This window comes from Colletes latitarsis, chromosome 10 (genome assembly GCF_051014445.1).
Source record: "Colletes latitarsis isolate SP2378_abdomen chromosome 10, iyColLati1, whole genome shotgun sequence".
Taxonomy (NCBI): Eukaryota; Metazoa; Arthropoda; class Insecta; order Hymenoptera; family Colletidae; genus Colletes; species Colletes latitarsis.
The window spans coordinates 31,702,280-31,937,697 of NC_135143.1; the positions used below are offsets into that span (position 1 = coordinate 31,702,280).

General features: G+C 37.4%; 39 protein-coding genes and 3 long non-coding RNA genes across 95 annotated transcripts; 22 read left to right on the forward strand and 20 right to left on the reverse strand.

Moving 5' to 3' along the window:
* Positions 1-542: 542 nt before the first annotated feature.
* On the reverse strand, positions 543-1,368 carry LOC143346420 (uncharacterized). The gene is made up of 3 exons (XM_076774493.1): positions 1,243-1,368; positions 890-1,183; positions 543-828 (listed from the first exon to the last, which is right to left on the reverse strand). The coding sequence occupies exons 1-3, from the start codon at positions 1,320-1,322 to the stop codon at positions 552-554; spliced, it is 651 nt and encodes a 216-aa protein (XP_076630608.1). The 5' UTR covers positions 1,323-1,368; the 3' UTR covers positions 543-551.
* Positions 1,369-4,406: 3,038 nt separating this feature from the next.
* On the reverse strand, positions 4,407-5,533 carry LOC143346145 (uncharacterized). Its single transcript, XM_076773950.1, has 3 exons — positions 5,474-5,533; positions 4,870-5,276; positions 4,407-4,772 (listed from the first exon to the last, which is right to left on the reverse strand). Exons 2-3 carry the CDS (start codon positions 5,215-5,217, stop codon positions 4,407-4,409), a joined length of 714 nt encoding a protein of 237 aa, XP_076630065.1. The 5' UTR covers positions 5,218-5,276; positions 5,474-5,533.
* A 77-nt stretch (positions 5,534-5,610) lies between these two features.
* Positions 5,611-6,491, forward strand: LOC143346146 (uncharacterized). The gene has a single exon (XM_076773951.1). It carries the CDS (start codon positions 5,763-5,765, stop codon positions 6,489-6,491), a length of 729 nt encoding a protein of 242 aa, XP_076630066.1. The 5' UTR covers positions 5,611-5,762.
* A 2,690-nt stretch (positions 6,492-9,181) lies between these two features.
* LOC143346419 (venom allergen 3-like) lies at positions 9,182-11,867 on the forward strand. The gene is made up of 5 exons (XM_076774492.1): positions 9,182-9,383; positions 10,541-10,711; positions 10,927-11,008; positions 11,219-11,351; positions 11,520-11,867. The coding sequence occupies exons 1-5, from the start codon at positions 9,246-9,248 to the stop codon at positions 11,689-11,691; spliced, it is 696 nt and encodes a 231-aa protein (XP_076630607.1). The 5' UTR covers positions 9,182-9,245; the 3' UTR covers positions 11,692-11,867.
* A 3,345-nt stretch (positions 11,868-15,212) lies between these two features.
* LOC143346148 (uncharacterized) lies at positions 15,213-16,596 on the reverse strand. Its single transcript, XM_076773953.1, has 2 exons — positions 15,840-16,596; positions 15,213-15,490 (listed from the first exon to the last, which is right to left on the reverse strand). The coding sequence occupies exons 1-2, from the start codon at positions 16,594-16,596 to the stop codon at positions 15,213-15,215; spliced, it is 1,035 nt and encodes a 344-aa protein (XP_076630068.1).
* A 6,837-nt stretch (positions 16,597-23,433) lies between these two features.
* On the reverse strand, positions 23,434-25,599 carry LOC143346396 (uncharacterized). Of its 3 annotated transcripts, none has more exons than XM_076774454.1 (5): positions 25,444-25,599; positions 25,213-25,370; positions 25,000-25,131; positions 24,159-24,928; positions 23,434-24,081 (listed from the first exon to the last, which is right to left on the reverse strand). In XM_076774454.1, exons 2-5 carry the CDS (start codon positions 25,243-25,245, stop codon positions 23,703-23,705), a joined length of 1,314 nt encoding a protein of 437 aa, XP_076630569.1. In that variant the 5' UTR covers positions 25,246-25,370; positions 25,444-25,599; the 3' UTR covers positions 23,434-23,702. The 3 variants fall into 3 exon arrangements, with proteins under 3 accessions (XP_076630569.1, XP_076630568.1, XP_076630567.1); XM_076774453.1 differs by having other exon boundaries at positions 25,000-25,136; positions 25,444-25,574; XM_076774452.1 differs by having other exon boundaries at positions 25,000-25,139; positions 25,444-25,574.
* Positions 25,600-26,342: 743 nt separating this feature from the next.
* LOC143346397 (uncharacterized) lies at positions 26,343-27,293 on the reverse strand. 2 transcript variants are annotated; one of them, XM_076774456.1, is made up of 3 exons: positions 26,871-27,293; positions 26,651-26,695; positions 26,380-26,579 (listed from the first exon to the last, which is right to left on the reverse strand). In XM_076774456.1, the coding sequence occupies exons 1-3, from the start codon at positions 27,109-27,111 to the stop codon at positions 26,512-26,514; spliced, it is 354 nt and encodes a 117-aa protein (XP_076630571.1). In that variant the 5' UTR covers positions 27,112-27,293; the 3' UTR covers positions 26,380-26,511. The 2 variants fall into 2 exon arrangements, with proteins under 2 accessions (XP_076630570.1, XP_076630571.1); XM_076774455.1 differs by having other exon boundaries at positions 26,343-26,695.
* On the reverse strand, positions 27,292-31,611 carry Orc1 (origin recognition complex subunit 1). The gene is made up of 5 exons (XM_076774450.1): positions 29,053-31,611; positions 28,717-28,990; positions 28,364-28,629; positions 27,992-28,275; positions 27,292-27,926 (listed from the first exon to the last, which is right to left on the reverse strand). The coding sequence occupies exons 1-5, from the start codon at positions 30,525-30,527 to the stop codon at positions 27,754-27,756; spliced, it is 2,472 nt and encodes an 823-aa protein (XP_076630565.1). The 5' UTR covers positions 30,528-31,611; the 3' UTR covers positions 27,292-27,753.
* A 1,185-nt stretch (positions 31,612-32,796) lies between these two features.
* On the reverse strand, positions 32,797-35,090 carry LOC143346422 (uncharacterized). 2 transcript variants are annotated; one of them, XM_076774497.1, is made up of 8 exons: positions 34,940-35,090; positions 34,580-34,877; positions 34,360-34,513; positions 34,104-34,246; positions 33,828-34,024; positions 33,361-33,751; positions 33,069-33,299; positions 32,797-32,963 (listed from the first exon to the last, which is right to left on the reverse strand). In XM_076774497.1, exons 1-8 carry the CDS (start codon positions 35,027-35,029, stop codon positions 32,926-32,928), a joined length of 1,542 nt encoding a protein of 513 aa, XP_076630612.1. In that variant the 5' UTR covers positions 35,030-35,090; the 3' UTR covers positions 32,797-32,925. The 2 variants fall into 2 exon arrangements, with proteins under 2 accessions (XP_076630612.1, XP_076630613.1); XM_076774498.1 differs by lacking the exon at positions 32,797-32,963 and having other exon boundaries at positions 33,101-33,274.
* Tnks (tankyrase) lies at positions 33,239-43,465 on the forward strand. Of its 2 annotated transcripts, XM_076774494.1 has the most exons (13): positions 33,239-33,259; positions 35,304-35,666; positions 36,176-36,378; positions 36,457-36,782; positions 36,971-37,224; positions 37,304-37,637; positions 37,734-37,864; positions 37,943-38,171; positions 38,512-38,897; positions 38,980-39,432; positions 39,527-40,056; positions 40,138-40,487; positions 40,680-43,465. In XM_076774494.1, the coding sequence occupies exons 2-13, from the start codon at positions 35,474-35,476 to the stop codon at positions 40,918-40,920; spliced, it is 3,630 nt and encodes a 1,209-aa protein (XP_076630609.1). In that variant the 5' UTR covers positions 33,239-33,259; positions 35,304-35,473; the 3' UTR covers positions 40,921-43,465. The 2 variants fall into 2 exon arrangements, with proteins under 2 accessions (XP_076630609.1, XP_076630611.1); XM_076774496.1 differs by lacking the exon at positions 38,980-39,432.
* Positions 43,466-44,392: 927 nt separating this feature from the next.
* On the forward strand, positions 44,393-72,870 carry Gbs-70e (Glycogen binding subunit 70E). Of its 5 annotated transcripts, XM_076774281.1 has the most exons (6): positions 44,395-45,048; positions 58,429-58,686; positions 59,229-59,741; positions 61,312-61,827; positions 67,188-68,817; positions 68,855-72,870. In XM_076774281.1, the coding sequence occupies exons 2-4, from the start codon at positions 58,435-58,437 to the stop codon at positions 61,483-61,485; spliced, it is 939 nt and encodes a 312-aa protein (XP_076630396.1). In that variant the 5' UTR covers positions 44,395-45,048; positions 58,429-58,434; the 3' UTR covers positions 61,486-61,827; positions 67,188-68,817; positions 68,855-72,870. The 5 variants fall into 5 exon arrangements, with proteins under 5 accessions (XP_076630398.1, XP_076630397.1, XP_076630396.1 ...); XM_076774283.1 differs by lacking the exons at positions 67,188-68,817; positions 68,855-72,870 and adding an exon at positions 60,537-60,589 and having other exon boundaries at positions 44,393-45,048; positions 59,229-59,830; positions 61,312-61,450; XM_076774279.1 differs by having other exon boundaries at positions 67,188-72,870.
* Positions 72,871-74,659: 1,789 nt separating this feature from the next.
* LOC143346413 (uncharacterized) lies at positions 74,660-78,313 on the reverse strand. Of its 6 annotated transcripts, none has more exons than XR_013080415.1 (4): positions 78,183-78,313; positions 77,316-77,370; positions 75,294-77,097; positions 74,660-75,221 (listed from the first exon to the last, which is right to left on the reverse strand). It is a non-coding gene; the product is annotated as an uncharacterized LOC143346413 (long non-coding RNA). The 6 variants fall into 6 exon arrangements; XR_013080412.1 differs by having other exon boundaries at positions 78,096-78,313; XR_013080416.1 differs by having other exon boundaries at positions 75,294-76,461; positions 76,543-77,097; positions 77,316-78,313.
* Positions 76,946-80,059, forward strand: LOC143346409 (venom protease). Of its 3 annotated transcripts, XM_076774479.1 has the most exons (7): positions 76,946-77,088; positions 77,989-78,086; positions 78,309-78,584; positions 78,769-79,036; positions 79,244-79,509; positions 79,577-79,734; positions 79,889-80,059. In XM_076774479.1, exons 2-7 carry the CDS (start codon positions 78,002-78,004, stop codon positions 80,057-80,059), a joined length of 1,224 nt encoding a protein of 407 aa, XP_076630594.1. In that variant the 5' UTR covers positions 76,946-77,088; positions 77,989-78,001. The 3 variants fall into 3 exon arrangements, with proteins under 3 accessions (XP_076630594.1, XP_076630593.1, XP_076630595.1); XM_076774478.1 differs by lacking the exon at positions 77,989-78,086 and having other exon boundaries at positions 76,948-77,088; XM_076774480.1 differs by lacking the exon at positions 76,946-77,088 and having other exon boundaries at positions 78,005-78,086.
* Positions 80,060-80,242: 183 nt separating this feature from the next.
* On the forward strand, positions 80,243-82,899 carry Scgbeta (sarcoglycan beta). The gene is made up of 4 exons (XM_076774482.1): positions 80,243-80,376; positions 80,778-80,929; positions 81,051-81,297; positions 82,080-82,899. Exons 2-4 carry the CDS (start codon positions 80,790-80,792, stop codon positions 82,725-82,727), a joined length of 1,035 nt encoding a protein of 344 aa, XP_076630597.1. The 5' UTR covers positions 80,243-80,376; positions 80,778-80,789; the 3' UTR covers positions 82,728-82,899.
* Positions 82,900-83,051: 152 nt separating this feature from the next.
* On the reverse strand, positions 83,052-85,106 carry LOC143346410 (interleukin enhancer-binding factor 2 homolog). Its single transcript, XM_076774481.1, has 4 exons — positions 84,966-85,106; positions 84,404-84,708; positions 83,770-84,334; positions 83,052-83,629 (listed from the first exon to the last, which is right to left on the reverse strand). The coding sequence occupies exons 2-4, from the start codon at positions 84,701-84,703 to the stop codon at positions 83,343-83,345; spliced, it is 1,152 nt and encodes a 383-aa protein (XP_076630596.1). The 5' UTR covers positions 84,704-84,708; positions 84,966-85,106; the 3' UTR covers positions 83,052-83,342.
* LOC143346401 (uncharacterized) lies at positions 85,028-93,852 on the forward strand. 3 transcript variants are annotated; one of them, XM_076774463.1, is made up of 14 exons: positions 85,028-85,419; positions 85,827-85,977; positions 86,056-86,606; positions 86,691-86,758; positions 86,847-87,075; positions 87,153-87,278; positions 87,344-87,775; positions 88,013-88,177; positions 88,238-88,697; positions 88,780-89,422; positions 89,523-92,675; positions 92,750-92,876; positions 93,442-93,584; positions 93,646-93,852. In XM_076774463.1, the coding sequence occupies exons 2-14, from the start codon at positions 85,919-85,921 to the stop codon at positions 93,850-93,852; spliced, it is 6,363 nt and encodes a 2,120-aa protein (XP_076630578.1). In that variant the 5' UTR covers positions 85,028-85,419; positions 85,827-85,918. The 3 variants fall into 3 exon arrangements, with proteins under 3 accessions (XP_076630578.1, XP_076630579.1, XP_076630581.1); XM_076774464.1 differs by lacking the exon at positions 85,028-85,419 and having other exon boundaries at positions 85,782-85,977; XM_076774466.1 differs by lacking the exons at positions 85,028-85,419; positions 86,056-86,606; positions 86,691-86,758; positions 86,847-87,075; positions 87,153-87,278 and having other exon boundaries at positions 85,789-85,977.
* An 88-nt stretch (positions 93,853-93,940) lies between these two features.
* Positions 93,941-97,503, forward strand: Rlip (Ral interacting protein). 2 transcript variants are annotated; one of them, XM_076774468.1, is made up of 9 exons: positions 93,941-94,171; positions 94,381-94,519; positions 95,095-95,345; positions 95,416-95,677; positions 95,753-95,933; positions 96,007-96,321; positions 96,404-96,758; positions 96,874-97,127; positions 97,206-97,503. In XM_076774468.1, the coding sequence occupies exons 1-9, from the start codon at positions 94,087-94,089 to the stop codon at positions 97,305-97,307; spliced, it is 1,944 nt and encodes a 647-aa protein (XP_076630583.1). In that variant the 5' UTR covers positions 93,941-94,086; the 3' UTR covers positions 97,308-97,503. The 2 variants fall into 2 exon arrangements, with proteins under 2 accessions (XP_076630583.1, XP_076630584.1); XM_076774469.1 differs by having other exon boundaries at positions 94,017-94,171; positions 95,076-95,345.
* Positions 97,504-97,914: 411 nt separating this feature from the next.
* On the reverse strand, positions 97,915-101,059 carry Vha55 (V-type proton ATPase subunit Vha55). The gene is made up of 4 exons (XM_076774475.1): positions 100,687-101,059; positions 99,743-100,209; positions 98,938-99,603; positions 97,915-98,675 (listed from the first exon to the last, which is right to left on the reverse strand). Exons 1-4 carry the CDS (start codon positions 100,772-100,774, stop codon positions 98,409-98,411), a joined length of 1,488 nt encoding a protein of 495 aa, XP_076630590.1. The 5' UTR covers positions 100,775-101,059; the 3' UTR covers positions 97,915-98,408.
* An 856-nt stretch (positions 101,060-101,915) lies between these two features.
* On the forward strand, positions 101,916-107,732 carry LOC143346407 (succinyl-CoA:acetate/propanoyl-CoA:succinate CoA transferase). Its single transcript, XM_076774476.1, has 6 exons — positions 101,916-102,359; positions 105,193-105,345; positions 105,867-106,106; positions 106,197-106,601; positions 106,680-106,946; positions 107,042-107,732. Exons 1-6 carry the CDS (start codon positions 102,164-102,166, stop codon positions 107,224-107,226), a joined length of 1,446 nt encoding a protein of 481 aa, XP_076630591.1. The 5' UTR covers positions 101,916-102,163; the 3' UTR covers positions 107,227-107,732.
* Positions 107,733-107,873: 141 nt separating this feature from the next.
* LOC143346408 (succinyl-CoA:acetate/propanoyl-CoA:succinate CoA transferase) lies at positions 107,874-109,983 on the forward strand. The gene is made up of 6 exons (XM_076774477.1): positions 107,874-108,220; positions 108,359-108,511; positions 108,597-108,836; positions 108,915-109,319; positions 109,401-109,667; positions 109,779-109,983. Exons 1-6 carry the CDS (start codon positions 108,052-108,054, stop codon positions 109,967-109,969), a joined length of 1,425 nt encoding a protein of 474 aa, XP_076630592.1. The 5' UTR covers positions 107,874-108,051; the 3' UTR covers positions 109,970-109,983.
* A 129-nt stretch (positions 109,984-110,112) lies between these two features.
* On the reverse strand, positions 110,113-114,816 carry LOC143346404 (TGF-beta-activated kinase 1 and MAP3K7-binding protein 1). Of its 3 annotated transcripts, XM_076774470.1 has the most exons (8): positions 113,966-114,816; positions 112,448-112,512; positions 112,295-112,374; positions 111,972-112,209; positions 111,421-111,553; positions 111,110-111,350; positions 110,788-111,044; positions 110,113-110,709 (listed from the first exon to the last, which is right to left on the reverse strand). In XM_076774470.1, the coding sequence occupies exons 1-8, from the start codon at positions 114,032-114,034 to the stop codon at positions 110,257-110,259; spliced, it is 1,536 nt and encodes a 511-aa protein (XP_076630585.1). In that variant the 5' UTR covers positions 114,035-114,816; the 3' UTR covers positions 110,113-110,256. The 3 variants fall into 3 exon arrangements, with proteins under 3 accessions (XP_076630585.1, XP_076630586.1, XP_076630587.1); XM_076774471.1 differs by lacking the exon at positions 112,448-112,512 and having other exon boundaries at positions 112,295-112,343; XM_076774472.1 differs by lacking the exons at positions 112,448-112,512; positions 113,966-114,816 and adding an exon at positions 113,896-113,925 and having other exon boundaries at positions 112,295-112,343.
* LOC143346149 (uncharacterized) lies at positions 114,033-115,223 on the forward strand. Its single transcript, XM_076773955.1, has 3 exons — positions 114,033-114,271; positions 114,335-114,508; positions 114,701-115,223. Exons 1-3 carry the CDS (start codon positions 114,033-114,035, stop codon positions 115,221-115,223), a joined length of 936 nt encoding a protein of 311 aa, XP_076630070.1.
* A 1,579-nt stretch (positions 115,224-116,802) lies between these two features.
* On the forward strand, positions 116,803-122,503 carry Med28 (mediator complex subunit 28). The gene is made up of 4 exons (XM_076774483.1): positions 116,803-116,937; positions 117,038-117,392; positions 117,451-117,626; positions 119,675-122,503. The coding sequence occupies exons 1-4, from the start codon at positions 116,878-116,880 to the stop codon at positions 119,891-119,893; spliced, it is 810 nt and encodes a 269-aa protein (XP_076630598.1). The 5' UTR covers positions 116,803-116,877; the 3' UTR covers positions 119,894-122,503.
* LOC143346405 (cytosol aminopeptidase) lies at positions 121,787-132,251 on the reverse strand. Its single transcript, XM_076774473.1, has 8 exons — positions 132,032-132,251; positions 131,569-131,684; positions 125,685-125,848; positions 125,386-125,560; positions 124,483-124,807; positions 124,000-124,268; positions 123,713-123,891; positions 121,787-123,121 (listed from the first exon to the last, which is right to left on the reverse strand). The coding sequence occupies exons 1-8, from the start codon at positions 132,113-132,115 to the stop codon at positions 122,892-122,894; spliced, it is 1,542 nt and encodes a 513-aa protein (XP_076630588.1). The 5' UTR covers positions 132,116-132,251; the 3' UTR covers positions 121,787-122,891.
* On the reverse strand, positions 125,862-131,002 carry LOC143346402 (E3 ubiquitin-protein ligase COP1-like). The gene has a single exon (XM_076774467.1). The coding sequence runs from the start codon at positions 130,716-130,718 to the stop codon at positions 128,655-128,657; it is 2,064 nt and encodes a 687-aa protein (XP_076630582.1). The 5' UTR covers positions 130,719-131,002; the 3' UTR covers positions 125,862-128,654.
* A 658-nt stretch (positions 132,252-132,909) lies between the features above and the next one.
* Positions 132,910-135,632, reverse strand: Slu7 (Pre-mRNA-splicing factor Slu7). The gene is made up of 5 exons (XM_076773952.1): positions 135,106-135,632; positions 134,733-135,004; positions 134,316-134,639; positions 133,769-134,066; positions 132,910-133,691 (listed from the first exon to the last, which is right to left on the reverse strand). The coding sequence occupies exons 1-5, from the start codon at positions 135,331-135,333 to the stop codon at positions 133,089-133,091; spliced, it is 1,725 nt and encodes a 574-aa protein (XP_076630067.1). The 5' UTR covers positions 135,334-135,632; the 3' UTR covers positions 132,910-133,088.
* Positions 135,633-136,454: 822 nt separating this feature from the next.
* Fbxl7 (F-box and leucine-rich repeat protein 7) lies at positions 136,455-138,908 on the forward strand. Its single transcript, XM_076774008.1, has 2 exons — positions 136,455-136,736; positions 137,233-138,908. Exon 2 carries the CDS (start codon positions 137,246-137,248, stop codon positions 138,560-138,562), a length of 1,317 nt encoding a protein of 438 aa, XP_076630123.1. The 5' UTR covers positions 136,455-136,736; positions 137,233-137,245; the 3' UTR covers positions 138,563-138,908.
* Positions 138,909-139,357: 449 nt separating this feature from the next.
* Positions 139,358-146,780, forward strand: Fanci (Fanconi anemia complementation group I). 3 transcript variants are annotated; one of them, XM_076774519.1, is made up of 22 exons: positions 139,358-139,509; positions 139,814-140,097; positions 140,175-140,342; positions 140,625-140,848; positions 140,941-141,137; positions 141,238-141,374; positions 141,439-141,659; positions 141,743-142,095; positions 142,162-142,291; positions 142,356-142,663; positions 142,725-142,916; positions 143,004-143,161; positions 143,236-143,400; positions 143,480-143,631; positions 143,723-143,922; positions 144,007-144,174; positions 144,258-144,438; positions 144,524-144,740; positions 144,818-144,890; positions 145,143-145,286; positions 145,500-145,598; positions 145,714-145,853. In XM_076774519.1, the coding sequence occupies exons 1-22, from the start codon at positions 139,426-139,428 to the stop codon at positions 145,831-145,833; spliced, it is 3,975 nt and encodes a 1,324-aa protein (XP_076630634.1). In that variant the 5' UTR covers positions 139,358-139,425; the 3' UTR covers positions 145,834-145,853. The 3 variants fall into 3 exon arrangements, with proteins under 3 accessions (XP_076630634.1, XP_076630635.1, XP_076630636.1); XM_076774520.1 differs by lacking the exons at positions 144,524-144,740; positions 144,818-144,890; positions 145,143-145,286; positions 145,500-145,598; positions 145,714-145,853 and adding an exon at positions 146,663-146,780 and having other exon boundaries at positions 144,258-144,434; XM_076774521.1 differs by lacking the exons at positions 144,818-144,890; positions 145,143-145,286; positions 145,500-145,598; positions 145,714-145,853 and having other exon boundaries at positions 144,258-144,434; positions 144,524-144,679.
* On the reverse strand, positions 146,375-147,870 carry Ytr (U4/U6.U5 small nuclear ribonucleoprotein 27 kDa protein yantar). 4 transcript variants are annotated; one of them, XM_076774523.1, is made up of 4 exons: positions 147,668-147,870; positions 147,355-147,565; positions 147,101-147,261; positions 146,375-146,923 (listed from the first exon to the last, which is right to left on the reverse strand). In XM_076774523.1, the coding sequence occupies exons 2-4, from the start codon at positions 147,471-147,473 to the stop codon at positions 146,727-146,729; spliced, it is 477 nt and encodes a 158-aa protein (XP_076630638.1). In that variant the 5' UTR covers positions 147,474-147,565; positions 147,668-147,870; the 3' UTR covers positions 146,375-146,726. The 4 variants fall into 4 exon arrangements, with proteins under 4 accessions (XP_076630638.1, XP_076630640.1, XP_076630639.1 ...); XM_076774525.1 differs by having other exon boundaries at positions 147,663-147,870; XM_076774524.1 differs by having other exon boundaries at positions 147,355-147,588; positions 147,663-147,870.
* Positions 147,871-148,295: 425 nt separating this feature from the next.
* LOC143346603 (tubulin alpha chain, testis-specific) lies at positions 148,296-151,656 on the forward strand. Its single transcript, XM_076774848.1, has 3 exons — positions 148,296-148,771; positions 149,030-149,243; positions 150,100-151,656. Exons 1-3 carry the CDS (start codon positions 148,769-148,771, stop codon positions 151,224-151,226), a joined length of 1,344 nt encoding a protein of 447 aa, XP_076630963.1. The 5' UTR covers positions 148,296-148,768; the 3' UTR covers positions 151,227-151,656.
* A 142-nt stretch (positions 151,657-151,798) lies between these two features.
* On the reverse strand, positions 151,799-166,758 carry Hts (adducin 1-like protein hts). 5 transcript variants are annotated; one of them, XR_013080448.1, is made up of 14 exons: positions 166,493-166,758; positions 166,224-166,410; positions 165,770-166,152; positions 164,564-165,013; positions 163,156-163,292; positions 162,884-163,001; positions 160,406-160,519; positions 159,377-159,469; positions 159,032-159,227; positions 158,657-158,794; positions 158,225-158,296; positions 154,649-154,813; positions 154,402-154,469; positions 151,799-152,190 (listed from the first exon to the last, which is right to left on the reverse strand). XR_013080448.1 is itself a non-coding variant. In XM_076774832.1 (14 exons), the coding sequence occupies exons 1-13, from the start codon at positions 166,601-166,603 to the stop codon at positions 153,196-153,198; spliced, it is 2,181 nt and encodes a 726-aa protein (XP_076630947.1). In that variant the 5' UTR covers positions 166,604-166,757; the 3' UTR covers positions 151,799-152,190; positions 153,181-153,195. The 5 variants fall into 5 exon arrangements, 3 of the variants coding, with proteins under 3 accessions (XP_076630947.1, XP_076630946.1, XP_076630948.1); XM_076774832.1 differs by lacking the exon at positions 154,649-154,813 and adding an exon at positions 153,181-153,309 and having other exon boundaries at positions 166,493-166,757; XM_076774831.1 differs by lacking the exon at positions 154,649-154,813 and adding an exon at positions 153,181-153,324 and having other exon boundaries at positions 166,493-166,757.
* Positions 166,759-173,409: 6,651 nt separating this feature from the next.
* LOC143346604 (short/branched chain specific acyl-CoA dehydrogenase, mitochondrial) lies at positions 173,410-177,196 on the forward strand. 3 transcript variants are annotated; one of them, XM_076774849.1, is made up of 9 exons: positions 173,410-173,605; positions 174,687-174,801; positions 175,107-175,207; positions 175,326-175,532; positions 175,617-175,787; positions 175,921-176,061; positions 176,126-176,308; positions 176,388-176,523; positions 176,890-177,196. In XM_076774849.1, the coding sequence occupies exons 1-9, from the start codon at positions 173,558-173,560 to the stop codon at positions 177,063-177,065; spliced, it is 1,278 nt and encodes a 425-aa protein (XP_076630964.1). In that variant the 5' UTR covers positions 173,410-173,557; the 3' UTR covers positions 177,066-177,196. The 3 variants fall into 3 exon arrangements, with proteins under 3 accessions (XP_076630964.1, XP_076630965.1, XP_076630966.1); XM_076774850.1 differs by having other exon boundaries at positions 175,921-176,046; XM_076774851.1 differs by having other exon boundaries at positions 175,921-176,040.
* Positions 177,071-180,761, reverse strand: LOC143346608 (SRR1-like protein). Of its 6 annotated transcripts, XM_076774859.1 has the most exons (5): positions 180,525-180,761; positions 178,997-179,473; positions 178,714-178,911; positions 177,913-178,607; positions 177,352-177,517 (listed from the first exon to the last, which is right to left on the reverse strand). In XM_076774859.1, exons 3-5 carry the CDS (start codon positions 178,866-178,868, stop codon positions 177,495-177,497), a joined length of 873 nt encoding a protein of 290 aa, XP_076630974.1. In that variant the 5' UTR covers positions 178,869-178,911; positions 178,997-179,473; positions 180,525-180,761; the 3' UTR covers positions 177,352-177,494. The 6 variants fall into 6 exon arrangements, with proteins under 6 accessions (XP_076630975.1, XP_076630974.1, XP_076630979.1 ...); XM_076774864.1 differs by lacking the exons at positions 178,997-179,473; positions 180,525-180,761 and having other exon boundaries at positions 177,913-178,101; positions 178,510-178,607; positions 178,714-178,990; XM_076774863.1 differs by lacking the exons at positions 178,997-179,473; positions 180,525-180,761 and having other exon boundaries at positions 177,913-178,101; positions 178,480-178,607; positions 178,714-178,990.
* Positions 180,762-180,795: 34 nt separating this feature from the next.
* On the forward strand, positions 180,796-183,862 carry LOC143346607 (uncharacterized). Of its 5 annotated transcripts, none has more exons than XM_076774856.1 (5): positions 180,865-181,131; positions 181,225-181,290; positions 182,090-182,176; positions 182,255-182,458; positions 183,059-183,862. In XM_076774856.1, the coding sequence occupies exons 4-5, from the start codon at positions 182,300-182,302 to the stop codon at positions 183,860-183,862; spliced, it is 963 nt and encodes a 320-aa protein (XP_076630971.1). In that variant the 5' UTR covers positions 180,865-181,131; positions 181,225-181,290; positions 182,090-182,176; positions 182,255-182,299. The 5 variants fall into 5 exon arrangements, with proteins under 5 accessions (XP_076630973.1, XP_076630971.1, XP_076630972.1 ...); XM_076774857.1 differs by having other exon boundaries at positions 180,865-181,061; positions 182,080-182,176; XM_076774854.1 differs by having other exon boundaries at positions 180,865-181,061.
* A 324-nt stretch (positions 183,863-184,186) lies between these two features.
* Positions 184,187-186,504, forward strand: Rpn10 (regulatory particle non-ATPase 10). Its single transcript, XM_076774852.1, has 6 exons — positions 184,187-184,354; positions 184,778-184,918; positions 185,006-185,117; positions 185,224-185,598; positions 185,780-186,065; positions 186,156-186,504. Exons 1-6 carry the CDS (start codon positions 184,329-184,331, stop codon positions 186,407-186,409), a joined length of 1,194 nt encoding a protein of 397 aa, XP_076630967.1. The 5' UTR covers positions 184,187-184,328; the 3' UTR covers positions 186,410-186,504.
* Positions 186,505-186,622: 118 nt separating this feature from the next.
* On the forward strand, positions 186,623-191,359 carry LOC143346600 (rhotekin). 3 transcript variants are annotated; one of them, XM_076774834.1, is made up of 8 exons: positions 186,623-186,922; positions 188,267-188,460; positions 188,710-188,919; positions 189,120-189,299; positions 189,381-189,475; positions 189,555-189,769; positions 190,414-190,702; positions 190,828-191,359. In XM_076774834.1, exons 1-8 carry the CDS (start codon positions 186,779-186,781, stop codon positions 190,998-191,000), a joined length of 1,500 nt encoding a protein of 499 aa, XP_076630949.1. In that variant the 5' UTR covers positions 186,623-186,778; the 3' UTR covers positions 191,001-191,359. The 3 variants fall into 3 exon arrangements, with proteins under 3 accessions (XP_076630949.1, XP_076630950.1, XP_076630951.1); XM_076774835.1 differs by lacking the exon at positions 186,623-186,922 and adding an exon at positions 187,363-187,682 and having other exon boundaries at positions 190,828-191,358; XM_076774836.1 differs by lacking the exon at positions 186,623-186,922 and adding an exon at positions 187,475-187,613 and having other exon boundaries at positions 190,828-191,357.
* Positions 188,810-189,624, reverse strand: LOC143346611 (uncharacterized). Its single transcript, XR_013080450.1, has 4 exons — positions 189,450-189,624; positions 189,135-189,332; positions 188,990-189,056; positions 188,810-188,937 (listed from the first exon to the last, which is right to left on the reverse strand). It is a non-coding gene; the product is annotated as an uncharacterized LOC143346611 (long non-coding RNA).
* On the reverse strand, positions 191,345-192,330 carry LOC143346609 (HIG1 domain family member 2A, mitochondrial). The gene is made up of 2 exons (XM_076774865.1): positions 191,992-192,330; positions 191,345-191,669 (listed from the first exon to the last, which is right to left on the reverse strand). The coding sequence occupies exons 1-2, from the start codon at positions 192,137-192,139 to the stop codon at positions 191,488-191,490; spliced, it is 330 nt and encodes a 109-aa protein (XP_076630980.1). The 5' UTR covers positions 192,140-192,330; the 3' UTR covers positions 191,345-191,487.
* An 11-nt stretch (positions 192,331-192,341) lies between these two features.
* LOC143346602 (S-formylglutathione hydrolase-like) lies at positions 192,342-199,220 on the forward strand. Of its 10 annotated transcripts, none has more exons than XM_076774845.1 (6): positions 192,342-192,445; positions 192,526-192,639; positions 197,906-197,997; positions 198,059-198,436; positions 198,512-198,737; positions 198,799-199,220. In XM_076774845.1, exons 2-6 carry the CDS (start codon positions 192,601-192,603, stop codon positions 198,979-198,981), a joined length of 918 nt encoding a protein of 305 aa, XP_076630960.1. In that variant the 5' UTR covers positions 192,342-192,445; positions 192,526-192,600; the 3' UTR covers positions 198,982-199,220. The 10 variants fall into 10 exon arrangements, with proteins under 10 accessions (XP_076630960.1, XP_076630952.1, XP_076630954.1 ...); XM_076774837.1 differs by lacking the exon at positions 192,342-192,445 and adding an exon at positions 195,544-196,067 and having other exon boundaries at positions 192,504-192,639; XM_076774839.1 differs by lacking the exon at positions 192,342-192,445 and adding an exon at positions 195,544-196,037 and having other exon boundaries at positions 192,504-192,639.
* LOC143346612 (uncharacterized) lies at positions 192,660-195,358 on the forward strand. Its single transcript, XR_013080451.1, has 2 exons — positions 192,660-193,068; positions 195,099-195,358. It is a non-coding gene; the product is annotated as an uncharacterized LOC143346612 (long non-coding RNA).
* Positions 199,221-203,350: 4,130 nt separating the features above from the next.
* On the forward strand, positions 203,351-206,187 carry Abs (ATP-dependent RNA helicase abstrakt). The gene is made up of 10 exons (XM_076775256.1): positions 203,351-203,498; positions 203,588-203,861; positions 203,922-204,267; positions 204,347-204,480; positions 204,562-204,718; positions 204,792-204,954; positions 205,035-205,335; positions 205,419-205,568; positions 205,652-205,834; positions 205,924-206,187. The coding sequence occupies exons 1-10, from the start codon at positions 203,466-203,468 to the stop codon at positions 206,058-206,060; spliced, it is 1,878 nt and encodes a 625-aa protein (XP_076631371.1). The 5' UTR covers positions 203,351-203,465; the 3' UTR covers positions 206,061-206,187.
* A 1,391-nt stretch (positions 206,188-207,578) lies between these two features.
* Positions 207,579-231,540, reverse strand: LOC143346781 (disintegrin and metalloproteinase domain-containing protein 10). 2 transcript variants are annotated; one of them, XM_076775248.1, is made up of 18 exons: positions 231,079-231,540; positions 227,519-228,131; positions 226,462-226,609; positions 222,361-222,479; positions 217,126-217,369; positions 216,715-216,849; positions 216,313-216,500; positions 215,921-216,061; positions 215,690-215,814; positions 215,176-215,304; positions 214,759-214,927; positions 214,258-214,427; positions 214,007-214,174; positions 213,809-213,936; positions 213,609-213,723; positions 213,396-213,530; positions 212,764-212,994; positions 207,579-212,674 (listed from the first exon to the last, which is right to left on the reverse strand). In XM_076775248.1, the coding sequence occupies exons 2-18, from the start codon at positions 227,760-227,762 to the stop codon at positions 211,790-211,792; spliced, it is 3,474 nt and encodes a 1,157-aa protein (XP_076631363.1). In that variant the 5' UTR covers positions 227,763-228,131; positions 231,079-231,540; the 3' UTR covers positions 207,579-211,789. The 2 variants fall into 2 exon arrangements, with proteins under 2 accessions (XP_076631363.1, XP_076631364.1); XM_076775249.1 differs by lacking the exons at positions 227,519-228,131; positions 231,079-231,540 and adding an exon at positions 227,221-227,480.
* Between the last annotated feature and the right edge of the window lie 3,878 nt (positions 231,541-235,418).

Genomic DNA, 235,418 nt, shown 5'->3' on the forward strand with positions numbered 1-235,418 from the left:
GTCTCGCTCTATGCAACACCGCTTGCATAGCCTGCATTTGGTGCATTCTGTTCTCCAGCTGGTAAAAACGATCAGACCTAGGGTTAACATTTCAAAAAATGACTTCATTTATCACCCAACAAACCAGAACCCTACGAACGAAGCTTAAATTTGACTCTGAACTTAGTTTTCCAAGATTCGTTCATGGTCCAAGAGGGGTCGATTCCAGCGACTGTTGCGGTTTGAAAATATCGGGAAAGACCAAAAAGATATCGCGCATTCTTCAATGTAGCTTGAGTTCCGTCGATGCTCGACCTACTACCAAAGGCGACCAACCGTCGAACGAAACGCGTCAGAACAATCAGAAACGTCGGAAAGCATCGGTGCAGAAACCATTCCCAGAAAATCACGCTGCTGATTTTCGAACAAAGTGAATCAGATAAACACCAATAATGGAACGTAGTTTAGAAAATAAATTTTAATAAATACAAACATCTAAATGTACCCATTCTAGCGCGATAGATTATAAAACAATTATCGTAAAACAAGCGATCGTAGGACAAACTGTTGAATTAGGACTGATAGACCGGCGCAAGCACAACCACAGCCTCAGAGTTTTGTTCGTTGACTTTTGCGTCAGGCTTCTTCTCCTCGACGGTCTGTTTAGCATTAAAGTCTCTGATGGCCAACTTAGTGGCGGTCAAGTCGGAGTCGTTGTCGAGAATTTGCACGATTTTCTGTACGGTCGAGTATTCCATCACCACCGCTGATTTCCTTTCGTTCGCGGTCTGCGACGCCTCCGACATTCTCGTTCTCTCCTCGAGAGGATCCCACTTTCCGATCGTTTCCCTGCAATAGAGTCGTGCTTTTAACATTCGCCCGTTTATCAACGAGATAAACAAATATTTACATGGAGGTGACGCGTTCCTCGCTGGTCGAATTAATCGTGGTCGTTGGGTGCCTCGAATTAGAGTTTGCCTTCAGCTTGGACGTCCTCCTGTTCTTCGTTTCGCGATTCACCGTCGAGTTTGATTTGCGACGAACGATCGGTTTCTCGGTTTGCTTCGGAGAGCCGCGTCCAGCCTCGTCCTGCCTCGGACTTCCAGACTTCTTGGAGGCTTTCGAAGCATAGGTACTCTTCAACTTGGATAAAGTGTCTCTCGGGTCCTTCTTGAAGCAGCATCGATGACTCCGATATTGCCACCTGTCGAGCGTCGATAGCTAAAGTAGAGAACGACCAAACGACCGTGAGATTTTGGTTACCATAACGCGCAGGTCGTGACCGTTGAGCTGAACATGAAGAAGCAATTCAACACTGTTAGCACTATCAGTGGTTCCAACATGGTAACGAGGACGCCTCACGGGTGCTCCTAACCACGACGATTTCGACTGACCCAACGAAATTTCTAAACGTCAACGGAAGCGATCGGGTGCGCGCAATGGCGCTCTATTCGTTCGCGAAATATCTGACGAACGACTCTTTCTTCCTGTTTGCCATCGATTTAAATTTATTTTAATCAAATAAAATTCGAAATGACGCTGACGGCGTTTCTTCGAGGTTGCCGACTCGCGTAGAGTTTATTTAAATTCCTTGAGAAGCGCAATCTCTATTTGTAATTTCGCCCTGTGTAAACTCGTGCTGATAATCCCGTAGAGGGGTTACAGTGTAATAAATAAATGAAATAAAAGTCGATTTTCGGTTCGAAGAGTGCGCGTAACTCGCAGGTAATGATCCCAAGAGTGGGGAGATAGATAGTATAGAGGGGTGTAAGCAGGAAGAGTGTACAGATTACCGTAGCTGTCGACAGGGGTAGGTAGAATCGTTCGACCCCGCAGAGACGTAGACCTTTTCCCTCTCCAGGGGTCCTTCTGGCAGCTCTTTAGAGGCGATACGGGACAAAGCCAGCGTAACCGCAATATAGAGAAAAAGGAAATTCTCGATGTGTACGGCGCATCTGTGTGACGCGTTATAATGATGATATTACGCGCGGTGTCGCCGAGTTTCGTCGGTTGCGCTTACGATTCACGATGAAAACCTAGTCACAATGAAAACACCGTCCGGGGACCACCCTCGGTGATCTCGCGCCTGGTTCTCACCACCTGCCGTCTGACCGACTGCCGATTTACTTATTCCTACCCGTCGACGATCAACGTTATTAACGACGCGAACCTATCAATTCCTTCGCTGCTCAGCTTCCGATCGATTCCCAGCCCTTCGATAAGGAGACGGATCTTTATGCATTTATAGGAAACGTTAATTAAATTTGCAAATATAACCTCAGGAACACTCTGTACTCAGGGTCGTATTTAAATACGAGCTTCCCCCAGATTGAAATAAAAATTTAGTAGCACGTTCCAAGTATCGCTTCAAGTAGACTCGAGGGACGATCCAAAAGTATTAGAACCGTGCGAAAATTCAGTGAACTCGAACCTTTTCGTCGTGAAATATAGCCTAGCTCTTTCATTCCGTCGAAGATCTTTTCTCTGTTCGAAGAGATTCGTCTCCCGCGTATAATATCGCGGTCACTTGTCGTTCCATTGAAACGGTGACCGCAGGCTTTTCTTTACGAGCGTCTCCGCGTCGGAAAAGGCGTCTTCCAGCAACCGTCGCGCCGCGATCATACGTGTCACGCTATTTTTCGTACATCGAGAGCATGTCCTTTCTGGTGGCTTCCTAATTTATTGGCCACAGCGCCATTGTCAGCCAGGGCCGACCACACAGCTCGAACGACACCTTTATGAACTCCCACGACAATCGCGATTATCAACCCTCCACGCTTCGTGTCGCCTACCTTTTCTTCCCTGCTCCTTTTTCTCCTCCTCCTTAATAATCCTGACAACCTTGACTATTACGCGATCGAGTGGATCCTCCGCTATTCGAGTGTCCTTAAACCGCCTCTCGAGTCCTCGAGAACCTACAAAAGGAACCGAGTCGATCGTTGAGCGTTGCGTTACGATTATATTGCGTTTTTCGATCCATATACGATAGGTGACAGGACTAAAAAACTTGAGGGTGATATTTGTTCGAGGTAGGAACCGCGTCGCGTCGGTTCTCCCGCTGAGTGCCGGTCGAAATTTCTCAATGGCAGGCACCGATGTCCGGCATTTACCAGGATCATTACGAGACAGCGTTAGCAGTGCAAAGGAAGGAGTTGAGGGCAATTACGAGGACGCTTTGAGAGGCGAGAATGGGGTGTCTCGGGAGGCGTCGCGTCATCAATCGTCGTGTCGTTTCGACGGTGGCTCATTGAGCAACTAGCAGGTCTGTTTCCAGCCGCTGAAAAGGACGATTCCTCTGGCCGTAACGAAGCAATTTTACACGGCTGGTTTTCGGGATGAATGGACCGAGAGTACGCTCGCTGGTGCACTTTCAGTGACCTGTTCGCGCTTTGCGAACTTCATTCAAAAATCCTGTCGACAGAGGTTCGTTCAAAGGTCCTAAGGAGGACTATGAATACTCGACGAGCATAGCCACGATGATCTTTCGTTGCCCGGTGACTAGCAAACTCTTATTCGAACGAGTAGATGACCAATAAGACCAACGTGTACACTAAAGAATTTAAACGCTTGCATTTATAACATTCGATGAAATATACATGTATATTAAATCAAGCATTCGATATAAAGTGACACGTAGGTACATATAACAAGAAATGCATTCTAAGACTAGACAAATGAAATTAAAAAATAATTCAATAATATATTTATTGTAATAGTTAATTATTGTTTTTCTAATTTATATCGTGACTCGAAAATTGCCCTTGCATCACGGTTGCTACGATTTGATCTAAATTCTTGAAACATTAGACACTGCTGAAACGTTCGTTAACAATATAGCCACCGGATGACGAATCTTTCTTATTGTAGAATTTGTTCTAAAGATTCCTCTTATAGAAAAGAGGCGCGTCTATGTAAGGCAGAATCTGCTACAATAGCCTTGGTGACAAATTCGCTACCAAATCGAAGTATCTAAAATACTTGGAAATGATTGCTTTAAAAAACAAGCTAAGCTACTTATAATAATATAACTGTTCCAATGGATTGTCTATAACACGTGTTATCTCACATAAGATATTGTCGATTGTTTTTTTACAACGCTATTTTATAGCGATCCGTGAGTCATTTCGTTTCATTCTTCCGATAAGACTATCGTGTGATAGAGACTTCTAGTACACGGTGCTTAACTTCTCCGTGAATAAATATTAACTGCTCCAAGTTCAAAATTCATAATATTTAGTAAACAGAAATGTATGTAAAAGATATGAAAGTTCCATTTGTATTTCATTTCGATTGATAATTATTTATGAGTTTAAAATTATACGTACTGTGACGCTTTCGAAAATTAAATATGGGAAAACGTGTAACGATGACAGCTTAATGACAGACACGATAAGGCTAGACGATTTTTCCTAATAATTGTTTGAAAATTAAAATTTGCGACGCATAATCGTCTCTTGTTGCGCTTCGTCGACGTTCCCTTTCTCGGTATTTCTTACAAAACGTCCTCTTCCTCGCGTTCTCTCTCTCTCTGGTCTGAAAGCGAGATTCTCTGGAGCCTGGTGCGCTTCCGGTTCCGTCGGAGGCTTCGGAGTCCTGAGCTCCAGCTCGATATTACGCTTCGGCTGATCGCTGCTAGCTGGCTTCTTCTTAACTCTTAACATAAACACATTTTGATCACCGTCGGTTACGCGATCCGTGTGCACTTCCTGCGATCCTGGACGATCCATCACGGGGTAGATGGTGAACGTTCTGCATTGATCGTTCGTGTTTGGGCCCCCTCTGCATTGGCCAACCTCGATGGACGAAACAAATATTAAATATTTAAAACGTATAATGGAATTTTATGAAAAACAGAGAGATTAATTTAAAATAATTAAATTATTACAGTACCTCGTAAGAAATAGCTTGAGGCATGGAGTCGCTGTCGTCCTTCTTACCTATTCGAGACTTGGACTCTACCCGGAACAGGATTCGATTGTTATCAGAGCCCTTTAGTATTTTGGGGCCCTCCTTTCTCGTGGGTCTCTGTATTTCCACCACGTCACAGTCGCACGGAGGATCCCAGTCTCGGGATTTCTTCGATTTACTTTTGTCCCTCTCCATGCGAATTATCAGCTGATTCCCGATCATAGCCGTCCCGATCTCTCGATAGTATTTCGATTTTCCATCTCCCGTTGGCTTTTTCGGTTTACACGCTGGTGGGCATGGCGTGGGTGGCATTGGTGGACAGGAATACATCTTCGAACGAGTATTTCGCAATCACTGAACAGTGTACTTTCCCATATTACGATAAAGCCCTAAAGTAGGCAAAAGGAATCATTCGAAGCTATGACGACGTGAAATAAATTTTTAAAAGGAAATGAAAGAAAAACGATTCGTATATACGACGCTTTCGAATCGTGTAATGACTTGGGTTATGTAATTACGTATATTCGAAAAGTTACACTAAACGCGAATAAAACCAGTTTATTCGAGGCTGCTAATCAATCGTTACCTTGATGGACGTTCGGAAGAATCGTAGCCTAGCTCGTAGAATTTGGAATTTAAAGACGATGATCGGTTAAATACATGTTTCAAGAAGCGAGGGAATCGATGGGGTTTTTAATCGATTCTCGAAATCGAGTCGTTCACGGCATTCTAAAGTCCAGAAACGTTCAGGTCGCGCGGCCAACGCGTCCGTCATGGCACCGTCTCCGACGATTTAAAACGATTCCAAACATATTCCCATCATGTTAGACCCGAATTCCTTCTTCCTCTGACAAAATGAACGAGAATCGAGAGAGATGATCGTGGCGACTCACAAGTGCGGATGTCCACCCAAGGAGAAAAAGCCACCCTGCTCGCCGTGTTGTGCTTCGACAAAAAGGGTTGAAACTAAACAGAAATCTCTTCCAAGAAGACTCGAGAGGCCTAAAGTCGAGGCTCCAGCTTGCTGTCCGTTAAAACCTTTGGACACTTCTTGGTTTCCTTCGCGAAAGATCCGTTCAGAGATCGCGGACAAAGGGCTTCCCTACAAACAGTTGGAGGCTGTTATCAACGAGAATCGACTGGTAATCAGGACGCAAAAAGAACCTGTTAAAGATGAGTACGATCCTCCTTGCGATTGCGTGGAGGATCCTCGACCAGGTGGACAGAACGTCGAAGAAAAGAAGCAAGAGCAGAGTTCTGGAAATCGTACGGTGACTTTGTATCCTCGAGCGCATACGCCGCACGATAACTCGGACGAAGACGACGAAGAAGACCAATCGCCCAAGATCAGATCCATCGATCTCGAGGAGAATCCGAATATATTCCTGCTCAGGGTGAGGAAGAGGACCAAAGATGGCCAAAACATCGATCTTGAGTTTAAGACAGCGCGACCCTGGTCGACGAAGAAACGATTAGAGTACAGTGAGAGCATGTACAGGCCACAATCTGTGGATCCTGAGACGACCAAGACCGACGATACTGTGGACGCTGAGAAGAAACAAGAGAAACGCGCATCTTCCGGTAAGAAGAGGAAGAGGAACTGAATCACTATATTTATGCCATTAAACCTTAATCCTATTTTTATACCATTGGACCACATTAATACTGTTTCCGAATATTGAAGTTCGGTTCGATTTTATTTTTTTAGAAGAAGCTTGCGAGATAATGTGTTTAGTAATTCTCGAATGTAATTACCCTTCCTGTGTTAATTATCCATCCACGATGAAACGAATTTCCGAAGCGTTCTATAATAAGGAACCCGAGCGAGATATTGTCCTGGCTTCGTTCTAACAATTTGCCTCGGAGCAGGTATACTCTATTGGATCGATGGGAATTAACTCCCTACAAAACGAAACGATAGGTGCCGAAAACGCGCCCCTTTTGTTGGGCGTGGGCACTTTAACATTCGACCATTGATCTATTTCTTGGTGAATAGATTTCGAGAAGCTCGCCAAAGGTTGTAAACCTCTTGGCTTTTCCAAAGCTTATTACCAGCCCCCTTTTCTTTCTATCTCTTACATAATTACTTGGAATCAGGATTATCGTTGCTCGCTAAAAATAATAATGTACTAAACATATTTTTATTGATAAAATTAATGAAATTGGAGCTTCGTAGAGGGTTCTCTCAGTCCCTAAATGATCTGTAACTTTTTAATTTAATTTTTTAATAACTTTTTAACGAAGCCTCAGTCAACAAATTGATATTCTTGATTTTCGTCTTATTTTGGCCTCTAGAATCTCCCATTAAAATTTTTCCCAGGGGTGGCCAAACACCCTGTATATCGAATGGATTCCGTAGTTTTTCGATAATTAAAATTTCCCATAAATGCGTAAACATTCACAGTCTAGTTCTAAAAATCTGCTCGTCGAACGGGACGATTGTAGATGCTCGGGAGAGTCTCGATTCTGTCTAAACACCAAAGAAAAGGTAGAAGGATCTTGGCGAGTCGTTTTCTTGGTCCGCGTTGAATGAACATCAGCGAAGAAAGAGATCTGGAAAAGCCTCTGAAGCGATTCTCACGACCGAAGTCAGGAGTCAGGTGCGCGGATGAATGGATCCTCTGCATCGATCCCATTCACTCGTTTCCCCGAGCCACCCCCGCCCACCGGAGCCCCATTTTTTTCATGTCAGGGAATTAAGAAAAAGACGAAGAAGAAAGAGATAAAGTACCCGAGAGCAACAGAGGAGAGGAGAAGAAGACGATATTTCAGCAAAGTGTGGTAACCTGACATGAAATCGTCGTAGCCCAAGACTCTTGGAATCCCGATTATCGTGGGAGGGCTCGACGTTCGACGGCGTGTATAACGATGATCCGTGAACGGTGAAAAATTGTAATTCCCGTTTACAAAAGGCCGATCATGGGCGTTACTGGACGACACCCATTGTCCAACCGTTGTAATACAGGGCTTCTTCAACTTTTATTTCGTTCCTGACCACTTTTCCTCCTCTAACAAAATTATTAACGAACCCCGGTTTTGCGTAATCTGTAGATACCAAGTATCCCGATTCCATTTAGTTTACACTTCCGTGAATTTCCGAGTTGATACGAATTAAACAAAGTTATCTATCGAGATATAACTACCCTTTTTTATATCCAAACGATTAAGGTTTGTTAGTCCCATGATAAAACTGATAGAAGCTCGCAGAAACGCGATTTCCGACAGCGTGTCAAGTTCGAGAGCTCTGCGTTCGAAATTTCCTCCGAGGTGGAAGAAAAAAAAATCACAGAATGGTACGTTCAAAGTTTGTTTCTTTTGCGATCATACGAAATAGGGTATAAGGATAAATAGAATTTGTTTATAATTAAAAAACGAGAACCGTATAGGAGTTTGGGAGGTTTCGTTTGAGAATATAGGCACCCCTATTCGATAGTTAGAAGGCTGTAATAGCGTAATAATCGAGAAGTTTCGGTCACAGGTAGAACAGATGATCCTTGCGGTGGGTAAAGCGATTGTTTTTAGGGGTCAAGTATACGGAAGCATAGGCAATCAGAGCTACACCGAACGCTAATAAAATAATATAACTTTTCCAACAGTTTGTAACCTGGCCGTTCCAAATATTTATGATACGTCTTTTCGTTTCGACTACAGTTATATATTCTCGTTAACGATTACAACCAGGGAATACTCTGGTCAATTTGACTCGCCTTTCGAGCTACAATTTCCAATATTAATATGTACGTGCGTACCCCATAGAAAAATCAAGATATAATATTTCAAGTGGTACATATTTGCCCTAATATTTTCATAGCAAACAGATTATAATTCTGCACCAAGCGTCGGTGAGTCAATTGAGAAGTACGCACGCAAAGCATTTTTGTTATCTTATCACGAACAAAAGCAGGAAACGTATGAAAAGTACGAATTTTTAAAACCGTTTGTCGTCGTTTCATTCCCACGCGAATAAGTTAAACGAACAAATAAAGCAATTAAAACACAAGTACGCGTCGGATAAACAATTTTTATTGCAGAAACTTTCCAACGTTGCGTAGAGTATAAAAACTCGTACGATTGAAATACTCAAACAATAGTTGTACAAACTTGTGCTTATACTTTCGTCCATGTTGCGCTTTTCTAACGTTGTATCGTTGTATGTACACGTATATATCGAGAATACTAACTCGGTAAAGAAAAACGTTGAGGAGGGGGCAGGTAGAAACGCGACGAAGAAGCGGGGAAAGGAAAATCTAGATAATTTTATGAACGATTGATAAGACGGCTGATAAATAGGAACACGTTCGTTGGCGATACCCTCGTTACCCAGCAGCGATCGCAAACAAAGGTACGAACGAAGAGAAATGGCAACTACCAAGAGCTTCCTGTTCGCCGTTTTAATTACAGCGTACTTGGCAGCGCCAAACGCCGCTTTAAGCTGCAGCAACTATAATAATTGGTGTTCGCGCAACGGAGGAAAGCACACTTTATGTTTGTACCCGGTTAGTATTAAAAACTTGTTCTCCATTTGTCGAAAGAATCTATTTACAATTTCTAAGCATACGATAGGTCGAATCTTTGGAAAGTTGTATTTTTCTGTTCGCCTTTTCAGGCCTTTTAAATCCTCAACGATAATGGTGTTATTTAAGAATTTACGATTATCAGAGATATTTTATCGTAAACCGTGACTTTATACATTTATCTGACGAGCATTAGCTGATTAACACGCGCAAACATTTGCATGGGCGTAGGTCGCGTACACATTTAATTCACTTTGTTTGTTCATTGTAACTTATTCGCGTAAAATTATTTTTGGAAAAAAGATATATGAAAAGGTAATACTATAAAATCCTGCTTTGTATCATATTACGTAATTTATTATCCATTTTAGAGAAAACGCTGTCAATAGAACAAAACTGTAAATTCACTTAGGAAAAACAATGGATTTATTAATAAGATTCGAATTGAAATTTAATACAGAGTGGCCCAGCATCGGCGGTACAAGCGGAAAGGGGGTGATTCTACGTGAAAAAACAAATAGAAAATAAAGAATAAAATTTGCTCATTCGAGGTTCATTGTACTCCATACATATGCATTCTAATGCATAAAATATTCTTCTTATGCTCGTTTGTTTTAACATAAAAACATAGATAAAAATGAAGGGGCTCTACTTTAGAAAAAAGTTTCATTGAAATATATTCACAATTGTAGGAGTTATGGCTGTTTGAAAAGTGGACCATTTTTATGGGGTTTTCCTAACTTTACGGGGTCAAGGAACAACTTTTCGAATATTTTTAGAATTTCTACCTATTCTACGCTAAAATACGCGTCGTTTGCCTTTTTAAACATTAAAATCGGCCAATCCGTTCAGAAGTTACGACGTTTTAAAGATTCGCATGAAATTTCAGGGAAGCATTTTTGGCCTGAAATTATATTTTCATAAAAATTGGAGATTTACACCTCGGGATGGTCCCTTGTAAGACAACAATAAAAGTCTGTATCGAAATCTGTTTGTCCAAGGCATAGCGAATATTCACGGTTGATTTTCTCGACAACGAAACCTCGAATGAACAAATTTTATTCTTTGCTAGGACACCCTGTACTCTAATTAATTACCCATTGTGTGGGTAGTTTGGTTAAAAGGTAGCATCGTTTTAGAATCCAGCACCGGCAAGCTCGTGTGTTTCGGTGATAAGTACAGGACTCACTCAGGCTGAGAAAAATGAGATCGTTAACAAGCATAACGAACTCAGACAACGCGTGGCCAGTGGTCAAGAGAAAAGAGGCCGTCCAGGACCACAACCTCCAGCAGCGAACATGCAGCTTATGGTACGATTAATCGAATCATTAGTGACAATTTTCTACGTAAAACAGTGAACTGTACACTGGAGTTTTACCTAGAAAAATGAAATAATGTGACAATGTAAGCGATTACAAAGCAATAATTCGTCGAACATTTCTCTTTTACCTTGCTCCTATTTTTTAAATCGTTAAGTAAGAAATTAAATTCGGTGCTCATTGCATCGTTCGATGAATCTTTTCAGTCTTGGGACGACGAATTGGCCGAAATAGCCCAAAGATGGGCCAATCAATGCAAATTCGGACACGATAGTTGCAGAAACGTGGGTAAGATTAATTTTCTATGCCAGTAAGTTTATTTCATCTTTCATAGTTTACGAACTAATTCGTACTTTAGTCGAACAAGCGGCTGAATTTGCAGGACTAACAGATCCGCTAGTCTTGTAAAACAGCTCAGGGCAAACTATACAGGAATTGTTTCGGAAACTGCAATATCTTTTACCCTGAATTACAAATTGTTAACCAGTCGCTTTGCAGCTCGATTCAGCGTTGGACAGAACGTCGGGATTACGATGACTACTGGAACTCCAAATACGAAGCCGTCAGATATAATCATGATGTGGTACAACGAAGTGGAAAAGATGGACAGAAATTTGGTGAACAAACTTACGTAAGTCTTTCGTTTTACAGAATCTGAAACTGAATTATTTGTTAGCCCAGAACAGCAGTTGTCGATTTTAGCGGGCACTAAGGACGCCATGATCTTAAAAAATTTGGTAATCTCCGGAACAGTTCGATTCAGAGCGTCGCTCAAAATTCATTTAATTTGTGTGAACAGAAACATTCAAGACGTCGGTCACTATACTCAATTAGTTTGGGCGAATTCAAACAAAATCGGTTGTGGTAAGGTCGTTTACAAAGAAGGTGGATGGACCAAGTATTACTTCGTGTGCAACTACGGTCCAACCGGCAACATGATAGGTGAGCCGATCTACCAAGTAAAACACTAACGGAAAAGAATTTCACAAATCTAACACGATTCTAACAAGAAACAACGGTAAATATAATTCTATAATGAAAACTATAGTGCTATCGACTGTTTGGTAGATAAGATATTTGGCTCGAGTTTCCGAAAGCTATTAAATAAAATGTCGAACGAGGCCACCGTGGTGCCTCGTAACTTTTACTGCGTCCACAAAATATTTTACCCTAATACGTCTCCTCGGTGGGGGCGCCTCTCACGGCGTCGTCCCGGCCTGGTCCATTGAAAATTGCGAAGCTACGAAACGTCCCGATATTCGAGCAGATCGCATTGAACGTCCCCGAGGACAATTCCGGTAATACACGATCCTCGGTGATCCATATATCAGAAAGTCAACGCGCCCCGGGTGTGCGTTGCGTCCCGGTGAGCGCGAGGACGCTCGTCCGCGACGCACCTGAAGAATCACAGAGGTGTCCAGCTCGCTTCGACGAGGAACGGAGGACAGCTATTAGGGACTAAACGCTTTTTAAACGGAGGAAAGGTATCGAGTGTTGGATACGCAACAATGACGTGGGCAAACATTTCGATATACAAGACCACCCGTAGTGGTCTCCGAGTCCTGGGGACGCGTCGTGCTCTTTTGTAGCGAGAAAAATCCGAACCTAGTGAAAGAATCGTGGAGACGACGAGATTCTTGTCAACAGAGAGGGTGCTACGAAATCGGGGGAGGTGGAAAATAGCGATTTGCAAAAGACTGGGCAGAGATCGCGAGTCAACGACGAAATATTAGGTCATCGTTTCAATTTTCCTAACATTTTTTCTCATCTTCTACTGTTTTAACTCTTGACCCGGTTAAGTGGAACAGCCTATCTAGGGTAGACAAAATGTATAATAAACGTTAACAAGTTTCGAGTATATAATGTATAAACTGCGGATGTTTATGCATTTATGGGAAATTTTAACTACAGAATGCACTCGATATGCAAAGATATAAGAAATATTTAAAGTAAAATAGGAATTATTATATTTAGGGGTTGAGAGAACCCTCCACAAAGCTCCCATTTCATTAATTAAATTAATAAAATCTAGTCATCGGTCTACCCTATAAAGGAAAGTCATGTTTGTTTCGCGGTCGACAACAAATAACGACAATGGCTACGCCTTCTGAAATCCGAGGGCATCAAGGTACTAGCATTGCTGTAATCGGAGATTAAGGAGCCCGAAGATCGCTGTAATCCCCGGCACGTTTATGCGATCGTTTAACCCTGGCCATAGAATAAAAGCCATCCCTTGGTACTGGCCCGAGCTGGATCGAGACACGAAGAGAAAGAAAACTCGTGCTCGTCGGAGGGGTGACCAGAAAGAAGGATTACGAAGGAAAAAGTTGGGAAACGAAATGCAAACAAGAACGAGAGGTCATAGGTCGTAAAAAATAATAAATATTACTGGAACGAAACGACTGTTATTTGCATAGGTAAACATATAAAATAAAAACGAAATATTTGTAGCGTGTAAAAATGTAGACGAGAAGGAAGGAAACTTGTGCTCGTTGAAAGGATGGCTAGAAAGGGTTGAAAAGAGATTCGTCGTAGATAGAGGAAAATATCGAGATAAGAGGAAATTATTTCTGTAGTCGTTTAAGATTCGAATTTCTCGAAGCGGATTTGTAAAGGAGTGAGAGCAGTGGCTGGCAAAAGGGAGGTTTGGCCCGAAGATGGGGAGAGGATTCAGAAAGTCGTGCTGTCATATATCTGCAGATCAGAAGGGGGGTGTCAACGAGCTCGAACGAATGTCCCAGCGGGGTTGCTTCTACCCGGCGTGCCACCGAAAATCTGCGTGTCCAAGTGTGAGAATCTAATGCACTTAATCCTGAACTGTCCGGGTTTTTCCATTTTCACGCGAATCAGAACTCCCATCGTCCCAAACTGCGAATTCTCGTGCCCATTTCCTCCTCAACCGTGGTTAATAATCGCATTTTCGTACGATAGTTAACGCACCATCTTCCACCTATCGTTTATTCGAGAGCAAATATTTTCCTCTTTTCGAAACACAAATTATTGCAATGGAATTTCGTAACAAGAATACGTATTTCTTATCGATCTAAAAACTCGAACAAGGTAGCAATCAAAAATACTTTGAGTCGCAGTTTATTTTTTATAAAATATTAAGTGAACAATTTTTAAAAATTATATTTTAAAGTCGATTCGAGCGTCGATTAAAAATTCTGTGAGAAATATGCAAGGTAACGATGCAGCCAATTTCTACCAGGACGCGATTTAGAAGTTGCCCTATGGTTGAACGGGGGAAATTAATTGAATTCGAGTTTTTTCTCCAGCCCTCAATCTGGGCGCCACCCTTCGGTACTTCAACCCTGAAATCAACCGAAACGTTTATGTACGCGACCACTAACTGTCCCGCAAGAACGTATTGTAATCTAAAGCGAGGAAAAAAAACGGAAGAAGGGCAGAGATAGGCTTGCACGCGGTAACCGTCCCTTCCGGAGTGCAAAAGGGCGCAACCCTCGTTCCCCCAAAACCAGCCCTTCCCTGACAGCCGCCCTATAACGCGGGAAGGGGATTTCCTATTCTGTCACCGGGGTTGCAGAGGGTTCTGACGACGCCATCTTGAATTTAATTGTCAGGAAAATGGTGGTGACGACTTGGACTGGGATTAAAAATTTTGTTTTGTGCATACAATAGCGTTGGTCGAATTTGGAAAATAAATTCTAGCGCGTTCGTTTCGATTCAATCAATATCTCGTTGATAGTAGGAAAGTTTCGTAACCTCTTTCCATTATAATTAATTCTATTTAAAATTATAAACGAAATTAATTTTAAACTATGTTTTATTTAATTTTTTTTAATATTCAATTTTTAATTTCTCACTTACGTAATCGCACAATAATGATAGCTTTGTAATCGAAAAGTAGGATAAATGAACTCGAAAAAACTACCTTTCCATTACTTCTTTATCTATCAATGGAAAAGGGAATGTTCAATGAAAACAATGTCAGGATTCAGTGTCAAAATAGATAACAATTTATTGGTCGTTAATATATTATAAACTCTGCGTATTTTGTATATATAAACATCTGATATTATTTACAATATTTACATCGTTAAAATATTCGACTCGACTAGTATCGAAACACTGGTTGTCGCTCGTCAATACGGATGAGAAAAACCATGTATCAAAAATATAATTCTCTTCGAAGAAGATGTCCCGAATGATCCTTCATAAAACGTAGAACCATCCGAGGAAGGCAATCGCACGATGATTCCACCGCGTGTAAAATCATTTAAATGTACAATAATTTCGTACGAGACGTAGAAAATCTCTTGGTCCAATGTACAATGTAGGAAAAGGCAATTATTATCAGGCCATTTCAGTCTCCGCACATTCGTTGACGTAAATTGCATTTCAAGAAAAATATGTACTTTTGTAGAAATCGATCGGTTTATTTTAAAAACCGCGTCCATTATCAATTTCGATGCATCTAAGCGAGTTAATATCTTATAAAATGTATCGCGCTCGAGTCGTCTAGATCGTGTCAGATCGGATACATGTATGGAGGGAACGGGGGTGGACCTGGTAACGCGTGTCCCAACGCGAACACGCCTAAAGCCGCCGCGGACATGCGATACGGGTCTCTATTCTCGTGTGTCCTGGTATGCTTCTTCAGATGATCCTTCCTTCCAAAGCATTTCCCGCAAACGATGCAAGCGTGCGGTCGTAGGCCCGTGTGGATCCTCTTGTGTCTCGTCAACTCCTCGTTCCTGGTGAACGACTTCCCGCATCCTTCCGCGTCGCACTTGAAAGGTCTCTCGCCTGTAACCAGAACAAACAAACCAATAGTTTTAACTTTTATCGACCATCGACAATTGCTTTCCTTTAAATAAATATTCGGCCAACGGTTTGCTCGGTTAAACCGCGAGCGATATTCAATTTCAAAAGAGATTCGAACAATTAATAAAATACGTAGCAAATATATTAAAAAATATTTTTCTTCTCGAGAAACTTGAGAAATTATTCACGGATCCGTTTCCCCCGGATAATTCCAAGCATTACTCTCTCTATAAATAATCGAGAAACGATCGGAACAATCAGTCGCGATTAACCGTTTGCTCCGTACGCGTCTTTAAACGACACGATTCGAATAAAAGCATGGGATCGTTACCTGTGTGAATGCGAATGTGTCCTTTGAGCTGGCCGTTGTTGCTGAAGGCGACGTCGCAGTGCTCGCATCTGAACTTCTTCGGGCGAAGTTTCTTCATTTGTTTGGCGGCTGCGTCTTGTCTGTGGATCAGCTCGACGGCCTGTTCCATCGACGGCGCGTACAGGGATTGCGGAAGGTGGGACACGCCAGGAAGATCGTAGTAAAACGGTCGTCCAGTCGTCGAGATCGTCGAAGCCTGGATCGCGGTTGGTTCGACGGTCATCAGCATGGAACCGCCGGCCAAAGGAGCGAATGTGTTCGCGTGGATCGCCATCCTTTGGAGATAATCCATCGGGTAGGTCGGTATCGGGGGTGGACAACCGACGGGCGTCGTCGATGGATCTTCGCGGACGATGGACGTCACCGAGAAGTTCGTATTCGATGGAGAGCCATGGACGAAGTTGCTGAGCATATCCAGGTTGTTCCTGGCGACTAGGTCCTCCCCTGTGGAAGAACAGGACCTGCTGGTAGCTCCCACGGAAGAGGACTCGCTGCTCCGTCTCGATCGGATACTCGCAATGGCGACTTCATTTTCCGAAGAACACGTGCTGGCTTCTTCGTAAATCCTCGCGAAACGATCGTTGTCCGTTTCTTGTTTTATTCGCGACGCATCGGTTCTCCCAGCAAAGTTGCAAGTCGCGCTCGCGGTCCTCACGGCCTCGACAGACTCGACAACCTTCCAAGGTCTGAAGAATGCCGAGCTCTTCTCGTCGCACATTTTTCTTCTTTTTTTTTCGAAATACTAATTTAAATTTGTACTTTGTTTTAAAACGTCTATTAGCTTTACGACGCACTTACTCGGGATTGTACACGTTCGCAAATGTCCCGATACACCGAACTCTGTTCACGTAGCCCGTTGCTCTGGACGAAAGTCGAGGCGACTCTAGCGCGAAATCTCGAAACCGAGTGTTTCTCCGTAAAAGCTCAACCCAGTGTTATATAGCGGTGGTAGTTCCCACCCTCTGGCCAGGATTGGGTCGTTCGCCGTCCAAGCCAGCACGGGGGTGGGGGGTGCGTAACAGCGCCCTTCGCGTAAGGGCAAAGGTGGGTTTCGGGGAGGCCTATCGAGGGCTTGCCGAGCGATACGCAGACCCCCTCCCCCTTTGTCGTGAATTAATCGCTCGCCACGGTCACGGGGCTTCTGCTCTTTTGTCAACGTAGTTGCTGGGCTACTGGAGAACCAACAGGGACCAACGGAAGAAAAGAGTCCAAGGACGATCGAGGCGGGGGCAAACAAGAACGATAGCTTTCGAATCGAAACATTGCAACCCCTAACCGGGCACATTCGATCTACATCTAGCTTTTCACTTTTTCAGTTAATTTTACATATTTAACGCGAACGGAACACTGGATTAGTTGGACGCAAGGTGCAAGATTCGATTTACGTTCTACAAAACGTCGAAACAGTTTAAACCAATATCGAAAGTAAATCTGCTGTTCCGTTCGAGCAATCGAATTTTATCCAAGATAAATTTTAACACAACGTAATTTTTTATTTAGAAATTACGACGCGTCGATGTTAAATCTAACTTGTGTGAACATCAAAGTGTAACAAAAAATTCCGAGTAGAACCGGAAACGTTCGACAAACGATCTCGGAGAGACGCGTGACAGGAAGCAACAATAAATTGTTTATACGGCTGGTACGCGAGCGAGAAGCACTTTAAACACAATGAAACGGCAGTCGTGTCCTCTATGGGATATATCCCGTCCAAGTTACGAGGGTGGAGCTCGCCAGAAGCGCGTCGTTGATTTATTGTAACACTCCAAGTTGCAAGCAACCCTCGAAAATCGTCGCGTCGCGTCGGGCCTCCGTTTGTCGCCTATCATCCCTCTCATCCCGCCGTGGCAACCCTCGTGGCCGTCTGTCGAAACGACGCTCGCACAAAACCGGCTCTCGGGACCATTGATAACGCGGTTCGCTTTTGTCGATGCTTCTCTCGCGACATCACCGTCGATTTTTCTGCACGTTCTAACCGCGTTCTAGATCCTATCGTGTCGCGTTTGTTGTTTTACAAGACTACTCGCGATATCCGGGAGCACGCGAAACCGTAAACAGAGAATCGTTGGAAACACGTGACTCTTGATACGACAATAAAGTCTTGTACACAAATACAATACGTATATACGTATAGTATGTCGGCTGTTGTTGAGAACAATTATTAGAAATTGGAATATAATATTAGGATAGCCAAAAGGTTCGTACAGTTCTAAACGTGCAAGTAAGCAATTCTTTTATGGTAGGAAATATCTTCGTTCGATAATAAATGTTACGTTCTATGCAAATTGATAGTTTTGAAATGGGAGCACTCTAAAGGGTTATCTCAACCCCTAAATATAATAATTTTCATCTTACTTTAAGTATTTCTTATATATTTGCATATCAAGCGCATTCTGTAGTTAAAATGACCCAAAAATACGTAAACATCCGCACGAAATATTTGACCAACCCGATATTAAACTAAACTATAAACCGTAGCGAGTAGAAAGATATAAAAACGAAAAAAAAAAACTGTAACTACAGAAATATTCAACGGATCGTTGAAACGTGAAATCGAAACAATGGTTAAGAAATAATCAGATTACGGATTCGAAGGACGCATAATGTGGAAATTCCAAACGATATAGATGAATTTGTTGATATTGGGTGATGTAATTATGCCGCCATGATCACCCACAAAATCCCTGATGTCGACGACAACAAGTTCATCGATTATGATAATCCTAGCAATTACACGGCACCTTCTACCTGCTACGATCAGGTACCTCGTCCGATTTACCCTTGCCAAATATACTATACATATAGGTATAAAGTCACATTGCACGTTCGCCGAAATTATTCAAAGCAATTCGTTTATGACGTTATGGCGTCCAGTCCCGATCATGAGGTCTTTCCTACAAGTATAAGACGACGAATGAAATTTATACGCGCGCAACTAACCGTGAACGAACAACGGACAAAAGTGGAAAAACTCGAGTCTAAAATTCGAAAATCGATCAATTGCGCAAGACAGTCAAGAAAAAGAGACTTTTGCTTTGTTGTACTTGAAAAGAATTTGAACGAAATTTGCGTAAGAACGACGACCGATTTTGAAAGGATAAAAACACGCTTCGAAAAGAAGCATCGAAGTAAATCCTGGAAACAAGGATCGTTTCTTTGGATCGCGAGCAGGAAACGTAAGCATTCTGTCGCGAAAATTTGATGGATCGATGAAGAAATTCACCGACAACGTTCCCCCGATCCGTCTTTCTTGCCATCCTGAACGTCATAACAACGAGTTCTAGTTGGACGTTTTGAAAAAGGAAACGGTTTTGTCGAGAAAATTTGTTCTCCTCAGCTTCCGTTCGATCACCGCTAATCCGTTTTTTGTCGAACGGAGAGAAGTTTCACGCAACTTGTCTCAACTTCGTGGGCCTAATTTTAATACGAGAAATTTAATTCTCTGTAATCATCAGGTTTATATGCGATCGATATATCGATAGTCGAATGGAAATAGCTCTGTGTCGATTAAAACGTTATAATGGGTAATAACAATGAACGCTAACGATTAATATACCTTCGGTGCCTCTATAGTCATTTGGATTTCAAGTTACGACAGTTTGAAATTTTCCTGAGTTAATTATACGATCCCTTTCCAGGTAGAATCGGACTAATTTGCGGTAATAAATGAAACGATCCCGTGCAACCCTATCGCGGCCACGTATAAACTTTATGCAAGGAACGTAACTTACAATCCAAGTTCACTGAGGTCCATAAAAATTTACGATATCGTGGACAATACCAAACTTTCGATACTAAATACTGTACGCATTGATTTTTCCATACTCTTCGTGGTCAGTTTGTGGTTTCGTGACTAAATGTTTAAACAAAGAAGTGTTTGCGTAACTATCAGAATAAAATAGTTTAATTCTAACTCGGTGTCTATACGTTGGAAATACTTTTTGGTGAATTCTAGACAGACTGGACGTTCGATAAATTGCATTATAAGAAAAAATTGAACTATGCCTCGTCAGATGTTCTTGTACTTCTGTCAATAACGAATGACGGATCGATTGATACGTATCCATCGAACTTTTTTCCAATTTTGCGGAACGACACATTTTTTCCCCCGAAGAATCTGTGTTTCCGGGGACAAATAGTGGACGCGAGAGCACGTGGACGATTAAAATTGAACGATCGATCGTTGGAGCGTAGATGTACAATAGGAAAATAAATTTCTGACCGATCGCGATCGTCATCGATCACCGTGGCTTTTTTGTCATGGTCCAATATCACCAAAAAACAATGGCGTACATATGACGTGCCAAGTCACTGATATTTACTAGTCTATGAAAGTGACATTTCTTTCGTTTTTAATGTAAAGTTTTCACCGTATGAAAAAATTCTACTACGAAGTGTATAGTATGAATAATTACATCAGCAATATTGTTAATGAACGATTTAAATGAGATTCTGACCTAGTGTTTTTTTCAAATTTCAGATTAACGTGCACACCGACAGTGGCTACACGAGGAGAGTAGCGACACGTGCAATTTCTTTATTTAAAAACTTTAATATTTCTATTTAAAATTTCCAGGGTAAATGAGCAACGATAAGAATAAAGATCGAACGAAGCAACGAAGGGAAGAGGAAACGGATCGGGTCCGCGACGTTCACACGACACGTTCGACGCAAGCGTCGCGACGCGTCACGAGTTGTATGGTTGGGTGATCGTAGAAATTCCCCCGACTGCTCGAGGGGTAAGCCGAGGCAAGCCCCATAATAGCCCTCGAGCGGGTCCCACCCTCCTGGTAAGCAGAAAAGGTTGAAAAGTGTGCACAACCGCAGAGTCGCCGCCCCTTGCATGGCGGGCTGAAATTTGATTATGCCCCTTCCACGTGGATGAACCCGACGGGATTCATCGCTCGGTACCCGCCAATGATTTATGCCACGTTCTTTCCTACCCTCGCCGCAAACGACAAGTTGTCTTTGTCATCTATTCGCGGACCAACACGCATGCGCGTACGATCAACGCGTACTATCAACCTTTATCGGCGATCAGGGAACGTTCGATTTCGAAACGATGGACGCAAGCATTCGAGTCGCGATCGTTCGATCTGCAATCGAGCCGTGCATTCGAACGTTGCGTCCATTCCAAACCATCCGCCCTATTCCAACAAGTTACGAACAACTATAAACAATTCTAACATGGAAAATACGTTGTGAGAAAGCAACGTTAATTAAAAAGGTATAAATAAAAACGCAGAAAGCAACGCTTATACGTGTCGCTTTAGTCTCGCTTGATCGTCGATGAAAGACATTGTGGATCCACGGAACGTGTGTGCACGCGCGATTTTAAGACAGACAACCGTCCAAGATACCGCCGCTTGGTCATTCTACGGAAAGGCGAAGAGAAAAATCGAAGAAGAATGAAAAGAGGGACCAGGGGGCGGTGGGAAGAGGGGGAGATTTGGGTCTCTTTTCGTTGCGGGCACGGGCCATCTGGTAGAACGATCTTTTATACGATCTATCTATTCCCGGTGTCCTCTCTTCAATGAAGGAGTCACTCGCGCGGAAGTTCCCGGCCCTTTTGATTAATGGCAGACGAGATAAACCGAACCGACTCTTCGATCACAGCTACGATCGTGCAGGATCGATGGAAATTTCTGAATCGAACGGTTTTAGAATTACTGCAAAATACGAGTCGAAATCGAATAATTTTATCGTAGGGCTGGAATTAATTCGAGTAATAACGTTAGGAAGTATTTCGAGGAACTTTTTTTTTCTAAGGGATAGAGTAGAACTTGGATACAGCTGCATCGATGCTGTGACATCGAATAAATGACAGATCAACTTCCCGACTGCGAACGCTACCGTGAATTAGCATAACCCTTTGGCGGAACGTACGGTCAAGTGGCCGCGTGCAAATTTCGCCGCGGGACCTTTTTCCTTTTCGGCGCGTTTCCTTTTGATACTTCAAAAGAAAGAAGCCGCGTCGAAAATCCGACAAACACGCGGCGAATCGATCGCCACGTCGAAACTCATTCACGCTGATAGCGTGAAACGAGCCACCAAAGATGTTTACATTCTCAGAATTAATAGTAATCTGTTTAAATATTGTCTAGATAGAGCCGGTACCGAAGATGGACACAATTTTATTTTTATAGAAAACAACTAAGAAAGCGGAACTTTTACCGTTCTTCATCCGTATACTTTTTATTTTGCATATTTCGATCGAACGACACCCTAAACAATTTGATTCTAACAAGTAATAAATATGACGATTGATATTCCTGTATATCTCGAATAGCAACGGATTAAAATGTATTTGATGCTCCTCCGGTCATTCACGAAAAGTCACGCGTTTCGTCACGCGACAGCCCACCATTGGCCTCAATTTTCACGGAACCTTCGGGTATAAGTATACGAGCAGCATGCACGTAGGGTTCATCGCTTAGCTACCGTGGAAAACCATAGCGAATTTATAGAGTGCTTTCCTTCGCCACCTTCGATAATACCTGGTCGACCGTCCTGCCACATTTCATCGCTAACAGACCGTTACTAAATACGCGCAACCACCTATTCGCAACTTTAATACGAATCAACGGACGCTCGGTATATCAATAACGAATAAAAGATAAACTCTAACCAGAGACTACCGTTCGATTGAACGTTAATCTCGATGAGCCTTTGTTCGTTCAACGTTTAATACAAAACGTTATTTTCTAATTCGAATTGTAATTTTTATTAAAGAAACGACAGTAGAGCAAAATACTCGAGAATTTTGACTCGGTTGGCGCGGTGTGTTACAGAGAACTACAACAATAAGTACTCGAGTCGAGGAAAATCACCAAGTCGACAATGGGGGAACACGAGCCACGCCCAAACGTCGATGATCTAGCGCGACAAAACGATCCGATTTTACTGAAACGCGAGAAAACAGCGACTACGGAAGGACAGAAAGCAGAAAGGTGAGAGCAGCTCTCCTTTTCCAACGAGTAAATTTGACGTTGGGCAAATAAACACATTGAGGCCGGCTACGTTTGAAGTGGTCCCCGTTGACAGGATGACCGTGAACATCGGGTGCAATTGTTCCCGTGGTTGGTCGGCGGCTCCCTTTTACTTCGGGTCGTTTGCCCTCGTTTCCATCTACCGTCCTCCCCTTCCACGTCGCCAATGACTTCCGAACGTTTCTTTCGGAAAAATCAGGATTATTCTACGCGCGTTCCATGAGCCTCGAGCGGGCACAAGGTAGAGCACACCCAAAAGGAGCCCGCTCGCTTTTATTTTCATTCTTCGGTGAATCTATAGCGGCTTCAGAGTCGTCTTTCTGCCAGTCTTCCTCTTCTACACTTGTTGCTAAAATACTATGCTCTCGCCTCGTAAAATTCCTCTGGACACGCGCTAATAATATCTGTAGGAATGCAACTTTTCGATTTAGATTTATTACATCTGCTTCTTTGTCCCTTAAAATAGTAGAAATTTTCAAGCAGTATAATTTAAAATCACGATCGTAAATGCGAGTTGTGGTAAACACGTATTCGAATCATTGCCCGAATAAAGAACAACGTAAAGGTTTACTGTTCAAGAATTTAATAATTCTTCGTTAACATACATAATCTTCCTTACATTTGCCATTGGCTACAAATACCAATAAAATTAACAAACAATTTTGTACACATTATACAGAGGTTTCCATCTATGGGTACCTTAGCGATAGATGCGATACATCGCCGTAGACGCATTAAGAAGTGAAACCAGTGAAAACACAATTTCCAAGACATTCACGAATCGAAATTGAGTTACACTCGCGCTAAAACTTTTCAATAAATTTATTACTATAATTTATGCTTCACCATGCGTTTTTAAATGTATTTTCAGAGTAGTTCTATTAATAAAAGCTTTGGAACATACGGGACAAGAATGCGTTCGCGATAGATGAAACTTTAAATGTTCATTGAGCCGTGCACTTGTTTTAAATAGCTTTTTACAAATATTGCACTTGCGTTCTTCTTCGTTATCTTCTTCTAAATGTGTTCTCGTATGTTTATCGACTTCGCCCACGTTATCGAATTCCATCGAACACACTCTACAGGTGAATTTTACAGCTCGAAGGATACCTATTTGACTACCAGTTAGAGGATTGGGTACTGGAAATATATTATTCGTCTCGCTAATACTACACCTCAAGCCTTCCTTTTTTTTATGAGAACTTATATGGTTCCTATAAAAATATTAAATAATTATAATTTACGGTTGAAAAAATATCTTAAAATGTACATTTATGACAATAAAACCTACCTATAAGCTTGTTCGTTCCTAAATGTTATGTTGCAACTGATGCAACGATAATCTTGTTGTTGAGGTACTTGTTGAGTTAAATGCGAAGCAGTCACTTGTAAAATTGTATTTTGTAATTTTATCGTAGGATGAACGATTAAATAATGTTGCCTCGCATCTTCTTTCAGTTCAAATATTTCTGTACACTGATGACACTTATATGGATACAATGAATCTGAATTAACGTGTAATCTTATGTGTTTCTCGTACATTACTTGCGAGCTACATTCAGTTTGGCACATATCGCACATAAAATGGCTTTTAGTGTGAAGGTACAGAGATTGTGGAGATGGAAAAGTCTTGTAACATATAGCACAAATATTATTCTTCTCTGTTTGATTATCACACTTCTTCATTACGTAATACTTATCACAGTGTTCGCACTGAAAAGCTGGCTGCGATTCGTAAACAGACTTTTTCAACTTACATCCACCCTTTACGCAAACTGCTTTTCTATTACCTTTCTGTAAAGATAGATCTCTCTGATCCATACTAATTACATTATTGGAAAGTTGTAATCTTTCTTTCTTTAACTGTGCCAATATCATGAGCTTCTTTGACCTAGGGCATGGCTTACCATAAATTTTATCTATTTGTATCGTTAAACGATATTGTTTTTTTCCTATTTCCACGTCATGACATAATCCAGACTTTAAAAGAGTAGATCCGTTCAATGAGATATCATGATCGAAAGATACATCCATTTTATCTTCTCCATTCATCTCTTCGACCTGTAACATTGCACTTGTTTAATAAACTTTTCTTCTAAATACGTTAAACTTGAAAATCCAATATTGTTTACATTTCCTATTAATTGAGCACAGGGGCTTTGAGGTGGAGTTACTAAACTATGCGTATCTTCGTTCAATTTTTTCTGTTTTAGCGGCGGACTTTTGGAGCCAGTTTCGGATACACTTTCAGCCTTACGTTTCCTCTGTCCTTCTATAATAAATAGACTATTACTCTTTGCTAAAAATATATTTTACAAGCACAATGTTGTTGCTGCTACACATACCTTCCACTTTATCAAAAATAGTTGGAACAGCATTAGGTTTTAACTCCTTTGAACTTGTAAAATTCATTTTTTCAAAATGTAGTTCACAAAGGTAGAGTGGTTTATCGCTTTTAGCAGTGTCACCTAACTGACAATTCTTTAACCACTGATTCCTGTGACTGAAAACGTTAAATAACATGTGTAAATATGACGTGTCAATATTTATAAGAGACAAGAGTAACAAATACTCACACAACATCATCAGGAAAAGGGAAAAATGAAATGTCTTTTCCGTCAATTTTCGTATCCTGACTCGAAAGACAATCATGTGCTTCGCAGGTTAACATTATAATATTAACAAAAAAATTTCCTTCAAACAAATGCGGTCTCTTATAAAAATCAACAATTATCTTATAAAAATGATATTATGTACACAGAGGTTCATTAATTCGTTCCGTTTGAGGGGAATACGGCACGCCAAACGCATCCCCTTCTCCTGGACGGCTAGCTTCTAATTATTGCACAGTTTAAACACAAGATGGCGTAATTTAAGCTTTATAATAAGTGTAGGTTATCATTTATTAAATACATTTCTATATATATATATGTATGTATATATCATTTCGATACAATGTGAAAAATATTTTTTACATGTACTACAATTCATTCTTATATAACTTATTTGAAAATGTACACGCCACAGAGTAATTATTGTCACGGTACTGTTGTTTTAGAGCAATAGACGCGACGCGTCGGACATAGGTTAGAGACATACCACAATTTATTCTGATAATCCAATGATAGCTATTTAATAAATATCGCGTCTTCCGGTATTTAAATGTCGTATCGAGAAATTCTGACCTAGAAAGAATTTTCAGCATTGTGTGTCTCTGTCTATTCAGAGCAAAATTGGGCTCTTGCACTTTACAGCCTCTTGCTCAGCATAGCTCGCACCAGAGTCGGCTGTGACGAAACATACTATAGCACAATATCCAATGACAATTCGATAATCAAATAGCCAAATGTCGATTATCGAAGCTAATTTCAATTGTGGAAATTAATATGTAAGAGTAACATTTTTCTCGAAAATACATTTCGAATGTTTTCATGGTGATTGCAGTTTAATTTAAGTATTCGTCGAAGGTAAACACCAATCATCTACCATATACAGTAATATAATCGCTGGATCGATCGAGTTGTTTCTTGCTTAATAACTTCCAGCCATGCTCGTAAAATTTAGTATCAAAAGGCATTGGATCTGTCGAGCGATGTTGACCTTCTTTGGGTCCAATGACAAAAACAAGCTTTCCTTTATAATTTTCAATATAATCGGAAAATGCTAACGCATTGTTGAAATAACAAAAGAGAAGAGCATATTTCTCCGATACCTGTAAATTTTTCGTATCATTTTCACGAACAAAAGCCATGTTTTCCAAGAACAAAGGTGGAGAATATTTACTACACCACCACGACCGATCTAATTCTATACCAATCACGTCCAGACCTTGAACAAAATGATCGAACGTTAAAAATGTAGTATACGAAAAGTTTATAATTAGAAATCACGAATATTCTAACTACAACTACGAGTACTGACGAAAAGTACAATTATACAAAATGTTTGATCGAAAAAGAGTAACTGTATTCAACCGCGTATAAACATAGAATAATGAACTTACCAGAATATTTTTGAAACAACCACTCTAACAATCCACACCCGCATCCTATACTTGCTAATCCAAACACATTATATTTGTCGATTATTTCTTTTATCCAATGTAAATCATTAATGGTTGGTAATACCCAAAATAGTCTACATTTTTCAAATTCTTTCAAAGTACAACTTAAATTAGCGATATCCTGCCACTTTTGTTGACTGTGGAGCGCAAGTATCGTTTCCTCGATGTTTTCGTTAACCATAACTATCACAAGCAAAGGAAAATTTAAAAACTATAAAACACGATTCCGAGTCCAATAAGATGCTGCTTCGGTTGAGAATACGTTTGAACATTGTTTATTAATAGTACACAAAATTCATATGCGAGATCCTTGAATTATATAATTCTCGTTAGTTCTTAACCATTTTAAGCTCACTGTGTAGTTTAAAAGAATATTCCTTACTTCTTTTAGCCTCAGTATACAGTATAGAGGAAAATACCTAATATAAAAACAGTAAAACATTAAGGGTATCATTTATTTACTTAATTTTAACTGTTAATATTACATTTGCAAACTCCATTATTGAATATTATATGGCTAACTCTAGATATTTGAATTTAAGACCATGATTCTATTTGAATGAATTTTAAAAATCAGTGAAAATATTTTTTAAATGAAAAATGATTGAAAATAAATTCTATAGCGCAAATTTTACAAGTCAACTAACCATAATTATTTTAACGTCGTATAAAATATCAACAATTTTTTTTCTTTAGTATACAATTTAATTAATAAATAATTTAATTTACAAATATCATTCACAAAAATAGAAACCGAATTATTATATTTTTTACTAAGGCACTTGTCAAATCACACGCGATCATGCATTAGGATATACATTCATCATTTCGAAATGAAATCGATCTCTTGAATCGCATAATGAATATCGTCTGTGGAAACGTTCAATAAAATCTTTTGGTATATATCCTTTCTCGAATGTTCGCATATCAGTAACCTACTAGCACCTAATCTTACACAAATGGCAAGTACTTCCGTTACAGTAGGTACCTGTATACCTGTAACATAAAAAAGTAAACGTAATTATCAAGGTGTTACTGTATAAAACAAACAAAAGACTTACCGTTAAAAGAACAAAGCGTTTCGAGCTGTCTGTACGCGTCATAAAAATATACTTCTTCAACAGAGGTTCGTGTAACCTCCGCGGATACCGCTTGTAAAAGTATTTGCTCCATTTTCGAGCAATGTTTTATAGCTTGAACTTTTGCGGACGCAATCATTTCAGATACAGCTTCGCTTACATCTTGGAGAGATACTGTTTCACCGTTTCGGGATTCTGCAATTTCCATAGCACGACGGCATATATCCAAAGCTCGTCTAGCATCACCAGATACAGCAGAAACTTTTCTACAACAAACCAATGGTTAATATAAATATTCTATAAATACAACTGATTTTTATTGTATCGAGAACTATTATGAATTCATTGTAATACCGTGCAACAAGTTGTATAGCTTCGCTTCTGAAACCAGTAAAGTCCCTAAGTCTGTACATTACTATTTCTTGTAACTGTTTGTAATCGTACGGCTGGAAAGTTAATCTGGTAAGGCCCAAACGTGATGTAACACGGCCCATTAAAACTCTCTCGGGTAGATCCATAGTATTGGCTATAGTAAGAACAATTAAATGTGCTGTTGCCTTTGTCGGCCAATCTAATAAATTGTACACAACATCTTGGCGTTTTGTACATAAAAAGTCGAGCTACAATATAATAATTAACATTAATAAACGGCAATAGAAAGCAATTACGTTAATAGAATTGCTTTAAAAATTAAAAAGCAAAAGTACTTCGTCTACAAGGAGTAATGTCATCTTAGAGTGAGCCCTATGAAATGTTTTTTCAAGTATTTGATATGCTTGCTCCCAACTAGCAGATCTACCCTCTAGCTGCTTCAAAATTTGTACATAAGCCTGTCTTGGCTCTGTCAGTTTCATACCATTGATCGCAACATAATTAAAATCATCTAATTGACCTTTACTGGTCAACTTTTGCAAGCATCTTACAGCTTCGTTTACAGTTGCAGTTTTGCCTGTTCCTGGCACTCCACTTATGTACATACATCTGCAAACAATTTTAAGTTATTAATTGTATTTCATAGGAAACAATGTCTTTTTTCAACATACCCTCCACTTTTGTCTTCCAATTTTCCTTTGAGAAATGTAAAAATATTATTAAATTCCTCTTCTCTGCAAGGCAAAGACTTTGGTACAGCACTAACATGTAATCTTGATCTAGCTTCTTGCAAAGGTGTAGCTGGTTTTATTAAAGTGCCGTGTCTTTCTCTCATCGACGGTGTTAAAGTACTACATTTTATGGGACGAGATTTTGGAGTACTCAAATGAACTTCTTCTAGCTGTTCTTGTATATCTTTTTGCGTATTATTTTTTCTCTGTGGCGTTAAAATATTTTTCTTCGACAGTGAAATTTTAGTACGCTTATACGTATCTATCGAATCTTCTTCTTCTTTGCTATTACTTTCAGTATTATTAACAATATGTACACTTTGCAGTGTATCTTCAGACTTCATCTTCCTTTTTTTATCTGTTCTGACAGGTGTGAGATTTATAACTGTAGATGGAATTTTAGTATGTTCAATTGTATCTTCCAAAATTTTTACTTTGCTGTCATCCATACTATTACCAACAACTTCGACATTTCTCTCCGTATTAATTACTCTTTTATGTTTATTCTTCCTGATAGGTGTATCCAATAAATCATATTCTTTTGCTGTCTCCTTTGTATCTGAATATTTTTTCAACTTATCGTTAATTTTACTTTCTGGATGACTGGATTTTTTTATTGATTTTATTTTAATTATCTCAGAATCTGTATCGCAATCATTCTTATTATCTTTAATAGAAGAAATACAATTTTGTTTTGTATTTCTTACATTCGTCCTCATTGTTCTGGATTCTAAATTACATTTGTCTGTAGAAATATTTTTGTTTTCTGTTTTCATCTGTGTGTTTTGTTTGTCTTCTACTTTTAGATTAGACATTATAGCATTTATAAATAATTTATCTTCATTGTAATTAACATTTTTCCTGTTCCTTCGCGATGAAGGACTTGCTGGGGAATCTGAATCCCTAAATCTGTTTAACGAATCACAATGGTACGAAGCAAGTCTTAATGGTGGTTTCCTATTTCTAGTTCTGGTCAATACTTCATTTTCATTTTGAATTTGTACTAATTTATTCTTATCTTTAACTTTACTCTCTCCAGAACTATCTCCACTACCAGAACTATCCTCTCTGTTTTCTTCTTCAGAATAATTTATGTTTTTCTGTTTTGGACATTTATTATTCGATTTCTTGCGTGCAAAATTTTTATCAATTTTATATAAACTTTGTTCCGTTGATCGTCTTAATTTAATTTTAAGCAAAACTTTTTCTTTCTGTAAATTGCTATCTTCTTCTACATTTTCTATATCCGAAGACATGTCTGAGGTATTGTGTTCTGTATTCCGTAATTTCAACCGTTTGCTTTTTTTTAATTTATTTGGAGCAATAGTAACTTCTTCGTTTGAATTAGAATCCGATTGTGAATTAAGAATTGCAACAATCTGATTGTCAGAGTATTTGTTCAATTTTCTGGCCATTGCAACTTTCTGTTACAATATTTTGAATTGCAGCCTTTTCGAATATTTATGTTACCGGCGATACAATAGTAAATTAATTTACTTGGTAAATTATTGTTTCATGATATAACAATACATCGATTTCTTATTACGTTTTACATTTTCAAATATTTATCTGTCATTATTATACATTTTTTTAATATTTATACATTTAATTGTAAAGGAAAACAAACTTTAATACTGTTTCGTGAAACACACCAACGCACACATTCATAATAGTTTGTAATGTTGTTATACCAAATCCCCCCCCCTTTTCAATATAAGAAATTTTTAGTAATCGTGCGGTTAAAGTGCCAAATGATATTATTTAATCTTTCTAATACGTAAATAGTTTATCGATTCAAATATTAAATTATTACTATTTGTCAATACGTACGATTGCATTTTTAAAATAAAATTCCGATACACTTAACTTAGGCACATATGCACATGAAATATGAACGGTATTCCACCAACAGTTCTGCCATGTGTAAAGTTTATAATAGTTTACCAATTCAAGAATTAAACTATTATTTATTATATATTATTTACTGAATATGTATAATTACATTACAAGACTAAATATTGATAAATCTAACCCGCGTATGAGTTGTATGTATCGTACATATCGCTGTGAAATAACAGTATACTATAATAAGTGCTTTATGATATTTAAGGTTTGAAATATGTTATCGATCCAAAAATTAAATTATTATTTATTAAATATATTTTATACATCTATAACAGTATTTTATGTATTTTATTTTGATCGCATTAAAATACTATTTTACGTATCGAATACAAAATATAATTATTAGTTTAAATAACACCATCTAGTGTTTTATTTTCGCAACAAGTAAAAAACTTGTGGTTTAATGATTCTAATGGTTATATTTATTTAAATATCCGGTAAAATTGTTAATAATAGCAACCCTGTACACCATGTAAGGGAAGAAAGACTTTTTTACGTTTCCTAGCTTTACAAATTTCCCCTGGGCATCGGTCTGCCATTTGATAACCTGGTGTAGTTAAACATACTTCGTTCCATGCAGAGATGCCAGATTGAGCACCAGGTGCACTACTCACACTATGCCAGATCACGCGTACGTGAACTCATAGAGTTTCGGAAAGTCGACAAAGGCAAACTGACACATGCTCTCTTTCTCAATTTTCCGAAACTACTCGAAGTAATTTCGAACCGCCTCGTGGAAGCCGAGAGTGCCGCCAAAGTTTGTCGTGAATAGTTCATTATTTTCAACGATAGATGGCGCTTATTTTTCGACCTCAAACCCTCTGGTGCTAAAACGCCCAAGTTTGTCGTGGAATAGTTCGCTACATTCAACGCTAGATAGCGCTTATTTATCGACCTCAGGCCCTCTGGTGCTAAAAAGCCCAAGTTCGTCGAGAAATCCATCTAGCGTGGACGATACGAACTTCGAATTCGACGACAAACTTGGGCGTTTTAACACCAGAGGGTTTGAGGTCGAAAAATAAGCGCCATCTATCGTTGAAAATAACGAACTAATCCATGACAAACGTGGGCGGCTTTCTCGACTTCCACGAGGCGGTTCGAAATTATTTCGAGTAGCTTCGGAGAATCGAGAAAGAGAGCATCTGTCAGTTCGCCTTTGTCGACTTTCCGAAACTCTACGAGCTCACGTACGTGTGATCTGGCATAGTGTGAATAGTGCACCCGGTGCTCAATCTGGCATCTCTGGTTCTATGCATTCTTTCACGGGAAGAAGGCACAGCGTGTTTACATCCTCACTCCTGTGCAGTCCGCTAACTCACAGGCATTGGTCGAAAACAATGACGAAGATCGGTGACAGCCAATCAACGGACTGCAGCAAGAGTGGGGATGTAAACACGCTGTGCCTTCTTCTCGTGGAAGCACGGTACGTGTAGTGTATAAATTAGAACAGGATTGCACAAATCTTACTGAAAAAGGGAATCCACAAAAGCATGTTGATATATATGTTCCATGTGATGTAATTGATGTGAACGATATGTGCAATTTTTGTAAATATGTTTGCACTTTTGTAGTATAATCATAATTACATCAAACATTGGGATTATCAATAACCGTGAAAAACATCTAAGAAAATAAGACCATTATCGTGAAAATATAATGTTTATTCGCTGACCATGTACATATATATAAATTACTTCAAAATACATTTATTTCGTAATCGTTTTAAAGCTTAGTTTTAAATTAAAGTTGCACCTCATAATTTTGAATCACTGTTTGGATAAGATTTCGATAAGGTAGCTGCAACATCCTTAATTTTTGACGAAACGTTGTAAATATCTTGTGTTACTTCGTCTAAATTTGTAGAATCGAACTTTTTGCTTCGAAATTGTAACTTCTTTGACGATTCGTTTATTTCTGATTATATTGGACTTTAGATACTGAATTATCTAAAAAAAGATATTAATTCATTATGCTTTGCTATTGCGATTTTGCCTAGAGTATGCTTATTTATCAAGCGATTAATTTATTTATATAAAAATATTATTACAAACCTTTGAAATAATTTTGCTTTAAATTGTTAGGTGATAATAATCGTGAATATATTGGAGAGTCCTTTATTTTATTGGGAGAGTTTTGTTCACGAATAAATAATTGTCTCGGAGGAAAGTTCTGATATATCATAATATTTTCTGGGCTATTATTAAATTGAAGGTTTACTGTTGATCGTTTGGATGTATCAGAGGTATTATGTTGATATCTTTTAAATAAGTGCTTGTATTTACCTAAAGATCACTCGTGAAATCAAAAGTATTAATATTTGTGCTTATGTTAAGAGGATATTACCTTTTTCCGGAGTAAAGTATAATCTTTCATATAATTTTTCAACATTGTCACACAAGTTAGTAGACAAGTTTAATTTTAATGGACTAAAAATTATTTTTAGATTCGTAGAATGGAGAATATTTATTTCCGAAGTAAAGTTTATGCTCTTCTGTTGTAAACTACATTTTTTGTCACGTATAGTATCAGTAACTTCCACTATGAGTGTCCGAAATGATTCTTCCATGGACTTCATTATTTTACAATGCTCGATAATTGTTGATTCACAGCTTGATATATCTATTGGAATATCATTTTCTAGGTAGCATTTCATGTGTTTTAATACTTGATTAAATATCAACGAAACAGTGTGAAATATTAAGCAGCCATTCTTGTATAATCCATCATTAACGTGCTTTAAATGAAATGCATTACTAGGCATCGATTAAATTATTAACAATATCTATGATTTTATATTAGTTTAAGAATACCTGTACATTGTTATTGAAACACAGAGGTAGTATTTCAGTATTTACATTTGGAAGGTTATTACCATCAAAAATTGTACAATCAACGAATAAATTCAAAATTAAATTGTGTAATGTATCGCTAAGAATTTTCACTTTATTTAAATTGGCATTTTGTTTTTGAATAAATTTAATACTCTCGTTAATATTTGTTTCCCACGCTAAAAGTTTAGATAAATTAAAATTTCAGATTTCAGATTAAATTGCTATTAATTTAAAATAATTTTATATAGTACACACAATTTATAATTTCTGAATTCTCAATATTTCTTAATTCTGTTTTATCCGATGATCTAACTGGAGCTACGTGTATACATTTTTCTATATTTTCCATTGTGTTAAAGATGTCAGTTTGTATATTTTTTAAATTATCAATTCTGCTTCTAAAAATGAAAAAAAAAACAAATTTTCATAGAAAGTACAAAATAATATATGTTTCGTACATAAGTACGATGACAATAATAAACTAATATTTAATAATAAAAATGACTTATACAGCATAAAGAGTTTAAAAACTTTTGTAATAAACTTTGTTTTCTCATAACACTTTGAAATAGTAATATTCCTTTTTAGATTTATTTTGGTTAAGTATGCTTTAGTTATATTGTAGTTATCCCCTGGTTTGGGAGCCTGTAATAATGTTGCATGATCTAAAAAAAGATAAAGTTAACAGGTATGTAGAGATGGCATGGATATTTTTAATTTTAAGCATTTACATTTTCTACCAATGTATGCACGGAGACTAATTTCTGATACTTTCCACATAATATTTAACAACCTTATTCCCCCTGCATGCACTAAATAGCACATAAGTATCGGTGGAAAATTTATATCTGGATTTTCTTGTGCTAAAACTTCTAAATAATCTTTTATTTCCGCACGATACCGTTTTACATTAGTTTTGTCTATGATTGGCCACTTAACCATTTTTTGAAATTGCTTTGAATTATGGACAGACAATAAATAATGAGAAACATGAATAAAACCACAAGTATTGGGCTTATTAAACATTCCCTAAAAAATTTTATCAAAATCGTAATTATCGAAAACAGTGTTTTCTTTTAATCGTATTATACCTTTTTAAACTGTTTTCTACATTCGAACGATGCGGGCACAGCTTGCATAAGTAAAAACACATTTTTATAAAACGAAGCATCGATTGACATATTTTACTATATGTATATTAATTACATTAAGTTATCGTGTAACTTCAAATAACGTATACACGAGCGATCTCTTTTACTATCCGCAAATTACATATAAATTCCTTCAAACGACATTGGAGAAGAAAATGTTTGTATACAAATTATGAATGTAAAATCTAAATAAAGTATGCATTGGTAATGCAATATACATATGTAACGAGTATAAGTGGACAATTTATTAAACGGTCGCAATAAGTATCATTATTTATATTGGTGTTTCTACGTTCTGATGCAGATGGAATTGCTTCATACGGTAGAGTTTTAAAAAATGAGCGTTTCTGGGTGGAAGGCGGCGCCACTGGATTGTGCCATAGCAACTCATCTCGGTGTCGTCGTGAAAGCTTTCAACACTATGAGCCAGTGAAGTGTATCTGTCGGATAGTGGCGTGAAAATGGCGGTGTAAAATGGCAGGACGTAGATCAACGTTGACAAATGCCGATTCCCTATCGGGATCGGGAAACACGGATCCTTTGAGAGAGCTCTTCGAGGCGTGCAAAACTGGAGACCTCGCGAAGGTAAAGGCGTTGGTTACATCGAAGACGGTCAATGCTCGAGACACTGCCGGACGCAAGTCCACCCCCCTGCATTTTGCAGCTGGTAAGTTCATTATTATACCAACTCTTTCGATTGTGCTTCGTTAATAAAATATAATCTATGGATTATACTTTGCCTGGATACAAAATTTTCGATCGAGAATGCAATGTTTCCGTGTCACGTCGCGACTGTGAAATAGTTCGAAAACCAAGTTTCGAATGTTGTTATTCGGCAATTTAAATGGGGGAGACTTGCGACAATCGTACTACTTAAGGTATTTTACCTTGTAGTCCTACATGATATTTATATACAAATTAATAGTCGAAACTTTTACTAAGAACAGCTTCATTCGTTGCAAGTTTGTTAAAATTAAACAATCGCTATATTTTTTTATCAAGTTTCAAAATCGTTTCAACTATACAAAAGTGTATAGTTGAACTATACATTTATAATTGTAATTGTTAATCATTAATTAAATTATATGTCATCCAACAAACTTTTCATATATTTCTTATATAATCAAAAATTTTGGTTACCGATCCGATTCATGTCCTCTTATTCTTACTACACAGGTTACGGTAGACGGGACGTAGTGGAGTATCTACTTTCCGCCGGAGCATCCATTCAAGCTCGCGACGACGGAGGGTTGCATCCTCTGCATAATGCTTGTTCTTTTGGACATTCTGATGTTGTCAGACTTCTGTTAGAAGCAGGGGCTAATCCAAATACCAGAGACAATTGGAATTACACTCCCTTACACGAAGCTGCGATCAAGGTACTTTCCTAATTCTGTTTAATTCGTTAATTTTTTATCTATTTGTCAATTTTATTAAATTTCGCATTTTTTCTGTAGGGTAAAATAGATGTCTGCATCGCGCTTCTGCAGCATGGAGCCGATGCAAATATCCGAAATACGGAAGGGAAGACAGCGCTAGAATTAGCAGATTCTGCAACTAAACCAGTATTAACAGGAGAGTATATGAAGGATGAGTTGTTGGAAGCAGCGAGGTCCGGAAACGAGGAACGTCTTCTACAACTTCTAAATCCTTTAAATGTAAATTGCCACGCGAGCGACGGTAGGAGATCCACGCCATTGCATTTAGCTGCTGGATACAACAGATCCAGAGTGGTGCAAATTTTACTGCAAAATGGAGCAGACGTGCATGCGAAAGATAAGGGGTAAATATCTTTAATAATAATTGTAGGAATTGTTAGATTTTGTAATACTTTATTTGGACAACGTGGTGTAATGCGTGGGAGGACTATAAATAACTATGAATTTAAATATCTTTAATATTCCTTGAACGATGTATGATTTCTAATAGAAAGTGGCGCAAAGTAATTTGTTTACAATGATAATGTTACAGAGGTTTGGTTCCGCTCCATAACGCTTGTTCGTACGGCCATTTCGAGGTAACCGAAGCACTTCTGAAACATGGTGCAGCAGTCAATGCAAGCGACTTGTGGGCATTCACTCCGCTGCACGAAGCTGCTAGTAAATCCAGAGCTGAAGTGTGCTCGTTACTTTTAAGCGAGGGCGCAGATCCAACACAATTAAACTGCCACAGTAAAAGCGCTATTGACGTGGCCCCGACATTGGAATTACAAGAAAGATTAGCATGTATGTTTACCTATTATCGTATTGTGTTTTATAAACGTACACACAGAACGTGACTCTGTTAGATACAATTTAATTGTAGACGAATACAAGGGCCACTGTCTTTTGGATGCCTGCAGGCAGGCAGATCTTACTAAATTAAAAAAGTACCTGTCCCAAGAAGTTGTAAACTTTAAACACCCATATACTGGGGACACACCGCTGCACTGTGCCGTTGCATCTCCTTATCCCAAGAGAAAACAAGTAATAGAATCTTTGATTAGAAAAAATGCTGCCTTAAACGAGAAAAATAAAGACTTTCTTACACCACTTCACTTGGCCACTGATCATTCTCATTACGATGCAATGGATGTGCTGCTTAGACATAATGCAAAAATCAATGCTTTAGATGGATTAGGGCAAACTGTATTACACAGGTATCGTGCACAGTATAAAACGTTTGAAATGTTCCATTATTATTTTGCGAAAAAATATTACAGTTTTTCTTATTAAAAATATTATTATATAAACAGGTGTGTTAGAGAAGACAATGTGCAAGCTTGCAGAATATTGTTATCGTACAATGTTGATCAATCTATAGTATCGCTTCAGGGCTATACTGCGGCACAAGTAGCTGCAGAAAATGTCCTTAAAATACTACAAGGTTCGAAGTCTAACTTACCTCAGACACAGAATAATTGTTTAGCCAAATAATGTTTTCCTTCTTGTTTTTGTTTTACAGATCCACCGAGCGGGACCGACGATGCGGAAGCACAGCTGTTAGAGGCAAGTAAATCTGGCGATTTAGCGGCGGTTGAAAGAATTTTACAAACAAATCCACATGCAGTTAATTGTCGCGATTTGGATGGTCGGCATTCCACACCGCTGCACTTCGCAGCGGGATTTAATAGAGTGCCTGTAGTCGAGTATTTATTGGCACATGGAGCAGACGTACACGCCAAAGATAAAGGGTAAGTTTATTCTAAAAAGTTACCTTTTACTTTCACGCGATATATAAAATTATATTAATTGGTTTAACCAAGTAAAAGAGATATCTCACCTCGAACGATTAATAGCGTCGCGTACAAGACAAATACAAAAACTATTAGTATGTATTCTCAAATCATAAACTGATTATAAGAACATGCAAATTTCTTGTCGTTTCGTCCTGGTTTATTGTAATCGTGTGTTAAAATATTTTTCAATTTTCGATTTATTTCAATAATATCGAGTAGTAGCGTACGGAATTAGTACGCCATAGAAAAAGAAACTCTTTGTTGTTGATAGAAAAGGTTAATTTTCTGTTTTTAGTGGACTGGTTCCCTTACACAATGCTTGCTCTTATGGTCATTACGAGGTAACGGAATTATTAGTAAAACATGGTGCGTCGGTAAATGTTGCGGACTTGTGGAAATTCACGCCGCTTCACGAGGCTGCTGCTAAAGGAAAATACGAAATAGTTCGCTTGTTATTAAGACACGGTGCAGATGCTACTAAAAAGAATAGAGACGGAGCAACCCCGTTGGATCTGGTGAGAGATGGCGATCAGGATGTAGCGGATTTGTTACGTGGAAACAGTGCTCTTCTGGACGCAGCGAAGAAAGGCAATTTAGCCAGGGTACAGCGACTCGTTACTCAAGACAATATCAATTGTAGAGATGCTCAAGGTCGTAACAGTACTCCATTACACTTAGCTGGTAAGTTGCATTGCTTTTTTCAGATTTTATATCACGTTCAAAGCTATTTCGTACATTCTAATCCGATCGTATTTTAACACAGCGGGGTACAATAATTTGGAAGTAGCGGAATTTTTGCTTGAACGCGGAGCGGATGTAAATGCTCAAGATAAAGGAGGATTGATACCCTTGCATAATGCTTCGAGTTATGGCCATTTAGATATTGCTGCGTTACTCATTAAATATAATACTGTAGTAAATGCGACTGACAAATGGGGCTTTACACCACTTCACGAAGCAGCGCAGAAAGGGAGAACGCAACTGTGCGCCCTTTTATTGGCACACGGCGCGGATCCTTTCTTAAAAAACCAGGAGGGTCAAACTCCTGTGGATTTAGCTAGCGCTGACGACGTAAGATGCTTATTGCAAGATGCTATGGCTTCGCAGCAAGTAGTACCAACGGTACCATCTGGTAACAGTGGCGTAGGAGTTGCCATTAACTTGAGTGGTAATGGTAATAATACTATTAACAGCAGACCACCTAGCATCGTAGCAGGTAATTAAATTTCAAAGAATAAGAAATAAATGAATTTGAATTTTTGTTGAATAACCATTATACATATATATATTTATGGTTAAAATTTCTTTAGTTCCAGTTACCCCACCACCGCCATTGACTCAAGAAACCGTCATTATGCCTTCTGGAACGGCTATGACGTTATGCGTGCCACTCGCAAGACCGTCTTCTTGCTTAAGCCCAATGCCGCCGTCTGAAACATGCTCTGAAAGAGATTCTAAAGATTCATCTAAAGACAGTTCGAACATCACGACCGTTGCTGGTTTCCTCCAAAGCCTTTGTTTAGAACACTTATTAGAATTATTCGAACGCGAACAAATTACGCTAGACATATTGGCAGAAATGGGTCACGAGGATTTGAAGCAAGTCGGTGTATCCGCGTATGGCTATAGACATAAATTAATTAAAGGAATGGAGAAACTTCTTAACACGACTGCCGGTACTCCTTGGCAATTGACTATTGCGCCTGGAACATTGTTGGTGGATCTGTTGGCCGAGGACAAAGAATTTTTAGCCGTCGAGGAAGAAATGCAGAGTACCATTAGACAGCATAGGGACAATGGTCATTCTGGTGGCATATTTTCTCGATATAATATAGTTAGGGTACGTCCATTATTGCATCGAACGAAAAGTTATCGCGTTTTTTTACTTGGCTAATTTAATTGAAATTTCTCGAAAACATAGATACAAAAAGTGCAAAATCGCAAACTATGGGAGCGCTACGCGCACAGAAGGCAGGAGGTCGCAGAGGAAGTTGGTGCAGCAGCACCTTCCTCTCCGAGCACTGGTTCTAGGACCACTCCTGGCTCAACGTTGCCCCAAGCAAACGAAAGAATGCTGTTTCACGGTAGTCCATTTATTAACGCCATCGTTCAAAAAGGTTTCGACGAAAGGCACGCGTATATTGGGGGCATGTTTGGCGCTGGGATTTATTTTGCGGAGCACAGCAGCAAAAGTAATCAGTATGTGTACGGCATATGCGGCGGTACTGGATGCCCGGCTCATAAAGATAGAAGTTGTTATATCTGCCACAGGTGAGATCATAAACCAAGCATTATCCGAATCAGTCTTTGTTAATAATGGGAATAATACCACTGATTATTCAAGTACATTTTCTTATTAGACAAATTCATGAGCTATTAAACAATTGGTACCCAACTCTGATCTGAATTAGCTTTTTCACAATTAATATTTCATGCTTCGTATAATGTGTTTGCCATTTGTAGACATTTGTTGCTGTGCCGTGTTACACTGGGTAAGTCGTTCTTGCAATTCTCGGCAATGAAGATGGCTCATGCACCACCAGGTCATCATAGTGTAATGGGCAGACCATCCCAGGGTGGCTTAGTTTTCCCTGAATATGTCGTCTATAGAGGCGAACAAGCATATCCGGAATATCTTATTACGTACCAGATAGCAAGGCCTCAACAGGAAAGTGGTGGGAGCGAAAGTGTTGAGGAACGGTGATCGGAAGAGTCCAGCCCTGCGGCAAGACTGCGATGTCTCTGTTGCTGTCAGAGATCGCGAACGTGTAACACTCTGTCTTAAATAATGGTTGAAACGATTTCATTTCATTCGGAATCAATTCTTCCATTTTTTGTTATCTATTTTAGTCGAAGCATTGGTCACTCTGATGAATTTGTAAACAGTGATAGGTGAATTTTAACAATATTTATCGGATCTATTCGTTTAAAGTTCAAAGAAGACGATTGATAGGACATTTAATTTTTAGCATTTATTTGTGATAATGTAATGGTCTCAATCGACCACGCACTCGTACACACGACTGATTATTGATGTATATTGATTATGGTGTATATATCAGCATGAATTAATTAGAATATCAAAAACCAGCATGATTTTTTTAATGTAAATCAGTAAATGTACGTTTGTCATTATTAAGAATTACTTGCATTACAGATATATGTGTGCGTGCTTGCGTGCCTGCGTGTACAGACACACGTACATATACATATGCAAGTAACATAATAAATTTTAACGAAGACATAGTAGTTCCACGTCTGTGTCAATTTTGAAATAAATAATTGTGCTGGTTAAAGCAACTACTTTAATCATATGCGTTATAGGTAAAGTCTGCGAACAAACATTTAATTTGTAAATAATTATAGGTACGTTTCCGCATATAGGCGTATGAGCACAATCGAATGAATCATGTAGATGTATAGCTACCAAAACTTCTAAACAAAAATTAGATTATTTACACAACGAAAGGTATTATATGTAGTATTCGTATCATTTGCATGGTATTCTCTTTTCATCTCATTAAAAAACTTGAAACGCTCATTTCAATTAAATTTTTAGACTTTACCTTTAACATGTATATACGTATGCGAGTATTTTATATATTCAGTTGATAGTTCAGGCATAGAATAATTCATTCATTGACGATATTATCAACAGGGTTCCTATAAGCTCGTAGTAATTTTGAATATTGTACATACGTGTACCTTCAATTATACGTGCATTTTTCTTTTCAACGAAACACACTTGGTTATTGTTTATTCATGCTAATTATGTTCAAACGAGTATGGTTTGGTTTCTCTCAGGTGATAAACAAATTATGAATGTTACGCTTTCCGTTAAATTCTAATACCGAGCATATTAGCATCTTTTAACTCTCGTGATTGATTAAACTGCCGATATTACGGGGGTTAATATACACAACGAAGTCTCTTTTTGTTATTAAAACTTACAAACGAAAGTTATTTTAATATAAATTGTACGAAGCAATTTCATTATAATTGGGAGTATTCTATTCTGTTATATAAAACGCAACGATCAACGTAATATTCTATAAATAGGAGACTATTCGTATCATTATTTGTCGATATCGCTACCGTGATCTCCTTAAAATAATAGGAATAATCTTGCTTCAAATAATTCGCGGCATTATATTGTTTGTACGTACATGTGTACATTGTGGTATGAAACCACCTCTCTTGTATCTCCAACGAAAAAAGAGAAGGAAAGAAATATGCAAATAGCATAGCTGTATGAGTGTGAGTAAAGTGAAACAGATGTTTTCAATATTATCTCAATACACTCCTAATAATTATTTAGGTGATGGTTTTATTTATGGGTGTATATATCAAGTATGTGTTCGTTAAGTAAGTGCTCAAGATGATGCAACAAATCTAATGATTATTAATTCTGCATTCTTACATAAAGAGCGAACAAAGTATCGTAAACTAACATACCGAAATTTCAGTTATTGTGTTCGTTGCATTCGAAACCAGTAGTCGATCGATCGAATTCGATTATTATGCTTTAACTGTAAGAAAATGGACTGACTCAAAGAAACAAAAAAAAAAAATTCTTTTTACCGTTACGTTCGGTAGTTTCTTTTTTGTTTCCTCGCCTTGCGATTGATTTCTCGTAAAAAGCAACGTTTCAATTAACGATGAGATAGCGATATTCGTTTTTTTTAAATATAAAAAGAAATCAAATTTACGCTGTCCTAAGTAAGGTATATCATGTTAAAGGTGTTTGTAATCTTTCGCACAGTGACAATGGAGTTAACGGAGCACACTAGAGTATAATAGACATCTTTGCATTGAAGCAATATGGCGGAGTGTCGTGTTACCAGAGAACTCGTTTATACCTGCATTTACCCATACCTGCGATACTTACAAAGAAGGAAACAAATCTGTCTCATTTCTGCGATGCATCGTTGTCGAGTAAGTCGTGCATCGCTTGCAAATTGTGTGTTATCAGATACCGTTACTTTATTGACAAATAGCGGTAGTAGATCTTTCTATCGATACACGTAATTTATAGACCCCGTGACGAATATTGTAAATTACTCACCGGGGTGCTTCAACAAATCCCTGTGGTTCATTCTATGATTCATCGCTTTTGTACACAATACCCTGATAGTCAGAAAGATGCCTCAAAAATTCAGTTATGGCGATCAAATAGTTACCGGTTCTACATTATACATATAATAGGGAGGCTTACTTGAAAATAAACAACGCGTACTATTTTATACCAATCCTGTAATATTTATTATATTTTTACCTTATACTTTTCTATGTAATATAATTATCCTACGTTCTATATAAACATTCTTCAACAATGCAAACTTCCGCTTTTATTGTAAATTCAAATTCAAATGTATGTATCGTAATCGACACGAAAAAAACTGCGTAATTTTGAAATCTGTGATTTAAATTTTTAATAGAATAATGAAATCCAATTGCATGTTAATTATATACTATTTGTAATGATTTGTTCGAAGGTTCGTTTCGTAAAGTTGCTGCAGTACTACGCCTTTATGTTCGTTAACCGCTTAACATTTACTTGTTTTCAAAATTAATTAAAAATATGTATACTGTTTCGCAACGATAAAAGTCGCTTGTCCGCATCCAGCCTTAAGGTTTTGTAATTGAAAACAATCAAGGCAGACATAGAGGAACGCCGGTCTCGTCTGTCTTCGTTGATTTAATAGCAAAACAAAGTAAAACTGGTAAGGTATACATGCAATGGGTAGATTTGATACAAGGGATGGTTGGACCAATGGACATTTATGCCAAGTTACATACATAAAAATTAGCATCTGACAGTTCGCAATGTTCGCTGAAAAATGCAATATGGTATTCGAGTATATTCGTGTTGTTAAAAGTGCATTTTGAATTTAATTTTTAGGAGATGTCTGGGCAAAATTTGTAATAAAAATTAAAATGAAAAGCAACGTTAGACGACAATTTGTCGTTTCGTTCTTTTCTTGGTTCCTATTGACTTCTAGCCTACGAATCGAGTCTTTGTCGCCAGCACCATCGTTGTAAGAATGCAAGCACGTGGACCCAAAGTTCCCTGATTCGTCGATCTGTTGGAATCACGTGAAGTGCATGAGGCTGTGTTGGCGCATGCGCGTTACGGGGCACCGGCTTGTCGGCGACGTATGGACCGATGACACTTTACGCCGGTGCTCTCAGAAGCGGTTGGAACGAGGAGGAAGTTGGAACGCGCGATTCGCGCCGGCGACCAGCGACAGAGGTAATTCGTAAACCTCTTACGGTCAAACTTAAAAAAAAAACGTCCAACGGAAATAGTCTTGCGTCATAATAACGAAGCAAAACAGAATGAACAAAGATTTGTGACGCTCGATAAATCGGCACCGGCGAAGCGCTGCGTCGTTTTTGCCACGTGAAAACCGTCCATCCAATTACCTTGTCTCATACGCCGGGTAATTTTACGATCTCGAATCGTTCGTTTCACAGTGATCGGTTTTTCGCGGTGTTCGTGCGAAGAAACTCAACGTTTAATAATCATCGACAAGAAAAACTACCGGCATCTACGCGATGTGTTCAACTATCTTCGAAAGTTCCTTTGGAGATTGCCTTCTATCGCGTTAAGAATCGAAGATACTAATTATCGACAATCTCCAAGTTCAGACTGAAACAAACGAAGCCTTCGGAAGAAAGTAGACGAGATTTGTGCGTGTTTGGAAAAAAGCAAAGAAGACAGGAGACGGTGGAAAGAAAGTCTTAGGCGCCAGACCTACGCGAGGAGATAATCTGGTCCTTTGGTTTCGTTCCACTGCACAGTGGAACGGTTCTCAAATCAAACAAATACGTGAGTAATTATATCTTTATATCGTAAAATGGAATTGTTATCGACTAAATCGTTGTTTCGCGACGAGACATCAACGTGAACTTGGTGATCTGTAGTAGCATGGGATCATCGTCTATTTCTTTTTCGTTCGTTTCACATTATTTTAAATGCCGAGTAATTTCGTCTGCGCGAAGTTCATGATCGATCTACATCGGAATCTGTGCACGCGACCAAGAGTGCATCCTTCGCGCATCTGCAACAATTTCTTATGTAAAACAAACGCGTAGGATTACACAATTGGTTATCCATTGCAGCGCTATGCAGCTATAACTTTATCTCAAGTTATAGCTGCACAGTCCTACCGGTGATGTGTATTATTTTCCATGCGAACCAGATCCCCTTTGTTTACAAACAAACTCTGAGATAACGTTCGCGAGGAATGTCACGAGTGTCATACAGAAAGGAACGCCATTTATCGTAGCGTGTTATCTCGTACAATTTGTATCGTGATCGTTGGTCTAAATTTACGCGAGCGTTGTTAGATGGAGGACAATACGAGGAGCACGCGCAAGCATGCTTCCCGTGAACACGTGTATGAGATAATCGTCGAGCAAAACGAGAGGATTGTACGTGCGGAACGAAAGCTCCAGAAAGGCCTGCATGGTTTATCTGCATTTCAGAGAAACGCTTTTATCGTGGAATAAAAGAAAGAACACCAACTCGACCGATTAGACATTTATGGGCGGGAAGAACATTGTTAGTAGCGTTATTGTTTAATCTCGGACGTTTTTAACGACGCGAACAAGAGACCGATTAGCTGGCTCCTGACCTCACGACACAACGGAAATAATGAATAAATATTAGTAGTTCATTCGTTTTTTAACGCACGCTACTTAACGTAGGTTATTTTCGGCGGCGCCAGACACACGCGATATAAATACTAGAAACGTTTTGCTTCTCGATTAGTTGTAACTACTCTTCTTTTTAAATGTCAAGCAATAAAACTATGCGATAATTAAAGTATCGTTGTATAGATCCAACAGGTTACTAATCTAAAAAGCTTGCAATTTTTGCGCGTATCAATTTTAGCACGTTCGAAACTAATTATAATCTATTTATCGCGATGCGCCTATAAGAAAACATTCTAATTGGTTTGTACAAGTCCCAAAAATTTGTTATACTCGTAAAAAATGATTGAGAATCAGCGAATTGTAGGCTATAGTCTATATTTGTCTTTGAAAATACTATTCATGAAGCGACCATATAAAAAGTTCCGCGTAACCGTAAAGCAGCGATTGCACTTGAAGTTGTTCGCTTAATTGTAGTTCCTCCTAACCTATTAATGAAAAATTACATCCTCGTTTGGACGGAACTCAGTCAAACGAACTAAGAATATAAAATAACGTTACCAGTGTCTCCCATGAATCGCGTTCCAGGCTTGTTAGCAGCAGATTTCTTCTGGTAACCGGCTTGACTACTCTCTTAAAATGCATTTTGTTCGTTTTTAAGTACGCGTGCCGCGTGTGCTCTCGTGCCCCCGCACAGGTATATACGCGCGTTTTCCGGTCACTCGTCTCTCGCAGACACCTACTTGAAAACAGTCAACGGTACACAAGACGAATTGTTTGCACGTATAATTCCCACGCGTGTCCTGCAATGTATGCACTTCCGGAGAAAGCGAGGAGAAAATCGTTGCAATGTGCATCGGCTTAAGGACACGTTACGCGGACCCCCCACGGACGTTTTTAGAAGCTTAAACACAAAAATAATAAACGTAAGTGAGGTTATACCAAGGTTAACGCGTTAACTTTCTACAATCGAAATTATACTTGACTTCTGAGACAAAAATTATACGATACGGGACCATTGATTGATATTACCCTTCCCTCGTAGTAGTTTGTTGCAGCGAATGTACGATAGAGTTTGTCGCACCATTGGGGCTTACGTAACAGTCGTTCATTTTAAAACCTTCGACTATTTAGTTTAGGGGATCACGCTTGATTCACGTGTGATTCAAGAACGATACTCTGTCGCATCTTTGAACTCGATGTTCACTACCCTCCAGGCCCTGTGATTTAACCTTCGCGTTAAGGAGGTATTTCGGTACAGACATGCAATTTTCAGGGCTTTTTTTATTATTTTTTACTTGTAGAAAATGAAATGAAAAAAATCAATATTTAATTGTACGTTGATATACGCATAACAAAATTACAAAGTAGAGATGAAAAATGAATCGTGTGGATTAACATATTTACTGTGCAGCACGAAAGATATTTACGTATACAACGCGTTACGCTATTTATCTAGTATTGTACATCTGGGTATCAACGTCTGCTAGCACATTGTTCCATATACAAATCAGCGAAAGTCAAAAGGCTATCTCTACCCATGCGAAGATTCCAATGTGCTTGAAATAATTATATTCTAAACGCGCAGTCTATCATTATCAGAGGCGTAAATATAGAATTACAACATATATAAATACTTGTTTCGTACGTATTAATCGAGACACGCGTCCCGTATCGTTGAACATCGTGTCTTCTTATCGTGGGAAGGAGAACATACTCTGAAGGTCTCGTAAAAATTTATCACGCAGTCAGATGTTTTTCTTATCTCGCTCGATAACATCGAACGTTTGTTGGTAATTCAGAAAATGATCGAGACAACTTGAAATTGAAAAAGATCGACGGAGGTTTCTATCGTTTAGACGCCGCGTTATCGTCGATCATCGGTGCGGCGATCGTTCGAGCTGAAAACGGGTTTGAAAAAATATCAACTAGAACGAAAATTAATTCGCCCCAGAGATAAATCGTGTCGCGTTAGACGAGACTTGGTCAAACATCATTGGCGTCCAAGTCGTATCGTTTATCTCGTGACACTTTTCCCTTTATCGAGTACACAAAAGCATCTCGCGCGATCTACGCGATGCGTTGCGTCTTCTTTATGGTTTCGGCGATTAAACTTTGTCCGGTAAGATTCCGCGCTCGAGGGTGTAAATGTCGGCAAGGATATGTCGGTTATCTGGTTGCTTCGAACCAGAAACACGACGCGATAAGACCGGAGGATTCGACCTCAGTGGCGCCTTCGATCGTTGAAAGAATACAGGTCTGAGAATTGTTACGACTAACGACATTAGTCATTAGTAATATTTCGCTCTAATGACACTAGTGCCAATCGTGCATCGTGATCGTCCGATAAAATATTAGAAATATGTATTTCTACAGACATGTACTCGGCTCGTGGTCTGGTATCGCAGTTTACGCGTACGCAACTCAACTTTACGTGCTTCGTCGTTCTAACTGTTTCTAACCTCTATTCTAACCATCTCTAACGGAGATTTAAAGAAATAATGAAACGTGTGTCGTCTCGTTTGATTTTCTCCAGTTATAGCCATTTTTCTACTTTGATTATTTTTAATCGCAAACTGTTCTTATAAAGCTGATTCTCCTTAACGTACAATGTTTAATAACTATTTATTTTCATTACTGAAAAATTAACAGATCAATATTATGTCTACTTCTTGTGCAATCAATTGCATAGATTTGTGCGTACAACAATTTTTTAAAGGTAGATAGATCGTGCAGAGGACTTTTATTGCCGAACCCACTCGTTTCCTATTTTTCCGAATTTTCATTTATTCAATATCCATTGCCAATGTTGAAATTGCGATTTAGCAAGCTGCCAAAAAATGACCTTTAATCACCTCCATTATATTTTATAAAGGTCCTTGAAGTTATATTCGAACCTCTTTCTTTTTCTTTTTTGTCGACAATATTCGTTTCGTTTGCCTGTTCGTCGGACTTCCTGATTCGCGATGTGGGGTCAGATAGTGATTTATTGTGCGTTCGTCTTAATAAAAATATTCTCAAGGATGAGGGATTAACATATACCCGCCAAGGCTGTTCTTAATGATATACAGTCGTCGCGCGATAGAAACTCACGCTATAAAAAGAAAATATTCAAATTTCGCTAACCGGTTTCTCTACTATCTCTACGGCGGCGCTTGCGATTTTTTTCCATAGCGGGTAAAGGTAAACCGGTTGCGAAGATTTTGTCGGTAGTGCAATCTTTTCATGTGATCAAATGTTTACATTTCGCCGAGTAAACAGCTCTGCGAATTTCTCTGTACATAAAAAAGAAATTACGCTATAGTTAGGTCTGGGTTAGGTTTGCTTAGTTTTCGCAACATAGTTTTCAGGTTGCCTAACCTCAAAATACAATATTTATTTTTTCGTTTGTCTATGACATAGGAACATTATGGTTGTGCATAAGTTGTAATATATTTTGCTTAGAGTTTTAAGCCCAGAAGAATAAAAATCATTTATAAGGAAAAAAGCAGTAAATTTCATTTATATATTGATTCGACGATTACGGCAACTATAAATTTACATACAGCGAAAACTTGAATGCTACAGAGACGATGTCCTCGGTCATATTAAATATAAAAAAGTGGACAGCATTAATTAAATAAGATAATTAAAGTTAACGTGAGATAATAAAAGAATAAATCTGCTACTTGTGAAGTCTTTCGTCAGTATCATAGGTCAGGCATGCTCAAAGGTTTCAGCGAGTCATTTCGTTGAGTCAGTAAGGTCTCCAAATATATGTACATCCCCTCTCACCTCCCGCATCTCCGTAATATCTTTCGTTACGTATATTTTTACGTATTGAAGCTCCGTTATCGATCGATACCACAACAAAACAGTTTACGTAATTCGTACCGATATTCTAAAAAGAGAAGGAACATAAGCTACGTGTTTCATCTACAGTTATACATTTATAGACGTATTTGTTATTATAATATATTGACGGCATTTTTGTGGCATCAAAAGATCCATATTTATCCTTTACAAAACTATACTTTATAAACGTATTTACATTCAGATAAACTTTTTACACGAAAAATAAGTCAAGAAATATCGTTATACAGTTTCGGTAGATATCAAAATAATAATTAACGTTCACGTATAGATTGTAGTTTTTTTTTTTTATTTAATTACATTAATTTTTATTCGAATTTTGTCTCAACGTTGCAGTACAATATTTGTTAATTTATAAATTTTAAGAAAGTGCAAAAAAGAACATACGTTTCTATCGCTATACAGGTGCATTTGGACGAATTGTATGTGCATCGAAATCCACTCAAGTAAATTGGTAGCTTTTTATTATATCGAGCAACGTCTGTTGCAAGCTGATAACCAGTGGTCACGCTATATTCACCAACCAATGCACATTTTTGTTCCAATATTTTCGATTCGCTATCGCGCTTCGATATCAAAGTCGCGCAATTATAAATTTATCAAAATGTTTTTTTCGCCGGTTTCATGGAATTGCGAGCGAAGATTCTCTCATGCCACACGACAGTCCGTTAATTAAGTAATTAACTGTTAATTAATTGTCCCGTGGTGAAGTTTATCGTTTGGCTCGCGCTATCGGTTGGTAATATTTCCGGATGTGTAATTTTACGAAATTTCCGTCGCCTATGATAAGTCAAGGACTCGTATACATATTCACTGCTTTATCTCTGTTTAGTGCATGTAGTCTAATTCCGCACGTGACTTCCAATAACCCTCCGACCTCTTCTTATCGGGGTCGATTGATAGCAATTGACAACAATAGAAGAGAATTTCATTATAATTGAAACGCGCGCTTGCATTGAAATATAGCTAATTTTTTGCCGTGACTGGTTAGTTAGATAATAGTCGTTCAATATTAATCGCTTTCGGCGCGGATTAAAAATAATATTTTTTATCAGTGGTACTTGTGGACTGAGAACTCGTGTCCACTCGACTGCGCTCTTCATTCTTATTTGCTTTGATGAATTTTTAAATAGCATTATATCATCGACGGGCAAAAACGATAACAATATTATGAATATTTCGTTTATCATGCAAATACACAGTGGGTGGTTCGTCCAATTTTTTTAAATTTTAATATTTTTTGTTTCATTCTGAACGTATAAACATAGTATAAAATAGTGGCTCAATAATCCTATACATATACGTATATCGTAATGTGGGGTCCGAGGGAGTTAAATAAAACACACTGCTCTAAAGGTAAAAAAGGTCCCATTTTAAATAAGATTAATCAGGTATGCAATTATTGGAATTTTTTAAAATAAAAATCGTAACTGAGGTACACTTATTTAGCGACTTAAAGATATTGCATGAATTCTTTTAATTGCGTCACGATTGGCGCCACTCTACAGATAAGAAACATACGAATTAGATTATTAAGGTATATGACTATGGCTATCGTTCCTGCCAGAATAAAACACAAAATATATAATTTGAAAAAACGTAGTAATTTTTTAAATCGTATAATTTTATTAAACAGTGAAAGGATTAAATGATTCGTCTCATCGAGTCACCGATCGGTTTAATTAACCTGCATTTAGCGTTTAGTCACTAAATCCCTAGACAGTCCGTTTAATGACTAAACACTAACCTAACCCAGACGTCACGAGCGAGCATCGATTTGCACGGGTGCACGTGAGTCCGTCTCGTGTCTAGTTGCGAATGCACAAATTGTTCCCGAGTGTTTTGGCTGGTATAGGTTATGTATGACACACAGGGTCGATAGACTTTTGTTTGCAGAACAACTTGTTTTTTTTTTTCTTTACATACGAACGTGTGGCCATAAGTTCACGCTGTTCTTTCGAATTTCAACGAGGAGAACAATTCGCGTAGATCGTACCTTAGAAGACAGACAATTGGATAGATTCCAAGGGCGTAACGTGTCTGGGAAGACGTAGGCGTTTGGAAGATGCACCGAGCTAATTTTAACCGGCGCATGTTCAAAATAGCATGACGGCTGCACGATTTTCTCTTACGAGTCATGATGTACACGAACATGCTTTTTCCATACTATACCAGCGCGAACGAACTGTTTCTAATCTACTCTTTGTATCGTTCGAATTTCCCACGCCGAACTGACTAGGTTACATAAAACTAGAATAATAATTCTCGTGTTCGTTAATAATGTTAGGAGAGAGACCATAGATCGTATAAATTAAATCTTACGTGGTTTACGTAGAATTATTACAAGAAAAAATAATAATTACGAAATTGAGGTTAGGTTAGGTTAACTCGACAAAAATTTAAATTTGTATATACGAGAGATTGAAGTGCTGGATCTAATAATTATTAATAAGCTTATTCATCTAGTATAAAAAAAACATAAACATACTAATTTCTCGTATAAACGTTGTGATCACGCCGTACATAAGTGATATCGAGATTTATCGTTACGCAAATAGAAGTTTAGATGAGTGAAATCTGGTCAAATGGAAATCGTTGTTTCGTCTGGCTTCTTCGAGACTGTTCAGCGTTATCACGGTCGTCGTCATGTCCCGTTCAACGTGATTCACGATAGTCATATTATAACACGTATTTGCAGAATTATGAAATATCACGACGAACCGGTGCATTGCCGCGAACCTGACTAAAGATTATCCCGTGGACATTTTTTATCTGTCACTATCTTGCCTCGCAATAGTAGACGATTTCTTTCATCGTCAATACAAGGTGTTCATTTGGAGAATTACAAAAGGGAAATAATCAATAATTAGTAACTACGATATGCGAATATTAATGACTACCCTTTGCGTTTTTGACGCAACTATTATTTTTTATCTCTGATTTTATGGCACGCGAAAATGAACTTTTAATCGGGCGGCAATTCTTCTCTGCAATCGTGCACACTGCCCTCTATAATTCAACAGATACACGAACGTGCATTGTTAGCGTTATATGTATTATTTCACGATGCAGCGTGTCGCCTATCTCGTATGCATAGATTTTGTGGAGTCTGGTTGTGTAAATAGACGAGATCGTATTATAAATTCACAGAAACAACCGTTTCGTAGATGCCTTTTTGTTCGTTCGTTTTTCAAGCACGAATAACGACGACACAATGTATCGAGGACAGACAACGAGAGCCAAGTTTATCAGCGAGGATTAAGATTTCTGCGTCGAAAAACTGTTATCGATGTATTCCGAAAATACGTTGTCACATAATATATGGAGATTGGGGATAATTCATTATACTCTGGGTATTAAAAGTATTCGTAACTTGAAATAAAAGTACTTATGGCTGTTTTACAAAAATATTGTTCCATTCATGGGGAACGTAATTTTATAATTCGTCCATTAACTTCATTTAGAAACGAGCCCTTCTTGTCGCGTGTTTCAAGACGAATAAGACAAATAAATTACCAACTATGATTGGACAAGAGATCAACTTGTTTCTCCTCCCAGTAAAAAGAATATACATAACGTATACATATGTATCATTGTGTTTCTTTTTCAACAAATTATTTAATTTAAGTTTTTCTATACTTTAAGTTCGTGTTAATTATGATATAATTATTTGTAGATTAAAAATAATCTTGTTTATACACGAATATGATCGTATAAGGTCTGAAATAAATTAATCTTATTTTTAGAAGAGCATTGTTTTGCCAAATGTTTCTTTCTTTCTTTCTATTAATATATTGGTCGTTGGAATTTAAAAATCGTAAGAGTATATTTTTAACTTATTTTGGGTGCATTAATTTTCTTTATTTTTAACGGTACGTCTTTCAAAATGTTTGAAGATCACTGTTCTAATAATATTTTTAATTTCAAATCATTATCTCGTATGCATACAAAATTGCTATTAATTAAAATTTCACTTACATCCAATATGAAGATAATTTATCAGAATACCAAGAGACCTTGTTCGCTATTCCATCGAAAATATGCAAAGATCTATGTAGCTACAGATTAATACTTCTATAATGTTTGTCCGTAGGATGCATATTTTTTTGTCTATGATAGATATATCTTTATATTGCGTTCTGTTCATTGGCACCAAATAATATAAAAATTACTTTTATCAGCGAAAATTACGTCTGGCCAGTCCTTCATCGAAGTATTTATATACTTACTGTTTTGCTAATTCCAATCTTTCCCTCCGATTAACTCAGCTTACGAAATATGTACTTATTACGCGTTTATTTGTGCAATGGTTTCTTGTTGATATTTTTGTAAAGGTCACGAATATCTTTATTTCATTCCTACAAAATCTGTATTAAGGATGCTTCAGATTATGTATAAATTATATGTTTCATTAAAATGGACTTAAAGATAATTACATAACCTCGTATTTTAAATTAAAAGGAATTTTCGTGCAACAGTTCCAAAAGCAAATGATATTTACGAATTTTTTTTCTTTTAGACCAAATAATACCGAGCTTGCAATTGCAATTGCATAATCGCAATATAGTCTTTATTTACAGAGTAATGAATTTTCTTTAGTGTTGTAACGCAATCAGTGTTTTTATTTACGATGACGCATTGATATTTTTCCCGTTATTAAGGGGAAAGTTTTCTGCGTAAATAATGTCTAACATAACCTAAGTTCACCCTGTATAAAGGCCGATTTCTATTCGATTGTCGTTGTAACGTGATTCGCGTGCGTTCCACTGCATTCTTTCATACGCAACCGCAAACTTTTTGTTTAATTAATCGTTTATCGGCTGCAAAACAATTATTGTGCAAGAGTTTGCAGAAGTTTGATACTGAATAACAACCGGAAATTTCATTGCGGGACACTTCTGCGGCTGTTGTTATTGTTGTTGTTGTCAGCAGGTTAAGAAGTTAACGAGGCAAATTCTCATCGAGATAAGAAACGTGCAAAAATTAAAATGACACAACCGATGCAGTTTTTACACGCGTGATTGAGTTATGCGTGAGTCGAAAGTGTCACCGAAGACTATGCAGAAAATGCGCGATAAGTAGCATTCTTTTCTTTTATGTTTGTTTTAACAGACCAAACAGTTTGACCTTGGTGCTTCGTTCGCGTAACGATAAACAATACTTGAGTGTTCGTTTTGACCTCTACCCTTATTAATCTTGCCACCCGAGGACAGTGTTATGCATAATATATCGTTTTTTTCCGTAAAATGTTTCTTTTAACGCGAATTATTGAAATTATTGAATTTTTTTCTTTCTTTCTTTTATTTTTTTTTCAATTTCTTCATCGTATTTTCTTTTAAAAAACTATTTACGCTTTAACAGCGAACAATAATTTTCTTGGAACATTCAGCGTTCTGAAACGGATAATCTTAAAAACTAAATGGAAATGCAGTCGCATTAGATTTGTTTACAAAAGTCGAACGATATCGCAATATCTGTTTGATTTTCATAGGAACGCGATAATTCTGTTATTGTTTTTGCCAGTTGTTATTGATAAATCGAGCAAGTAGTGTCGTGTAAAATAGAAACGGACCGTTCACGACGATTCAAGTAGCTTGAAACTCGAAACATCCGATTCATGATACCGCTTGATGATTCTTACTCGTGTACGCGTGCTTGTTTGGTTCCGGTCTGGTGCATGTCGCGTCTGGTTTTCGAACAAGTCTCGAGGGACGAGAGAAGAGATTATTGCCACACTTAAGAGTCGTAATTCCACTCCCAGGAGTAATATGACTACACGCACCTATCTTGACGCGCAAAATACCTCTACCGTGATACAGTTGTACAAGATCTACGCCGTGTCTTATCGTTCAAGCAGTAAACAATTAATCAGTGAACCTATCGAATAATTAATAATCTACTGGCAAAAAGAATTCTCGGCGAACTATCGTCAAGGGGACGTTGATATTTGCATGCATGCATATATGCAATTGGTCGATAAACGTGACCGTGTAGAAAGCAGCTGTTGAAAATTCTTTTTTTTTCGTTAGATTGGAATTCTGTTCGATAAAATTAAAAACTATGTTTTCGTATATTTTCATTCTATATTTCCTTTTATTTTATTATAATTTGAAAATAAAAAAATTATTATTTTAGTTTCTTTTTCCACGTGGAACAACTTATGGCGTTCGTAACCTATGAATGTACTCTAACGCCTTCAAGTCGTTGCACCTTTGCACGTACAAGTTTCCAGTTTTGTTTACTTGGGAAAAAAGCCCGACTATTTACGCTCATAAGTCGGTCAACACACTGACAAGGGAAGCACTCAACCTGTCCCCTCTTATTATAACCTTCTTTCGAGGAATGGTGGATTACTACAGATCCCTGTCGCTACGAGTAAAATAGTAGACGTAATAATTTAATAAGTTTAGAAATATAAGTAATACAATAACGTATCTTGCAATATACATATGTTCTATAAATATAAATCTCAGTCGTCGAAGTGACGGTGTGGCACAAATGGTGGTGTAATCGGGCAGTGCATATACTCGAGGTTGCGGTTCGAGTTCCATTCGTTGAAATATTTTTTTTTTTTCAGCCTTTATTACAAACTTTAAACTATACGACGTGTTCCGATATTTCCGAGAGAAATTACACAGATGTTACTCGGACTTTAATTAGTTTAGAAAAAAGTAACCGCTGGAAGTTACAGCATACTATCTTCTAGTAACATTGATATCTGGCAGAAAAATGGCGTCCAATTTCCGTCGTAACCTAACTCGAGAATGAGTATAAATTCAGCATTCGATTGTTTGGAAATATGCTGAAAATCGGAACATTTATTTTAATTAATTCTGCAACAAATATCATCATTCGGATGTACTAGTACATCCATAAATTCCCCAGTACGTTACGTGCTCTATATACCTATGTTAAGTTATCTGATTACAACCGCAAAAGTTTACCAATATTAATGACTGTTAATATTACCATTCCTACAATGTTTGAAATGGGACGTATCTTTTTGTAATCGTTAATTACTATCGTCTAGAATTAAAAAATATAATTAGAATTAGAATAATTTGAAGACTATATGAGATTTAGTTATGTTCTTAAGTAGGAATCATACGTAGCAACTTAACCTATCGAGTCTGTCTTGTCAGTCTCACGATATTTTCATTTATAGTATACTGTAGTGGTATTGCACGTATAAAAAAATTCATTCTAAATATGTTTAGTTATAGTTATACGTATAAATTTGGTATGTGACCTAAGCGACATCACGATTGAATTAGGTTTAGTCACATAGCTGCGTGTCACTCGAGTCGACGGTCGTTCGAGGTGAAGAAACATAAACACTGTTGGTAGGGGGGAACTTGTTCGCAAGTATCCCTTGCAGGTTGCTGCAAGAAGCAAGGCAATACCATCGTATCTTTCCAAGCAATTCGTAGCATCCGTAAACATAGGGACTCTCGTGTAAATAATGCGGTGAATTTTGGGTTAATCGATGACTCGCGTGATCCGTGTTGGTCGCGTAATTCCGCCGTCGAAATTTTTGGCAACCCACGATGCACGTTCCTAGTTATTAAAGATTTGGCGCTAGATCATTCGTGCGGCGCAAATTCCAATTTCGTCAGTTCGACTGGCAAGCTCTTGAAGTGAAATTGGGTTCGCGTCGGTTAGCCAATTCGCGAATAGGAAGCTTTACGATGAGCGACGACTCTCGGAAAACTTTCGAGGGATCAACTGAATTTTTCTTCGCTATAGTGCTCGAAAGGTCTGTTCGATTCTATTAAAAATAAAGCTCGTACACGTGTACCTTTTTGCTGTGAACGCTACTCTTTGCTCGGAACGAAGTAATATTTTAATGATAGAGAATGCAAGGAAAATTAAATCAGTACAGTTTAAGGTGTAAACATAAGAAGAATAAATATTACGTTTCTTCGTAAACTAACGAAACGTCGAGATTAACCGTTCTTGTCAGAAATTTTTGTACTTGACCGTGTTTAGTATATTAAGTTAACGATGACTAATCCGAAGTCACGTTTATAAAATCAACATGGCCGACCCAATATAGCGGAGCAACATATAAAACTCTTGATTTATTTTTATAAAAATCTATATACTCGATCTAAATATCGTATAGTGATCTATTTGTTACGTGCGTACATTGGATCAAACAGTTATTCTATTAATTTTATTTTATAATTCAGATGTTTTTTATTCGTTATTCGAAATTTTGATAGAGATTAAGAATGTTGCCCACAAACATGGACGACAGTTTGAGAATCATTGTATCGCAATCTAAACGATAAATCCCACTACACCCGATAGTTACGTGACTTTTGCAATCATTAGCCATCGCCAGGTGACCGCCCCCGTCAGAATGCGCAGTTCCATCGAGCCTCTGACCCAACTGTAAACCTTCTGAAAGTCAAACAGCGGAGGGCTAAAAAGAGATTCTTAAAAGGTCGATGCTAACAGGTTCTTTATGGGTAGAAAAGAAGTTTGAGAAAGTCATGGGCACATAATATCTGGAATGTTTTTATGGTGGAACATTGTAAATGTTTCGTACCGTTAGAAATTTGTGCTCGGTTTTCCATACATGTTTTATTTACCTTGTTCTCTGCGCAAAGCTTGCAACGTTACACGTGCGAGATAAACGTTTATTCGAACGAAATGACAGTAAGAAACACGAAATGGAATTTTGTTTGTTTTCCAGATCTAAATGTGTTCCATAGCGATGCCTGCTGAGCTGCTTCTGGGGCATAGTCCTCCAGTATACAGTCCACTTCTGTATAGTCCCCTAGTGGTGACGGCGCCGTCGATTACCAGCAGATCGGTGCCACCCAGGATAAGGCCATGTCTTTCGTCTGGTTCCCTGGCCATCGACAGTATACGAAACAGCAACGATGGCAACAACAGCAAACAGAAAAAAAGGGTGGTGTTCGCCGACGACCGTGGTCGTCCACTTACTCAGGTGAAACATAATCCATCCATAATCCCTGTCGCAATCTCGCCTCTGTTCGTGAAAGGGAAATAAAATAACATTTCGCGTGCACACCTTTGCTTGGACTTTCTGTTTGCTTTGTCGGACTTTCCAGTAGTTCCACTTGTTGCGACGACTGTGAACGTAATTTTACACTCGACTGAATTACACCATACATGTATATCGAGCGGTGCAATTTGGTAATAAAAGTCTCAAACTTGAAAATTTTTATTAACCCTTCGCGGTCGGTTTCTAAATAGAACAGATAACGCGGACCTATCTTATATTGTGGCGTCAGCTCCCGTACTCGCCACCAGAGGGCTCCGCTCTTGTCTCTCTCGCGAGTACTCGACCAACGTTATCTCGATTTCTACGACCAGCAAAAGCAGCGCCACGATATAATAAAAATAAAAAGTTCTATTCTCGATAGATAAAGAAGATCCCCAGCCCTAGGGATAAAATATCTGGATAATTTCCAAAGGTTTGTGAAACGATGGCGTAACATCGAATCGTTTCGTTTTTCCTTTCGACAGGTTCGCGTGATGTCAGAGCCTAGCAATGTACCGCCACTCTGGAGTACCGCGTACCTGGCCGGATTAACGGGACGGCTTCTTCACTCGAAAATAGACAACGACGAGCCCGTGGAGGTTGCGTCGCCCTGGCAAGTGACTTTCCCCCAACCAGCGAGCGATTACCTCGCCTTTCGACGGAAACTCGACCAAGAGAACGTCAGCTTGGAAAACGTGATAATAAGGGAGTCGGAACACTGTCTAGTCGGCACCATCAAGGTACGTAATCTGGCGTACGACAAGGAGGTAGTGGTCAGGGCGAGCAACGATTCCTGGAAGACTCACGAAGACGTGCACTGCACCTACGTCGAGCAACCGTGCGCCCCGGCTCTAATTCTCTACGACACCTTCCGGTTCAGACTCACTCTGCCGCTCAAGTCGAACGTAGTGGAGTTCTGCGTACGTTATCGTACCGATGGCAAAGAATACTGGGACAACAACGGAGGAAAGAACTTTGTCGTTCGCAAGAAACTAGAGGTGTGTACCTCGAATGAGACGGAGGCCCTGTGCAGAGGTGTCTTGGAAAGGGTTTCAAAGGTCCCCATCTGCTTCGATAGCTTCGTCAGGTATCAGAGAACACACACGCCGATTAAGAAGTTACCACCACTATAGAGGTCAAAACAGATATCCGATGTTTGATTAAATTGTTAGTTAACGTATCGTAAGGTCATACTATAATTAAGGAATGGGCAGCGCTGAATATACGCCTGTTATCAAATCGCGACGCGGTATTTTATCCGTACAAAATTTTATAAAACTAATATTTCTCACATTTTTCTACGGCTAAAAGTCGAGTTATGTATATCGGTTTATGTTAAAGTTCTTATAGCGCTCTTCTACTATAGTGGTGTGTAACTTCTCACACGTCGGACAGCAGAAGGTCCGACAGTTGTAGGTCAAGGCGGAGTCGAATCATTTTTGGTCCATGCTAAAATTTCTCTATACGTCCTAAAATAAATTTTCTAAACTTTCCAACGATATTAATGTCGTCATGCTGTTCTTTATAAATCTTAGTAGATAATTCGAATTCAACTGTATTTATTTTAATTTGTATAGAATAGTATGGGTCAAAATTGACACAGTTTCGTCCGTTCCCCTCTATCGCATAGCGTGCCCGATTAAATAACCCTAGCAAGAGAATCCTTGTAAAGTTTACCAAACGAATTTTACAGGTTCTGGGCATGACTTTTTTTTTCTTTTGGAAACATTTAATACGAGCATCGATTAATTTACGAATGTATAAATAATTAAAAAATAATTTCTTTTTCAAAGGGTAAAATAAAATTCATGCAACAGAGGGTTAAGAACACGCTTGTTCAGCATTGGTGAGTTCTCTTTTTTGTTGACGTTTGCTATTTGGTTACTTTGAAACCTTTTCCAAAACGAATACATATAATTTACCAATAGTGTTAAGTGCATCGAGGACGCCCGTAGAGAAGTTTCGTTTAAAAAAAGAGAGTAACATCCTACGATATCCCTCGGAAAAGCAAATAATTTTTCAAGGAAACGTGTATATGTTCTTCGTTGAGGTTCATCACAGTCCTCTTGCTAGAAGGTGACCTCTTTATTTTATTCCCAAAGATTGTACATGTTCGTTAGGCAGCCGGCAACAAAGTGTGTCGGATTCCTTGCGCGATACTTGGAATCGCGATGGCACATCGGCGCATCGTCGCTCGAGCCGCTGTCGAACCTAATCTCGATGATACGTTTATAGTTTCGGCTCCTCGCGATACAGATTTTTTAAGACAAAACAGGCTACGCCGCTAGATAAGCTGGTCAACGCCACGTGCGTCTCTTTTTCAAAAGGTGCTGACACTAACAGATAAATAGCCAGCAGTAAAAAAAACTTGTACGTCGGTCGACTGTTTTAAAATAAAACTTGCCTCTGTCTCTGGGTGTGTACCTAATAAGAGGATCGCATGATCGCTTCGGGAAGGCAAAGAGTGCTCGAGAAAGTCGCTATATTTATTCCCCGTGGTTGGTCGTTTCGTCGTCCCGTTGCGATTGTTTCGCGGACAATCTCTAATTGGTAATTTCTGTGTTGTAGCCACGGGCGCCGGCCAAACGGTACGACATCTTGACAACCACGTGTGACGGATTCTCGAATAACGGTATACGAGATGGCATACCACGGATCACGGACGCAACGAGAACGAACATACGCACGTGGAGCGAGTTCGCGTCTTGGCATCATCTAACAAACGACGCTCCGTACTGGTGAATCCTCAACAGCCCTCGTCAAACGATGTACAAAGTCGTACGAATTCTTCCAGTTTACTTGGTTCATTGTCGTGGCGCGTAAGATCATGCGGGACGAAGCGTCAGACCGCACGACACACGGGAGGGAGACACGGTCGTATGAAGCGTGTGTCACGACCGGCGCGGCGTCAGGAACAGGAGACCGGCGAACGAGAGTATTGACGAAAGAAGGGAAGCGATGGACCACCACGATTTATCTTCGATTCGGAAGGACAAGCTCGCACGGAAGGGAGAGGACACGATTGGAGCTCGACACAGCGCGGTGCAGATGAGAGACGAGGCACAAGGTCGCGTTACTTTTATGGTGAGTTCATAACACGAATTATATCAGGTGCTGGAAAGAAAGTTCCAAAGTTGTCGATCGATTCGATTACGACGAGTATTTTATTTATCAAAATGCTCTCATTCTCGGTATTCGCATTCCTCGCAATACGATGATGTCACTGTCGGACGAGTAATCTTCTCTTCGTAATATCCGATTCGAACGGCTAAGTCCTGCAACGAGGAAAATCCTCTTTTCCTGCTAAGTGACGTTGCACGCGCCTCGCGGAATGTTAATACTCATCGTACGCGTTTGGGATTAAGGGGGAATATTATCTGTAATACGCAGATACCGACACAGGACAAACTGTTGGTTCATTTTTTAGTATTATTAGATTTTTAATAATCGTTTTAATTTAAATTGTTCTTTGTTACGCGTATGCGTACCGACAGTTTTACCCGAGATAGTAACCACGTTTACCCTTGGCAATAAATTTTATTTCTCCTTAAAAATTTGGATAAAAACTAGACGCGTAGCTTCCGACAGTTCCAGGTGAACACCAACTACGTAAATACGCGTACTTAATGGGCAGCGAACGTGTTAAAAGTAGTCGTTCAATTGTAAGGAAACAAGGTTGTTACCACCTGTTCTATTTTTATATTAGGAGAGTTCTACTATTAGACGTTCATGTCGCACGTTCTTAAAGCGTTTTATTAGAAATTTTTATTCTCAGAAGCACGAAACAACTGCAACAACTTTGCCAATTATTTTTACTTTAAAGGTGTTCTATTTTTTACTACTTCAACGGCTAAACCACTCTGGCACAGAAGTCTACCTAATTCGCAAACGTGTTTTCGTGGTTTCTAATGCCCCTCTTCCGAACCAGTGATTTATCTATTTCTTACGAAATAACGAGTAGTAAAAAATTCATCGGTGGTTTTGCATCGCTCGTAGACTAGCAACACGCGTGTACTCGTTCGCGACCGTAGAATACCGTCTTTTTATGGACCTGTCCTTGCACGCGATGCGAACAAGGAGAGAGAGTGTAGGAGGGCGAAGATCTCGTATAGCGTACAAGTTGCTAAATTACAAATTCTACATACAGTTTCGGGGAACCTCTCTCAGCTCTAACGAAAAAATCTGTTGGATGAAAATTTTAGAAAATGTTTATCGGAGAAAATCACTCACGCGAGATATCGTGTAATTTTGCTACTAAAGTTTGTCTTACTCTGTTCAAAATCTCGAATCTTTTCGTCATTTTTCTTCTACCCACGGCCCGAGTTTGTCGATCGTCCGTCATTTTTAGGGTGCTCAGGACTTTTTCGAGTCGAAATCGCCAAAAAACTTAAGAGGATCTGACACGTCGGCGTCTTTTCATGCGAGGCCGCATACGACAGTATACTTTCACTCTATAAATAACAATCTGCCGTACAACGACGATAACAGTCGCGACCGACGAGTCGCCTGACTCTAATCGCCTTAACTAAAGGCTGTTACTACGCGTGACGGGATGCATACATTCCCATTCCTTCGTCTTCGTTTCTTTTCTTCTCTGTTTCTTTCGCGCGGGGCCAGGTTCGCGGTTGCCCGACCGGTGTGATACAAATATACAGGGTGATTAACCTCCTCGTGCCCACGCCCGAATGCACCAAACATCAGGGTTTGTTTTCGCCATATTCGGACCAAACGTGGGCACAAGTTTTATTCGAACAGTAGATAACCCCTATAATCGACGCATAGTAATTTAATCGGTTCCCTGACGCTTTCTGCGACCGAGTTCAATTGTACGTATATTATATTAAATGCAGATCACGTTAACGCGTTTTCTCCTCGCTGGGAGACATTCGTGCTCGACCGTTCGTCCGTGGGCCTTCTAAATATTTTAACTGCGACGATAATTTCAAAGTGCCTTGACCACTTTATAGATCACGAACGATTTCATGGTCGAAAGAATGATCCTTGGCCTACTGCCAGCGAACTGACACGTCCAAATACATTGTACGCACTTATCAGCTTTAAGTGGTTCGACCGTTGAAAGTACTTCCCCAATTCTCACGACTTTCAGGGCGCAGAAAGCCAGGGCCCCCACGGGCACATTCGAGATTCGTCAGACTCGTGACCCTTCGCAGCCGGTAATTATTTTAATTAGCCATAATTAAATCGAATAAATCAGATATGGTATTAGTATCGTCAATAATTTCGAATGTATTCCAAGTAGGTCTAGTTGAATGAAATACCTTATTTAAATATTTTATTTGGCCAAGAAATGAAAAAGGCTACGCTCCATTGATCTATATTTAGCCCGGAGATCTAAAAAAAGTTTACCGAAATCCCGACCCTGTTTATAATCGTTAACCTACATTAAGATATTGTTAAATCGGCTTATGTTATCTCGTCGCTTCTGACGCAAGCGCAAAAAGTAGTTTTCCACTCGAAAGCTGCAACAGGTGACAAACGAATGAATGGCACGAAAAGAGGCTGTATTACATGTAAAATCGTTTTGTTGATCGATAGAAAGACTGCAATTGCAGCTGCAGCCAAGCTGCTCCACGATCCATACGTTAAGGACGATCCTTTGGAACGTACGAACTAGGTAAGGGGTCTAACCTAGTTTGGAAAGAAAGAAAAATCGATTTCTTTCCCTTTACATTTTCTTAAAGTTCCAAATTTAAAAAACGCGCTGAAAAGATTGTTAGGAAATTGGAAAAATTAAAATTCTTATAGGGCTTTAAAATTAATTCTCTGTATCTGTGGTTTTTAATAATCCTGAGAATAATCGTTAAATTTTTAAGATTTTCTTCCTCCATTGTAGGAGACGTGACATTTGACTAAAGAGTCAAAGAGAACGCGAAAGAAAATTTATAACGCGGACAACTGTAGATAACTTAAACATCTCTTTCTATTAATACATTGATTATCGGGGTTTAACTAATCGTCGTAAGATATTTTAATGAAACATTTTTATCTCTTCAGGGACAAATTACTTTATATATAAAGTAAACTAAAATTGTTACTGATATTGACTCGTGACATCTATCAATCTTATAACGAGCTTTGCAGTATTTATTATATCGCTGAGAAATTTAGTTGCAAATTCGCAATTTTAATGGTACAGTATTTAGTTCGACTGAATACAATACCGAATCGATTTGTTCTTTAGTTGTTTCCACCCTACCGAGGACCGAACTTCCAAGGGTTTATGTCTCCCATACAATGTAACCGGTCAAGGCGTGGTTGTGAAAACTGGTGGCACAAGATCGTATAATATCCCATCGTGCCGCGTTGCAGTCATGCCATACCACGCCTCGAGAGCATTGTAAAAACTTTAAAACGTCTAGACGTGTGGGCCGACTGGGTAATCTCGATACCCAACACCTCAACCATGTTGTCCCGTGTTACTGTATACTAGTGTATACTAGGTGTTCGACCACCCTTGGGAAAAATTTTAATGGGAGATTCTAGAGGTCAAAATAAGACGAAAATCAAGAATACCAATTTCTTGATTGAGGCTTCGTTAAAAAGTTATTAAAAATTAAATTAAAAAATTTCAAATCGTTCTGGAAAAATTATTTTTGGTTGCGGGGGTCAATTACAATCATTTTTGGTCAATAGACATAGCCCCGAAATCTTGCGTCGTTTCGAGAAAAAAAATTCAGTACGGTCGGAACTTTAAACGTTAATAACCGTTTAACGAAGCCTCGATCAACAAATTGGTATTCTTGATTTTCGTCTTATTTTGGCCTCTAGAATCCCCCATTAAAATTTTTCCCAGGGGTGGTATCGATTTTCGTTCGTAGAAACCTCTTCTGCCCGCGAAATTTCAATTCATTTTGCGTTTCATACCGAAGCAGAATTCAAGCTACTGTAATTTAGTCTCTGCTCGTTGGACTGAGAGAAATAGAAATTTTTCTAGCGAAATTTTTCTAGTACTTTCTTTTGATACTCACAAGAGGAATGTGAGACTTATGTAAGTTTGGTGGACTTATAGGTCCATCCTTGGTGTCGAAGAAAGTAGATACACCTCCTTATAAAAGCCACTAGGGTTTTTAACTAGCAAATAAATTAAATTTTTTTTTAACGGCAATTTGTTTTTCTGCAATTTAATTATTTTAAATCATCGTGAATGACTAGGAAATTAATCACATTCCGGGTACGATGGGTCACTGCAATGGAATTGCACACGTTGGTCAACAAAATTCTTCTTAAAAGAAATTGCGATCGATTGAATGCGTAATGCCACGAATTCATGATTTATTGACCGAGGATGACTTATGTTGTAGATACGATAAAAGCCTTAATTCCATAATGCGATAGTACCGTATAACCTAAATTACGTCAATGATAAGTCAATCGACCTTTGCCATGACGAACATGTAATTACAAACATTCGCGTGGCAATACCTAAACGAATCGCTTAGTCAAATTATATGATTTCGATAAATATAGATCCTGGCGTCTGACTTATAAATTATACGAAATGTGAACAAAAGAACATGAAATAATTGTAAAAAAATCTACCCGCGTCTCGCGAATAACAAATAAGAAATTAATTCAAGAGTCACCATATGTTTTTTTCTATACAGTTTATATGGTCACTTGGCACGTAACGAAAAAAATAAGAAAAATAAGTTGCGTTTTTTCTAGGGATGCAGGTGGATTCCTTATCTGAGGCAAACTGTGTTTTAGACACGCCTAGATCTAGCGATTGGTTCCTACGCAGTAGTTTCCCAAAGTGAGCGTCGCGACTCCTAGAGGGGAGGGTCTTTCGATCCAACGGAGCGTGAAAGAAAACTTTTAATCCAGAATAACGTGTTACAAGCTCACTGTACAATTATTTATTAAAAAGAAAAACTTATTTTCAACGAACAGAAATAAAAAAAGAAATGTTTTCTAAAAATAGACCCATAAGTATGTTATTAAACATTTATAACGAAAATATGAATTTTGAAACAGTAACGGAATTGCATTTAGCGTTTGTTAGGGTTCGGGGTGAAAATGGGTCAATAATATTTATTTAGGAGTGCTGTATTTACTACTTGAGATCGCTGAAAGTGATGTCTATTAATCGACTACCATTAATACTCCCAATTAAAAACTTGGGTCGTTCTTATCAATACAAGACCGATATTTTTAAAGAGCCGAATTTATCACGTTGAGAATTACGCGACGATTTTGTTTCGTTCGGACGAATACAATGTTAATATATTGCACGTGTACTTTATATTTAAAAAAGTTTGTCCGCTGTGTATCTTTTATTCCTGAACCTGAATAAATATAAAATTGCTCATCAACCGTGGAACGTTGCATTCAGCCGTATCCTTGGCGTCGTTCGATCTGTTAAACATAACGATACATTATTTAAGCGAACAGTTTCTACAGTCGTGTCGTTTCTCTCGTTTCAGATTACAACGTGCAGAAACGCATACACAGTAGCCGTGCGACAAGGATTTGTAGAGCGCGGTACGATCATCGGATGGTTCGTTACGTACGTGCTTCTTCCAGCTACCAATTTGGAGATCGACCGTGCATCTTCTCGATCGTCGTCTTCCTCCTCTTCCTGTTCCACTTACCTGGAACTTGGCTGCTAAAGCCAAGGATGTCCGTCAAGTTGTTTCCACCTTTGAGTTGACCAAATCTCGCTGGTCTCGTCCGTTCCTGTTTCTCGAAACTCTATTCCCTCTTTTTCTATACTTGGTTCTATCTCTGTCACTACTATCTTTGGCTTCTATTCTTGATTTCCCCTTTCAACCTCGTATGAACTTGTACGAATGACTAATTTGGTTTTTTTTCTTTCCTTTTCTTTTTTTTTATTTTTTAACTTTTTATTCGATAAGTTCCTTGTTCGGTGATAGTGTTGTGGATCCAATGTTGTCTTTTTATAAACACGACTGAATTTTTAGGGAATTAAAAATGTGTAAACTGTTTCCAGCAGAGATGGACAAAATTTTATTCGAATAACAACCTACGGAGAAAACTAACGTGTAACTATTTATATTCGATCGAACAGTAAAATTGTTATTTATTTATTAGTAAAAGTTCTTTATCTTTTATTTGTTATTCGACGTTTTTGTCTAGGGATTTTGTCCATCTCTAGTTTCGTGCGAAACAGTCACCGGATCGTTCGTTGTTCCAGAGGTCAGCGGGGGCGCGAAACTGTCGGTTTAGTCTTCTTAAACGCGTTTCACTAGGGCGTGTGACCGTGTTGTTATTCCGCGTGAAAGTTTAGGCGTCGCGTGACGTTTCGAACGTAACTGCTCTTAGCGACACAATGCCAACCATGGGAATACTTTTCACCAACATACAGGGTGTAACAAACGTATTTCTCACGGTATTCAAGAATGAATCTTAAACGTTCGTTCCAACCATTACCATATGTATCTATGTACCTAATATATTACGCATCTATCATTGCAATCTAATTGTCTAGAACGCAAACAATATTTTATAAGAGAAACCAATCGTTTCTGACTTTTTGTCCCTTTTAAAATTAGAAATACCAGAAAATTTGTAAGGGATTTAGTAACAGGTTATTTCTTAACGAATCTCCACCTAAAAAGGCGTGACAGATGGTTTTTTACACCCTGTACGTACACGTTGTACGAACGCAATTAGAAGAGAACGAGAAAATGGATTGTCACCTTTCGACTATCTGACAGGTGATACTGCTGTCTCCTTCTCTTTCTTTTCTTCGTACGAATCATGATAATACTGCGACGAGAGCAGAAATTACGCAACGTTGTTTCACTCATGCTAATCCCGCATCGATCGGTATCGTCTCGTAAATCAGTATCGGTTACCCATGCCTATAGGACATTTCTCTCGGCGTGTCGCGACCCCCGCACGTAAAATTTACCCACGATTTTAGTAGTACGTCGATACTCGTGTAATCCTTTCCTCTGAATTTTCACTTTCGTACATCTCTCTTCTAGCGTTGTTAGATTTTCGACGTAAGTTTTATCGATCATTTTGTAATTTTTATACGAGAACGTGTATACGTGCACACGTGTCGAGGCCTTGTTAATTTTATTGCATGTTCCGCGAACGAGCCGTCATTATCTTGATCGACAAGTTCGCGTGGAGATTAAAATTTCTTTCTCAAGAGTGCGTCCTATCGATTGTAATTCGACAAAATAATTTCAAGTATCGTACACCGAAATGTACATAGCGTATATCGATAGAAATCGCGAAAAGAATTTATTCGGGAAGCCTCAAATAAATATTTTGTATTCTCTCGGTATACAAGGTGAACGATAATGTCACGATATATCTGTATCGCCTTTGAAGACATACATTTACTCGACTTGAGATCTATTTTCGCATTTTCAAGTTTTTCTGTTTATTCTATTATTCGATGAATATCGCATCAGTTAACACCAGAGACGGGAACATTCTCATCTAGATAACATACTTGTAGTAACAAATGAAAGATAAGCAAAATTACCGTCTGAATTGTACAATAAAATTACATGTTTCACGTAGTACGCGTTAAAGTTGAACGAATAAATCGTTGCGCAGAATCCATTCGTTATATATGTTTGAATAAAATGGTACTCGTTTCTGGTCGATGCTGTACGAAAAATTGTGACTTGCGTCGCTTGACAACGAATCTTTAGGCCGAATTCTTTTCGAGTTGAATGCGCATGATAATTCGACGCTCGACGACGGAATCTAATAAAACTCTCGTTTGCTTTCTTCTCAATTATTTCCAAGAAGAAGTACGAAAAGCGAGCTTTTACTATTATTCTAATCGCATGGCGGACCGCTGCGATTGCCTTACTACGTACGACTGGCTCGTACGTGGGCAAACACACGTGCATCGTCTGGCTTCGCGACCTACGACACTCACGTGACAAATACTCAGGAAACGAAATTTTCTTTGCAGAGACGTCGACACACGATGATGATGCTTCCAGCAAACGTCTCAACTTGGTTGGGCAAAGCGTAGGGTTACGTGACTTACTTAGGTAAACTAACGATCGGGTCGATATCGCACCGATACCTCTTTATACAATAATAAAGTATCGTTATCGAAGATTGATACCGAGTACTTGACATTTTGAAAAATATCAATTCTTCCTATCGAATACTGTGATATCGAATTTATTGAATATCATCGATAATATCGGTATCGATCCGATCGCTAGCCTCTGTTCTAAGATTCTTGATACCCGCTGTACTTAAATGTTACGTTTCGTAGAGGTTTTATGTTCCTCGCGATGTTCCAATACAAATAATAATTGCGAAACGATGCATGGCGACTCTGTTCATGGACTCTGTTAAGAATTTTCGTAAAAGACTTGTACCCCGTATATCTACATGATAATTCGGACGATGAATTTTTGTAAATAAATGGTACTTGTTATAGTTTATAGAAAGACGACTGGAAAAAATAGCTTTGGTACGTCCACTTTTAACGAAAAGATAAAACAATATCGTCGCACGATGTGTTCGCAGATCTGCCTATGCCCGATAAGTGTTCACTGACGATCATTCGTTTGTACTTAACTCTCTGTATCGAATTGCGCATTCACTCGTCGATATTTCTATGTCTGTATGTGTTGTATTTTTATTTTTTGAACGGATCTCTACGATAAATAGACTGCCCAGTAAATTGAACGCAGTAAATTGTTTATATGTATATACTTATATTTTTTTTTTCTTTTTTTTTTTTTAATTGTCAATGTTTTATACAAAAAAGACACTCGATGATTATATTTATATCAAAAAGGCTAAAAGCAATCTACTTATTCGTTACCGTTACCGTTACCGTTACCATTACCTGTAACCCCCCTTTCTATCATCGTGATTATCTTCGGGATCAAGAACCAAATCCACTGTTCTTTTCGTACGATATCTTGTACTCGATTAATTCCAGATATTGTACACGATCGTTTGCCATTAATGAATTGTGAATCACGGAAGAATATTACGAACGATCGAATTAAAGAGAAGAATCGGAACGAACGAAGCCGAATCGATCTTCCAAACGTATTTATACTCGTATACGTGCAGAATATTGATCATGGTAGTATAACAAACGTTAAATCGAACGAGATAAGCTAAGCGTAATACGACTTTGCCGATATTCTCTAGAGTGAAATTATGCTTTTCTCTCTATCTGTTTCTGTACTAATGCGGGGTTCCATTGTAGTTGCCGGTACAACCGCGATGGAGGCGATTCCACGTCCAAAAATATGTGTAGAATACGCAATGTAATATCTATTCCAAGAAACTATTTCGACATTTATTTCGAGCCGTAGAATTGCCACCTTTTCGATTTTACCGTGTATTACAGGACACCCTATGTACGTATGAAACGAACGCGATATTATACGCATATATGTATACATGTTAATAGTAACAGATAAACTACAACGAGTTCGATGAACCGAGAAAAGCATGCTGTATCGTTTTCGTTCTGTAGAGCTTGAAAAAGTTTTCTCGAATGTTGCAGAAGCGGGCCTAGATTCTGGTACCGATAATCACTGGTCAGGAATTTATAAACGATAATTTGTATTCTTTACGATTAAGCTATCTTCCTATTTTTATGTATGTATACTAAGATCGGAAACGACAGAAAAGTAAATCAATTTGGTGAAACGTAAGACACAAAATGTAAGACAATTGTTTAGTTATTTTAATATCCGGTATATCATGGTTCTGTGGTTTCGATTGAAGTCTATCAGTATCCTGTCGGCAATTCTGTACATTCGGATAACAGATCGATTAATATACATATACTTGATGAAATTACACAGCCGCGCTCTAGCTTCTTTTGTAAGCCTGTCGCTCTATGGCTACCTTTAAAAATAGATGATCGATGGGAACGAAACCATCGGTCATTCTACCTGTAAATGAATATATGAGCGTTGCAGTGAAAGATACATAACAAAGTCGTAAATTAAGCGTATGATGTGCCAAAATATGAACGGAGAATCGAATGCTACTCGAGTTCGTCCGAAAGAGCGCCTATAATCTCTCGGAAGCCAAACCGATCGATTCTATTTGTAAAATATTCCGAACTTTAACCGAAACTTAAAAGAAAAACAATGTTTCGCGACATAATTCGCAGGAATAAAAAGCACAGAATGTTCGATTGGTTTGGCTTGTAAGAGATTTATGGTAATCTGCTGTTCCATCGGCCGTAGTATGTATTATTTGTTGCAAAGTGTGGACGCGCAACGGAAGAAAAGAGGCGTGACTCGCGACCACCAGGGTATCCGTTTTTAGTCAAATGTACGCAACTCGCTCGAACTAGTTTCCCTGCCGCGATCGGGGTGTGTACCTCATTAACGGAAGCATGCATGTCAAACACGGTACGCCTGTGTGTCGTAAATGTACAATTTTTCTCTCGAGAGCCGCAAGACTGATAACTTAACGCAGAAACACAGACTCGTTACAAGACGTCTGTGGAATTGAGTTTCGATTAATCTTTCCAAAGGATGCATCACGCTTATTGCACACTATATGTATATACACGTCTTCTTGACTTCTTTTTTCTTTTTCTTTTTTTATGTATTTATCAACAAACAAATCGATCGAAAGTTTTCTGCGAAACTCTATTCTCTGTACACGAGTCAGGTTCGGCGTTGAGTTTACACGTGAAAAATGTTTGTTTTATTATATGCTTTGCAAGACCGTACGAAGTTCCCTTTTGCACGAAACTTATACAACGTGTATCGGTTTAACTTCCTCGTTTCTTTTATTCGCCCCCTTCCATCTCGCCCTACGCGTAATGGTACGTTAAAAGCGCCATTTATCGCGTCGTATTTTTAGATAGAGAATGTCCCTTTATTTTTAGCGCTCGATGCCCCGACATTAGCCTTTAGGTCTTTTACCGCGTGTTAATTGTTAAATATTATGTTATCGATATTCATCGATTATTAATCGCTGTTATTTTTATTTTTTATTAAACAATAACTACGACTGCGGATATTCATTATTGTACAAAAACGAAAACGCGTCTGTTTTTTATCGGATGATACAAGATGCTCATATATTCGGGTAAACGAATTGTAAATATGCTAACGTGTTATGTATAAAGTATAATTAGCAATAAAATATTTTTAGGTGGGAAGTGTTAAATACTGTGTGCTCTATATTGTTTCGTCGTCCATGTCTTGAGTTTCGTTAAACGATACATTTTATCCTAGGTAGATAGGTACATTGACGAAAGCGAATACATCTTTAATACCAAGAGGAAGTGAGTCGTCAAACAAAAAGGAAGTTTCGTTTGCGTTGCTCAATTTTCCATCGTCTACGTTGAGACTAGGGCACGTTACCCAGGTGATGGCGGATAGGGGTAGTCGCTGGGATGGGATCATCAGCCTGACAAGGCAAAATGACGCATGTCCTCTTTCTCGATTCTCCAAAGTTCCTCAAAGTAAGTTCGGACTATCTCGTGGGAGTCGAGAGAGAAAGGCTCACACTTCCCTTCTCGCTCTTGAACAACTAATATCCGACCACCCGTCAACAGGTCTCCACTGGCCTCTGCTGACCGCTGCTGACCACTCCTGGAATTTCTGACAACGTATAACGATTACGACTGGCTACTGTTAGTCTCTCCCAGCCTCTGCTGACCACAGCTGACCACTCCTGTTACTGCCGACAACGTATAACAATTACGACTGGCTACTCTTAGCCTCTCCCAGCCTCTGTTGGCCTCTGTTGACCACCACTTATATTTCTGACAACGTATAACGATTACAACTTGCTACTGCCTGCCCCTGCTGGACTCTCCTTGCCACTGCTAGCCTCTGCTGACCACAGCTGACCACCCCTGATGCTTCCGACAACGTATAACGATTACTACGTGTTACTGCTTGCCCCTGCTGGACTCTACTTGTCTCTGCATGCCTCTGCTGGCCTCCGTTCGCCTCTGCTGACCGCTGTTGACCACTGCTGACCACCGCTTATATTTCTGGCAACGTACAACGGTTACTACTGGCTACTGCCACCCACTGCTGACCTCTGCCAGCATCTCCCGACCTAAGATGGCCTCTGCCAACATCTCCCGACATCAGCTGACCATCGCTGGCCACTGCTGACCGTTGCTGACAACTTGTGACACGATGTAATATAATATAATATGTGTATATGTATTAAAGTTTTGTATAATGTAAATCTATGACAATAAATGATATAATTTCAAAGAATTCTATGTATTCTCATCATTTTTTACCCCTCTTGCCCGCTCCAAGTTTCCCGCCGCCAGAAATTTCTGCGAATTCCTGGAAATGATGTCATTTCTAAGAATTCCTGAAAATTCTCGGGTCCCTGAAACTTACCGGCGTCCCTGAAACTTCTCGGAATCCCTGAAATTTCCAAAAAGTTTCAGGCAGCGGCAAAAATTCCGGCCTGAATTTTTCGGCAAAAATTTTTCGGCAAAAATTACGTAATATTACGTAACATTATGTAATATTACGTAACATTACGTAATAGCTTTTGAAAATTTTTCGCGGCCGGAATTTTTCGGCAAAAATTACGTAATATTACGTAACATTATGTAATATTACGTAATATTACGTAACAGCTTTTTAAAATTTTTGCCGAAAAATTCAGGCCGGAATTGTTGCCGCTGCCTGAAACTTCTTGGAAATTTCAGAGATTCCGAGAAGTTTCAGGGACGCCGGTAAGTTTCAGGGACCCGAGAATTTTCAAGAATTCTTAGAAATGACGTCATTTCCAAGAATTCGCAGAAATTCCTGGCGGCGGGAAATTTGAAATCTTTCCGGGGAACTTGGAAAATTTTAAAAGATTCGGAGTCTCTTATAACTAAGGGAATGATTTCGATAGGAAAAGAAGGGTTAAAATGATGAGAACACATAGAATTCTTTGAAATTATATCATTTATTGCCATAGATTTACATTATACAACACTTTAATACACATAAACATATTATATTATATTACATCGTGTTACGATTTGTCAGCAACGGTCAACAGTGGTCAGCGTTAGTCAACGATGGTCAGCGATGGTCAGCGATGGTCAGCTGATGTCGGGAGATGTTGGCAGAGGTCAGCAGAGGGTGGCAGTAGCCATTAGTAATCGTTGTACGTTGCCAGAAATATAAACGGTGGTCAGCAGCGGTCAGCAGAGGCCAGCTTATGCCAGGGGACGCTGGCAGAGGTTAACAGAGGAAGGCAGGAGTCGTAGTAATCGTTGTACGTTGCCAGAAATATAAGCGGTGGTCAGCAGAGGCAAGCAGAGATCACCAGGAGCGAATAGTAGCAAGTAGTAAGCGTTATATGTTGTCAGAAGCATCAGAGGTGGTCAGCAGCGGTCAGCAGAGACGAGCAGAGGCATGCAGTGGGAAGCAGAGATCAGCAGGGGCGAAGAGTAGCATGTAGTAATTGTTATACGATGTCAGAAGCATCAGGGGTGGTCAGCAGTGTTGAGCAGAGGGCAGCAAAGGCATGCACAGGCAAGCAGAAACCTGCAAAGTCAAGCAGAGACTTGTAGGGGCATGCAGTAGTAAGTATTAATCGTTATAGATTATCAGAAATACCTGCAGTGGTCAGTAGCGTTCGGCAGAGGCCAGGTAAGTTCAGCAGAGACAAGCACACGCTGACAGAGATCAGCAAAGACCAACGGAGGTTAGCAGAAGTCAGTAATAATCGTTATAGGTTGTCATAAATATAAGCGATGGTCAGCAGAGTCCAGCAGAGGCAAGCAGTAATCGGGAGCAGTCGGTAACAGTCGCTGTATGGTGTAAAAAGTTGTCGGGAGTTCTGTAGTTTTGTCAGCACTGGTCATCAGAGGTCATCAGAGGCAAATAAAAACCAGGAGTGATTTGCAGAGTTCAGTAATGAACTGTAGGAAAGGCAAGTAAAAATACCTGGGCAGTCGAGATTCCGAATCGTATGCCGTAGACGGGAGGTCGGATTTCAGTTGTTAAGAGCGAGGAAGCAAATGTGAGCCTTTCTCTCTCGAGTCTCACGAGACGGTCCGAAATTACTTCGGGCAGCTTCGGAATAATCGAGAAAGAGGGCATGTGTCAGTTTGCCTTTGTCGACTTTCCGAAACTCTACGAGCTCACGTACGCGTGATCTGGTATGTGTGAGTGGGGCACCGGGTGCTGAATCTGACATCTTTGCTCAGGACCGCTGACGCTAGTGACCAGGCGTCTGCAGTTGAGTGGAAATGCGATGGGAGGAGTGCCTTTTACCGGGAGAGGTCTGAAAAGGCTAGGCATGGCGGGGGACTCTGATGGCTCACTAGAGTCCCCCGCCAGACGTCTGAGAATGGTCACCGTGGGGTTTTAGCTGGTAAGAGTCCGGCACTACCCGCCGGCGGGTGTCCATGAGGGTTTCCCCACTTAATATTTATGCCGATTATGATATATCTATACGCGACATGGCATATGAGTTTATTGCTAGTACGTACTCCGAAAGATATTTCGTGGATTTAGTCTTTGTAAGAAAAATGAATAATGTTTTTCCGAATGCATGAAGGTTCGGAACTGAACGCAACACATTCATACCGATATTTGGTTTGTGGGAGCTTTCGCTCCAACCTCCGGGATGTCATGCGAGGATATGGCCAGCACCCTTCTCAGGCTGATGGCCCCATCCCCGCATTCTATCCCAGCGGCTGCCCCTATCCAGTGGATAGTATCCACCATTTGGGGACGCGCCACGTAGGGGTTCTCCTCCTCTGCCACCTGGACAATCAAACTGTCGAGAAAAAAATTCGAGTAAGTGGACTTTACCGAGGAAATTAAAAAATTTAAAATCATTTTTAGTGAGTACACATACCCTCGAAATCCTATGCACTTTCGAGAAAAAAAATTCGAGTAGGTGCAGAAATTTTTCGACAAAGTTGAAAATTATTTCTGTATTATTTTAATGTCCGAGTATTTTTTAAACGCAGAAATTGAATATTACTTCACGTGTACATTTGCGAAACTTCCTGGAAGCCGTTGATATTTTCTAATTCCTCAATCGTATTATCGATGATGCGAAAAATACGACATGTGATTTCCCTGTTCAAACCTGTTCGCCGTGGCAAGTAATCCGAGTATCGCATTCTGAAATGACGCGGACGAGTTCGTCCTCTTCGTTAGTAATTTCCTCCTACCACCGCGAACGAGCACAGAATGATGGAGGGGCGTACAAAAGTCACCGAGCAAGGAAGATCTGACGTAGTGACCGAATCGGAAGAAAGAAGTGCAGCTGTCGAAGGTTGTCGGTATTGAAACAAACTTTGTCGAATGACAATGTTGTCACCGTCATCTTTGTTGGTGGTGTTTTTGTTGTCGGCTCTGTTGCTTTTAACTGTGCCCCATAGCGCTCTGGATGAAGGTAAAACCTCTATAGAATAATAATATGTATTGGCACAATGCATTTAATACCACAGGTAAAGTCTATATAGAATAATATATGTATAGGATCAATGCACTTAATACCATTTGTATATACATACGTATAATGGATTAGTCTTACACATATACCATTGATTATAAATACAGATAACCATTGTTAATAACCATAGAAACACAGGATAATTTTAGAAGAATAGAAATACATACTTGAGAATTTGAATAATCATTTATTACGTAGTGTCAACTCGTTGATTTGCATATTCTGAAACAACAAATAATTGTTCATTGTTAGTCTTCAAGATATAATTACTATTAGTAATATCGAGCTGTAATGTAGATTCACTCCTTAACGGTTGTAAAATTGCGATTCGGACGAGGATCCGATTGCCTATTGTTAGGGGCACGGAAATTAGAAACGCAACAAAACAAATAATAGGTAATTACAATTTATTTTATACTTGGAATTGTTTATTGGTCGTTATTGTCTAGTAAAAAGGACCAGATAATAAACAATTTCTAATAAATTTTGCTCCGGAACAGCATTTCGAAAAAATGTTAATTAGTGATTAAAAAAATAAAATAAATAAATTCTGGATATTTGTAAATGACTATTACTTTTGCAACATTATAATTTTTAATATCATTTAATAATCATATAAGAAGCGTTAAAAGTCGGAAAAATTTAACGAAAATATAATCTTATCTCGAAGAATTTCAAATTAATTTACTAAAATAATTAACATTTAATATCTTGCTATCCTGTGTTTATTCGTTATGATTTTAAAGCGTTTAACGTCCGTTTGGAATCGTATACAAATAAAAATGTTTTGTCCACGAAGCGACTTATTTAAATTATTAAATTCGTTCTATAATTACACAGCTTTCGACCGATTATGTATATTCAATCGCGCAATTATTGCAAACGCCTTTCGGCATCGATATCCGTAATTCAGAAACACAGGATGCTATTTATCAATGGTAAGTTACCTCCTGCGATACAGTTTATTTTTAGATATTGAACTTGAGACGGTGGTCTATCGGGCGGAATAAAGGTTACCAAGAAAATGTTCTTACAAAAATTATCTTTAAGAAGAAAAGACCAGTCTCGTTCTTGTGTTCGAGTATTAATCACGAGCGACAAATGTCTGACGCGAAATCGTTTCCAATGTAACCTTAACTCGACAACTTTATAATATTCAGGTGACGCGTGCACCGTCGACAACGCATCCGGCATTTGCACGCAGTTGCAAAACTGCCCATCGGTTTACGAGGACTTACTAAAAGGACACAGTCCACGCGGACACTGTGGATATGTAAATTTTGAGCCAATCGTATGTTGTCCAAAAATCGAATCTACTACAACCACACGTAGAACTATAAGCAAAACAACAACGACGACGACGACGACGACGACAACTAGTACTTCTACTACAACGCGTAGGCCCTTTACAGGCATAGGTGGCGTAGCGAGATCAAGTGAGCCCTTTTTAACTTTAACAGTCGGTAAAAGTACGATAGATTCCCGTTTAATTGGCCTTTACGAGACTGCCCCTTTGATCAGATATTCCAATTTAGAAAGTAAATTTTTAAACCTTTAAGACAGAGGTATTAAACTTTGCTAGACTTTAAGATTAGGATCGTAAGAAAATTCTCGTTTCAGAATGCCAAGAATACGCTCAATCAGTGTACGCAATTGTAACCCCACCTATCTTGTCGATCCGTCCAACGCCCGTAAATATAACCTTGTGTGCACTTACAAGTCACAAGCTTATTGTCGGTGGTAAAAAAGCCGACCCGAAAGAGTTTCCACACATGGCTGCGATTGGTTACAATACCAGTGACGGAACCATTAGGTGGTTCTGTGGCGGCACTTTGATTTCGGAGAGATTCGTCTTGACTGCAGCACACTGTCTTTACAATACCAACTGGTAGATATCTGAGACGGTATCACTATCAATACCGATATCAATTCACATCGAGATCTAAATAAACTTTTATCCGAATAAACATTCGTAACATGTACATGGATAAAAGATTTATCTAGATAAAACGTTACTTAGATAAAAATGTGCTCGACACTAGTAAACCGTACGCGTTTTAAAATCACCAAGCATGAATATTATGATCCTTTACAGGGGAAGCGCAAGTTGGGTGCGTGTAGGTGACTTAAATCTCGAGAGAACGGACGACGACGCAAAACCAGAAGACATAAGAATCGTCGATAGAATAAAACATCCCATGTACAAACGTCCATCCGAGTATCACGATATCGCACTCGTCAAATTGGAAAAAGACGTGAAATTTGACGCGTGGAAAAGGCCCAGTTGTTTACCGTATTCCTTGCTAGATAACGCTGGCGAGGATAAGGCAACTGCAACCGGATGGGGGCTAGTTGACTGGAGTAAGTGTAACGATGAAAAACATTCTACGGAAACGATATATGGTTTCGACTCGAATTTCTTTTTCAGCCGACGACGAGGCCTCGAATGATTTGTTAAAAGTCACGATCAGCTTGGTGCCTCAACCAGTGTGCAATTTAAGCTTCACTTCTGATAGTAAACTCGAACGTGGCATCGTCGACGAATGGCAAATTTGTGCCGGTGATTTGGGAAAAGACACATGCCAGGTAATGAACTTTCAGCAATTTCAATAGAATACTACCCTAAATTTTTGGTTGTGTCGTTCCACAGCTCAGATACATTCTTTAAAAATAGAGTGTACGTACAGCTTCTAAAACGAGTAACAATATTATACAAATTGGTTTATTTTTGTATGTATAGGGTGACAGCGGCGGACCACTGGCTATCCGAAACAAAGATTATCACTGCATGTACAGCGTAATTGGTATAACAAGTGTAGGAAGAATTTGCGGTAGCAGTTCTCCCGGTGTATATACTCGTGTTTATAATTACCTTCCGTGGATAGAAAGTACCGTTTGGCCAAACTCGTGATATACACAATAAATGTTAAATAAATACCTCTTTACGATAGATTGTTAATATTTCGTTTCACCGATACATTCACCAAAACATGCGTGCGCTTCGAAAATAATTTATTAATAAAATACATCTCTTCTCTGCTCGAGCCCCGAGTCTTTTACATATAGAGAGAGGCTTTACTGTATTCAGCATTGATCTCTGGACGCGCAAGCGCCGACCGAAGGATTTCACCTAGTTTTCATTACTCGGCTCGTGTCTTCGAATCCGAACTATAATCACGGACATCCATTTTCGTTTTCGTCTAGAATTCCAAGCTGATCGTGACCGAGGTAAGAATTATTTTCGAACCGTAACGAAACATCACGCGAATAACATTAGCTACAAGTGCAATCGAACAAATAATCAGGTGTATACATCGCGATCGAATTTATACTGCCACGATCGAAAACGTTATTTTTAAAAGCTTCGATTCATTGCTAACCACTTTATTTTTATGGATATTTTTAACTTTGGGCACGTTTTAAATAAAAAATACATCGAAACACTCATAACCCGTAGCACTAGTTAAACGTTATGAAATAAACGATACTCGATTAGACCTTCGTGTAATTCAAAATTCGTTGTAAATTTTCCCCTGCAAAGAATAGCGAAACTTTTTTTTTCCTTTCTTATTATTTACTTGCATCGCTCGTTCACGAAAAGAATACTGAACTTTTGTGTACATACGCAGTACGGTGACTCGATGTCGGCTATCCTCGACACGTGCGGAAATGGTGCCGGTTCTCCCTCGATATCAAAAGCCGAAGATAATTTGTCGAACAGCGATGGTCCGTTAATCAAAAGTTGCGTACGTCGGAATAGTTGCAACAGCGTTCATGCAAGGTAAAATGACAGAAGATTATCAGACAGCTTTAGGTGCACAATTATAAGGAATTACGTTACGTCGATGATTCGTCTCGACGAAAAAGGACGAAATAACGACTATAATGGTATTTAATTTCAGTTCTGAAAACGTCAATCGAGCATTGACTGTCGCGTCGCACGCGATGTCAACGCCTAACGAGAAATCAACGAAACGACGTTATTGTCTGTGGACCTTAACGTTTATTCTATCGATAATAGGCCTGTGTAATCTTTTCCTCAACATCACGGTGATTGCCGTTTTACGAATCAGTCAAGGAATGGAAGCGATGGAAGTGATACCCGATGAAAATCTCGTCAAATTTTACGGAAAGACCGACTTAGACAGGGTCAGATAGTGGTGTATAGTCGGTAGAAGAGACATAGCGAACTTACACGTTAAATAAGTTGTAACATGTATTCAGGACTACTAAAAATGTAACCCTAAACGATGAAATTTATGCGAAGACAGTACCACTTTTCTACGCCCCCAGAAATTCGCTGGATCTCTTGCACCGACTGTACATGAGAAAAGTACTCTTGTATATTTATGGTTAATGAAACTATACATTATACTTTACAGAAATACTTGGCCATTAATCGACTAATTTCATTCGATTAATCAATTTATTAAACGACACGATTGAAAATTTAGACGTCTCAAGCAACGGTGATTAAGATTAATCGCTTACAATGATTAATGACAAATTAATTAATGCTTATCGTTCGCGACGATTGATGACTAAACTAACCTTTATTTACTACCGATTAATCTTCGATGGATAATAATGTAAATTTCATCAATCGTAAAATGATTATTTTGAAAAATTATTTCTTGAAATAAGACAACGAAATAATATTTAAAAAATAAATTAATAAAGTATTTTAGATAACGTTATTTTAAAAGAGTCTAGATCCGTTCAAACATTACTATTTTTGTACCTTACACTTATTATTTTTTCTACATAGTAACGCGATAATGTGAAATGTCTGTAGCAGAAACAACGCGTAACTTTGCATTTTTCCGTCCGCAAACACGTAATTACTTCTGACGATTAAGTTTTACGAACAAAATTAGTCGATCAATGGCCAACTATGCTTTGATTAAAATCTGCCAAACACTATTTCGCAGGTATGTTTGCAATCGGGAGTTTGTCAGAGTTACGGTGACGAACCGATGGAAATCTCTGGAGACGAAGCGGGTGTGCAAATAGACGTGAATGGTCGGCGATCGTACGAGGAAACACTTGCGAAAGTAACAGTTTTACCAAATGGTACCACGATGTCTCGAGTGGAATCTTTCGAGATCAAAGATCCCAGAACTGGCATTACCTATTTCACCACCAATTTCCCGAATTTCGGCTTACCGGCGGGCGTACAAAAAATAGACGTGAAAATCGCGGAGACTTACAGGATAACATCGCCAGTTAACGAGAGTCTAACTGTAAATTCCGACGATCAGATTTCTATACATGGCGCAGAAGGCGCGACCATGGAAAGCAAAGATATCGTTTGGAGCGCGGACACTGACATATTTTTAAAGAGCGCCAACGGAAGCATCGTTCTCGACGCTAAAGATGGTGTTTCTATAGACGTCGATAATATACCTGTCGCGCCGATGTTCCCGCAAAATCCAACTAGTCACGAACAGTACAAAGTTTGCATCTGCATGCCACAGGGAAAACTGTTTAAAGTACCAGTTCGTACAGGCACAAACACCCGATCGATAAACTGTGCTCGCGTTAACAGGACTCCAGAAAATGATCCTTGTTCACGATAATTACCATTGTATTATTTAATCAAATTCAACGCATCCAGCACTGCCGATAGACTGCATCGATCGATTAATTCTCGTACAATTAATCGTTTACAATTGTCGATTCGAACGATTAATGCAATCGTCGATATTTAGAAGCGATTAACGATATCGATTTTAATTGTAACCGTGAATCATTACTTTGATTAATATTCGCCCAACGCTGAATATACGTGGCTTAGTTTATTGGCTACTAGTGATTAAATACTATAACCAGTTCTGTAAGAAAGAATTCTACTCCAATTCTTGCCTCAAGAATTGGAAGCATATATTCTACGAATGCGTACGTAAACGTAATTTGAGTTTTATTTTAAATATCAAGTTCATTCAAGCTGCAACTTGCAATCCTGTGAACGTCACGTACAATACCACACACAATTACATTTAAGTAGACACGTCAGCACTAATTATTATTGTTACTGTTAATAAAAAAAATTCGTGTGCAATACTGAATACATTAACTTTCATATCTAATGATAAGAAGTACGAATAAATTGTCATTGTAGAAAATGGTGCAGATTTCTAGTCCTCTTGTGGAAAGAACATTTAACAAATTTAGGAATTTTATCAAATTAATAATTAAGCACTTTCTGTTATCATATCTTCGTTACTCTCTTCCATATCTTCTTGTTGCTCTTGTTCTGTAGGAGGTTCGTACGCCTTGTCTAAGGGACTAGCAACTACACCACCTGCCCATACGCTCATTTCTACAGCGAGTTTATTAGTACCCTCGAGTAATGGTCTGTATCCTCCGTGGGCCAATATACGTAACAATGTTTGAGCTGTGAGGCATACCAAATCTTGTTGTTCCAAGGTCATAGCAGTATGTACACGTATATTACCACCCTCGCATGGATCAGAAATACCTAAATGATATTATAACACTTACATTAACGCTTTTGATACCACGTGGGTCGTATACACCTCACTCTAAACATTCCATTCATGCCGGGTGATATTTTCGTTATTAAATGTAATATTTAAAAAAAAATAACATAGATCTTACCGGCAGATCCTGGAAGGAAAAGTCCAGAAGCAAGTAATTGAAGCACTCGCTTATATGCTTGGTTTATTGGCAATGCTTGTCTACTAGGATTATTCATGATAGCACTATGTGCCAACAGATCTAGCATCCACGGAGATAAGGGTTCTAGACCTTCGAATCTGCTTCTCAAGTCTCTGAGTAGTCTTATTAAAACCTTTATACTGGAATGATGTGCATTTTCTTCGAACCAGCGGGAATGTCTAATCGCGGCAAGATGACCTTGGCATATCTTTACATCTAAATGTTGATCTGACTCTAATTTACGTAGATTTTGGTGCAACGTAGTGATCAAAACTCGCACTGTAGCTTCGTTATTAGCGATATCAAAACCTCGCTCTGTTTGAGTAAGTCTAAAAACTTCTTTCTGATTAACAGCCTTTAAGTCGTTGTTAACTTTTGTACCAAGCGCTTCCACTGCTGTCTTGGTAGGCAATGTTTTAAGAATTACAACAATATCAGCTACATTGTGCCCTTTTATCATTGTTCCTTTTTTAAAGCTACCAACTTGTCTTACTTCCTCTAATTGCTACAAAAGCAAATTATCGATAAAAAGGAAAATAAGATTCGTGTAACCAAGTAAGAAACTTATACTTACACAAGCTTCGAAACTTCCTGGAGTAACAAGTAAATTATCAAGTACACTTTGTAGCTTAGTTACAAGATTTAAAATGGAAGTTTGTTCTTTTGGAGTAGGATACATGTCTGTGTTCTTTTTCAAAAGAGCCATATGGAAGTCTGATTCATCAGGAGCCGGTTTGACACGTGGAAAAGCAGCTTCGCATAATGTGTAATCAAATGGAAGACGAGGAAGGAACTGTTTCCTAGGGAATCCCATTCCACGTCCCATACCGCCTCTACCACCCCTGAGCATTCCACCTCGACCACCTCGTACCATTTTGTCTATCCATAGAAGTAAAAATTCGAAATTTATTAACAATTTGAAAATATTAAAAATGTAGCATCCCTCTTAAAGTGAGTTGTTTACAGATCAATAAATTTAATAATACTCGAATTAATAACGTCTATTTAATAATAATATATGAATTAATAGAAATTTTAGAAAAAAAAATTAACCAAACGCTGCCGGTACTATTCGTAATCAACACAGAGAATTAGTCTAAAATCACGTACATATAAGAAAAATATATCAAACTTACCAAGAAATAGAAAAAGAAGCTTCAGATGAAAATATTTCACAATATTTGGTTACTAATCTTTATTCTGTACTTCGCACAAAACCGTCACAAAACTTCAAACAACGTGAATAAATGTGAAACAGCGGCATCCAAGCATTCCAAGCAATCCACGCCACTGTACATTCGCCATGTTATAATCTTCGAGAACCTAGGTCACCAAGATGTTCTACCAATATGTCGATAAAGCGATATCTCAACGCCATCTAGTTATAATCAGCTTATACTTATACGCGCTAGTTTAGAATTATGCAGGATGTGAAACATCCTATTATTTGAAAAAAGAAATAAATGTATCTTGCTATCGAAGATAATCATCTTGAGGAAAACACTCTTTATGCTCCAGTTGACTTAAAAAAAAGATGCATTTAACGAATAAAAAAAATGTTGAACTATTTTCAAAATCATACTCTTACAGGTAATATTAATCAATAATAGATACGATTTCAATTCGATTTTTTATGATGAATTCAAAAATCGATATATCTGTTAAAAATTTCATTTCGATATTTCCTGTATTTCCCTAAATTTGTATTATATAATCGTCTAATGCGCTCATTATGAAAATGAAAAACTGTATGAAAATACTCATAAATTAAAATAATTTTTACTTTTTACTCATTCCATCCATGATCTTAATATAACTGAGTTCGACTGCATGTCTTTAAATCTTCTTGGAATCTTTCAAATTTCAGTTAATTTATGCGAATGTATCATCTTTGATGAACTGCCCTGTATAACATAGCAACTGCAGGCACATTCATTATACTAAACTTTAAACTGACATTAACTTAAACAACCATTATACAACTTTTAAATTTACAGGTATAACATAACACAAATTATAACAAATGGAACCCAAACAATGAGCAACGTACATTTTTAATCTCCATCGTCATTTGCTTCATTCAGCCGCAATGTCTAGCTCCATAAAATCAAAAACATATCGCACGCAACTCAGATCAACACGCAAAAGGTAAACATAACATTATTTATTGTACACATAATTTGGAAATAATAAGAATGTATACAATTATCAATTTCTTTTAATTAGGAGGTACAATGAAAAGAATATGACTCTAAAACCTTTTGGATTTTGTTGTTCGATCGATAAATTTGACCCATTAACAGAATATAACAATCCAAAATCACTTCATAAGTCTTTGTTAATGTCTGTACATAGAATACATGAAAGTCCTACTTTGAAATTTCAAGCACAATTTGCTGATTCTTTTGATTCTGAACAGAAAAAAAGAAATCCAAAGACCAAACTCTTAGATATCGGAGATCGTGAACATAAAATGTCTACAAAGCAAAGGCAATTCTTGAGTAACTTACACGGTGCAAGTCATCTATATAAATTGCATAATCTGCATAATGATTCGCATCCGCATATTCGTGCGGGATCTTCGCGCGATGATCTTACAGATCATCGACACCATATTGAAAACTTGCATGATAAACAAGCAATGCATTTCCGTCGTGGACCATTGCAATGGTATCTAGAAGATGAGATTGCATTTGCAAAAAATATAATGTGGGAACAGAAACAAAAATTGTACAACAAAGAAATGGATAGAAATATCCGTATTGGAAAACAAAAATGTAAATATATGCATTTTAAACTTAGTAGTTTTATAATTCTACCAACAAAACAAGATTTGACAAATTTGTTACTTTTTTTCATAGATAAACTTTTTATGGAAAAGGAAGTAAACACTTATCCGCGATGGTATCAAGATTTTTCCATTAATCAAGTACAGTGCTTAATAATAACACTATATGTACTTTGGTTATTATCTAAATTAAAGTATTAACCAAATAAGAAGTATTTTTAAATCGCAGATGAAAAATTTAATGATGTTACAATGTGTCATGCATAAAGATTGCGAAGAAATGGTAACAGGACGTACACAAAGAACACTTTTAGGAATTGGAATAACATCTACATTTTTTGTACTTGCACCAGATGTTATTCAAAAATTGCATGGATCTCACAATTGTAACGCAATTGAATTTTTAAGGGAAATTTACAAGATATTAACAGGAAACTATTTCGAAGAAGAAGGATACAGTTTGTTATATTATTGTTAGGGAATCAATTTTTTAAGCAAATATTATTTGCCCTACGTTGTGTCATTAATATTTCAGGAAAAGTTTATGACTGCAATGAAAGAATAATTTTATCAGCTATTGCATTTTTAACTTTGCCAGAAGCTGTAATTGAATTGCACGAAAGATTACCACCTGTGATAATGCCAAAGTTACCTCCTAAACGTAATGACTTCTTTTATTAATGTTTTATCGAATTACAAGATAAATGTATATTATTTATATTGCAGCTGCACCACCAACATCTCCAGTGAGACAAAAAATGGGATCGCCATACGAAGAAGACCTATTCATGTGCCCGGATTGGGCTTCTTATTATAATCGTTTACAACACTGGCAAAAACAATGTGAATTAATACCAATACCAAACATAATATTGCCACCTAGAGATTGTATTTTAAGAACATATCGGAACACAGAAAATGCCTTTGACGTTAGAGGAAACAGATCTAGCAAATTTCAGAATTTTTCTCGAAATAATCAACATAATACTTCCGTTGAAAAAGAACAAGAAAAGAACATTTCTACCGATACTTCGGTTAAATTAGGAAAGAAAATGTTTGCTAACACTTCCATGAATGATCCTTCTAGTAATCTTACTAGTAATCCTATTAAAGAAAAGCAAAAGGCTCGTGTCTCTAACAAAAAAAAATACAATATAGGTACACTACTTTATTATACTTTTTTACTACACGGAATGATATTGTTTTTAGATACCTTTTAATAGAGTAGTTTAATATGCCTATAGTACCTTACTGTAGAACTTTAACATCCAACAAATTTATGTTTCCTCAGACATTTTTTGTATTGTAAATTTTTTTAATCATAATATATTGTATATATCATCTATATATAAATTATATAATTACATTTATAAACAATAACTGTTCGTACATTAGATAATAAAGATGAGAAACATAAACAATTGAATTTAGTAAATAGTACGATAAATACAGAAGAACATGCTTTTGATATTCCACAATTGCCCAACGGAAGTAAAGTATTTGATTTCACAATCAACGGAATTAGCGAACAACCAGGACCAGTCGAGTACAAAATATGTGGTATGTTATTTGTTTGAGTAAAAATAAAATATATCTAATCGTTTTTTAAATGTATTTTAGGAGTTTTACAACCACCTCAGCCGAATAAAAAATCCTGGCTTGGCGAGAAACATGCACATTACGTTATATCTGGCGCGGCCGATGATCCACCAACGTGCCCAGTAACTTATGAAATGACTGGTGTTGCAAATGTAACGCCGACTAATAGCAACGAAAGATTCTTTGCTGTACTAAAACTTGGAGACGGGGATAAGAAAATTTATCCAAGCGGTAGGGAGAATTTATCCCCAAAGTGGCAAGAATGGTTGCAGAATGCTGATGAAGAATTTCGAGGAGTAGAAAGAGAAGCAAATCGATTGATAAAAAGTATAGAAGCTATAACAAGACTGGTGTTTCCAGGACCTACGTGCGATAGTTGTTGCTCTTGCAGGCAGACTAGGAAGTCATATTTAAAAGCAAAGGAAACAAAATCGCCTTATTTCGTGATAGACACTATAGCCGAAGATAATAAAAAGAACAAGTAAGAAGAACAGTAGTAGAAAATAATAAAAACATTCTTATAATGCTTCTTAAAAGGTATATCACAATCCTTTTTGTAACAGATGTATTGTAGGATCTATGGCGATGCATTCTCCTGCGCCAACTCCTCCAGAATCGACGGTCAATTTATTAGAATATATAGCCTCAGAAGATGTTCTACAAACGAATGTTCTTATAAATGGCGTCACGAATGAGAAAGGCGAAACACAGTATTTTATCTCCGGTGTCAAAAAGGATATCGTACGCGTGCCAGGTCGTGTCGTTGAACGTCCGCCACCCAGACCACCCAGAAATGTTCCAGCATGCGTATGTGCAATTCAGCAGATATTCAATAAAGGTTTGACTTCAAATGTGAGCCACGATCATATACCATGGACGAAAGAAGACGGTTTGTGTTTTGGAAAAAAATTCAGACCCGACGAATCTCCTGCTTTCTCCTGTAAAATGTATCCCGGAGATAAATCATGCAGAAGGAACCCGTTTATGCAGGAAATAATAAAATTAAAGAGAAGGGCAGAAAGAGCAAAACAGAAAGCACTGGAGGATGCTTCCTCGAAAGAAAAGAAGATGTACAGTATTGCAGATTTTCAACCATGCGGCGATGAACATGGCATGGGTATCTGCGGAGGACCGTGGGGTGCATTGCATACTTTAACTCCGGAAGAATTAGCAGAACAGGAAAGATTGCGGAAAGAGATATTGAAAGTATGCTTGATTTCTGTAAAACTAAAATTTACATTTTAATCTACAATATATAATTAAGAACTTTATTCGTAACTTATACATACATGATTGAATTATTCAGGGTCCTCCGTGCGGAATAAAACCTGGACGAGCTGTCTGCGAAGGACCTTTCGGCAAGCGAATACCGCTAAAATTACAAGTAGGAATAGAAGAAATTCCGGGAGAATTCGACGAAGAAGATCTTGAAGATGAAGAAGAGAAGGAAGTGAAACCACAAAAAGCTCCTGACGAAGTTAAAAAAAAAGAAAAAAAGCGAGATAAGAAATGTCATATGAGTCCAGAATCTATAGCAGTTAGAGAAAAGGTAGTGGAGAAAAAAGTGGAAAAATTCATCCCTGATCCTACCTATCCTGGCTATGACGATCCATGGAATATATTTCGTACAGCGCCGTCGGAAAAGGAATCTGAAACAGATTTTAAAAAGTTATTGAAACTCAGTTCTCCAAAACAAGCAACGAAACCTGTAGAAACTAAACCATTAGTAAATGAATACGATGAAGTTGAACCATTTTCATCTCAGAAAGATGTTTCAAAATCCATTACAAAAAAAGATAACGCGAAAGTACATCCCAGAGATTCAAGAAAAAAGTCTCCGGACCCTAAACAAGGAAGCCTGTCTGCAGAAATTCCAAGAACACGTGTATTTGAGAAACTTAGAAGCGACAAAAAAATAATAAAAAAAAGACCGAAATCGAATGATAAGGTAGGCGCTCAAGAGCCCTTTCCAAAATCTGCAAAACCTGAAGAAATACTTGACAAAGCAATGGGAAGTGAAATAATCGATAATAAAAGAGGAGATAAAAAATCTTTAGAAACAAAAGGAAGAAAAAATAAAATGATAAATGAAAAAACTATGTCGTCTAGAAATTTAAAAAAGAGGAGTGAATTTAAGCAAACTAATGAGAACACGACATCGAAATTTAAACTAGAAAAGACGGGTTCGTTTCATACAAAATCAAGCAAGAAATTTAAGTCTAAACGGGACGAAAAGATAATATTAAGGAAGTCAAACGATAATGAAACCAGAGTCAGTGAAAAAACAGCTACTCGCCACGGTAAATTAAATAAAAAATCTAAAAGAAGATCGAATAATACAATGAATATTGAAATTGATAAACGAGATAGGGAGAAAGTAAAGATAAAAAAATTAAACCGAAAACAAATTCTATCGACGAGTACTGGCAGAAAAAAGATAAGCAAATCGCTCAATTCGAGAAACGTATCCGTAAAACGAGATAAAAAGAAAGACGTACAAATTGTTGAAGATAGTGACATTGATCCGAGAAAACAAATACTAAATTTAAAAACCATGCTAACATCCTCTGAACTGTATCCTCACGATGTTAAACCGGTAGATCTTCCTGAAGAACCACCGAGAAAATGTGCATTAGAATATGATGATATAGAAGATACAAATGGTTCTATACAAATTGATAAAGAATCAGATACGCAATTACCAAGCAAAGGACCTTGCGGTTGGAAAACAAAGTCGGAGCAACAATTGCCAACAAAAAAAACTTTAGTTTATCTCACTGAACCGGATTATCCTCCAGAAACGATACCAGTACGGCCAGGAGGTAAACCGTGTATTTGTCGTGAAAATAGGAACAAGAAGAAAGTATTATTGTACAATATTGGTGGGTTTTTGGGTGGGAAAAAAGATGACCAAGAAGCGGAAAAATTACTCAGAAAAAAAAAAGATGAAGTCGAAAAAAAGATGCAAGTTATAGATGGTGTTATTTATTACACACCACCGCCAAGTCCACGGAGAAGCGACGAATATGTACCTGAATACGATCTTTACGAATCTCCGTACGACATGTGCCTCTCTAAACGTAAACACTCGAGTCTAAAATTCCTTAAAGAACACAGCGGGCCGAAGGATTTATTATTAAAAGCATTAAAACACAATGTATCCTGCGGTTGTAACGAATATGTAGATGAATATGGTAATCAGACTCCAGATCGAGATGACGAAGAAAAACAAACAATAAAAGAATTTGATAAAACTAGACAAACGTTAATAGAAGCAAAGTCACAAAAAGAACGATGGAAATTAGCACTTAGGGACACAGGATTGATTGATTACTTTACGCGATGCAGAGATAGTATGCCTTGTTGGTTGAAATGTAATAAGTTTAATAGAGTAGGCTGCAAATTACCACGCCCGAGACTCAAGATAAAAAGACCAGTCTGTGAATGTAAATATGAGAGAAAAATACTTGAACAGAAAGAGGAAAAAATGAAATGGAAAGAACGTCGGCAACGACTAAAATCTTTAAAAAAACAACCGTTTATGAATATTGTGGATACTTCGAAACCAGTGGTGGTAGATACAAAATTAATGATATCAGGTGTAAAAAGAATTCCAAAAGAAGACGAGTATGTAGACGATGTTAAGTATTGTATAACTGGTGTTTCTGAAAATTATACTGAATTGCCACCTGAGCCTATAATGGGTGGTGTACAAATGTCTACACCTATACATACACCCGAACCGAGTATCGAACAACTACCATGCGTGTGCCTACATCGACACTGGTCACCTACGAGTATTCCTCCTGGTCCACTGCCGACACCACAAGAAATTATGCTTGCAGAAAAAAAACGAAGACAAAAAGCTGCGGAAGAAGCATACAAACAAATTTATGCTCCCCTAGAAATATACGACACGCACGGTAGCCATAGTTGTAAAGAGACTTGTAATCCAAATTCTGTTCCAGAAAACGATGAAAGTATAGAAAATAGTAGTAAAAACATAACAGATAATGAAACTAAAACCAATGTAAAAAATCCTGTTAAACAGACAAAACAACAATTACGAAATAAAAATAAATTGGTCATTAGCAATCCAGTAATGCAAGAAAAGCTGAAGAAAGATGAAGATATCAGAAACGAACCAAATGTACAAAAAACTTTATATAATCATCGAAAGCCCGAATATAAACGAACAGAAACAAATTCACAAAAAAGTTCATATAATCCTCGAAAGCCCGAATATAAACAAATAGAAACAAATGTACAAAATAGTTCGTACGTTTCTCAAAAGCCTGATCGTGAAGAAATTGAAACCAGTTTAGAAAAAACGTTGCACAATTCTAAAAAATCTTGGTACAAAGAAATAACTATGAAATCAAACACAGAAAAGATTTCTGATAAAGAAAACAATGAAAGTTCTGACGATACTAAAGTTGATTTGATGAAAATAGTTCAGGTAAAATAATTTTTCTATTGATCCTCGATTCATTAATATTAAATATAATAACTTTAAAAACATTGAATAATTAGAATGAGTTAAAGAAAATGGCAACAGAAGGATTTCTTTTTGCAAAACTACCAAAATGTTTCTTAATGCCACAATTGCAATATTGGTTGATGTATAGAAAAGGAATTGCTCTTGACAATACAGATAAAGGTAAGCAGTATACTCGTACATCGATGTGAAAATAAATCCTGAAAGGTATATAAACATCAAAAACTCAATGTTTTCCGCGTTAGTCCCATTTAAAGCTTTCAAGACCTTTACTGATGTACGTAATCGACAATTTGTTTGATGGTTCAGCGGTAGCAAACTGAAATTCTACCGTGTAGATCCGAGTTCAAATCTTTTCGGATAAATGTATTTTTTTGTAATCAAGTAAATAAGTCTCTGCCTTAAATCAAATAAGTTTCCTGATACATTTTTTCGTATCAACGAAAATAACGATAAAAAATAATTGATACACAATTTATTTGCTTATTAATTTAACCTGCCCCGATGCCAAATACTATAATTACGGTCCTGTTTGGTTTCACCGCGCAATACTAACAATAAGTTAGTGTGCATGGACGTTATGTGTCACATCACCCACAGAGGGTGTCGAGAAGTCAGTCCCCTTTTCCCCCGGTACCCCTTGATTCTTATCATCTCATCCGTCTACAATACTTCCGTATCATTCCACGCACCTTTAATACTTATATCACAATCTTTTTTTTTTTAGACAATTCAGTGCACAAAAGTGTCATGATGTGGAATGTGCTAGATGTAAGAAAGTCATCGAAAGTTGAACCCCCATCGTTAAAACTAACAAAAGTTGAGCTTCGAGAATTGACTTTTGATCGTGCAGAGGAAATGAAAGAAAAGGTTTGCCTATGCAACAACAAAATCATAGTTGTATTGCATAGATCATTGTATTTATTTGTAGATTGAAAAGAAGAAAGAAATGTTTTACAGTCAAGTTCGTAAAGAACGCGTTTTATATTCGCGGTCAATGTGGAACACAGTAGACTATGGAAAATTTCCTTCAATGACCTTCAAGGAAGCATATTTTACCTATATGGCTAACAGAGAGGCAGATGGTCATGTTTATAAACCGTGGCTTTCTTACGAAGTATGCGATATGACGAATTAAAGAAATTTTATAAAATGTTTTAACAATTCTACTTCCATGAACCACGTCGTTACGATAAAATGAACGAACGAGAATGAAATTTAAAACGGTATTCGTCGCGTTTATTTAAAATAGTCGATTCAACACCTGAACAATTTTTGACAATCGAGACAGAGAACTCGAACCGAATAATCGATAATTTGACACCAAGTTTTTAAGACGGTTTAGTCGGTTAAGCAGCGTATACCACGGAGAATGGATTTCGAGAGTCGAGATGTAGAAAAAGAATTTCCAGGATTGTATGCATCGGAATCAGCTAAGAAAAGTAACGAAAGTGATTGTACGTATTGTCGTGCGTCGAACGACTTAATTTTTTTAAGAGATACCGACTTTTTGATAAAGAGGTTATACATCTGTCATGCGAGTTACAAATCAAATGCCGTGACTGTTTTTTCTTTAGATCAGTGATATTTCTATTTTTACGTAAAAAATTATATATTTACAACCTAATCGGTTAATCCTTGTATGTTCATGTATATGTATTTCTAGTTAGCGATGAAGGTGGACACGAAAAACATTCTAAAAAAGAACTCCTTGGCGGTAAACGCAAGGAGAAGAAAGATCGAAAAGATCGAGGATATGCCACCTTAGAAGGTGAAAGTTCCCCCGATGAAGATCAAGAAACAAAGTAATTGTTTTTCTACAATTTTTTATGCATTATAATCTATTACCTTCTTACTTTTATTTTCGTATTAGAAGTCATTTATATTTGATCTGTTTTAAGGGAAATGTTCGTTCGAATTTTTTGTTTCATTATTAATTAATATTTCGAATGTTTCGTGTCATAGAAGAGTAAATAAGTATTTTACCTGTTCAACAATTAACATTATACTATAAAGTAACTTTAATTTTCACATATTGTTGGCACTGTCATGCTAATGAAGCTTCATATTGATTTAAAGTTAGTTATATTGATTTGTTGTATGTGCATGTGCTTAGTTAATAATTCAAAACCAATAATTTTCAAATGGGAAACAAACTTATTTCAAATATTTATGATTTAATTCTACTGATTATTCTAATCCTTATTTCTATAGTAAATGTATATTTTATTATAAAAGTGCTTGTTCTGTATGCGCAAAAAAATGATGAATATACTTCAAATTAAGAGAAATTTATACATTATAATATGCATACTTGATTGGTTTATGTTTTATATACGACCACTTTATTATTTGAACTAGCATATGATTTAACTCACAGAAGTCCTTCAAAGTCAAAAAAGACTAAAGCCTTTAAATTTCCATCGAAGAAGGAAAAGCGAGAAAAGTCCAGAGAGAAAGAGACTAAAGAGAAAGATGCTGAGAAAGAAAAGGATAAGAAGAAAAAAGACAAGGATGAAAAAGATATAGATAAGGAGAAACGCAAAGAAAAGGAGAAGGATAAAGCTAAACAAAAATTGAAGGATCGTAAAAAAGGAAAGCACGTTGGAGAAGATTGTTTAGACATTGGTGGTAAGAGACACTAATATCTTTGATACTGTACAATTACAATTGAATTAAATGTTTTAAATTATCTGTTTAGAGGAACAACCAGTGTTTGGTGTTAGCTTGCATTTAGCAGTAGATCAAAGTCGTTGTCACGATGGTATTGAACTGCCCTTAGTTGTAAGAGATTGCATTGATTTTGTGGAAGAACATGGAATGAATATAGAGGGTTTGTATAAAGTTCCTGGAGTAAAATCAAAAGTTCAATGCCTGAAAAAGTTGTACAACAACAGGGAACCTGTGAATATATCTGAATTTGAACCTACAGTAGCTACAAGTTTATTAATATTATTTCTGAGGTTTGTATTTTATGATTTTATCGAAAAATATGTTTTACGTCAAAACAATTCAAATTGGTATTATGGTAATTATAGAGAGCTACCAGAACCCGTATTGGAAAACAGCGAGACGATATCTCGATTTGAACAAGCAGCATCCACGAAAGATGTTGCACAGAGGGAAGCACAATTAATACAATTAACTCAACAACTGCCAGAATGTAATAAAGTTCTTCTCGCGTGGGTTATATTACATTTAGATCATGTCACAGCACGAGTATGTTGAACAAAGAAATTTGGAGCATAATATGTATGTATGTATATTTACTTTATACAGAACTGTATTCCAGGAAAAAACAACAAAAATGAATGCCCAAACCGTCTCAATGACATTAAGTCCTGTACTACAAATGAGTCATAGATTGTTATTAGCTTTGTTATTCCATTGCAAAGCACTTTTTCCAAATGTACAATTAACAAAATATGTTCCACCACTTTCATCTGGCAGTGTTAATCTTCCAGACACTGTAGAAAGTATAACCGCTGAACTATCTAAACAAGAATCATTACTCTCGCAGATACATATGCAAATGAATGCAGGTTTCATTACTAAAACGCGCGAAGAACAACTGTGGGAAGTACAACGTATGATAACGCAATTAAAGGTCAGATTTTTATTATTATTACTTATATAAATATGTGTGAAAAGCGTACGTAAACTGTAAATATCAATTTCTATTTTTACAGAGAAAGTATAAAACTGTACAAAAGTTGGAAGGTGCTACGCAAAAAAGTTTAGACGAAGATGTCAAATCGACGGATGAAAATATGGTGGAATCGAATATACAGAAAATAAAAACTGAAGAAGAAGATTCGGGACACGTCAAACCTGAGACCCAATCTACGTATACCTCGACTTTGAAGAAAAGTAATAAAATACATACCTCGGAAGACAGAGAACCGACGACAAGTACAAATACTACTCAAAATGAAAAAGCTATGCAAACGCATGATAAGGATATTGTCGATTTTGCTGAGGCATCTGCGCTTATACCGCAATCCAGTGAGCAAGAAAATACAACATCTAGAACAAATGAAATTGGTATGAAATTTAATCATTTGTAACATGAATTTTGTTTTGCTATATCCACTACTGAAATTTCATAAGTATAATTAATATCCTTATACTATGATTACAATGAATCGCATTACTTCAGTTTCAGCTGTAGAATCAGAGCCTGAAGATGTTATAGACAAACTGAGAGAAAGTTTAATTTACGAAGAATTACTAAACATGCAGGCGTTACTAAAATCGCGAATAAATCAAGAAAGAAATGAAATTAAACGATTAATGGAAATGTTATCGGAACGTGGCCCGGAGAAAAAGAAACCGCTGGAAAGAGTACATTCGCCGAATGAAGCTGAAATGACAGCCATGATTCAGTTAGTCAAAGAAAATCAGTTACTTGAGGTATATACACATAAAATATTTATAGTACATTTAAATTAATACTTCTTATGGATGCAACTTATTTGTTTGTGATTTCAGAACAAGAAGACCACTTTAATACGTAGTATCATAGAAGAAAAAGATACTTGTATCGAGCTCCGTGTTCAGTTAGCAGTTCAACAGTTAACAGCTACGACTTGACTATTAATCGACAAATAGAATTTTAAATTTACCAAAAGAATAACATACAGTCCCGAAAATATGTAACATGATGTTTTCCACAGAATGAACATGTATAGTTTATAAGATGTTACTACAACCATACGTTTTTTGATTCATTCTATTCTCTTGTAAAATAATAATAAAGAAACAAAACATGTATATATATTATATATAATTTGTTTGTACTTGTATTATCATGTCCCAAGTTTTTCTAATGTTTATTTTGACAACACAACTATATTTTGTTTAATACGTATAAGCTCATGTTCATTCCATGCACACGCATTTGTATTTAAATTGTTAATTACACTAATAGTATAAACAAGTGCATGTAACTTTATATATAAACTATATTTTTTATATATATATATGAAACAAAAATACTATTCTATACAACATCAAAGCAATAAAAGTGCTAATAGAATATTGATTTAGGAATTTGTATACCCATAAACGAGTAAACATTTGTATCAACATTAAATAATATTAAACGGTATTGTTTCTATCGTGTGAGCGAAGAAACTAACCATTTCACAAATCAACATTTTATATTGGAATGTAGGACAAAAGAATATAAAGATATATATATATGATCGTATCTCGGTTTCTATGTTAATACTGAGTAATATATTACATTTTACACAATTACTTTCTGTAAGTGTACACAAAAACAGAAAACATCGTTATAATTAATATTACATTAACGCTATAGAATTAACGTTAAACAGCACAACATGATTCTGACCTTTTAAATACAAGTTTTGTACAAATATTTGTAGTACCACATACTTGTCGTTCTCCAGCCTTTCAATTTGCATTTAATTGTATTTAATTATTTTGTGTAACATTTAGTAACAGTTTTATTTAACTTTCTTGACTCTTATTTTCAATTTGATTAATGAAAATATTATAACTTTCCTGACACAGGACTTACATTTTTGAAACTCTATACACAATTAATGTCTTCCATTCTGATCTTGAAATAGGTCAGATTGCTATAATTCATCGATTTTTATTAATCACTGTTTTATAGAGGATTTAGGAAGATGGGAATTGAATTATAGGTGTAAAAAAAGAAAATTAATGACGGGAATCTCTTGGATAAAATTCAGCAAGAGTACTGGCAGGGATCCGTTTAAGCATCTCCTTAGGGAAGATACGTAATAACTGCCAGCCAATATCCAATGACTCGAAAACAGTGCGATTTTCGTAACTTCCTTGAGAAATAAAATTCTTTTCGAATTTCAAAAGAAATTCCAAGTACAATAAATCATCTGGTGTTAAAGCTTCTTCGCCAACAACTGCTTTCATAGCTTGTACATCTTTTCCAATAGCATAACAGGCGTACTAAAATAAAATTATTAAATTTATCATATTATAGTCTATTTATTAGTCTAAATGCAATCAAATTTAATGTTTCCTGACTTCAAAATTTAGATTCTTTTCACAAATTATAAATATTACTTTAAACGACCTTAATGATTTGCAAAGAGGATCAACCTTAAGGATCGAGAAGGTTAAATTTAATTGCTAGTAGACTAGTAAACAGATTAAATTTAAATTACATTTTAATATATTAAATATAATTATTAAAAGATACCAAACTTACCAATTGATTAGATACGTCAGAGTGGTCTTTTCGTGTCATACCTTCGCCGATAGCAGACTTCATAAGACGAGAGAGAGACGGAAGTACGTTAACGGGTGGATAAATTTGTCTGTTATGAAGTTGACGATCAACGTAAATTTGTCCCTCGGTAATATATCCAGTTAAATCAGGAATAGGATGAGTGATATCGTCGTTTGGCATAGTTAAAATTGGAATTTGAGTAATGGAACCGTTACGACCTTCGACACGACCGGCTCGCTCGTATATGGTTGCTAAATCAGTGTACATGTAACCAGGAAAACCACGTCGTCCCGGTACTTCTTCGCGAGCTGCTGATACTTCACGAAGCGCCTCAGCATAAGAAGACATGTCGGTAAGAATTACTAAAACGTGTTTCTCGCATTGGTAAGCCAAAAATTCGGCTGCAGTTAAAGCAAGACGCGGGGTAATGATTCTCTCGATAGTAGGATCATTGGCTAGATTCAAGAAGAGGCACACATTTTCCATAGAACCGTTTTCCTCAAAATCTTGTTTGAAGAAACGGGCAGTTTCCATATTTACACCCATAGCTGCAAACACAATAGCAAAGTTGTCTTCGTGAGAATCCAAAACGGATTTTCCAGGTACTTTAACAAGGCCAGCTTGACGACAAATTTGTGCAGCAATCTGTACAAAAGATCATTAAATGTGTTTAAAATTCTGCTCAACTCTGACATTTATACAATTCAACTTAGACAGAAAGCTCAGAAATAAATTAATTGCATAAGTTAAAGACTTATCGTATACACTGAGTTAATTCAATTACTTCGTTATGTGGCAACCCAGCAGCCGAGAAAATTGGGATTTTTTGGCCACGAGCAATAGAATTCATAACATCGATGGCTGAGATACCAGTTTGAATCATTTCTTCTGGATAAATACGTGACCATGGATTAATAGGTTGACCATCGATATCAAGAAAATCTTCAGCAAGAATTGGAGGGCCTTTGTCAATTGGTTTTCCAGATCCATTAAAGACACGCCCTAACATGTCTTCGGACACTGGTGTTCGAAGAATGTCACCAGTGAACTCGCATAGTGTATTCTTTGCATCAATGCCAGAAGTACCCTCAAATACTTGGACCACGGCTTTAGAACCAGACACTTCTAGCACCTGACCGGATCTCATAGAGCCATCGGCTAGTTTCAATTGAACAATCTCTGCAAACTTTGGAAATTTGACTTCATCCAATATAACCAATGGTCCATTCACACCCGACACAGTTTTATATGCTACAAAAATAAATGCAAATTTTTAACACTAGCTAATACCTACAGATACGTAATAAATTTATATTTTATTAAATTATTCATGAAAAATTAATAAATAACGAATTTATCAAATGTGATAAAACGATTATCTTCAAATAAACGTTTACATCGTATTGTATTTAAATAGAGAAAATGAATTTATCGACTCATTATGTCAAATCTTCGTCTGTAGTCACATGATAGTTGGACAATACTCGTCTACGAAGAATTCTTTTTCATTCTTAATTAGTTTATTAAGTTTGAAAAGTCAATCGTCTGAAATGTTTGTTCGTATTGGAAGTATCTTTATAATTTATCAGAGCAATTAAAGAACAAACATTTTCGAGATCAGCTGACTAGTTGCAAATCGATCCACTGCTACGCCCAGTTTACTTTAAGTGCTCGCATTTTGCGAGTTTGATATATCTGTTGATTTTTGGTGAAATGAATATCACTTACTGAGTCGAGGTTGTGAAACGAAGTCTCTCGAAATCGCCAAAACATGTTCTTTAGTAGCTTGATGTTTTCCGATAGTTTTTCCATACATTTTGTCAAGCGATTTCTCTGGTCTGTTACCTCGGTTAAACAGCAGAAGGTACTGCCGCTGCAGCTCGAATAAAAGGAGACAGACTCAAACGTTAAGGGTGGGGGAGAGGAGTAATTTCGAACGGAGACTTACTTGTAGAAAATTGTCTACCGTGCATCAAAATAAATGATCGGACTCGATCGGAGCTATTAACACGAATAAAACATGCAAATTCTTAGTAATTGAGCAACTATTACGTTTTGTGACATTCCAACAAAATAAACTTTACTCTGGCAACTGTACAGATGAAGTGAACAATAAGTATCAGACAAAGACAGAAGCAAGGGCACGTGCGATCACGTGGCTTAGACTAAGTAGTTCATTATATGTTTATTACAGAGTACAAAGTATTTTCTAATTCAATGTATTGTTACGATAAAAATAAACAATTAAAAATTATACATAGATAAATGTTATGTTTAATCGTGTAGAAAGTTTTAATTAAATGGTATTGTTTACTTCTACTACAGTTGTAGTGTATTCAATTGCAATATCCCAGTTTAAATGAGATTATTCGATAACAACGTTTAATAACTGTATTCTAACAAAAGAACTGAGTAATTTTGTTCTCGTATTTCTAAATTAATAATACGATAGCAATAATGAAAAATTATCATATGCGATCATCAACAGCTGTTGCATTATTATGAATATCCACAACGTTTTTTCACAGTAAAGCTTTACAGAGAAACATAAATTATTTCAATTTTGGATCTCTCCACTTCTTATCGTGACCTTGTATTTTAGTTGTAGAAATTGAAATTAAACTTAGCACTAGACATGTTAACTATCAGACCAAATTCGTGAAATTTTTTACGAAGTTCATAGATTTCCAATCAGATTCATTTTCCTTAATATCTTATTTTTAATATGTTAAGAATTTGGATTTTTCATCGTTAGAATTTATGTAACAATCCTTCACGTACAAGAATATTTCAATCCATCAAAATTTTGCTATTTTAAAGAATTGGACACTGTTAGGGAACTTACGAGAATGCAGTGTTATTCGTAGCCCTCTGGTGGTAAGTTTAATATGTAATATGATGCAGTTCCTGTAGTAGAAAACCTATACTATATACTGATTCAGATGCGGAGCTGATTCTGATAATTTCGCGCCGAAGAGGCGCGGAGTGTGCAGCGAGACACGGTGGCGGCTGGTTCGAGGATACATGTATATTTAAGAAATTAAATATATTAAAAGTGGTGTTACTGATTCTATGGTTGATCGTTTTCGTTTAAACGAGAAGCTTATATATCTTACATAATTTCATTACGAATATTTTGATCGTCGTTCCAATCGACACTGTGCCCTCGTGCTCTACTGACAGAAGAATACAGCATATCTGAACCATGGCGGCCCTGAAACGAATAGTCAACCTATCGAGAACTCTTAAAACTATGACGGCTACATCTCGTCCTTGTATTCAAGCATCAAAAAAGACCTATTTCACGTACGTGAATGAACCGTCTATGCCAATACCCGACAAAGAACCTTGTTGGCTCAAAACCGTCGATGAAGCCATCGAACAAGCAGAACTAGATTCAGGTAAATAAAGACTTCCTTGCAATTCAGTTGATACCGTAATGACACTTCGAGTACATTTCCGCGATTTAATCGATAAAACCAAGTATCGATTCGCTCGATTTTTTTTGCAAGATTCTAGTTATGCATTAATTTTTTTCTTAACAAGCTAACCTTGAAGTACTATGAAAATAAATTGAAATATCAATTAAATAAAACAAGACCTTACCCTTCAAATTTATAATTTACAAGCTTTCTCTCGAGAAGATAATAAAATGCTTTTAGATACGTTTTGTTGAAATTTCGATTTCTGTGAAAGTTATTATACAAATAAGATCATACTCGCTTGTAATACGAAAGTCAGAATAATTTTGAAAGACAGGTTTACGATTATGTCGCATTGAATGCATGTCACACGTAGATAATACGTTTCGTGTTAATACTAATTTTCGCGCCATTTTATTTTTCGTCTCGAGGTATACATTTCCGATCTACATATTACAAAATCATGGATATTGTACCCAAAGAAGACGTTATCTTCAGCATACCATTTCCATTTTTTAAGCAATAACTGAATTAATCTAACTTCTTTGTGATAGCAGAATATTGTTTACAGACATCGAACGTAGCATGTAATATGTTTGTCAAATGTAATGACAGATTTCTTACAATCTTCAATAGGGTTTTCAAACTATGTACATGTATAATTATCGTGAAAATAATCATTTACACAGTTCAACTGCGATTTTAAAATTTACACAGTCTTGGATTATTGTTCACAACCAAATTGTACAATGTAAACGAAATGATAATGTTGATTACGTAACATTTTATGTAGAACATACTAAATGAATATAAATTACCGACGATTGACTTAATAAAAGTCGGGCGTAATAAGATGGGAACGGAGTAGAAGCTGGAATACCGTTATAGACATACCGAAATACTTCGCGTATAACAACATTTATTTTCGATCGGTGCAATGTTCAATGTTCATTTCGCCGCAACAATATGGCATTTACTTTTTAGATATTGCTATGTTACAGAATATTGCTTAAAATCATAAAATAATGATAGAACTTGTGCAATATTTTATATTGGGAATCTTCGTGCTAATCTTTGGTGATAAAGAATTGTACACGTGTAACTATGTAATTAAATCTACCCCACCTGTGAACAGTTCTGACATAACTACTATCAAAAATTGGAGATCATCAATTTTAAATCATACCAAAAATGTTATTTTATCGAAATAATAAAAAAAGAAAATGCAGCAACTAAATTTGTCAAGACGAAAAATTGTACATTAGATACAGGATGAGGCGATTCACGTACGATGTCAAGGACGATAACGCATATCATTTTTCATGATGTTTTATTAAAGAAGCAGTTATTGTCTTGCCACGTATTGGTGATTATCTATAAACGATATCTGTTACTATATTATAAACAACTTTGAACCATCGACAAATAAAATTTTTGGTAACATTATCAAATATAGAATTCCAAAAACATTAACACACACATATTTTACTCGATGGACTTGTTTACTACAATTTATCACAACGTGGACAAAGATTTTACAACGCGTTATAAAATTAGCAAAGTTAATATTTAAGCGCTTTATATGAAATAATACTGCATTTTTAATTTCGATATGCCTGTTAATCGTATCTTTTCCCCCTCGATCAGAGTAGTAACTTTTACGATGAAATAAAATTTCGATGTAAATATAATTTTTATTAGAATTCTATATTATCGATTGATTTCATATGATAGGGTGAATAAATGATTTATTATTCTTAATTTGTACGTTTCGTTTGTTAAATAGATCTAGTGCGCGAGATTTTGTGCTCTCCTGCCAAGAAGGGGAATGATTTGAGGTCAAGGTTTAAATACCTGCAGTAGCATACAAACAGAGGCTTATTTTAATATCGAATATCCCTCTAAAAATTCTAACAAAAATCACTATGAAAATTATGTAATTTTTACATCAGTATTTACCTACAGCGTATTTTTATACTCTGTTGATCGATATTAAATATGTTGTTTTTTGATGTTTATATAATCTTCTTTGTTTATTATTCTATAGATAATCAGAGTTGCAATAATATATTTTCCTTAAGTAAATCTAACCATATCTATTTCGTTCTATAAATAGCACATTACACGATGCATAAAGCATTTCCATTGTCCTACTTTATGTTCTATATGTTTCGTTATACGAACCGTAAAATCGATGAAATATTTGTATTTTTCACTTCGAAATGCATTAAATTGGAATTATATTTTCAGAACTATCTTATCTGAAAGTTTACCGATGAACGTGAAACGATGATATTAAAGATTTTTAATTTCGACAAAAGTATGATGTCACAGAGCGAAGGATATAATTTATTTACCCTGATTACTTCAGTTCTTAATAAAAAAAATTTAATATTTTGACTCGTTAACTTGCACAATTTAATTTGGAAGAATATACAAGGTTATCCGAGATTTCTGTAAATCTTTTCATTATTTTATTATTTTGTTCGGATCAACAACAGAAATATACATATAAGATGGTCAAGTTAAGTGGGACACTTTGTATATTCTTTTTTCTTTTCTTTCCTCTTGGAATGGAACATGAGGAACCGACGACTAGGTTGAGGTAGATAATTTTGGTCGCTCAAGGTTACCGAACAGCTATTCCCATCACATTGTTAGACTACTTTGGCGTTAATGCTGACACGCACACACACGCGCGCGCGCGCGCATGTTTAGTTTCTCTGAATCGAATTACAAATTATAAACAAAACAATATTGTTCCCGTAATAATGGAAACGTAAACAAAAAGAATAAAGTTGTTGTTTTACAGATCAGGTGGTGTTTGTTCAGGGAGCAGCAGCAACACCTGTTGAATCTTTGAGGGCAATGACCGAGTATGGTGTACGATGCGACGTCAGAAACGTACGATTATATCATATGCATCTCGAAGGAGCTGCCCCGTTCGCAAAACCAGAAAATGCAAGTACGTTATTATTCAAAGTAAAACATTAAACTTTCTTTTACAAGAATCTCATGTAATGTCAAAGTAACTGGAATGACATTGACATTTGTTAGATATAATTTTCAGATAGTATATCGCTCTCGAATGTGTTAAGCAATATCGCGATAAGCTTGATTAATTTAGATTTAATTCTTAATAAAGATAGCAGTTAACGTACGATGTAATTTTCTGCTTTATTTCTGAACTGCTTTCTGATAACAGAAACAATTTTTAATCGACAAAATTTAGTATTAGGTGGTACGTGAGTGATATAAGCCCGGTTTTCACAAGTCTAATAATAAAAACTGATATAGTATAATACATGGTTAATCTTCTATTAATCTTAATTAGAATTATAATTTAAAAAGAGAATGGTTACTAGAAGAGTCGGATTACAGTACAGATCAATTAGAGATTTTAGCGAAAGTTAATCGTGCATTACTGTAATCGAAATATTTAATTAGAGAAAAATATCTCTATGCATTATGACGCTTGGTATATAGAACATTTTAGGTCCGTCAGCTTATTCATCGGGGGTAACGTGCGAGCGGCTGTTCAAGCTGGAACCGCCGACTGTGTACCGATTTTCTTGCACGAGATTCCACGATTATTTAAGGAGGGATACGTTAAACCTGACATCGCTCTTGTCCATGTCTCGCCTCCCGATAATAACGGATATTGTTCGTTCGGCACTAGCGTAGATTGCGTGAGATCAGCCGTGAGCCACTCCAAATACATCGTAGGTAAATTTTCAAATCTTTCTAACTCTACCATTAACCATGCACTGCGTAAAAATTAATTTTTAACAAGTTCTTTCACGTGGTAATTTATAGCGCTGGTAAACAAACACATGCCAAGGACATTCGGCGATGCCAGTATTCACGTTAGCCATTTGGACTTTGCCGTGGAACATCATGTGCCGCTACCGGTTCATCCTGTGAAAGCGCCGTCGAAGGAAGAGCAAGAAATCGGCAAAAATATTGCCGAGAACTTAGTAGTAGACGGAGCCACGTTGCAAATGGGTATTGGTAGCATACCAGACGCGGTGTTATCGGCATTGAAGAATCACAAAGATCTTGGAATTCACAGCGAAATGTTTAGTGACGGTGTGGTTGATCTTGTACATAAAGGATGTGTCACGAACAATCGGAAAACAATGCACAAAGGTCGAATCGTCGGTTCGTTCTGCGTCGGCTCTCAAAAGTTGTACGATTTTATGCACAATAATCCGTTCATAGGTGAGTATACTTTGATAGAAGCATACGTGTAATTAAATTTGAATAAAAAATAAAGGGACAAACCAACGAATGTTACAGAGATGCTTGTGGTGGACTACGTAAATGATCCAAAAGTAATAGCTAAGCAACCGAACATGACAGCCATCAACTCGTGTATCGAAGTTGATATTACCGGACAAATTTGCTCGGATAGTATAGGGACTAAAATGTATTCTGGATTCGGAGGACAATTAGATTTCATCACGGGTGCAGCAATCAGCGACGATCGTTGCGGGAAGCCCATTATTGCATTACAGTCCGTTACCTCGAAAGGTGAAAGCAAAATTCAACCTGTTTTAAAATTAGGTACGTCAAAATTCTTCTCTCGCAACTGTTTACACTTATCGATAGAGCATTAACAATAACTAATTTAATTTTAATTTTAATTTCTTTGTTCCAAGGTGCTGGTGTTGTTACGAATAGGGCGATTGCTCGATATGTTGTTACAGAACACGGAATTGCCAGTTTATTCGGTAAAAGTCTTCAGCAACGAGCGTACGAACTAATTCAAGTCGCTCATCCCGATCATAGAGAGTCTTTGGAAAAAGCAGCATTTGAACGTTTGAAGGTTATGCCAGCGCCTTAAACGTTTCACTAACAAAAAAAAAAAAAATCACCAACAAATTCTAATAGCATTTCGCGATAATTTTCTACGCACAATAAACATCTACATTTGTGCTCAAAGACCGACATCGCAAACTATTTATCGAATTTCGTTCAATTTATACCTTCTCGCCGAGAAAATTAATATACCGTATAGAACTGTAATGATCAAAAGCACCCGAAAACAGATTTTTAAAGATTGTGTATAGAAAACCAGGTTTGGAGTAAATACAAGAAGGTCTTTTTGTTATAAACGATCAGGGGAATTACTTGTCCCTAAAGAAACCTGAAAATGCGTTTATTTTGAATAGCTATTTAATATTAAAAGCATCAACCGAAAACAGTATATACTTTAAAGTTAAAATAACGATGATGAATAATTTTTATATAAAATTTTAAAACGTTCCTCTGTATGATGCAATTATTCTAATAATTGAAGGCACATCGCATTTGAAGCAATAAATTAAAAATGAAATGTACATACTCGTACTAATTGTTACGATTATTTTTTACCACCTATGACACGTAGTATAGGGTGTGGGAAAATGTATCATATATTTTAGCAAGTTTGTATCGAAAAGATTGAAAAATCGAAAACCGGTAAATGCGACGTTCAAATACTAATCGTGGAGATGGCAACGGATCTAGTGTGATCTGACGTGAAATGACATTTGAGTTATGAAATCCTTTAGATTATGTGTCATCTAAATTTCGACGTAATTGCCTTTTATATTCTACTCCATCGACGAACTTTTGCAGATTTTTATCATTTACACAGTTTCTGACGTGTCATATACTCTACGACAAAATGTTTGGTATAAATTTTCGTCGAAATGTGGAATCAGCATTTGGTAAATTTGTACCGAAAAAATCGTTCAACATGTGTGGTTTAAAGTATATAAGAGAACCTTTGAACCCGTTGAAACGATGTCCACGATGGGTATGCGTAGAAGATGCGATAAAAATCATAAATTCAGGTATTTACGATGATATTTGTTTAGTTTGAGTATTTAAATCGAATCGTTGAAAAGATAAATTCTACGTATAAAATAGCAACCTACCTAAACTTTATAACAAATTCACATTAATGTTACTTGTTAAATTCTTGCTTACAGAGCATTTAGTTTTTATACAAGGCGGCGCAGCAACGCCTATGGAATTAATACGCGCTATGACCGAACACGGTGTCTGCAATAATCTACGCAGTGTACGATTACTTCATATGGGTCTCGAAGGAGACGCACCGTTTGCAAGCCCTGAATTTCAGAGTACAGTATTCTGCGATTCTCAATTACGGGCACAATACAGTTCCCGCTGTCCAGCATGATCATGAAGGTGACGATTGTCTTTTAGAGCACTTCAGGTCCGTAAGCTTCTACATTGGAGCTAATCTCAGAGAAGCTGTTAATGAAGGCAGAGCCGATTATATTCCAATATTTCTTCACGAAGTACCAAAGCTTTTTTACGAAAGAAGAATCATTCCCGACGTTGCGCTAATTCACGTCAGCGTGCCGGACGCGCGTGGTTTTTGTTCTCTAGGTGTAAGCGTAGATTGCACGCGTGCTGCCTTAAGTTCGGCGAAAGTTATCGTTGGTTAATAGATGATCATTAATAATTAAACAACGGTTACCGATTAATTGAATTAAAAATTATTTTTCCACTTTGATGTAGCCCAGGTTAACGAGCATATGCCGAGATCGTTTGGGGACACGGTAATTCATTCGAGTCACATTGATTGGGCCGTGAAATACGATTGTCCTTTGCCATGCGTGGCAAGTACTCCGCCAAATGAAATTGAACTAGAAATTGGGAAGATCATAGCGCAAAGACTGATAGACGATGGAGCAACCTTACAACTCGGCATAGGCAATATTCCCGACGCTGTTCTCTGCTCCCTCGGTAATCATAAAGATCTAGGCGTTCATACTGAGATCATGGGTGACACGATGGTGGATCTGGCAGAACGCGGAAATATTTCCAATAAAATGAAAGTGAAACACAGAGGACGTATGGTCAGTTCCTTGGCAATTGGTACCAAAAGGGTGTATGACTTTTTGCACAATAATCCATTCGTAGGTATGTGTGAAATTTTTTACTAGCGTTTCTAATATTTTCCTTACTCTTGCTCATAACTCTGTCTTTATTTACTTAACGTAGAAATGCTTACGATCAACTATGTCAACGATCCTAGAGTAATATCGCAACAACCGAAAATGACTGCCATTAATTCCTGCATAGAAATGGATATTACTGGTCAAGTATGTTCAGACAGTTTAGGCTGTAAAATGTATTCCGGTTTCGGAGGACAACTCGACTTCATTCGCGGTGCTGCAATGGGCCAAGATGGTCGGGGAAAAGCTATAATTGCGTTCCCCTCAGTTACGAGCAAGGGGGAAAGCAAAATTCAACCTGTACTTAAACTTGGTACGAAAACAAATATCTTGCGTTATTTACACGAAATTATTTTTCTTAAATTTACACCAGTTCTTTCAATATTATACTTTTTAAATACTATTCTGATCGTTTGTTTAATAGGCGGTGGAGTTGTAGTGACAAGAGGACACGCGCATTACATAGTCACAGAGCATGGCGTGGCTCAACTTTTCGGTAAAACATTACGCCAAAGAGCAAATGCGTTGATTCAAATTGCTCATCCCGATCATAGGGAATGTCTCGAAAAGGCTGCATTCGAAAGGCTTAAATCTAATCCGACTAAATATTTGTAATCGACGTATATAAATGTAAGTTACACGTTGTATAAAACCTAACAAAAAATTTAATCTTGTCGTATATGCAAAAGTTTGTCATGCAAATTTTGATTAATCTACAAAATTTTCGTACGAATTAAAAAATGTATAATCTAATTTATAACACCTTTTCTATACAGTTTGAGCAAATATATTGCTGATTGTTATTTGAAAGATATTATACAAAATAAATATTGTATTTGTACAAACATAAGTTTTTAATTTATAAATATATTGCATGCTTGATATTAAAGCTCTTGTCTTAACTAAAAATTTATACCTTCGGGTAACGTCCCTTCTCGTCGTCTTTTCTCTACGTTTTCATAATATTCGGAAAAATTCACGTAAGGCTTGATTCTAGCATTTCTGTCCGTCAATCTTGTACCGGGTGGATACATATCCGACGTTGTGGAAGTTTCACTTGTCGATGTATCAAAATTTTCATCCGTAACTCCAGTACTAGAATAATCTTCATTCTCCGGTATCGTTGTTATCGGAGCTGTTTCTACAATTGGATTAAATCTAACCGATTGATTAGTTGGACTTTTCAATGCATGGGGAAGCGGAAAATTAAAATTTCGAACAAGAAGAGTTATGTCATCTCGTTTACCGGTGGTCACTGTACTTTGAGTGTTACTCATATTAACATCATGATGAATTCTTACAACTTTGTCTACAACAGCTTGAGCAACTCCCGTCAAGGTAGACTGTACACGAAACTGAAATGTATTTTATACAAATACAAAAGTGTGTTGCCTCCTGATAAATTGTATAATTGTCAGTAAATAATTTTTTACCTGTTCGACTGCTATAAGAGCTAATTCTTTATTAACTTGATCGGTACCAGTTGCTTCTTCTAACGATTTATAAAGACCACGAGACATAAGTAATAAAAACCTACAGGAATCATCGAGTTCTATCCCACCATGAATTTCAGGTTCGGCAATGATAGGCTCCGCTGCGGCGGACGCTAATTCTTCGAATTCTCTATATTCTCCTTTAACAAGATAATTTCCAAGACAACGCGTATTTTCCTGATTTCCAAGATGTGATCCTTCGATATAAATTGTTTATTATTTATAAATAAAACGAAAACAGGTTGTAGCGTTATCGAAATACCTTGCCTTATGGAATCAATATCCAAACCTAAGTGAGATAATCGCAACAATTCATCTTCGTTCCGTAAATCATGATCCACGCTTAACTGTATAACTCTTAAAACTTGATTACTGTCCGTTTTACATAATAAAGCTCTACTGTCACCAACATTGGAAACATACAATCTTCCACCATACACAAGAGCAACAACTGCACTTGTGCCTGTCGATAGTTCACAGTTTAATGAATTTAATTTATCAACCTGTATAAAAATGCTCTATGTAAATATTTATCATTTTTGTTAGTAAACTTTGTCGATAAACCGAACGAACCAAGTGTGGAAATTTTTGGTATGTTTCGTACGAATTTAATCCATCGGGTATATCAAACTGTAAGCTAGTTCGTTCAGCCAAAAGATCACCAATGGAATCTAGATACCCTCGTTCTACAGCTATAAACGCCTGTCTGGAATAATGAGTTATTAAAAAAAAATATAACTGCTTTGTAAATCATATTTTATCTTTATGCCTGTTTAATTATACACTTAGTTACGTTAGTCTACATACAGATACGATATACATATGTAACAATTGTTTATAAACGATTCACATACATTGTAAGATTTGTATTACAGCATCTACATAGCTAATATTCTTATTGTTGGTTTAATAAAATATCTATATTATTATCTATATTATTATTTAAATACAGTATTATTCATCTGTATTACAATTAAAACATGTAATAAAAGCTTGCAACGCTGCTAAAAAAGCTTACTTGCCAAACAGTTAATGCAAATAATATAGGCAGAAAACTATTGAATTTCATTTTTATAAAAATATGACTTGTATGTAGACTTTTGTAACTAAGTGTACATTATTACCTAAGAACTTCTTTGATCTCTTCATCCGTTGATTTTCCATTCAACTGCCCAAGTAAAATCTCTGCAGCCATTCGTTGCATAGCAAAATTTGCTGCTTTTGTCCCTTCGTGACCATCGAACACTCCATAAAGGAACGTTGTATCGTCGTAACGGCAATGAAAACTGCGATCTTCGAATGGGTGTTCCTCTTGTCTATATCCATCCTCGCGATAAATTTGATTCGTAGAAAACCCTACTCCTAAACAAGTATTTGAAAATTGTAAATATTTACGTACATGTACATTTGTAGGTTATGCGGTCTATAATAGTAAACTCTTACACACCAGATTGCTTGCAGACTGGTAAATCATCCGTCCAACTGTATTGGCTGTCCTGAAAAGGCATTAAATTAGGGCGTTCTGCCCTAGTTGGCATTGTTAGAGATATAAATTAACTTTGATGAAAAATTTCAACTGATATTAGGTATACGGACTTACGTTTGTAACATATCGACTAAATATCGATATGAGTCGATTAAAAATACGGCTGAGAATCCGAGAATCTGTAGCAATCGATCGAGCTTATTTGAAATAAGCGCCAAGTATAAACTGGGACGCGGCTCGTATCTTAATTACATGTAGGTATAATCTGTGAATATACAGGGTGTTCGGCCACCCCTGGGAAAAATTTTAATAGGAGATTCTAGAGGCCAAAATAAAACGAAAATCAAGTATATCAATTTATTGATGGAGGCTTCGTTAAAAAGTTATTAACAATTAAATTCGAAAATTTCAAATCATTCTGAAAACATTATTTTTAGTTGCGGGGGTCAATTCCAATCATTTTTGGTCATTACACATACCTCCGAAATCCTACCCATTTTCTAGAAAAAAATTCAGTATTGGCGGAACTTTAAACGTTAATAACTTCTTAACGAAGCCACCATCAAGAAATTGGTATTCTCGATTTTCGTCTTATTTTGACCTCTAGAATCTCCCATTAAAATTTTTCCTAGGGGTGGCCGAACACCCTGTATTTGCACACATACGAAATGAAATTATGTTATTAAAAACAAAAGCAGTTCTTATCCTACCTGCCAAATTACATAACATTTAGGTTCATCAACACTATAAATTTTCGTAACTAATAAAGAATAAAATCAACTGGTACTGGACATATAATTACCAAGCACCATAAAAACTTGACAAATTACCCTTGAAATATTAATGAAACTAACATTTATTAAATCAACAAAAAGTTATAAATCATTAAACAGGTTATTACGTATTATATATTTATTTAAATCTTGATTCTATTAATTGATAAGTTCATTTATCTCTATAGATAGATACTTTACAGATACAGCAAAATATTAGTTTAAAATATCGCTGATACCTTCAAAGAATAAAGTTTTCTTTTCTTAAGTATTCGCTTTTTTAACATTCTTACGTTACATTTGCTCTTATAAAGAAAAAAATGCGTCGAAATCCACGAGCCGATACCGGTCTTACAAAGACGCAACAACTCCGTCAAGCAAGGGCCGCCGCTTTGATACAAGATTCAGAAAAAAAACGCGAAACAGAAATAAAACAAGCAAACCCATTCGGACGACGAAAGAGGGTGGTAATGCCTGAGCCAAAGAAGGTGGATTTTAAAAAGCCAGGATTGACCAAAGCAATGTTAGCTAGAATGAAACACGCAGAGAAATTTATACAAGAATACGAACGCAAAACTGAAGCAACAGTATCTAGTGACCGGGTACCTAAAAGAACACCCGCTCCAATAGGAGGTGATTCCAGGTCGCGACAGTAGTTAAATCTGATTTAAGCGAACAATTGTAACGTGTGTTAAGCAAATGAGCATTTGAATAATTTTTTAATCTTTATAATGTTCATCGTTCGTTTAAAGTAAAAGCAATATTTCTATAGTACGAGGTTTCCATTACCATACACAAAATCATTTTTAATTAGGATGGGTAGAGAAAGATTATTGCAGTCCAAAGGAAAAGTACGTACTCCAGTCTCATCTCCTCCAAGAACATTACCAGTAGCTAGGAAAGATTTACTAGCTGGAATCAGCCCCATGAAGTCAAAATTGCCTCAGCAAGCTTTACCTAAAAAGACCAATGAATTAGCCAAAGCGTTAAATGCTGATGTAATCCAGGCAGAACCAATTGGCAAAGGACCGATCAGTAACATTGTGATACCTCCTGGAACAGTGAACAACGACCGTACTACAATTGTTAGTGTACCTCAATCACCTGTACAAATTGAAACAAAAATGACGTCGCAAATGGCGAATCGTTCAATTCAAATGATCAGGTGAATTTATAAAATATTTGTTTCACCTGCAATGGTAATGCAAATTCCTTTCGCTTCTAATAGTGAAACTCTTAATGAGCAAGATGCTGTAGAAGTTAAAGCAGTAAACAACAAACTATCAGAATTACAACAGGCTAGACGAGATTTTGTTATTGCTGTGGCAAATGTTGGTGGAAATGTTGTTAATATTGCGGATGAAACTCCTCCTCCTGATCTTTCTTTTTTGAGCGATAGCAGGTAACCCAGGTTATCTAAATAATTACAGAAGTAATCCTCTGATTTTTAAATAAGTTGTAAAATGTGTTATTTTGAATAAGTTTTTTCTATGCATGTTACGGGTGCTATAACAAATTTAAAAATCATCAAAATTGGAGGTGGTGCCCCTAATGTAAATAATTACCATTATATCTATTAATGATATTTACGTAGATCCCCTGAGTTAGACAATGAATTTCTCCAAGCACAATATGAAAATGTTCCATCGGATGTTCTATATGCTCGTGAACTCATGCAAAGAGCTCTAGTTGATATGGAAGAGAGAGAAGCAGCCAGAAGATTGGAAGAAGAATTTGAAAGAATAGCAGCTTCCGAATACATGCCAGATGATTTACAGCTCAATGTTCCTTTTGAAGACCAACTTTACCAAGATAAAGATACATCTTGGGAAGAAGATGAAGATATTGGCACAGCTATGCCACATCCATCTAGACCAAGAGCTCATAAATCTCCCGATCCAATGGAACAAAAAAGTTATCCATACAAATCCTTTGATATAGAGGAACTTGAAAGATTTTTTGATCTTCAACGGTATCCTCCTTGTCCAAAGTGCGGACCGCCATCAGGTAGAGAAGGGTTACATCCTGATTTATGGGACTTGGCAGATCCATGGTACCGATCACCTGTACAGCCTGACATGCCAGATCTCATGGAATTTGATCTAATTGACTTTTAAACTAATAATAATCAAATACTGACCTTCTTTATCTTAATGCCACCACATTTTACCACAAATAATTCCTTGTAATAATTCACTGTAAAATATTCATATCTTATGTAATGTAAAACTGCTATACACATGTAAATAATAATAATAATAATAGCAATGATTATTTTTAATTTAGACTTATCACACATGTAACAAAATTTTTTACTTAATGATTACCGAATACACAATAAAAACAAAATAAAAATACAATTAATAAACAAATATAATACGAGTTAGAAATAATGTTTATTCTTTATTAATTGTGTTTCATTCTTTCAATATAATTATGTGTCTAATATATGACTAATGATCAATATGTAATTAGTAAAATACGGTTACTTATTGAAATTGAAGGGAAATGAAAAATATTTCGAGTTATAGGGATTCAATAATCAATTTCAACTAGATAGGTACTTAAAACAAAAAAAACAAGTACACTGAAAACTATATGTTCATTAAAAATAACAATTCGATACTTTTATATTCTATTTAAATTTAAAGTCGTTTTAACTTTGTAATGAGTACTTTTTAAGATTTCAAAACTCAGCGCTGATATCGATAAAATTTATAATTTTGCACTGCTTTCATGGATCATGTTCTTTTTTTAAAACGACGGTATTATCGATTTCTACTAAAACAGAAACAAATTACTGGCAATTAATGTTTACTAGACACCGCTCAGGCCATCAAAAGTCCGCGAATTCTTTTTCAAGTCGTAAAGTCAGTTTATATGTATGTGCAAATTCGAGTTGAAGATGATAACTAGCACTATCTAGTTTAATTTTTACTTATTTTTCGAATTATTCAGATTTTAGAAAATAGAAATAAATTAAGATTTGACCATATATGACTCATAGAGCTTCCAACTGCTTCAAACTCAAAGAATTCAAGTTATACATATGTGGGAAAATGTCACCACGTATCTCCAGGCTCCAGGAAGGGGGCTCAGGAGAATGGTTAAATGAATGCGTCCAGCGTAATGGTAACAAAGGAACTGTTTATTGCAAAATAACTGGTACGCGTGGACACGTCTGCACGCTATGAGAGCTGCACAAAGGCCGGCTCGTCATCAGACCGCCATGCGGCATGCGGCTTTACGCCGAGCACAAGTTGTGCTGCACAACATGGCTGCTTCCCTCACTCTCGCAGCTAAAGTGAGAGAGAAGACCGCAGTCCCTACATACGTATAGAGGTTCATCTACTCCATCTATGACACGAGAAATGCAAACGAATAATATTAATAATCAATATATATCGATCACCATCGAAATATTCTTTATGATTACTTGACTACCGTTTAAAGATAGCTTGTGATAAGTGTACTCTGAAAAGCTAGTTGTATGTTCATTGTATCAACCTTAATAACATACAACATAAATCTCGACATACCAAATGCTGGAGAACTCAACTCTCGTAGTTAATGTATATATTAGTGATTGTGCGTGACGTTATATTTAATTACAATGTTTTATTGTCATCTTGTTTGATTCATAAACGTGTTCACCAACCACGGACGTCCTAGTTTTATTTCAAATCTTTACAATGGACCTACCATAAAATTAAATTAACTGTAATTGACAATATATCTTTTATATATAACTACCAAATCACTGCAAGTATAATGGCGACACCCACTAATGGTAATGGTAACCTTATCGACGAATTTGAAGAAGCATTTCAGGTATAGTGTGAAAACTATTTTGATTCGTTGGCTAATAATTCCTATAGATAATATTACGTTTGTTGTAAATTCATTCTATAATGTAAAATATCACTTGCAGCAATGTTTGAGTATTTTAACAACAAAGGACGAAGGGTTAGGAAACAATGGGATTGGAGTGTCTGGTGGTTTGACTGTGGATAAGGAAGAAGCTCGTAGCGAAGTTGAACAAGTCACGTTAAGATTTATAGATCTTGCCAGACAAATGGAAGCTTTCTTTCTACAGAAAAGATTTTTACTGTCTGCACTGAAACCAGAACTAGTAGTGAAGGAAGATATCAATGATCTTAGAGTAGAATTAGCACGTAAAGAGGATCTTATAAAAAGGCATTATGATAAAATTGCCGTATGGCAGAATCTGTTAGCAGACTTACAAGGTTGGGCAAAGTCGCCGGCACAAGGTCCAGCACCTAACGGTAAGAATCTAAAAGATTGTAAGATAATAATGTGTGTAATAATTTTAAAATGCTTCAGGTTTACCAAATGGTACACAAAGTGGACAAAATCAACAAACTGCAAATGGAGGTGGAAGTGCAACGATGCAGCAACAGCAACAAATATTGCAACACCAACAGCAGCTCCAACAACAACAACAGTTGCAGCATCAAATACAACATCAAATGCAGCAACAACAACTTCATCAGCAACAGGTATTTAAGTAATACCGTTACGAGAAAAGCTGAAATTCCTGTATTTGGGCAGCTGTTTAAAATTAGCATCGGAGAAATACCTTTTTTAATGTGACACATAACATTTGAAAAAATGCGTGATAGCGAAAATTGTATATTTACAGAAAGTTTTTTTTGTTGTGGCTGTCATAGTTAACAGTAACATTTTGAATTATTATTTTTTAACGTTTATTTCACCTTAGTTGTAAACCCAACTTATCAGTAATGTAAAGTATTGAGAATTTTTTTTTATGCAAAGTATCATTACACCATACAGTTAGACTCGATACAGACGAACGATTTTTTGGCAGACGATCGTATGTCTTTCCTTGTTTTTCCAATTGAAAACAACAAAGACAGATGTATAATGGTACAGTAAAAAGTTGCTCGTCTGCATTGGGCATTATACTTATGTCACGAGATTATTTACACTCGTTATAATACTCTCATTCTGATTGAAATGGCATATTTATTGTTATTAGGTTTTTATATTATCCATTAAAATTTGAAGATGAGTACCACTATTGAATGATTGTATGTGCCTGTGTGTATGCATGTGGGTGTGACTGTCTATGATGTATAAATATATTAAAGTATTAAGTAATCTTTTGTGATTGAAATATTTGTCAGAATCGTAGAATTTTTCTTTTCTTTTTTTTTTCTTTTTTTTTTCTTTTTTTTCTTTCTTTTTTTTTTTTTTTTTTGTTAAATAATATCTAATCAGGACATAAAATTGTTCGGTCCAACTGCACAAAAAGCAACGTATATTAACGTTGCGTGTAATCAGTGCCTTATATAATTCCTATCCACAGAAGTGTAACGTGTAAGAAAGAAAAATTAAAGTGCTTTTATTAGTAACTGCGATATAAAATTATAAAAGCATGAATTTCATTTATAAAAGAAGGAAGTATCAAATAGATATACTTGCATAAACACATTGTAAAATGGTGCCAAAATGATTATTATTAAAATGCGTACAAATGTTTAGCCAGAAACTAATATAATAAATCTGATAACGGCAATAAAAAACTAAATAAGCACAGATTAGTCTGCTTGACGTTAATAGTATACCTAACGATCCCTATTATGTACATATTATAATTAGGAGCAAATAGCGATATTACTTCAACGTGACTTCATAAACAAAGTATATACTTGCATACATGTATACATATCTATTTATATATTTTAATTTTTCTTTCACATTTTTCTCAAATCATATATTTCTTTACGTCGCGTATTATACATTGTCAAAAATAGAAGATATTTCTCAGTATTTATAAGCCTCCTTGTTTATAATATGATAAATATCTTTTGCATGTAAACGTATGCATGCATTTTGCATCAATATAAAAGTTATTAAGGATGAATACCTTTATATTTAAAAAAAAACATGTTGAAATCTTGTAGATGATAACTATAGCATAATTACACATCAAAAGTTATTTTATAATTATTCTAACTATTCTTCTGTACTTTATAAATTGACATGTGTCTTTTTCACACAAATGTCTAAATGTGATACTAAATTAGAACATTGCAGCGATTCGTACAAACGGATAACTGCAAGGATACGTGTGCCATTTCACTTGTGTTGTTCTCACATGCAAGTAGATGTTTGCAGAATAAATCTCTGTTCATGGTGAAAAAAAAACATTGTGCTTTCTTTCATTTCCCTTGCCTATCAAATTACTGTTCCTAACTACCTACATTGGCTTGCAACGATCAAAATTCCACTTTTATTTTCACTTGTAAATCTATATATATCTATATATATATATATATATACATATATATAGATAGATAGATAGATAGATAGTATATTTATATTATAGTATATGCATATATGCATACATATGCATGTATGTACAGTACTGTCAAGGTATCTACGCTAAGTAATTTTAACGCTATCATCGATCTTGAATCGTTTTCATCCGACATCGTATTTTTATGACCGTGCCAGAATATCTGATAAAAATATAATATGACAGTTATATCATTATGATAGAATGTTTGACATGACGTTGCAGGTGCAGCAAGGATCGGGAGCTCCTCCTACATCGGGTCTACAAGGGGTTGGAGTCTCGGTTGGACAACAAGGGATGTTTATGACTCAAGGAGGAGTAGGTGTAACAGGTGCAAGGGCAGGATTCCCTGTTGGAGGTGTAGGAAGCAGTGCCCTTCAAGGACCGCTAGCTTTTCTGGAAAAGACAACGAGCAATATAGGAATGCCGGAAAGGCGGAGTTGACGCGGAAGGGGGAGGGGCCGGGGTCGGGGTCGAGGAAGAGGCCGTGGAAAAGGGCGAAGTGCAGGAGGAAGTCTACCTCCGCCACCACCACTCCTCGATACTTCGGACCCGTCATCGTATGCTGCTGCTGCCGCAGTTGCAGCTGCTGCGGCAGCGCCCCTTCCCTCTCCACAGCAGCAGCCCCCGCCGTCTTGTACATGAACGTGTTAACAGCAGAGTTGGGCATTAATTGACTAATTTTTATCCAAATAAATTGATTACGTGATGCGATTAAAGTTAATCATTAGCATTAACTGTGGCTAACGTTACTCGATTAGTGATATCAATTAATTTATATTAATTGATATAATTAACGTGGTATCGTGTATTCCAAATCAACGAATTTAAACTTTCGTTGCTTTATGCGTATGTGGTCCCAAATATCTTTTTAATAAATGTTCTCGACGTTAACACGTTGACTGTTAGAACAAATTCGTGAAATTTTCTACGAGACCAACTAAATGCTGTAGATTTTCATTTTATGAACTTTTTTAGTAATATGTTACTCATATATTACTTCTTGCATTTTGTAAAGTTTGGATCTCTTCTGATTGCCAAGTCCTTAACTACATTGTAACAGTTGTAATCAACAAACTTATCATGATTTATGACGAGGAAAAAATCTTATCCCAAAATTCTTTAAACCTTATAAGTTCGTTCATATTTCGAATTTCATTATAACATTCGACACACATATATTAGACACTATATACTTGCAGAGAATGTAAGACAAAAAGAAATCGATTTTTTTTATTTGGAAAAAGGAATACTCTCTTAATCATTAATCGCATATCGATTGATCATTGTATTAATCGTTAGTTGCTGGCGACCATCATTGATTAAATTAATGGTAATTTTTCAGTGGTGTTGAGTTCATATCATCCAATATTTCTTTTTTGCGCGTTTAAAAAATTTTATTATTTAAGAATTTATTACTAATGATTTATTTAAAGGTTAAAAAAAGTTACAGAATATTTTCTAGCGTGTATTGCAAACAATTCGAACACACTGTTAAAAAACAAACTAGGCACATTTTTATTCAAATGATAAATAACGTTGATGGACCAATACAAAATTTACAACTTTATTGTTTTTTTGAATTTCAAAATAAATCTACACAAATATATTCCTATTAAACTAAGATTTATTAAACATATAAAAAATAAATTATCGATGTTTTTAACTTGATAGCATCGAAGCAATTAACGATTATCTATTTTAATTGTAATCATCAATCGTTACTTTAATTAGAATTTGCCCAACACTGGTTTGCAACAATTTATTTGTTATTGTAAGATACTGTTCCTATCCATCGTTGTTGTGAGTTTATAATCACCGCAATCGAATCAATATATAAATGAAATTTAGTATCCATTTTTTATCAACCATTTTTTATTATTAAATATTGAAACGTATTGTTTCAATTTATTTTTATTTTTAATTATAATTCTGCAAGATATTTAAATTATCTGCATAGAACAAATAACACATAGATACATCAAAATACCATCTCATTCATGTAACGTACTCAAGTATTTATGAGAAAAAATGAAAATACGAATTTGGTCAATTGTCGAGGATCAGAACTGAATGTTTCAATTTCCAACAATAAAGCCACTAAATTTCATTTGCATATTGTTCCAATATCGGAAATTATTGTAATCGCAAACTTCCCCCAAAAAACAATGGATTTTGTTTCCATTAGTAAGCATCGAAATGCTTCATTGATTTAGTTCTAAGAATGTGTTGCAAATAAGTTTGCGACATGCTTGTGAAAATAAGTGTGATAAAAGTATGCGTGATGCAGGCCATTAGTTATTCTGAAAAAGCAGGGTTTCCATTGAAAACATATAGTTAAGTAGTGCCAGTTTTATTAAATCGTTTCTATTATAAATAACGAACATGTAATATCATTCAGTATCCTTTGTAAAAATATTTCTTTTGTTTGTGATTTCTGTGAATCGCAATCATTTGTTTGAATACTTTGCATCAGTCTCCGTATTGTAATAACTCAGAAGACTATGCAAAATGTGATATATACCCACGAGACAGAATAATCGGTTCGTTATTTTAAACTATTTAAGGGGAAGTGGCAGCAAAAACTGTACATAACAAGATTGTGTGGTAAAAAAAATAAACATAAATTTCACATGTACATAGAATTAGAGACACGTTTTTTCATACAATAAATCATGTATTTTATTATATTAAGTTCGAATAATTGTTAGCACTTTTACAAGTCGTATGTAATGTTTACACAAGGTTGATCTAAACTGTCGGATGTATTTCAGATACGACATAAATAAAGCGTAAATTGCCCAAATATCAATATACCTCCCGTAGATAAAACCATTTATTAACCCATTTCTTATATAAATTTAGTATATATTTTATATTCTTTTCTGTACGATATTGTACAAATTTGTTCCCGTTCTATGCCTCTTTCCTTTTTTTTTGTTTTTTATATAATATGGTTATCGATAGTCATTGACATAGTCGTTGATTATCGTTAACCGAATTTAGCTTTTTACATAATATGAACAAAATTAACTGTACAAGAAAATTAAGAAATCATTACATTTATATTAAATGCTGTCGTACTGTAAGGTAATATTATTCTGTACAAAAACGTATAGCGATTATAGATTTGATAAGTTGTGTGAGTATCGGTTCAATTTAGGTACATTCCCGTTGATTTGATTCGTTGTTTTTTTTTTTTTTTTTTTTTTGTGTTCGATTGTAGTGCATTTACACAGATATGAATAACGTCGGAATGTAAGAAGGGAGGTGGGCACCAAGTATATAAAATGTATACGTGTTTTTATACATATGCATATAAAAAGAACCAGACAAAAATATATATACATATGTACACGTGTGCATACACACATATATACATACGTATATATAAAAATAGACCATACAACTTGCACCGTACAACTTAAAATAATTGTAAATTTTAACACAATGTTTGTAAAAATTGAATAAGCGTACGAGTTGGACGACCCGTCATTCCAGCTGGTATGTATGATAGTAACTCATCAGGCCCGGGACCCATTACTCCTGCCGTATCTAAATGCAACCACGGCGTATTGTTTGGAACAAATTCACGTAAGAAAGCAGCTGCCGTGCACGCACCAGCATATTTGGTTTTCGAAACATTATTTACATCAGCTGACTTAATTTTCTCTGCAAGTAAAACCGTGTTACTTTGTATATTATTTTTCCTGGAATATTATTGAGCAGTGGCACGTTATGCAATCTTCGAGACATGTTCTAAAGTTTTGATCGAAGGTGGTCTTCGAAATAAATGTTTCATAAAACTTAGTATGAATAACAAATACTGTAATCATTAAATTAGCAATTTAATAAATACTTTTTCAGATGAACTTTCGGAATTAAAAAAAAAATTAACGCATTTTATATATAATGTCGTCTACTGACTATAAATATGTAATTTCCTGTACATTATATAAATGCTAAAATACATAGAATTTTTTAGTTTAAAAATGTTTAAGCTAAGCACAGAGTAAAAATAATTATTAAATTAGGTGTACGCGCTTATATTATTTCTGAATTATTTGAAATTAGATATTTCTCTTATATTATGTAATTTATTTCTTTTGCTGTTTCGATAAAATATGATTGAATTTAAAAATATTCTTCCTTATTTTTTTTCTTTAGACGAGTTCCCCTAATTTTATTTGGTCTTTGGCCCCGTAAAAGTATAACGCGCCACTAGCAAAGAGTATTATAAATACTACTATATTATCATCTTACTTGTCATTTCATCAGTAAAATGTTGCCAAAGTGGAAGTCTCCATACTCTATCACCGCTAAGAGTTCCAGCATTTTTCAACTTTTCAAAAAGAGTACCATCATTTGAAAAGACTCCAGTTGCTGCTCCTCCTAAACTGATCCTCATTGCACCAGTCAGCGTTGCAATATCCAAGATAAATCTACACACATGCATATATATATATATATGCATATCAATCGTCAAATATTTGATATATATACTGGATCATATCCAGTATTAGAAATTTTTAAATCTACTTAACGACTACCTTGGATTAAATTCCTGAGCGTAGCAAAGCGCATCAGCAAGAATTAGTCTACCTTCTGCATCTGTATTATCTACAATGATACTTTTTCCATTCATTGCAATTACAAGGTCCCCTGGTTTAGTTGCAGTGCCTGAAGGTAGATTTTCAGTGAGCGGTATTAAACCAACAATGTTTACTTTCAGTTCAAGTTCAGCAGCTGCTCGAATAGAGGCTGCTACGCATGCTGCGCCGCTCATATCTGCACGCATTTCGTCCATGTCAGATGGAGGCTAAAATTATCATCTGTATGATCGTCTAATTTCTAAATTTTCTTATAGACTGAATCAACTAGTAAGTTCGTTCGCGTATGCAGTTCGTGCAGAATTATCTCAAAACGTTGCTCATATTAGCTTCAATGAATAAAAGTACACAGATAACTCTCCATGAGTGGCACACTGTTTCAAAAACATAACGAACTTACTACTCAACCTTATACGATTTTACCTTGAGACTAATACCACCAGCGTCAAATGTAACACCCTTTCCAACGAAAACTATTGGTTGAGAATTATCGTTAGCACCTTTATACTGAATTTCAACGAACTTTGGTGGTTCGCAACTACCATTAGATACACTGAGGAAAGAACCCATTTTTTTCTTTTCCGCCCATTCTTTATCGTGGACCTGAACACTAATTCCTAATTTAGTCAGAACCGAACACACTTGCTGAGAAAATATTGTGGGTGTCATCAGATTGGCTGGAGTATCTGCAAGTTGGCGTGCCCAGTTTTGCGCTTGAGCTTTGATATTTCCGACTCGCCATTGTTCTCTTGGAATAATAAATAATATCTAATAATGTAACCATTATACACGATGATGTCCATACATATAAATATACATTTATAAGAATAGAGGGATTTTTGTATCTTTGTCTTTTCCCCGAATTTTAGATATTTTTGGGTTTATCTAATGATATCAAAACCCGAAAATATATTCTTAGAATATTTGTTTATGTGTCTATCTGTATGTTTGTTTCGTTTCTACATAAAAATAGCCCAACGTGGTTTGACAAGATTTTGTACAAGCATTGATATCTGTACAACTTGCAAAATAAACTACTTTACATTGGGTTCTTATTTTATCTTTGTGATTTGCTTTAGGATGAGCAGCTGCATGGATTTATCTATTTGTATTCTAGGAAAGAAAGATGCATAATATTGTCTATAAGGAAGCATTATAGTAAACTTAAAAATAAACTTTAAAATCAATTAACTTCTTATAATACATATGAAAATTTACCTACTACTCTCTAATGTAAAGTACACTTCATTTTAAAAGGCTCTTCTAAACTGAAACTACGTACAAAAGCTAATAATGAAATAAATAAAAGAGGAAAATGATACTCACTCTTCTTCTTGACCATACAGTGAAACTTTTGGGAAAGCCTTTTGTTTTTCCTTATTTTTCAAACCTTGATAGAACCATGTTGATAATGCAGCTCCTTCAGCAGCAGCTTCCGCATCTCCTAATGTCTCCAGATTTATATCTTTTATACCCACATCATCCAATAAACGACAACCAGCTAATTTAACATTATTGCAATAATCATTAAATCGTAATATACAGACATTGATAATTCAAATTATCAAAACATTAAGGAAATATACAGACAAAAAGATATATTTACAAAAAGAGCAAATATTTACCTGCTGCAGCTGTACGTACACTTTCTTTTCCTTCGTGTACTTCTTCAAGTTGATTAATGCCTAGGTTTTTCTTTCCAAGACCAACAACTGCCACTCCCACATAATCCTTTTCATCCAAACCCCAAAATACTCTAGCATGACCTTTGGGAATTTTTGGACCTGCTCTGTAGCGGTACAAGTATTTATATGTTATTTAAAATTTATAAAATATTAAAACACACATTATTATGGTAAGGGGTAAATTCATATACGATTAAAAATTTTACCAAAGAACATACTGAGACACAAATTCACAAATTTATTTGTTACAATAATTCTAGGCATCATTTATAGCATATGCTATAGCATTTGCAATTTTAAAATATAATCTAAAAATATACTATCCTTCGCATACATTCTAAACCATACTTCTTTAAAATTATTCTAATTTCTCAAATAATTATTTTAATTAATTATTACAATTACTTTTCTCATAATTAGAGCTACATATTAATTCACATTTGTATTCTCTACTCTATAGCAAAGACAATTGATTTATATTACCAATACATCAAAGATAGGCGTCACAATTATTTTCAATGTACTTATTATTAATAAAAATGTATAATGATATAGAATTACTTGTAAAATATAATATAGTACAATGTAAAACTATATTTGTATTACCAAAATTAGTTTCCTTGTTTATGTATACACAGATTTAAGTATGTAAATTTGTTATGGGGTTTTATCGTATTTGTAATAGTGTTTGTTTTAATATTATCATGTAAATAGTAATGAAACTATTGAAAATTGACACATTGATATTCTTAAATATGAGCCATGAATATTGTTTGCTTAAAATGTACTACTAATCGAAGGTAAGTAAAGTAATACTTAAATAGAAAATAGTAAATGTAAATATTTTTCTCTTCTATAATGGTATTACTAGAAATTAATATTATTATTTCTTCCTAAAACTATTATTAATTGAAATTGAAATATATATTTATATTACATGTAATATGTACTTTAATTCTGTAAATAAAAAGTATTTACAATTTACTATTTTTTATTGCAAATTCTATTTTTCCTTATCTCTGTGACTAATGTACAAAGACTGTTTTAACACTGATAGTAGGAACTTAATGCAATTCAAGCACATTCACTATTCCTTAGCTGAGATAAGATTCTTGGCACAAATTCATTTGAATAGACAACGATCCAGTAATGTTTATATCGGTTTGTATCCCTCTATTTTCTTGAATTTAGTTTATTAGGCTATTTTGGCAAGACATTTATTACAAGGATCACATTATATATATATATATATGTATAATTGGAGTTGTGTTTTCGAATGAGAATTTTCAGTGTGACTTAACAATTCAAGGTATTCCCTTTTTTATCCGTATTATTACATGTCACAAAAATATTTTTTACATTTTGGATTATTTATAATAATAAAATTTTATGTTGCACTTGTAATTTACATATCAGATAGGATATACTAAAACAAATCATTCAATATAACAAAGTAATAAACAATATATATGATGTAATTACAAGTAAATATTATTAACATATAACGAAAATTATGACTAAAGACACAAATAATACGTACTTATTAAGATCACATAAGAGTGAGATAAAATTTATATATTAAGAATGTTTTGTTACAGGTGAATTGTGCTAAGAATTACTGTGCAAGTATAGCGAGTCCTTGAATTAAACAGTTTCATAGATAAATGGTTGTGCCTTAACTTATGTCCTTGTACATATTTTATATGTATATTCATTTATTCAAAAATAATATTCCATACTTTTCGTTAAGTAATATGTATAAATCTGTTTAAAGTCTGATTTTACAAGATTCATACTCAACATTGTTTTCAATCTCAATTATTTTCCAAGAAATATATCTAAATATGAATTTCATTAATAAAATCAAAGGTAATTTTCACCGTATGAACATGAATATAAGTTGATATAAAAAATATGTACCTAACATATTTTTCAATGCTCTACCTATATTCCATGTTTCATAAAAATTAAAATATTAAATATTATTGTTAATCAGGGGCTGAGCAGATAATTCGTCTTGCAGAGAAAACTTTGGAACGAACTTTAACCGCATAAATCAAGGACTTACTATACATTCATTTTGTAATGCACTAAATATGTATTATCAAATTAACAAGAAATTATAAAAAGGCCACATTCCATATTATACAGGGTGTTCGGCCACCCCTGAGAAAAATTTTAATAGAGGATTCTAGAGGCCAAAATAAGACGAAAATCAAGAATATCAATTTGTTGATGAAGGCTTCGTAAAAAAGTTATTAACAATTAAATTCAAAAATTTCAAATCATTCTGGAAAAATTATTTTCGGTTGCGGGGGTCAATTACAATCATTTTTGGTCATTATATATACCCTCGAAATCTTGCGCATTTTCGAGAAAAAAATTCAGTACGGTCGGAACTTTAAACGTTAATAACTGTTTAACGAAGCCTTCATCAAGAAATTGGTATTCTTGATTTTCGTCTTATTTTTGCCTCTAGAATCCCCCATTAAAATTTTGCCCAGGGGTGGCCGAACACCCTGTATATGATCAAAAACAGACATGTGCCACTAATACAAAAGTATGAAATATTTATCATTAAAATTCAGTCTATTAAATTATATCTAAAATGAAAAATAGTTAATCGAAAACAGAATAAGTAACAATACCTATATCTTATTAAAATATCTAATTAGAAGAAAATATTTGTGCTATACGATACTCAGAGTATTACTTTCTGAAATAAGTCAGTCTCTAATAATTTCGATTTCCATGTAACAAACACTTTTTTAATTTGGCTTACAACAAATTGCTATAACATTTAGAATAAACTTTTACTTCTCGTTGTTGTCTGTGCCTAAGTATCAAATTAAATAACTTTCAAAATACACGTCGATGTATGCTAAGTATCATGTTAAAACGTGATTATCTTCAAACGAGTTCTAATATTTTAATAATTCCTTGGGAATTAGCAGCTACCACAACATTAGACATTTGTCTCCAACAAACCGCAGATACGAATTCATTCAGATCCTCTTCTCTTCGTTCTTGTATTTCTAATATGCTTCGAACAGCATCAAATTTATAAGAGAATAATTGTTTCGTTAGTCCTTTGTAATATACATAGAGTGCATTATTTTCCGATCCGCATGCCACGTAATCGCCATCAGTGGCGAGACCTACAAAGTTTTTCTCATTTACGTGTCCAACGAATGAGCGCAAACAATGCGGATTATTAATGTTCCACATTTTTAACTGCGAATCGGTGCTTGCGGATACTATTTCCTCTTTGTTGATAAACTTAACGTACGAAACAGCTTTACGGTGGCCTTTAAATATGCACAATGCTTCCTTCATATTACGTAAATCATAATAGTGGACGCAATGATCAGCTGATCCAAATGCCAAATGGCACGAACTACGCGGATTAAATTTTACGCAACATACATTAGCTTTCGCTTCTAAAGAAGCAACGGAATGATCATTGTTCAGGGACCATAATTTGACTCGAGCATCGTCCGAACCTGATGCTATAAGCCTAGTGTCCACATCGTTGAAGTCGACGGACCAGCATCTCTTTTCATGTTCTTGAAACGCTTTTGTTCTTTGACCAGTTGCAGCGTCCCACACTGTCACAGTCCCCTCGTAATCGGACGACGCCAACATTCCTTTGTGAAAGGAATTCCATGAAACACACGATATTTTGGAGCTGGAAACCATTTCTACACAGGGATAGTGTATGTCCACTGTATCCCTTATTACAGCACTATAGTCGAATACTTTTATACGTTTTGTAACACCAGCTATTGCAAAGAATTCATTATCCTTATCAAATTCTATGCTCGAGACAATAGTGGAATTATTAAAAATATCCGACGAATAATTTAAAGTTGCCAATGGACGTAACGAATTGTATCTTGAAAATTTCACAAGATTTTCTCTAAAAACGTCAAGCCCTGAACTCGTGCCGTGCCATGTGTCACCCTGACCTTGAGGCTTATGTCCAAGAAGTAATTCTTTCGCACGAGAGTCGAAATAACATTGCACAAAATCGTCAAAATGAGCATGCATCCTTTTCCTACGTACAGCCAAGGTTGACCCAGCCGTGTATTCATTTTGTTTTTGGCTACCCGAGGGATTACCGAACGTATCGTTTCCAGATGTTCCAACAGTTTTTTCATTTGGTTTCACCATATTCGAATCTATTATGTCTATAAGGCCTATCATCTCTCTTCTAATAGCCGACACTTGCGCAGTATCATTTTCGCTTGATTTCTTCAAATCTTCTATTCTAGGACATTTGCTCTGAACGTCCCTTAATATATTTTCAACCTCTTCCATATCTTTTTTAATTAATGCTATCTCCTTTTGTAACTGCTTCTTTTGTTCTTCTTTCTGTTGCAATAAATGCGTTAAAAATTCATGCAGCAATTTGTTTTGTGCCGCACATGTTTCCGCTTCGAGCAAATGTTTCCTTTGGGTTAATACCTCTAACATTACATTTACGTCCGGTAAGGTGAGATTAGCACTTTCTGCGGCTACGATATCTCTTAATCCATCGTACGGCGGTAAAGATATATCTGTGCCTATTACTCTATGTCTACCATCGACCGTGTACGAAGATCCTAATTCAGCGAGACCTTTAATTCTAGTTTTGTATTTTGAAATTAGTTCGTGTAACAAAAAGTTTGGGAATATATCCTGTTGCGTTAACGTGTAGCTACATTTTGGACAACGCCCGTTAGCTTCCAGAGATTTTACAATACAACGATAACAAAACGTATGACCGCAACGCGTGATATGGGCTTCGTCGATTACCTCAAAACAAATAGGACAGAGATAATCGTTATTTTTATCTTCGAGTGTACTGCTAATCCTATGGAGAACATTTGTCGATTGGTGTTGTTTACTTATTCGACTACTACATTCACCCGCTCCCCCACTACTTCCAGCAGCACTATCATTTCCCAAGTTACTATCACTGATAGCTGACATTATTATTCTTAATTAAAATTATTGTATGCTATATTTTATATGGTATCGCTTAAAATATGTTTCTCAATTTTAACGTATTTTTTAAATTTCATGTTGATCAAAGCCTCTTTTAAGCGTGTTAATAGTAATTTTGATTTTGTTAATAATCAGTTTAAATAAAATTGTTACTTTCTGAATAATGCGTTTTTAAACTGATTCTATATAACAAAATATGTCTGGTAACTCCTTCTGTGCAGCGAGCTTTTTGCTTCATATCATGCGTACAATACCGTCTCTCAGTCTAGTCTCTCCTGAAACAATGAAAATAATGCCAGTGAGCTTGCGGGACATAAATTTCACTCAAATTCAAGAGTTTTGTTAACAGAAAATACTTTATGGAAAAATTGTTCTTTTAAAACAACAAAGAAAAAGCAAATCTGAATATTATGTAAAGCTCAGGCAGCATTATGACAATTGTTTCAGGCTGGAACTATCAATAAAACATTTAAATATTATTAATGTTAGTCCACATAATTTTTAAAATCAAAGTACAAAAATAATATATAAAATTGTATCGTGTGTTACAATTTATGTTTATTGTGAGTTTTGTGTCGTTCTTTATGTAAAATGTTTATCTTTTCTACTAATCAAATATTTACGCAAAACGAGGAAAACACAGTCTAACGTTTACCATACGATACTTGTACCTGAATATGAATATGCGTCTACAACCTGGTTTCACATATTGTGCAAAAAAAAGTGTGTTTCATAAAAAAGGATATTAACACAGATTTTACACAAATACGTGATACAAAAGACGCAAATACAGTATGAAATATGTTATAGGTTACGAAAATAATTACAAACTTACAATAAAATACTTTTTTGTAGTTTTCCTTTAACTAGTTCATCGTATTTCGCCGCCGTGGGTGTCAATAAAACCTTGCTATCATCTTCTGTTTCATACACACCGAGCACCAATCCTTTCTGTTGGAAATTGAAATATTGTAAATAAATGTCGATCGTAGAAATCTTTTAAGTATGTTAGAATGTACAATGGAATTTTAGCCTTGCAAAACAAGCGCATCTTTCGTTAAAAATATGTTTTACCGTGAAAAGAAAAGAAACGAAACAGAATTATTAATACACATTGCGAAAATTATTCGAAATTTCCACGTCTCGATAAAGCGTTTCTCGCCCCTTTCCCTTCTGAACGTTTTCGAAGACCAAGAAAATTCTTCGCTTCGATAGTTGCATAAAAATGGAAATATACCGTTTCTTTAATCAAAGAACAGCGACGAATACTTTCTAAGACATGAATGAACTATAATTACCTTCATGGTCGAGATGCAGGATAAGAAACGTAATTGCGAATTTCCGTATTGCAGACTCTTACCCCTGATAAGAGACAATGCCATAATTTGTTCAAGAGAGCATTTAGGTTGATATATATATACGTATATCTATATAGATACGTACAAATGTGTACGCATGTATGTACATATACGTGCACGTGTACGATTTTCCCCCAAAAGATACGATATCTAGCAACTTGGTCACCAATGTGTAGATCAGCAACTCTAGTATACCACAATTTATTTATTTTTGTATTGCCATCTGGCGGGGACTTCCAAGAATTACAAACAGATAATTTTAACGAGCTTACCGATAAAATCAGCATAACTTACACACACAGCGCTTAAAACGTCCAATCGTATTAAGGGGTTATCAGAAGTTATATAAGTCTGACCTTAAAACGAAGGTTTAATTTTATTAATTTGTCTTGGTCGAACTATCGATTCTTTTTTAAATTCTTATGGAAACTAGAATGTATGAATAAGTTTTAAAAAAAGTATCAAAAGATATTAAATAATTAAACTACAATCATCGGCGTCCATAAGGTGGCTTTCGATGTAACGCTTGCCGATGATCACGATGCATTTAAAAAACAAATTTAAATAAGTCTGTAACGTACATTAATTTGTTCCTATTTGACAATTATACAAATAAAATAACAATCTTTGAAGTAGTGAGAAACATTCTTTACAATTTTTTTATCCATAGTTTTGGTTAATAAAAGATAAGATAAATTTTTAAAAATTCAATTATTACGTACTACGAAAAATGTTTAAGCGTATCCCATTAAAATTTCAATTGAATTAATATTTGTAAAAATTATATATACATAGACCTTTAAAAAATTTTATTTACTACTAACGACCGGCCTTTTTCCACTTTACAATACTATTTGTCTTGTATTATACATATAATTTTTTACACAAGTAAAAAAGTAAAGTAAAGTATTTTTATTTATCTTTAAATACGTTTTACTTAAATATTATATGTACAATTATAATGTTAAATAATCATTTAAAATTTGTTTTAACTTAATTATTTGTTAAGAAACTCCGCCATAGGATCGTCTTCGCGTTGTCGTTTCATTTGGAATGCTTCAATTTCTTCCAACGACAGTTCTTTCACTTCGTACATACTGTTGTAAGGACGTTTCCTTTCGTCTATCTGCAATAATCTTTCTGCTATCTTCTGAGTTTCTAATTCTTTTCGTAATGCTCGTTGCAATTCATCCTCACTTTGTACTTTATGTTTCCTTTCCTTATTCTTTCGCTTCTCCTTCTGTTTCCGTCTTTTATCTTTTTTCTTAGAAGATTTCGATTTTTTTATTATCTTTGGTTTTATTTCCTCTTCGTCGGATGAGCTATCGCTGCTCGGTGATTTTTCATTAGATGAATTTAATTTTTCATCGTCGAAACTTTGTTCTTCGTTCGTTATTTTTTTACTTTCACCAATCGTGGCTTCGGATGCTCTTTTACCTGCTTCTCCGGTACAATACGAATTTTTAATAAACGAATGACAACATTTATAGCCCCATTTACCAGCTTGCCAATAAGATCCCCACACGGACGTATGGTTATTTGGAAATACATCTTCTTCGTATTTTGATCGAATCACTTGTCTATCCTGCCCTTTAATAATCTGTAAATCAATGTAACTTATACAATTCGTAGAATGTAACATATTTTAACGTTGTATAAATTTTAAAGCAAACATACTTTTCCATATCTAGAATATTCTACATATTGTTCTGTCTGTGCCAATAAAAGAGCGGATGGTAGAGCATCAAGATGCTCTTCGCCACCGTATCTATTAATTATACTTCCGCGAGCTTTGTCCTTCAATTCGTCACGCTTCTTATCATATTCCTGTTTGAGCAATTCCAATTTTGTGGGTTCAGCAAGTAAATGAACGTCAACGCCCCTTTCGTGTGCTTCCCATGCAAACAATTGAGCATTTGCATGCCGTTGCGTATCTCCCGAAAAACGCGCAAAATTTTCACCTTTGTAGTCCACTCTGTAATTAAATATACTTATTTAATTAAAAGAGGAAATTGTTTGCTCTATACATTATATAATTTAAATTCCTACGAGGGTAATTACTCGTTCATATGGAACAAGATTATATTAGATTAAACTTCATATCTTAATCTTTGATTTCAATGTTTCAGCCAATGGTTTAAATTATTAAATATACCTACTTAAATCATACTTTTATACCATATGAAGGTTAATCAAATTTGCAAATTTATACAATAATACATACTCTCTCTCTGTACCGATATAAGGATTATCGCGCATGGATCTAGTCTTAGGATCGTAATATGCGGAATTTGGATCCAAATTTCTTAGATATTTAGCTGTATCTTCTCTAATTCGTAAATTTCTAACAGTGATACGCTGTTTAGAATCTACTTTCGTTCCAGGCATATCAACTTCATCGACATATTTATCTTCATCTTTATCTGAATCTTGCTCGTCATTTTCCTCAGCATTTAATTTTTCTGCACGCATTTGTCTTTTTGCTTCCTCGATCTTTTGATATTCTTCAACGATAGCTTTGTGTTCAGAGGGATCATAACCAGCCCACCTATGTTAAACATACATATTTATAATATATGTACAATATTCGCTATATGTAGATTATTATCAATAATTGATTAAAAAATGATATTTAAATTACCTATCTCTTTTACCATCATAATCCATAGATAATTCAGGTTGGGTAAATTCGTCCGGTGCAATATCTGCATTTGTATATTTTGCTCCTATTTTACGTGGACGTTCCATGCATTCCTTTCTTTTGTGAGTCATAGCACCACAATTCTCGCATGCACCTTTGCGATACTTTGTTACTACTTTAGATGCATCAACACCACGATTATACCACTCGTCTATTCCACTAAATTGCTTTTGCTTTTCGGGTTGTGGTCTTTGATGTTTTAAAGTAGGTCCCTTTAAAAATTTTTACATAGTTAACAGACTATTTTTCACGACGTTAATATTAGTAGCATAGCTTTAAAAAATATGAATTTATCAACAAAACTGTTATATACCTGTGCCCCAAAATACCATGGTGTAGCACTGATATATTGTGGAATATGTGGATTGATATCTTTGCCTTCTTCGTCTACTGCAGCCGGTGCTGTACCAGCTTTCCTCGCTTCTTCCAATTCTTTTGCTTTTCGCCAGTCTTCTCTACTTTTCTTCCTGGGTTCATCTTCAAAATTACTTGTATTTTTTATGATTTTCGATACAGGTACATTGGCTAAAGTGTTAGCCATTTTTACCAAACAATAATTCAATTATAATACAGTTTTTTAAGCTTAACTTCTGAAGAATCTTTCTGTTTGACGTTTCGTATTATGAAACTTGTTACACAAAAATCCATTGATTGATTGCATTTGATAGTATCAAATTGCACGTTAAACGCAATCCGTTTTCCTTGATTTTCTTTCGTTTCGGCTTTAATCACCGCACATCTGAAACTCTAGATGGCGTTATTTAAATGTTGTAATAGGTTATCAATGATTTACGATCTAAACATCCTTGATTTCATAATAAAAAATACTATATTATGAATAAACATGGATAAAAAAAGCTCGTTAGATCGTTACAATCTGGTGATTTCACTTGCAAGATCCCATATAATTCCAACCCCACTTGTATTTCTGATTATTAATTTTGCAAATGCAAAGATTATTGCAAAGATTAATATTAATCTCTAATTAATGTACCTGATCGACTTTAACTTTGAATACTTTATTTCCCTTTAGTATAATAAATATAAAGACTGATGCAAGGGTTTCTGTTTCTGTTTTATATATTTTCAGTCGGTCCAGATGTATTTTTAATAAAAAATATTTCTTTAATTTGAGTAGAATTACTATAGATATAAGAAGACGTTGCGGTGAAAAGTTACGCTTGTTGTTATCGCAAGAAAATAAAAATTGATAAGAATTATATACTCTATAATTTTAGGTAATCTCTACGAGGAAAGCAGTGAATACATTTGAATTTTACAAGCTTGAAATTGTTATACGCTCATAGAAGGGAAACTAACATAGAAAACAGACATATTTTATTTATGAATTTCCAAGTAATTGCACAGTGATATCGTTCGGTAGAAACTGAAAATGTCGTAGTAAACAGTAGTTCCGACTAACGTTTTGTAATTATTTTGATGAAAAAAGTAATTTTAATGAATAAAGCTTCGTACAACAGAATGTTATTCAACATTTCCAATTTATTTTTAACCAAGGAATCATTTTTACCGATTTACTTTACCCAACATATACACATATAGTTCATACCATGAAAGATGATGTATGAATTTTTAGAATCCTATTTAAAAATCAAAAATTATTAACTTCATTGATGAAAATCACCTTAAACGGACCACGTTAAAAAAGTGGGGATTTATCGACAGTATTGGGGCCTTATAAATATCATGTATCAAATTCAATACATTCGCTTCGATTATTGATCCGGAATGTATAATTAATTTGTTTTAAAGTATGTATAATAGTTAATACATTTAAAAACAGTAATATGTTCTAGTTTCATTGCAAGAAACAGCTGCTTCAAGAATTGGAATGTAAGATCAAAATGGAGGCAGTGCTAGATAGATCGATACTGTTTCGTAATGTCACGTATTGTTGCTGATTCTTTTGCTTGTCGCATATTAGTAAGTAAATGTTTATAAAAATTTGTTCCGCACGAAGCATTATGTCATTTGTTTAATTTATTAAGAAAATCAATTAATTAATTGTTAATACGCCCGCGAAATTTAAGCCCTAATGCAAAAGCTGTTTTTTAAAATTATTTTTGTTCTTTATATACTTTGTTTCTGCAACTTTAGCAGAAAAATATAAATATCACTTAACAATATGAATGCAACTAACAAATAAATTGTGAGAAATTATCGAGATTGTAAAATATTCCAATTAAATTGTAAGACAACATTTTAGTGAATTATACATACCTTTGGAAACATATTCCCATTTAAAGTACAAGTATATATTTTGCTTGTATATATTCAAAACAATTATTTTAGCATATATATTCCAAACAACCATAGTTTATTTATATTTTATTATATTATATTTATATTATTAAATATGAATTTAATGTTTACTGGACTGTATACGCTATAATATGTATTTTTATCTTTCATAATTCAGAATAGAGCATGGAATGGATGGATCATGTCCGTTACTCCTACCATCCTTTGGGGAAAAAGGCAACTCTGAGAGGGAGACTGTATATTCGTCGCAAAAAGTGGGTCTCTACAGACCAACTTCGGATGCAATTGATTTAGGATATCATACTTTAGACAACAATGCCTGCCGCTCCACATCATCAACGGTTGCAATATCAATTCCGATTAGACAGCAAACTTTGCTCCAACAAAAGTGTGTCTATGTTACGGATCTTTGCCAGCTGGACGATACCTTATTATTGAAGATATTCAGTTGGCTGGGTACCAGAGATCTCTGTGCAATTGCTCAAACTTGTAGACGTCTATGGGAGATAGCGTGGCATCCATCTCTTTGGAAAGAAGTAGTAGTACGCTATCCCCAAAATGCAACCGTTGCATTGAATGCATTGACTAGACAAGGATGTCATACTTGCATTCGTCGTCTTGTACTCGAAGGTGCTGTTGGTCTAGCTGGGATTTTCGCCCAGTTACCGTTTTTAAGTTTAACTTCCTTAGTTTTACGACATTCGCGACGGGTCACAGACACAAATGTTGCTGCTATTTTAGACAACTGTATACATTTGAAGGAATTGGACTTGACAGGATGCATTGGCGTAACAAGAGCATGTAGCCGAATAACGACGTTGCAGTTGCAATCATTGGATCTCAGCGATTGCCATGGTCTAGAAGATTCTGGCTTGGTGCTGACACTTTCTCGCATGCCGCATCTTGCTTGTTTGTATTTACGACGTTGTGTGCGTATAACCGATGCCAGTCTCGTAGCTATTGCTTCTTATTGCGGCAGCCTAAGACAATTGTCCGTCTCGGATTGTATAAAGATCACAGATTTTGGAGTACGCGAATTAGCGGCACGACTTGGCCCATCGTTGCGTTACTTCTCGGTGGGAAAATGTGATCGTGTGTCAGATGCTGGTCTGTTTGTTGTTGCTAGGCATTGTTACAAATTGAGGTATTTGAATGCTCGTGGCTGTGAAGCACTTAGCGACAGTGCTACGTTAGCTTTGGCGCGTGGTTGTCCACGGTTGAGGGCTCTTGATATAGGAAAGTGTGATATCGGTGATGCAACTCTCGAAGCTCTATCCACCGGATGCCCAAATTTAAAAAAATTATCATTGTGTGGTTGCGAGCGCGTCACAGATGCTGGATTGGAAGCATTAGCATATTATGTACGAGGATTGAGGCAACTCAATATCGGTGAATGTCCTAGGGTCACATGGGTTGGATATCGAGCAGTGAAACGTTACTGCCGCAGATGCATCATAGAACACACTAATCCTGGCTTTTCAAGCTGAGTCTTCTAAATCATTTTTCGCTTACTATATTTACAATCTATTTATTAACAACTCTTGGTTTGTCACTCATCTAGATGCTAATTTGTAAAAAGACAACTACCCAGCAATTGTGAAAATATAGATACATACATATCATATACTATGAGTCATATAGACGTATATGTATATGTATGTGTATACATATATATACATAATATATGTTTTATAATTTCCAAATATCACCCCCTGCTATTTATTGATTTTATAAATTAATATGTGAAAGTAATTTTTTGAATTTCATGTAATTTCTATATTTATTTTATAAATAAAACTTTTTCGAAATTTGATAATATTTTAAGGATTACCTTAATATTTTACTATGTTTTTACCTAGATTCTATAAGTTGCTTTCTCTTGTGGAACGTTTAAAAGTAAACATTTATTTTCTGACGTACAAATATATAAAGTTTACTTTAAAATAGAAACACGTAGCATTTATTTTCGCATTAATGAATCTTATTGTAGTATTAACTATCATACGCTCTTTCCGCGTTGGAATTGTTTCGGCCGACAGTTTGTTTTAGTTTCTCTTTTTCAGTAGTATTTGTCTGTCGAAAATTAATTTACTTAACGACAAAACTATGTAGATGTATATTTAAATATTTATAAAATGTTCAATTTAAAAGTGTCGAATTGAAAAATAAAGAGCTTCTGCCAAATTCAAGCTGTTGTGAAATACATAGACTGGCGACAGGCGGCAACAGTTCTATGTATGTATATGTCCGTGCAAGTAAAGGGCGCATTTATGTAGTATATTGTACGAATTCAAAATCTAAGAAATTAGATTTGTACAGGAACTGAAACAAATAGAGACTGAATTAAAATATGAATCAACAATTCCAAAATTTAAGAAATCGTGAGGATCGATTAGAATTACAAGCATTTGTTCAAAATTCAAACGTAGAAGAGGTGAGATAAGTTTGACTCGGTGGTTCTTAACCTGTGGTCCGCGAGCCCCAAGAGGGTTGTAAATAGGCATCTCGGGGGTTCGCGAACTTGCACAAAGAAATTTTAAATATTTATTTTTGTTGCGTATATTATTTCTGAAACTATCAACTTAATCTTTTCGATGCTTTGACATTATGGTAACTACTAGACTAAAAATGTAGAACATTACATAGAGTGGGTCCGTGGAAAAGAAATGTTAAGAACCACTAGTTTAATTATTAATTAGAGTAAGAAATGTTAAGATTAAGAAAAAGGATTTGTGTAGCTCGTGAAAATAGTACGTGGTAGCATTTGTAAAGCAGATGCATCGAAGATATTAGATGATATTTTCCAAGCATTTTCTGATTCCGAAATTTGTCAACTGAAACGACGTAAATTGGTTGAATCTATATTGAAAGTGTTAGGAAAAGCTAAAGTACCTGCAGGCCATGTGGATGCGATCGTTAATCGGATAATATTCGACATTCCAAAATATTCTAAGCAACATCTTGTTAAACTTATAGATTTTTGTGTTGCTGGTATTTGTAATGACGATGATGAGCTGCAGAGGTAAAATAGTCTATGTTCTCTGTTATTTTATCTTTATCAAAATACAACAGATTCATAATACAGTTTTTCTGCACTAGCTGGAAAGATTTATTACCTGTGTTGCTCGAAGCATTGGAAGGTGAAAAATATATTGCTTATGTAGATGTAGAAGTTTCTGGGACCGAGTTTAAAGCATTAATCATTAAAAAAATATGCGATTATCGTTGGAACGTTGATCTTCTGCCATCATTGGCAAACATGTTTGGGTAAATATTTTTCTATGTTTAGAGGGCTTTTTGGCTATTTTTTTCATTTATAAAATATACATTGCCAAGTGGTATTTATTTTGATTAATTGACTATAAAAAATCATTACTTTCAAAGTACAATGTTAAAAGGTTGACTAACTGCTCCTATCGATCTATACATTTAAGTAAATATCTCTTTATAGTTTTAGCAAAATTTACTATAGAATCATTGAAACATGCAACTTTCCAATGTCAAAAGGTTTCTTATTTCTAATTTGTACTATTGAATTTTATTGCAAAGGAATATGACTTTAAATAAGGCAGATCACATGGAAGTTCTTAAAGCATTATGTCGTGCTTTGTCCAATCTATCCCTAAACCAAGTGCCTCCTTTTGTGTATCAAGCTCTAAAATTGTGTAAAGTTCGAGACAATCAATACCTTTTAGATACACTTTGTAAATACTTTGAGTCTTATTATGCAAAAGCGCTTCCTATGGAAGATCTGAATAGCATCGAAGATATTGGTATGTAAACAAGAACATGTGGATCAGTGTTATGGATCGATGATTATTATATGTTACTTTGATTGATTTTTTCTACACATATTTACATACAGGTTTAATAAATACAAAAGAGGTACGAGATATTGAGAGCACTGTATTATACCACGTGTATCAAGCAGCACAATTAAATCACGAAAATATGAAAGATTTTATTCGTTATTTGAAATGTGTTTCTCATGCTCCAGAGTATACGTTACAGCCATTTATATTTGCTGTGTTGCTATCAGTTTCTAGTATACACGAAGATCAGGTAAAAATATAGTAGTCCAAACATCAGAACAGTCTCTATTTAATATTATACTAATTCTAATAAATCTCTATTATACTAATCAGGTATATACATTTACTAGATTTTTGAAATACTGAGATTGGTTATCATTAACAGTAGCTCGGACAAAGAAAAAAGAGAGAATAATGCATGGTTGAGGCAACTTTTACCCTCCCCTTGTGTCATTATCAATATTATTCGACAACTCATCGATAGCAGGTAACGAATCGGAATTTTTTTTTCGGCATATATTTGTTCCAATTACTGCTTACTTTGCTTCTAGCAATAAAGATCGCCATTTGGTACTAAAAGGACTCACGGGCCTGGCGTTCACATTAATGAATACAGATCAAAAAGTGAAAAATAGTATAAAGGTCGTGTGGTCTGTAGGAGCAGAAATAATTCGAGAAGTAATTAAAAAGCGTCATGAAACGGTTGCTATCGTATTGCAAGAATTAGTCCATAAAATAGTGGCTGATGGCATACCGACAATTCACTACACGGGTAACGAAGAATAAAGTCCTAATACAAATTGATCAACAAGCATGATTATCGTTCGTTTGTCTTTATTAGAAAACGTTTTCTAGATTGTTTAAAGTATGTCTGTCGTGAATTATCAGTAATTGTCTTGGATCACCAAATCTGGATCACGACTCTTCTTGAACGATTGTTATTTTTACCGACTATAGTGGCTATTCAAGTTTTATATGCTATTTTCCCATTGATGCACGTTTCGCCTAACATTCGAGAAAGCCTTCTTCTGACTTTGAGAAAAGCTCTGTACAGAAAAGGTATATCAAAACGACAAATGGCGGTTACTGGATTTCTCGAGATGCTAAAGTACTCGAAAATGCATTCTTTGGATAACTTTAGGCTTAGTCAACGTTGCAACCCCGTTGTGTACGCTATTAGTTCCAGTTCTAGATCAACATTAACTCAGGTATAAACAGTCAGATATTTACCACCGTAGCGTACAAACTACAATAATTTTAATCATGCTACCTAGGTAACTTTAGAAAGCAATACACAACGAGAAAAGACAGTGGAGTGCGATAAAACGTTGTGTTACGAAATATTGGATATATTGAAAAAGAGCTTTACTTACGAATTCGAAGTTAGATTACATCTATATAAAGGTAGAAGTACAACAGTTTACAAGTCAAGAAGTAATACCCTTTGTGAATGATACTATGTTTTCAGGCTTCTATGATTCTGTAAAAAGAAATACTGAAATAACGGAAATCGTGCTGGACATACTGCTTTCACATTTGAATCTCTACTTTGATACAGATGATAATGTCTTGCCACCTATAAAATTCGATCTGTGTACAAACGTTCAAGGAGCAGAGGTAGTTTTACAAGAACCTATCGGAGAACTGATATTTGTAGTACAAAAGATATATGTCGATACGCTTTTGAAAAAATCAAATACTTTTGACAAGGTGTACAGTATTTTGGAATCATTATGCAAGAGAATGACAGCTACCGAATTAGAGCATTTAAATCTGGTAATTGAAACAATAACACCAAAGTTCCATACGAATATTTTCAATCTGTCAATTATTACAGGAACGTGAAATGGATTTCGCAGATTTTCCGAAATCACAAATAAAGTTGAAAAGTCTCGGTATTGCAATTACGATTTACGAAGCTTTAATGGCGCTTCGAATAGGAGAATACTCAAAAGGGAATCAAGAAAGCTGCCGCAAAATCGACGATTTATTCAAAGGATATACGCGATTAGTGGACTTTGTTAAAATGGTAGTTTGTTATGCGTGATCATTTTTTGACTTCTCTCTTTCACGACATATTCTAGACTAAGGTTTTCCATTATGGCATTCTTGACAGCAATCCATAAAAATGAAAAAAGCCGATGGCGGTAAACGTAAGAAAGATAAGGACGCAAATAATACAACGAGAAAACACGATAAATCAAGTAATATCAAAATGCCAGACACCATTATGGATTTGGATACAATTCATCGAAGCTTGTTGCTATTATACTCGTGAGTATAGTGTTACTTTGTCAACTGTAATACTTATAAAGTAACACTGTTTGACAAACGAAAACCATCTACAGACCCTCAAATCAAAACAATGATATCAACCTTCGGGAAAACCACAATTTTTGTTGCTATATATTCCAAACATGCGAACAGCTCTTACAACGAACAAAATTGTTAATGACTGATACATCGCAAAAACAGCTCAAACAGTATATAAATACATACATCGAAATTGGAGGGTAAGCTAAAAAAAAGATAAGGAAATGTTTGTGTGCCTCTTTTTCATTCGTCAATGATAATGAATCTTTTGTTATTTAGGTTGCTTCATGAACATTTCTTATTAACTTTAAATGATGCATTTGACGACGACCAACAGGTAGCAATACTAGCTTTACAGTGCTTTTCGGAGATTTGTTCTTGTATATGTACATCATTTTCATCAGAGTTGTCACACTTTCTTGATCGGATTTGTGGGTGATCCTAAATACATAAACACAATAATTTGCCACATTATTTAAAGGAAGTTCGTTTCTGCCTGCTATTTATTTCTTTTTATTGTAGTACGGTCAAAGAAAGATTCAGTATCGAGGGATGTTAACTTCCAATTGCAAGAAGTTATTTCCTCGTTGAATACTTGCTTGATAGCCTCGCTCGACGAAAAAGTAGAGAGTGATACGAGAAAAAAAATACCATTCCTATTATTACAAATTTTAGAACAATTTACATCTAAAATTAATTTTGAAAAATGCGATCTTGAAAAGGTTGGTAACACCGATCTCTTACGATATGCATTTTATCGGAGAATTGTGTTTTGTGCTTACAATTATTTTCGTCTGTTAAAAAAGGTGCACAAATGCTTCAGCAAAATGGTTAAAACAAAAAACATTGAAAGTTCTATCGTTCCAGCTATTATTAAATTTTTGTTACGTTTAGAAGAATATACTCAAGCGTACGGAGAATCGTTGAACGAAATCTGTTTGAAATTGAACGAAAAAGTTGGCACTATCGACGATGTAAGCGATAATTTTAAATTTACAGAATATCTTCTTGTCTTACATTTTCTTTGTACTGAAAGCTCACTTCTATCTTCGTACAGACGCAGATTGAATTGACGTCGAACGAAGAGTATCAAATTATATGTGATGATACTTTTGTGCAAATCTATAATGTGTTGAACGATTGCATAAAAGAAAAATTGAACAATGTTTCTTGGTTGCTGTTGCGGTTGAAAGCAGAAGACACCATAGCCCATGCACCTGGAACAATTGATGAAGTATGTAAGTAAAAATTCTAAAGCACAAATTAGATTTTTACAGTGGTATCTCGCATTTAATATAAAAATCAACCGTAACGCTCAAACAGGGAACAATAATTTAAAAGAAAAGGAGCGAAATTTGTGTAAGCAATTGTCCTATCTTACACAAGTACTTCACATATTAGCTAACACGTCGATAGATCTAGGCCCGTGTATCGATGTCACGTTTAAGAACTTACAGTGTTTGTATCATCTACTCGGAAATCTTACAAAATATTTCTATGCAAAATCGAACAGTCAAAACGCAGCATTCCAAACAGCCAAGTATGTACTGGTATCGTTTTATGTAAAATTGATTTATTATAAGGCTATTACTACATTACATTACTATATTTTTTCAGATTCATTCAAGTGATACAATTGGCCGGCAAACCATTGAAATCTGCCTTTTACAACTTAGTGACGTACGTCGAGGTATTTACTTATTCAATATTTTTTCTGTTTTTTTGAAACAGTGTTTCTCAATTGTGAGCACTTACATAAAAGAGAAACGTATTTTTATATTTATTTTTGTATATTACTATACTTTTAGAAAGTGTGCTAAGAACTTTTCTTAGAGAGAGGGGTCCATGATAAGTTGAAGATTGGGGAACACTGATTTAAAAGAATAATTGTCTATACTAACATCCTCATTAACGATTAATTGATCGTATATATTCTTTAAAGGAAAGCCAAAACAAATTAAATTCGAAATCTGATTTGCACGCGCAACGGAACAAAATTTTAAAGGAAACAAAAGTAATACCGCGCGTAGTCTACGAAATTGAACAATTCAACAAGGAAGTATTGTTACTTGGCAAAAGGACGGGCGTGAGTATTGGGTATAAAGCAAATATGGGCAAAGTTTTTATCCGGATACTGTTCAAACGAATAAACGTTATAAATAAATTGCTGTATATTGGTTTTATTTGTCATTTATTATTTTAATAAAAATTTGCCCAACTCTGGTACAGAGTAATATGCACTAATCATCTTTTGGTAGTTCTGTAAGTGTTTGAAACTTTTTTTACATGTATTGTGCAGATACCATTGGAAAAGTATATGAAACGTAGCGTGACAAGAGACTTTAGAATTAAGAATTCACAACTGATAGAAAGCATTGAGAAAATGGATGTGAGCATGGTAAGTAACAGCGATAGAAAAAAAAATTGATACTAATCCTGCATTTTTAATGCCATTATAATTATTTCTAAATGTGATCTTAATATATGTATTCTTATGTTTCTACCTTTGATAGCTTACTTTGTTACACACGGAAGACACAGGAAATGACACTCGTAACTCGAACATGGACGAGTCAAGTACCATTGCTGATGAAGCGACACCCTCAAAAAAACGAATTAGGATGGAAGATTGAAATGTTCTTGTTTATAAAACTTTTTAATATGACCTTTCAAGTTTTGTACTTTTGAAACATTTATAATATAATATACGAATGAATTTACTATTGTTAATCCTTATCATATCCTTCGACGTGTCATCGTATGTCGTGCTGTCATTTATATAAGGTAAGGGCCACACGACCGTCGAAACGATGTGCGTTTCTATGTTCTTCATTGGCTTGGAATCGAAAACAACGAAGCCAGACAAGATCGGCGTTCCTACGACTGTTTTGATTGTTTTCAATTGTAAGACAAGGAAAAACATAAAAACGGACACCGTTCGACGCTTGTGTGACCCTGGTCTTAATTGACAAACTTGTCTCGATAAATTCCTGTTAACGATAAAGAAGCTTTGCAATTACATCAATGGTTTCTAAACTTTCTAGGAGGCGCTTGACTAAAAAAAATTTCTACATCCAAGTTAAGGGAGACCATATCTTCACGAGAATCAAAAACTCGATTTTTTTTATTAGCTTATTTAAATGTATATATTATAAGGAATGTTCCATCCATAATTATTAAAATTCAACGATGAATGCTACAAAAATGAAAACTTTTCTTTCGTAGCCCCCATTTTCGAACTGAATTATATACTGGTTCAAGAATAAAAGAAAAAATGTCGCGAAATATTTTAAGAAACTAAATGTTTTATATTCCAATGAGTAATTCGTGTTTTTACACTTTATGTACTTGTTTATACGTGCCTTGTGTAACTACAATATGATAAACTTTATTTTTTCGAAGAATACTTTTCATATAATTCACATATCAAATCGACCCATTACCTTTCTGGAAATAGCAAAGCTTTCCCACAAGGAAAGCCTATATTGTATAGAGTATGTTGCGCAGAGACATAGCATTACATATTTTATGCTACAAAGTCCAATGGTCTGTTGAATCCTCCTTTTCTATTCATATACTGTCTGTACTTTCTTTTCAGAATAACATGCACAGCACCTACATCATTCCCTTCGACCTTCTTACCCTTAGTAGTGTCAAAACCACAAAAACCCATTATTCTCATCATTTCTTGTTCCTCGGGTGTCTTCCCTTGCAGATCAGCTTCTATAAAGTATTAGTTCATGAAGACCACTTATAATCTTGGAATCATCGTTTTGAAGCAGGGATTCTAAACGTCTCCTGGTTAACCGTATCTCTATACATTGGTTAATTCGATTAAATGGGCTACTCTACCAGGTTCGGGTTCGAGATAGAATCCTTGCTTTCAAACCTATAGTTTACCTGTAATTATAGGGCGTTCTGCTGTGGTAGGTTTTGCTTTCGGTTTAGGTCTATCTCGGTCTCTTGATCTTGATCTGCTATACGAACGTCTGTGTCTTTCTCGATCACGATCACGATCCCTTTCTCTATCCCTTGACTTTACTCGATCACGCTCGACGGATCTATAATTGTCTCAAATTTGTAACACACTTTTGCTTTGGTATGCAACTTTATCGCTAAAATACTCTATGAACTTTTTAAATATAAAGGTGTACCTTCTTCGTCTTTCACGAGAGCGTCTTCTTCTTCGATCTCTCTCTCGTTCTCGTTCCCGATCACGATCACGAGAACGATCTCTCCTCCTTGCCGGTGAAGGTGTACGACTACGACCCATATTACGTGATTTCAAATTCTGAATTAACCTAATATTAACATTATAGCTATTATCGGGACGACACTCGTTTTAACGCTTTGTTTTTCAAATACCTAATAACAGAGGAAAATAGATACTGATAAAAGTAATCGAATAGTATATACGGATATCCTTATAATAGGTTATGTTTATGTACATTGAATGTAGTACTGTACAGGATTGCGGTAGATGCCTATGTATGTAGTAATAAGCAACGTCACAATGTAAACTATGAAATTTACGTTCTTTAGATTAAAGTTTCTTATAACAGCTAATTTCATATGTGCATGCTTTGTTTTTCGAATGTTACGAGCAATCAAAAGTCATTGTAACAATTCAATCCGCAACATATATCGATATTTAATCGTATTTGTTTGTGCCTATGATATGCTTATACGCTAAAATTGATCGAGCAACGATTATTGTCAATTGGTATTAATTATATAATGCGAAATTAAGCATTGGTATATGTAGATAAAATTATAATAAAATGCATATAGATTTGGATGTTTCATTTAATGCGATAAGTAATAATTCAATGTGTAAATGTTTTGAATAAAAATTGTTTAACAGATTTACATTGGAGGTAAAAACATGTCGGAAAATCGTTTACCTCGTATCGATCGAGGAAACGAGCAAATTTGAAAGTAAGAGGGGGTTTACAACCGTTATGGGAATATTAGAATATGACAAAATGTATAAATTTAGGACGTATAGGCCACGGATTGGCTGAATCGTTGAGGGTCAAAGAGGTAGGCGTATACTCGGATAGAAATAGAACATAGAATTTTCATCATGAACTTCTCACTCAATCGACTACCCACGGCTTGGCTGGTTAAAGCTAGCCGCTATTTATATCCGTTTATTAGATTTAATCTTAAATGTAACGTAACCGTTTGAAAACGAACTCGTACAAGTGATTCTCTGCATCTAAACCTCTTGTGTCGATCGTAAATTCGAGATTGAACGTTGGAATGATTCAAAATTCGTAAAACATGCAAAGGGCGGTACTTTGTACGAGAGACATCTGATTACGACAAATAACGGGAAATCCAAGTATTCTTATTAAAATGTCCGTTAGCAATAATTCTGGGATCATTTTGAGACGACACAAAGCTGAGGATATAAGAGGCCGTCAACCGTTCTCGCGTCATTAAGTTACAATCGTTCGAAGAGGCGTCACCTTTTTTATATAAACGTGTTGTTCATTAACAAACGGAGGGCAGACTCAGTGACGGATTAACGTGTAATAAATTTTGTGATCAAATACTTTCGTGATGGTAAGTGAATTCTCCCATTGACAGTGGTTCATGAAGTTACAGTGGCAAAGATGGGCATTTTTTAACCAAGTAAATGTGAAATAAATCTGATCTGATCGTATTTGAACTCGTAACAATAATTTCGTTGGATTATTTGTTCGATATTGAATCGTGTATCGTTTCTTCTACTGTTCGTTTATGTGTTGATAAAAGTAAAACGATTAACAAATAAATGGAAGGATCGAGGTTTTTCGAAAACGCATTTTTGCATTGTTTCAGCGTGAGTGTATATCCATTCACGTCGGCCAGGCTGGCGTCCAAATTGGAAATGCTTGCTGGGAACTCTATTGTTTGGAACATGGAATACAACCTGATGGACAGATGCCGACAGATAAGATCGGAGATGATAGCTTCAGCACGTTCTTTAGCGAAACTGGTTATGGGAAACATGTGCCTAGAGCAGTATTCGTCGATTTGGAACCTACAGTAGTCGGTAAGAGCAGAAGGAAAGGGAGTCAGACGATGGTTGTTCGAAGGACACACTAAAGATTATGTTAATAATGAATTAATTTACACTGAGCGTTTTTATACGCATGCCAATTATTTGATTCGTAACAAAATTGCGGTGTAAACGGTGGTATATCGAGTTGGTACGGTACGATGGTCTTTTTTAGACGTATCGAATCAAAATAATACGTGCATTAAACTCTGTAATGCAGTAAACATTTAATTTAAAAAACGGTTAAATTAAGGTTACGTTCGTTCGTATCTCGCAACAGTCATATATGTATATCTCATCTAGTTAGAAAATTCGGGTAAACAAAACCACGTGACCTCAATAGAATCTCATTGGTTCGTTGTGTCTCCGGCCAAGAGTATATTGTAGACACGACGCATAGTAAATCGATAAATATATTTTTATTTAAATTATTTCATTTGATATTTCTAAATAGTTGCTCTTATTGGTTCTGTTGCTTGAGAACTAGTTATCGTACGTTAATATATTCCATAAGACGATCAAGTGGAGCTAAGCAAAACCACGTGACTGTGCTAAGACACTATTCCCCAAATACATAAAGTTACAATAGCATTTGTAAAAATTACTAAAATAACAACTATTGTACAAGTTCATGTGCGCTATGTTAACAAGGGAAAATATTTAAAATATCTAATAGATAATTATCTAGGTAAAAGATTTTGAAGTACGCTGTCGGTAACGATAAAATTTCGTTATTTCTTTCCGTTTTAAAAATATCTACAACTTCCGTTATTCCCCATTTTTCTTATCAAGAAGACTCAAAGACTCGAGCTTTATACGACACAATTGTAAACAAAGTCCATATTTGCAGATGAAGTACGAACCGGAACGTATCGACAACTCTTTCATCCGGAACAATTGATCACTGGCAAAGAAGATGCGGCGAACAATTACGCACGTGGTCATTACACGATTGGCAAGGAAATTGTGGACTTGGTGATTGATCGAATACGGAAACTATCAGATCAATGTACCGGGTTGCAAGGATTTTTAATTTTTCATTCGTTCGGAGGCGGTACTGGATCGGGATTCGCTTCCCTGTTAATGGAACGTCTTTCCCTTGACTATGGAAAAAAGTCCAAATTAGAATTTGCAATTTATCCAGCACCACGAGTTTCTACAGCGGTCGTTGAACCATACAACTCTATTCTCACAACTCACACGACTCTCGAGCATTCGGACTGCGCTTTCATGGTCGACAACGAAGCAATTTATGACATCTGTCGACGTAATCTGGACATCGAAAGACCCTCCTATACCAACCTTAATAGATTGATCGGACAGATTGTTTCCTCGATAACGGCTTCATTACGGTTCGATGGTGCTTTGAACGTCGATTTAACAGAGTTCCAAACAAATTTGGTCCCGTATCCGAGAATTCATTTTCCTTTGGTTACTTATGCTCCAGTAATATCGGCTGAAAAAGCGTATCACGAGCAAATCTCGGTCGCCGAAATCACTAATGCGTGTTTCGAGCCAGCGAATCAGATGGTAAAGTGTGATCCTCGACACGGCAAATACATGGCTTGTTGTATGCTATACAGAGGAGACGTTGTTCCGAAAGACGTAAATGCCGCGATCGCTACCATTAAGACGAAACGATCGATACAATTCGTAGATTGGTGCCCGACTGGATTCAAAGTTGGTATCAATTATCAGCCGCCTACGGTTGTACCTGGCGGTGATCTCGCCAAAGTGCAGCGAGCCGTCTGCATGTTGTCCAATACAACAGCCATCGCGGAGGCTTGGGCCCGCCTCGATCATAAATTCGATCTCATGTACGCAAAAAGAGCTTTCGTTCATTGGTACGTGGGCGAAGGCATGGAAGAAGGCGAATTTTCCGAGGCTCGCGAAGATCTTGCCGCATTGGAAAAGGATTACGAAGAAGTCGGACTAGACTCCGTCGATGTCGATGCAGAAACAACCGATGAATATTAATGCTATTTGCTTTTTCTTTACCTATTTTTATCGATTGATCTGCTTCCCCCCCCCCCTTCGATTTTCTCACTGTCCATCGAGGTCCCAGTTTCTTCCTTCGCTTAGCCCTTTTTCGTCAATCGTTTATTATTTCTTTTACAGTTATGCTGGTTACTCTTATTGCAATAAACTTATTGCAAAAAATTGTTATATCGGTACTAGTTAGTAGTTGAAAAGATCTGCGAATAAATGGTAGGTGTTGTGAATATGAATATAGCTTCGTATTATACCATAAAATTTTTATAGTCGTGACTAAAAAGTCATGGGCGCAAAACTTTTTTTTTTTTTTTTACACACAGTGTACCTTAAGGAGGATCAATGATCATGACTGTATTAAGTTGGCTGAGGCCGGTTTTTGCTAGAAGTGATATAAAAGTATACATAGTATATAGATGAAACAGAGTGGAGTATTGGTAACCATGAAGGCAAGGTAACGATACGCTTAACACGAACTGTACGTTCAACGATCGTTATTGTCGTCGGCGAATCCCTGGACAGAAAGCAGCCACGCGGCAAGTGCATTTCCTTCGGTCTTTTTATCGTAAATTGTAGACGTAATTTTGTTTTATTGCATTACACAAACGGGGCTGGGAAGGCGAAATTAAATAGCGGATTAAATACATCAGCGCGACGCCTTAACAAATTAAAAACGTAAAAACATTAACAGTACAATATAGTTTCTTATCATAGACGTAATGCGATGGCAGTCTTGAGTCCTGGAAAGATGCTGTGATTGTTGCATGGTTACTTTGACTTCCGATCTTCTATTTTCTATTTCCTAGTCCCTATTTTCGTTCGTCTTCTGGATACACACTTTCGACTCGTATTGCGATCTTCGACTCTTCTGTCTCGCGTCTTAATTTTCATTCGGATACTTGTTCTTCGTTTTTATTTATTTGCGATAAGCTTTTACTCGTGGCAGTGTCTGGAAATGAGAACAGCCGAAAACAACGCGATCAATAAAAACAATTTGTTTGATAGGGTATATCATCGACAATCAATTTTCAAATTAAATTCAACACGACGCGACTCGACACAATTTTTTCGGGGATGACGAAAACTAAAAACGAGTCACGTGTATGATACGCGCGAATGGTATGTCGATCAGTACCGTTGTGGCAACGATCAGAAAAGGGCAAAATTTTATTCAAATAATAGTTGACCAACAAAACAGTTACATTTATTTTTATCTGTTTATGGTAAAATATTTAATTTAAAAATTTTGGAATTTAAAATTCCAGTCAGGAATGGAAACAACTTAAGTTTTATTAGTTATTTGAAATTTGTTTTTAGATAAGAATTTTGCCCATCTCTAGCGACGATGACTTGAACTCTAACTGGCGACTAAGAGAAACAAATTCTAAGTTTGCTGCGTCTATGCAAATTACTGTAGCGCCAGAGCTCGTCTACGCTAAGAGAAAAAAATGCTCAGACAGAAACCCTCCTGCCTACCTTTTTCTCTTTGCATGTCTTCTTAGTATTTCCAGAACGTAGGAGTTCAACGGTATGTCGCTAATTAACTATCCAGATAAACGATGAAACGAGTTGTCTTACATCTTTATATCGGATCTTTGATCCTTTCAAGATAACTCGTTGCTCGATTGATTATATGTTATACTCAGGGACTTTAATACCGGTATTATTCCAGCAAAGCAATACCGAAACCGAAATAAATACCGGTATTATTTAGCAAGATAATTAATTTGAGTTTCAGAAAATTGTACCTATCAAGTGAACCATAATTATACGAATTATTTTGGTGTCGGTACGAAAAACAGCCAATAAGTATAACGATAAGAAAATAATACTGGCTTTTGACCTCTGTTTAAAAGGAATCTTGAAAATTTGAATTTCAGTTTTTATAAGGGTTATAAAGGTACAATCGAAAAATACCGGCATTTTCCATTATACGTACCAAAGTTAGGACTACCTACGCCTCGACTGGCTTCTTCTTTTCCTTCTTCTTCTTTAGGAATGACGGTGTCCTAAGGCCTTTCTTCTTCTTCTTTTCCTTCTTTGGCGATTCCTCGCTAACGCTCACATCCTGCGACACGGAACCCTTAACACGGAAGGTCCCAACCGTAACCATAAACCTTCTTGCATGCACATGCAAGCAGCCAACTTTTGCTAACGTACATAGACATTCAAGATGCATTCACTTTCACTCACGTTCATTTTCATTTATATACAAATGTGTCTATAACGATGAAAATGATTAAAGTAAAAAATTTTGAATGTAATGCCTAGTCTGCGTTAAATCGATCTGTGTTATATCAATACGAAATAAACTTGGTCACTTTCATAGTCACCGGCACAGATGTTTCAAAACCATCTCGCTTTCCATCACCCACAAGCTTCGGTGTTTTCTTGTATAATATACGTATACTGTAATTATAAATAATCGGACGCCCAGATTCATGCAAGCGAACACTATCGGCAAACTACCATCTTTGTAGCATTACGTATAAATAACAGTTAATGAAAGTACTGTTTTTGTGCATGATTCTAAACAAAAGAAAACTTGATTGACAATGAATGATGATACCGTCAGATGCGAAAATTCCTCAATTCATCTTTCCGAGTTGTAATTGCACAGTGCAAATGAACGCGGTTTATGCAAAACAAATTCATTAATAAATAATAGAAAATGGAAGTGCAATTTCGTTTTGCGAGATATCGATCGTTGGTATCGACAGTGTTTCATTGTTTGCCTTCACACACATTTTAAGTCCTCGAGCTTCGTTGTTAGCGGTAGAGCTATCGACATAAGGATACATTCTTTTCGATTAATAGGTATCCAATAAGATCAACGTATAACTATTCGTGACTTTTATTCAACTTAACGGTTAAACTGTTATTTATTGATTGTGAGATATTTTATTTTGTAATTGGAAATTCAATTTTCACTTAATAAATAATGAATTGACATTTTATAATTTTGTTCATCTCTGATAGATACTATCGGTATCGGATGAAATATCATATTTGATCAAACATGTTTGATACATTCGCGGAAGTATCATGTGTAACAACAATATAAATTGCTTTCGAGGCAATAGTAAAGATATTGTTTATGATTGGCTCGGGACAAAGCTCGACGACAATACAGTATAGTAAATGAATACGAGCAACAAACCTCTTTGCTACTTTGAGAAAATGTACTGTGATGTGCATCTGAGTGATCGCCATTTACGGTATTTTCTCCTGAAACATAAAGAATCAAGTATTACATTATATAACATTACAAGAGACGCCATGTGTAATAATAAAATGCCACATAAGCTGTAACCATAAGCTTTTCAAATGTGTCGTGGCTTAAAGGAAAACGTTTAATGTACAAAATGTTAACGAATCGCCGATACCAAAGTCAAGCACAAGCTTACCTCAAAAAACAGAAATCAACACGATTCTGGTTGCCTCTTCGAATGTTTCGATTCTTCGAAAAGGGGGGAGGGGAAACAAGCAGTATCCGAAGAAGATGCTTCGATCGTACGTCGTCTCAGTGCGCAGAAGTTCAAGATTCGTTCGAAGCAACGTTACAAAATCGTCTGAGATGAATATCAAAAACGGACAGTAAGAAAGATTTTTATCGTAAACCTTTCTTCTTTCCAAGCTTTTCGTGAAAACATTTATTTCGTAGACATAGTACGGCTCGGCGTATAATACAATTACGACGTACAAAAAGAAAATAACAGTAGAACACAAAAAAAAGTAACTGTAGAATACTGGAGAAACACATAAACAAGCAAGAATGGTAATGCAGGCAACCATTTATAAAAACAGACATACTAAATAAATATTTATCAAATTGCCGATTAACATAGCGTGCAGTATCGTTTACGATTGTGCGACAGAATTTGTTGAATTTGTTACAAATCTGTAAGTTAAAAATAAAAGTAGAAAAAAAAAAAAAAATCGTATGTCAGTACAAATGCAAGACAATGAATGATAGATTAGAAAAATACGATAAACAGATATTTAATATAAAGAAGCGTGTCCGCTGTTTGAGTTGCATATAAATTACTTAATGGAAACTGCTACATTTTTAAATTGTCGATTCAAGCGAATTTTAAAGAAACAAAGCTTGCATCATTGCATAAATTGATGGTCGCGTCCGGGGTAAAAGATGTTTGACTTTTTAATAGAGACGATGTTTTAAGCGAAACCCTGTTTCTTGAATTGTTTAAGTCGCATTCGAAGAATTCGTCGTCGCTGTCATCAATATCAAGACACATGAAAGTATCATTTAGACCATTTTCTTCAACTATCTTGTTAATTTGGCTGTTATTCAACAACACTGATTGTTTAAGCTGTACACTCGAGCTTGTCTCTTCGCTTTCCTCGTCTATGGGCGGCAAGGAACACCCTTGGTTGTCGTTAATTGTGCAGTAAATACACTCAGTATACAATTCGCGAGGCTTGGAAATCGCCGGAAGATCATAAAGCTCAGACAGTTTTAATAATTCTGTTTCTATATCACTTCTAGTCGAGTTATTCGAATCTGCACCTTCTTCCATATCGTTGGCAGTCTCAGAATTCGGGGATGGGCTCGACAATACTGATTTAATATTGGTATAGGTTTGATCAGAGCTCTGGATTTCATCCACTACTGTAAGATTCGTTTCACAATCGCAATTCGTCTCGACTCGAAAATTCAATGCGAACGCTTTATCATCAATATTCGTCGATTTCCTTTTTGCTATTGTACGAAATTCGAAAACAACTTCCGTGTCTGTCTTTTCGCATGATTCCAGATTTATGGTCGATTTGTTCTCCACGTTTGTTTCATCCAAACTGACGGAGGAAGTAAGTACCGCATTTTTCTCCTGATTCGTACTAATCGTTAAGTTATTCACCTGTCGTCCATCTTGGAAGAATTCTACCTTCTCGCTGATAACATTTCGGGATTCTTTGAGTTCCACGTTCGCAGAGTCTTTAGCTTTCTTGAAGGAGCAATCCATTGCATCGACAGTGGTGTTCGAATGCTCGTGTTCAAAGTCATCTGCGTCAATTAAGTGGTGAACTATTTCGCGTACAATGAAGACAGGTACGTTATTTCCATTTAGATCCTCAATCGACGAAGTTTTCTGAGATTTAGCGTGTTCCTTTAGTTGCGATTCTTCGTCTTTAAAAATTGACAGTAACGTCGACGACGAAAGTGGATGAGATAACGAGGATGTGGACGATGATGAGACCCAAGACGATTGCAAAGCATTACGACGACTGTTCGGCTGGATACTGCAAAGAGTGCAGACTCTTTCGAAAATTTCAGCTACCAGACAAGTGATATTCGCGTAGGTATCGTTCGCATCAAGTTGTGCAATGATTTCGTTCGCGCTGTTGCTAATGTCGCTTTGAAAAATTTCCCCGTTTATTTTTAGCAATTCTAAAATCTTTTCAGACGACAACTCGTCAGTGTCGGATCCTTTGTTTGAAAGACTCTCGGGACGTTCGTATGAAACAGTACTGGCAAATTCGTAACTTCCGTTATTGTCAAATGAATCATCCAACCAGATACAATCGTTAAAAGCTTCCTCGAACATGCATTTCTTTTCCTTCCATTGCTGCTGTTTACACTCTGAGTTTTTCATTTCGTTCGATCGAAATGAAAAGCGATCTACGTTATTGTCGAATTCGTGTGATGACAACGGCGATTGTGGTTCTATGATCGTTGTCTCGTCAACGTTCTCTGGACTCTCGTAATCTACAAGTGGAGTCAACCTGTATACCAAATTCATATCGGCTGAATCTAAGCTATATTTGGGCGAGACGTTGAAATCGAAATAGGACAGATCGCTCAATTTCTTATCTAAAGAAGGGACGTTTGACTCGATGCTATTCATGACTTTGACGATCTGTTCCTCAGAATTTACATTGTTTGATACGTATTCCTGTATCTTCTTATTATCTGCTGCCGTTTTCTCGTCAAGAGATTCCAATAAGTCTGTCTTATTTTTTCTTTTTAATTTGTTCGACGATTCTTCTGAATGTTCTTTCTTCCCGTGATCAGTCGAAATGTTTTCGAAAAATTTTCGCTTCGCATCAATCGAAGAATTGATCTTCATTTGTACGATCGGAGCGTAGTCAATTACCGTGGGTTTCATACGTACAGCGACAACATCATTTCGAGTAATTTCTAAACGGGGTTCTTGAAGATTACGATGCCTGCGATCAATGCAGACTTCATTCCTGTTCTCGTAGTCATATTCGCTTTCGCTTCGACTGCATTGTCTGCTCCACGAATCACGATCTGCAATTACATTTTCCAGAGAAAAAAAAAAAGAAGCCATAAATGTACTTTAACGTTGATTTCGTTTGTCTATCTTCTTTCTCGTAGAGGCAGAAGATTTTTTTTATGATCACGGATGCTCGCACCTATGTATACGAAACTCGTCGCATTTGCGATACCTGGATAAATAAAAAGTAACGCGTTCTGAGAAATAGAAAAAACATACACGGTTTTTCGGACGTCTTCAACGATTCGTAAATAATTAATAAAAGAAGCGTGCTGCGATACATTTAACGTGCGTTAAAGATTTTAGGGGGAAAAGCCAAATGAAAGTGAGAGGGTGAAAAGAAGGAAAATTAATGGTAAGACCCAAATTGTGCTCCGACAAAAATGTAAACATGCACGGTGCAAGCGTTAGTGATCATAAATAAAAAGAGAATTAATGATAACGGATGAAATTAAAGAGCAAACGCAAATGGAACAGGTTGCAAATATCCTCATGCTTGTGGTATAAGCCTTGTTCGTTAATTGCTAAGAATCGAAAAAGTTCGATGAAAAATGAAAATAATGGGAACAAGGTAAACAAAAGACAGCACGATACAAGACTCTCCACCTGGCTTGTGTCCAACATACGTACCACACTCCCTCACTAATTCTCAATGGTAACTTACCCTTGATAATGTGAACAGTTGCTCAAGTCGAAAGATCAATATTTTGAAAGTTAACTTACCATCGCTCAATACAACCTCGGGTTGACTCGGTGCAGGCACTTGTTTCGTTTCTATTCGCAGTACTCGAGGTTCTGTAAACGATTGACGTCCAATTATTAATTAATACAACTCTTCTATACCGAAAATCTTTTGATTTCAAGAACAATAACATAATTCGTATTAACAACTATTCCCCCTACATGTAACTTTTGTATTAATAACACGGATTAATGAATACAGAAATCATAGTTATAACCTATAATTATAAGTTCAATTTAAATAAAAAATAAGATATATAGTTATTCTTGAGCCGAAACGTCGATTTAAATTAAACAAGAAACTTACAAGAAATTGTAAGTTATTCTCACGATAATAAGTTGCAAATATTCGAGCAAAACAATACAGCAAATTTATATTTCAATTAGGTAAACATTTGAAAAATTCTTATTTACCATCTCTGCTTTCTTCTTCCGTTTCCGAAGTTATCGATACCGGTGATTGAATCGGACTTTTGGCAGTGCTCGATTCGTGTGTTGCACGGCTGGCGTTGAAAGAGGACAATGCTTCCGATTCAGACTGCGATTCGTCATCTTAAGGAAGACAAAATTGATTAAGGATACACGTTCAACAAGTTAAGCAATTCATACTGTATAATTTGAGAATGAGCAACCATAAAATTTAAAATCAATAGGTTCGATATATTAATTAAAATTAATACGAAAAAAGGCCTAAATTTGTGGTAATTAGATCAAACTATTCCTCCTCTTAAAACAAGAATATATTGCGTTTTAAGTAAAACAGTCGACAAGTTTTTGTCGCTCGCTTACATGGATCTCCCTTCTGTTTACGCTCCACTTCTTTCTTGTACTGATCGAGTTCTTGATCGGTAACAGCATCAAATGGATTTTTGGCGTATGGAGTCTTGTAGACCATCGCATTATGCTGAAAGCCACGTTGAATAATACCTTTGCTGGCCGCTCCTACCAAAACTACTTGCTCTCCAGTTCCACTGATGGTAGCATCCTTTTGTACACGATTAAACAAATATTTATGTTAATTTGTTTATACCAAGGATAGGTCGTATCATTTTCGTACGAAAAATAAAAGCAAAAATAGAGTAGTCGGAGAATACCGCTGTAGCGTTACTATTACTAAAATATCTGAAACGTTACCTGCATTTTCTTAGCTTCTTCCCACGTAACACCTTCCAATATGTGAGATTGTGGTCCAGCTGATATTTTGTCTGCCCTACGGTAATCTTTGATCTGACAAAAAAGAAATCGTGGATTCGTACTTGAATAGTATTGAAATAGTTAACTAATTCCGTACATCTTTGTGCACTAACAATTGATTGTACAAGATGTTAAAACGAAATGTTAACACTTATACGGAGAATTGAACGTGTATGCGAACATGTTCCAACTTTGACAAGAAATTGGGACAAAGATAGAGATTTAGAAAAAAATGATCTCTAATATATCTATGATGCCAAACTACGAAATGTGCAACATTTGCGACAAAAAATTACAAATGTAATTGCAACAATACCAAAAGAAATGTGCCTCGGAGCTCTGGAGACTACCTGTCGAAGGTTTCGAAAATGTAAACGTTGAAAGCTCAATATTTGTTGGCCTTTAGGACAATTCTTGATGCAGTATTCAAAAAACAAAAAAAATTCACTTTTTAAATGACGATTTTAAACGATTTGGTCTAATTATGAAAGTTCCCTTCAAGAAAATATATATAAATTATTATGGAAAATAGCTGAAATAACAGCCGGCTTGTGCAAAATATTGAAACTCATTATAGTTTATGAATATTTTTTATAAATAACATGTCTTTGACTGTATTTTCTGCTCTTTTTAGAACACGCTTGTCAAATATTGTCTTCGGTCTAATGATATACACGTAAAAAGTTAAAAATGCACCAGGACACAAATCCGAGGAGCCTTACATGCAGGTTTGAATATTTATAGTCATAAGTATTAAAACTGTGTCGGTAGTTTATGAATAAAAACTTTTGTAAGATAAACATGCGATATGTTAAATAGGAAACTTGTTCTTCCCACGTATCACGTCCTGATCAGGTTTCTCACTTAACATATTGCATGCATATTTGTCTTAAGAAAGTTTAACGACCGACACAATTTTAATACTTACGATTATGCACGCTTAAAGGGTACTTTGAAGAAGACACTTACCTGTTGCTGTATTTGCTTAAACTCCTTTGGATTGGTATTTTTCGGTACGAATTGAAGAGCACCATCGATCTTCACCGGTGTACTGCTATGGGTCGGAGAGCCATCAGACACCCACTGCACACAAAACCAGAACGTTAGTTCGACCCCCGTCCAATGTAATTCGACATTCGGTACAGCATCGTAAAATCGTTTCCCGCACTGTCTGCGTATGCTATGTGTGCCTGCTTTGCTGTTGACGTTGCCGTGTTCCCCGCGTTAACACTTGATGCACGTGCCGCGTGCTCGATGCTGCAACTTATGCGAATCGTTCGTCCATCGAGTTATCGAGAGTTCGAGTTCTTCGACTGGTTGATGCCCCAGCAAATCATTTATTCGATTTTTCTCCTTTAATCAGGAGTAACATTCGTTTAATGTTTCCGAATCTATCGATCGCGAATATTTCTCGAGAGCATTTCCGTATCTCTCTTCCTCTCTCTCTCTCTCTTTCTCTCTCTTTCTCTTTCTTTCTCTATGGGGTCGATCGATCTGGTTTTGTAAATGCAGTGGGGCGAAGAATCGAACGTTCGCCACTTCAACGATACGATGAACAGGCACACATTCATACACAGTACCGAATACGAATAGATCAAATGATCTATGGTTAGACAGGCATCGTGTCTCTCGAGCAGACCTGGGTACTTTCGAAATAACGTTATTTGAAATATTATCTTTTATAACATATTATCACGTCCAACGGTTACTTCATTTTTTAAGTACCATTACATTATCTTGATTCGCGAAGTAACCTTGACAGTAACAACTCTGTATTTGAAATGATAAAATACTTTTGGAAATAACAGAACTGTTCAGAAATCTTTTACTGCTTGAAATTAATAAATCACTTTACATTGTTAACATTTTGAGATGGTAATGATTCAAAGAAAAAAGAAATTAGCATTACTGCACTATCATATAAATTAATAAATTATTTTGTATAATTTACCTATAATCCTATACCTATAATTATTTTAACAAATTCATTATCATTTATATATATATCCATATTTATAACTTTAAATTCACTGTTTGATAAATATTTATATTAATTACAAATGTATAGGAAAGTGGACGAGTTCCGATACAAAATTTCGACAACATATTCCATGGATAAAAATAAAACAAAAATGTTACGTTATGCAAAATTCGTATATTGGCGAATTAATACGTATTCATTTGTTGTATGAACGAAAATATACGAATTTATTTAAAATAATCTTCCAGGAAATAAGGGACTGATATATTATTTCAAATAGTTATTTCTTATTCTCGTTATAAATAAAGTTTTCCCAGATCTAATCTTAAGTTCAATTTCTAGGGAATATGAAACGCGTCAGATTCGAGGAAAATGCATGCGGCTCCGTTGTTCACGAAACCCGAGCTTATCGAATCGCAGATTCGCGGAAGGGACTACCGTGTCGATTTCTGTTTTTATCCACAACATGCTATCATACATGCTACGAAGGGTTATTTTAGACGAAATCTTCCTATTCGTCCTATTTCGCGTAACGTGTCCCTTAAAACGAGAAAAGGTCCTGTTTTCTTTCCGAAAAATTACCTATACACGATAAACAGTAGACATATATTTATTTGAATATCAAGAAGCTACAAGAGAGAGGTGCAATAAAGTCTATTAACGACGACAATAATTTTTAGTATTGGCCGAGCGACACACGATATCGTAGAAGCTGTTCAGTCAGAATTACATTTCATGTTAATCGCAAGTCAATCGTTCAGGGTTTCTCGTACCCCGATTATAAAATTGCATATATACATACACGCATACATATATATATACGTATATATATATATATATATATACGTATGTATATATATGTATATATATGTATGTATGTATGTATGTATGTATGTATGTATGTATATCTCCCACTCGCTTTCTCCCTCCCTCCGTCTTCCTGGCTGTACTTTCACAACATATTTCCTAATAGACTACCGTAAACTGGAATGTACCAAGAATATGAAAATTGCGCTGCGCGTGTCGCGAGTAACAAGCAAAACAATGCACTGTAGTTGAACAATTGGATTAAAGTCATCCATCTGCGAGTATTTGTAAAAAAAAGTGTTCATTTATCAACATTGGAACACACGTTTGTCTTACTTACTCTAATGAAAAAAAGCGATGTTTATAAGAAATTGCACGTATAATCTTTTTTCGTTTTAGTTAGCCGCAATAGTTACTTCACCGATAAATAGCTCTTCCGAGAATTTCTAATATAACAACATGTGCATGTAAGGTATTGACGAACATTGACATCGACATCGACATTGTTTAAACGTACTATTTTTCCTTCTCGTTAATATAGTTTGCAAGTAATTTTTAAATTTTACGCGAATTTAGTTCCTCGTACATATTATTATCGTATGTCTTTTTTCTCCTTTTCGCATCTACTCATTTTTATTCTCAAAAGTGATAACCTCTACCTTTGTAATTTTTTTTGGATCAGGAGTTCCCGTCTCAAGTATTTCAACCTTCTGATACACATTGGGCGAGTTCAACCAACGTGATCTATCAGTGCCTTTGCGACCACCTTTCCAGAGTCTGCAACAGAAATACAAAAAAGGCGATTAGACGCTTCGATCGGAAGTTACGAATTATTGTCGCGCAACAAATATATTTTAAGCGAAATTATATTGTCTTTATTTCGCTCTAATATCAATGAATTTACGTCTATTTAATCAACTTCTGTATTTACCCTTGTTTATATAGTTCCTCTTCCTCAAGTAAATATCCCAAAGATGAAACTGCTGGTGGTACTTCTACGTCATTCCGAGGTCGAGGAGGATCCCCTTTCACCAATGGATTCCTGTATATATAACCCGTGCGGAATCCCTACGAATGATTAATGTAACATTTGTATAGTGGAACAACCATTATCTGTATTAATAAGGAGACAATAATGAGAATGAAAAGTCTTTTCAAATTACGATTATTTATAGAATGTATTTAAACACAGTGCCCGAGTGTTCTTCAGTAGAGTTACACAAAAAAACTAAAATGATTACAATTTTCTATGCAGAAAAAGTTGCGACCAAATAGAAATTTACTTGGAAGAAAATTTGAACACATTTTTGCCAAATCTATATTTTAAAAAATAACTTTCGTTATACCAGATAAAGTAATGACGAACTGACTCGATGGTTTACACTCATGTTCAATGAAATTTCTTTGCAGTTCGACTTGGAATTACAATGATATCTGTCATACCTTGTTCATGATAAAAGATTAAAGTTGAAAAATCGATATTTATCACGTTCTGCATCGTCATTTTTTCTAATGGTTGTGTTCTGAATATCAAACTTTGTTTTATATAAAATTTTACAAACCTTCTTTAAAGATGTATCATATAATATAGGGTGTTCGGCTACTCCTGGGAAAAATTTTAATGAGAAATTTTAAAGGCCAAAATAAGACGAAAATCAAGAATACCAATTTGTTGATTGAGGCTTCATTAAAAAATTATTAACAAAATTATTGTTAAAAATTATTAATAAAATTTGTCCATCTACACGAATTTTTTTCTCGAAAGCGCATAGGATTTCGGGGGTATGTGTATTCACCAAAAATGATTGAAATTGACCCCCGCAACTAAAAATAATTTTTTTAGGACGATTTGAAATGTTTTAGTTTCGTCGAAAAATTGATATTCTCGATTTTCGTCTTATTTTGGCCTTTAGAATCTCCCATTAAAATTTTTCCCAGAGGTGACCGAACACCCTGTATATAATAGCATTGCTGTAACAGTTATAATACTAACTTGGCAGTGAATCTAATTAATAAAAATGTCAAGGCTTCCTGATCTTTTGTTGACAGCAAACTTTGCTATCAGCATTTCAATTTCTATGAATTGCAAAGGCATTGCACACAAATCGGAAACTTTCTTGTTAAAAGGGTGGTTCTGGGAACTAGGACAAGTTATATATAACTCATTTCCAAGCGCAGATACAAGCCATTGATATAGGAAGAAGTAGAATCTCGCAGTGGGAACAAATTATTTTCTAATGAAATGATTTTTGTATTTGTTGCAAAAAATATTTCTACCATAATCGAATTATGGTAGGAAATTAAAGAACAAGGGATATAAAAAACTTAACACTTCTTACCGCATTATCCAGCATCCGCATGAGCGCCTCGAATTCAATTCCGCCGATTCGCCAACGCTTTTCAAGTTTTTCAGCAAGAACCGTGCTTTCAGAGATCTGAGTTGTTTGATGCGGCGTTGGTGGTTTCCTCGAGGCCTCGAATATTGCTTTCTTCGATTCTTCGGAGATGAGGTTCAAATTTTCAAGGCCGGCGGGCATCATTTTCAATTGCGTCTCGCAGGCCATTACCATATTGTAAACGTTGTAAAAAGCTTCCTCGACAGTCTCCCCACAACAGAGAGCACCGCGATTCGTCAACAACATCACTTTATTCACAGGGCCAAGATTTCTAGCTATTTTTTCTTTCTCTTCCGGTTCAAAGGAACCACCTATGTATTGATGCGTGCTAACCTCTCCTATCACTATACTCTCTTGTCCGATTGGTAGCAATCCGCATTTTAGCGACGAGATCTATAAATGGGGAAAGAGATTCCTTTTTACAAAAATATCTAAAATCTGTGCCAATACATTTTATGAGTAGATATACGAAAAACATATAAACATAGGGGCACATGAATGCTTTATTAAAGACGTTATTATAAATAGAAATAAATGGCTGTGTAACAATTACTCATAAAACGAATGTAATTATATCCTTTCTTCCTTCAATAATCATAGAACATATACGAAAAATATGAAATTTGAACGTACTAATAATGTACTTATTTGTATTTATAGTTCAGTGAAGGGTAGAATTCGTTCGAAATCAAGTATATCGTTTCTTTTATTGATTGAATATATTATTCAATGAAAATAATAAATTATTAAAAGAAAGACTCTAAGCCAAATTAAATACTAAAAAAAATTATAATAATAAGTTAATGATGTTGTAGTGTATATTCCAGACAATATGATACAAAAATAATTGTCCTGAAATTGATAAATGGAATCATCTATTGAATTAGATAAATGGGATATCTAAAACGATACAAGACAAATATATTACTACAGTTTTTGTACTTGAGTGATAAATCTACGTTAATATAAAAAGAGATGTTACGTACATTTATCTACCTTAAACATTTTCGTACATGTGTCCTAGTTTGGAAAACATTGCTGTATAAGAAGTAATTTCTTCGATAATAAGAGCAAATACTCGATTTTGTATATCTATAATCAGTTTACAAGAGGCATACGGAAGAGAGCGTCATTAAATTTTCTACTTACAGCAGTAACGGACGGAGTGGTAATATGAACGATGCACTTGATGTCAGGTCTCGCAGCATGGATTGTCGAGTGTAATTGAAATCCTGTCACGTGAACGCCGAAATTAGTTGTTCCCTGCTCCACGATTGTCCCTTGCATATCAACTTTGACCAAACTCGAGGCAGTGACCTCATGGTAGAGCAATCCATAAGGATTAATTAAAAAGTGTTCTTCATCATGGTTCAAACGGGCTGTAATTTGTCCACCGACACTCTGCGTCCAACCATAAAGATCTAACAATCTGAACATTGCCGCCAACTTACAGCGCAACAATTTCTCTCCCTTCGCATAACCCATACTTTCAACTCCGCGTATATCGTTGATAGGTAATACACAATTTGAATCTGCAATGAAACACGTTAGTCAGATAATAAACGAGTCAACCGATATATGAATTTCTATTCAACGAACTTACTTTTGAACACGTTTGCGTTGAACCGAGCACCTTGCGCACCCATCATGTCCGAGATTTGTTGCAATAGGCCGGATGGCCCAGCACCGTCTTTCATTTGAGTCTCAATAATTCGTTCTAATTCCTCCCGGAAGAGTCGTGAATTCATCATCATCTCGACTCTCTTTCTCCTCTCCATTTCCCTCATATCCTATAAAAAAAAAGTCGAAAAGTGTAATTTCAGTACGTTCTTACAAAAGGTAAATAAAACGAAATAGGTTTTTATATCTTACCGCGTCGATATCGGCAGGCCTCATTTTACTTTTCTCTTCTTCCGTCAATCCGTCCATTACTCCGTTCGTATGTGGCTCGGACAACGCTTGCTGTTCGCTTGTGTCCGCCATCCTTAACGCGTTTGATATCTCCTTCAATTTCTCTGAATTTATCCCCTTGTTTCCCCTCTATTTAAAATTATTTTTCGCCGTTATTCCTGCCTCCTTCCTCCTCCTCCTCCACTTTTTCAACCACCGCCGCCGTCGTTGCAGCCACCGCCTCCTCCGCCACCTTCGCCGCCGCCGCCACCACCACCACCGCCGCCACCACCACCACCACCACCACCACCACCTCCTCCTCCTCCTCCTCCGCCTCCTTCCCTTTTCTTCGCTGGATACCGACTGAAACACAATTTTTTTACACGTGTTAACATCAGTTCCTTGTTCCGTGACAAAATTAGGTTTAAGTCGTAAAACTAGTTACTAAACTTGACCCTTTCATAGTGATGTGGCTAGTAGTTATATTTCGTTTCATTACTACTCTGTTTTAGGAGATAAAATAATGAAATGTAACCTATACATTAATTTCAAACTATATTTTCAATTATTAAACAAAAATAATTCAAATTCGATTATTGTTGCAACTGTTACGGTGCAACGAAATCGTTAAATACATTTAACGAAGAAAATTTAACTGAGAAAGGCATTCGATTTCAAATTTCCCGCCATCTTTTCGTACGAAAAATCATCAACGTGTCGGGACCTCCAATCTTTCCGTTTTCGTGGCCGCTGATGCACAGTAGTGCATCGAGCTTCGTCGATTGACAAAAAGCAAGGAACGCAGGAAAACCGACAGAAGTCAGCAAGCGATCAATAAACTCACGGGTAACAGTCAAGTGTAACGCGCGTTGAATGTGTAGACAGCAGGGGTGACTGACGACAAGAATCCCTAGAGCGACTGAAATCGTACCGCTCTTTTTTCTCAAATTCTTACTGTGCTTATTTATACCACGCTCAGATCTCGCTTTACGTCTTCGTCTCTTCGCCCCACGTTTCACATTCCTTGTATCTTTCTGTCTTGCCTCTTTCTGGAAGGTCGGAAACAAGTCCATTCAACAACTCACTTTCTCTCCTACGAAATTTAGGGTTAGGTTACACAGCAGCAGTTGTCGAACCTCGCCCTTGCACCGTACCGTACCCAAAGTTTATATTTTACTGCGTTTCTAATTTTGTAACTACTCAACGAAATCAGTAAAAGGAAAAAATACTCTCATCCGGTGTACGCATCAAATTAGTACTTTCTAAAGTATGAGATACGGGTGGGGATATACACCTTTTTAAAAAATGTGGAAACCACCGCATTAAAGGAAATTGTTTTTGTAATATGTTAAATACCTGTACGCGCGCAAACAAATATACACAAAATTTTACTCAAACTAGAAATAATATAGTAATAATATAAAATAAATCAACTCAATTTATACAATTAATATATAAAATGAAAAAAATACTTATATAATAATTTATTTACGATAATTAAACGGTTAAATAGATAAATTTCTATTCGTTCAGAGTTTCTAATACTGATATAACGATAAGAAATCTTTATCTTTTGTTCGTTATTTTTATCCAGATAAGAATTTTGTACACATTAACGAGCAAGCATCGGTATAAACTTTCACGATGCTAACCCTCTCTATTTTTTGCGCCAGCGATGTGAAAACAAACAAACGTGTGCTCTGATGTTGGTTAATATGATGCACGTTACTATCACGGAACAGAAACAGTAAATTGCTCGGTTATTCGTTAGATGCTCGACATTGACACATTTGTGTTCATGATAACCACGTCTAATGGCTCTCAACTTGAAAGCCTACGCTCAACTCGAATACACATCTTCTGTGAATCCTAATCTAAAGTGCCAAAAACGTGGAGATATCGTTCCTTAACAAAATTGTTTCAACCATCGCTTCTACTACACAGCTGTTTTTCATCGAATGAACGGTTCCATTATATGTATAAATAACCATAATAAAAACGAAGGAGCAAACATTTGGCGCCATTTTCATTTCATAAAAAGCATTTCAGCACTTTAACTTAACTCAAAATGCACGATTTGTCAGACGACTAAAATTATGTATAGCGATCCGTTAATTAATCAATTCAACGGTTTTCTTTATCGCGTTAGGGTACAAGTAGAAACGGATTCACCGAAATTTATTGATCAAGCAGTGCGTGACAAGTTTTTGGGAGTGACATCATGTTGTACCGCCAACGAATTTCCGTGATATTATTTTTGACGAAACCATGCAAATTAGAAACAATTTGAATATCACATTATGTATTCACAGAAGTACACAGATAGTACTCTGGAACTTCGAGTCGAGCGTAACGATCGATACACTTTTCTGTTCGCGGCCATTTCTTTTCTGTCGTTTCTACTGTAACTTCTTCAATTTATACGAAAGATTTCGTATGACTCGCTTATGATATAAATTACATGATTATCCATTCTCATTGGAGAATTTTTATTCTAACTTTCATTGGGCAGCAGTAAAAACAAAAAAAAAAAACGTCTTTGATATCGCTATTTGATCGAATCATACATAAACTAAATTCTTATTTAAATAGAATGTCGAGTAATGAATAAAATTTGTAATACAAAATAAAATATTTCGAAACGAACAAAAATTTAATTGTTCGATCGAATAAATGTTACAAATAAATTGCTGTACGTTAGTTTTACCGGTTGTCTATTATACAAATAACATTTTGCCCAACTCTAAGCCGAATACGTAATTCACCGTGACTAAATAGTGTTGGTCCATCAATTGATGTTCATCAACGTTATTTAACAGCGAACACCAATTGAACATAGCCTATACACGCAACCGGTAATTGTAATCACTTACGTATTTACACACACAATCTCTCAAAAACGTATGAAATTTTGTATTCGCATCTATTCCGATAAATCATCAAAGTTACACCTACAATTCAATTAAACGATTTAAATGTCAATCCACCGAATCGAAAATGCATATAAAATCGGTGAACGTTTCTAGCCCGTGATAGAAGATCGGTAATATAAAAAAACATTCGATAACGTGTGTAACTACCGAGATAATGGACCGAACACATATCGGGCACGAGATACTTAATGCGACGCGTCCGCTGTTTCTCGACGCGATGATGTCATAACTTAAAACGCGAAGCTTACTCTATCGTCGTTCGTTGGGCGGTACCACGTTCGGCTGATGAGCTACAATCGCGTCGTATTTACCATAAGAAAACATGCAACTTTCACGAGTCTGATTAGTAAACAATCATTGCATCACAAGCCACTGTTAATCGCATTTTACTTACATATTCCTCAAATTAACACTCGGATCATTATACTTATGTTGCCTACGGCACCGCTACCTGCGCGAATATTCATTAAGCTAAGTAAGTAATAATGACATTGATCGTAGAAAGAAAAAATTTCAAACTAATCGTTCGATGCTATGTATGCTATGATGCTATTTGGAAACACGAAATCGGTCGAAATTGCTAGATGAAACCGACCACTGAACGCACAGGTGAGCGGCGTGCCTTCTATAGAATCGAAACCCGAGAGAGCAGCCGGTTTATTTCCAAGCCATAGACTATAGATTGCGCGCGGGCGGTCTAGAGTTGTTACGAGAAAAAGAGGAGGCGCAAGTTCATTGCTGGGAGATGTGCGTTCGTTTAGTGTAGCTACTTGTTAAACTATATTTTCCGCGGGAAAATCAAAAGCTATTCTAAGTTATCGCTCGATTGCAGGGCACAATGCAACATGTATGCATATATATGTAGATATGTATTGTCGTAACTGCATCAAATACGTGTCAACGAAATAACGACGATCATAAGGACGTCGTGACGAACTCAGTGTACGGTTATTCGTGCGAATACGCCCAAATGACCGGAATTTAGATGTATTGATTTACTAACCACTGACGGATAAATGTAAAAGTATTCGATGCACGCACGTTCGTTGATCGTTACGAAATTGAGTTGACTTTTATTTTGATCATCCCACCGTTGAGAGCTTGGTCAATATTACCGCTTGGGATGCCTAATTTCATACGACGATTCATTACTTTCAACGGAGAATATTCTTAACAAATCGATTAACCGCATGTACGGGGAAATCAACGTACGCATTCTGCGACACTGTTGCTTATCGTTGCTGCCAGCAAACAGATAACCCAAGAGTAACACAAATTCAAAAACTTTTAACGTACGAAGAATCAGCAGAATTTTTACTTTCGTTGCGAGTTTTTACCGGTGTACGCATAATCCGACACAAAATTCTGGCTGAATGGAGAGCTAAACGACAGATTGGCGTCACTTTTGCGTTTAAAAGAAACATTGCGGTATCGGAAGAGCTTTCTATCTGTTTTAAGGGGAAAACAGGAGAAAAAGAAGGTCAACGATTTAACAATGCAAATGGCGATACAGCTACCGAGAGCGATGGTTTTCGATGGCGTAACTATCACAAGTACCTTGACAATCACTTTTGAAATACTTTCACGAAGTGGTTGAACGACGAATGGAAACGAGATGACTGATAATCAGTGATCAAAGATTATCCAGAAACAATTAACGACACACAAAAATAGCATCCAAGATTGCCGCCTAATCGACGACACACCCCTTACGCTACGTCATTCCTGTCAATTATTTGGAACTGCGATTCTCTCGCGGCTCAACAGCGTCGCGAGTCTCGAAATAATTCCCGATAAGCACAGTTTCTGTCGTAGCTCGTATGAACTTACCTAGCAGAAAATCAGCGAATATCGTCCAAGGTTGGGTATGTTCGTATCCGTTTCGAAAACCGTTCGACTCGCCGTTCGTATCACCGAGCGGTCGTTCCGTTCGGTGGACAGCCTCCCCGCCCCCGTCGCCGTCGATGCTCTTCCGGCGGCTGGCAAGCCTTCTCCACCTCCTGGTTCTTCCGTACTACCACCACCACTACCACTACTTCTACCACCTCCACTTCCACCACCTCTTCTCTATCTTTTGTCGTTCCCACTTGGAACTATGCGTCTCCCTTTACCGTGTTCCGCTATCTTGGTCAGACACCAATTAACCTATTGTTATATATTTCTTTCGAATCTTATCCGGATCGGTGCGAATTTCCATACTCGTCCCAACCTCTTTAAAGTCACACACGAACACCGATCGTCGTATCCTAGTGTACTGCCGTTTTCGTCACCGTCACACTGTTTCTTCCCTTCTTCCTCTCGATCCTGTCCTCTCGTTTCCTGTTCTTTCTCTTCGCCCAATTCCACGTTGAGCACGCGGAACGTGCGCACAATACTGTTGCGCATCCGATTCATGAAACTTCATGAGCAACCCTAACGAGAGATCGATTCTCGAAAACGTTCTGTGTGGTTGGCTGAGCCCTAAACTCTCCGTCCAATGAAAACGTTTGGCATTTAAACAGCCAATAACGCATCACGTATGATATTGTCGCGTGTACTAGAAACCGCTTTTGTGATATGATCTTGCGAAATATTTGAAATGACATTATTACAAATACACGAGCAGAATGTTTAGGATTCGTTTTAATGTGATATATATGTGCATTAATTAGAGTTTCAGCAGTTTTACGAAAATAATGAAAATAATGGCTTATTTTGGAATATAAACGTTTTATAGAAGCCATACATATTATAATTTTATTTGATTCGACTGTCTGAACGAAAATCGTAACGTTTCACGTATTACGTACACATACCCTATAACGTTAGATAGATACTATTAAGACTCGGTACGATTTCTCGTGCGAAAAATATATTGTAAGTGAAATTAAATAAAAGAGAAAGAAAAGTGTAATAATTATCAGAGGCCAATTAATTAAACAAGCTGATGTCACAGATACAAGATTCGGATTGTTTTTTTCATATTTCATCAACACCGAATAAAATTTATACAGAAAACATGAACACAGTTTGTAATCAGTTGCGAAAATGTACATATTTACGTTAATTTTATAATATTACTGTAACGTTTGCATTCATAAAATAAATTTAAATAACTTCTCCTTACCGTGTAACGTTTTTGCCTATTTTTAATTAATTTTTCCATACCTATGACATGTTACTGACGACTAAGAAGCAACAAGTTGCATATTATTACATATTAATGCAGCATAGCATGCAATTCGTTTCTCTATTCGCCAATTCGTTTGACTTCTTTTCATCGTACGTTACACATTAATATTCATAGTTTAAAGTACACCAACATACGTCAAGTCCTACACAGTTATACTTTTGAATTGTGATGCCATTTTTAGATTTAACAAGGCTCGATTGATGGCGATACAATTAATATTAAACGCATCGTTTAGACGTATAAGTCTTAGATTCAGCATAACGACAGAATCATAGTATAAGATTACGTTGGACTGTAGTTAACGAAATTTTAATAAATATTAATCTTGAAAAACTATAAGAAAATATATAATGACACAATTAATCGTCCCGAAAAAATATCTATGTACACAATAACGTTCTAGAAAGAATCAATACCACATATCAACTTGTAATGATAAATTTGTCTCTATTCCGAAAAAAAGAAAATAAAAAAGCGGGAAAAATGTTTTGTATACACCTATGAAATTACGTTGCAACGGGTAAATCTTTTATCCAGCGATAATGTAGTTTCAACATGATCAAAATTTTGTTTGTACAATAAAGGAATCTTCCACATATGAAAGAGTGTTTTACCATCGAAATAAGCGTGTAACAATGTGTTGAATTTATATCGAATCGAAACGTTTATGTTCGTCGCGTCATCGAAACGGGTTTACTGATAGAAATGTTTTTTCATTTTTTTTCCTTACATAAGAACCTGTTCGACGCTCGTGCAGACTCAACTGTGAACCAAGTTTAGAGCGGTACCGATGTCCATAACATTACCATCCAGTCAGTATTAGCTTAGTCTGGGACCAGACAACACTGCTTTCCATTTCCTCCGGTCGCTAAGTCTGCGGGCACGTCGACATTCGCTGTATTATCAGTTAAAATCTTATTGGGACCAATTTCTATCTAGAACATGAATCTCAAATTAAATACGAATTTGTTTACGTCGCTAATACGACAAGTACGTATGCATGAAGAATTCTTTTGCCTCGCGCGATTTTTCTTCAGATTTAATAACAATATACGGTAATTATTTTTATACAATGCTAGGCGAAAATTTGACTTGGGTAATTTAAATCGAAAGTAATACGACGATATAATTAAAAAATGAAAAAAATTAAAAATCGGTAATAAAATCGTTAGCTGACGTGGCATGTAAATTTCTAACGAAACAACAGTCACCTATTTTCGAAGGAAAGTCATTTTAGTGTTGACATTATTTGGAATCGGATTTCTATCGATGAATTTACAACGAACAAATATTCTAATCGAAACTAATACGCCTAATTACAAAAATATTTAATGTTAGCTAATAGAACAAGCTAGGTATACTTAAACTTAATGAAAAGTGTTGCTCAAGTGTGAAATTCTACAAAAGTTTCATTTTTCGGCTAAATACGAGGAAAATTTCATTCGAATAATTAGATGACAAACGAAGATACTGTATAGAGATTACGAGTTCAATATGGAATATAATTTTCGTTATATAATTCGGATTGTAATTTTCATTCTAGAAATAACAGATTAGAAATTGTTTATCTATTACTGATTATTTAAAACTTGTATCGAGATAAGATTTTTGCCCCTCTTTGTTACTTGGTCTAACAATACGATATGGCATGCCCCAACTTCACGATTCACAGCACGCCTTTTGTTTACCGAACTTAACGTTAAATATATCTATGTGCATAGCACGCACGAAGATGATAAGAATTTTTTACAGAATTGTACATAATTCGCATTAATCTTGCGTAACCGCGTGGGTTTTTAATTTCTCCAATTGCAAACAAAATGTATTTGATTAGCGTAGATTGAAAAACCATTTATTAAAAATATTTGTTGAACAGTGGATATGAATTTTGATTTCACGATTCACGAGAATAATGTCTAGCAATTTATTCGTGATGTTTATTCGATCGAACAATTTGTACTTTTTAATACTATAAAAATGTTATTTTTATCTGTGGTATGCTGTGTACGATATAATATAATAATATTCAAAGTAATTCGTAATTAATGTAGTTGTGTTACCTAAACTTCAGATACCACGAATGGTGTACTCAAAAAGGAATCTAAGTAGAAGTGCATCGCATCTGAATCGCTGTTTCACACCTCTAACCGAATTTTCAGACGACGAATTATTGATGAAAGAAAGCGGTAATTACCGTTGTTAAACATTTAATAAATCGTTAAGGCCGAAGTGAAATTTCCATATATTTTTTTTAACTAATAACTAATTACTTTTATAATGTCTGTTAATTAGTGATTAATTAGTCTGTTCAGTAGTCCGAAGAAGCCTAAAATTAATGTTTTCAACCCTTAGGTTTGAATCCTCTTCGAATCTCATAAATGTTATCTTCGATTCATATCATTTTAATTGAAACAAAATGGAGGATTATAATATTAATTCGTATGTTTTTTTTAAGTATATACATAATATATGGTTGTACATCGTTTCTTAGTTAGTAAACTCGCAAAGGAAGAAATTACACCACTCGTACGAAAAATGGAGAAAGAAGGCAAAATAGACCAAGGACTAGAACGAAAGCTTTTTGAAAATGGTGTAAGTAAATAGCTCGACCTTCCGTATCTAATAAATTTTTATATCTCGAACGAGTTATCGTCGCATCGCCACACGCGTCCAAAGATACGAACGTTCTAACATTGTTGATTATCTCCAGCTAATGGGTATCGAAATTCCTGAAAATTATGGCGGTTCTGGATGCAATTTCATGACGACAATCTTAGCCATCGAAGAAATTGCGAAAGTTGACGGCGCTGTCGCGGCACTGGTAGACATCCACAATACTTTAGTGAATTCGTTAATTTTAAAAGTCGCTTCGGAGGAACAAAAAGCTAAATATCTACCCCAATTGGCACAAAATTACGTAAGTCTAGACGAATAAAATAAAAAGGTATAAAAGTACATATATTGTTTCTTTACTTCCTTTTCGTTTAATTTTTCATTAAAGGCGGGTAGCTTTTGCCTCACGGAGCCTACCTCGGGGTCCGATGCCTTCTCCCTGAAAACTGAAGCAAAGAAAGATGGATCCGATTATGTGTTGAACGGCACGAAAATGTGGATCTCGAATTCCGACATTGCCGGATTATTTTTAGTTTTTGCAAACGCTGACACTTCTGCTGTAAGTTTTATAAATTATGTGTATCCATTTAAAAAATGATTCGATTGAATTTACGTGCACCTTGTAGCTGACCACTGAATTATGCCCGATATATTAGTATGTAACCTGTATTAAGTATTTTGATTATTATTAGGGATACCGTGGCATTACAACATTCTTCATAGAACGAAGTACACCCGGAGTAACAGTCGCCAAGCCAGAAGATAAGCTGGGAATAAAGGCGTCGGGTACCTGCATGATCCACTTCGATAATGTTAGAGTAAAGAGAAACGGTGTACACATATTTGTAAGAAATTCGATACATAGTCAATTTCTTAACGCATTCATTCTGTATTTAGATTCCTGAAAATAATATCTTAGGACAATTTGGTCATGGATACAAATACGCTGCTGGATTCTTAAACGAAGGTCGAATCGGTATTGGAGCACAAATGATTGGTATAGCACAAGGTTGCTTGGATGCCACTATACCATATACACTGGATAGAAAACAATTTGGAAAAGACATTTTTTCATTTCAAGTATAACAAACATACATTCTTTGTTTAGACACGACAAAAACATCGAATACAATATGTCAAAGTTTTCATATTTTTTTAGTCTATGCAACATCAAATTGCCCAAGCGGTCACCGATCTTGAGTGTGCCAGGTTATTGGTCTACAATGCAGCCAGATTAGTCGATGCTAAGAAGGATATAATGAAAGAGGCTGCCATGGCCAAACTCGTAGCTTCCGGTATGTAGTACCTACATATACATATGTATACCAATCAGTATATGTATAACTTCAATATTTCGACACTTTACAATTCTCACTTTGGAACTTTATAATTTTTGTCTACGATCAAGGCATCGTTTAATTTAAGATTTATTTTATATAAAACATTATAACTAAATAAATACGCATTATATTTTTTATTGACTAGACTTCATGCTTCAACGTAACATATTCTTTGATTAATTTATTACTCGTTATAGACAAAATGAGAATTGCCAAGTGTCCGATTATTCAAGTTGTTCGTTTTATCTTCTTTCTTTTTGTCTAACAGTAAACTATCGAATACTAGAACATTCGTAATAACATGTACGGTTTATACTTTAGAAACGGCGTTACGCGTTACCGCAAAATGCATCGACTTTATGGGCGGAGTGGGATATACAACTGACTTCCCTCAAGAAAAATATTTCAGGGATTCCAAAATTGGTAGTATTTACGAAGGCACCAGTAACATGCAACTATCGACTATAGCCAAATGTATTCGCAAAGAATACTCGTGAATTCGTTACTGTTAACGGAAAAACTTTATTTTGTATTCCATTTAATACATTATATTTTTTTTCTAGTTTTCCATAAAAACTCGGTTTTAAACAAATTTCTATTAAATCAATATTATTATTTTAAACCAGAATCATTTCGGATCATGAGGTAATTTAAATCCAACAAGATCCGCAGTTTCTTTGATACTTCGTTCACCTTTACCGGTATATCGGACTTGGATTTCTTTGCAGATTCGCCGTGAACTTAAGTAACATAGGTAAGTCTCTGCCAAGTTATTCAACTCTTCTCGTGCTTTGCATAAAACTTCCGAAGTTTCCCTATGAGCTCGTGTTTGCTCCAGAATGTAACGCACCATAATGTTATCTTTTGCGTTTCGTTCAGACGATGATCGACGAATTTCCTTTATAAGCGAGCGAACCAACTGTACGTTAGGTTTCATCATCCTTTCGACCTATGACAGACAAAATTATTTACTAAAATCCTGGTACTCGTAATATTTAATTTATTTATATTGTATTACTGTTCAATCTTAATTATCTTCGTGTGAATTTGGCACGGTTGTTATCACGCGAACTATATATTTTAATACTTTGATACAAGGGTTAAACTCTGAAGTCAAACTCACGATAAACGACTCTGCTATTATGCCACAATGCTACACAGAAAACTGAAAGTTTGCACGTTTACGCTAAACGCTGAAAGTTATCGAACGCAGTTTAAAATTTATTTATATCCCCATTACTCGCGCAATGACGTTGTTGGAGACTTTAGTTATCAATTAACCCTCGTATATTATGTTTGCACATGTCAAGGATCTATGAATTAGAGAACTGGAGATATAATTACAATTCTTAGCTTCTATTCGCTCCGTTTGTTTAGCAGTAAAATAATCTAATGTCGCGCCTCTGTAACAAGGTTCTTCTCTATCGTTCCAGAAACTCCTAGGTACCATATCAATATTTTGTTCAAGAAATATGTGAATATTTAAGTCATTGAACACGTCCTCGTACATAAAATTATTTCTCAAAACAATTTCTGTAACATACGGTTGAATACGCGAGATGTAGTCAACAGGCTCGCATGTATTTGCCTTTATGAAATTAGCCGCTATAACTGAAAAACTATTTGTCAAAAGAATGCACTTGTTTAATTTCTCGCTCCAATTTGCATAAAGGAAATTATTAGTTAAATGTAGCGAACAGTGCGGCATATACACCAATGTGACATTATCCTGAACTACTCGCTTGCCTTCCTCATTGATCTTTATGACATTGAAGCCAAATCTTTCTAGAAGATAAATTTCTTTAGGAGTAAAAATTGGATCATATATATGTACTCGAGAGCCATAGTAGTTCTTTAATGACAATAGTAATGCCAATTGATACTTGGAACACTTGCGGCGAGAAAAATGACCTAAACCATAGCATAGTATCTCGGAAATACCATCGACGTCCAAAGCTCTCAGCGAATCTTGTAAATAATGAAAAACATCATCGCCGAATAACGAATTTCTCAATTCTGTCTCTGCTTGAAGCAGTTTTCTGAAAATCGTGATAAAATATTAAGAAGTTAAGGGCGAAACGACCTAACAATTTTGAATAGAAAAAACAAACGAGCGTATATATGAAAAATCGAGTAACGTCTTACCCAAAAAGTGCCTCGTAATTAGTATCGGCATCACTGTCATCATTACCATCGAATAAAATTACATTTGGATCACAACTATTTTGAACGGAAAAAACACGTTTCTTTCGACGAGTTACGAGTTTAAATTCTCCAGTGTCTTGCATTTGTAATGCCATTCTATCCGATTCTACGTTATCTGCTTTTCTACATACGTATTACCTTTTTTTTTTTACAATTTTATTAATCCTTCGTAATTTTGCTATTCTGTACGACATTCGATTGTTTATATACGAAACACACATACCTCTCACTCAAGCATGTCGTCACGGTGCAAGGTACCTAACCACGTTTTAGCTACTCGAAAAAGAGCACCAATTTAACCAATGGCTCGATACGTATTCTCGTCTCGTATATTTATTGTATTTATGAACGTACTTGTACATGTACATGCAGATAGACTTGGAACTTAAATACGTAACTTTAAATAACTATCATTTCAAATGCATCGACTACTGATTTTTACGTTCACCATAAAAAATTATCATACTACCACGATACGATCAATCATAAGAAGTCGTAAACATACTCAATGCTCTTCGCGTCCAATACAGGTGGTTACCGATTACAGCGACATCACGATACCATAGTCCATTTTCACCAACCGAGCAGCAAAAGTGACACCTGACGGAGACGAAGGAGATACTCGGCCAGTATTACAACTATACGAGTATACCTCGTCTGTGGCATTACTTTGTTCGTAACGAGAGCCATTTAAAAGAAGCTAAATTGTCCATAATCAAAGATTGTTAGTAAAGATAATGAATAACATTGTGGTGGTAGCTACACAATGGGACGAAAGATGTTGGTGTTAAAGGAAGAAAAATTAAATTAATTTATAAAGTTGTAATCTGATAACGATGAGGTAAATTCATAATTGATTCATATAGGAGTTATAGGATTTATATAGGAGATTCTTTTTCTCTTCTCAGTTAAAAAGAAAAGAAAGATATACGTGTTCTTATTAACGTGTTAGTATAATTATTAAATAATCGATATTTAGACAAATATAGATAGTTATCTAGAACCGCAATTTAAATTCTATACATCAATCCCGATTGTAATTATGTTTAAAATAATTCAGGATCGCTAAATTCAATTATAATTACTGCCATTTTTTTGTTTGTACTGTGGTAACATCGCATGGAACACGAAAATTATAAAAGAGTCATGCGATGCGATATAGAACTTGCCTTGGATGACAGATCTATACTGTGCCTAGTCTGTGGACATACGTATGTATCAACAAATTGAAATTATTAGATAACACAGATTAATTATCCTTAGAATCGTTTACCATCTCTGAATACATTGTTCAGTGAACAGAATAAACAAAGAAATGGACGATCTGACTGTCGGTCTAAACCGAATATAAAATATTACGAAATTAATTTGATTTATTTACTAATAGACGGATTGTTAATAGAAATAAAAAAAACGTAAAATGTTTTGGTTGATCGAACAAAAACGATAGCGTTTTTGTCTCGTATGTATCTATATGCTAGAATGAGATTTTTGTTACGTAGTCTATATTTTATCACGTAATGCCTTTCGTCTTGTAATTTTTCATGCAGGAATCCAGCAATTAAAGCATAGAAATAGTTTAGGTATCGATAAGGCTACTCATCGTTAAAATAAATTATGTTAACGGCAAATGATACAAGTGATTAGCACACGTATCTACGAATGCGTTTTGAAATATGTAAAAAATAACGGTAGAAGAATTCGGACTTTTGATTTCTTCGTAATATCGTTTTACACTAATTGGTACTTACTAACAAATTTATGCGAGTATTAGGAAGATGTGCATGGCTTGCATCGTTCGTGCAAGTGTCATAAATTTATACACGGGTGAACATATCCATTACTGTAGAAATGATTTTTAACGATCACGAGAATCAAGATAAACGTACACGGATGTCCAGATTTCATGTTCAGTTTTGTAGTATATACCTAGTTATATTACGAGATACGGAAAAAATACGAGGGATTAAATAAACACGTGACCGCGACTGAAGCAGAGAGTGAGCGACTACAAACAAGCAGCGCGATCCACGAGACGTGACCAGCGATGTGTTGCGTGTGACGTATGCGTTATTCGTTGGTGACAAACTGACCGAATCATTAGCCGATCAAACGGTCGTGCGAAGCGGCCAAGACAGAGCGAAGCAACAGTTACGATCGATCGGTACAGATTGTTGGTTTAGCCATGTATAGAACGGGTCTACGTTGTATGTGTTCGTGCTGATCGATTTTTATTGACAGCGTTTTAACACGGTGCGTTTCAAAAGGAGCAAACGTGACACCTGAAGGTAAAAAGAAAAGTTTATCGTAACACGATTGGGTTCTACCAACGAACGCACGTATCGCACTTGGACAAATGTAACTTAAAAATTACCGATATTTCGTTCTATCGATAGCACGGAGGCTGGGAATAATTAAATAAATCTTGTTAATGACTACTTCTTTCTTTAGATATCAATAATCAACCGCCTAGGCGTTGCCATATTTACTGGAAGCGAAAGTAGAAGCAAGGAAACGGTATTGGAACACGACGTTATGCGTATCTAACTTTAGTTTCGATTTTTCGATACTGTTTCGGTACGAGTGTTTACATTCGTTCGCAATATCGATTTAATATTTTTCGTTCGATACTTAATTATCGAGTTTTTCGAAAAACTTTCGGGAATTTCGAGAACTCAAAAGTCGAACACGCTGTAAAATAATATTTATTCGTTCTCAATATCAGCAAGTATTAACAGTTACATTGCCGGTCATCGGTATTAGGACGCTTGGTTTAAACGCTGTCAACATTTGTGCTATCGTAACTTAGCGAAAAGAAATCGTACAATAATTTTTCTGGGGTTCTTTTAAAGGCTGAATCTTCCACTTTCACATTTCTGTTTCAAACTTCTTCCCAGAAATTCCCATGGCTGTCAAATGTTTAAAAATTTTTTAAATTTACAAATTAAAGTCTCCTCTTTGCAATTACTCCCTTAAAAGTTCATTCGCGATTTTTTTCGCCATTTTATTCCACATTAAATGGAACGCGCATGTAACGCTTACTCTACGTATACATAGAGGTCAATGAAAATGACGCAAATTTATTTATCGTACGAGTAAAATTCATTTCGTACATAAAATAAATGGAAACTGTTTGAATTTTTGAACGCTTTTAGAATAAATCCATTTTTATTTTTTTTTTCGTTCTTTCTAGCGTAACAAAGCTTTTCAAAGAAATTTATCTTAGGGATGCGAAAGCTTAGGATTTTACCTTAAAAATTACTCCAAAAATATATATATATTTTTGATAATACTTGTGATCGGCAGTGTTCTTCAGTCTTTCAGGATCTACAGATTGGACTTGAAAATAAAGGAATCAGAACTTGCCGATCTTTACACGGAGAACATGAAATTTTTCTTCGAAGTAAGTTTAGAAATGGTAAAATGATATTGTTCCTCTCCAACGACGATACATTTGAAAATTTTGTTCGATGTGATTTAGGCGTAAGCGGGTTACCAACGTGCGACATTTTTTTTTAATAAAAAGATGTCTTTTAGCGCAAACGCGAATAAATGGTCGCCAAAATTGATAATCGGCTTTCAACTGACTATTTGGTGTATCGTTGGGATTATACTTCTCCAAAAAGGTGCAATCTCTCTGTATGATACAAAGGAAGTGACACGAAATGACACAGCTGACATACAGGTTCGATATTTAAATCGATTATGAAAATATGTATATGGTGTCTCGCCGAACACACGGACGTTTTTATGCGACGCGTTATAAAAAAAAAGTGCTCACGATATACATATGCACCACAACATCGTTGTGTACCTAAGTACTTACATACGTGCGTTATGATTCAACACGTTACACCGGAACAAACGTATACCTGCCATAAATATTGAGTGTTTACGACCACTTACGCGAATATACCATTGCTGCTTTTATCTTGTAATGTTAGGTGTTTAAAATCAGTGATAAGAAACATCATTGATAGTTAAATATCGATCGTGGGCAAAATAGATTAGATGAATTTTAAGCTCCTCGCCTAATCACCTAATCATTAGTAGAATCAAAGTAAACCCGATATAGGAATGAATGCTATTATAATTGTAACTAGAATCGAAATAGAACCGATACTGAAACCATAACCGACGTACATAGATAGAACCGATACTAGAATCGTAACCCATATATGTATAATAACGAAATTTAAACCCATTGACATTTCTTGAGATTTCGTAGATAGTTTTGAAAAACGAAAACGAATTGACAAAAGATTCGAGGATACTATTTTTACAGGAAAAGTTAATGACATGGAACGCAAACGAATCGATCCAAGAGTCAAGTATCGCGGAAAAATGGCATCGATTTGTCGAACACAAAATTGCAACTCTGCAAAACGACGTCGCTGTCGATAATCTCGACACTGTTGTACAAAACGAACGATGGTCCCGCAAACTGTTCGAGTCTTATCGGAAGAGTAATATTGACACAGGAATAACTGAAAAGAGTTCGATCATCGATAAATTGACTACAATGAATCGTAAACAAGATTCTCGTGACATCCGTGCTATTCAAGCTCAGACAATTCACACGACTAACAAAAATGAAGTAGGAAAAATGTATGGCAAAGAGAAGATCGTTATTGCACAGAATCTCAACGAAAACAGTCGCAACGGCAAAAAGATCGTTACAAGCAATAATACATCGAGTACTTTGTTTCGAAACTTTGGTCCTACAGATCTCCTTACTTTGAACGAAAGTAAGTTTTTCGATCATGAGTATAACGACATCCGTTACGAAGCCTCAGGAATTGGGAAAAATGGGACCAAGTCGGAACGTTCGCCGGTGAATCGAGTTGGAACGGCTGTTGCTATAATCATGCTCGCGATAGGAGTCGTGATGCTGCTCCTAGGGCCATTGATCGTTATTCTACGGGCATTTGCCGACAGAAGGCGAACCAGACGAATGTTGTTAAAATCAAGGTGTCGTACCGACCAGCCACCTACTTACGAAGAAGCAACAGCAACCTTAATGGACGAAGCGCCGAGATACTCGACTCTCCAACTAGATACGATCCCTGAGTCTTCCCTTTCCCTTTAATCTACTTTGTTACCTTTTTTTAAAAAAAAACGCACACACACACACACTCACACGCACACACTTTTCATGTCGATCGTTGCACCTCTTATTAAACTCTTTATTATTTTTATACATTCCATTTTTGTTACTCTTATTTTCTTTTCGATGTTTATTCACGATCTCGGTCGATTCTTTGATTCAATCATAGCAAATAATTCGCTTCTCTTCTAATTATACTTTATACAAAGATTAACATACATATATGCACGGCGTAATTTTCCATGCGTTATAAAGCGACATCATTTCTTCTTTTTCTCCTCAACATCATTTTTATATTATTTTCGTTCGTAAACTAATAACAACGAAACGAACTGAAACAGAACAGAATACAGGAAGAAATGACGCATAAGACAGAACGGATCGGAACGGAACGGAACGGAACGGAACCAAACGAAACGAAACGAAACGCATCAGTATTGGAATCAAGATGGTGCTGGAAAGTACGATGATATGGTAAGTTCTTATTATTTATCAATATTCCTTTCTGTTAGTATTCTATTTTCTATATTTTACATGTACGTATTTCAAAATTCGATTTATCATTAACGTAACAAGATTATCGATATATTAACGTATTATTTTAAGAGTGAATATCTCGATAGTTCGCAAACGTTAAACGCGAGTGACAGTGCAAAGTTGAAATAATTTGTTGCACAATAATAATTTTCTGTACAAAATGATAATTAATTACCGAAGAAGTTGATCCAAGTGCAAAGTAAAAGTAAAATACTCGATAAAATACTCGTTGATTGTTTTTACCTGAAATATATTCACCTTCGCGAACGAAGCGGGTAAAGGTTATGCGATAGAGCTAAAAAATCCGTTTATGAATACGAAATATTTGTCGTTTTATCAATAACTATTTCAACGTTTCAGTATTGACAACAGCGATTACATGAGAAATGGAGATTTTTTACCGACGCGACTTCAAGCACAACAGGATGCCGTTAATTTGGTTTGTCACTCAAAGACTCGTTCGAATCCCGAGAACAACGTTGGTTTAATAACGCTGGCCAAGTATTTCAAATTTATATATACTGTAGTTTGTCCAGATATGTGGCAACCATTTTTTTAATTTTTATATAATTACATTTTTCTAAACAGTGTTGAAGTATTAGCTACATTGACCAGCGACGTAGGCAGAATTCTATCAAAACTTCATCAAGTACAACCAAATGGTAATCTCAGTTTAATTACCGGAATACGAATTGCACACGTAAGTATGTTAAGAGGAGGCAATTGCTGCTGCTCCTTGATCGTATTTCTACATTGTACGACTTAAAAACAAGTGACAATTATGAATAAAAATATTAAATCAACAGCTGGCATTAAAACATCGTCAAGGTAAAAATCACAAAATGCGTATTGTTGCTTTCATTGGTAGTCCAATAAATGTAGACGAAGAAGAACTAGTTAAATTAGCAAAACGGTTGAAGAAGGAGAAAGTTTGCGTCGACGTGGTTAGTTTTGGCGAGGATAGTGTTAATAATGAAGTATTGACAACCTTTATCAATACTCTCAATGGAAAAGATGGTACAGGCTGTTTCATGATCACTATTCCACCTGGGCCACATTTATCAGATGCATTGATCGCTTCACCCATAATTCAAGGAGACGATGGAATGGGTGGCACAGGTGTTGGGAGAGCTGCCTTTGAATTCGGGGTTGATCCAAACGAAGATCCAGAATTGGCATTGGTTTGTACTTTGCGATTTTCATAATGCAATACCAGCGTTTGGTAAAATTTAATCAAAGTAACGATTAACGATGAAATTAATCGATATCAATGTAAGATTTTCGTCAAACGGGACTCGACATAGAACCGCAAAGGGTTGATAGTAGACTATAACTTTTCTCTTATCGTTTTCCTTTGCTTAGGCGCTACGTGTTTCTATGGAAGAACAACGTCAGCGTCAAGAGGATGAAGCACGACGTGCACAAGCAACCGAGGTGACTACAAACAAACTATCGGAAACAGTGAAAGCGACGCCCAACGAAGAAGCGATGTTAAAACGTGCGCTTTCTATGTCGGTCGAAGGTAACGAAGATTCGTCTTCGACGTCTGAGAATACTACGCCCATTAGTGGAACCGTGCCTGATTTTGCCCGTATGACAGAAGAAGAGCAAATTGCGTTTGCCATGCAGATGTCCATGCAAGATCAACGTACGATGCATACATAAATTTATACATCGCACACGTGCGTGCGTACGCGCTTATACTATACCAACTGTTCTTCTTATTTTTATTCTTTAGAAGAACTCGAGACCCTGAAGGAATTAGCCATGGAAGTCGAAGTGGATTATGCCGCTGTAATGTCCGACCCAGCTTTTCTGCAATCAGTTTTAGAAAATTTACCTGGTGTTGATCCTCATTCTGAAGCCGTCCGTGAAGCCGTTGGATCTCTCCAACAAAATAAGGACAAAGACAAGGAGAAGGAGAAGGAAAAGGAAAAAGACAAGGAGAAAGAAAAGGAGAAGGAAACAGACAAGGATAAGGAAAAGAAATGAAAAATTTTTGCTCCTTGGATATATAACTATATATTAATCCCTGTTTTGTGAATACATGTATACCAAATATAAATTTTCGATTTTTAAAAACTTCACTTACGATTTTCTATATCTATTCTATTAGTACATTTTTTTATTAACATCGACCAATATCGATAATTATGTGATTTAATGCCAAAATTCGAAATCACTAACTTATAAATAAGTGATATACAGCAGTTTTTAAATATTTAAATCATCCATTTAGGAACTTAGAACTTTAATGTTTAATTTGTATCGTCTTGTTAACCCTTCTTTTTATGTTACTGTTTGACGTTCTCGCATAATGGCTGCTTCGTCTAATTTTGAAAAGAGACGCTAAATTTCAAAATGGCGCCACGTAGAAAAAGTGTCGGAACAGTTCGTGGATTAAACGGTGTTTTGGATAAAGAAAATAATTACTTGCGTTCATTAAGTGATTACCAGGCACGGGTTAGAAGACGAGAAAGTATCCGTAATTGCAAAAATGCAGCGGTGAGTTAACTTTTAAAACTAGTGAAATTTTATTGTTTTTCTACCTGTTGCTCTGCAAATAATTTGGTTTATTTATTGAACACTCTAATGTTACAAGTACTCACATACAATATGCAACTATTTAAACGTTCGAACAAGTCAAACAATTTATCCTTATCAATAAGAATATAATGGAACATTGCTGTGGAAAAAGTAGGTTATGTTTCACTGCTGACTTCTTTTGAAAAAGACCGTTAAAGAACGACATAGCTTTGATTTAAAATGTTACACAATTTCTGCGTTCTTACAAACGAGAATTATTTATATGTAATGTAATTTTTTAAATCGCTCTATAATTTTCGAATATTTAAACGTTATACGACCAAGTTATGTTTATATTGTCGAAAAAGAATTCTGCAATACGAAATAACATAATTTCATTTTACACGTTCTAATGCCTAGTTTTTCCTTTTTTATTCTATCGATTCTGTTTGATTTTAACGCGGCGAATGAGTAGGAACTTGAATAATCCCACCCAAAATTCCCACTCCTTTCCCCTTGTGTGATTCATCGCGGGATGTTTGCTGCGTCCCAGTACAATACGAAACTGTTCACGACGAAGACGAATTTGTCCGAAGTTGTCTGCTTTTATAGTATTTTGGTGTATTATAAGACATAAATCCATAGAAGGACTTTCCGAAGAAAAGATATGGTAGCATTATTCACTTGCTATAGATTTAACAATCAGTACGAAAGCGAACAAATTCGCAGTGCTTCAGAGGTACAGAATAGTTAAACTTTTTGTTTCGAACAGTGTTTTTCTATTTTCTTGGCAGAATATCGTGCAATTTAAACAACGGTGTTTATGTTCATAGATCGTTTCAAATCTTTTCTTTGTTTACGTAAAAAAGTTTTCATAACAAATGTAAAGCAATGAAAATGCGAGTAAAGATGTTCATTATTTGCGAAAAGAATATCATATTTATGTAATATTTAGCCGTGAATGATAGTTTAACGATGGATTTAAGTATGCATACTACTATTCTATTATACGAATACAATGTAATTCAAAATTTTCTACAAATAATCTGTAAAATTGATCAATCTACAGATGCGTATCTATGGTCACGTACATACGTACTGATGAAAATTCTTGCAAATCTCACTTTTCTTCTTTTCCGTTAGCATTCTGATATTAAAATTAACAAAAATGTACAAAAGACAAACAACTCGGAACTTATTTTCGTGTTGGTCGAATGCAGACGTGTCGCTTTGTCGTCATGTATCGCTACGCAAGCAAAAATTGAAATATTTCGCAAAACTTACAAAACGATTTATGATAGAGTCGATTCTTTTTTTCTTTAGGAATATGATTTGAAACAAAAGATCGAATTAGAAGTAAAAATGAAGGAAGGCTCGTCAAGGTTGTTAGCTGCTGCGCGGCATCCTGCTCAAAGCTTGGAAGCGGCACGTGCTTTGCTCACTTCGAGCAAAAGAATGACTGCTTACATGGCTGAGCTACAACATCGTACAAGAGACACACCCCTGAAACCGACGAGGTATTATATCTTCGATCAGAAATGTTTCTATGCGTTAAAAATTGATATAGGCAAATTTAACGAACATGATCGAAATCGAAAAATAATTTTTTACATCTTTTTTTTCCTGTGTAATTTTATTGATTTATATTTATATTTTATTCAAAATGAGAATTTATTTTTTTTTTATAATTATCCTGGGAAGAAATTTGTCTCTCGATGTAATTTTACCTGTCGTTGCATAATAATATTAAACATTGTATGTTGTAGCGTTTCCGAAAGTAGGGGCAAATTATCCATCTCGGATCTTAGATTTCCCTTGATGTGGAGAGATTCCGATCATTTTAAAAATCGCGGTGATCACCGAAGGTTCGCCGTCTTCTGTCTAGCTTGTGTCGGCACAGAAATTCACGACACCAGCCTACTTTGTCCCGTCGATAGAGAACAGACGGACATTAGTTTTCCTGACGTTTTGTTATTGTAAGTGTTCTTTTTTTCCTTTTTTTTTTTTCATGAAATATAATGTTTTTGCTCCTATAATACTAATAACAGTATTTAACACATCGAGTGCCACGCCAATTTTCTGTATTTAAAAATGTCCTCGACCTTTATTCAATCTATAGTATAAAGTAAAAAATATGGAGAACGTTTACAAATTATTTTAATTTTTTTATTTGTAGTAACAATGTACCAACCGAATTCGAATTGACTCTGGAGATCTATAGTCACGTTCTGCAAGAAGATCTCAGCATCGCCAGTACCCCAAGGCGAATCAGTAAGACTATTCATTCTTCGATTTCGAAAACTGTGGGTAGAAAGTTCGCGGCAGCTTTACGAGACGAATACGATTCTACCAAGACGTAAGTTTTCGCTTTCGATATTGTTCAACCTTTCTATACGCAGTCTATTCTTTTGTTACATTCGATTTTTTTACCTTCTAGTGGGCCTCAATTCAATTTAGTAGCTTATGCAAAAATGACTCTGAACGATACCGACAAAAATATACGTACACACGACTTGGTATTGAACAACTTTGGTAATGACTCTAAATTCGCAGATTTTTTTCGCATTTCTTGAAAATATCGCGGTTGTTAACGCTATTTGTATTATTTTAGAGAACAAAGTTCACGCTTTGCCGCTGTTTGGACACTTCTGTTGCCGTTTAGCTGTTCAACCAGATTGTATCGATAAAGAGATTCGCATAGGATTCGTAACTATAAACGATCAACGTTGTTGGGCACGATTACGAGGCTTTGAAATCGAAACATGGAAGTCGAAGAAGTTCGCAGAAGGATTACACAAACCTACATATACAATTGGCATCAATAAGGTAAGACGAAAGATCGCCGCAGATTCTTAAACAGTGTAAAAATAGTCGATGACATCACAGCTCGTAAACTGTCATCACTAGCCAGAAACATTCCTATCAATGAATAGCATGGTTTCGTTTGTCGTCGATCGATACTCACCAACTAAATTATATTTAATCTGGTATTAATCTGGTTATTGTAATATATTTAGCAAAGCGTTTAGGTCTGTAATTGTTCAACTATTTTTAAAACAGATTTTTTTTTTTCTTTTTTTTAAACTTCGAATCATTATAAAAAAATTACTTTTGGTTGCGGTGGTCAATTGCAATCATTTTTGGTGAATAGACATACCCCCGAAATCTATTATTTATGTGCGAGACAACATGTACTTTTGAAATAGAATGAAAACAATGCCATCTGAAACGTAAAAGTCAAGCTGCAGGGGCGAGAAACTTGAATTGTGGAAAACGGTCATTTCATTCGCAACAACCTAATATATTTAATTTATTTGTTGACGACGCATCTTTTATATTTACTCACTGTAGTAAATAGAAGTAAATTGATGAGTTGCTGAAATAATACAGACTCGGATCAAAAAGAAAGTCCGAAGAGACAAGCGTCCTTACTTGGAATAGTACTTGAAATACACGTTCTGTTGTTTCAGGAGACACTTGTTCGACAATCGAAATCGACGAATAATCAATTGCGAATACTCAATTGCTTGGACGGTATAAAAAATCGCGACACCATTGAATTGAATTCAAAAGAAGACTTTGAAAGATTGTTCGAACAATTGGTAACGCGCATCGATGAACACTCCAAGTGGAAACACGCGGCAGTGAATGTCCAGCGGATTCCATGTTCCGAGATTTCGAGTGGAAACGCAAGCACGAGAAATTCTTTTGTCGGTAACAGCCGACAAGGCTCTCTTTATGACGAGACACCATTAATAGGTAATACATGCTAGAAAATAAAAAAAATGCTTGTGCGAATAGAATTGTCGTGTCTTGCTTTTTTATTCATTTTCAAATTTATGGATACAATTTTCAACGATAGAAATTGTTTATAACTTTTACAGAATCGGTTTTTCCAAATTCCGTGTCGAGGATATCTAAGATGAAAGAAGCATCCAAACTTATCTCCGAGTATCGTGATTCTACCGGTAGGGCTTCAACGACTGTACGATCTCGACCTTCGATTATAGAGTTCAACTCTTACTGGCAATTTCCTGGTACGATTCATCATAGATGAATTTTCTAAAGATGTAAACTATTGTAAACTCGAGATGTTTACGATCAGTTTTGTTTTTTATCTACCTGTGATTAATTCAATTAAATTTCTGTGTCTGGATTTCCCCAAACATACAGTACATATTACGTGAATTTCATTACTGATAAAACACTGTATGTTTACAAAATATACAAATCATTCTAAAGGTTTTAGATTACACTGTACATGTTTTAAGATTGTGTATATTTTAAATATATTCTATGCTTCGTCAAAGGGTTGTTTCCTTTATAAATGTGGGTTAAAATTTTTTTCTTTTTCAACAAAAATAATTATCAAACTAATTCTGTAATTAAATAAAGCAACAGTTTTTAACAAAAGTAGATGACAAAGCTTTTATGCTCTTTATTGGTTATACTACTTGTTTAATAGCAATTACAATTTGTAATTAAACTGAACCCAAGACGAGGATTAAACATTCGATACATTATACTAATAGTGAATATATAGTTTAATTGCGATTCATTGGCTCTTCGTTCTTTGACATTGTGACAATAAATCCACTAACCATAGCAAATATAGTGAATGCTTGTGCCCCTACACGTGCACGCATCATGTACTGAGACATTTGTGAATGTCCATTATAGAAACTGTAGAGACCACACATAAGAGCAGATACAGTTGCCAAACAACCTGAAACGGTATAGAAACATTGAAATAATCAGTTAACAAGCATTTATCTCGCATCACTGCATGTAAATATTGAGTAGTTATTCGAAAAAAGGGTCTATCTACTAAAATCTTCGAGATATTTAAATTTGAAATTTTTCTTTCTTTACAAAGCTGGTATTTGATAAAAAGGCCTATACAATCGATATTGCAAAAACTTGAATTTGAAAAAAAATGTTCCATGAATACGAGTATAAATACAATATTTGGAAAAATGACTTATCTCGAAAAAGATCCTTCCAAATAACTTACTTAATTGTACAGCGTTCGTCGAGGTTATATTTACCTAGAGGCACCAGAGGATTTTCTCCTACTTTACGTTTAAATTTTTCCGAGAATGTTTCTGATATGTTATTTGAATGAATTTCGTCGCATACTCGAATCCAGTCTAATTCATTTAACATATTCGAATCCATTTTTGTATTTTCCTGCATTATTATTTATTAACGTAGTACCAAAAGATCGAACAATATATTGATTGAATTTTATATTGACACAGAACAGAAGAAAGAATGATACTGTCTAATGTTTTTTATTGTTATCACATATTACATTTCCCCGTTACAAATAACAGAATAATATTAGAGTAACGTAATTTATTGTACAACACAACCGTGTTGCCAGATAGGCTAGGTTCTTCGTACATATGAGTTGAAAATAAGTTGTGCGTCGTTGCATTGACATCATTGGTCCATAAGTGTGTAAAAGAACTCGAGTCAGTTTAGTAATATAGCCGTGACGTGAGCATCCGTGAATGTTTGACATCAGAGAGAAGCGAAAATAATTGTGTATTTTAAAATTTTATTCATATTTAGTATAGGTTTAATGCAAAGTGATCTAATAGAAACAGTGAATTACTGCTTATACTCAGTGACTGTGATTCGTGCCATGTGAAATGAAAATCACCACCAAATCCATCAACCCTTTCTCCTCGGTATGCATATATGTACACATACATTGCCTAGTTATTGCGTGACTGAAACGCTAACTGGTGTTACTAATCACATCTAATATCATTTTAATTATCTTTCAAATAATTGACTATCGCTAAATTCAATTCTATTCATACAGTTCCGTTGGCATTACAGTCTTATTCTTTTCTAGATTGGTAATGTCACAACCAACTCTAGTATACATACAAGCCATGCCAAGCGAGAGTCCGATTTTGCACTGAATAGACAGAGACGTACAAATGTTGCGTACTCTTTCTATCAAGTACAAAATCAGAAACTCGCTGTTTCACTGTTTCTCGTTCAGTATAACCAAGTAATGCAGTCGGCTGTGGTAATGTTGCATGTTATACGAAAATGCATTGGATAATAGGTTTATTCTATACCTAGTCTGTGTTTCGACTAACCTACTTGTAAGTACGACGCGTCATATGAATCGCAATGTAATAACAATGTTTTGTCAAAAGTTTCAAATAAATTATCGATTCAATGAATAAATTATGATTTATTGAACAAATATCATTGAATTTTCATAATAAATTATTATATATATATATATATATAATCTATACACAAGTGTCAACGATATAAAAATAGTATTCTGTCAAATGAACAAACTATTCTTTATGAAATCCATATCATTACATTTCCACAACGAATTTATTATAAACTTTACCGTTGTGAAACTGTTAACAAAAAAATTTGTACTGGCTAATAAATTATTTAAATCCTTAAATGATAGAATATTACTGTTCTTATTTTATAAACACTTGTCGTATTGCACAAGGGCTACGAAAGTAACACAATTAAAAAAATACAATTTTCAAGTTACAACCAAGAAACAATAAGATATAGACATCTCTGCTGATCGTAAAATTGTATGAATTGAAGTTCGAAATTAGTCTGCCAGATGGCATTTATGTCATTTTTAATATTTAAGCACAGACGAGGTATACGAGTAGACCTATCGCCTAATGTATTTTTTCGGCCCGATTCTCTGGGATTCTAGAGCCCCATTACGAAGCGACCATGCGTTATACATGCAGGGTGTTCGGCCACCCCTGGGAAAAATTTTAATGGGGGATTTTAGAGGCCAAAATAAGACGAAAATCAAGAATACCAATTTGTTGATGAAGGCTTTATTAAACAGTTATTAACGTTTAAAGTTCCGACAGTACTGAATTTTTTTCTCGAAAATGCGCAAGATTTCGAGGGTATGTCTATTCACCAAAAATGATTGTAGTTCACCCCTACAGCCAAAAATATTTTTTTTAGAACGATTTGAAATTTTTTTTTTTCGTCGAAAAATTTAGGCACCTACCCCTGTCGATTTTTCTTAAAAATTCCTTTTTCATTTTTAGTAATTTTGTTTGACACCGGTCAATTTTGTGATAATAATATAAATAAGTAAAGTGGGCTTACTACTTGTTGAGCATTAGTTACCATTACCAAGGAAGCAGCACCAGAGGTCCAGCTGTAACATAAGAAACGATTCGTAATTTAGCAAAAGCGTTAGACAGTTCCATAACGTTGAATTGGTATCAAACGACAAAATAGAAGTGGAGAGAGCAATTTTAAATAGTTCTTACCAGTGGTCATCACGGTCCGGCACTGGTCAGTAGTGGTCAGTAGTCGGATCTGCACTGGTCAGCACTGGTCAGTAGTGGTCAGTCCTGGTCACTCCTGGTCACTCCTGGCCCCCCCAGTGGTCAGCGGTCCACGAATGGCCTGACTTTGGCCCGCGAAACCCGATTCTCTTGGATGCTCCAGGGGTACTGAAGAATTTGTCCAGCGGTAGTCTTCGAGTGGGGAAGTCGAAGAGTGGGGGGACAGTGTCAACGTGAAGAGTGGAGAACCGCTTGGTCTAGAGAACAACACTATTTCGATTGGTCCCATCTCTTGACCATTTCTGGATCTTCACTGGACCGCTGACCTTAATGTCAATCTCACTGTTGACCACCAGTGACCATAAGCTAGTCATTCTTGATCATCGACCCATTAAAACTATTACGAAGATTAAAGCCTTCTTACGAGGATCCCCTTACAATTTGATGCATGATCTTTTTAACATTTTGTTCCACTTTGGAAGAGTGTATCTCATGTTGTAAGACACTCGTGGTACAGCGATAGCGTTCATCCCACTAGCGATAAGTCTATTCTTTACCTCGTTTATGTGTAATAGGTATACATGGGTTGGAAAATAAAAATGCCTGGCTAGTTGAGATTCAAAACCAGTTCGTTATTTTAAACGATAGATGGCGCTTATTTGTCGATCTCAAACCCTCTGATGCTAAAACGCCCAAGTTTGTCGTGGAATAGTTCGTTACCTTCAACGGTAGATGGCGAAGGGATTGAAATTCATTTGTAAATCTGTTGGTAATGTTGCGAGTGACACGAAAATGGTAATAAAGCTATTTTGGTTCCTACTTCTGTGCCCTTTCAGAGACTTAGCACATCATTCTGAGCTACCTATTTTTATCTTATGCCTCCTAGAATTGTTGAGTTTTTTTTAATAACGTCTTTAATCTGTCTGTTTTTCGTTTGAAAAGACATTGTTGTATTTAATGAGTTTTTCTCCGCATCTCTTTGAAATTTCAGATAAGCCGGGTCTCGATCGTCGTTGCTCGACATATTATACCTATCTTACTTCCTCCCGTTATAACCATTTTCTTTCTTTGTCAGATAATGTTCGAGTCCGCTTCTGTGTATAAAAAATATGCTATCTTGCACGCGATAATTTCGCTGCTGGGCCCTGAATTAAATGAAATTCGACCACGAATGATTGTATTATAGTATTAATTAACCATCCATAAATCGTTTATGACTTAACTTAAGTGGGTTGAGACATAGTTACCTAAATTTTGAAAGAATCCAAACTTTGTCCACAGGCATTTCCCATTTATGAGCGACGTGGGTGGCGAAACAAAACGCCGTCAATATGTCGTACAACATCAGTAACCATTTAATTTCTAATCGAACTATTGGTTGTACAATGTCCTCGAGGGAAGTCAGTTCTTTCAGCAAGGGCCAGATACTGGGCCTTCACAAGGCTGGCATAGCCTGTGCTAGAATAGCTCAAATAGTTGAATGTTCAGAGAGGACAGTATGGAGATACATAAAACGTTATCGAGAAAAGGGTGAAGATGGATTATGTGACCAGCGCCGCGGTAACAGTGGACGAAAGCGTGTAACTACTATCGCGGATGATTGTGCCATTATCAATGAAATGGATCAAAATCCTTTCCAGCCTGCATCCCACGTAGCTGCAAATCTTGGTTTGGCAGTAAGCGAGCGAACTGTGCGGCGTCGTTTGCGAGAGGCTGGTTTGCACTGTCATCGATCAGCGCGTAAAATTCCATCAGCATCGAGGAAATTGTTTACGGTGACTATACATAATTCTATTGGATACAAGGTAAACAGATATATTATTAAAAATAAAGGTAATTATATGTATATGTAGATGAGGATCCACCTATGTTCAACCTGAAATGTATCATGGTTCTGCCCCAATTTGAAGCTACCCGCACACCCCTAATTCTAAGTAACTTCTTTCCGTGCATGTTACTGTTCCTCGACTTTAGTTTCTAAGATATTTGCGAAAAAAACAAAATTTCTACTATTACAATGAATTCTAGGTATACATACGCGTTACTCACTGGACTCAAATCGATTGATCTGACTTGGATCTCGTGTCACGTACCATGAGCGTGCACGTATAGACGTAATTAATATAGTAGTAACGATGTTTTTTTGCAAATATCTCGAAAACTAAGACCGAATGACGATTACTTGTATAGGAAAAAGTTGTTCAACGTATCGTCTTTTATAACAAAAGTAACAAATTATTAAAATCGACGAGATTTTCTCTTTTTTAAATAATTACTAAATACTTACTTAACAAGATAGCAAGTTTTTTTCTAATTTTTGTCGTATGTATAAGTGCCCAAATATGTCGAGCAATCTTACGTATTCGTTAACAACATCTAACTTTTCAATACTGTCAAAGTAATGTTGTTTTTCGTCTTTAAGTTGTGCGAATTTTTTCTATTCGGATTGTTATAAAATTATCTTCGTGATTTCATGAACTACTGACATTAACAAGTCACGGTCGGCACGGTGTCATTTATTCTTAGTATATCTGATTCGTTTCACTGTTTCTCGCTTCTTTCTCAATGTATAGCAAGGCCAAAAGACAGCTGTAAAGATTAAACCTGCGATTATTCGGAAATTTTTTAGGTATTCAAATATGTATTACGAATAAACTTCGAGTATATGAATATCATTATTCGAATATTATTATGTGCAAAATAAAAGAAAAGAAAAACGCTAAACAAAACCACGTAATTTATGAAAGAAACTGATTGGTCCGTTGTGTCTCTAACCACGCGCTCCTCTTACACAGTACGTACGATATCATTAGTGAAATTTTACAAGTTACAAGTTAAAAGTTGAAAGTATTAATAATTTCTCTTATACAATACCAATAGGAATTCTAATGATAAAAGTAAATTTCATAAGTTATAAGTCAACTGTTCATAATTTGTCGTTTCTGTATACAGCTTAACCTATCGCAAACTGTTACTATTTCACCACGTTGGAAACAAACTTAGTAACAGTAGATATAAATAAAAACTATTATTAGAAGTAAGTTTAATTTAAAATCTTATTTTGAAATAAAATGTTCTCTGAATCTAAAAAATAAATAATATAAACTTCGTTAAATATTATTTTTATATATTTGTACATATTGTTCATGCTTGTATTCTAACACTGTCTTATGCACCATAAACGTGCACAGTTGACTTGTATAATCATGGAGTGTAGTTAAAATAATCTCATTTATGATTTAAATTATTGGTCTTGTTAAATTGGTCGATAAATTTGAATTTATCATCCAACAAATGCTTGTAAAATGTGGTTTTGTTTACATAAATTTTTCTTTCCACTATGTGAAGTATATTTGAAAATCATTTTAAATGACAAATATTATAAAAATAATAGTTTTCTACTCCTACTTTCAAAAATTATAAAATATTAATAGTTTCTTTCGTAACTATTAATAGATTTGAAAATTTACTCTAGAGAATCCAAAACATCTTGAAAATTTATATATTCGGAATGAAACCAATGGGACTGCTTGTTTATGTCATTAATAATTATTTTATTTGTTCGTTGATTTTCTGTTTCTCGGAAATGTTACATGCAATCGTTACATATCATTTGTACATTTGATTATTTGTAACATTACAGGGTACTCAACATTGTTTACAAATGCCCGATATTACTGAAGTTTCGAGTAGCAAAGTCTTTGGAGGATGGCAAAAAGTTTATTCTCACTATAGGTAAATTTACCGATATGGATGAAAAATTTATGATTATTAAAATAATTGTTTTTTGATCTAGTTCTGAACTACAATGTAAAATGAATTTTGGAATTTTTCTTCCTGCGCAAATTGAAGAAGAATCTGTACCAGTTATCTACTGGCTATCTGGTTTGATGTGTACAGAAGCTAATTTTATTCAAAAAGCAGGAGCACAAAAATATGCCTCAGAGCATGGACTAATTTTAGTTGCACCCGATACAAGTCCTCGTAATGTTAATATACCTGGGGAAGATGATAGCTGGGACTTTGGATCTGGTGCTGGTTTTTACGTTGACGCGACGAACGAACCATGGAAAAAGAATTATAGGATGTACAGTTACATTACTAAGGAACTACCAACTTTGATTAATGACAAATTTCCAGTCTTACCACATAAGCAGTCCATAATGGGCCACAGGTAAAACAGAGAAAAATAATTTGCATAGAATTCTTTAATTTATGCCAAGAAATAAACAAGCCACTTTGTCGAAAGCATGGGTGGACATGGAGCTCTGATATGTGCTTTAAAAAATCCTGGTTTATACAAAACAGTTTCTGTTTTTGCACCTATATGTAATCCAATTTTGTGCCCATGGGGCAAGAAAGCTTTTGCTGGTTATTTTGGTGGACCGGAGACTAATGCTGTATGGAAAGATTGGGATGCTACAGAACTGGCTAAAAAGTATAATGGGCCCCCGTTGGAAATTTTAATCGATCAGGTATTATATTACAACAACCGTTTAAAGTAGATTCTGGTAAAAATATATTTGATCATTTTAGGGAAAGGAAGACATGTTTTTAAAAGATGGGCAATTATTGCCAGAAAATTTCGTAACAGCTGTGAAAGATGCTAAGTTATCATTGACTCTTAGATTTCAAGAGGGTTATGATCACAGTTATTTTTTTATAACAACGTTCATTGAAGATCATATTAAACATCATGTCAAATATCTTAGAACCTAGTTCAGCAGACACTATTTTATTTAAAACATATTTTATATAAAAAAAGATGTCTTATATTGAAAGTGGAATCAACAAAAAGAAAAACAAGAATTAATTATGTAAATAAATTATCACTGTAAAGGTTGCAGGCTTACTCCTTAAAAATTTTTGAATTCTTCATAATATTTGTAAAAAAGGTAAGTAATGATTGTGAAAAATTAATGAATATTTGGAATATTAATTTGTGAACTTCATAAAAAGTATAGTCTTATTTATTAAACCGACATTCGCCCTCTTTTTCGAATCCCCGAAACTGTCCGAATCGTCGAAGCTCACATATACGTGACTGTCCATTAGTGTGCATAAGTGGAGGGGCAGAGATGCCAGAAAGGCACCGAAGGTGCTCTCTCACACTATGTCAGATCACGCGTACGTGAGCTCGTGGAGTTTCGGAAACCCGACAAAGGCAAAATGACGCATGCCCTCTTTCTCGATTCTCCGAAGTTGCCCGAAGTAATTTCGGACCGCCTCGTGAGAGTCGAGAGAGGAAGGCTCACACTTCCCTTCTCGCTCTTAACAACTGAAATCCGACCTCCGGTCTACGGCATACGATTTGGAATCTCGAGCCGAGATTCTCGATTGCCCAGGCATTTTTACTTTTCGACCTATGTAGGCGCACATAAGCAAAGTACCCATAATGGAAAAAAATTTTGTAAAATTTATTTTACGGAAATACACGTTTTAAGACCCCCTGATCATATTTTAATTATTGAAAAAAAAGAAATTTTTTTTTATTATTCCTATGTATGAGCGTAAATATGTATATTATTAATACGATTGAGTATAAATGGCTGGATGAATTTAAATGGAACTTTACATTTAAGTTTTATGTTCTCATTTCAAAGTCCGATTAGTCTTTCACTATAATCAGCCCATGGATAATAATGATTATATCTCTTGTTTCATAGTTGTTCCGATACATAGGCGTAATTTATAAAAGATCTTTTAAATGTTTCATATAAATCTTGGGCAGAATTCAATTTTACGTAAAAAAAATTAAATAAACTTTTTCTTTATCTTCTCTAGAAAAGAAAAACTTAAATGAAATCTTATACATTATATGCTTAAATCGCATTGAAAACGAATACCACAAATGTTTTAGAATAATGTGCAAAATGGTTTTACTCGCAAAGGGTTAATTGAGAAATAAATGCTTGGTAATTAAAAACAGCAGTAAGCAGCTTAACCGGCTGGGATTTTCGCTAAAACAAATTGAAAACTTGGTTCTAACAAGGGAAAGTTCCGACAGACCTCGGAGGATCGACAAAGACAAAATGACATATGCCCTCTTTCTCGATTCACCGAAGCTGCCCAAAGTAAGCTCGGACCGTCTCGTGGGAGTCCAGAGAGAAAGGCTCACACTTCCCTTCTCGCTCTTGAACAACTAATATCTGACCTCCCGTCAACAGGTCTCCACTGGCCTCTGCTGACCGCTGCTGACCACTCCTGGAATTTCTGACAACGTATAACGATTACGACTGGCTACTGTTAGTCTCTCCCAGCCTCTGTTGACCGCTGCTGACCACTCCTAGCCACTCCTGTTACTTCTGACAACGTATAACGATTACTACTGACGTCTGCCAGCCTCCGCTGGCCTCTGCTGACCACTCCTGTTACTTCTGATAACGTATAACGATTACAACTTGCTACTGTCTGCCCTTGCTGGGCTCTGCTTGCCACTGCTAGCCTCTGCTGACCACAGTTGACCACCCCTGATGCTTCCGACAACGTATAACGATTACTACGTGTTACTGCTTGCCCCTGCTGGACTCTACTTGCCTCTGCATGCCTCTGCTGGCCTCCGTTCACCTCTGCTGACCGCTGCTGACCACTGCTGACCACCGCTTATATTTCTGGCAACGTACAACGGTTACTACTGGCTACTGCCAGTCTCTGCTGACCTCTGCCAGCATCTCCCGACCTAAGATGGCCTCTGCCAACATCTCCCGACATCAGCTGACCATCGCTGACCACTGCTGACCGTTGCTGACAACTTGTGACACGATGTAGTATAATATAATATGTTTATATGTATTAAAGTTTTGTATAATGTAAATCTATGACAATAAATGATATAATTTCAAAGAATTCTATGTATTCTCATCATTTTTTACCCCTCTTGCCCTCTCCAAATTTCCCGCCGTCAGGAATTTCTGCGAATTCCTGGAAATGACGTCATTTCTAAGAATTCCTGAAAATTCTCGTTTTCCTGAAACTTACCGACGTCCCTGAAACATCTCGGATTCCCTGAAATTTCCAAGAAGTTTCAGGCAGCGGCAAAAATTCCGGCCTGAATTTTTCGGCAAAAATTTTAAAAAGCCGTTACGTAATATTACGTAATATTACGTAACATTACGTAATAGCTCTTGAAAATTTTTCGCGGCCGGAATTTTTCGGCAAAAATTACGTAATATTACGTAACATTATGTAACATTATGTAATATTACGTAATATTACGTAATAGCTCTTGAAAATTTCTCCGGCCGGAATTTTTCGGCAAAAATTATGTAATGTTACGTAATATTACGTAATATTACGTAACGGCTTTTTAAAATTTTTGCCGAAAAATTCAGGCCGGAATTTTTGCCGCCGCCTGAAACTTCTTGGAAATTTCAGGGATTCCGAGAAGTTTCAGGGACGTCGGTAAGTTTCAGGGACCCGAGAATTTTCAGGAATTCTTAGAAATGACGTCATTTCCAGGAATTCGCAGAAATTCCTGGCGGCGGGAAATTTGAAATCTTTCCGGGAAACTTGGAAAATTTTAAAAGATTCGGAGTCTCTTATAACTAAGAGAATGATTTCGATAAGAAAAGAAGGCTAAAAATGATGAGAACACATAGAATTCTTTGAAATTATATCATTTATTGCCATAGATTTACATTATACAACACTTTAATACATATAAACATATTATATTATATTACATCGCGTCACAATCTGTCAGCAACGGTTAGCGATGGTCAGCGATGGTCATCGATGGCCAGCGATGGTCAGCTGACGTCGGGAGATGTTGGCAGAGGTCAGCAGAGGGTGGCAATAGCCAGTAGTAATCGTTGTACGTTGCCAGAAATATAAGCGGTGGTCAGCAAAGACAAGCAGAGATCACCAGGGGCGAATAGTAGCAAGTAGTAAGCGTTATATGTTGTCAGAAGCATCAGAGGTGGTCAGCAGCGGTCAGCAGAGACGAGCAGAAGCATGCAGTGGGAAGCAGAGATCAGCAGGGGCGAACAGTAGCATGCAGTAATTGTTATACGATCTTGGAAGCATCAGGGGTGGTCAGCAGTATTGAGCAGAGGGCAGCAAAGGCATGCACAGGCAAGCAGAAACCTGTAAAGTCAAGCAGAGACTTGTAGGGGCAAGCAGTAGTAAGTATTAATCGTTATAGATTATCAGAAATACCTGCAGTGGTCAGTAGCGTTCGGCAGAGGCCAGGAAAGTTCAACAGAGACAAGCACACGCTGACAGAGATCAGCAAAGACCAACGGAGGTTAGCAGAAGTCAGTAATAATCGTTATAGGTTGTCAGAAATATAAGCGATGGTCAGCAGAGTCCAGCAGAGGCAAGCAGTAATCGGGAGCAGTCAGTAACAGTCGCTGTATGGTGTAAAAAGTTGTCGGGAGTTCTGTAATTTTGTTAGCATTGGTCATCAGAGGTCATCAGATGCAAATAGAAACCAGGAGTAATTTGCAGAGTTCAGTAATGAACTCTAGGAAAAGCAAGTAAAAATACCTGGGCAGTCGAGATTCCGAATCGTATGCCGTAGACGGGAGGTCGGATTTCAGTTGTTAAGAGCGAGAAGGCAAATGTGAGCCTTTCTCTCTCTCCTCCCACGAGGCGGTCCGAAATTACTTCGGGCAGCTTTGGAATAATCGAGAAAGAGGGCATGTGTCGGTTTGCCTTTGTCGACTTTCCGAAACTCTACGAGCTCACGTACGCGTGATCTGGTATGCGTGAGTAGGACACCGGGTGCTGAATCTGGCATCTCTGATGTCGATTTCGATGCATTCAATTATGCCAGATCTGGCCAAAGATGCCAGTCAGATTGAGCACCGGGTGCACTACTCACGTTGGTGAGTAAAGGCAAACTGACACATGCTCTCTTACTCGATACTCCGATGCTACCCGAAGTAATTTCGAACCGCCTCGTGGGAGTCGCGAGAGAGCCGCCCAATTTGTCGTGGAATAGTTCGTTATTTTCAACGATAGACGGCGCTTATTTTTCGACCAAACAACCCTCTGGTGCTAAAACGGCCAAGTTTGTCGTGGAATAGTTCGTTATTTTCAACGATAGATGGCGCTTATTTTTCGACTAAACAACCCTCTGGTGCTAAAACGACCAAGTTTGTCGTGGAATAGTTCGTTACTGGTACGATTTAATATAGTGTCGTGTGTTGAATCGAATAACCTTACAAAGTGTTGCGAATGCAAGTTTTAAGTAGAAAACAATGGCACAAAGTAAACAAGAACTTGCACGAAAGGTTAGTAGAGTGTACAATTAATTGTATAAAACAATTCTTTCGTTAATGGTCTGGGTTTCGTCAAAATTGAGATATGTTTCGTCGAATAGAGATACAGAAGAGAAGACGAAGAAGGAGAAAGTGTTTTGGAAACAGACGACAGTTATATCCCTTATGTACCAGTTAAGGAACGCAAAAAGCAACAATTAGCTAAGCTTGGTAAGCTTGGACAGTCCAAGGACGAAGCTGCTGTTGGAATCGTCGGGAAAAGTAGTAGCGAGAATGAAAGAGACGACGCAGACGACGATGATGGACAAGTATGGGGAAGAAAATCGAATATTTCCTTATTAGATCAACACACTGAATTGAAGAAGCTGGCAGAAGGTGAGTCGGTTGAAGAACTTGAGCAAAAGTGCAAGTTAATTAATTAGTAAAATATTTTAGCTAAGAAAGAAAGTGCTATGGAGAAACAATTGAAAGAAGAAGAAAAGATTCTAGAGAGCGTAGCGGAAAACAAAGCTTTAATGGGCGTGGCAGAATTAGCGAAAGGTATTCAGTACGAAGATCCGATAAAAACCAGCTGGCGACCTCCGAGAACGGTTCTTGCACTAGGAAAAGCTAGGCACGAAAGAGTTAGAAGGAAGCTTAGAATTTTGGTGGAAGGAGACGACGTTCCGCCGCCTTTAAAAAGTTTTAAAGAAATGAAATTTCACAGAGGGATCTTGAGCGGTTTAGAACAAAAAGGTATTGTCAAACCAACACCGATTCAAGTTCAAGGAATACCTACGGTGTTAGTAGATATTTAACGTACCATTAATTCTTTCTCGGTAGAATAAGATGTTTATTTTTACTCTTTGGATATATTATAGGTTGTCCGGTCGTGATATGATCGGTATTGCCTTCACCGGTAGTGGAAAGACATTGGTATTCGTGTTACCTATCATAATGTTCTGCTTGGAGCAAGAAGTGGCTATGCCGTTTGTAAGAAACGAAGGACCGTATGGTATAAATATTTACAATATATCTATAGTATATGTATACAGAGAGTGAAGAAAGTAAAAAAATTGGCTTAATTTTGTTGCAGGTTTAATCATTTGTCCCTCGCGAGAATTAGCAAAACAAACATACGATATAATTCGTCATTATACCAACAGTCTACGGCAAGCGAGCTGTCCAGAAATTCGTAGCTGTTTAGCCATTGGCGGTGTGCCTGTATCAGAGTCTTTAGAAGTGATCAACAAGTTGGTGGATCGTTTGGCACTGCGATCGTTTTTTACCGCATTGTATTACATCTACTTTTTGTTGTTGTTACAGAGGTGTGCATATCATGGTAGCTACTCCTGGACGATTAATGGATATGTTAGACAAAAAGATGGTAAAACTTAGCGTATGTCGTTACCTTTGCATGGACGAAGCAGATCGCATGATCGATATGGGGTTTGAAGAGGATGTGCGAACGATTTTCTCGTTTTTTAGGGTAAAGATATTTTACCGCGATGGTTTTACTACTATTTTATGGATCCGTGTACGTTAAAGGTAAATAAATACCGTTTACAGGGTCAGAGACAAACGTTGCTATTTTCTGCGACCATGCCAAAAAAGATACAAAATTTTGCTCGATCCGCTTTAGTGAAACCAGTAACGATAAACGTTGGTCGCGCGGGTGCTGCATCGATGAACGTAATACAGGAAGTGGAATACGTTAAGCAAGAGGCAAAGATCGTGTATCTGTTGGAATGTTTACAAAAGACTCCACCACCGGTACTTATATTTGCTGAGAAGAAACAGGACGTAGATGCTATTCACGAGTATTTATTGCTGAAAGGTGTCGAGGCAGTGGCGATACACGGTGGAAAAGGTAATATTTACCGGGCTGGTCGGAAAGAGAATGTCTCGTTCAATACTTGTACAAATTGCCTTTTGTATTATTATGTTTGACAGATCAGGAAGAGAGGTCGCGTTCTGTGGAAGCGTTTCGCGAAGGTCGGAAGGACGTGTTGGTTGCAACGGACGTTGCATCCAAGGGTCTTGATTTTGCCGATGTGCAACACGTTATAAATTACGATATGCCCGACGACGTGGAGAATTATGGTACTTTATTATACTTTTACAAGTATATCGAATAGATTAATTAATTAATTAAATAATACGTCGTTGTTGTCGTCGTCGTACAGTGCATAGAATCGGAAGAACTGGTAGATCCGGCCGGACTGGGATAGCGACTACGTTCATTAATAAAGCAAACGATGAATCGGTGTTGCTCGATCTAAAACACTTGCTCATGGAAGCGAAACAAAAGGTTCCACCGTTTTTGTTGGAGCTTTGCTCGGAAAACGAAAAGTATCTAAACTTGGGAGGTAAAATGCTTGGTGTTAAATCGTTTCATGAATTTATTTCCCATTTATTTCAAATCAGAGAAGAAATAGTATTTTCGTTAACGTTTCAGACGAACGTGGATGCAGCTATTGCGGTGGTCTTGGTCACAGAATCACAGAATGTCCTAAACTGGAAGCTATTCAAAACAAACAAGCATCGAATATCGGGCGTCGTGATTATTTGGCCAGTAACGCGGCCGACTATTAAAACAGACATTTTGAAAATATTTTTGATTTTTTAAAAGGAATATTAATTTAACAATAGGGAAAAATGTGTAAATAGTATCGTAAAATATGTATCGATAGTTGACAAGTTAATAAAATGTAAAGCGAGACGATCTGCTTTCTATGCGTTCCATACGTTTTTATCCTTTGATTGATTATTTAATCTACCGTTCCCTTGTTTCGAATCTCTATACGCGATCCTTTTATGTTTTCGCTGTCGATATACGTATGCATAAGTTTCTGGTAGCTAGTTGTAATAAAACAAAGAGGTAGAAACTGTTTAGTAAATTACGTACTCGGTTAAATTAAAGTTAAACGATTTCGAATGATTCGAGAGAAGGATGGGCCGGCTGACGAAGAGAGGAAGAGGATTCAGGAGCGGAAAGCCATCGAGATGGAAAATTGTCGACAAACGTTGTTTGGAAGGAGCGAGAAGAAGCAACGTTTACGTCAAATGCATATCGATCGCAGAGAAGCAACGGAAGCGATAAAAGTTGAACAGGATAAAAAAGCCTTTGACCTAAAAGTTAGTCAGGGTGAACGTGCACGGCGATTAGCCGAGGAATTGTCGGTTCGTAAACGTAAGCGCCTTTGTAACTTTGTTTTACTTAATGTTATTTTCATGTAGTCGTTTGCGCACGATTCCACAGATTTCGAATTGGGAGAATTTATCGAAAAGAGGAAAGCAAAGTACGCGAGTTTAGTAAATCGGTCCGTGGAGAAGGTGGAAGCCGGATTAATCGAGGAGAGAAAACGAGACCAGAACGCGTTAAATTTAAACCTGTTTAACGTATGGCCTTACATCGATAATTTCGACGCGAAACAAGAACAAGAGAAGAAACTGAATTACAGAAGAGAATTGGAAAACCAGCTGATCGATAATCGGCGCATGCAGCGCGAGAAGGAGGAAGAGAAGCACCGGGAGCGCAAAGTATCGGAGGATGTTGGAGAAAGGTTGCGCAAAGAGGACCTAGAAGCAGAGAAATCGAACAAGGACACTGCTCTCCTGTTGCAAGCCGAAAGAGAGGCCTTTCTGAAGGCTAGGCAAATCTGGAAGGAGAAACGAAAGGAAGTTCTCGGACAGGAGTACGATCAGATTTCACGGATGATTGCCAAAAAGGAGGTTCTGCGAAAGGAACAAGCCGAGCTAAAGGTTCAAAGGAGGAATTCATTTATTGGAATCGAACGTCGCATCGCGGCATTTATTTTCTCTTTTAGATTGATACGCGCGCAAAGAAGGACGCCACGATAGAAACGATTACGAATAAGATTAAGAACGAAGAATACAAGAAACTGGAACGCGAAGAAATTACTCGTGAGTTGTATCTGGCAGAGAAAGAAGACGAATTGGCAAACGAGGCAGTAAAGCTAGCGTTTAAGAAAAAGCAAATTGCGACACAACTGTTGCAAGATATGGTAAAGCTATAGCAGTATTTAAACAGTGTACCGCGCGCGGATTTTTATCTCCATTAGGTTTTCATTCAAATATCACTAAAAAGTATCGAGTTACAGAGTATACGTATATTACTTTAGTTGCATTTGTTATATTATCAACAAAGCGATGATTAGACCTCGCAAACAGGCGAGGCATCGGAAAGCTGTTAACGAAAGAAAAGCGAAAGAAGATGCAGTCGATGCAGCGTTCGGTAGATATCTGGCCGACGAACGACGAAAATTAGAGGAACAGGAAAAGCGAAAAGAGCTTGCTCGTCGCGAGAAAAGTATAATATTTTGACTCATCCGTGTTTCAAATAAATTCTGCAACGTAACAATAATTGCCGAACATTCTACCGTTACATAGGTATACGATACGGAAACGAATTAAGAGAGACTATAACGAAGAATAGAATAGAATATTTGCAAGAGGTTGCGCAGAGGCGATCCGGAGTAGATCGAAAGGAGGTAGACGGCAGAGTCACGCGGAAAGGAAAACGCGATGTCGAAGTCTGCGCGAATCGTAAAAGCAAATGTTACTCGGAAATGGATCTTGAAACTTGGGAAGCACAAAAATCGGATAACACGGTACACGCATAAATTCTTTCTTTCTCTATGATAAGCCAGAATAATATCGTATTAAATTCTCGAGTGTCTCACAATTATCCACAGGACCAAAGTAAACAATTTTTACGTCTATTTATTGGTGTGCGTGGGTGCACGTACCCATCCACACACACACACGCACGCACGCACACGCACATACAGTATGGTGCGCGAGAGGCGAGGCTCTCGTTGCTGTCGTACAAAGTCGGTGTAAAAATACAGCAGCCCTATCTTGTATAGGATATAAGTACGCGATAAATTAACAGTCTCGCCTCGGGTAAGTTCTAACGATGAAAAATCGGACGGGAATGTTCGACCGATGTTCTTTGTTCCGCAGATCATCCCTATTGTTTTCTTTATTTTTTTTGTTTTTTTTTTTATTTTGTTCTCTTGGCCATTTCAATCAAACGAACAAAGAAGGGGTTAGAGTAGGGAAACAAGGGACACCCGAGCGTTAGGAATGACTACAAGTACGAATGTTAGTTCTCTCAGTGATCGGCTAGTCGCCGTAATTGCTTACGAACTAAAACGTTCATCGTCGTTAATCGTGTAACGATGATAAACGGAGAAATTAGTACTGTTTACCGTTGAAACGTCATGCGCGCTCGAAAACGATAACACTGTAAAAACAGATTCGCAAAAAGTATTCCTGAGATCGTGGAAAAAATTATTTTATCGTTCCCCCTCGAATCTCTTAGATAGATCGTTAATTTTAAATTGGATATGCTGTAACTTTAATACTACTATTCTTTTTATATCTAACGCTATATGGAACCTGTGTATCTTGTTGACTCGTCAAATTGCTTTTTGACGAACGGTCCTGATCTATGGCTCGTTCTTCTGGCAAACTAAATTATCTAATGGAAACGTTTCGGGGTGTCGATCGATCGACACGACCACTGGCTCAGAACCGGTAAAGTCTCGGACTTTGAAATTTAACACAGATCGGTCTTAAAAGTAAAATCACATTACCTTACGCAACCCATTATACATATTCGTCTACGTCGACTCGTTAATCGCATCGCTCAACCAACGCAATTTTCTGCAAAGGTAATCTTGGTTGACTTTCAGGCCCTTTGCTCGACCGGACGTCAATTATTATCTTCTCTTTGACATTTGTACGCGTAATAATAGAGTTTCTTTACAGAATTGTTTATTTTCGGGCCTGAAAGAACTCGCGAAGAAAAACGAAAGAGCCGAGGCTGCTGTTGCATCGGGCCAACGGTTCGTTTGATTAAATATCAGCCACGCGCGAATCGAATATCCGATCGAACTTCGATTTGCGCCTGATTGTTGAGCATCTATGGAAATTCACCTATCGATAATACGATCGCGTACCCTTACCATTCGAATACACGCACGCGTATGCATACACACAAGCAACGGATTATTTTTTCATTTTAATCCTTTTCTTTTATTCGTACAGGTTGATTCAGAGATGAGCAAATGGGAGCGTTTCCCGAGTACTTAAAATTTCTTCATACGCCTATACAACTTTCTCTTACGCGTTCATTTTGTGGCAGTATTCACGTTTACGAGTGCTTCGAAAGAGATTTGCCCATCTCCGTCGTCCAAAGTTGTAACGAGTCTCATCGACGGTGAACAAATATGGTCGTAAATTCTTAAAAATGTATCGTTAGTTTTGTTCGTGGCGTATTTCGAAATTTTCGTCGATGAAACCGTTTATCGCGCTCGGTCTTAACACCGACAGGGTACACAGAAGCGTTTTCTTTTTTTTTTAAAACATCATTCTTGCAAGTCCGTAGCACATTTCGAACATGTTTTCCATCTTTCTTTATCACGCATAAAATCGTAAGCGTTACCCAGAACGGGATACTTGACGAACGTTTTAGAAAGAAGAGCTTCTCGTACGAGTCCAAGGAAAGCTCGAGTATTTTTACACAAAAAATGTAGTTTTAAAAGTAAAAAGATAAGTTCTCGCCTGACCCATGAACGAAAGGAACTTAAACTCACTAATTGCAAGAATCACTTACAACGATAAAAGGGGAAATATTTCATGGACGCAAAATCATTTTAATACAGTAAGCGTATCGATTAATAGCACCGCGCAGCAATAATAAACTATATCGGTACAATTAATTAAGTTTCGATAATTCTGTCTATCTAACGATCTATAATCCGACGGGGGAACTAAAATTCACGGAAACCTAGTAACGTGTCGCTGATTCTCGTATATTTGTACAGTCTCAAAAATATAAATAGTTCAACGAGTTTTATCATCATCATCATCATCATCATCGTCATCATCACCGTGGTCGTCGTCATCGTCGTCGTCATCACTATCAATGCTTACACACTGGAAATACAAATAATCCGGCAAGGTTTACATTGCGATTAGGAATTGCCGGCAATAGGAACCATGAAAACAGTATGTTAGATAAACAGCAAGCGCAGGCCAAGTATCAAAGCTAAGGCGTTGTTTGATCAACGACCTTCCGAAAAAAGTGGAAACTAAAAATTTACTTTGAGAACCGAACGCGATCGTTGCGATCGTAACAAAGTACTGAAATTCTGCGCGTCTTGTCCTGATTACGAATAATTGATTCATCGAGGATTTAAGTCGTCTGCGAGCTTCCTGTCCCTCTCACATCCATCATCGTCAAGAAAACAACAAAGTTCTCTTCTTCTAACTGTGAGATCCCTTTTCCAAGTTTCGAAAAGCGATGTACGATATACTTGATAGGCACGCGATACAACGATAAGTTTAGGCGTTTGTGTCTCGAAAATAGGCCAATAGATCACGTTACAATTCGCCTCTTGCAACAATGGAAAACAAGGAACGCCAAGAGGTTGAGACATTTATCGAAAAACTGTTATTCGACACTTTCGATTTATTAATTTGGAAGTAATCGTCACGCATCGTGTCCCCTCTTATGGAACGTATGTCACTCTGTAGAGAAATCGTGATTGGAAATGAATCGAAAGATAGTCTGCAGACGGAAAGTGAAATTTGTGCGCGACTTTATTTATTTTTGTTCATGGTAGAGGCAAGCAATTCTATGCTGTTACCTTACCTTTACGTCGTACACGCGCAATCATGGATGCACGATAGTCTTTAAAAAGTTAAATTTGGCCCCTTTTCTTTGGAAGAAGAAAACTTGGCTTAGATCTCGTGGGAAACTAGCACGATGGTGTGTACGGTACCACTGCGCATCGTTTTTCAATGTTTCGATTAGTTTAGGAAGAGGCGAACAAGAGCGAGAAGCGTGCGCGATGGCGGTGTGGTTGCTCGTTAAGATATTATAACCCGTAAGGAAATAAATTCCAGCTCGGTAAAAGAGGGAAGCTCGTTCGGGGTTGCGTAAACTTGTTCGTTTGTTTAAAAGAGAGAATAACGATGGCCAGCAACCATACCGGGTAAAATAGGATAAAACGGAGGAGTAGCTTGCCTGCCTGCTTGCCTGCCTGGTTCTCGGTGACGGAATAAACGTTTGATTCGTGATCGAGCAGGCGTTGAGCGTCTCTCCGTTAAGAGAATTAGGCGCGATATGGTATAGTTTAGTTAGAGCACAGGATGGCGCGTGAAACGTCCCCACTGGTGGTTTATCTCGACTTGGTCGGACGGGATTTCTCGATGCACCGGTGATTTTCGTTTCCGTCGACGATGGTTGTCGCGCGACAGTCAGATTCGGATGTTGTCTCTCACCGTGGTCACGTGTCCGAGAATAGAAATTCGCTCTCGGATAGCAGTACCTCGAGATCGGAAGGAACGGTATGAAGATCAGAATTTACCGGCTCGGTTAAATCACCGGTACCGTTTCCTATTCCTGTAGGCGCTATTTGCCTGGCTCTGCCGATTCTGACTCTGTCCTTTTTCTTGGTTGTCCTGAGCAAAACGCCTGTCCTCGGAACTTTCGATCTGCCGTTAACGTGATTCGTGTTTGTCGGCTGAGCAGCAGCCGCAGCAGGCAGCTGAGCCGCCTTGTCCGACTTTCGCAGCTTGACGCTGAACTTGAACGGCGGTTTGTAAACTACTTGCAACTTTGCTCTCTCTTTTCGCGGTTTGATGCCAGGCAAAGGCTTTGGTTCTCTAAGTTCGACGGGCCTTCTGACAGCGACGAGCTGTCTGCTCGGTGCCGGTAACCTGTTTCCGACCTGGCCGCTCGTCAAGCCCACGGGAGTGGATTTGCTCTTTGGCAGACCGGTCGTCGTCGCGTTCGTTCTTGTCGCTTCCGGTTGACACTGAGACGACGCCAGCAACCAGGAACGAACTTTGCTCTTAGGGTCAGCGTTCGGCTCGGGTTCTTTTTCAGCCTGAATAGCCGAATAGTCGATCACTTCTTTCTTCTGTTGTTTTTTGAAACGTTTCCTTTTTTCATTGTCAGCGTTACCGGCTACGACCACGTTGTTGGTGGAATTTTGTTTATCTCGAGCCGGGACAGTCTTTTTTCGTTTGTTCTCTTGAATCACGCCGGTAGTTGGCTCGGCTGACCTCTTCCTGGCAAAGTCCTCGCCGGGATTCGCGGACGTCCTCTTTGCCTGCGGCTGTGCACTAGCTTTCTTCTTGTTATTATTCTTCTTCTTCTTCGACGCGTCCTTAAATTAAATTTAGAGAGATGAGGATTTTAAGAGGGGCTCGAGGGGTTACTATTTTCGATTCTTCGAGCAGTTTAGTCTCCTCTCACCTTGCCAGAGTTATCGTTGTTGCCATGAGGATCTTTATGCTTCCGATGTCTCCTCTTTTCCCTGACTTTTCTGCTAAGCGGAAGCTTGGCGCGTACAGCCGGTGGATGCACCGTGACACCCTCCGTCCCTTCTGGCGGCAGACGTACCGTTTCCGTCGTCGAGCTGTGTATTATCGTGACCGACTTGAGCTTCAGATCCGGTTGCTTGCCCAGTACTCTCATGCTCGCCACCTACGGGAGTACCGGGAGAACGTTCGTGAAATATCGATCACGCGAGACACACGCTGTTATACTATTCCTCGAGGTACCAACGCACAAAGGACATTAGCAGTATAACGGTCGATTAAAATATCAACGTGCTACGATGGTCGGAAAGGGTAGGAACGTGGTAAAAGAACGTGAACGAAACTAGCGTTTATCGGTATAAATAGCTGCGGTAACCCGTATCGATGCTGCGAATACACGAATCTACTATTTTTTTTCTCTCCCTGAACTTACTCTTTACACGTTTCCTCGATCGTTTCTAGCGTAAAAATCGGTTCGATGACAAGATAATCAATTGTACTTGAAAATATAATATGTATAGTATAGAATGAAAATGTTGGTAAGAGAACAAAGGACGCGATACGTACCAATAACGAGACCGCTGCTAAAACGATCAGAGCAGCCGCGTACCAATGGTCGATTATCCAACGACGAAAAATGGCAAGACTCTCGTCGGATAGCAAGAATTTGGTCAAATTCAATAACGGGCCGCTTGGATCCACCTGCGGGCGGGCGCGTCACCGATTAAAAATCAACAAGACCGTATCCCATCGAAGATACTATATGTATAATTCTCGTACCTCTCGACACTTTTGTAAAACGTCGCAGTATCCGTTGTAATCGTTGCACGGTGTTCCTGGTTTCGAAAACATGTCTGGAATATCGTAGGGCGGAGAGTTCCAGTCAAAGGAGGACCTGTCGGTGAAAGATGAACATCGTCGATAAAAATTACCGTGCACGGTGATAATAGAGAAAACGTGGAGGGGATCTGAGAACGTACAAGCAAGGCTGATTCTCTCCAGGAAGACGACAACAGAGTTCGCAGGCTTTGGTCGAAGTATCGTTCGGCCCTGAACTGCACTGGCACGATTCCAAACCGTACGCAAGGCATATACTACCGGTACATTCCTGCGATAGGACGAAAGAAGGAATAGATTTCGAAAACGTGACACGCACGGATTCGTTGCAGAGCACTTACTCCCATAAAGCAGACGAATTCGCGATTGCAGATCGTCTTGTTAGGCTTGTTGATAGAAGGAGGACAGTAGGGTGACCGGCCGTCGCAGAAGCTCGCGTCACGGCATCCATTGTCGTCTCTGCATTTATCGCCGAATCGTAAATTACACTCGCCGGTGCAACACGGACCCTGTAAAAGATGCGTTTGTTCGTCGGGTTAGAGACGGTAAATCTGTCGTTAAATTGTGACTTTCGAAAATTGGTTTTGCATACTTGACTAGGGCTGCATACGGATCCCGGCGTAAGAGTACACGGAGTCTCACCCGCCGGTGGATATCGACGTTGCGGAAAACAACACGAGTCCCTGCAATCTTCTTCCCATCCGCAGTCGCATTCTTCGTCCTCCTCGACTACGCCGTTCCCACACAACGACACTTGCGGCTCTGTCGACACACGCGATCGTAATGCTTTTTTACATTTTACTGTACGCCGTTCGATCGAATTCAAGTTGGATGTTTAAAGGCCCGCGAACCGGAGTCCGGTTCCGGATCGGGAAGAACCGCAACGAAACTTGTAAATCCGTAGTTAGAGGAAAGAAGCTCGGTAATTTGCGTGGACGCGTTACGAAATGCCTACGCGCATGTAGGTACAGTTTGTTTCGAGCACGACGACAACCGGTAAAACTATAATTCGTCAAGTGCTCGAGATAGCAGAGTGTTAAAAAAGGAGACCGATACGGATACGTCCGATAAAAATAACGATGAAAAGACTAACCGCTGAAGCATCCCTTTGGCGAACGAGCTTTGCTGTTCAAAACCGGGTTTATGGCAGTCAAGCTGCAGGGGCTGAAACGATTATTGTTACGCTTGTCGCCGCTGGTAGCACGAGCGAACATAATGAAGTTTCCATCCTCTCCGCCGGGCGTGCATTGTTCCGGATCGTGCTGAAACAAAGTAAAGTGCCAGTTTCTGTTACTCGCGTATCGACAGTCGGAACAGACAGAACAGACAGAACAGGTGTTTGCGTCCAACTCGTGTCTGAAAAAACGCAGACACCTGTCGTGTCGTGCCGTGTCTCCGTTTCGTCGAGGGTAAAAATAACGTGCGTGCGTGCGTGCGTGCATGTATGCGTGCGTGTCTGCGTGCGTGCGTGCGTGCGTGGCTGCGTTTGATACATTCAAGGCAACCTTACCGGTGAACCAAAGTTATGACCGATCTCGTGGGCCAACGTGACATGAGAAACTGCAGGCGGTACGTGCTTGCCGTAATTCAGTAGAGTGACTATTCCCGTGTTGAGCGACTTCATACTGCCACGGTAGTGCTGTAAAGTTAAATCGTTCGTTTCAGACGTTTCTCTCGTTCTTAATTCGTCCGATAACGGAGAAGGTTGGAATACTTTGCATATTTTAAGACTCGTTGCCTGTTCGAATACCGATTCTTCCCTTTCGTCGTAAATTAGGTACGCTCGGTGGTACGAGAAACGAACCGATCGAATCGTTTATAATCCAGTTAGTATCCGCTAACTGGATCTTAGAGTGGCATAAAAGAAAAAAAAAAGATGCCCGTACATGGAACAAGGAAGACCATAAAGTTTCAAGGCAATAAACAAACCATATTGTATATATTGTATGTAAGAATCGGTGTTGGATGTCTCCGAGGGTCTCGGATCGGTCAAGGGTTTAAGTATTATATTAAAAGTAACTTGCGCCGTTCTTTTCGCAAACACCGCCAGCGTTCTTCAAATCACCGGTCCATGCGAGGCCCAACGTTCCCATCTCAAAGTCCCTGTACGTGAACATGTAAGCCAAGCAGAACGCGTCGTAATCCTCCTCTGGAACCAACGAACCAACGGACGGACGTTTGTAATTGCTCGAGGATCGAAATCTCGTTTCACGATAGACTGTTCGCGAAACACAGTCACGAAGGGATTTATTTACCAGAGAAGAGCTCCAGATACTTTTCCACGCCGTAGTTGCCCGGGAATCGATAAGTTGGATCTCTGAGCGCGTCCTCGCTGTGAACTTTGACGCGTTTTATCATGAAACTGATGTTGTCCGGCCTTCCATCCTGATTGAAATCTAGTAACAAACAATTCAACGTTTCCAATTTTAATAACCCGAAACACGATCAAATATTCGCGCGCAACGACGTTTAATACGGTAAAAAGCGTAACATATACGAATGGCTGTAACGGAATCTGTAGCTTCAATAGGACCGTGATAAATCACGCGACCCGTACGCGACACCTTTCGAAACGTAAACATTTTACCTTGTAAAACTAAATATTTCTAACGTATTGGTAAAATGGATCCACGCGACAAAACCGTACCGGTGTGCTTGTAAATGGAGTTGACCCTCTGCACGTGTCTCGTCATCACCTCGATGCAAGCCTCCTCCGTGCCGTATCGCGCGAAAAACTGATGATCCGCTTGCAAGTAGAGCATGCAGGTAGTTTTCCGCGGATCCACGGTGGCACGTTTGTGCAAATGTCTCGCGATGCGATCTCCGTTGCTCGTTCTGGAACGAAACGGCGGTAGTTGCAAATTTCTTACGCCCTCTCCACCCTTCAGGATAAAAAGCTTATTTCGCTACGGCTACTACTACTACTACTACTACTACACGCTCGAGGAACTTTCGTTTCGCGATTTTTCGGATTCCGTGAAACGAAATGCCTCGCGCTCGCTACCGTCTGAGCGATTTTCCTGATTTCGCTCCTTTCGTACAAACTCACGTTTCCGTACGTGCCGCGGCGTTATCCTTCTTCAAAGTTAAAACTCGTGCACTGTTTTCCCTCGAGTAGAGAGCAACGTTTTCGCCGAGCAGCGGTTCGTAAAACGTCCGGGAATCGTTCTCTTGGCTCTTATCCCTGAAAACATCAAGTATTTCACGGCTAATAGGCGATTTACGCTCGCCTCGAAATACCAAGGAAATAATTATTTTAAATCCGAATCGATCGTAGATCGTTTACGTGAGAAACGACAACAAGTGGACCAAGGTAATAACGATGACTTTTTTATGCGCATCGATAAACCTCAAAGCGTAGATCCTCGATGAACGTAGTGCGAGACACGTAGACCACGTTACTTAAACGATTCGAACGTTTGTCGGTATCGTTGGACCGTTGGTAACTCGATTTACTCACCTGGGTAGGAATCCGGCAACGGTTTCGCGATGCAACCGATGACTGGCGCAGGGCAAGGAACGCTGCGGCGTCAACACGTCCGATGCACGATAAGCTATGCTGTGGTACGGCGGTGACGTATCCTCGCCTATGTTCAAGTATCTACTCGTAGGTTCGATGTAATACTCCTCGAATGCTGTGACGACGGTGCCGTCGAAGAGACCGTCCTCCGTCACGATGCCCTGCACCAGGGTGTTCTCGTCTTCTGCGAATCCCAACAAACAACAAATTTATCCTTTCAATCTTTACGTTATACGTGTATTAACTTTGAGTGCCTCGGGAGAAGAATAACCGCGAGTGAAGGTTTCTAATTCCAATTTATCGATAAAAACAAATATTTTCCACGCTTCGTCAAAGAGAGCGTATAGTATAGTAGACTCGTAAAGATCAGAGAGCATTTTAAATTTAATCGCAAACAATTAGTTACTATCGGTTGGTAGTTGTCGCGACTAAATTGGTTTACGCATGCACTCGACGGTCAAAACGATCGAAAATTGTCTTTGTCGGGTAGAGGAGGAGACGCGTAGGAAGAACGGAAGGGGCCGGAACGCGCGCACCACGATCAACCAAGGATTCTCCCATTTCCGTCATAGATGTCCGCGTCTTGCTCGGGAATTACATCGTCTCGACGATTCTGATAATTTCCGGGCCGCGTACCTACCTACTAGGCCCTTCGAGGAGCTAGAAACTGGGTCGAGTCCTCGAGAATCGTACAAAGTCGCAATTTTCAAGCTAACGCGATTCCGATCGTAACTTGCGTTAAAACGGAAGTCGAAACGAAAGTCGAAACGGAAGCACGTGCGCGTTCGGTGCACCCACAGACTCGACATAATTCACCGTAATTGCTCGTTTCTTCCGTTTTTTTTTACCCGTTGGCGTTTGGGCGCGCTTTCGTCCAAAAGTAATTACCTCGGCGTTCGTTCGTAATTAATCGAACGAGATACACGCCACGGCGGAATGCCTTTCGTTTAACATTTTTCTTTTCCTAAACGATCCATGGCGCGCAAACAACAACCAACTTTGCAACACCGTTTAGCCGAGTAATTGTCGATTACGCGAATAAAAGGCGGAGCTGGGGGCTGGATGGTAAATTCGTTCGAGCGAAACACGCTTCCGACGGAACGAAGAACGAGCGAATTATCGAAAGGCTTTTCCCTGCAATTAAGTGTTTTAAATCCCTCGATGGAAATCGCAGAGAGAGGTAAATTCATCCCTCGTGCTAATCGATACCCTCCGACAAAGGAAACGATCCAACAAAGGGTTCTTCGGCTCAAACGATCTACTCCTTGATGCGGAATTACGGACGGATGAAATTACCATTTAAGCGGGAATTGAAAATTTTGCCACGAATTCGCCGACGATTCGCCGACGATTCGGCAACGAGAGAAAGAGAGAAAGGAGAGATAAAAGGAAAAGCACGCGGCGGGCAGCCATTGTCTCGCGATACGTTCGGACAAAATTTCTACCGTACAACTTTTCTAATTAGAAAAAACACGGGGGACAAAAACGTGAAACATCCATGGAGATTCGAATAGCAAACTTTGATCGTTTCTTTATTTCGGTATACCGCGAAACAGTTTATGCGACGGCATCTATGATCGGACTGCTCGGTTTACACGCGACAGATACCATCCCCGTTTCCATGGTAAATGACAGGATGAAAGGACAGGATCGAAAAAAACCAACGTCGCCGTCTCGACTACATATGTATCGTACTGTTGGGCGGAAAACGTAACTACGAAACGATACTAGTCGACTAGAGCGGCGCGGCGTACGCGAACAATTCGCCGAGACTAGAAGAAAATCAAACGGTCTCGTCGATTCGTTGGCTCTCGACTTTTTAATTTTCTGCAACAGCTTAAACACGAACGACGATTCGAGGATCGGTTTAATCGACGCGTGGTTCGATAAGGTCACCGATGTTCGTGCTTCTCTCGCGGTCCTTGGATACTTTCTATTCGCGTAGCTGCGAACGAGAAATAGCTTGCAAATTCGAGAAGCGGACCGAATCACGATTATTCCGTGATCGAACCTTCCATTTAGTTTCTTTTCTCCGTCGTTCCAACTCGGAAGCGAATACCAAGAGAAACAACTCGACTTTAGTTTGTTTCGTCGTTGAAAGCACGAGAATACGAACAACTCGTCGATATTGCGGTATGGCGGTATGGCGGTATGGCGGATAATCGACGAGAGAACGGAGACAGTGCGCAGAGGATGCGCAGTCGTGGACGAGGAAAGCGAGAAACTAACCGTTTCAAGGATAACTACTGGAAACGGACATCCTTAGAGAAAACATTCGTTTTCGTTACGTTATCTCGCTGAATGGACGGATGGGTGGGCGGGCGAGCGGATGATTTGCTTGATTCGGTGCGTTTCGAATTTCAGCTTGTTTTCATTAGCGACTAAATCTCACTATCAAACTCTAGCAAAGCAATTGGCGAAAATCAGTCCTTTTAATTCGGTTCGACTCGGAAAGAGAACCCGAGCGAACGTAAAAGATAAACGGGAACAATCAACGAGGAAGGGGAGAGCTTTGCCTTAGCTCGCTATGCGATATTATACATATTTAGCGAGAGAAGCGGCCGGAGCTTTCGATAATCGTCGTTTCTCGTTTTCTTTGGTCGGAAATTTGGCTTCTGTAAGCTCGGTGCCGGGAGCTGAGCAATATCCATTTGCTAGGTCTATACTACTTACGACGAGTAGACCGCGCGGAAGAGAAACTGCGAGAGCCAATCAAAGATATTCTGTTTTCTTTTTTGGTGAAACGCGACGGACGATCGTGTTATTATTACGTTACAGACACCTTTAAACCGAACATGTGTTTTTCCTGCTGCGAGCGATTAATCCACAGACTCTCCGAAGAATAATCCATAATCATCTTTTTTCTTGTCCGATTAAAAACCTAAGAAATATTCCATTTCGATGGGTAAATAATGAAATATCGGACCGGAGAATACTGGTTAATTCGGTGTTCTCGACGAAGGACGAGTCCGCGATGAATCGTCGACGGTAGAAAATTAATCGAAGAAAAGAATAATTCGGAGAGTACGGAACAAGTAGGCAGCACGGAGAAAAGAGTCCAAGAAGCGAGCAACGCGATAAAAGTTAGCGCGAGCAAAGCAAGAGCTTTCAACAACCGACGGCCGCTTTACGGAGAAAAGCTCTGACGCTCGTTAGTGGAAAAATCCAATTTAGTCGGTGAACGGTTAGCGGACCGGACTACTCGCTCGCACGCGAAATCGGCAAATCGCGAGACTCTGACAAACTTGTTTTCCATCGATTAATAATCGAATTACGCCCAATCGACGGCGCATTGATTCGAATCATCGTTACGCACAATTTTCACGCGTTCATCGACTACGTTTCAAAACGGTCCCTGCTCTCGTTCGCGATTCTTTTTAATTAGACGCAACCCCCTCGACGTTAATTAATTCTATCGCTCGACGAGTGTATCGTCGAAACGCGTCGCGTTTTAACGAGTAACGTTGCTTCTCTTTTTGTCCGCCTACCTGCCTGTTCCTTCAATATCCGATTCTCGTGTCGTGCAATTAACGAGACGTGGAAAGTAATCGACGCACGAGTTTTGTTTGCGCGCGATTTCTGCTGGACATTTTTCTCTCATCTTGCCAAGGAAACACGAAGTGAATTGGAACCGTAACTCGGTTGCGACCTCGGTGTTTGATTCGTACGCGGTCGCTGCATCGCTCGATTATCATAGCCGAAATCATCAACGAGTAATTAAAGAGAAACCGAGTTTACGAATAGTGCTCGGGAGCGAAAGGATTAATTTGTTCGATGAGAAACGAGAGATTAAGAACGCGATTCAACAAGTTACTGCTGATACTTTGTTGTACGAGTGCGGTGTCGCATAGCGTCGCGTAGCGTCGCGTAGCCAGGTTATCAAGGCAATAACGGCGTTTCCAGGCAATCTGAGAGAAACGTCGATCGTGGCGTTGACGTCGACGTCGCGGTGCTCGCTATCGAGTTTCGAGCGCCGGTGAGGTTGCGGTTAGACCAGTTTCAACTGATTCGGTGCACGAAATTCTATTGCGGACTTATCGTATCTGCTTACTCGAGGGTTCCTGGTGCGACAGTAACGTTCCCGTGGAACCAGATAGCTTGGTATTGCCGTATTCTTGTATACGAGAAGGCATTGGTCGCGGCACGGTAACGTCGTTCACTGGCGAGCCAACGAAATTTTCCGTTCCCCTAGCGTATCGTTACACCCTTTTCTATATCGATTATTCCCAATAATACTAACCTATGCTTCGTTCCTTTTCCCTTATATAAGAAATGCTTTAAATTTTCTCCGTAAAACGGTTCTTTAGAAGCATCAGTGTAGAAAAGAAACGTCAGTGTTAGTCGACGCTGTTGCTTCTCGGTCCGAGAAAACATCTCGTCGATCGAAAAACAAGCAACGACCGACTGGCTAGGTAAAGAGTCTCGGTTGCTACGTATAGCTACATACATACATACATACATCAGACGCGTCGATCGTTCAAGGTACCTTGGTCGAGACCTTTTGCTCGTACACCTTCGATGAGGTGTTTGGCGCGCTTCCAAACGATCGCGTCTGCAAAGATGAGGCTCGAAATGAGATTCCTGGGTTAGGTTGGATACGCGACGTCGGCGAACGCGGCAACGACACGAATACGGTACACGCGTCTTATTCGTCGTTCCTTTCGGATTCCATTTACTTTCAGTGGCCAGTCGTGGCTCACCGACACGGCTATTTCGCGCAATCTATGAAAATACGTCGCCTCGCGTCACGTCGTTTCGAATCGCGAGCGCTCCTTGAGACGAAACTCGAAAATTCACTCTGGCTAGATCGGGTGTTGGAAAATGCGACCGTTCGAAACCAGGATCCTTTCAAAGGAATATCAACGCGGTCGTGTGTTTGTACGCGGCTTTGCAATCTATCGCGCGTTCCTTTATACGATATGTACATACATATTAAAAGTAAAGGGTCCAGTTTTAACATTTGATCCCCCAATTTTCGCTTCTAGAAATAAACCGTGCGTCTCGAACAAAATCCTTCATTTTCTGAAACGCATTTCTTATCGACAGAAAATTATCGAATCGAAATCATATTTAGAAAGATGCGAGCAACGAGTTTTCCCCAAGACCGAGTCGATTAATTTCTATAGATGAACGGTTCTCGTGTTAGGACGGGAGACGCGTAATCAAACAACTCACCCAACACGGTGCCCACGTATGTGTGCGACGCGTCGAAGAGGATCGGTCCATCGGTGTTCTCGAACGTCGCGTCTTTGCTAAACAATCCCATGTCTCGAATCAGACGTAACGTCCACTGTCTGAAACAACAATACAGCTTGTCAAAAAAGACGCGATTTTACGTTTTGGGGAAAAATTGTTCGATTCGATCAAAGAAATGGTAATTTCTTTGCGTTGCCATGAACGCAAACGTCGATAATTGGACGATAGAACAGAGGGGAAGGGTAAATAGTAGTAACACAGACGAGGTATACGACCAGACCTGGCCCAATCTGACTGTCAGACCAACCTGAAAATTCAGAGATCATTTTAGCCTCCTCTTCTCATGGATGGCGATCAGTTGACAATCTGATTCTGAGACAATCTGAATCCTCCTATCGCGAAAGATAAGTTTCGTTTCTCTGTTCGGTCTTTATCAGAAAATTTCACCGTTTATGCAAATGCCGTATTTGATCCTCTCCGATCGGAATGGAATCAACGTTTTATGCACGAACGTGATCGTGACCGCTGTTATCGGTTTCTCGACAAATTCGCGAGAGAAGGATAATATAATCGCAAAAGAAACATCATCGATAGTGTAGGGGGTAATGGATGAAGAAATGAAAAAATGACGCGTTAAAAGGAACGCATTGTTGTTGATGATTCAGCAATTTCTCGGCGATCACGCAGACGAACGATAAGTTCTCGTGGCGATTAGGTGTTTTCTCGAAAGTCAGCACAGCGTGACGTAGAGTCGAAGGCTTCGTTAAGTCGAAGGACGAAACCAAGCAAACGACAACGTTAGCGGCGGATCAACGTCGTTCGAACGTCGGCAATTAAATTTAGAAACGTGAAAGGATTCGAACGTCCGCGTCCGTGTTCGCGTTTGCGTCCGCGGTCCACGATCCGTGGCGTGACATTGAAACGCGGATCGGCCGAACCGAGCACCGTATAATCCCGGATTCGAGAGTAAATGGATTAGGTTTAATTAAATTCGCGGTAGCCAGATTACGAGGATTATTCGAACCGTGAACAAAATATTCTAGCTTCGTCGAGCCGTGGGACGAATCTCTAAGCTGTTCCTGTTCGAGGAACGAACAACCAAATAGATTTTCGTTCGAATCGCCGAAAGAGTAAAATCGATAATCAGGTGTAAAGTTCTTGGCCAATGTTGTACGGAGAATGAAAGCGATCGGCTGTCCGCGAAACGGTCGTCGTTGTCGTCTCTGGATCCTTTGTTTCGCGGAAAGAATCGAATACGACGCATTACCGCGAAGAAACGAGAAGCGAACAACGGGGTCGAGATCGCGCAAACCATCGACGGAAAAACAGCAATTAGTCGCTTCTACCTTGTACCGCTCTCTCGGCGCATCTGATCCAATTATTCTTATTATTCGATAGATCGTGGTTTTACGAGACAATTACGGTGGTGGGGCTAGTTTTCTCGTTGCTTCGCGAAAACGCTCGTTCCTTGTTCCTTAAAATTAATCCGGTTGAAAACTAGCAAGACACTATTTCAGAACCGTTGGCTGTTTTTCCTGTAACTCGCGACGCGACCCCATAGAATAGACGATCATAACCGATTGCAAGCCGGAGCCGAAAGGCGTCCAACGAAAGCAACCTCCGGAGATCGTTTAATATTTATCGACGAGCCGGTTTTTTACTTTCTGACATTTCCATAGCTATATAGATCGGTACTCGAATTACACAAGCTCGATGAAAATCGATTGTTAATAGCGTGGCCTCGCTCGCTGCTATTACGACGCGTTCGGATGCGCTGTAAAAATGGGAAAAAATTCCAAGGGAAAACCAGTTAGGAACGTAGCGAAGAAAACGCGATTATTAACGTACGTAACTAAACGCGCGGACGGTCGAGAAAAATGATTGTCCGATACGCGCCGTTGACTGGCCACGTACGGACGATAAACACTATGAAGGAAATATCGAAACAGGACCCTGTTCCTCGAGAAAGGAAGTCCGGTGGTGACCGGAAGCGTGCTATAAACCGAGGAAACGCACCGATAAATTGTAATTGTTCCTACGGCACGAGTTACGGGGGGGTTGTTGGATCGGCTCGACGGATTAAAAAGATTGCTAATTTTGAACGAATCGGTTATAAAAGCGGAGAGAAACGCGAATGAAAAGACAAAGAAGACCGGGCATTGATTAGATTCGAAAGCGAAGAAAATCCGATGAAAATTTTCTTCGGGATTGATTTTACTCGTCGAGTTTTCGACGTTATCTACCTTGACGCGAAATCGGTGATCGTTGCCGTCCTATACCCCCAAGTATAGAACTTTGATAAAATCGAGATACATACGCGTTATACATATTTTCCGTGCGACGGGAAACCTCCTGATAAATATTTATTTTTCAGCTGGTACGGAAAAGACATATCGCACGGAACAATATAAAATAGATGACCAGACACGGTGGCACTTTTCTCTCCGTTGACCATTATGTTTTGTAGTTGGTGGCGCAGGTGCAGCGCGCTGCAAAACACCAATCGAAAACGGGATCGGGATCAGGATCGGAAACAGGAACGGGAAAGGGAAAGGAAAAGGAAAAGGGAAAGGGAAAGGGAAAGGGAAAGGGAGAGAGAAAAAGGGCCAAGCTAGAAAGAGAAAAGAGAGAGGAGAAACGGTCGAGGATGAAGAAGCAAAGAGCGAGCGTCGTATCGGTGCGACGGCGACCGGCCGAGTGCTGCTTTACATTTTATTGGTTGCCGTGAATTCGACCGATTTCCATAAAGAGAGGAACGTGAGCGGTAACGCCCTCGGCGCGGCAAAGACGGAGTCGAGGATCGAAGAGGTTCAGGAATGGAGGAATTCGCGGTAGCGAAGGAAGGCGAGTAAATTGTCACGGCGTTAGGCGACTGCGCGGAGCTCAGGTCCAGGGTTTCCCCGTACGCGACGACGAATTTCCGGCACGCGAATTATAGGAAATTGAAACGCGACGCATCGTGCCGAATACACAGGCGTTCCTCTATTCCACCGCCTATCGCAATTCCCTTTTTTTCTCGGCTCGTTAAACGTCCCCGGGCATAGCATATTCAGTCCAGTAGTCGATTACAATGTCTAACATTTAACAATTGGTTCTAAACTATCCAAGAACAGGCGATAGCGTCTAAAAGGTTTGACGGTTTGATGAAAAATAAAATGGATAATTAAACGATATTTGGATTCCGATACGTTGGTTATTCTGTTGGAAAAGGAAAGGAAAGACAGCGAATAACGCGTTTCGCGGTGGCGCACGGACGACGCATCGCGGCGTTGTGCCGAAAATTGATATTGTCTGCGATTCCGCGCAATAAATTTCATTTAAGGGTAAATTCCGAGAGGCAAATACATATAAGGGAATTTTGTGAAAACGGAGAGAATTGTATTATCTCGACGGTATATCGGTTTCAAATGTCAGGAAAGCTTTGTTTCCCAGCTTGATATAGCGCCAAGTATCCTGTGTAACTCCGTTAATCTACTCGCGCATTCACGCCCCTTTGCGCCTGCAACAGACACGTACACACACACACAACGTGCGGATTCTACACGAACTTGACCTTAATTGGATCTAGGCCTATTGACCTAACCGGACAATACTACCGATACGATTACGGCAACTCTGATACACCGCCGTAATCGACAACCTACCAAACATCCAAAACCATGGATTCGGTATTTGTAACGCGCGACCAATCCTCCTCCCGTTTCTTCTCTTCTTTTCCAATTCACCTACTCGACGAAACGATAAAGAAGAGATTTTCCGTAAAACGATGGAGGCGTGAGAATCGAGAATCACGGCGCGTCTTACGATCTAAGGACATTTATCGGGGTTATCCGAAATGCGAATGGTGATCATTCGTAATCACTGACGGGCCCGCCGCTCTATCTCAAGATTCAGGGTACCACGTATGTACTGGATTTTCTGTGCAATGAAATATGGACAGGAACGAGTATACTGAAAGAAAGAGAGTCCTCGATGAGTAGTTTGCTCGACGATTCGTCAAACGATCGTTTAATGTGGCCGATTTGGTTCGTTGTGCGATTTCTCCGAGGAAAAGCAAAACTTTTGCTCGGGCGTACTCACTTGTCGAGCGTTTTCAGGTGCAGCAGCAGAGGTTGATCGTCGACGACGTTGCTGAGATCGCGACGCATCCGGTTACGATGTTGTCTCAAGGCCGCGGTATCGTAAGAGGCCATCTCGTAATACCCGATGTACGAGCCATGAGTGATACCTGAAACATCGTTCCAGTACGATCTATAACACGTATCGTTTCATTAACGGACAAACGCTGAAAAGACCCAAGGATCTTAGCGTCTAGCGTATTACTTATCAGCTGGCCCCGGCAGACCGAGCAAAACCCGCATCGAATGGCCCGTGACGCGATATAATTATTTCTCGATTTACAGCATGTATCGGAACGAGACAAAGAGATCGCTACCGCTTTATGTCGCTCTCGCCGGAGAGGAATGCAAGAGGAGACCCCCTATAGCAGCCAGACTCAACTCCGTCGCCATCGAGTAGGCAACGCGAGTCCAACGATCGCAAGTAGATTGCAATTTTCCGGAAGGAAGGCCGATCGTAACAATAATTTTTCGTTGCAAGGACTAATTAGAAAGTTAAATCGCCTCGTGATCGACGAGCAAATAGAGAAAGAGAGCGTGTGTCTATCGTCGCGTACTTGTAATTAAAGTATATCGGGATTCCATTGTTTTCGACAAGTACCGATCGAGAAGGAAAAGGGGACGCGGAAGACGACTCGATGCACCGATAGGAGAATTAAAACGGCACCTCGTGGCATATCGTCGGGGTTGGTTACGCAACACCGTCCAATAATCTGATTACCTCGAGTCGTTATCGATGCGTTGTCCCGCGGCAAGGTTGCATCGCGAGCATGCGACCGCATCCCCACGAACGGACACTTTGTATCGAGAATCGGTATCGTGGTTGCCCGATATGCAACGACGTCACGGTTACGGTGTCCTTAGTTGGATGTTAGGTAGCCCGAGGCGCGTAACGTTATCGAGCTATTCGGCTGCGATTTGTTCCCAAAGAAAACCCCTCTTCTCTCAAAGTATGTTAATTATTAACCGAGCGATCGAAAGTGCTTTCGGTGAAATGTATGAAATCGAGGCTGACTGACCTGTATGCGGTGGCAGGGAATTCAGAGGCGAAGCATCGGCAACGGTGAAAAGGCAACCGAGCACCACGAACAAAATCAGGGCTCTTCCGAACGGATAATCTCCCTTGGACGTCGAGGGGTACATTGCACCCCTCTGGGCCCTTCTGTGCCCTCTATTAGCCCCGTCCGCCTCCTCCTCCTCTTCCTCCTCCTCCTCTTCGTCGTCTGCCCCTTCTCCGTCGATGGCCAGGGCCGTAGCAAGCATCGGCTCGACGTTCTCCGGCCCAGCAACAACTAATACCGCTATCTGCCTTTCCTCGAACAGCCGACCACCGCGCTCTCAGAGTCACCCGTCAGATTCATCACTGTTTCTCGCTTCTACGCTCTTTCCCCCCCCCCCTTCTCTCTCTCTCTGCCGCTCTTCTCTTTACGCCTGTCTTATCCTCCTCCAACGAGACGCGATATTCCGCTAACTTCTCTTTCTATTTTTCTTCTCGATAATCTGCTCAACCTGTCGACCCTACCTCGCTTTCGCTATTTTTTTTTCCTTTTCCTTTTTCTCTTTTTTTCTTCCTCCGGTCCTATCCGCTTCTTTCTTCTCCTTCGCCGCCGATCGATTTTCTACCTCCTGAAACTAATAACAGACAATTAACGGAGAAAATTTCACCTTTTTCGTTGGACGCGCGTTGCTCCAATCTTTTTACTTTGCCAGAGTTTAGTTACGATTACCGCACCGTCGCGTCGATCATTTTGCGCGAAATGTTTCCGGTTGATCGTGGTATACAAGTTTCGTACAAGCTATGGAAAAACTGTACGTATATCCAGGTTGTCTAACGTCTAACCAAAACTAACACCTTAATTACGAATAAACATCGATAAACGATCCGCGAATCAATGGGAAATATTGGAAAATTTTATCGATAATCTTTAAACGAATCAACGACACGAACGTGTTTCAAATGATTTAATTTTGGAAAATCGGTTGTACGTCGCGATGCGTTAAACGCGATTCTCGAGGTACGATTAGGTCGAAAAGTAGTAATCGAAAAGGCAACGGGATCTGCATAAAAACTAGATCACCGTTTAATTCGCGAATCTGTTTTCAGTTTCTTCGCGTATCGCTGCTGATCGTTGAAACTCAGCCTACCGTGCGATCGCTCCGCGTAATATTTACAAAGATTCGCTTTTTATTCGGTATGATTCCACGCGCGCCAACTGTATCTAACGCCTGTCTATTCGGCGTTTGCAATATTTTTGCGGCGGGAAAACGAATCGAGTTCGTTCGAGCAAAAAGTTTAAAACTCGCGCGGGGAGGCTCGGAGCCAACGACGTTTTCAGCGGCATTTTGTAAAATTCTAATCGTCCCGCGTACGAATCCGCCTTTCTGTCCTCTTGTTCCGTTCTCTGTACAGTGTTTGGCGATACCAAACCTCCGTGGTAAGCAACGATCAAACGACCAACACGATCGAATATTTAATACGCGACGCGCGTTCGTATACGATCAGTATGTACCGATTGGCGTTAAGGTGCGTTCCGATTGGTCAGAGGGAGACGAGCACCTTCCAGTTGGTATAGAATCGGTACACGAAGACCTCCACCGCCACGAAACAAGAGAAAACCACAGAAAGCACGGAAAACGCGATGGCTGAAGCAACGTCGGCGTAGATAATCGCGAGTTGAGCTCGTCTTTTCCATCGAGCGCGCCTCATTGAACCGTTACCCCTTAACGCACCAGCGAAACACGTTTTGCGTAATGTCCTCCGAGTTCATCGGACACCGACGCGACGCGACGCGACGCGACGCGACGCAACGCGGCGGGCACACTCGCGATCACGCCGACTTGAACTTCCAAACCGATCAATTATCCGATTACTATAATAAATGGCAAAAAACGATGGCTAACGCCAAATTAACCAGCCACGCTGCCAAACACGTTGCCAGACTTGATCGAAACCTTTAACACGCGTACTAATTAATTCTTCATCCGTCGTTTACAACTAGAAACAATTAACGCGTTAACGTTGCATTGCAATTTTAGTATTCGGTATTTAACATCCCTACTTATTAAAATCCGACCAAAGGTAAATTAAAGTATATCGCTTTGTTATTCGATACCGATGTAAGATATTAACGAGACGTTACAACGGTATTCCGTAAGCAAATCTTACCATGGTAATCACCGTCGATCGGAGAATAATACAGACTTTCGAGCCTGAAAGCAACTTTTCCATTTATTTTATTCAAACTTTCACGCGGATAAGCATCCTTATGCAACGTTCGTTGTACGCGGCAACTCGATATCCGGTATCGGCGTTTAACGTTCGCTTTTCCCGTTAAACGACAATTAAACTCTCGCTCCAACTTGTACAATTTCCAGCAACAGATAACCACCGCGATCCGTTTCACTCGGCCGCCCTCTTCGCCTCTTTCCCAAATTTCTTTTGCTCGACGAACCTTTTACCAGCAAACATGTATCGAAAAAACGTAACAACCAACGCAAGTATAATCGCGCGTGTTCTCTCGAAAAGTCAACGTCCGGGGAAGCCACTTTGGTCGTTGGTCCCGTTGCCGCACGGGCGTGTTTTACGCGACGTTTAAATCTCCCATCGCGCGCTCTATGCATACATATACAGTATGTTCAGTCACCTAAATACCCAACTAGGTGTTCGTATGTATTTACCAAACAATATTTCGTGCAGTGCGATGCGTCGCGTGACGCGTTTACCCGAATCTCGAGGGGCACGATGTTTCCAATACCAAGGATGCGTTTAAACATCGGCAACACGACACATTTTTTATCTGCGATTTACACCGACGAGTCGCAGAAAACAAAAGGACCCATTTGCGCGGAATGCATGTCCCTTCGGTTCGGTGCGCCAAACACACCAAGTTAACCTCTACGAACATGCTCGTTGGAAATTCGGCCAAACCTTATTCGATTTAACGACTCTCGCTAATAAGTATTCGCTTCGATATTACGATTTCTTCGATCCGTAGAAAATGGTCATTTTTCTCTCGATTATGGAACAACTTTATCTCGTATCCGCTCCATACCAAATATGTACGCAACGCGAAAACGCGTATGTATTTGTTCGCGTTTAAACGTATACGATAGAATAGCGCGCAAGTTCCCTTCATGTTGTTTCGAAGAGCGAGCAGAAGAAAGGCGTAGGCGTCCGGTAAATCGACCCTTTTTTCAAGCGTTTCGAGCGTGTTGAGCGACTCACTGAATGATGCATCGGTGAAAACGCACCCTAAGGTGACTCGACGATTGCCCGGAGAGAGGACAGAGAGAGAGAGAGAGGGAGAGAGAGGGAGAAAGAGAGAGAGAGAAATCTGGCATCGTTCTCGGACGACTTACCATTCCCTTGGACAGGTATACAGTACATACGTGCGGGAGAATGTATATAGAATAGGGACGTAGAAGCAACGCGCACGACGAAAAAAAAGACAAGTGAGTAAGTTGGTGTTTGGTCGCGCAAACATTGACGAATAGAAACGAGACGTAGGAAAAAGGAGAGAAATTTCCAGGTAGAATATTGCGCGTGCTCGCTGGCTCTGGCATACTATCCGACACCTACCTATAGTACCTATGCACAGCGGCTCGATCCTGCCACGGGCTGGCGTCCTTTCCGCCGGGATTCTCGTCCTTCCGACCGGTTCTCGGTCGATTACTCATTCGTGCGGTCGTTGTACCGCATTTCTGTCGCACCGCACAAACTATTCACAATATCGTCGCACACCGTGTTCCCTCCCAAAGAAGAAATTGATAGCGGGCGGACGGACGGGCCGAGACAGAGAGAGAAAAAGAGACCACACGCGATACGCAACTATCGAAAACCGACACGACAGAGACGCGTTCCGCATCGCACTGACGAGAGCACTCGTGTCTCGCGCGAACCAACACTCCGAGGACAACGACTTCTCCCACTACTCTCGCCTTCGACCCAGCTGTGCTGCACCTCCGCCCCCTCACTTCCGACGCTTAACGAACTCTCCTTCTTTCTCTGTTCTTATCGACTAGCTAACGCGTTGTTCGTCTCTCGGTGATCTCTTCCCCGCGTCTGTCGCGTACCCGACCAACGCGGACCGACGCTTTCCAATACTGGCACGGAGTATGCTGTATGTACCATCGAGTCCCACCACCGACGCCAACCTCCCACTTTTCACCATCGTGTGTCCAACTGCCACCGTGCAACTTAACCTTAGTCCTCGCGTCGGTCCAACGGAAGGTGCGTTCCCCAAACGGAACCACGATACAAAACACTTTCCTATCTTAGTCATTTTCTATCGTTATCGATACACCGGAAATCGAACGTTTACTTTTCTTTCCTTTCCCGGTACTAAACTCTTTTATTTGTACGCGGGCTCAGCCTTCGCCACCATTGGACGAGATGGATCTCGAATCAAATATCTCGTACGATTTTCTCTGGAAATTACCAAATACATAAGTAAAATAAAAATACATCACGACCGTAGACAACGTTTGTCCTAGCGAAACAGTTGATCGCGACCGGTTCTGCTCCGTTTGCCTATGTGGGTAGATTCGTACGAGTAATAAACACGAATAAAGAACGAAAAGAAAACCCGCAATGCTAACATCTTATTTCTTGTTGTATAATCGTGTCACGTTTGCCTCTTAACCATCCTATCTTTATTTTATTTTCCCAAACATCCTACGTATAAAACAAACTTACACTCTTATTTCGTACGATCGAACGAGTCTTCCCTCTTTTTACATCGATATCTTATACTTTGGTAGTTTATTTTATTTCTTTCCTTGCCGTGTATAATTTTTATATAAAAACCCTTCGATTCGCGAATAAACAAGTAATCGCAGACACGAGGTATCGAGCAGGAACGTTAAACTCGGTAGTCGTGGTATCGCGTCGAATAAGACAAGTAGTTGAAAAATATTTTTTCCCCATAAATCTATTATTACGAGTTAAAGAAATGTAAAAAGATGTTAAAGAAATTTAATTTTTATACAAAATTCAAATAAAGATGGATCGATCGCAGATGGTAACCAAGTAATTGTTACGAATACTGCACGTTGCATTCCAAGATGTCACCTCTGTACAATGGTAGGAGATCAGGTCTGGGTTAGGGCAATCTTACCAGACGACAATTTGCTAATATTATTTAGTTAATAATTGCATTACCCAGCTAAGAGTGATACGATTATTAATTAAACGCGAGTGGAGACCCGCCCTAACCGATTCCCAACCACCCTCCACTAATTAAGGTCTTCTGTGACCAACGAAAGTGCAACTAATGTAAGATACACAACCAACGAAGAGAGTTGAAAGAGTTTTCAAAAGAATTTCTCTTCAAATAAAAACAACCTGCCTAACATAATGGTTAACCAAACACCTGCCTAACTATAAATCTAAATTCGTTTATTATATCAAGAAGCAATTCTAAATTCACAGCCATTAGCTCGGTGTCACCCACGAAGAATAACTTTTCTATCGTGGGTGACACCGATTACCAGGTCTCACCACGTGGAGGTTGCTGCGAGTGGAGACCCGAAAGGAGATAGATGGAATCCAAAGTTCCATCGATCTCCCTTTTACATCCTTAGAAACTAGATTAGTCATGTCAAGTAATTATTTTATTTAAAAGAGGGACGAAGCTAAATCGTGGGTGACGCGACGCGACGCGATACGACGCGATGCACCATGCAATAGTGCAAGGAACGAGAGACGCGAACCGAATAGCGAGGTCAAAAGGGTCAGCTCGTTGCCTCTTGGCAAGTCCGATCGAAGGGGAAGGGAATCGACGCACCCGACACAGGTTCCCCATTTCTCCCACGCATCCTGTTGGGAGCCAACTGGACCCAACTCGGGATGTCTGACAGAGAGAGGGATCTTGAGTCGGGGCTACCGTAGACAGGAACAGTCCCTGATCCCCTCTAAGGCCGAAATACCCTTTCCTTTGGATCGTCTCGCTAGAGGACGGCAATTGACCCTTCGGGCCAGCTAATCGGCCGATCACTTGCTTTCTACATGGAAGCAGTGGTGATCGGAGGGGACGAGGGACGAGTTCAAAGAGAAGCTACTTGTTACATAATTACTTGACAGGACACGCGGCTACGCTAGGGACTTAAGACTAAATACCAAGTAATTATATTGTTTAAAAAGGGATGAAGCTAAATTGTTGGAGACGCGACGCGACGCGATGCTGAACCGTACAGCGGATCTTTGGGATCGAACCTACTGCACTTGCTAACTCGATCTCTATAGAAAAATGGATGCTGCATCCCTGAATCGAGGTCTCCATTTCTCCAACGCAACCCGCCGGGAGCCCGAAGGACCCGACTTGGGCTGTCTGACAAAGAGAGAGTACCTGAGACAGGAACGACTTCCGCTGGAAGATGTGCGTTTCCGCAGAATACGGAAACTCCACACCTTCCAGCGAAGAAACATTTTCCTTCGATCGAGCTACCAAGAGAAGGCGGTTAGACCTTTCGGACCAACTGGACGGCCGATCACATGTTTCGTTCGTCGAAACAGCGGTGATCGAAGCGAGAAACGAGAGAACGAATCGAGTCAAGCTACATGTTAAATAATTACTTGGCATACGGAGACGCGTACAATGGTCGTCGAAGCTTAAGTCTAGTTTAATTGTACCAAGCAATTGTTTTGTTTAAAAAGAGGGGTGAAGCTAAATTCTGGGAGACGCGACGCGACGCGATGCTGAACCGTGCAGCAGGTCTTCGGATCGAATCGACACTGCCCTTGGTACATTGATTTCTATTTCTAGAAATCGATCTATCATGGACAGGCGACTAGATTTTTCGGACGAACTGGACGGCCGATCACATGTTTCGTTCTACGAAACAGCGGTGATCGAAGCGAGAAACGAGAGAACGAATGAACGAGAAGCTAGTTGGTAAACAATTGCGTGGCACATACGCGAGTACACCAGAGACTTAAAATTAACGTCGAAATTTGAGCTAGCTGATTCGGAACTAAAATTGAGAAGATAGGAGAAAACGAGACTCCTTCTATTTTCTAAATTAGTGGTACCAAGCAATTATCTCTTTTAAGAAGGAATGAAGCTAAATCGTGGGATACGCGACGCGACGCGATGCTAAACCATGCAGCAGATCTTAGGATCGAATCTACTGCCCTTGATATCTCGAGCTACCAAGGGAAGGCGATTGTATCCTTTGGACCAACTACACGGCCGATCACTTGCTTTCTACATTAAAGCAGTGGTGATCGAAACGGGAAACGAGAGGACGAGAGAAAATGAAGCTACTTGGTCGATAATTACTTGGTAGGGCGCGGCAACACGGACAATAGAGAAATATTCGACGTTAATTTTAATATTCGTGCGAAGCTTAAGACTAATATACTTGGAATTAAAGGTCCCTCGGCGGATGAATCCCTCTGTGGTTGAATCCCTCGATGGTTGAATCCCTCGGCGGTTGTAGCATCCTCCCTCGATGTCCTTGGAATTGATCTACAATAGATCTGACCTGAAACAAAAACTGCTACTTATGTTAGTATCATTAAAGAACACTTAATAAAGACCAATGTAGAGGAGTAATTTGTTGCGCTGATGTATCGGAGAATGTAACGGAGCAGATGAAAATTTATAAGTTGGACAACCTACGAAATTTAGAAACACTCATACCTAAAGAATTAAATGATATATGTTAGTATGGGCCTTATTCTATTAGCAGTGTACTTAGCAAAATGTCCTAAGAATATTACAAATAAAGAGAAAATAAAAATTTTAATTAATTAATAAACGATGCTGAAATACCTAGCTGGAGTCAATGAATTGTACGAATTGAGAATATTTTTATCGAGTCAGAATCGGAAGAAAATGAACGAAACGTCGAAACCACATCACAAATAACATCAAAGTAAAAATTATAATTAATCAACTGACGATACTGATGTACGCA

Bases quoted from the DNA above. Each gene is read 5' to 3' on its own strand.
- LOC143346420 (XM_076774493.1), bottom strand. From the start codon at position 1,322: ATGTTGGAACCACTGATAGTGCTAACAGTGTTGAATTGCTTCTTCATG. The intron at 1,184-1,242 runs GTAACCAAAATC...GACGCTCGACAG, and splicing joins GTCACGACCTGCGCGTTATG to GTGGCAATATCGGAGTCATC. The intron at 829-889 runs GTAAATATTTGT...ACTCTATTGCAG, and splicing joins GAGGAACGCGTCACCTCCAT to GGAAACGATCGGAAAGTGGG.
- LOC143346145 (XM_076773950.1), bottom strand. From the start codon at position 5,217: ATGTATTCCTGTCCACCAATGCCACCCACGCCATGCCCACCAGCGTGT. The intron at 4,773-4,869 runs GTACTGTAATAA...TCGTCCATCGAG, and splicing joins CTCAAGCTATTTCTTACGAG to GTTGGCCAATGCAGAGGGGG.
- LOC143346146 (XM_076773951.1), top strand. From the start codon at position 5,763: ATGATCGTGGCGACTCACAAGTGCGGATGTCCACCCAAGGAGAAAAAG.
- LOC143346419 (XM_076774492.1), top strand. From the start codon at position 9,246: ATGGCAACTACCAAGAGCTTCCTGTTCGCCGTTTTAATTACAGCGTAC. The intron at 9,384-10,540 runs GTTAGTATTAAA...GCATCGTTTTAG, and splicing joins ACACTTTATGTTTGTACCCG to AATCCAGCACCGGCAAGCTC. The intron at 11,352-11,519 runs GTAAGTCTTTCG...TTGTGTGAACAG, and splicing joins AATTTGGTGAACAAACTTAC to AAACATTCAAGACGTCGGTC.
- LOC143346148 (XM_076773953.1), bottom strand. From the start codon at position 16,596: ATGTGCGACGAGAAGAGCTCGGCATTCTTCAGACCTTGGAAGGTTGTC. The intron at 15,491-15,839 runs GTAACGATCCCA...TTCTGGTTACAG, and splicing joins ACACATTCGCATTCACACAG to GCGAGAGACCTTTCAAGTGC.
- LOC143346396 (XM_076774452.1), bottom strand. From the start codon at position 25,538: ATGTTAACCTGCGAAGCACATGATTGTCTTTCGAGTCAGGATACGAAA. The intron at 25,371-25,443 runs GTGAGTATTTGT...TAACGTTTTCAG, and splicing joins CCTTTTCCTGATGATGTTGT to TCACAGGAATCAGTGGTTAA. The intron at 24,082-24,158 runs GTAGGTTTTATT...ATATTTTTATAG, and splicing joins AGGAACGAACAAGCTTATAG to GAACCATATAAGTTCTCATA.
- LOC143346397 (XM_076774455.1), bottom strand. From the start codon at position 27,111: ATGGTTAACGAAAACATCGAGGAAACGATACTTGCGCTCCACAGTCAA. The intron at 26,696-26,870 runs GTAAGTTCATTA...ATTTTGTTCAAG, and splicing joins GTTGTTTCAAAAATATTCTG to GTCTGGACGTGATTGGTATA.
- Orc1 (XM_076774450.1), bottom strand. From the start codon at position 30,527: ATGGCCAGAAAATTGAACAAATACTCTGACAATCAGATTGTTGCAATT. The intron at 28,991-29,052 runs GTATGTTGAAAA...AATTGTTTGCAG, and splicing joins TTGGAAGACAAAAGTGGAGG to ATGTATGTACATAAGTGGAG. The intron at 27,927-27,991 runs GTAAGTCTTTTG...TTTATGTTACAG, and splicing joins AACGCTTTGTTCTTTTAACG to GTATACAGGTACCTACTGTA.
- LOC143346422 (XM_076774497.1), bottom strand. From the start codon at position 35,029: ATGTCAATCGATGCTTCGTTTTATAAAAATGTGTTTTTACTTATGCAA. The intron at 34,514-34,579 runs GTAAATGCTTAA...ATCTTTTTTTAG, and splicing joins TGCATACATTGGTAGAAAAT to ATCATGCAACATTATTACAG. The intron at 33,752-33,827 runs GTATTCTTAAAC...TTTCATTTAAAG, and splicing joins GTTTCAATAACAATGTACAG to CACGTTAATGATGGATTATA.
- Tnks (XM_076774494.1), top strand. From the start codon at position 35,474: ATGGCAGGACGTAGATCAACGTTGACAAATGCCGATTCCCTATCGGGA. The intron at 35,667-36,175 runs GTAAGTTCATTA...CTTACTACACAG, and splicing joins CCCCCTGCATTTTGCAGCTG to GTTACGGTAGACGGGACGTA. The intron at 37,865-37,942 runs GTTCGAAGTCTA...TTTGTTTTACAG, and splicing joins TGTCCTTAAAATACTACAAG to ATCCACCGAGCGGGACCGAC.
- Gbs-70e (XM_076774279.1), top strand. From the start codon at position 58,435: ATGTGTTCCATAGCGATGCCTGCTGAGCTGCTTCTGGGGCATAGTCCT. The intron at 58,687-59,228 runs GTGAAACATAAT...TCCTTTCGACAG, and splicing joins GTGGTCGTCCACTTACTCAG to GTTCGCGTGATGTCAGAGCC. The intron at 59,742-61,311 runs GTGTGTACCTCG...TCTGTGTTGTAG, and splicing joins TCGTTCGCAAGAAACTAGAG to CCACGGGCGCCGGCCAAACG.
- LOC143346409 (XM_076774478.1), top strand. From the start codon at position 76,998: ATGACAATGTTGTCACCGTCATCTTTGTTGGTGGTGTTTTTGTTGTCG. The intron at 78,585-78,768 runs GTGAGCCCTTTT...TTCTCGTTTCAG, and splicing joins AGGTGGCGTAGCGAGATCAA to AATGCCAAGAATACGCTCAA. The intron at 79,037-79,243 runs GTAGATATCTGA...GATCCTTTACAG, and splicing joins TGTCTTTACAATACCAACTG to GGGAAGCGCAAGTTGGGTGC.
- Scgbeta (XM_076774482.1), top strand. From the start codon at position 80,790: ATGTCGGCTATCCTCGACACGTGCGGAAATGGTGCCGGTTCTCCCTCG. The intron at 80,930-81,050 runs GTAAAATGACAG...ATTTAATTTCAG, and splicing joins TGCAACAGCGTTCATGCAAG to TTCTGAAAACGTCAATCGAG. The intron at 81,298-82,079 runs GTCAGATAGTGG...ACTATTTCGCAG, and splicing joins GAAAGACCGACTTAGACAGG to GTATGTTTGCAATCGGGAGT.
- LOC143346410 (XM_076774481.1), bottom strand. From the start codon at position 84,703: ATGGTACGAGGTGGTCGAGGTGGAATGCTCAGGGGTGGTAGAGGCGGT. The intron at 84,335-84,403 runs GTAAGTATAAGT...TTGCTTTTGTAG, and splicing joins CAGGAAGTTTCGAAGCTTGT to CAATTAGAGGAAGTAAGACA. The intron at 83,630-83,769 runs GTAAGATCTATG...AATATCATTTAG, and splicing joins TTTCCTTCCAGGATCTGCCG to GTATTTCTGATCCATGCGAG.
- LOC143346401 (XM_076774463.1), top strand. From the start codon at position 85,919: ATGTCTAGCTCCATAAAATCAAAAACATATCGCACGCAACTCAGATCA. The intron at 88,178-88,237 runs GTATGTTATTTG...AATGTATTTTAG, and splicing joins AGTCGAGTACAAAATATGTG to GAGTTTTACAACCACCTCAG. The intron at 92,676-92,749 runs GTAAAATAATTT...TTGAATAATTAG, and splicing joins ATTTGATGAAAATAGTTCAG to AATGAGTTAAAGAAAATGGC.
- Rlip (XM_076774468.1), top strand. From the start codon at position 94,087: ATGGATTTCGAGAGTCGAGATGTAGAAAAAGAATTTCCAGGATTGTAT. The intron at 94,520-95,094 runs GTAATTGTTTTT...TTTAACTCACAG, and splicing joins GATGAAGATCAAGAAACAAA to AAGTCCTTCAAAGTCAAAAA. The intron at 95,934-96,006 runs GTATGTTGAACA...ACTGTATTCCAG, and splicing joins TAGATCATGTCACAGCACGA to GAAAAAACAACAAAAATGAA.
- Vha55 (XM_076774475.1), bottom strand. From the start codon at position 100,774: ATGTATGGAAAAACTATCGGAAAACATCAAGCTACTAAAGAACATGTT. The intron at 100,210-100,686 runs GTAAGTGATATT...TTATTTTTGTAG, and splicing joins CGTTTCACAACCTCGACTCA to CATATAAAACTGTGTCGGGT. The intron at 99,604-99,742 runs GTAATTGAATTA...TCTTTTGTACAG, and splicing joins CTGGGTTGCCACATAACGAA to ATTGCTGCACAAATTTGTCG.
- LOC143346407 (XM_076774476.1), top strand. From the start codon at position 102,164: ATGGCGGCCCTGAAACGAATAGTCAACCTATCGAGAACTCTTAAAACT. The intron at 105,346-105,866 runs GTACGTTATTAT...CTTGGTATATAG, and splicing joins CGCAAAACCAGAAAATGCAA to AACATTTTAGGTCCGTCAGC. The intron at 106,947-107,041 runs GTACGTCAAAAT...CTTTGTTCCAAG, and splicing joins TCAACCTGTTTTAAAATTAG to GTGCTGGTGTTGTTACGAAT.
- LOC143346408 (XM_076774477.1), top strand. From the start codon at position 108,052: ATGTTTGGTATAAATTTTCGTCGAAATGTGGAATCAGCATTTGGTAAA. The intron at 108,512-108,596 runs GTACAGTATTCT...ATTGTCTTTTAG, and splicing joins TGCAAGCCCTGAATTTCAGA to AGCACTTCAGGTCCGTAAGC. The intron at 109,320-109,400 runs GTATGTGTGAAA...TACTTAACGTAG, and splicing joins GCACAATAATCCATTCGTAG to AAATGCTTACGATCAACTAT.
- LOC143346149 (XM_076773955.1), top strand. From the start codon at position 114,033: ATGAAGTCAAAATTGCCTCAGCAAGCTTTACCTAAAAAGACCAATGAA. The intron at 114,272-114,334 runs GTGAATTTATAA...CGCTTCTAATAG, and splicing joins CGTTCAATTCAAATGATCAG to TGAAACTCTTAATGAGCAAG. The intron at 114,509-114,700 runs GTAACCCAGGTT...ATATTTACGTAG, and splicing joins TCTTTTTTGAGCGATAGCAG to ATCCCCTGAGTTAGACAATG.
- LOC143346404 (XM_076774470.1), bottom strand. From the start codon at position 114,034: ATGGGGCTGATTCCAGCTAGTAAATCTTTCCTAGCTACTGGTAATGTT. The intron at 112,210-112,294 runs GTGTGTAAGAGT...ATACTTGTTTAG, and splicing joins ACCAGTCTGCAAGCAATCTG to GAGTAGGGTTTTCTACGAAT. The intron at 111,554-111,971 runs GTAATAATGTAC...TCATTATTCCAG, and splicing joins GAGATCAAAGAAGTTCTTAG to ACAGGCGTTTATAGCTGTAG.
- Med28 (XM_076774483.1), top strand. From the start codon at position 116,878: ATGGCGACACCCACTAATGGTAATGGTAACCTTATCGACGAATTTGAA. The intron at 116,938-117,037 runs GTATAGTGTGAA...TATCACTTGCAG, and splicing joins AATTTGAAGAAGCATTTCAG to CAATGTTTGAGTATTTTAAC. The intron at 117,627-119,674 runs GTATTTAAGTAA...ATGACGTTGCAG, and splicing joins AACAACTTCATCAGCAACAG to GTGCAGCAAGGATCGGGAGC.
- LOC143346402 (XM_076774467.1), bottom strand. From the start codon at position 130,718: ATGTCAGCTATCAGTGATAGTAACTTGGGAAATGATAGTGCTGCTGGA.
- LOC143346405 (XM_076774473.1), bottom strand. From the start codon at position 132,115: ATGGCATTGTCTCTTATCAGGGGTAAGAGTCTGCAATACGGAAATTCG. The intron at 125,849-131,568 runs GTAAGTTTGTAA...GTACCGCTACAG, and splicing joins CTACAAAAAAGTATTTTATT to AGCAGGTCCAAAAATTCCCA. The intron at 124,269-124,482 runs GTAAAATCGTAT...TGATAATTTTAG, and splicing joins CTGGTGGTATTAGTCTCAAG to CCTCCATCTGACATGGACGA.
- Slu7 (XM_076773952.1), bottom strand. From the start codon at position 135,333: ATGGCTAACACTTTAGCCAATGTACCTGTATCGAAAATCATAAAAAAT. The intron at 134,640-134,732 runs GTAATTTAAATA...TGTTTAACATAG, and splicing joins TATGATGGTAAAAGAGATAG to GTGGGCTGGTTATGATCCCT. The intron at 134,067-134,315 runs GTATGTATTATT...ATTTAATTACAG, and splicing joins TATATCGGTACAGAGAGAGA to AGTGGACTACAAAGGTGAAA.
- Fbxl7 (XM_076774008.1), top strand. From the start codon at position 137,246: ATGGATGGATCATGTCCGTTACTCCTACCATCCTTTGGGGAAAAAGGC.
- Fanci (XM_076774519.1), top strand. From the start codon at position 139,426: ATGAATCAACAATTCCAAAATTTAAGAAATCGTGAGGATCGATTAGAA. The intron at 140,098-140,174 runs GTAAAATAGTCT...TTTCTGCACTAG, and splicing joins GACGATGATGAGCTGCAGAG to CTGGAAAGATTTATTACCTG. The intron at 141,375-141,438 runs GTAACGAATCGG...CTTTGCTTCTAG, and splicing joins CGACAACTCATCGATAGCAG to CAATAAAGATCGCCATTTGG.
- Ytr (XM_076774523.1), bottom strand. From the start codon at position 147,473: ATGGGTCGTAGTCGTACACCTTCACCGGCAAGGAGGAGAGATCGTTCT. The intron at 147,262-147,354 runs GTACACCTTTAT...AGACAATTATAG, and splicing joins TCTCGTGAAAGACGAAGAAG to ATCCGTCGAGCGTGATCGAG. The intron at 146,924-147,100 runs GTAAACTATAGG...AATACTTTATAG, and splicing joins AGAACGCCCTATAATTACAG to AAGCTGATCTGCAAGGGAAG.
- LOC143346603 (XM_076774848.1), top strand. The intron at 149,244-150,099 runs GTAAGAGCAGAA...CCATATTTGCAG, and splicing joins TTTGGAACCTACAGTAGTCG to ATGAAGTACGAACCGGAACG.
- Hts (XM_076774831.1), bottom strand. From the start codon at position 166,603: ATGGCGGACACAAGCGAACAGCAAGCGTTGTCCGAGCCACATACGAAC. The intron at 159,228-159,376 runs GTAACGTTTCAG...CGTGTACAAAAG, and splicing joins AAGAAGCTAAGAAAATGCAG to GATGCTACCATCAGTGGAAC. The intron at 158,795-159,031 runs GTAAGCGAGCGA...GTCTTCCTTAAG, and splicing joins TAAACAGAAGGGAGATCCAT to ATGACGAATCGCAGTCTGAA.
- LOC143346604 (XM_076774849.1), top strand. From the start codon at position 173,558: ATGAATCTCAAATTAAATACGAATTTGTTTACGTCGCTAATACGACAA. The intron at 175,208-175,325 runs GTAAGTAAATAG...GATTATCTCCAG, and splicing joins GAAAGCTTTTTGAAAATGGT to CTAATGGGTATCGAAATTCC. The intron at 175,788-175,920 runs GTAAGTTTTATA...GATTATTATTAG, and splicing joins CAAACGCTGACACTTCTGCT to GGATACCGTGGCATTACAAC.
- LOC143346608 (XM_076774859.1), bottom strand. From the start codon at position 178,868: ATGGCATTACAAATGCAAGACACTGGAGAATTTAAACTCGTAACTCGT. The intron at 178,608-178,713 runs GTAAGACGTTAC...CACGATTTTCAG, and splicing joins AATTACGAGGCACTTTTTGG to AAAACTGCTTCAAGCAGAGA. The intron at 177,518-177,912 runs GTAATTATATCT...TGTCTGTCATAG, and splicing joins GCGAATAGAAGCTAAGAATT to GTCGAAAGGATGATGAAACC.
- LOC143346607 (XM_076774858.1), top strand. From the start codon at position 182,300: ATGTCTTTTAGCGCAAACGCGAATAAATGGTCGCCAAAATTGATAATC. The intron at 182,459-183,058 runs GTTCGATATTTA...CTATTTTTACAG, and splicing joins ATGACACAGCTGACATACAG to GAAAAGTTAATGACATGGAA.
- Rpn10 (XM_076774852.1), top strand. From the start codon at position 184,329: ATGGTGCTGGAAAGTACGATGATATG. The intron at 184,355-184,777 runs GTAAGTTCTTAT...TCAACGTTTCAG, and splicing joins CTGGAAAGTACGATGATATG to TATTGACAACAGCGATTACA. The intron at 186,066-186,155 runs GTACGATGCATA...TTTATTCTTTAG, and splicing joins GATGTCCATGCAAGATCAAC to AAGAACTCGAGACCCTGAAG.
- LOC143346600 (XM_076774834.1), top strand. From the start codon at position 186,779: ATGGCGCCACGTAGAAAAAGTGTCGGAACAGTTCGTGGATTAAACGGT. The intron at 188,920-189,119 runs GTAAGTGTTCTT...TTTTATTTGTAG, and splicing joins TTTCCTGACGTTTTGTTATT to TAACAATGTACCAACCGAAT. The intron at 189,770-190,413 runs GTAAGACGAAAG...CTGTTGTTTCAG, and splicing joins ATACAATTGGCATCAATAAG to GAGACACTTGTTCGACAATC.
- LOC143346609 (XM_076774865.1), bottom strand. From the start codon at position 192,139: ATGCAGGAAAATACAAAAATGGATTCGAATATGTTAAATGAATTAGAC. The intron at 191,670-191,991 runs GTAAATATAACC...ATACCGTTTCAG, and splicing joins AAATCCTCTGGTGCCTCTAG to GTTGTTTGGCAACTGTATCT.
- LOC143346602 (XM_076774837.1), top strand. From the start codon at position 195,594: ATGTCGTACAACATCAGTAACCATTTAATTTCTAATCGAACTATTGGT. The intron at 197,998-198,058 runs GTAAATTTACCG...TTTTTGATCTAG, and splicing joins AAAGTTTATTCTCACTATAG to TTCTGAACTACAATGTAAAA. The intron at 198,437-198,511 runs GTAAAACAGAGA...CTTTGTCGAAAG, and splicing joins CAGTCCATAATGGGCCACAG to CATGGGTGGACATGGAGCTC.
- Abs (XM_076775256.1), top strand. From the start codon at position 203,466: ATGGCACAAAGTAAACAAGAACTTGCACGAAAG. The intron at 204,481-204,561 runs GTATAAATATTT...ATTTTGTTGCAG, and splicing joins AAGAAACGAAGGACCGTATG to GTTTAATCATTTGTCCCTCG. The intron at 205,336-205,418 runs GTAATATTTACC...TATGTTTGACAG, and splicing joins GGCGATACACGGTGGAAAAG to ATCAGGAAGAGAGGTCGCGT.
- LOC143346781 (XM_076775248.1), bottom strand. From the start codon at position 227,762: ATGCTTGCTACGGCCCTGGCCATCGACGGAGAAGGGGCAGACGACGAA. The intron at 216,501-216,714 runs GTGAGTTTGTAC...GTTTCGTTCCAG, and splicing joins GCCGCGGCACGTACGGAAAC to AACGAGCAACGGAGATCGCA. The intron at 216,062-216,312 runs GTACGGTTTTGT...GTTTGTTACTAG, and splicing joins CTCCATTTACAAGCACACCG to ATTTCAATCAGGATGGAAGG.